The 288,358-nt window shown below is 46.3% G+C and overlaps 1 protein-coding gene across 1 annotated transcript; it reads right to left on the minus strand.

Moving 5' to 3' along the window:
- Window positions 1-53,734: 53,734 nt before the first annotated feature.
- On the minus strand, window positions 53,735-211,395 carry CD44 (CD44 molecule (IN blood group)). The gene is made up of 8 exons (XM_086959545.1): window positions 211,193-211,395; window positions 116,240-116,405; window positions 110,609-110,745; window positions 105,186-105,266; window positions 100,097-101,371; window positions 75,834-75,962; window positions 70,795-70,873; window positions 53,735-54,813 (listed from the first exon to the last, which is right to left on the minus strand). The coding sequence occupies exons 1-8, from the start codon at window positions 211,257-211,259 to the stop codon at window positions 54,597-54,599; spliced, it is 2,151 nt and encodes a 716-aa protein (XP_086815671.1). The 5' UTR covers window positions 211,260-211,395; the 3' UTR covers window positions 53,735-54,596.
- Between the last annotated feature and the right edge of the window lie 76,963 nt (window positions 211,396-288,358).

Genomic DNA, 288,358 nt, shown 5'->3' on the forward strand with positions numbered 1-288,358 from the left:
TGTTGTAGGAGGCTCAGACCTCCTGCAGCTCACGCCTCACCTGGCACAGGCGTGAATGCAGTGATGCGCGAGTGCTTGTGGGGAGCTCAGACCTCCTGCAGCTCGCACCTCTACTGGCACAGAGGTGAAGTTAGCGTTGCATGAGTGCTTGTGGGGAGCTCAGACCTCCTGCTGCACACGACTCTCCCAGCACAGAGGTGAAGCAAGTGATGCACGAGTGCTTGTGGTGAGCTCAGACCTCCCACAGCTCACAGATCTCCTGGCACAGGAGTGAGAGAAGTGATACAGGAGTGCTTTTTGTGGGAAGCTCAGAACCCCTGCTGGGCACACCTCTGCTGGTACAGGAGTGAGAGAAGAGATTCACGAGTGCTTGTGGGGAGCTCAGACCTCCTGCAGCTCACACTTCTCCTGGCACAGGAGTGAGAGAAGAGATGCACGAGTGCTTGTGGGGAGCTCAGACCTCCTGCAGCTCACACTGCTCCTGGCACAGGAGTGAATGCGATGATGCACGAGTGCTTGTGGTGAGCTCAGACCTCCTGCAGCTCACAATGCTCCTGGCATAGGAGTGAATGCGATGATGCACGAGTGCTTGTGGTGAGCTCAGACCTCCTGCAGCTCACACTTGTCCTGGCACAGGAGTGAGAGAAGAGATGCACGAGTGCTTGTGGGGAGCTCAGACCTCCTGCAGCTCACACTGCTCTTGGCACAGGAGTGAAGGGAGTGATGCACAAGTGCTTGTGGGGAGCTCAGACCTCCTGCAGCTCACACTGCTCCTGGCACAGGAGTGAGAGAAGAGATGCACGAGTGCTTGTGGGGAGCTCAGACCTCCCGCAGCTCACACTGCTCCTGGCACAGGAGTGAAGGGAGTGATGCACGAGTGCTTGTGGGGAGCTCAGACCTCCCACAGCTCACACTACTCCTGGCACAGGAGTGAAGGCCGTGATGCACGAGTGCTTGTGATGAGCACAGACCTCCTACAGCTCACACTGCTCCTGGCACAGGAGTGAATGCGATGATGCACGAGTGCTCGTGGGGAGCTCAGACTTCCTGCAGCTCACGCCTCTCCTGGCACAGAGGTGAAGGCAGTGATGCACGAGTGCTTGTTGGGAGATCAGACCTCCTGCAGCTCACACCTCTCCTGGCACAGAGGTGAAGGCAGTGTTGCACGAGTGCTTGTGGGGAGCTAAAACCTCCTGCAGGTCACACCTCTCCTGGCACAGAGGTGAAGGCAGTGTTGCACGAGTACTTGTGGAGAGCTCAGACCTCCTGCAGCTCACGCCTCTTCTGGCACAGAGGTGAATTCAGTGATGCACGAGTGATTGTTGGGAGATTAGACCTCCTGCAGCTCACACCTCTCCTGGCACAGAGGTGAAGGCAGTGATGCACAAGTGCTTGTGGGGAGCTCAGACCTCCTCAGCTCACACCTCTCCTGGCACTGAGGTGAAGGCAGTGATGCACGAGTGCTTGTGGGGAGCTCAGACCTCCTGCAGCTCACACCTCTCCTGGCACAGAGGTGAAGGCAGTGATGCACGAGTGCTAGTGGTCAGCTGAGACCTCCTGCAGCTCACAGATCTCCTGGCACAGGAGTGAGAGAAGTGATACAGGAGTGCTTTTTGTAGGAAGCTCAGAACCCCTGCTGGGCACACCTCTGCTGGTACAGGAGTGAGAGAAGTGATGCAGGAGTGATTATGGTGAGCTCAGACCGCCTGCAGCTCACACCTCTCCTGGCACAGAGGTGAAGGCAGTGATGCACGAGTGCTTGTGGGGAGCTCAGACCTCCTGCTGCTCACGCCTCTCCCGGCACAGAGGTGAATCTAGTGATGCACGAGTGCTAGTGGTCAGCTCAGACCTCCTACAGCTCACACTGCTCCTGGCAAAGGAGTGAATGCAGTAATGCACGAGTGCTTGTGGAGAGCTCAGACCTCCTGCTGCTCACGCCTCTCCCTGCACAGAGGTGAAGCCAGTGATGCACGAGTACTTGTGGGGAGCTCAGACCTCCTGCAACTCACAGATCTCCTGGCACAGGAGTGAGGGCAGTGATGCACGAGTGCTTGTGGGGAGCTCAGACCTCCCACAGCTCACACTGCTCCTGGCATAGGAGTGAATGCAGTGATGCACGAGTGCTTGTGGTGAGCTCAGACCTCCCACAGCTCACATCTCTACTGGCACAGGAGTGAGAGAAGTGATACAGGAGTGATTATGGTGAGCTCAGACCTCCTGCTGCTCATGCCTCTCCTGGCACAGAGGTGAAGGCAGTGATGCACAAATGCTTGTGGGGAGCTCAGACCTCCTGCAGCTCACACCTCTCCTGGTACAGAGGTGAAGGCAGTGATGCACGAGTACTTGTGGGGAGCTCAGACCTCCTGCAGCTCACACTGCTCCTGGCATAGGAGTGAATGCAGTGATGCACCAGTGCTTCTGGGAGCTCAGACCTCCTGCAGCACACGCCTCACCTGGCACAGGAGTGAAAGCAGTGATGCACAAGTGCTTGTGGTCAGCTCAGACCTCCTGCAGCACACGCCTCACCTGGCACAGGAGTGAAAGCAGTGATGCACAAGTGCTTGTGGTCAGCTCAGACCTCCTGCAGCTCACGCCTCTGCAGGCACAGGAGTGAGAGAAGTGATGAAGTCGTGATTATGGTGAGCAGTGATTCACGAGTGCTTGTGGGGAGCTCAGACCTCCCACAGCTCACACTGCTCCTAGCGTAGAAGTGAATGCAGCGATGCAGGAGTGATTATGGTGAGCTCAGACCTCCTGCTGCTCACACCTCACCTGGCACAGAGGTGAAGGCAGTGATGTACGAGTGCTTGTGGGGAGCTCAGACCTCGTGCAGCACACGCCTCACCTGGCATAGGAGTGAAAGCAGTGATGCACAAATGGTTGTGGTCTGCTCAGACCTCCACAGCACACGCCTCACCTGGCACAGGAGTGAAAGCAGTGATGCACGAGTGCTTGTGGTCAGCTCACACCTCCTGCAGCACACGCCTCACCTGGCACAGGAGTGAAAGCAGTGATGCACGAGTGCTTGTGGTCAGCTCAGACCTCCTGCAGTTCACGCCTCACCTGGCACAGGAGTGAAAGCAGTGATGCACGAGTGCTTGTGGTGAGCTCAGACTTCCCACAGCTCACATCTCTACTGGCACAGGAGTGAGAGAAGTGATACAGGAGTGCTTTTTGTGGGAAGCTCAGAACCCCTGCTGGGCACACATCTTCTGGTACAGGAGTGAGAGAAGAGATGCAGGAGTGATTATGGTGAGCTCAGACCTCCTGCAGTTCACGCCTCTGCAGGCACAAGAGTGAGAGAAGTGATGAAGTAGTGATTATGGTGAGCTCAGACCTCCTGCAGCTCACGCCTCTCCTGGCACAGAGGTTAAGGCAGAGATGCACGAGTGCTTGTGGGGAGCTCAGACCTCCTGCAGGTCACACTGCTCCTGGCATAGGAGTGAATGCAGTGATGCACGAGTGCTCGTGGGGAGCTTAGACCTCCTGCAGCACCCGCCTCACCTGGCACAGGAGTGAAAGCAGTGATGCACGAGTGCTTGTGGTCAGCTCAAACCTCCTGCAGCAAACGCCTCACCTGGCACAGGAGTGAAAGCAGTGATGCACAAGTGCTTGTGGTCAGCTCAGACCTCCTGCAGCTCACGCCTCTGCAGGCACAGGAGTGAGAGAAGTGATGAAGTAGTGATTATGGTGAGCAGTGATGCACGAGTGCTTGTGGGGAGCTCAGACCTCCCACAGCTCACACTGCTCCTGGCATAGGAATGAATGCAGTGATGCACGAGTGCTTGTGGTGAGCTCAGACCTCCCACAGCTCACATCTCTACTGGCACAGGAGTAAGAGAAGTGATACAGGAGTGCTTTTTGTGGGAAGCTCAGAACCCCTGCTGGGCAGACCTCTTCTGGTACAGGAGTGAGAGAAGAGATGCAGGAGTGATTATGGTGAGCTCAGACCTCCTGCTGCTCATGCCTCTCCTGGCACAGGCAGTGATGCACAAATGCTTGTGGGGAGCTCAGACCTCCTGCAGCTCACACCTCTCCTGGTACAGAGGTGAAGGCAGTGATGCACGAGTACTTGTGGGGAGCTAGGACCTCCCACAGCTCACAAATCTCCTGGCACAGGAGTGAGAGAAGTGATACAGGAGTGCGTTTTGTGGGAAGCTCAGAACCCCTGCTGGGCACACCTCTGCTGGTACAGGAGTGAGAGAAGTCATGCACGAGTGCTTGTGGGGAGCTCATACCTCCTGCTGCTCACGCCTCACCTGGCACAGAGGTGAATGCAGTGATGCACAATGCTTGTGCGGAGCTCAGACCTCCTGCAGCTCACACTGGCATAGGAGTGAATGCAGTGATGCACCAGTGCTTCTGGGAGCACTGACCTCCTGCAGCACACGCCTCACCTGGCACAGGAGTGAAAGCAGTGATGCACAAGTGCTTGTGGTCAGCTCAGACCTCCTGCAGCACACGCCTCACCTGGCACAGGAGTGAAAGCAGTGATGCACAAGTGCTTGTGGTCAGCTCAGACCTCCTGCAGCTCACGCCTCTGCAGGCACAGGAGTGACAGAAGTGATGAAGTAGTGATTATGGTGAGCAGTGATGCACGAGTGCTTGTGGGGAGCTCAGACCTCCCACAGCTCACACTGCTCCTAGCGTAGAAGTGAATGCAGCGATACAGGAGTGATTATGGTGAGCTCAGACCTCCTGCTGCTCACACCTCACCTGGCACAGAGGTGAAGGCAGTGATGTACGAGTGCTTGTGGGGAGCTCAGACCTCCTGCAGCACACGTCTCACCTGGCATAGGAGTGAAAGCAGTGATGCACAAATGCTTGTGGTCTGCTCAGACCTCCTGCAGCACACGCCTCACCTGGCACAGGACTGAAAGCAGTGATGCACGAGTGCTTGTGGTCAGCTCACTCCTCCTGCAGCACACGCCTCACCTGGCACAGGAGTGAAAGCAGTGATGCATGAGTGCTTGTGGTCAGCTCAGACCTCCTGCAGTTCACGCCTCTGCAGGCACAGGAGTGAGAGAAGTGATGAAGTAGTGATTATGGTGAGCTCAGACCTCCTGCAGCTCACGCCTCTCCTGGCACAGAGGTGAAGGCAGAGATGCACGAGTGCTTGTGGGGAGCTCAGACCTCCTGCAGGTCACACTGCTCCTGGCATAGGAGTGAAAGCAGTGATGCACGAGTGCTTGTGGTCAGCTCAGACCTCCTGCAGCAAACGCCTCACCTGGCACAGGAGTGAAAGCAGTGATGCACAAATGCTTGTGGTCTGCTCAGACCTCCTGCAGCACACGCCTCACCTGGCACAGGAGTGAAAGCAGTGATGCACGAGTGCTTGTGGTCAGCTCAGACCTCCTGCAGCACACGCCTCACCTGGCACAGGAGTGAAAGCAGTGATGCACGAGTGCTTGTGGTCAGCTCAGACCTCCTGCAGTTCACGCCTCTGCAGGCACAGGAGTGAGAGAAGTGATGAAGTAGTGATTATGGTGAGCTCAGACCTCCTGCAGCTCACGCCTCTCCTGGCACAGAGGTGAAGGCAGTGATGCACGAGTGCTTGTGGGGAGCTCAGACCTCCTGCAGCTCACACTGCTCCTGGCATAGGAGTGAATGCAGTGATGCACGAGTGCTCGTGTGGAGCTCAGACCTCCTGCAGCACCCGCCTCACCTGGCACAGGAGTGAAAGCAGTGATGCACGAGTGCTTGTGGTCAGCTCAGACCTCCTGCAGCAAACGCCTCACCTGGCATAGGAGTGAAAGCAGTGATGCACAAATGCTTGTGGGGAGCTCAGACCTCCTGCAGCTCACACCTCTCCTGGTACAGAGGTGAAGGCAGTGATGCACGAGTGCTTGTGGGGAGCTCAGACCTCCCACAGCTCACAGATCTCCTGGCACAGGAGTGAGAGAAGTGATACAGGAGTGCTTTTTGTGGGAAGCTCAGAACCCCTGCTGGGCACACCTCTGCTGGTACAGGAGTGAGAGAAGTGATGCAGGAGTGATTATGGTGAGCTCAGACCTCCTGCTGCTCATGCCTCACCTGGCACAGGAGTGAAGGCAGTGATGCACAAGTGATTATGGTGAGCTCAGACCTCCTGCTGCTCACGCCTCACCTGGCATAGAGGTGAATACAGTGATGCACAATGCTTGTGGGGAGCTCAGACCTCCTGCAGCTCACACTGCTCCTGGCATAGGAGTGAATGCAGTGATGCACGAGTGCTTCTGGGAGCTCAGACCTCCTGCAGCACACACCTCACCTGGCACAGAGGTGAAGGCAGTGATGCACGAGTGCTTGTGGGGATCTCAGACCTCCCACAGCTCACACTGCTCCTAGCGTAGAAGTGAATGCAGCGATACAGGAGTGATTATGGTGAGCTCAGACCTCCTGCTGCTCACACCTCACCTTGCACAGAGGTGAAGGCAATTATGTACGAGTGCTGGTGGGGAGCTCAGACCTCCTGCAGCACACGCCTCACCTGGCATAGGAGTGAAAGCAGTGATGCACACGTGCTTGTGGTCAGCTCAGACCTCCTGCAGCACACGCCTCACCTGGCACAGAGGTGAAGTCAGTGATGCACGAGTGCTTGTGGGGAGCTCAGACCTCCCACAGCTCACACTGCTCCTAGCGTAGAAGTGAATGCAGCGATACAGGAGTGATTATGGTGAGCTCAGACCTCCTGCTGCTCACACTTCACCTGGCACAGAGGTGAAGGCATTGATGTACGAGTGCTTGTGGGGAGCTCAGACCTCCTGCAGCACACGCCTCACCTGGCATAGGAGTGAAAGCAGTGATGCACAAATACTTGTGGTCTGCTCAGACCTCCTGCAGCACACGCCTCACCTGGCACAGGAGTGAAAGCAGTGATGCACGAGTGCTTGTGGTCAGCTCAGACCTCCAGCAGCACACGTCTCACCTGGCACAGGAGTGAAAGCAGTGATGCACGAGTGCTTGTGGTCAGCTCAGACCTCCTGCAGCACACGCCTCACCTGGCACAGGAGTGAAAGCAGTGATGCATGAGTGCTTGTGGTCAGCTCAGACCTCCTACAGTTCACGCCTCTGCAGGCACAGGAGTGAGAGAAGTGATGAAGTAGTGATTATGGTGAGCTCAGACCTCCTGCAGCTCACGCCTCTCCAGGCACAGAAGTGAAGGCTGTGATGCACGAGGGCTTGTGGGTAGGTCAGACCTCCTGCAGCTCACACTGCTCCTGGCATAGGAGTGAATGCAGTGATGCACGAGTGCTCGTGGGGAGCTCAGACCACCTGCAGCACCCGCCTCACCTGGCACAGGAGTGAAAGCAGTGATGCACGAGTGCTTGTGGTCAGCTCAGACCTCCTGCAGCAAACGCCTCACCTTGCATAGGAGTGAAAGCAGTGCTGCACAAATGCTTGTGGTCTGCTCAGACCACCTCCAGCACACGCCTCACCTGGCACAGGAGTGAAAGCAGTGATGCACGAGTGCTTGTGGTCAGCTCAGACCTCCTGCAGCACACGCCTCACCTGGAACAGGAGTGAAAGCAGTGATGCACAAATGCTTGTGGTCAGCTCAGACCTCCTGCAGCACACGCCTCACCTGGCACAGGAGTGAAAGCTGTGATGCACGAGTGCTTGTGGTCAGCTCAGACCTCCTGCATCAAACGCCTCACCTGGCATAAGAGTGAAAGCAGTGATGCACAAATGCTTGTGGTCTGCTCAGACCTCCTGCAGCACACGCCTCACCTGGCACAGGAGTGAAAGCAGTGATGCACGAGTCCTTGTGGTCAGCTCAGACCGCCTGCAGCACACGCCTCACCTGGCACAGGAGTGAAAACAGTGATGCACGAGTGCTTGTGGTCAGCTCAGACCTCCTGCAGCACACGCCTCACCTGGCACAGGAGTGAAAGCAGTGATGCACGAGTGCTTGTGGTCAGCTCAGACCTCCTGCAGTTCACGCCTCTGCAGGCACAGGAGTGAGAGAAGTGATGAAGTAGTGATTATGGTGAGCTCAGACCTCCTGCAGCTCACGCCTCTCCTGGCACAGAGGTGAAGGCAGAGATGCACGAGTGCTTGTGGGGAGCTCAGACCTCCTGCAGGTCACACTGCTCCTGGCATAGGAGTGAAAGCAGTGATGCACGAGTGCTTGTGGTCAGCTCAGACCTCCTGCAGCAAACGCCTCACCTGGCACAGGAGTGAAAGCAGTGATGCACAAATGCTTGTGGTCTGCTCAGACCTCCTGCAGCACACGCCTCACCTGGCACAGGATTGAAAGCAGTGATGCACGAGTGCTTGTGGTCAGCTCAGACCTCCTGCAGCACACGCCTCACCTGGCACAGGAGTGAAAGCAGTGATGCACGAGTGCTTGTGGTCAGCTCAGACCTCCTGCAGTTCACGCCTCTGCAGGCACAGGAGTGAGAGAAGTGATGAAGTAGTGATTATGGTGAGCTCAGACCTCCTGCAGCTCACGCCTCTCCTGGCACAGAGGTGAAGGCAGTGATGCACGAGTGCTTGTGGGGAGCTCAGACCTCCTGCAGCTCACACTGCTCCTGGCATAGGAGTGAATGCAGTGATGCACGAGTGCTCGTGTGGAGCTCAGACCTCCTGCAGCACCCGCCTCACCTGGCACAGGAGTGAAAGCAGTGATGCACGAGTGCTTGTGGTCAGCTCAGACCTCCTGCAGCAAACGCCTCACCTGGCATAGGAGTGAAAGCAGTGATGCACAAATGCTTGTGGGGAGCTCAGACCTCCTGCAGCTCACACCTCTCCTGATACAGAGGTGAAGGCAGTGATGCACGAGTGCTTGTGGGGAGCTCAGACCTCCCACAGCTCACAGATCTCCTGGCACAGGAGTGAGAGAAGTGATACAGGAGTGCTTTTTGTGGGAAGCTCAGAACCCCTGCTGGGCACACCTCTGCTGGTACAGGAGTGAGAGAAGTGATGCAGGAGTGATTATGGTGAGCTCAGACCTCCTGCTGCTCATGCCTCACCTGGCACAGGAGTGAAGGCAGTGATGCACAAGTGATTATGGTGAGCTCAGACCTCCTGCTGCTCACGCCTCACCTGGCATAGAGGTGAATACAGTGATGCACAATGCTTGTGGGGAGCTCAGACCTCCTGCAGCTCACACTGCTCCTGGCATAGGAGTGAATGCAGTGATGCACGAGTGCTTCTGGGAGCTCAGACCTCCTGCAGCACACACCTCACCTGGCACAGAGGTGAAGGCAGTGATGCACGAGTGCTTGTGGGGATCTCAGACCTCCCACAGCTCACACTGCTCCTAGCGTAGAAGTGAATGCAGCGATACAGGAGTGATTATGGTGAGCTCAGACCTCCTGCTGCTCACACCTCACCTTGCACAGAGGTGAAGGCAATTATGTACGAGTGCTGGTGGGGAGCTCAGACCTCCTGCAGCACACGCCTCACCTGGCATAGGAGTGAAAGCAGTGATGCACGAGTGCTTGTGGGGAGCTCAGACCTCCCACAGCTCACACTGCTCCTAGCGTAGAAGTGAATGCAGCGATACAGGAGTGATTATGGTGAGCTCAGACCTCCTGCTGCTCACACTTCACCTGGCAGAGAGGTGAAGGCATTGATGTACGAGTGCTTGTGGGGAGCTCAGACCTCCTGCAGCACACGCCTCACCTGGCATAGGAGTGAAGGCAGTGATGCACAAATACTTGTGGTCTGCTCAGACCTCCTGCAGCACACGCCTCACCTGGCACAGGAGTGAAAGCAGTGATGCACAAGTGCTTGTGGTCAGCTCAGACCTCCTGCAGCACACGCCTCACCTGGCACAGGAGTGAAAGCAGTGATGCACAAGTGCTTGTGGTCAGCTCAGACCTCCTGCAGCTCACGCCTCTGCAGGCACAGGAGTGAGAGAAGTGATGAAGTAGTGATTATGGTGAGCAGTGATGCACGAGTGCTTTTGGGGAGCTCAGACCTCCCACAGCTCACACTGCTCCTAGCGTAGAAGTGAATGCAGCGATACAGGAGTGATTATGGTGAGCTCAGACCTCCTGCTGCTCACACCTCACCTGGCACAGAGGTGAAGGCAGTGATGTACGAGTGCTTGTGGGGAGCTCAGACCTCCTGCAGCACACGTCTCACCTGGCATAGGAGTGAAAGCAGTGATGCACAAATGCTTGTGGTCTGCTCAGACCTCCTGCAGCACACGCCTCACCTGGCACAGGACTGAAAGCAGTGATGCACGAGTGCTTGTGGTCAGCTCACTCCTCCTGCAGCACACGCCTCACCTGGCACAGGAGTGAAAGCAGTGATGCATGAGTGCTTGTGGTCAGCTCAGACCTCCTGCAGTTCACGCCTCTGCAGGCACAGGAGTGAGAGAAGTGATGAAGTAGTGATTATGGTGAGCTCAGACCTCCTGCAGCTCACGCCTCTCCTGGCACAGAGGTGAAGGCAGAGATGCACGAGTGCTTGTGGGGAGCTCAGACCTCCTGCAGGTCACACTGCTCCTGGCATAGGAGTGAAAGCAGTGATGCACGAGTGCTTGTGGTCAGCTCAGACCTCCTGCAGCAAACGCCTCACCTGGCACAGGAGTGAAAGCAGTGATGCACAAATGCTTGTGGTCTGCTCAGACCTCCTGCAGCACACGCCTCACCTGGCACAGGAGTGAAAGCAGTGATGTACGAGTGCTTGTGGTCAGCTCAGACCTCCTGCAGCACACGCCTCACCTGGCACAGGAGTGAAAGCAGTGATGCACGAGTGCTTGTGGTCAGCTCAGACCTCCTGCAGTTCACGCCTCTGCAGGCACAGGAGTGAGAGAAGTGATGAAGTAGTGATTATGGTGAGCTCAGACCTCCTGCAGCTCACGCCTCTCCTGGCACAGAGGTGAAGGCAGTGATGCACGAGTGCTTGTGGGGAGCTCGGACCTCCTGCAGCTCACACTGCTCCTGGCATAGGAGTGAATGCAGTGATGCACGAGTGCTCGTGTGGAGCTCAGACCTCCTGCAGCACCCGCCTCACCTGGCACAGGAGTGAAAGCAGTGATGCACGAGTGCTTGTGGTCAGCTCAGACCTCCTGCAGCAAACGCCTCACCTGGCATAGGAGTGAAAGCAGTGATGCACAAATGCTTGTGGGGAGCTCAGACCTCCTGCAGCTCACACCTCTCCTGGTACAGAGGTGAAGGCAGTGATGCACGAGTGCTTGTGGGGAGCTCAGACCTCCCACAGCTCACAGATCTCCTGGCACAGGAGTGAGAGAAGTGATACACGAGTGCTTTTTGTGGGAAGCTCAGAACCCCTGCTGGGCACACCTCTGCTGGTACAGGAGTGAGAGCAGTGATGCAGGAGTGATTATGGTGAGCTCAGACCTCCTGCTGCTCATGCCTCACCTGGCACAGGAGTGAAGGCAGTGATGCACAAGTGATTATGGTGAGCTCAGACCTCCTGCTGCTCACGCCTCACCTGGCATAGAGGTGAATACAGTGATGCACAATGCTTGTGGGGAGCTTAGACCTCCTGCAGCTCACACTGCTCCTGGCATAGGAGTGAATGCAGTGATGCACGAGTGCTTCTGGGAGCTCAGACCTCCTGCAGCACACACCTCACCTGGCACAGAGGTGAAGGCAGTGATGCACGAGTGCTTGTGGGGATCTCAGACCTCCCACAGCTCACACTGCTCCTAGCGTAGAAGTGAATGCAGCGATACAGGAGTGATTATGGTGAGCTCAGACCTCCTGCTGCTCACACCTCACCTTGCACAGAGGTGAAGGCAATTATGTACGAGTGCTGGTGGGGAGCTCAGACCTCCTGCAGCACACGCCTCACCTGGCATAGGAGTGAAAGCAGTGATGCACAAGTGCTTGTGGTCAGCTCAGACCTCCTGCAGCACACGCCTCGCCTGGCACAGAGGTGAAGTCAGTGATGCACGAGTGCTTGTGGGGAGCTCAGACCTCCCACAGCTCACACTGCTCCTAGCGTAGAAGTGAATGCAGCGATACAGGAGTGATTATGGTGAGCTCAGACCTCCTGCTGCTCACACTTCACCTGGCACAGAGGTGAAGGCATTGATGTACGAGTGCTTGTGGGGAGCTCAGACCTCCTGCAGCACACGCCTCACCTGGCATAGGAGTGAAGGCAGTGATGCACAAATACTTGTGGTCTGCTCAGACCTCCTGCAGCACACGCCTCACCTGGCACAGGAGTGAAAGCAGTGATGCACAAGTGCTTGTGGTCAGCTCAGACCTCCTGCAGCACACGCCTCACCTGGCACAGGAGTGAAAGCAGTGATGCACAAGTGCTTGTGGTCAGCTCAGACCTCCTGCAGCTCACGCCTCTGCAGGCACAGGAGTGAGAGAAGTGATGAAGTAGTGATTATGGTGAGCAGTGATGCACGAGTGCTTTTGGGGAGCTCAGACCTCCCATAGCTCACACTGCTCCTAGCGTAGAAGTGAATGCAGCGATACAGGAGTGATTATGGTGAGCTCAGACCTCTTGCTGCTCACACCTCACCTGGCACAGAGGTGAAGGCAGTGATGTACGAGTGCTTGTGGGGAGCTCAGACCTCCTGCAGCACACGTCTCACCTGGCATAGGAGTGAAAGCAGTGATGCACAAATGCTTGTGGTCTGCTCAGACCTCCTGCAGCACACGCCTCACCTGGCACAGGACTGAAAGCAGTGATGCATGAGTGCTTGTGGTCAGCTCAGACCTCCTGCAGTTCACGCCTCTGCAGGCACAGGAGTGAGACAAGTGATGAAGTAGTGATTATGGTGAGCTCAGACCTCCTGCAGCTCACGCCTCTCCTGGCACAGAGGTGAAGTCAGAGATGCACGAGTGCTTGTGGGGAGCTCAGACCTCCTGCAGGTCACACTGCTCCTGGCATAGGAGTGAAAGCAGTGATGCACGAGTGCTTGTGGTCAGCTCAGACCTCCTGCAGCAAACGCCTCACCTGGCACAGGAGTGAAAGCAGTGATGCACAAATGCTTGTGGTCTGCTCAGACCTCCTGCAGCACACGCCTCACCTGGCACAGGAGTGAAAGCAGTGATGCACGAGTGCTTGTGGTCAGCTCAGACCTCCTGCAGCACACGCCTCACCTGGCACAGGAGTGAAAGCAGTGATGCACGAGTGCTTGTGGTCAGCTCAGACCTCCTGCAGTTCACGCCTCTGCAGGCACAGGAGTGAGAGAAGTGATGAAGTAGTGATTATGGTGAGCTCAGACCTCCTGCAGCTCACGCCTCTCCTGGCACAGAGGTGAAGGCAGTGATGCACGAGTGCTTGTGGGGAGCTCGGACCTCCTGCAGCTCACACTGCTCCTGGCATAGGAGTGAATGCAGTGATGCACGAGTGCTCGTGTGGAGCTCAGACCTCCTGCAGCACCCGCCTCACCTGGCACAGGAGTGAAAGCAGTGATGCACGAGTGCTTGTGGTCAGCTCAGACCTCCTGCAGCAAACGCCTCACCTGGCATAGGAGTGAAAGCAGTGATGCACAAATGCTTGTGGGGAGCTCAGACCTCCTGCAGCTCACACCTCTCCTGGTACAGAGGTGAAGGCAGTGATGCACGAGTGCTTGTGGGGAGCTCAGACCTCCCACAGCTCACAGATCTCCTGGCACAGGAGTGAGAGAAGTGATACAGGAGTGCTTTTTGTGGGAAGCTCAGAACCCCTTGCTGGGCACACCTCTGCTGGTACAGGAGTGAGAGAAGTGATGCAGGAGTGATTATGGTGAGCTCAGACCTCCTGCTGCTCATGCCTCACCTGGCACAGGAGTGAAGGCAGTGATGCACAAGTGATTATGGTGAGCTCAGACCTCCTGCTGCTCACGCCTCACCTGGCATAGAGGTGAATACAGTGATGCACAATGCTTGTGGGGAGCTCAGACCTCCTGCAGCTCACACTGCTCCTGGCATAGGAGTGAATGCAGTGATGCACGAGTGCTTCTGGGAGCTCAGACCTCCTGCAGCACACACCTCACCTGGCACAGAGGTGAAGGCAGTGATGCACGAGTGCTTGTGGGGATCTCAGACCTCCCACAGCTCACACTGCTCCTAGCGTAGAAGTGAATGCAGCGATACAGGAGTGATTATGGTGAGCTCAGACCTCCTGCTGCTCACACCTCACCTTGCACAGAGGTGAAGGCAATTATGTACGAGTGCTGGTGGGGAGCTCAGACCTCCTGCAGCACACGCCTCACCTGGCATAGGAGTGAAAGCAGTGATGCACAAGTGCTTGTGGTCAGCTCAGACCTCCTGCAGCACACGCCTCGCCTGGCACAGAGGTGAAGTCAGTGATGCACGAGTGCTTGTGGGGAGCTCAGACCTCCCACAGCTCACACTGCTCCTAGCGTAGAAGTGAATGCAGCGATACAGGAGTGATTATGGTGAGCTCAGACCTCCTGCTGCTCACACTTCACCTGGCACAGAGGTGAAGGCATTGATGTACGAGTGCTTGTGGGGAGCTCAGACCTCCTGCAGCACACGCCTCACCTGGCATAGGAGTGAAAGCAGTGATGCACAAATACTTGTGGTCTGCTCAGACCTCCTGCAGCACACGCCTCACCTGGCACAGGAGTGAAAGCAGTGATGCATGAGTGCTTGTGGTCAGCTCAGACCTCCAGCAGCACACGTCTCACCTGGCACAGGAGTGAAAGCAGTGATGCACGAGTGCTTGTGGTCAGCTCAGACCTCCTGCAGCACACGCCTCACCTGGCACAGGAGTGAAAGCAGTGATGCATGAGTGCTTGTGGTCAGCTCAGACCTCCTGCAGTTCACGCCTCTGCAGGCACAGGAGTGAGAGAAGTGATGAAGTAGTGATTATGGTGAGCTCAGACCTCCTGCAGCTCACGCCTCTCCAGGCACAGAGGTGAAGGCTGTGATGCACGAGTGCTTGTGGGTAGGTCAGACCTCCTGCAGCTCACACTGCTCCTGGCATAGGAGTGAATGCAGTGATGCACGAGTGCTCGTGGGGAGCTCGGACCTCCTGCAGCACCCGCCTCACCTGGCACAGGAGTGAAAGCAGTGATGCACGAGTGCTTGTGGTCAGCTCAGACCTCCTGCAGCAAACGCCTCACCTTGCATAGGAGTGAAAGCAGTGCTGCACAAATGCTTGTGGTCTGCTCAGACCACCTGCAGCACACGCCTCACCTGGCACAGGAGTGAAAGCAGTGATGCACGAGTGCTTGTGGTCAGCTCAGACCTCCTGCAGCAACGCCTCACCTCGCACAGGAGTGAAAGCAGTGATGCACAAATGCTTGTGGTCTGCTCAGACCACCTGCAGGACACGCCTCACCTGGCACAGGAGTGAAAGCAGTGATGCACGAGTGCTTGTGGTCAGCTCAGACCTCCTGCAGCAAACGCCTCACCTGGCATAGAAGTGAAAGCAGTGATGCACAAATGCTTGTGGTCAGCTCAGACCTCCTGCAGCACACGCTTCACCTGGCACAGGAGTGAAAGCAGTGATGCACGAGTGCTTGTGGTCAGCTCAGACCTCCTGCAGCAAACGCCTGACCTTGCATAGGAGTGAAAGCAGTGCTGCACAAATGCTTGTGGTCTGCTCAGACCACCTGCAGGACACGCCTCACCTGGCACAGGTGTGAAAGCAGTGATGCACGAGTGCTTGTGGTCAGCTCAGACTTCCTGCAGCACACGCCTGACCTGGCACAGGAGTGAAAGCAGTGATGCACGAATGCTTGTGGTCAGCTCAGACCTCCTGCAGCACACGCCTCACCTGGCACAGGAGTGAAAGCTGTGATGCACGAGTGCTTGTGGTCAGCTCGGACCTCCTGCAGCAAACGCCTCACCTGGCATAGGAGTGAAAGCAGTGATGCACAAATGCTTGTGGTCAGCTCAGACCTCCTGCAGCACACGCCTCACCTGGCAAAGGAGTGAAAGCAGTGATGCACAAGTGCTTGTGGTCAGCTCAGACCTCCTGCAGTTCACGCCTCTGCAGGCACAGGAGTGAGAGAAGTGATGAAGTAGTGATTATGGTGAGCTCAGACCTCCTGCAGCTCACGCCTCTCCTGGCACAGGGGTGAAGGCAGTGATGCACGAGTGCTTGTGGGGAGCTCAGACCTCCTGCAGCTCACACTGCTCCTGGCATAGGAGTGAATGCAGTCATGCACGAGTGCTCGTGGGGAGCTCAGCCCTCCTGCAGCACCCGCCTCACCTGGCACAGGAGTGAAAGCAGTGATGCACGAGTGCTTGTGGTCAGCTCAGACCTCCTGCAGGAAACGCCTCACCTGGCATAGGAGTGAAAGCAGTGATGCACAAATGCTTGTGGTCTGCTCAGACCTCCAGCAGCACACGCCTCACCTAGCACAGGAGTGAAAGCAGTGATGCAAGAGTGCTTGTGGTCAGCTCATACCTCCTGCAGCTCACACTGCTCCTGGTACAGGAGTGAGAGAAGAGATGCACGAGTGCTTGTGGGGAGCTCAGACCTCCCACAGCTCACACTGCTCCTGGCACAGGAGTGAAGGCCGTGATGCACGAGTGCTTGTGATGAGCACAGACCTCCTACAGCTCACACTGCTCCTGGCACAGGAGTGAATGCGATGATGCACGAGTGCTCTTGGGGAGCTCAGACTTCTTGCAGCTCACGCCTCTCCTGGCACAGAGGTGAAGGCAGTGATGCACGAGTGATTGTTGGGAGATCAGACCTCCTGAAGCTCACACCTCTCCTGGCACAGAGGTGAAGGCAGTGATGCACAAGCTTGTGGGGAGCTCAGACCTCCTCAGCTCACACCTCTCCTGGCACTGAGGTGAAGGCAGTGATGCACGAGTGCTTGTGGGGAGCTCAGACCTCCTGCAGCACACGCCTCACCTGGCATAGGAGTGAAAGCAGTGATGCACAAGTGCTTCTGGGAGCTCAGACCTCCTGCAGCACACACCTCACCTGGCACAGAGGTGAAGGCAGTGATGCACGAGTGCTTGTGGGGATCTCAGACCTCCCACAGCTCACACTGCTCCTAGCGTAGAAGTGAATGCAGCGATACAGGAGTGATTATGGTGAGCTCAGACCTCCTGCTGCTCACACCTCACCTGGCACAGAGGTGAAGGCAATTATGTACGAGTGCTGGTGGGGAGCTCAGACCTCCTGCAGCACACGCCTCACCTGGCATAGGAGTGAAAGCAGTGATGCACAAGTGCTTGTGGTCAGCTCAGACCTCCTGCAGCACACGCCTCGCCTGGCACAGAGGTGAAGGCAGTGATGCACGAGTGCTTGTGGTCAGCTCAGACCTCCTGCAGCACACGCCTCACCTGGCACAGGAGTGAAAGCAGTGATGCATGAGTGCTTGTGGTCAGCTCAGACCTCCTGCAGTTCACGCCTCTGCAGGCACAGGAGTGAGAGAAGTGATGAAGTAGTGATTATGGTGAGCTCAGACCTCCTGCAGCTCACGCCTCTCCAGGCACAGAAGTGAAGACTGTGATGCACGAGGGCTTGTGTGTAGGTCAGACCTCCTGCAGCTCACACTGCTCCTGGCATAGGAGTGAATGCAGTGATGCACGAGTGCTCGTGGGGAGCTCAGACCTCCTACAGCACCCGCCTCACCTGGCACAGGAGTGAAAGCAGTGATGCACGAGTGCTTGTGGTCAGCTCAGACCTCCTGCAGCAAACGCCTCACCTTGTATAGGAGTGAAAGCAGTGCTGCACAAATGCTTGTGGTCTGCTCAGACCACCTCCAGCACACGCCTCACCTGGCACAGGAGTGAAAGCAGTGATGCACGAGTGCTTGTGGTCAGCTCAGACCTCCTGCAGCACACGCCTCACCTGGCACAGGAGTGAAAGCAGTGATGCACGAGTGCTTGTGGTCAGCTCAGACCTCCTGCAGTTCACGCCTCTGCAGGCACAGGAGTGAGAGAAGTAATGAAGTAGTGATTATGGTGAGCTCAGACCTCCTGCAGCTCACGCCTCTCCTGGCACAGAGGTGAAGGCAGAGATGCACGAGTGCTTGTGGGGAGCTCAGACCTCCTGCAGGTCACACTGCTCCTGGCATAGGAGTGAAAGCAGTGATGCACGAGTGCTTGTGGTCAGCTCAGACCTCCTGCAGCAAACGCCTCACCTGGCACAGGAGTGAAAGCAGTGATGCACAAATGCTTGTGGTCTGCTCAGACCTCCTGCAGCACACGCCTCACCTGGCACAGGAGTGAAAGCAGTGATGCACGAGTGCTTGTGGTCAGCTCAGACCTCCTGCAGCACACACCTCACCTGGCACAGGAGTGAAAGCAGTGATGCACGAGTGCTTGTGGTCAGCTCAGACCTCCTGCAGTTCACGCCTCTGCAGGCACAGGAGTGAGAGAAGTGATGAAGTAGTGATTATGGTGAGCTCAGACCTCCTGTAGCTCACGCCTCTCCTGGCACAGAGGTGAAGGCAGTGATGCACGAGTGCTTGTGGGGAGCTCAGACCTCCTGCAGCTCACACTGCTCCTGGCATAGGAGTGAATGCAGTGATGCACGAGTGCTCGTGGGGAGCTCAGACCTCCTGCAGCACCCGCCTCACCTGGCACAGGAGTGAAAGCAGTGATGCACGAGTGCTTGTGGTCAGCTCAGACCTCCTGCAGCAAACGCCTCACCTGGAATAGGAGTGAAAGCAGTGATGCACAAATGCTTGTGGTGAGCTCAGACCTCCTGCAGCTCACACCTCTCCTGGTACAGAGGTGAAGGCAGTGATGCACGAGTGCTTGTGGGGAGCTCAGACCTCCCACAGCTCACAGATCTCCTGGCACAGGAGTGAGAGAAGTGATACAGGAGTGCTTTTTGTGGGAAGCTCAGAACCCCTGCTGGGCACACCTCTGCTGGTACAGGAGTGAGAGAAGTGATGCAGGAGTGATTATGGTGAGCTCAGACCTCCTGCTGCTCATGCCTCACCTGGCACAGGAGTGAAGGCAGTGATGCACAAGTGATTATGGTGAGCTCAGACCTCCTGCTGCTCACGCCTTACCTGGCATAGAGGTGAATACAGTGATGCACAATGCTTGTGGGGAGCTCAGACCTCCTGCAGCTCACACTGCTCCTGGCATAGGAGTGAATGCAGTGATGCACGAGTACTTCTGGGAGCTCAGACCTCCTGCAGCACACACCTCACCTGGCACAGAGGTGAAGGCAGTGATGCACGAGTGCTTGTGGGGATCTCAGACCTCCCACAGCTCACACTGCTCCTAGCGTAGAAGTGAATGCAGCGATACAGTAGTGATTATGGTGAGCTCAGACCTCCTGCTGCTCACACCTCACCTTGCACAGAGGTGAAGGCAATTATGTACGAGTGCTGGTGGGGAGCTCAGACCTCCTGCAGCACACGCCTCACCTGGCATAGGAGTGAAAGCAGTGATGCACAAGTGCTTGTGGTCAGCTCAGACCTCCTGCAGCACACGCCTCGCCTGGCACAGAGGTGAAGTCAGTGATGCACGAGTGCTTGTGGGGAGCTCAGACCTCCCACAGCTCACACTGCTCCTAGCGTAGAAGTGAATGCAGCGATACAGGAGTGATTATGGTGAGCTCAGACCTCCTGCTGCTCACACTTCACCTGGCACAGAGGTGAAGGCATTGATGTACGAGTGCTTGTGGGGAGCTCAGACCTCCTGCAGCACACGCCTCACCTGGCATAGGAGTGAAAGCAGTGATGCACAAATACTTGTGGTCTGCTCAGACCTCCTGCAGCACACGCCTCACCTGGCACAGGAGTGAAAGCAGTGATGCACGAGTGCTTGTGGTCAGCTCAGACCTCCAGCAGCACACGTCTCACCTGGCACAGGAGTGAAAGCAGTGATGCACGAGTGCTTGTGGTCAGCTCAGACCTCCTGCAGCACACGCCTCACCTGGCACAGGAGTGAAAGCAGTGATGCATGAGTGCTTGTGGTCAGCTCAGACCTCCTGCAGTTCACGCCTCTGCAGGCACAGGAGTGAGAGAAGTGATGAAGTAGTGATTATGGTGAGCTCAGACCTCCTGCAGCTCACGCCTCTCCAGGCACAGAAGTGAAGGCTGTGATGCACGAGGGCTTGTGGGTAGGTCAGACCTCCTGCAGCTCACACTGCTCCTGGCATAGGAGTGAATGCAGTGATGCACAAGTGCTCGTGGGGAGCTCAGACCTCCTGCAGCACCCGCCTCACCTGGCACAGGAGTGAAAGCAGTGATGCACGAGTGCTTGTGGTCAGCTCAGACCTCCTGCAGCAAACGCCTCACCTTGCATAGGAGTGAAAGCAGTGCTGCACAAATGCTTGTGGTCTGCTCAGACCACCTCCAGCACACGCCTCACCTGGCACAGGAGTGAAAGCAGTGATGCACGAGTGCTTGTGGTCAGCTCAGACCTCCTGCAGCACACGCCTCACCTGGAACAGGAGTGAAAGCAGTGATGCACAAATGCTTGTGGTCAGCTCAGACCTCCTGCAGCACACGCCTCACCTGGCACAGGAGTGAAAGCTGTGATGCACGAGTGCTTGTGGTCAGCTCAGACCTCCTGCAGCAAACGCCTCACCTGGCATAAGAGTGAAAGCAGTGATGCACAAATGCTTGTGGTCTGCTCAGACCTCCTGCAGCACACGCCTCACCTGGCACAGGAGTGAAAGCAGTGATGCACGAGTCCTTGTGGTCAGCTCAGACCGCCTGCAGCACACGCCTCACCTGGCACAGGAGTGAAAACAGTGATGCACGAGTGCTTGTGGTCAGCTCAGACCTCCTGCAGCACACGCCTCACCTGGCACAGGAGTGAAAGCAGTGATGCACGAGTGCTTGTGGTCAGCTCGACCTCCTGCAGTTCACGCCTCTGCAGGCACAGGAGTGAGAGAAGTAATGAAGTAGTGATTATGGTGAGCTCAGACCTCCTGCAGCTCACGCCTCTCCTGGCACAGAGGTGAAGGCAGAGATGCACGAGTGCTTGTGGGGAGCTCAGACCTCCTGCAGGTCACACTGCTCCTGGCATAGGAGTGAAAGCAGTGATGCACGAGTGCTTGTGGTCAGCTCAGACCTCCTGCAGCAAACGCCTCACCTGGCACAGGAGTGAAAGCAGTGATGCACAAATGCTTGTGGTCTGCTCAGACCTCCTGCAGCACACGCCTCACCTGGCACAGGAGTGAAAGCAGTGATGCGCGAGTGCTTGTGGTCAGCTCAGACCTCCTGCAGCACACGCCTCACCTGGCACAGGAGTGAAAGCAGTGATGCACGAGTGCTTGTGGTCAGCTCAGACCTCCTGCAGTTCACGCCTCTGCAGGCACAGGAGTGAGAGAAGTGATGAAGTAGTGATTATGGTGAGCTCAGACCTCCTGTAGCTCACGCCTCTCCTGGCACAGAGGTGAAGGCAGTGATGCACGAGTGCTTGTGGGGAGCTCAGACCTCCTGCAGCTCACACTGCTCCTGGCATAGGAGTGAATGCAGTGATGCACGAGTGCTCGTGGGGAGCTCAGACCTCCTGCAGCACCCGCCTCACCTGGCACAGGAGTGAAAGCAGTGATGCACGAGTGCTTGTGGTCAGCTCAGACTTCCTGCAGCAAACGCCTCACCTGGCATAGGAGTGAAAGCAGTGATGCACAAATGCTTGTGGGGAGCTCAGACCTCCTGCAGCTCACACCTCTCCTGGTACAGAGGTGAAGGCAGTGATGCACGAGTGCTTGTGGGGAGCTCAGACCTCCCACAGCTCACAGATCTCCTGGCACAGGAGTGAGAGAAGTGATACAGGAGTGCTTTTTGTGGGAAGCTCAGAACCCCTGCTGGGCACACCTCTGCTGGTACAGGAGTGAGAGAAGTGATGCAGGAGTGATAATGGTGAGCTCAGACCTCCTGCTGCTCATGCCTCACCTGGCACAGGAGTGAAGGCAGTGATGCACAAGTGATTATAGTGAGCTCAGACCTCCTGCTGCTCACACCTCACCTGGCACAGAGGTGAATACAGTGGTGCACAATGCTTGTGGGGGGCTCAGACCTCCTGCAGCTCACACTGCTCCTGGCATAGGAGTGAATGCAGTGATGCACGAGTGCTTCTGGGAGCTCAGACCTCCTGCAGCACACACCTCACCTGGCACAGAGGTGAAGGCAGTGATGCACGAGTGCTTGTGGGGAGCTCAGACCTCCCACAGCTCACACTGCTCCTAGCGTAGAAGTGAATGCAGCGATACAGGAGTGATTATGGTGAGCTCAGACCTCCTGCTGCTCACACCTCACCTGGCACAGAGGTGAAGGCAATTATGTACGAGTGCTTGTGGGGAGCTCAGACCTCCTGCAGCACACGCCTCACCTGGCACAGGAGTGAAACCAGTGATGCATGAGTGCTTGTGGTCAGCTCAGACCTCCTGCAGTTCACGCCTCTGCAGGCACAGGAGTGAGAGAAGTGATGAAGTAGTGATTATGGTGAGCTCAGACCTCCTGCAGCTCACGCCTCTCCAGGCACAGAAGTGAAGGCTGTGATGCACGAGGGCTTGTGGGTAGGTCAGACCTCCTGCAGCTCACACTGCTCCTGGCATAGGAGTGAATGCAGTGATGCACGAGTGCTCGTGGGGAGCTCAGACCTCCTGCAGCACCCGCCTCACCTGGCACAGGAGTGAAAGCAGTGATGCACGAGTGCTTGTGGTCAGCTCAGACCTCCTGCAGCAAACGCCTCACCTTGCATAGGAGTGAAAGCAGTGCTGCACAAATGCTTGTGGTCTGCTCAGACCACCTCCAGCACACGCCTCACCTGGCACAGGAGTGAAAGCAGTGATGCACGAGTGCTTGTGGTCAGCTCAGACCTCCTGCAGCACACGCCTCACCTGGAACAGGAGTGAAAGCAGTGATGCACAAATGCTTGTGGTCAGCTCAGACCTCCTGCAGCACACGCCTCACCTGGCACAGGAGTGAAAGCTGTGATGCACGAGTGCTTGTGGTCAGCTCAGACCTCCTGCAGCAAACGCCTCACCTGGCATAAGAGTGAAAGCAGTGATGCACAAATGCTTGTGGTCTGCTCAGACCTACTGCAGCACACGCCTCACCTGGCACAGGAGTGAAAGCAGTGATGCACGAGTCCTTGTGGTCAGCTCAGACCGCCTGCAGCACACGCCTCACCTGGCACAGGAGTGAAAACGGTGATGCACGAGTGCTTGTGGTCAGCTCAGACCTCCTGCAGCACACGCCTCACCTGGCACAGGAGTGAAAGCAGTGATGCACGAGTGCTTGTGGTCAGCTCAGACCTCCTGCAGTTCACGCCTCTGCAGGCACAGGAGTGAGAGAAGTAATGAAGTAGTGATTATGGTGAGCTCAGACCTCCTGCAGCTCACGCCTCTCCTGGCACAGAGGTGAAGGCAGAGATGCACGAGTGCTTGTGGGGAGCTCAGACCTCCTGCAGGTCACACTGCTCCTGGCATAGGAGTGAAAGCAGTGATGCACGAGTGCTTGTGGTCAGCTCAGACCTCCTGCAGCAAACGCCTCACCTGGCACAGGAGTGAAAGCAGTGATGCACAAATGCTTGTGGTCTGCTCAGACCTCCTGCAGCACACGCCTCACCTGGCACAGGAGTGAAAGCAGTGATGCGCGAGTGCTTGTGGTCAGCTCAGACCTCCTGCAGCACACGCCTCACCTGGCACAGGAGTGAAAGCAGTGATGCACGAGTGCTTGTGGTCAGCTCAGACCTCCTGCAGTTCACGCCTCTGCAGGCACAGGAGTGAGAGAAGTGATGAAGTAGTGATTATGGTGAGCTCAGACCTCCTGTAGCTCACGCCTCTCCTGGCACAGAGGTGAAGGCAGTGATGCACGAGTGCTTGTGGGGAGCTCAGACCTCCTGCAGCTCACACTGCTCCTGGCATAGGAGTGAATGCAGTGATGCACGAGTGCTCGTGGGGAGCTCAGACCTCCTGCAGCACCCGCCTCACCTGGCACAGGAGTGAAAGCAGTGATGCACGAGTGCTTGTGGTCAGCTCAGACTTCCTGCAGCAAACGCCTCACCTGGCATAGGAGTGAAAGCAGTGATGCACAAATGCTTGTGGGGAGCTCAGACCTCCTGCAGCTCACACCTCTCCTGGTACAGAGGTGAAGGCAGTGATGCACGAGTGCTTGTGGGGAGCTCAGACCTCCCACAGCTCACAGATCTCCTGGCACAGGAGTGAGAGAAGTGATACAGGAGTGCTTTTTGTGGGAAGCTCAGAACCCCTGCTGGGCACACCTCTGCTGGTACAGGAGTGAGAGAAGTGATGCAGGAGTGATTATGGTGAGCTCAGACCTCCTGCTGCTCATGCCTCACCTGGCACAGGAGTGAAGGCAGTGATGCACAAGTGATTATAGTGAGCTCAGACCTCCTGCTGCTCACACCTCACCTGGCACAGAGGTGAATACAGTGATGCACAATGCTTGTGGGGGGCTCAGACCTCCTGCAGCTCACACTGCTCCTGGCATAGGAGTGAATGCAGTGATGCACGAGTGCTTCTGGGAGCTCAGACCTCCTGCAGCACACACCTCACCTGGCACAGAGGTGAAGGCAGTGATGCACGAGTGCTTGTGGGGAGCTCAGACCTCCCACAGCTCACACTGCTCCTAGCGTAGAAGTGAATGCAGCGATACAGGAGTGATTATGGTGAGCTCAGACCTCCTGCTGCTCACACCTCACCTGGCACAGAGGTGAAGGCAATTATGTACGAGTGCTTGTGGGGAGCTCAGACCTCCTGCAGCACACGCCTCACCTGGCATAGGAGTGAAAGCAGTGATGCACAAGTGCTTGTGGTCAGCTCAGACCTCCTGCAGCACACGCCTCGCCTGGCACAGAGGTGAAGGCAGTGATGCACGAGTGCTTGTGGGGAGCTCAGACCTTCCACAGCTCACACTGCTCCTAGCGTAGAAGTGAATGCAGCGATACAGGAGTGATTATGGTGAGCTCAGACCTCCTGCTGCTCACATCTCACCTGGCACAGAGGTGAAGGCAATGATGTACGAGTGCTTGTGGGGAGCTCAGACCTCCTGCAGCACACGCCTCACCTGGCATAGGAGTGAAAGCAGTGATGCACAAATGCTTGTGGTCTGCTCAGACCCCCTGCAGCACACGCCTCACCTGTCACAGGAGTGAAAGCAGTGATGCACGAGTGCTTGTGGTCAGCTCGGACCTCCAGCAGCACACGTCTCACCTGGCACAGGAGTGAAAGCAGTGATGCACGAGTGCTTGTGGTCAGCTCAGACCTCCTGCAGCACACGCCTCACCTGGCACAGGAGTGAAAGCAGTGATGCATGAGTGCTTGTGGTCAGCTCAGACCTCCTGCAGTTCACGCCTCTGCAGGCACAGGAGTGAGAGAAGTGATGAAGTAGTGATTATGGTGAGCTCAGACCTCCTGCAGCTCACGCCTCTCCAGGCACAGAGGTGAAGGCTGTGATGCACGAGTGCTTCTGGGAGCTCAGACCTCCTGCAGCACACACCTCACCTGGCACAGAGGTGAAGGCAGTGATGCACGAGTGCTTGTGGGGAGCTCAGACCTCCCACAGCTCACACTGCTCCTAGCGTAGAAGTGAATGCAGCGATACAGGAGTGATTATGGTGAGCTCAGACCTCCTGCTGCTCACACCTCACCTGGCACAGAGGTGAAGGCAATTATGTACGAGTGCTTGTGGGGAGCTCGGACCTCCTGCAGCACACGCCTCACCTGGCATAGGAGTGAAAGCAGTGATGCACAAGTGCTTGTGGTCAGCTCAGACCTCCTGCAGCACACGCCTCGCCTGGCACAGAGGTGAAGGCAGTGATGCACGAGTGCTTGTGGGGAGCTCAGACCTTCCACAGCTCACACTGCTCCTAGCGTAGAAGTGAATGCAGCGATACAGGAGTGATTATGGTGAGCTCAGACCTCCTGCTGCTCACATCTCACCTGGCACAGAGGTGAAGGCAATGATGTACGAGTGCTTGTGGGGAGCTCAGACCTCCTGCAGCACACGCCTCACCTGGCATAGGAGTGAAAGCAGTGATGCACAAATGCTTGTGGTCTGCTCAGACCCCCTGCAGCACACGCCTCACCTGTCACAGGAGTGAAAGCAGTGATGCACGAGTGCTTGTGGTCAGCTCGGACCTCCAGCAGCACACGTCTCACCTGGCACAGGAGTGAAAGCAGTGATGCACGAGTGCTTGTGGTCAGCTCAGACCTCCTGCAGCACACGCCTCACCTGGCACAGGAGTGAAAGCAGTGATGCATGAGTGCTTGTGGTCAGCTCAGACCTCCTGCAGTTCACGCCTCTGCAGGCACAGGAGTGAGAGAAGTGATGAAGTAGTGATTATGGTGAGCTCAGACCTCCTGCAGCTCACGCCTCTCCAGGCACAGAGGTGAAGGCTGTGATGCACGAGTGCTTGTGGGTAGGTCAGACCTCCTGCAGCTCACACTGCTCCTGGCAAAGGAGTGAATGCAGTGATGCACGAGTGCTCGTGGGGAGCTCGGACCTCCTGCAGCACCCGCCTCACCTGGCACAGGAGTGAAAGCAGTGATGCACGAGTGCTTGTGGTCAGCTCAGACCTCCTGCAGCAAACGCCTCACCTTGCATAGGAGTGAAAGCAGTGCTGCGCAAATGCTTGTGGTCTGCTCAGACCACCTGCAGCACACGCCTCACCTGGCACAGGAGTGAAAGCAGTGATGCACGAGTGCTTGTGGTCAGCTCAGACCTCCTGCAGCACACGCCTCACCTCGCACAGGAGTGAAAGCAGTGATGCACAAATGCTTGTGGTCTGCTCAGACCACCTGCAGGACACGCCTCACCTGGCACAGGAGTGAAAGCAGTGATGCACGAGTGCTTGTGGTCAGCTCAGACCTCCTGCAGCAAACGCCTCACCTGGCATAGGAGTGAAAGCAGTGATGCACAAATGCTTGTGGTCAGCTCAGACCTCCTGCAGCACACGCCTCACCTGGCACAGGAGTGAAAGCAGTGATGCACGAGTGCTTGTGGTCTGCTCAGACCTCCTGCAGCACACGCCTCACCTGGCACAGGAGTGAAAGCAGTGATGCACGAGTCCTTGTGGTCAGCTCAGACCGCCTGCAGCACACGCCTCACCTGGCACAGGAGTGAAAACAGTGATGCACGAGTGCTTGTGGTCAGCTCAGACCTCCTGCAGCACACGCCTCACCTGGCACAGGAGTGAAAGCAGTGATGCACGAGTGCTTGTGGTCAGCTCAGACCTCCTGCAGTTCACGCCTCTGCAGGCACAGGAGTGAGAGAAGTAATGAAGTAGTGATTATGGTGAGCTCAGACCTCCTGCAGCTCACGCCTCTCCTGGCACAGAGGTGAAGGCAGAGATGCACGAGTGCTTGTGGGGAGCTCAGACCTCCTGCAGGTCACACTGCTCCTGGCATAGGAGTGAAAGCAGTGATGCACGAGTGCTTGTGGTCAGCTCAGACCTCCTGCAGCACACGCCTCACCTGGCACAGGAGTGAAAGCAGTGATGCGCGAGTGCTTGTGGTCAGCTCAGACCTCCTGCAGCACACGCCTCACCTGGCACAGGAGTGAAAGCAGTGATGCACGAGTGCTTGTGGTCAGCTCAGACCTCCTGCAGTTCACGCCTCTGCAGGCACAGGAGTGAGAGAAGTGATGAAGTAGTGATTATGGTGCGCTCAGACCTCCTGTAGCTCACGCCTCTCCTGGCACAGAGGTGAAGGCAGTGATGCACGAGTGCTTGTGGGGAGCTCAGACCTCCTGCAGCTCACACTGCTCCTGGCATAGGAGTGAATGCAGTGATGCACGAGTGCTCGTGGGGAGCTCAGACCTCCTGCAGCACCCGCCTCACCTGGCACAGGAGTGAAAGCAGTGATGCACGAGTGCTTGTGGTCAGCTCAGACTTCCTGCAGCAAACGCCTCACCTGGCATAGGAGTGAAAGCAGTGATGCACAAATGCTTGTGGGGAGCTCAGACCTCCTGCAGCTCACACCTCTCCTGGTACAGAGGTGAAGGCAGTGATGCACGAGTGCTTGTGGGGAGCTCAGACCTCCCACAGCTCACAGATCTCCTGGCACAGGAGTGAGAGAAGTGATACAGGAGTGCTTTTTGTGAGAAGCTCAGAACCCCTGCTGGGCACACCTCTGCTGGTACAGGAGTGAGAGAAGTGATGCAGGAGTGATTATGGTGAGCTCAGACCTCCTGCTGCTCATGCCTCACCTGGCACAGGAGTGAAGGCAGTGATGCACAAGTGATTATAGTGAGCTCAGACCTCCTGCTGCTCACACCTCACCTGGCACAGAGGTGAATACAGTGATGCACAATGCTTGTGGGGGGCTCAGACCTCCTGCAGCTCACACTGCTCCTGGCATAGGAGTGAATGCAGTGATGCACGAGTGCTTCTGGGAGCTCAGACCTCCTGCAGCACACACCTCACCTGGCACAGAGGTGAAGGCAGTGATGCACGAGTGCTTGTGGGGAGCTCAGACCTCCCACAGCTCACACTGCTCCTAGCGTAGAAGTGAATGCAGCGATACAGGAGTGATTATGGTGAGCTCAGACCTCCTGCTGCTCACACCTCACCTGGCACAGAGGTGAAGGCAATTATGTACGAGTGCTTGTGGGGAGCTCAGACCTCCTGCAGCACACGCCTCACCTGGCATAGGAGTGAAAGCAGTGATGCACAAGTGCTTGTGGTCAGCTCAGACCTCCTGCAGCATACGCCTCGCCTGGCACAGAGGTGAAGGCAGTGATGCACGAGTGCTTGTGGGGAGCTCAGACCTTCCACAGCTCACACTGCTCCTAGCGTAGAAGTGAATGCAGCGATACAGGAGTGATTATGGTGAGCTCAGACCTCCTGCTGCTCACATCTCACCTGGCACAGAGGTGAAGGCAATGATGTACGAGTGCTTGTGGGGAGCTCAGACCTCCTGCAGCACACGCCTCACCTGGCATAGGAGTGAAAGCAGTGATGCACAAATGCTTGTGGTCTGCTCAGACCCCCTGCAGCACACGCCTCACCTGGCACAGGAGTGAAAGCAGTGATGCACGAGTGCTTGTGGTCAGCTCAGACCTCCAGCAGCACACGTCTCACCTGGCACAGGAGTGAAAGCAGTGATGCACGAGTGCTTGTGGTCAGCTCAGACCTCCTGCAGCACACGCCTCACCTGGCACAGGAGTGAAAGCAGTGATGCATGAGTGCTTGTGGTCAGCTCAGACCTCCTGCAGTTCACGCCTCTGCAGGCACAGGAGTGAGAGAAGTGATGAAGTAGTGATTATGGTGAGCTCAGACCTCCTGCAGCTCACGCCTCTCCAGGCACAGAGGGGAAGGCTGTGATGCACGAGTGCTTGTGGGTAGGTCAGACCTCCTGCAGCTCACACTGCTCCTGGCATAGGAGTGAATGCAGTGATGCACGAGTGCTCGTGGGGAGCTCGGACCTCCTGCAGCACCCGCCTCACCTGGCACAGGAGTGAAAGCAGTGATGCACGAGTGCTTGTGGTCAGCTCAGACCTCCTGCAGCAAACGCCTCACCTTGCATAGGAGTGAAAGCAGTGCTGCGCAAATGCTTGTGGTCTGCTCAGACCACCTGCAGCACACGCCTCACCTGGCACAGGAGTGAAAGCAGTGATGCACGAGTGCTTGTGGTCAGCTCAGACCTCCTGCAGCACATGCCTCACCTCGCACAGGAGTGAAAGCAGTGATGCACAAATGCTTGTGGTCTGCTCAGACCACCTGCAGGACACGCCTCACCTGGCACAGGAGTGAAAGCAGTGATGCACGAGTGCTTGTGGTCAGCTCAGACCTCCTGCAGCAAACGCCTCACCTGGCATAGGAGTGAAAGCAGTGATGCACAAATGCTTGTGGTCAGCTCAGACCTCCTGCAGCACACGCCTCACCTGGCACAGGAGTGAAAGCAGTGATGCACGAGTGCTTGTGGTCAGCTCAGACCTCCTGCAGCAAACGCCTGACCTTGCATAGGAGTGAAAGCAGTGCTGCACAAATGCTTGTGGTCTGCTCAGACCACCTGCAGGACACGCCTCACCTGGCACAGGAGTGAAAGCAGTGATGCACGAGTGCTTGTGGTCAGCTCAGACTTCCTGCAGCACACGCCTCACCTGGCACAGGAGTGAAAGCAGTGATGCACGAATGCTTGTGGTCAGCTCAGACCTCCTGCAGCACACGCCTCACCTGGCACAGGAGTGAAAGCTGTGATGCACGAGTGCTTGTGGTCAGCTCGGACCTCCTGCAGCAAACGCCTCACCTGGCATAGGAGTGAAAGCAGTGATGCACAAATGCTTGTGGTCAGCTCAGACCTCCTGCAGCACACGCCTCACCTGGCAAAGGAGTGAAAGCAGTGATGCACAAGTGCTTGTGGTCAGCTCAGACCTCCTGCAGTTCACGCCTCTGCAGGCACAGGAGTGAGAGAAGTGATGAAGTAGTGATTATGGTGAGCTCAGACCTCCTGCAGCTCACGCCTCTCCTGGCACAGGGGTGAAGGCAGTGATGCACGAGTGCTTGTGGGGAGCTCAGACCTCCTGCAGCTCACACTGCTCCTGGCATAGGAGTGAATGCAGTCATGCACGAGTGCTCGTGGGGAGCTCAGACCTCCTGCAGCACCCGCCTCACCTGGCACAGGAGTGAAAGCAGTGATGCACGAGTGCTTGTGGTCAGCTCAGACCTCCTGCAGGAAACGCCTCACCTGGCATAGGAGTGAAAGCAGTGATGCACAAATGCTTGTGGTCTGCTCAGACCTCCAGCAGCACACGCCTCACCTAGCACAGGAGTGAAAGCAGTGATGCAAGAGTGCTTGTGGTCAGCTCAGACCTCCTGCAGCTCACACTGCTCCTGGTACAGGAGTGAGAGAAGAGATGCACGAGTGCTTGTGGGGAGCTCAGACCTCCCACTGCTCACACTGCTCCTGGCACAGGAGTGAAGGCCGTGATGCACGAGTGCTTGTGATGAGCACAGACCTCCTACAGCTCACACTGCTCCTGGCACAGGAGTGAATGCGATGATGCACGAGTGCTCTTGGGGAGCTCAGACTTCTTGCAGCTCACGCCTCTCCTGGCACAGAGGTGAAGGCAGTGATGCACGAGTGATTGTTGGGAGATCAGACCTCCTGAAGCTCACACCTCTCCTGGCACAGAGGTGAAGGCAGTGATGCACAAGCTTGTGGGGAGCTCAGACCTCCTCAGCTCACACCTCTCCTGGCACTGAGGTGAAGGCAGTGATGCACGAGTGCTTGTGGGGAGCTCAGACCTCCTGCAGCACACGCCTCACCTGGCATAGGAGTGAAAGCAGTGATGCACAAGTGCTTCTGGGAGCTCAGACCTCCTGCAGCACACACCTCACCTGGCACAGAGGTGAAGGCAGTGATGCACGAGTGCTTGTGGGGATCTCAGACCTCCCACAGCTCACACTGCTCCTAGCGTAGAAGTGAATGCAGCGATACAGGAGTGATTATGGTGAGCTCAGACCTCCTGCTGCTCACACCTCACCTGGCACAGAGGTGAAGGCAATTATGTACGAGTGCTGGTGGGGAGCTCAGACCTCCTGCAGCACACGCCTCACCTGGCATAGGAGTGAAAGCAGTGATGCACAAGTGCTTGTGGTCAGCTCAGACCTCCTGCAGCACACGCCTCGCCTGGCACAGAGGTGAAGGCAGTGATGCACGAGTGCTTGTGGTCAGCTCAGACCTCCTGCAGCACACGCCTCACCTGGCACAGGAGTGAAAGCAGTGATGCATGAGTGCTTGTGGTCAGCTCAGACCTCCTGCAGTTCACGCCTCTGCAGGCACAGGAGTGAGAGAAGTGATGAAGTAGTGATTATGGTGAGCTCAGACCTCCTGCAGCTCACGCCTCTCCAGGCACAGAAGTGAAGGCTGTGATGCACGAGGGCTTGTGGGTAGGTCAGACCTCCTGCAGCTCACACTGCTCCTGGCATAGGAGTGAATGCAGTGATGCACGAGTGCTCGTGGGGAGCTCAGACCTCCTGCAGCACCCGCCTCACCTGGCACAGGAGTGAAAGCAGTGATGCACGAGTGCTTGTGGTCAGCTCAGACCTCCTGCAGCAAACGCCTCACCTTGTATAGGAGTGAAAGCAGTGCTGCACAAATGCTTGTGGTCTGCTCAGACCACCTCCAGCACACGCCTCACCTGGCACAGGAGTGAAAGCAGTGATGCACGAGTGCTTGTGGTCAGCTCAGACCTCCTGCAGCACACGCCTCACCTGGCACAGGAGTGAAAGCAGTGATGCACGAGTGCTTGTGGTCAGCTCAGACCTCCTGCAGTTCACGCCTCTGCAGGCACAGGAGTGAGAGAAGTAATGAAGTAGTGATTATGGTGAGCTCAGACCTCCTGCAGCTCACGCCTCTCCTGGCACAGAGGTGAAGGCAGAGATGCACGAGTGCTTGTGGGGAGCTCAGACCTCCTGCAGGTCACACTGCTCCTGGCATAGGAGTGAAAGCAGTGATGCACGAGTGCTTGTGGTCAGCTCAGACCTCCTGCAGCAAACGCCTCACCTGGCACAGGAGTGAAAGCAGTGATGCACAAATGCTTGTGGTCTGCTCAGACCTCCTGCAGCACACGCCTCACCTGGCACAGGAGTGAAAGCAGTGATGCACGAGTGCTTGTGGTCAGCTCAGACCTCCTGCAGCACACGCCTCACCTGGCACAGGAGTGAAAGCAGTGATGCACGAGTGCTTGTGGTCAGCTCAGACCTCCTGCAGTTCACGCCTCTGCAGGCACAGGAGTGAGAGAAGTGATGAAGTAGTGATTATGGTGAGCTCAGACCTCCTGTAGCTCACGCCTCTCCTGGCACAGAGGTGAAGGCAGTGATGCACGAGTGCTTGTGGGGAGCTCAGACCTCCTGCAGCTCACACTGCTCCTGGCATAGGAGTGAATGCAGTGATGCACGAGTGCTCGTGGGGAGCTCAGACCTCCTGCAGCACCCGCCTCACCTGGCACAGGAGTGAAAGCAGTGATGCACGAGTGCTTGTGGTCAGCTCAGACCTCCTGCAGCAAACGCCTCACCTGGCATAGGAGTGAAAGCAGTGATGCACAAATGCTTGTGGGGAGCTCAGACCTCCTGCAGCTCACACCTCTCCTGGTACAGAGGTGAAGGCAGTGATGCACGAGTGCTTGTGGGGAGCTCAGACCTCCCACAGCTCACAGATCTCCTGGCACAGGAGTGAGAGAAGTGATACAGGAGTGCTTTTTGTGGGAAGCTCAGAACCCCTGCTGGGCACACCTCTGCTGGTACAGGAGTGAGAGAAGTGATGCAGGAGTGATTATGGTGAGCTCAGACCTCCTGCTGCTCATGCCTCACCTGGCACAGGAGTGAAGGCAGTGATGCACAAGTGATTATAGTGAGCTCAGACCTCCTGCTGCTCACACCTCACCTGGCACAGAGGTGAATACAGTGATGCACAATGCTTGTGGGGAGCTCAGACCTCCTGCAGCTCACACTGCTCCTGGCATAGGAGTGAATGCAGTGATGCACGAGTGCTTCTGGGAGCTAAGACCTCCTGCAGCACACACCTCACCTGGCACAGAGGTGAAGGCAGTGATGCACGAGTGCTTGTGGGGAGCTCAGACCTCCTGCAACACACGCCTCACCTGGCATAGGAGTGAAAGCAGTGATGCACAAATGCTTGTGGTCTGCTCAGACCTCCTGCAGCACACGCCTCACCTGGCACAGGAGTGAAAGCAGTGATGCACGAGTGCTTGTGGTCAGCTCAGACCTCCAGCAGCACACGTCTCACCTGGCACAGGGGTGAAAGCAGTGATGCACGAGTGCTTGTGGTCAGCTCAGACCTCCTGCAGCACACGCCTCACCTGGCACAGGAGTGAAAGGAGTGATGCATGAGTGCGTGTGGTCAGCTCAGACCTCCTGCAGTTCACGCCTCTGCAGGCACAGGAGTGAGAGAAGTGATGAAGTAGTGATTATGGTGAGCTCAGACCTCCTGCAGCTCACGCCTCTCCAGGCACAGAGGTGAAGGCTGTGATGCACGAGTGCTTGTGGGTAGGTCAGACCTTCTGCAGCTCACACTGCTCCTGGCATAGGAGTGAATGCAGTGATGCACGAGTGCTCGTGGGGAGCTCAGACCTCCTGCAGCACCCGCCTCACCTGGCACAGGAGTGAAAGCAGTGATGCACGAGTGCTTGTGGTCAGCTCAGACCTCCTGCAGCAAACGCCTCACCTTGCATAGGAGTGAAAGCAGTGCTGCACAAATGCTTGTGGTCTGCTCAGACCACCTGCAGCACACGCCTCACCTGGCACAGGAGTGAAAGCAGTGATGCACGAGTGCTTGTGGTCAGCTCAGACCTCCTGCAGCACACGCCTCACCTCGCACAGGAGTGAAAGCAGTGATGCACAAATGCTTGTGGTCTGCTCAGACCACCTGCAGGACACGCCTCACCTGGCACAGGAGTGAAAGCAGTGATGCACGAGTGCTTGTGGTCAGCTCAGACCTCCTGCAGCAAACGCCTCACCTGGCATAGGAGTGAAAGCAGTGATGCACAAATGCTTGTGGTCAGCTCAGACCTCCTGCAGCACACGCCTCACCTGGCACAGGAGTGAAAGCAGTGATACACGAGTGCTTGTGGTCAGCTCAGACCTCCTGCAGCAAACGCCTGACCTTGCATAGGAGTGAAAGCAGTGCTGCACAAATGCTTGTGGTCTGCTCAGACCACCTGCAGGACACGCCTCACCTGGTACAGGAGTGAAAGCAGTGATGCACGAGTGCTTGTGGTCAGCTCAGACCTCCTGCAGCACACGCCTCACCTGGCACAGGAGTGAAAGCAGTGATGCACGAATGCTTGTGGTCAGCTCAGACCTCCTGCAGCACACGCCTCACCTGGCACAGGAGTGAAAGCTGTGATGCACGAGTGCTTGTGGTCAGCTCGGACCTCCTGCAGCAAACGCCTCACCTGGCATAGGAGTGAAAGCAGTGATGCACAAATGCTTGTGGTCAGCTCAGACCTCCTGCAGCACACGCCTCACCTGGCAAAGGAGTGAACGCAGTGATGCACGAGTGCTTGTGGTCAGCTCAGACCTCCTGCAGTTCACGCCTCTGCAGGCACAGGAGTGAGAGAAGTGATGAAGTAGTGGTTATGGTGAGCTCAGACCTCCTGCAGCTCACGCCTCTCCTGGCACAGGGGTGAAGGCAGTGATGCACGAGTGCTTGTGGGGAGCTCAGACCTCCTGCAGCTCACACTGCTCCTGGCATAGGAGTGAATGCAGTCATGCACGAGTGCTCGTGGGGAGCTCAGACCTCCTGCAGCACCCGCCTCACCTGGCACAGGAGTGAAAGCAGTGATGCACGAGTGCTTGTGGTCAGCTCAGACCTCCTGCAGGAAACGCCTCACCTGGCATATGAGTGAAAGCAGTGATGCACAAATGCTTGTGGTCTGCTCAGACCTCCAGCAGCACACGCCTCACCTAGCACAGGAGTGAAAGCAGTGATGCAAGAGTGCTTGTGGTCAGCTCAGACCTCCTGCAGCTCACACTGCTCCTGGTACAGGAGTGAGAGAAGAGATGCACGAGTGCTTGTGGGGAGCTCAGACCTCCCACCGCTCACACTGCTCCTGGCACAGGAGTGAAGGCCGTGATGCACGAGTGCTTGTGATGAGCACAGACCTCATACAGCTCACACTGCTCCTGGCACAGGAGTGAATGCGATGATGCACGAGTGCTCTTGGGGAGCTCAGACTTCTTGCAGCTCACGCCTCTCCTGGCACAGAGGTGAAGGCAGTGATGCACGAGTGATTGTTGGGAGATCAGACCTCCTGAAGCTCACACCTCTCCTGGCACAGAGGTGAAGGCAGTGATGCACAAGCTTGTGGGGAGCTCAGACCTCCTCAGCTCACACCTCTCCTGGCACTGAGGTGAAGGCAGTGATGCACGAGTGCTTGTGGGGAGCTCAGACCTCCTGCAGCTCACACCTCTCCTGGCACAGAGGTGAAGGCAGTGATGCACGAGTGATTGTTGGGAGATCAGACCTCCTGCAGCTCACACCTCTCCTGGCACAGAGGTGAAGGCAGTGATGCACAAGCTTGTGGGGAGCTCAGACCTCCTCAGCTCACACCTCTCCTGGCACTGAGGTGAAGGCAGTGATGCACGAGTGCTAGTGGTCAGCTCAGACCTCCTGCAGCTCACAGATCTCCTGGCACAGGAGGGAGAGAAGTGATACAGGAGTGCTTTTTGTGGAAAGCTCAGAACCCCTGCTGGGCACACCTCTGCTGGTACAGGAGTGAGAGAAGTGATGCAGGAGTGATTATGGTGAGCTCAGACCTCCTGCAGCTCACACCTCTCCTGGCACAGAGGTGAAGCCAGTGATGCACGAGTGCTAGTGGTCAGCTCAGACCTCCTGCAGCTCACACTGCTCCTGGCAAAGGAGTGAATGCAGTGATGCACGAGTGCTTGTGGAGAGCTCAGACCTCCTGCTGCTCACGCCTCCCTGCACAGAGGTGAAGCCAGTGATGCACGAGTACTTGTGGGGAGCTCAGACCTCCTGCAACTCACAGATCTCCTGGCACAGGAGTGAGGGCAGTGATGCACGAGTGCTTGTGGGGAGCTCAGACCTCCCACAGCTCACACTGCTCCTGGCATAGGAGTGAATGCAGTGATGCACGAGTGCTTGTGGTGAGCTCAGACCTCCCACAGCTCACATCTCTACTGGCACAGGAGTGAGAGAAGTGATACAGGAGTGCTTTTTGTGGGAAGCTCAGAACCCCTGCTGGGCACACCTCTTCTGGTACAGGAGTGAGAGAAGAGATGCAGGAGTGATTATGGTGAGCTCAGACCTCCTGCTGCTCATGCCTCTCCTGGCACAGAGGTGAAGGCAGTGATGCACAAGTACTTGTGGGGAGCTCAGACCTCCTGCAGCTCACACTGCTCCTGGCATAGGAGTGAATGCAGTGATGCACCAGTGCTTCTGGGAGCTCAGACCTCCTGCAGCACACGCCTCACCTGGCACAGGAGTGAAAACAGTGATGCACAAGTGCTTGTGGTCAGCTCAGACCTCCTGCAGCACACGCCTCACCTGGAACAGGAGTGAAAGCAGTGATGCACAAGTGCTTGTGGTCAGCTCAGACCTCCTGCAGCTCACGCCTCTGCAGGCACAGGAGTGAGAGAAGTGATGAAGTAGTGATTATGGTGAGCAGTGATGCACGAGTGCTTGTGGGGAGCTCAGACCTCCCACAGCTCACACTGCTCCTAGCGTAGAAGTGAATGCAGCGATGCAGGAGTGATTATGGTGAGCTCAGACCTCCTGCTGCTCACACCTCACCTGGCACAGAGGTGAAGGCAGTGATGTACGAGTGCTTGTGGGGAGCTCAGACCTCCTGCAGCACACGCCTCACCTGGCATAGGAGTGAAAGCAGTGATGCACAAATGGTTGTGGTCTGCTCAGACCTCCTGCAGCACACGCCTCACCTGGCACAGGAGTGAAAGCAGTGATGCACGAGTGCTTGTGGTCAGCTCACACCTCCTGCAGCACACGCCTCACCTGGCACAGGAGTGAAAGCAGTGATGCACGAGTGCTTGTGGTCAGCTCAGACCTCCTGAAGTTCACGCCTCTGCAGGCACAGGCGTGAGAGAAGTGATGAAGTAGTGATTATGGTGAGCTCAGACCTCCTGCAGCTCATGCCTCTCCTGGCACAGAGGTGAAGGCAGAGATGCACGAGTGCTTGTGGGGAGCTTAGACCTCCTGCAGGTCACACTGCTCCTGGCATAGGAGTGAATGCAGTGATGCACGAGTGCTCGTGGGGAGCTTAGACCTCCTGCAGCACCCGCCTCACCTGGCACAGGAGTGAAAGCAGTGATGCACGAGTGCTTGTGGTCAGCTCAAACCTCCTGCAGCAAACGCCTCACCTGGCACAGGAGTGAAAGCAGTGATGCACAAATGCTTGTGGTCTGCTCAGACCTCCTGCAGCACACGCCTCACCTGGCACAGGAGTGAAAGCAGTGATGCACGAGTGCTTGTGGTCAGCTCAGACCTCCTGCAGCACACGCCTCACCTGGCACAGGAGTGAAAGCAGCGATGCACGAGTGCTTGTGGTCAGCTCAGACCTCCTGCAGTTCATGCCTCTGCAGGCACAGGAGTGAGAGAAGTGATGAAGTAGTGATTATGGTGAGCTCAGACCTCCTGCAGCTCAAGCCTCTCCTGGCACAGAGGTGAAGGCAGTGATGCACGAGTGCTTGTGGGGAGCTCAGACCTCCTGCAGCTCACACTGCTCCTGGCATAGGAGTGAATGCAGTGATGCACGAGTGCTCGTGGGGAGCTCAGACCTCCTGCAGCACCCGCCTCACCTGGCACAGGAGTGAAAGCAGTGATGCACGAGTGCTTGTGGTCAGCTCAGACCTCCTGCAGCAAACGCCTCACCTGGCATAGGAGTGAAAGCAGTGATGCACAAATGTTTGTGGGGAGCTCAGACCTCCTGCAGCTCACACCTCTCCTGTACAGAGGTGAAGGCAGTGATGCACGAGTGCTTGTGGGGAGCTCAGACCTCCCACAGCTCACAGATTTCCTGGCACAGGAGTGAGAGAAGTGATGCAGGAGTGATTATGGTGAGCTCAGACCTCCTGCTGCTCATGCCTCACCTGGTACAGGAGTGAAGGCAGTGATGCACAAGTGATTATGGTGAGCTCAGACCTCCTGCTGCTCACGCCTCACCTGGCACAGAGGTGAATACAGTGATGCACAATGCTTGTGGGGAGCTCAGACCTCCTGCAGCTCAAACTGCTCCTGGCATAGGAGTGAATGCAGTGATGCACGAGTGCTTCTGGGAGCTCAGACCTCCTGCAGCACACGCCTCACCTGGCACAGGAGTGAAAGCAGTGATGCACAAGTGCTTGTGGTCAGCTCAGACCTCCTGCAGCACACGCCTCGCCTGGCACAGAGTTGAAGGCAGTGATGCACGAGTGCTTGTGGGGAGCTCAGACCTCCCACAGCTCACACTGCTCCTAGCGTAGAAGTGAATGCAGCGATACAGGAGTGATTATGGTGAGCTCAGACCTCCTGCTGCTCACACCTCACTTGGCACAGAGGTGAAGGCAATGATGTACGAGTGCTTGTGGGGAGCTCAGACCTCCTGCAGCACACGCCTCACCTGGCATAGGAGTGAAAGCAGTGATGCACAAATGCTTGTGGTCTGCTCAGACCTCCTGCAGCACACGCCTCACCTGGCACAGGAGTGAAAGCAGTGATGCACGAGTGCTTGTGGTCAGCTCAGACCTCCTGCAGCAAACGCCTCACCTGGCATAGGAGTGAAAGCAGTGATGCACAAATGCTTGTGGTCTGCTCAGACCTCCTGCAGCACACGCCTCACCTGGCACAGGAGTGAAAGCAGTGATGCACGAGTGCTTGTGGTCAGCTCAGACCTCCTGCACTTCAGGCCTCTGCAGGCACAGGAGTGAGAGAAGTGATGAAGTAGTGATTATGGTGAGCTCAGAACTCCTGCAGTTCACGCCTCTCCTGGCACAGAGGTGAAGGCTGTGATGCACGAGTGCTTGTGGGTAGGTCAGACCTCCTGCAGCTCACACTGCTCCTGGCATAGGAGTGAATGCAGTGATGCACGAGTGCTCGTGGGGAGCTCAGACCTCCTGCAGCACCCGCCTCACCTGGCACAGGAGTGAAAGCAGTGATGCACGAGTGCTTGTGGTCAGCTCAGACCTCCTGAAGCAAACGCCTCACCTTGCATAGGAGTGAAAGCAGTGCTTCACAAATGCTTGTGGTCTGCTCAGACCACCTGCAGCACACGCCTCACCTGGCACAGGAGTGAAAGCAGTGATGCACGAGTGCTTGTGGTCAGCTCAGACCTCCTGCAGCACACGCCTCACCTGGCACAGGAGTGAAAGCAGTGATGCACAAATGCTTGTGGTCAGCTCAGACCTCCTGCAGCACACGCCTCACCTGGCACAGGAGTGAAAGCTGTGATGCACGAGTGCTTGTGGTCAGCTCAGACCTCCTGCAGCACACGCCTCACCTGGCACAGGAGTGAAAGCTGTGATGCACAAATGCTTGTGGTCTGCTCACACCTCCTGCAGCACACGCCTCACCTGGCACAGGAGTGAAAGCAGTGATGCACGAGTCCTTGTGGTCAGCTCAGACCGCCTGCAGCACACGCCTCACCTGGCACAGGAGTGAAAGCAGTGATGCACAAGTGCTTGTGGTCAGCTCAGACCTCCTGCAGCACACGCCTCACCTGGCACAGGAGTGAAAGCAGTGATGCACGAGTGCTTGTGGTCAGCTCAGACCTCCTGCAGTTCACGCCTCTGCAGGCACAGGAGTGAGAGAAGTGATGAAGTAGTGATTATGGTGAGCTCAGACCTCCTGCAGCTCACGCCTCTCCTGGCACAGAGGTGAAGGCAGTGATGCACGAGTGCTTGTGGGGAGCTCAGACCTCCTGCAGCTCACACTGCTCCTGGCATAGGCGTGAATGCAGTGATGCACGAGTGCTCGTGGGGAGCTCAGACCTCCTGCAGCACCCGCCTCACCTGGCACAGGAGTGAAAGCAGTGATGCACGAGTGCTTGTGGTCAGCTCAGACCTCCTGCAGCAAACGCCTCACCTGGCATAGGAGTGAAAGCAGTGATGCACAAATGCTTGTGGTCTGCTCAGACCTCCTGCAGCACACGCCTCACCTGGCACAGGAGTGAAAGCAGTGATGCAAGAGTGCTTGTGGGGAGCTCAGACCTCCTGCAGCTCACACAGCTCCTGGCATAGGAGTGAATGCAGTGATGCACGAGTGCTCGTGGGGAGCTCAGACCTCCTGCAGCACACGCCTCACCTGTCACAGGAGTGAAAGCAGTGATGCACGAGTGCTTGTGGTCAGCTCGGACCTCCTGCAGCAAACGCCTCACCTGGCATAGGAGTGAAAGCAGTGATGCACAAATGCTTGTGGTCTGCTCAGACCTCCTGCAGCACACGCCTCACCTGGCACAGGAGTGAAAGCAGTGATGCACGAGTCCTTGTGGTCAGCTCAGACCGCCTGCAGCACACGCCTCACCTGGCACAGGAGTGAAAGCAGTGATGCACGAGTGCTTGTGGTCAGCTCAGACCTCCTGCAGCACACGCCTCACCTGGCACAGGAGTGAAAGCAGTGATGCACGAGTGCTTGTGGTCAGCTCAGACCTCCTGAAGTTCACGCCTCTGCAGGCACAGGAGTGAGACAAGTGATGAAGTAGTGATTATGGTGAGCTCAGACCTCCTACAGCTCACGCCTCTCTCATGGCACAGAGGTGAAGGCAGTGATGCACGAGTGCTTGTGGGTAGGTCAGACCTCCTGCAGCTCACACTGCTCCTGGCATAGGAGTGAATGCAGTGATGCACGAGTGCTCGTGGGGAGCTCAGACCTCCTGCAGCACAAGCCTCACCTGTCACAGGAGTGAAAGCAGTGATGCACGAGTGCTTGTGGTCAGCTCGGACCTCCTGCAGCAAACGCCTCACCTGGCATAGGAGTGAAAGCAGTGATGCACAAATGCTTGTGGTCTGCTCAGACCTCCTGCAGCACACGCCTCACCTGGCACAGGAGTGAAAGCAGTGATGCAAGAGTGCTTGTGGGGAGCTCAGACCTCCTGCAGCACCTGCCTCACCTGGCACAGGAGTGAAAGCAGTGATGCACGAGTGATTATGGTCAGCTCAAATCGGCTGCAGCTCAAAGATCTCCTGGTACAGGAGGGAAGGGAGTGATTCAGGAGTAATTATGGTGAGCACGTCCTCCTGCAGCACACACTACTCCTGGCACAGGAGTAACGGCAGGGAATTATGAGTGCTTGTAGAGAGCTCAGAATCCCTACTGGTCACACCTCTTGTGGCACATGAGTGAATGTAGTGATGCCTGACTGCCTTCACTACTGCACCTCACATTTTTCCTGACATAGTGAAAAGAGTTATGAGGCATGCTTGTTGCAGGAAGGTTAGAACCTTCCAGCACATGCCTCCCCGGGCACAGGAGTGGAGGCAGTGATGCAGGAGTGCTTGCTGGGGGATTCGCAGACAGTTGCTCCCGACTCCCCTGCAAGTGAGTGAAGGCATTTATGCAGGAGGGCTTCTTGTAGGGAGCTCAGAACTGCTATAGGACACACCCCTCCTGGCACAATGGTGGAGGGAGTGATGTGGGGTGCTCAGACCTCCTGCAGATCCAGTCTACCCATGATTTGTGGGGCTGTGTATGATGATGAGTGGAGTCAGAGCTCCACAGCCCTGGGTGTGAAAGAGGAGTGCTAGATATGTGAGGGCAACAGCACAAGTCTCTCTTTCTCTCTCTCATTTTGATACTCCAAAACTTCAGAAGGTAGGCGCATATAATAAAGGGCTTTATCTCTGCTTTTTTGGCTTTAAAAGCCAAAGAAGCAGAGATAAAAAATATCGCCCTATCAACAACAGGGTTCTAACATGCAAAATCGCTTGTTAGCAACCTTTTTCACTACGCTTCCCTTTGCATCTCTAACGAGATGCAAAGTGGGCATTCCAGAGCAAAATAATAGGAGAAATGTCGCTAAGCGACATTTCTCCTATTATCAAGCTTCACGCTAACCCTGTTAGAGACAAAAAAAGCAGCACTAACCACGGTTAACGCTGCTTTTTTACGCCTGCTAATTCTCAGACTTAGCCATGTATTCCAATGGGAGGTGGATTACATGGCTAAGACCACCCTGCCCTATCAGCAAGGTATCGCTGGTTGCAGTGCAAATATCAATGGATTTCCAGCGATAATCACACTGATTCCTATCACATTGGAGATATGCATTGGTGATAGCACGCTATCTCCGCAATAGGAAACCAGCATTAGAAGGCGATAATTATCCTAGCGCTACGTGCGCTTAGCGATAATTATCGCCTGGCCTTGCTGATATGCTCCGTAGTTCTGTGCTAGCGGGTATGTCTGAGGTATAGAGCCCAGCTGTATAAATAATAAAGACATGCATGGGGAGCGCTAATGCTGATGGTTCTCCTTGCCATATTATGAGCATTCTAGATCTTCGCATTATATACATGGCTTCTGAGGGCATCCTTGGATAATGTGGCCAGCCCTGACATTTAAGGATAACTGTAGCAAAATGTTTTTTTTGCATTTATACTATTTACTAGATTTAATGGCATTCTTTGACTTTGCACACTGGGACTCTGCCCTATGTATGTGCTCTGAGCTCTAAAAACCTGTCTAAATGGTACCGTCCTAACTGGCATGCTTAACTTATCTATAGGTCCATAATATATGGTACAAAGTGTATGCAGGACCTGTAAGTTAAATGTCACTATTGAATGCAGCACATATTGTGCCACCACTAGAGTGACAATGCAATACATGACTACAGGCGTGCCACCCGGAGCCTGGCTGCGCAGGTGTAAGCTGCATATTAGACCTGTCTAAATATCCTCTTTTGACAGGCCAAAATTTTCCTTTTAAATATTAATAAATCACCCTAAGTGAGCTTTAAGGGCTTAATTATGAGTTTGGCCATCCATGGACCGCCAGATTCGTGCAGGTGTGGCCGTCTCTTGACCCCTTGATTACAACTCGGGTGTTCGAACCGTTATGGGACAACCGCCATGGAACTGCTGTTCCCTGGCGATAGCACAGTGGCCCAGAGGCTGCAATATACTTGGCGGGACTGACGTGCTCCCGCCAAGCATAATACGAGTTTCCTCACCGCCAGGGTTTTAATGACGCCATGAAAACCCTGGGAGAGAGGAAACAAATGGGGCCCTACAGGGGCCCCCTTGTGACTCACACCCAGTGTATGCACACAAGTAGTGCATGCACACCAGTTCCTGCATTGCAATGACTATCGAGTCCAAACCATGCAGGAACTGATTTTGGCATTCCCATTGCAGTGTATGTTTTTAAAGGCAGAGCAGTGGGAACGCCCAAAAAAGCCTGCAAGCTAGGAGTTCAACTCGAAATTTGCCGGCCGGCCTGACCATGGGTTAAACTCCCATTCGGGCCCTTAGTGTTCATTAGGCAAGGTGCATGATATGTTAGAACAAGACATGTAAGAACTTATACCTGGGCCGGCTTCCCCTTTGTATCACAATCCAGCCAGGCTCCAATTCCAGTAGGAGAGGAGCTGCTCCCAGAACCATTTTTAAGTGACCATGGAGAAGGGGTTGCTCAGCTATAGCTTTCTTCCTTTCCCTGCTGCAGGAATCAGAGCTCATAAAATTTTAACTAAGTCCAAAGGTTGACATTTTCACCGAGTGAAGGCACCAACATGGGAGAGCATGCTTACAATGACATGCCACTACTTTGTGGCCACACGTTTGGCTATATAAATGAAAAATCTAGGATCTGGGGACCAAATAGCTATTTTTTATTTTAAAAATAGCTTTTTTAGTGTGGAATCAAGTTTATTCACAGACACAATAAAAAGCAACATGTCAGATTGTTGTACAGGGTCTAATACATTATGTTTTCGTAATATATTTAATTAAGATATTTCGCTAAATTGTATACAGTGATTGCTGAATATACTTCCTTAGCGCGACAGAAGTCTTTCCTGTGGCACGAAGTAGACATTTCATCATCTAGGAAGGTAAACGGTTAGTATATCATCTTCACTGCTGCTGTTTGCTGTCAGAGCCTATACTATTTGAGTCCCCTTACGGATGGATTAGTTGTCTGAACCTGTGAGGGTTCTGTAATGTGCCTGGTAGTTCAAGTGCAGAATCCTGTTAGATTTGACTAACTTAATGAACAGCTAAACTGACTGCTGCCTCGGATTGCGGTTTGAATAACTTTTACTTTTCCCCCCTATGCCTTCCCTAAATAGATCATCAGTCCATAAGAAAGCAAATCTATCTGGAAGGTGCAAGATGCGAATATAGAAGCAGGTGGAAGGCAGAAGTATAGATGGATTATATATATACATCTTTAAACTGAAAACCCAGGATAATTGAAATGCCTGTAAAATGTATGGGAGTTTAGCCATTTTCTTTTTTAGGGAAACTAGATAAAAAAAGCATTGTTTTGATTCAGTTTGTTTCTAGGTTCCAGGAAATATTTTTGAATATTTCGCAAGCCCTTCTAAGCTGCCTAGAAACCCTACTGCATTGTACAGTAATGTTTTCAGTAATGTTCTTAGGTGGAAAACCTGCCAAGTTTATGTGCAGAGGACTGGGTAGCAGTTTGCTTCTACCTCACAAGGTGCAATTGGGCTGGTGTCAAGCATATTTCCAGGACTAGTTTGAGTGACTAGTGCAGTCCATACAAATACATACTTATGATACAGCGCACGTGAAAGACATAAAGACAGAGAGACATACACTAACTCCGGTGCCCCACCTATCTCCCCTACCAACAGAAACACAGGCTTAGATAGCTACACATAGACATTTCGTATTACTCAACATTGAATCGCATTGTTTGATGGCCTGGTACGTGGATTGTACATTATACACTCATGAGGATACCCAAGCCAAACAACATATATATGGAGTTCCACACTTAGACCATTCTTATATGTTTCCTGTGTTGGGGGAGTAGAAATGCAATAGTTGTTGCTGTAGGAGTAGACAATATATGTGCAAGGCCCCTTGGACAGCCCATTTGAGTGGGACCACTGACACACCTACACGTATTTGTTAGGGTGCAGCCTTTAAACAAAAATATGAAACTAATAGTGAGCGGAATTTGCGTAGTCGCGCTATGCATTGGTCAAAACAGTAAAAAATCTCAAGCATGCAGTAATTCTGCGAACACGCGAAATTGCTTGTTTGTGATACTCATTTCTTGTTCATGAACACTGTTTGCATGCTTGGGGGGGGGGGAATGGGATATCTTGTGAACAAGCATTTTGAGAACACGAACAAGCAAACAATTCTGCAAAGCCGCGAAACGCAGAATTTTGGGCAATTTGGGATTCTCTGCGGAACGTGAAATTACCCAAATTCCACAAATTCCGCCAGCAGATCGGAATTTACCACCCAAGCCTATTTTTGTCTATATATCGTTATGGCTATTTTCTGCCACAAATGAGTAGTGTAATGATAAGAGTTATTTTGCAAGAATGCGTTTCTTTTTCAGGTCTGAGGCAGTCCTATTGCAGGGACCCAGTTGATTGGATGGAGACATATCCTTCGAGATGAAGTAGAGAGAATTGTTTTCGCTGAGGTCTCCGGTATAGCCTATCAGAGAAGAGACCTGCCAAGGAGCACCTTATATGACATCTTTTTGGATTCTGATATGGCCCAAATCATTCAAATACTACCCAAGTACACAGTGCATTTAAAATGCCACTTACCAGAGTGGAGCTTCAAAGGATTGTAAAACTGGCTGACATCCATCTGGTCTTGTTAACGACTCCACCATCTGTGCACAGATTGGGAGTCCTCCAGATCTGATTGGGTACATGCCTTCACCTCATCTGACTCGTCTAACTTGTGCCTTCCATCTGTTTTGTCGCGGAATCCATTTATTGACAACATTTCAAGCATGTGATGGACTTCCAGACAGAAAAAGTTACTTACCTGTAACTGAAGCTTTCGTATCTTTTGTAGATTCACACCCTTGAATCCTTCCCCTTCCTCAGGCCTCTCTCTCTCTCTAGAGAGCGAGCGATAACAAGAGCTTGTGACTCTATGAACGGTCTAATAAGGAAGAACACAGAGTGCTTTTGAGATGCTTGGGCATTCCTTTTTTATCGCAGCCACTTACAAAATGCTACATAAACTGCTACTGCCAACCCATGCAGACTTTCTATGGGGGTGGAAACTGGAATCTTGTGTGTTGCCTCAACAAAGACACCAGTGAGGGGTGTGCTACTCTGTTTATGTTGGTCATGTTGCAATAATGTTTTTACATCAGCAGTAACCATTAGCCCTCTAGCAATATACCCATAATGTGCATTTTTAGAATCAAGGGCCCATGGTCCTCAGTGACTATCGTTAGAGAGGCACTGTGTATCAGCGAGCAGCTGAGCGTGTTCTAAATGTCTTGGCATGTCCCTCACTGATGTAGTTATTGAATAACTAAAAAAAAGGGTGGCTGCTCCCTCCAAGATACATAGTAAGCAGCTACAGGGCAGACACCACCAGACAGAGGTAGAAAATGAGTTGTGAGACAATAAGAATACATCTTGCTACCATAGAGATTTCAAAACTGATGGCATTATGGTGGTATATAATTATGTATCAGTCTAATCAAAAAGCACGCCCATATCCATAAAAGCGCCACCATTGTGTTTAAGTCACAGTAAACTATCTTTAACCACATTTTAAGATCTCAACGGTAACTACTCAATATCCTTCAATATGTTTCAAACTGAACATATACTGCTATTTAATAATGCAGCACCAGAGTCCGGGTAAGGTGGGTTTGAAAAGGGCATTGACTTAGTTAACACCTTTCTATTAGATGGTGGCAAAGCTGTCAATCATAACACATCAGACCACATATTTTGTTCAATATTTTTTGGTTTTATTGTGAAAAATATTTGCCATTTTCTCTTAGTTGAAATTCCTCAGATATTTGACATTACGACGTAGTTCGTAATTTCCTATGAAGTAAGTTTCAATATTACAGGGGCATTTTTGTCCACATGTCATAGCTCTGGGTATTCGAGGGCAGCATTTGGGCAGCAGCTACTTACATATCCAGACGTTGGTGATGCTATTGAAAATGCTAGGCCACATCCCTTGGGATGCTAAGACGTGCTAAGATGTGAAAAACACAGACATAAAGTCGGAGTTGCACAGAGGATTGTATGATGTCGGAGTCACACAGCGGAATGTACGTTAGAATATTGTGTATGCTGATATCTTCCTACAAGAATATGGCAGTCATAACATTGACTATCAAAATATTGTCAAGATAAATGCATATAGGTAAGCATAGATTTAATATTTACTCCACACCTACATATCTATATATAAATGTATATATATATATATATACACATATACATATATATATATCTGTTGTCACCCACGTTGCTTCCCAGGAACCCGAGAAGAAAAACAAGTGGCACACCTTAGGACTGCACAATACTTTATTGTGCACAAAGGCAGCGTTTCAGCATAAGCCTTTTCGAGTGCGTTCATGCGCACAACGCCCATAGAAATAGACATACAATAGGCAGAGATAGAAGAAATACTGTGTACATATCTCATTTGTTCCAGACTGCAATGAAATTTATCTCCAGTGAGTTTTGAAACTGAAAAGGTACCATCGATTGGCTATATATGGTCAACATTTTAACAATTCAAATGTTTTTTACCGTGGCATTGTTAATTTTGTCAGGGCGCGAACATCACATTGATTGAGTATAGTACATTACCAATAATAACAATAACAATGATGCAAGGATGGAAATCACACTAATATATATTAAAAAATAGATATTCGGACCCTAACAAAATTGACGAAGTCACAGTAAAAAACTTTTGAATTAGTAATATATATAACCAATCGACAGTACCTATGCAGTTACCAAACTCACTTGAGATATTTTTCATTGTAGTCCGGAACAATTGAGATATGCACGCAGTATTTCTTCTCTGCCTATAAATTGTATGTCTATTTCTGTTGGCGGTTGCGCGCAAAAACTCAATCGAAAAAGGCTTACGCCGAAACACGTCATCTTTGTGCACAATAAAGTATTGTGCAGTCCTAAGGTGTGCCGCTTGTTTGTGTGATAATACATAGACGGCAGCTGCCATTGTCTTAAGCACAGTTACCACAGGAGGGAGAACTGCTGGTTGCAGCAAAAACTCTGTTTTCGCATATCTATCCATCTCTCTCTATATATATATATGTGTGTATAAACTGTCTTGGTACACATATGTGGAGTCAGGTATAGTAAACATTGATGATATTATGGTAGTCAATAGTTTGGCTTGTAATATTTTTGGAGGGAATTATTAAGTCAGCCGCGGCCGCTGCAGGTTAGAGCGGTGGTGTCAGGTGTGGGCTGATTTTGAGAGATGACTAAAAAAGAAAAGTAATTATTAATTTAATTTTCCCTCGTGGTCGTCTCTCGAAATCCCCCCTCACCTGGCCCCACTGCCCCACCTCTCTTACATGCAGGGGCCGCGGCTGTATTAAATTCACAATATTCTGGTACTATAGCTACAGTGAGCATTCTTTTGATGATCTGCAGCCTCTCTATATACAACTATTTTGTAAATTAGCCTTACAGAGATCTATGATTCCTTGAACAAGTGACAGAGAAATTAGTAACTTTTCTCTCCACATACAGTTGAGTGTATCGGGTACATGTCCGAATATCATATACAGATATATTGTTCAAACTCAATATCGTGTCTTAAATATTGTTGACAAAAATGTCATCCCAGTGGTTGTAGAATAAGAACTCCCATTGGGTGGTATATTGTCAACAATATTTTGGACACAACATTTTCGTGCTGACAAAAATATTATGATACCCCATTGTCATGGTCAGTATACCAGCTAGCCAACACACATGCTGTTAGCTTTCTGCTAAAGACTACAACACACCTTCACAGGGGCCAATATCAGAAATATTGACTGTAAGTGCTACACTACCAATACTTAGCCCTATCAAAAAATGCCTTATTAACCAAATGACTGCTGGAGTCCCAAATAAATGACTTACAATATAAGAAATATGTAGTATACATTATGGAAGCTATTTACTAAGGCTTGTGTGGGGCAAAGTAACAAATCAATTTACTTATCATCAGAAAAGCCTAGAGGGCAGTATAACATTTTGCATCCCTTAGTAAATCCCTCCAGCCGGAAGTATGACGTTACAACGCATGCTTTTACCACGCATGCCTTTACAACGCGGTTTTTACATCGCAATCCATTACAACGCATAGCGCTTTGGGGTGCTGGATAGTAAAAAGTTTGATTTACTATTCCAACACCAGTCCCCGTGGACACTAGGGAAGGTGTTGGATAGTAAATTAAACTTATTCCCTATCCTAGGGCGCCCCCCAGCGCAATGCGTTGTAATGGTTTGCGTTGTAAATACCGCGTTGTAAGTAAAGGCACTGCGTTGTAAAAGTGTCGTTGTAACGGTTGTTCACCCTCCAGCCCCATACGTCTTCTAGTAACAGTGGACTCGGAATTAGACTACAATGGAATACCAACCCCCCAGCTTTCTTCTCTAATAACTGAGATGCAGACTCTAAAATGCAGTTTCAGTGTTTTGAAGAAGTTAGGAAACCTTTACTATAGGGCAGGTGGGTACTACTATAGCTAGTCATGGTCCTAATGATTGAAGGACCACTTTAGCACTTCTCACTCAATAAATATATACACTTCAAACCCACACGGGCTTAGGTAGACAAGAAAAAAGTCAAACTTTACCTCAACATCCTTCAAAATGACAATTACAAATATTGTGTGCCCAGTTAAAAATGATGCACTTGACTTTTTTTAAGGATGGTCCCAAAATGCAGTATCTGGCATATTACGTGCAGGGAATAGATTCTGACATAATAAAATATATATTTACATAACTGGATTTGAAATTTGACTCATGTAATTACCATTAAAGTCAGGGTTTGTAGGGCTCATAACATAAAAAAGAAATTGAAAAGTGAATATCTTACAGTCAATTCTCTAGGTAATCGAAGTGCCTTCAAATGTAGCACACCCGAAAGTTATATCGGGCCACCATGAACATAAATATTTCGGGTGTAGACTTTAATGACTAGCTACTAAGAATGAAAAGGAATACCAGTTGACAATGGTGAAGATATTATTCCGTGATACTGGCAGTGATGTTGAGGGGATTCAGTGACGTGAACAATATGTGGCCTGGGACTGGGGAGAGTTTGGGGGGGAGAGGTGAAGGGCTCTTGAAATGCCATGGGTGATGTTCAATTACCTTGGCATGTTGGGGATTTAATGATGATGTCATTGAGTTTGGCACTGCCCTGGGTAGCCTACAGTGAGCACCAGTAGTGCTATAGGTGGGATTCAGTGATGTTATTGACAGGGCTCAGTGACCTTGCCAATACTAAGGGCATGCATCAGTAACATCTATAATAGAATAGGTGCTGTGCAGTGACACTGTGGGTGTAGCTCAGTTACATTACAATAGTATGGGCAGGGTTCAATGACATTGGCTACTATGGAATTCTGTGATGTCAACAGGAAGTGTCTCGTATAGTGTTACCCAAAAAATGGATATGAACATATGTAAGCATCAAGAGATAGTGGCGGAAACGGGTACAACTTTTGGTGGATGTCTATGGAATTTCTTCTTCAGTTTTTGGATCCTGAGATGGAGTGGGAAGTACCGGTTGAGAATATTATGGAATGGTGGAAGAAATTACAAGCGGCTGTGGATATTGCATAAAACGGAAAAACTAGCATTGTATGTTACAGACAATGTGAAGGGAATGTATGTGGGATTGTGAAAGAGATGCAGATAAACAATTGGAAGACAAAGGTAACAAAACGAAAAAATAAAAGAAGCTCCTGAGAATCTCACGGGGTAACCAACGAGTCGGGATAGTAAAAAACATTTGGAAAAGGAAAGTAGGGCAGAGTACAGTTTTTGTGGGAAGAGTAGGTCAAGGGAATTATCAACCAGTCTAAACAATGCTTCCAGAAATGGTCAAACAACTTAGTCTGCTCTATCTGACACCAGACACTACAAGGCTTTATTATTAATATTATTGTACAGTCTTATATAGCGCTCGACTTACCCTGGAGCATCTCGGCGCTTGCCTTGGGAACCCGTCCTGGCTTTTTCCCTGTGAGATAACCCGTACTGGGCATCCCCAAGGTGAAAGCCAGGCATCCCGCCACGGGGGGCCGTTGTGGAGATTAAGCAAGCTAATGCCCAGAGTTGCAGAGTGTGAACCCACGATTCGAGTGGGCACCGAAGCAAGAATTATCGAGTCCGTGGACATTTGGGCTCAAGACCCTGCCGCGTCGGGAATTGAACCCTGGTCCCGGGTCTGACCTCTGCTTCTGGGTCTGCCTCCTCTAACCAGTGAGCCATACTTCTCCACACTTCTCCGCTTTACCCTTGGCACTGATATGGCTACAACAGCCTCACATATTTGCAACAAATGTCTGAGCCACATGCTGACTGCCAGAAGATATTATGGTAATTACACATTTGTTCTGATATAATTACAGTTCCATCATTGTGTTCAGCTCTTCAAACAATCGACTTTTATCCTGCACAGATGTCCTGAGAAGCTCAGTCCTTGTAGACCAGAAAGCTGAGAGGGACACATTTCTAGACCAGCTCATAAAAAAACTGGCAAGTCCATAGAGTGTCCTGGGTGGTCATAAGTCATGCGGACCACCTAAACCTTTAACAGCAGAGAGTTGGCTCTTTACATTCAAGAGTATTGTAAGGAAGATAGTGGACCAGGAGTCATGAAGTCTTGCATGTTCTTTACCACTGCTTGGAAAGGACACCTGAGAGTATTATCACACAGAGCAGATCAGGATGTAAGGTTACCATCTGATGTATATATCTGCGCATGCAGTAGCCTCCTTGATTGGGTAGACACCCCAGCACTTAAGTGAAATCTTCTCCACCGGGTGATAAGCACAATGTTTTCATTGTCAAGTTACTACAAAGCAGGATCCTTTGCTAGCGTTGAACCCTTTTCCTCTGAACCTTTGAGCAGTCCAGAATTCTAAAACTATAAATTGATTTTGAAAAGGGAAAACCCATTTTGGCTGCATCGCTGATATAATTCGTTGTTCGTGGCAAAGATTTGGCAGTCAATATCTGACAAAAAATATAAGTATGATATCACGGAAGCAAGATGGGCTGTTTGAGTTTCTGATATGGACGGTGCTTTTTTGTCACCATTTTTAGACTACATTGTAATTTCACAAGCTGGAGGCAGAAAAGCGGCCAGAAGAATACATATTCGTACCATAGAGCAAGAGTTTGCAATTGAGGGGATGCTGCAAAAAAGAATAGAGCTGCCAACAACCGAGTATTCCCAAACGAAGGCAAAACAATGAGCCAGACATTAAACTTCCTCCACTAAAATCCATCCATTACAGAAAGCAGGGAATTTGGCGGAACAAATGAATGTGAGATCTGTATGTGACGTAGGTGCTTTTGTATCTAAGGGGCATATGAAGTTAGGCGTTTGCGATTCGCAAACTCCGGAATTCGCAGAATTCCAACGTTTGCGAATCGCAAATGGCGATTTGTTATGTAGGTGCCAAATTGCAAAATAAGGAATCGCAAAAATTGTGATTCCTTATTTTGCTCAAGCATTTAAGGAATTGCAATGTTGCAATTCCTTAAATGGTATGTAGGGGAGCCTTTAAAATAGTGATTTGGGCTTTAGGAATCGCAAAATACCACCTACTCCAAGTAGATGGTATTTTGCGAATTCCTTTCAAAATTAATTTTTTTTTTTAATTCAAAGTACCATGTGGCGCATAGACATGCCCTTAGGGCATGTATGTGTGCCACATGTACTTACAGGCACATTCCAGGGGTGCAACAGGTGCCCTTTGGACACCTTGGTACCCTTGCAATTGCGATTCTCAAATTGCGATTTTCTCATAGAAAATTGCAATTTGAGAATGTATTCCCATTCATTCCCATGGGCCTCTTGGCCCATAGTAATAAATGGGACACTCATTCCTTAATTGCGATTTGCAATTTGCTAATCGAAATAAAGGAATTTTTGAGATTCACAAAAAAATTGTGAATTTTTACCTACATTCCATTTTGCAATTCTCTAATAGCGATTCCTTAAAAATCTCTATTTGAGAATCGCAAAATGTGAATTACCTACATATGCCCCTATATGACAAGCACGTCCTTTGAGGGCTGATGGCACCCAATGTGTCAGCTTGCATGCTTAGTGCTCGAGTTCCAATTCCCTGTGTTGCTCATCCAGTCCACAATTTTCTTTGCATTCTGGGAATTTTTTGTCCATCTGGAAGGATTATATGAAAAGACTGACAACAGAATGGGAAGAAAACTCCTGGACAGGAAGTGCCACTTGCACATTGAATCAGAAACCTTGCAAGCTTTGTGCACGGGTTATGATTTTATTACATCCAGATGACAACAGCAGCTGGTAAACCTAGAAAACCATTGTCAACTGGAATTCAACAAGCCAGTGTGTCACACCTTGTACTCCTGGCAGGCCATTTATTTCCTTTAGAACGGCTAGTATTACAAAGATATAGTCAAGTCACACACCCAAAACCATTATGGACTTGTTACTAGCAAGCCTCTCCCTGCCGCCTTAAAAAGACATCATTCTGTGGCCAAGTATCCCAGTTTCCCAATGGCTCAGTCAGGTCCACAGCCTTTACTACAACTATTCATTACCCACCAAAGTGTGGGATTAGTTCTTTGAGCAAAAGCTTTGCCACAATCATAGCATCACATCGGTGTGTTGGATACGCTTCTACCCATTTTGAAACCATACACACCACCACCAGAACTGGCTCCTTTCTAAAAAAAGAACTTGAATGGCATCTGGGAGTCAACTTGATGGCTTAAACATGGATCAAAGTTAGACACTTTCAGGTATCGGGTTAGCAAAGATATTCCTGCTGAAAAACAAGCTATATTTCCAAGCGTGGGCGCACTTGCATTTTCATCCTGGGTTCACCTAAAAAAAAGGTGTTCTCAGCTGGTGATGGCAATTGTCAGTCTTGGATAATCTACCTTGCCTTTGCCTGCCGAAAGCAGAGGGGTTTCTTCTGCAAGTCTGATGATGCTTGGATGTTGGGACTCAATCGCGATTGAAAGCACACAGGGAATGCAAGGATGGACATCAGTAGCACATTGCATCTCTATTAAGTTCCAGTCCCAGTTCTTGTACTGGACAGGGGAAGAAGGAAAGTGCAGGGAGCTGCAAATCCCTCACAGATGAACTGGGTTAAGCCCCAATATTCATGTCACGTTTCTGTTGGCTTTGCGTGTTCTCTGGAGGGACCAGTTGGTCCTTGGGGTCACTGCCGTCACCCTGTGGTTCCTTGGGCACCAAGTTGACCATTTCTTGGGACTTGCTAGGATCGCCGTTCATCCCGCCAGCCTGGCCTCTTTCCGCGGCACCACCACTGCCATTGATCACCAACTTCTTCTTTTGCCCACATCTGTTTGGGGAAAAATGCACAAAATTACTCATAATGTTCTGAATGTGACTATTCTGCTCACATTTTTAAAGCGGGATAAAGTTGGAAGCAACACATACTACTCTGAGTTTTTGTGGGTGCTGTCAAAAAACTGCAGTTAGAATTTGGGAACATTGGACTAATGCACACTCAGTGTAGTTTGAAAACTGGGCTAAATTTTCAATACACAAAACCTCTCCTAAAGTCCCACAAATGAAAGGGAACCTTAAACCCTTCCTGTTTTAACAACCTTTGATCCAGGGATGTCTGCTATGTCACTTCCTCATAACTTCTGCAGGGAAAATACATTGAAAATTGTCATAAGTTTCATTTTTCACACAGAAAAAAAAATAGTTTTGAGGAAAATACACCGGACAAGGAGTGGCGGCCAGCTGTTTGGCTTGATCCAACTGTGCCAAGATTTAGGAGGTTCTAAGTGTCCTCTGCATCCTTTTCTAGATACCTCTGGCCACTTACCATCTACCAGCCTCATTCCCAGACCATTATTGACCGACCACAGACAGGCTGACACACCCACCCCCATGCGATTACCACCCACTCTATCTGGAGGCACGCCCACTTCTCTGGCGCATCCTCAGAGGCCTTAGCAGATCCAAACATAATTCCATCAATATTATTTTAATTAAAATATTTCAACTGCACTGACTTCTGTGAAATTATTTGATTGGCCACTGTAATTTGCAGTGCCCCCTATATCAGCTTTCAATGGAATCTATTAATAGAGCCTGCAACCTGTTAATTCATTTCAGAATCAATTATTTATTATAGATTGGTAAATCTTTGGGTACCTTAAAGTGCTTTCTAATGAAATTTTATAATGCATGAGTCAAGATAACTTTTGTAACCTGTTTATATTTTCCCTTGAGTATGTTTATTATCAATTCTACAAGTCTAAGTGAGTACAGGCCTGGACTGGCCTTTTATTCCACCAGGCATTTCCCCAGCAGGCTGGAGTCAGTGGACGCCAGTTTTTTAAAGTCCAGGGCCGCTGCTGGAGCATCTAAAAAGCAGAAGGGACAGGGGTGCTTCAAGGGAGAGAGAAAGGGAGGAAGGAGGAAGTTAGAAAGTCCAGAGAGGAATAAGAGAGACCCGTGGAAAGGAGAGAGGAGCCAGAGAGAACGAGAAGAGGAGGAGAGCTAGGCTAATCAGAACATTTTTTCCTGGGCTGCTTTTGGTCCCCAAGCCCGGCCCTTAGTAAATCAATAAACTGGAATAGAAGAAATGTGCTTTAAATTGTGATTTTATATGATCTCTAAATGGTCCTGGCATTTGAAATCAATTTTGTAAAGACAGCCTCCATTATTTAGAAGCCAATACAAGCACCTCCATTTTTCACCAGGAGGGGGATGTTGCTACCACCCCACTGGAAATGATCCCTTTGTTGTCAACCTTGGAGAGCCTCACACTCTCAGCTAGAAAAAGATGGACATTTTGTGATGATACTGCATAACCACCGCAAAATTGTATCCCATGCTGCACGCTGGCATGAAAATAAACCCCTGCTGGGGGCAAACCAGGTCCATCAGTCGTGCCCTGTACCGAGCCACCCACGGGTGGTGATTAGTGCAGTTGGTATTTGGAATTCCCAGTTTAGTATTACATGAGGAAATACAGTGAAGAAATGGCATATGCACTCAAATGCAGTCAGAACTGCAAATTTGTAACAAGGTTTTGCCCCACAGCGTCAAACGGTATTGCCATATTTTAGATTTAAAAAAGAAAATATTAAACGTGTGGCAAAGTGCTTTCCATACAAGTTTTTGCACTTACAACGTTCTCTAACTGAGCCCTTAAATGCCTCTCAATGGGGGGAACAATCATCTCAATTGCTGCCATGACTACTACACAATAACATTGGAGGCACATCCGCCATTTAATTAAATGCATTCAACTATATGGATGTGCACGTGGATCATAGATCAGCGTGTATTGTTAAACCAAATGGATATAAAATTAAGATCAACGTCTTTTGTTCACATTTACACCATTAGGTAAAGAACGCAAATGCCAACGTGTGGATTATGTGAAGTTTTGTGGGACATACAGTGACCTTCATACAAATTATATAAATGCTCTATTTTAGACTTTTAAGTCCCTTAAGCGAGATACAATGCTATTCAACACGTTCTGTAAGGTTCTGCACATTTTGACTTCTGCGAACCCCCACTGAATCACAACTGGAATCTGGGCACCATCGCTGGGTCATTAGTGGAAGACAGGGACCTCTTTCTTAAACAATTTCTACGACTTCAGCCTTAAAACAATACTCAAAACTACAGGAACATGTATACTTCAAATAAATTTGAAAAAAATGCAAATTACAAACAGATAAATATAGAAATATTTCATTTAATTTACAGTTACAGATTTGAAAAATCAAAAACTTAAGTGGGAAGTTTTGAAGATTTTCTAAATTTGGTTTTCAATACTTAAAGATGGGTGCTTAGGTCTAGCATATTTATTTGTGTTTTTATACTCCTGCTGACGCGTGCTTTTTTTTTTGTCGATACTTCAGTAGAGGCCACTGATTAACTATTCTATATTCTCTGCGATGTACTTGTTCTGGTCCAAACTGTCAGGCTACACCAGTTGTTGCAGCAAGTATTCCTCCATTGTATTGTAGCAGACCACATGTCAGCTTACATGCATGTGCGTGCCGCATTTCCTCTGCGTGCCTGGCACTTCAGTGCTTTTGGCGCCGGCCACTCTACTCACCGCAGGGATTCTGGACTGAGGCATTGAGAGTGGCCCAGATTGAGACTGTGTTTAATTTGTGAGGCTCGCACAAGGAGGTCTAATGTCACATTGCCGAGTTCAGTTAAACCTCAGGGTTCTGCATATCCCAGATAGAATCTTCGTGGTCGCTGCCCCCCACTATATTTCATACCTGTCATCTACGTTTGGTGAGTTCCTCAATTTTTAGGGAACCTGCATTTCCTCAGGCATTGTTTGTGCAATCTGTTCCAGATGTGCAAGGTCGTCGTAGCTGTTAGATCCACTGTTGACGTTATGCTGGAGCGCTGCATTTTAACAAGTAATCACTCTAGGCTTCTGCACAACACTGAATAACAGTGACCCTTGGAGTCCACCAGGCCAATTATGGATGGAAACAAACAAGATTCCTAAAGTCTGGTGCTCTCCAAATTTGAGAAGGACTGGGACAGAGACAGCCACCTCAACTGATCACAAATAATGGAATCTCCTCTCTGCAAGGGTGATTTGCACTTATGATCACCTAACATGGCCTCCACTGTGAGGAAGGGATGAGACACAGAAGGACAGGGAGTAGGTGAGGCTTCGCGAGGCGTGGAGAGAATATACGAGGCATCTCCCCATCCTGGTCTAGGCCGATCCTAGTGGCCAGCTACATTAATAACTAATGAATGAACTTCCTTCTCAGTTGGGATGCAGCCATGTGCTCTATTTCTCAAGACAGATGCTATTCCTGATGTGCATACAGAGAGCCCCTTGTTCGTGAGGTTAGACCTCCTTACAGAGACTGTGACCAGTGGTCTAACACAAAATGAGGCAGAAAGTGACCAGGGTGCCTGAGACTCCTGTATCTTGTAAATAATCAAAAACCACAGGCAGACCGATGGGGCCCCAGAATGGATCACTACAGGGGGGCAGGGGCCTGTGTTATGTCCCTGACTGTGACAGCCTACGCATCCAAAGATTATGGACATTCTGTAAGGACCTAAGAAAGCTCACCCTCCAGTTTGTAGAACTCTATGGAAGGTCCTCATCAATGTGTGAATATATCTCTTTACAACGAATGCGCTACAGCGCCTTCCATTACAACAAGGTCATTACAACGACTTGCTGTAGAAGGCGCGCTGGAATTAGGAATAGTATAACTTACTATTCCTACTCCAATTTGTGCAACAGAAGAGAAGGTGTTGGATTGTAAATCCAACACCTTCTGCCCCCTACAGCAAGTTGTGGTAACGACTTCTGATGTAATGGTTCGCGTTGTAACAATGCGATCATTGAAACGACCCCGTTGTAATGGAATTTGTTGTAGCGCATTTGTTGTAAACAATATCTCCCAAATGGGTGTGTGTGTGGGAGGGCGCACCAGGTCTGCTGTTTCTTATACTTCTACGGTGTTACTAACATCAACACACCCTCTGGTAGTTCCCTGAGAGACAGATCTCATTTTTGAGGACTCATTTCTGATACAACCCCTTAGCAGGGTCTATTCAGAGTCTGCGTGAACACTGGTTGAAGTTTATTAGACAGCCTTGAAGGCAGTGCTTCTGCAGGCTATGGAAGTACTGTAGTATCTCCCGTTGACAACAATATAATCAAGATAAAATAACACACTAATGTCATGAAAATATTAGTTACAGCAAACCAAACAGAAGCACTCAAGCCCATCCTTCGAAGCACACAACATTGGTGTCTCAGCTGCAGTTTAATAAACAACTTAAGAAAGTGGGTTGGGAAACAGACAGATAACCTATTCAAGTATTAACTGCTGTATCTACCTACTCTTTCTGCCCTTTCTTGCTTCGTAAACTCAGCTTAAGGGACCACCTTGGTGGTTAACGAAGATGCATTACAAATTTTATGAAACACATAATAATTATAATTAAAATTCTACTACTATTACTATATGATTATTAATACTAATAATATTAACAGAAGAAGTAAGTTTACTTCAAACTCTAGATGTAGGGCGAAACCTATGTTATGTATGAGCAAATGTATCATTCGACTGTGGTCAGCCTGTCAACCATTTGTTTCCATCCGTGTCACAAGAATGATGTCTCGGACACCAAACACCTAAATCAGTCTCCACGATGGTAACCGCTCGTTGACGCCAAACCAAGAGCTCCTTTCCACAGGCCTCTCAGTCCCGCCCACTGCTCACTGCTTAGTCCTACGCGGCAATGAGTACCGCTCTAAACTCAGTCATAACAATGATATGTACATATCCTTGTGCCCATAGCATGTGATCATATAGATTGGAACACAGCAGGTGTTGGCGGTGGTATGGAATAGGTGGGTGCATAATATACTCCAATTAGAGAGCTCAGGCTATAGAAAATGAGTCTTCAGAGAGAATCTTTAAAAATTGGAATGGAGCTGCTCACAGGCCCATCAGGGACTGATTACCAATGAAGAGTTCCTGAACTTCGATATTGTGTCTTACCGCAATGGTGGACCAAAGAGATTCTGATTTGAGGCTCAAAAAGAGTACAATAATTATGGTGTCAGAGAGGCTCAGCAAGGTACTTTAGATAATCAGGTAACCTCAAAATGTAGGATCAGAGATGTGTAGAGGAACTTCTTTTATCAGTTAACCAAAGGAAAATTATTACGGCTTGAGGATGTTGGTGCCTGCCTAGGAAATAGAAGATGGTGCTGACCAGAGATAATTATCTTGTCCAGATGGGTGAGTGAATTATGGGCACAGATGGTTATTCCAGTACTTTAACTTACTCTTTACTAGAATACTCATTAGAGATTTGGATATGCGAAATAGAAGGTGAGAATTGTGCAGTCTGTCATCTATGTTTATGGATTTATTCCTACTTTAACGAATTCTTTTTTGTTTATGGGTCCCTATCGGTCGGGTCTAAGCAGTAAAAAGTAACATTATTCACCAGTTAATGTGATTTTAAAATAAACAGCCACTGTGATTTTCGCAAGGCGCACATGCCACGCTGACCCCGCATTTCTTCCTAAACTTTTTAATGCTGTGCAGGGTTTATGATACTGAAATGCCACTGAGGGACTGGGCCGTATGCAGTTAGTGAGAAAGCATACGTGGTCAATAGTGTGTGACTGTAACACTCAGGCAAAGTAGAGATAAAGAACTGGGGTCTTCAAAATGGAGTTTTAGAGTTTGATTCGCCTTGCCATTAGGGCTGGAAGGATAATGTGGACATGCATTGAAAGAATGAAAATGTAAATATTCCTTTGCGGAGTCTATTCCTGCAGAGGATGGCCAGCTACTGATCACTTGTAAACATTACAACCAGAAAGCCCCAAAACTTCTCTACAAAAGGGACCAAATTGGGGGTTGTTTCCTCCAGATTAAGATCGCTCTCTCTGCCAGATTCATGAAAACCAAATTCTGCGAATTCCAAATTGCGATTAATACCGAATCGCAATTTAGAATTCGCATAATGGGATTCATGTAAATCTGCGAGTAAATTTAGCGATTCGCATTCGGCCACAAAAGCCGATAGCTATTATTCCGAAATCGCAGAAAAATCGGTAAATCGGTCAATTTCCGTGTTGAAATTGCGATCTCGCTATTAACGATATCGCAAATTGCGATCTCGCTAATAGCGAGATCGCAAAAACGGGAAGTCGCATTTCGAGCACAGTGATGACATCACAACCAGGAAGCAGGCAGTCCCCTCCCTCATTGAGAACACTGAGGCAGAATTGGAAGCAGCACTACTCAGAGCTCCACTCCAACCACCTCCAGTTTTAGCTTTTGGATACTGCAGAATGCAGCCATGTCACAGGAAGGAGCAGCAGGGCCCAGTGACACAGGGAGAAAGTGCAAAATCAAGTTCTCCGAACAGGAGCTGGAGCATCTCATCGATTGAGTCTGTAAAGACCATGATAAACTTTTTGGCAAGGACTCCAGGAGGGTGCCTGAGGCCGAGAAACGGCGACTGTGGCTGCGCATCCGCGCCAAAGTGAACTCTGTTGGAGTCACACAGAGATCCATTGATGACCTCAAAAGAGGTGGTACGACCTACGAGGTCGTGCCAAGGAAAGGGTGCCTGAGAGGCTGGGTGAGAGCCTTGCAACTAGAGGGGGAGAGCCTACAGTCCCTCCCAGCACCCCATTGGAGGATCGTGTTGAGGACACATTGCAGCCTGAGGCATGTGTGGGGTAACCCGTCTGGACTCATCCCGACACACGCAAGACAGCCAAGGTAAGTGCCATGCGACTGCGACCCTGTCCCCTAACAATGGCCATGGCACTATAGCCACTCATAATAAACCCCAGTCATGCAGCCCATGCACATCAGAACATCCCTATTGCATTGTGGGACATGTAGTCTGACCACAATGTACAAAAAGTCCCATGCAGCCAGACATGTCCTAATGTACGCATTGCAACAGCCAGTCAGGGAATGGTAGCCAGCATGCATGTAGCAACCTCACATGTCAAAGATACATGTAATTAAGCAATGTCCACTTTCCATCACAGGTGGCGCAGATAACACCAGCAGCGACAGTGAGGGGCTGCAGATTGATGATACACAAGAGGAGCCTGAGGGTGAGGAAGAAACATCCACACAACCTGCTCCATCTGGCCAAGCACCAGTGCCAGCATGCGTACCACCATCTGCAAGGCCAGCTACATCAGACACACCACCATTGCCAGCTGCAAGACCCATGCGGGTGGCACCGTCCACATCAGGTGCTGCAAGACCAGCGACACAACGCACACCCACTGTGCCCACCCAGGCCAGCAGGCATGTCAGAGAGCGGCGCCAGAGTACACCACGCACCGGCAGGAGGGGGATGACTGTGCGTGTGCCAGGGCTCTCAATAGAGCGCTGCATGTTGCGCGTGCACCAATTACAGGCACGACACCTAGCTGCTATACACCTGCAGCTGCACAACACAGGCAGGAATGTTGCCAATATGTCCGACCGCATGTACAGGATGACCACAGCTATGGAGGCAAACACTGCGGCCATGGTCAGCCAGCGTAACCTCACCCGCCGCCGCCACCTCCTTACACGCCTCTCGGAGTACACGCGTTCAAATTACGTCATTGGAAACGCAACCTCCCAGCTCTCCCGTAGGTCTCTGGCAATGCAACTACAGATGGTACAATGCTGTCAGGACGTGGCACGGGCACTCGAGCAGGTAACCACTGCTGTCCAGGCTCTGCAGCCAACTGGCGAAGGCCACGCAGGAGGGGATGACACAAGCGAGGGGACATCGAGTCACAGCAGCCTGTCTTCGTCACAGGTCAGTGTTCCACACCGCAGCAGCAGGCCCAGTGCGGCATCACGTGCTCTGCCGGAAGAAGAGCTCGAGAGGCGACTGGGCGCATTGCGCCGGAGGCGCAAATGACATTTTTGTACATAGGGCAGGGACATAAGCATGTCCAATACAAAATATTGAGCAGTACGGCGCAATACTCCTCATATGTTACTGTTTGAAATAACACCATATTATTGTGCAACCAACAATAATATTTATTCAATCATAGTACATCAGACTCATGTCATTATTTCCATTGTCATGCATAAGTGAAGTGTTGGGTGAGGGGAGTGGGTGCACTAGAAACAGTTCATTGTGATTTGGTTGCGCAGTCTGTGTCCTTCTGCAGGATGTTCCCCGCGTGCATGACGCGCATGTGCAGGTGAGCGGTGGTCCCCTTCCGACTCACTGCCAGATATCTCTACAGGTATCCGGCGCTTGGTAGCAATGTTGTGTAGTATTGCGCACACAGCCACAATGCAGCAGCAGACCTCAGGCACGTATTTGATGGCCCCACCAGTCTTGTGAAGTATGCGGAATCTGCTCTTCAGAAGGCCAAATTTCCTCTCAATGCAATTTCTTGTGCGTATGTGTGCTACATCGTAACGCTGTTGCTGTGATGTTGCAGGGTTTAGGTATGTGGTGAAGAGGTACTCACGTAGAGCGTAGCTACTGTTACCTGAATGAGAGGAGCAGAGAGTGAGTGCCTGTGCTGCGCAGCTACATCATCACAGTGTCACATTGTGGGGCAAGTGTACTTACCGAGTAGGTGTTCATTACCAAAGTCTCCCCTGGCCAGTCGTGTGTGGAGGCCGCTGTGCTAGAATATGAAGGAGTCATGTGTGCTCCCCAGGGACTGTGCCACTATGTCCGTGATGTATGTCTTAGCATTGCACACCATCTGGATGTTGAGGGAGTGGTAGGACTTACGGTTGCGGTACATGTATTCCGTTTGTGCTGGTGGGCAGATGTGGAAGTGGGTACAATCAATGCATCCTATCACATGTGGAAATTGAGCAACATTGTAAAATTGATGCTTGGTCTCATCCAAGTCCTGTTGGCTGGTGGGGAATGAGATGTGGTGGTGAAGCTGGGTCAGCATTGCATATAGGAATCTCCTTAGGCAGCGGGACATGGTGGGCTGGGATATCCCCCCAGCAACTGCAACTATCCCCTGAAAGCTTCCGGAGGCCAGAAGGTGCAGGCTGCACAATACCTGGACATGTGTGTGCACGGCATTGGTCCGCCTTGTTGGGTGCTGCATCAAGGGGTCTAGATCCTGGATTAGCTTGATGATCGTTGGCCCATTCAGGCGGTACTTTGCGTATATTTGCTCTCTGGTTTGGCCCAGAAGGGTGACCCTCTGGCGGAATATCCGCTCCTGGATCCTACGTCTGTTCCATGCTGCTCGCTGTAGCCTTCGCCGTCTGACCACCATGTAGAGTCCTGGCATTGTGAGAGTCCTGATGCTGCAGCTGCATCTCCTTAAGTGTGTTTGGTCAGGCATGCTCCTGTTGCTAATTAGGAAACGTTTTTTTAAATACTTTTTTATTTTCCTTACTGGTTACCACCTGGTTTGGGTTCTCCTTAAATTGCGCGTCGCAAAATGCGATTTTAGTTTTTTCGCAATTTGCGATTTTTCATGAATTGCGATAGCGATTTATTTGCGATATCGCAGTTTTTTTCGCAGAATCCATGTTTTCTCGCAATTACAGAATCTCTGTGGAGAAGTGTGGCTCAATGATTTGAGCGGCAGACCTGATGCAGAGGTCTAGCCAGGGACCAGGGTTCAATTCCCCGCCTCGGCTGGTCTTGGGCTCAAAATTCCACGGACCTGATCATTCTCGCCTCGGTGCCTATTCCCATCATGGAGTCCCACTCTGCAACTCTGGGCAATAGCTTGCTTAATCTCCACAACGGCCCCCACAATGCTAAGGATGCCTGACCTCCACCTTGGGGGTGCCCAGGAGTGGACGCCTCACAGGGAAAGCCAGGATGAGTTCCACAGCGGTATTCGTACAAGCGCCTTGAGACCCTTGCGGGTGAGTAGTGCGCTATACAAGTATCATTTTTTATTTACATTTGCTAATGGCCTTCTTCCAGGATTCTGCGAATTTAATTGTGATATCGCAAAAAAATGTTAGCGAAATCGCAATTTTTGGTCTTGAATTCCTTTCCATCAAATTGCGATCGCAATTGCTTTTTCGCAGCTATTGCGATCGCAATTTGGATTCATGAATCTAGCTGTCTGTGTATAAACTAATATACCTACCTTTGATGGTATTACTGCTCACAAACAAATCACCCAGAGCCGATTTAGTCACCACAATAATTCAATAAATATTAAAAAATCAAAATAGTTCCACTGTATACTGAAATAAAGCATTTTTGGTGCATTGGATTGCTGCTAGCTATTTTTTGAGGTACTAAAACAGGTCATTTTTTAATGTAATTTTCTCTTTATTAATTAAACTTCCCGAGTAGCTAAATCCGTTTATATTTTCCTGATGTCTTTCTTCCCTGAATGCATACTTCAGAGGCCACAGTAAAACAAACATCTTTAGGCACTGGAGAGTCATCCATCACTCAAAAACTCAGATTAACAACAACTCTGGGGGTAACCAAAAAAATAAACAGCCAATAGTAGAGGAAGGAATGTCTCCCTGCCTCCTGGAAAGAGGGCTTTGGAACCCCAGGTCAAATATTTCTCGTGCGAATGAAATCCTTTGGAAAAAAGACAACGACTTTGAAAGCTTCTGGGGCTGCTTGATTTAGTGAGACCAGACGAGGAAAGCAGAAAATGAACAAGCTTCAAATAAAGTGCCTTTTTAAAAAAAAGTAAAAGTTATGCACTGTGTGTAACTTCCAGCCAAAGATATGGTTCCAATTTAGTAAACTATGCTCCGCAGTCAACCGCTTCCAGATGCCCCGCTTCCTGATCAGCACTGCAGTAGCTGTGTCTGGATGGCGGCCATGTTTGCCTGTTGCCAGGGCGACCGGGAGACTAAGGCCCTTCTTCACAGTCCTAACAAAACTGACAGGCGGCTCAACCAACCAGAACATTCAGATCCCAGCTGCCCCATATGAAGTGACAACTGGCTTGTAAGCTTTTTATTTGATTAGACCATGTGGAAGACATTTGTGTGCAGAGGTTTCAACAGTGAAAGGATGTCAAGTTTATGAAACTAGATACAGTTCGGAGTCTGCCGCGGCTACCGACCGAGTGGTGAAAATGCATTTTCTGATTCCTCCCACACATCTGAGCGGCTACACTAGACTGCTGTCTCAACGAGTCCATGAGGCAGAGTTAATCTTTAAGAGGGACAAAAAAGGGAAAAAATGTGCTAGAAAGTTATCTATCTCTTGGACTAAAAATTGAGAGCGGCAATGGTAGGTTTAGACTACATTTTAACAGAATGGGGACTCCAAATATGTCAAGAGTGGGGGATATGCTTCTAAAAGATGTGATCAGTAGTGTTTCTAAAGTCTTTGCTATTGTCTTATTTCTGCTCTCTGTCATTACAGAGACCTAAAGTCTAACTCATTAACGTGACACTCACGCGTTTAGAGGCCACTTTAAGCTCCTGCTCACACCTGGTTGAATCTCTCCTGGGGAGGGTTGGCGGAATTTGCGTAGTTGCGATACGCAAATCTCCGCAGAATGGTAAATAATCTCTGCGAGCATGCAGCAGTTCCGCGTACACACGGAATTGCTTGTACCACCCTCCCCCCAGGACTGCGGGGGAATTAGCCCTGCGGCGAAGGGGTTAAACACCCATCTTTACCTGCATTTTTTAGTCAAGAGGTAGGCTGGTGTGCACCTGTGGTCTGCTCAGAAGCCTTCTTAGTGCAGACAGTGGTTAATTTGTAAAATAAAAAGTGCCGGGGCTCTCCTCAGGAGGCAGCGTTAACAGTAGAAATGTGCTGGTGCAAACTGCCTCCGACGAGAGCCCCGGCACTTATCATTCTGGAGAGGACTGTGCCTAATGGCTAGAGCTACCGATTTCGGACCTGAGAAACTTGGTTTGAGTATTGACTTGACTCAAAATCCTGTGATTATGGGGAAAGTTACCTGTCATCCAAATTAGTGGGTCCTTAATTGGTGCTATAAGCACCTGTGCTGAGAATTAGGTGCCGGTGCTGAGCACCAAAAAGCCCCTTCTCAAATTAAGCACTAAGTGCAGAACAGCTCTTGATTGCCAAAGAAATTACACAAAACATGCTACTCAGCAAAAATCGATTTGACGCCTCGTCAGGGGTAGAAAACGCTATATAAATGCAATTACAATACAATACAATACAATACAATAGCTACTGTGCTTCCCTGGACAATGCGTGATGAGCTGCTCCATTTCATGTTTTTTCATTAAATTCTGGGACTTGGAGTCTTGTTTAGGCCATTGTAAAAGAGGGCTACAAGTCCCAAAATTTAATAGAAAAAACTGTGGACTGGATCATCACAGCGTGCATGGACCTGGGAAACTTGGCAGCTATGGTTTCAGGAAGCCCCCCCCCCCCCACAACATGGGGAGTCTCTTCATCTGAAGGGTGGGGTCCCTCTGATCATAGAGCCCTGCTCACTCACAAGAGGTGAAATATTTAGAACAGTTAATCTGGGCCACTACACTTGTTCATTCAGGTGTTCAAGGAGGCCAAATCTTTATTTTGGTGAGACTTTTGGTACTAATCATTGTAATCGTTCTTCAAATATTTTAGTATTTTCCATTACTTTATTACAAACAGATGGTGGCATCCCTGCCTGGGATTCCATTAAATATGCTAATTAGTACTCGATTCCAAGATTTTCCAAAAAGTATGAACTGCAGTTTAAAGAAGGAACTACCCATTGCACCATAGGCCCTCGTCCTCGCTGGCTGTGCCTGGACCTACGTGAATACAAATTCTTTGTCCTGCAGATAGGTCATAGGGACGCGGCATCACCATTGCGAATCAGGCGCTAAACATATATATATTTTACCATGTCATAGGTAGAAAATGAAAGTGCTGTTGGCTTCAAGGGACAGTGGGTGGCACCGGGATGCTCGATCAATGATTCAGGCAATCACAAGGGCCATTAAAGTCAAATAGCAGGCGGGGGATCATTTTATTAGAGGGCTGGGGAAGGTTATATACACTACTATACATTGGTTAATTATGCACAGAAAATTGGCCGAAGATGCTGGGGATCCAGGTTGAGTCTCGCGTCGGCACAACATCCTGTGATTCTGGTAAAATCACTCAATCTCCTCGAAAATGAAGGTGTCCATATTAGGTACTTATGAAAAGTGCCAGTGTTGATGATTAAGTGCCGTTGCTGAGTACCGGAAACCACTGTCTCAAATTAAGCACTGTACTGTACGTTCTAGTTTGTCATTAGGTCAAGTTAGTCTTTTGAGAATCCAGGGATAGATTGTAATTCTGTTCTCTTTAACCCTGCTGATGAGATCGGAGGTTTCAGAGGTTAGAAAGTTGCTGAATCCATTCAAAACTAACATAGACATGTCCTGGCTCTACTGAAGGCCTCTTTGCTGCCTTTGTAAATATGCCGGAGAACTTCCTAATATCTACTGTCTGAGTACCACCACCGAACCTAAGCCAAGGAGTTATAGTTCAGGAATGCTCCTATCTCCCTTCTTATTATTATATTAGAAATTCTATGGAGTATCTCTTGTCCCCTTGCAGTTGCTTGCCAGTACTGTCCTACATTCATCTCTGCGATGTTGACCTGAGAGGAATTTCCATCTCAGGTCTCAGGTCATCTCAGGAACTTCCATCTCTGGCTGGCATGAGACCCCCCTAAGAATCATAAGGAATCTGACTTCCACCACACCTCTTGCTGATGCAAGTGGAAGTCTGATTTCTTATGATTCTTAGGGGGGTCTGATACCAGTCAGTTTACTGTGATGTGGCTGAAGCAGCCTGTAATAGAGCAAACGATTCTGTAGATGCTAAAGTGATGTGCTCTAGCCAGGGCTGAGACATGAGGCCTTTTGTTTCAATCCATAATCCACCGGGAACTGAACAGGGATTTCAGAGCAGCTGTTATGCTCCTATTTTTCAAGTTTAAACGGATCTTGCTTTTTATTGTAAAGTCTCAGCAACTTCCAAATGTGTGCTTTGGGTTTCCCCCTATATAACCCCTGTTGTTGTAGACCATATCAGAGACCTGATTAGTTCCCCCCTTGAGTTGGTTTGGCGGTGTGGACATATTCTACTAAGCATCATTACTTGTAGGTTAGAGTTCTTTGCTACTTGCTAGACCTGTGGGACAAAGAAGAAATCAGCATGAAATAAAGTCCCCCCTATCCCTGCAAAGGCACCTCACTATCTGAGCTGGTGTCAACACTGCCCCACGTGATAGGTCAATTTTATCCTGTTGCAGCAAGAATTGTTTTCTGTAACTCAGAATTCTATATGCTGCAGACATTAAGGGATATTTCTTCTCCACGCATGCTCTTTTATCAGCTGGGTTTGTATGTCATTTGCAGGCATCTAGAATAGTCAAGGGTCTCATGTGTGCATTGCTCCTGGGTGGATATAGATCAACGCCTCGGTGCTACCACAACTCACCTTCAAGTACTTGGCGGAGAATTCGATAGACTGTTCCTGGTTTATGAATTACAATCAGGGATGAGGAAACAAAACCACCTGTTGCGCCCACCCCGGAGTCCACCCTGCACACCCAGAAATGATGAGAATCACCAATACATCCGTAGTGTCACCATCTGGTGCTTTGAGGGGGTTCTCTTTAATATTGACCAAAACAGTCTCTGTGACACTGATGGGCTGGGATTGCAAGAAAAGGTATACTTGTTTGAGACGACCCTATTACACAATTCTACTAGTATAGTGGTTTTTAAATGACAAAGATTATCTTTGGGTCTGCTACGGGTTTATTTCAGTGACTAGTTTACTATCATGTTTGAAAGCTCTAATTATTTATTGTAATTTCTTCTTTTGTACAAAGCACTGTCTAATTAAAAGTTCTTGGTGTACTGCACAGAAAGACTAACAATCCTTCCCTTTAGAACAAGAATAATAGTGTAGACAAATTAAGTTGGCATGCCATTGCATCAGCTGCGTTACAGGAGATATTACATCTCTAGCCTTTCCACGAGAGTCATTTCATTGCAGGAAAGAATTTTTTAGATTTCTAAACTGTACGTAATCCTATTAATATAGAGATAGATAGGTAGATAGAAAGATAGATAGATAGATAGATAGATAGATAGATAGATAGATAGATAGATAGATACACAGATAGATCGATAGATAGATAGATAGATAGATAGATAGATAGATAGATAGATAGATAGATAGATAGAGTGATAGATAGATAGATCGATAGATACACAGATAGATCGATAGATAGATAGATAGATAGATAGATAGATAGATAGATAGATAGATAGATAGATAGATAGATAGATAGATAGAGCTATACAATAGACAAACGTTACAAAACAGTAAAGGTTATAATTTATAATATACAAACAACTTTGATTAAACCTAATATATATATCTGTTTTTAAATAATTTTAATTGGTATAACAATACAGTACCAAAGTTAACAGAAAAATATAAAATGGAACAGTAGAGTGATTAAACGTTTATCATCAAAAGATATTATAGCAAGGAACAATCTGATACAGATATAATGAGAAAAAGGGGTAAAGAAACCATCTCATAAATGAGAAAATTTGTAAGAATTGTTTAAAATTAATATTAATTTTAGTATTAGTTATTTAGTCGTAGGTGTATCTTTTATATCATTTTTTGTGTGGATCCTCTATGCCCTCCCGTATCCAGATGAAGTAATTCCATCAGTGCCATTTCCAGGCCATATTCTTTCACCTGGGACCTACTGCAGAGCCCACCACCTTCTTCATGGAACACACTAAGGCTTTGCTGCAGTCTAAGCGAACAAAGCTGGTAAGTCCCAGAAAACAAGAGACAAGATGCAGGTACTTACGCATACCGGCTGTTGACTGCGATGCACACGGCTAGAACCACAGCCAGGCACACGAGGGACACCACGATTATCACCCAATCTGTGGAAGGCAAGAGAGGAAGTGTTAAGATAAGCAAGAGTCAAATATTTTAAAAGATGATGCCCTGCTTGGAAAAGGGTGATCAGACCATAGGGGCATCAGAATGGTTCCAAGGAGGCAAGTGCCTCAAAAGACCAGTGAGGCTTTTGAAAAGTCAGGTGCAGCCATGCCAACAAACACTCTCAGCCAGAAAGTTCATCTCTACTTCATCGTGTCTCTGTATGGCATACTTGGTGTGAGAGGCTTGCTGAAAGTTGATTAAGGACCAGTACAAAGGCCCCATGGGTGTAGAGGGTTAAGGGGGGTCACGGATGGGAGGGAGAGTAGGAGGGAGGGTGGAAGTCAGGGGGATCACGGGTGGGGTTGCAGCGGGAGAACATATAAAATAAATAAAAGTCCTATTTTTCACTACAGTTGCGAGCTTAAATTTCCTTTTAGCCTGTTTAACACTGGAGGGCAATCTGTTATAGAATGACACTGAATGAAATAAAGTTCCTGTCATGGTACGTCAATGGTCTCCGCTTCCCCCGTAGACAGAGGCTAATTATGAAATACTTGGAGCAATCCTCTGCACAGGTTATCCTCTTACAAGAAACTCACTTGGGTCATTCTGAAGCAAGAACTATTTTCAGTAAATATAAGTGGGTGGAGAGTTTTCGTTGCTCTGAGCAGACAGTGCATAGTAAGGGAGTAACAATACTGTTTAGATCTAACCCAGATAGTTCAATTAAGTATACATTAACGAACCAATCAGGGAGATGGGTTTTAGTGCAGGTGGCGATGGGAGGGCTAGAACTTGCCATAGTGTCTTACTATGGCCCTAATGTCGACGACCCGGCGTGTCTTCTTAAAGTGCAGGCCACACTTGCAGAAGTCACCACCCCAATAATAATGGGCAGGGACTTTAATATCCTTCTCAATCCCTCCAGAGATAGGTCTAACCTGAGCCGCTTGGTGGCAGCTCAGCAAATGCGTCGGACGATGATTAATATGATGCACGAGCTCGGGTTAGTTGATGTATGGAGCTCAAAGCAAGAGGGTGAACCGGGCTTCACTTTGTTTTGTAAAAAGTATGGCCACTCTACTAGATTGGACTATATTCTTACAGATAGGTCTTGTATAGAGTTCTTAGTAAATATCTCTATTCTTCCATCTATCTTGTCTGACCATGCCCTAATAACCAGCCTTATTCAAAGTGGTAATCAACAACTGCTCTTAGGTGGACATTGAAAAGAGCAATGTTGTCAAATGAGGAGTTAATAAGAACTATCAAAACTTCGACTGTGGAGTATTTCACCGAGAATGTGGGTTCAACATCATTGGAGTATGTTTGGGATGCGTTTAAGGCCCATATTCGCGGTGCACTCCACAGCTGGATAAGCTCCAAAAATAGGGAAGAGACGTCAGAATTTAAAAGGATGGAGAAGGAGATATCTAGGCTAGAAAGGGTTAGAGCTAGCTGCGTATTAGAACACTTTCCGCAAGCTCTTAGGGACTTGGAGGGTCAGCGCTTGGCCTATAGGGATAAATTAGATCAAAAGCTCAGAGCCCAATGGGAAGTCTATAATATGGAAAATTTTGAATATGGCGAAAAGGCAGGAGCCACCCTAGCAAGGAAGAGCAAAGGTGACAGAATGAGGAACAACATTAATAAGTTAATAGTGGATGAGAGTGGTACAACATCTTGCAACCAGGAGGATATGCAGAGGTGTCTCCTGTCTTTATTTTCTAAGCTTTTTAAAGAAGACAGGGCTCCTTCTACCGCTTCAATCTAAGACTGGCTTAAAAGTAAAGCTGTACCTAGCCTGTCGAGGGAGGGTCAGAACCTAATAAAAGGCCCAATCTCTGATGAAGAAATAATAAGCTGTCTAAAGAAGATCAAAAATAATAAGGCAGCAGGGACAGACGCACTTCCGGGGGAGGTATATAAAACCTTGGAAGAAGTTATAGTGCCCAGACTCAGAGAACTATTTAATTTTATCTTTAGCACGGAAGGCAGGATCCCCCCGTCATGGAAGGAAGCAATAATTGTACTGATCCCGAAGCCTGGTAAAGACCCCCTTAGAGCTGACTCATACAGACCAATCTCCCTGCTGAATGCAGATTATAAGATCTTTACTAGTATTCTGGCAGGGAGGTTGGTGAGGGTAGCCCCGTAACTAACCAACAATGACCAAAAGGGCTTCCTGCCGGGAAGATACATCCAGGAGCAAACTTTATAACTAATAGGGTGTCAGTACACCCTATTAGTACCTAGCGGTGGCACGGTCGGAACCCTTGGCGGTAGCCGCATACGACGCCACCAAGGCATATGACCGTGTGAATTGGTTGTATTTATGGGAGACCCTAAAAGTAATGGGTTTTGGTCTACCTTTTATTAGCGTACTAACCAGATGCTATGAAGGGGCTTCCGCTGTAATTCTTCTTAACGGATTATTGACACCAAGTTTTAGTATTCAAAGGGGAATACGACAGGGGTGTCCTATTTCACCCCTGTTGTTTGATATTTATATTGAGCCCCAGGCCCAAGCCCTCAGACTTGACGAGGAGATCACTCCATTCCAGATATCTGAAAATAGGTGTAAATTGGCCCTCTATGCTGATAACCTTCTGGTGTACACCAACAATCCAGCGGAGGTGTTTCCCAGGGTGGAAGAAATCTTGACTGAGTTTGGCCTGCACTCTGGATACTTGGTCAATCCCTCTAAGACTGAGGTTATGTGTGGGGGAGTTGAGGGCTATACTGGGAGGCACTGTGAGGAGTTTAGGTATTTGGGGATTACTATAACCCATGATATAGAGGACAACCTCACGACGAACCTGAAGAAAGTGCCTAAAGAAATCGATCATCTTTTCTTAAAATGGCAGAGCCTACCTCTCACTATCTTCGGCAGGTTAAACCTGGTCAAAATGGTCATCCTGCCGAAGCTGACATACTTGTTTGGGGCTGTTCCACGCGACCTTCCTGGGAAACAATTGGATAAAATTCAGAGTAAGATAGGGAGCTTTATATGGGCTAACAAAAACTCAAGGCTATCTTGGAAGAAGTTAAAACGGAGACTACTCAAAGGTGGCTTCGCTCTCCCCGATGTATTTTTATACTCCCTTGCCTTTTTGTCTAAAAACATCCGCTGTCTACTCTCCAGCCCTCCCGGTTCTATTTGGGGGATGATCCTGAATGCCATGGTTCACTTCGAGGGAGGTAGTACCGGGTTTTTATATAAATTTGGTGCTCCCAGATTTTTCAAGAAGGTATGAGTAAAAGTAATGAGGTCAGCTCTCAGGGTGTGGCAAGACCTGAAAAGAAGTGGGGAATAAGATATTTTTCCGACTTTGCCCCTATTTGGGACTCTCCAGGGCTCCCCGCCTGCCTAAATTATATCTTAGCTATTCTGAATAGGAGGACAGGACTTGTCATCTGGTCTGATTTAATATCTTCAGATGGAGTTCACCCATGGGATGTGTTAAGGTCTAAGTTAAAAGACCCCTTCTCCCGCTTCAAATATCTGCAAATATGTTCTTGGTTTGCTGCTGAGGGAGACCTTATTGGTGGAAACTGGGAGATTGAAAATACACTCCAAAATGTAAACACCAAAAAAATGAGGTAGGGCTATGGTACAGGGCGTTAATTGATGCAGAGGATACAGATCTCCCTCCGCCCTACAAGGTATGGAATGCATCAGTCTTGGAAGACGCCTCCGCCGATATGTTTTTTCTCTCCCTTCATAATTTATTTAAGTATGTCAAGTCAGCCTCGCTAAAGAAAAATCATTTTTTTGTGGTGAATAGATTATACTACACTCCAAAAAAGATTGCTAGGTATGCTTCAATCTTAGCTCCAAAGTGCCTGAGGTTTGGTTTAGTGGAGGCTGAAGATTAGCATATGTTTTTTGATTGTGGATCCCTTTGGGTATTTTGGGAAAATGTTGGGAGGGCATTGGAGGGAATTTTTAAAGTTAAGATTAACCTTAAATTGTCTTTAGTTGTGTTTGGTATTGAAAATAATCTTATAAATCAACTATGAAACAAATTGACCTGTTTACTCCTCTGCTTGATATTAGCGGCCCGTAGAGAGATCTGCAGGTTATGGAACGACCCTAAGCCACCGCAATATGAGATCTGGTTGAGAGTAGTATTGAGTATGGCGAGACTGGATCAAGGGGTGGGGAGTATTTGGGCATAATTAGTTATCTGTGGTACAGAAATGAGGCTGTTCTAAAAACCTGTGATCCAATGATTACACCAAGCCTCGCACAAAGAAGCTGGCCTGGTCGGCCTAAAAGCATATGCAAGAGCATGGACCCAGGGCGCCCAGGTTGGAGGGGGTTTTATGCGAAAATTTGCAGACACTTAAGGTGAAATGAGGACAAAAAAAAAAAAAAGGACCAGTACAAAGGTGTACCAGGTAACCCGGCTCAAAGATTTTCAGAGCACCAGGTAACATGACAGTCTCCCACTAGGGCACTCGCCCTCTCATAACATCATGGCTTCCTTGGAGCCACAGTTTCATTCTAGCACCCTCTTGTGACTTCTAGTGACTGACACCAGAAAGCATCTGCTTGCAGTAGCCTTTCTGTGGTACCAGCCCTACTGTTAGAGGCAAGGTCGCTTAGGATGACTCTGGTCGTTGGCTACGGATGCAGGCAGCAGAGTGGTTCAACCTGAGCAGACGCTTGACCTGATGTCCTTGAGAGTAGAGTGTTCCTGTGAGTGGAGTAGAGTTCTGGGCTAATGATCAGAAACACAAACTTCTGTAGAAAATCCTTCTGTAGGTCCTTCTGTAGGTCATACATGCATTGTACCAACTTGAACTGGTACAAGGACATGTTTCAGGGCTATAGCCCATCTGCTATTGTACATCAAGCAAGGAACTCTGTTCTACACACAACACACAGCATACATATGATAAAGACAATCAAGGTGTATTAGGTGATCATATCACGAAGATTCACAAACCAACCTGGAATGCGCGGCTGCCTTTTAAATCCAGGTCCTTTGGTGGTCACGAGGCCTCCGGATGCAGCGCTGCCGCCTTCCTCTCCTGACCACTCACCGTTAGGGCTCAGCCCTGAGGCGCGAGTGTCCCCATCTGAAGACAAAACCAAGGCAGTGTCACGCATCTTTTAATGTGACATTCTATTTCACACGCTAGGCACCATAGTACCACAAACTCTGCTAATCACGTAACAAACAATCGCTGGAAGAACTAATGGGGCTGGCCTTGGCAAGCTGGTGCAGTGGAAAACTTTATTCTTGTTGTTTTATTGCAAGAGTAGGCCACAAATCTAAAAATATGAAAACAAAAAGAAGACACGCCCCCACCTAAACGTTGAGGCCATCTGCTTGCAGTATAGTGCTTCAGTAATAACAATTGCAATATCATTTTTGGAGAACAGTGGAACTGCTTCCAAGCAGGAATGGGTACTTACAAAACGTATAGAAACTCTCTTTAATTTTAATGCTTATTACAGGAAAATTTAATATTTTTATTAAGGCCGAGAAAATGAAATGTACTTTTGAATTTGAATTACTATAACTTAAAGACTTATTTTAGGCACACGAGGATAACTAAAAAAAGATGATGATTAGAAATAACAAAAAAATCTTCTTTTTTGGTCACATGTGCAAATATGATCAGAAAAATGGTGTTACACACAGCCTAAGAGAGCAGTCCAGGAGAGCCAGTGAGACTGACCAAATGCCTGAATAAAAGACCAATGAATGCAGAGGGCAGCCCAGAGCGCCTTTATGTATTTATATATAACTGTACTTTTATGTATGATTTATTTTGCTTGCATGAGGCTGGTGAGCCAGCTGAAAATGTCTCAAGTCCAGAACTAATAGATGCAATGAAAATCATATACATATTTTTATATATCACATGTTCTGTTTGCTTAACTGTAGCCAGATGAGCCATAGTCAGCCTCTACATGGTTTCAGGTGGGCATCTCCCTGTAAGGGCATGGCTATTTTTTTTATAAACGGCTGATTTAGTTCACTGAGGTGATTTAAAATAGGAGTGTAAGGAGTTGGAAGTATTTCTCTTCACAAACGTTTTGAAATTTTGCAAAAGTTGGAAAGTTTTTTTGTAGAATTTTTTTTATCTCTAGCAAAATAACCTTTCACGTGACAGTTCGTCAACAAAATCTTCTTTTTGCAGAAAGTTTCACCAGCAGAGTTTAATAAAGTTAGGTAACTCTGAAATCTTTACAGTATTTTGAGGGCAAACTTCAGTTAGCCCTATATGAGGTCACCCTGTTTTAAGGTCACAGGACTATCGTCTCCCTGATTGCTACTATGAGAATCATGAAGAGACCAGGTACAGCTGTTGCTGGGTGTGCCGTGGGACATCAATACCAAAACAATGGGTGGACCAGCAATTCACTCACGTGAAAAGAACGTGTAACACACCCTCTCACTAACTCAATGCATCCTAATGAATGCATTCACTGCTATGTGTGCCTTCCTCCTGTGACAGTCAGTCCAACAGGTGAGTCAACACCCAAAAGAGCACTGGAGTATTTCACCTTTGTACTGAAAGGTACAGATATGTGTTTAAATGGCTCAGCTGGTGCCCTCAATACCACCTAACTTACAGGCCAGAGTAGACAGAACAATGAACAACTATCCATATAGCATAGACACACTCCGCAGTTACGTACCAAGATGCTGATAACATCCGTTTTCCGCCAAGAAATAACACACACATTAAAAAATACGACGCACCATATTATTCACTGACAACGTAGCACATATAACGTAGATTGTGCTCGCAAACGGCAGTTTTCATTAAGAAACGAAACATCCAGAAGTATCCAGCACTGTATATTAGAGATACCCCCATACGCATAACAATGCTGCATATGTTATATTGTTGGGTATTATAGTAATCACAACAGTGTATACTTTACTGGACAGAACATTCAAAATGCCACAGTAAGACTGGTCCTCAACATCCCCCTCCGCAGCCACATTAACGAACAGCTTCGAGAACTCCACTGGCTCTCAGTCAACAAAATAATTACTCTCAAGCTCCTCACAATTGCCTAGAAAGCCCTCCAGGACGCAGGACCAGCATATCTGAACCTCTCATTCCCAGTACCCGCCAGACACCTCTGCTCAGCCCACCTGGCCCTGGCCACCATCCCACGGAACTACAAGACCAGAGCCAGATTAAGATCCTTCTCCCACCTCACCACCAAGACCTGGAACACCCTGCCCCTCCACTCAGGCAATCCGCATCGCTGACCCAATTTAGGATGGATCTCAAGACCTGGAACTAAGACTGAACCGCAGCGACCAAACGGATCAGCAGCCCCCCTCACCACCCGAGTGCCTTGAGATCCTCACGGGTGAGTAGCAGTGCTTTATAAACCCCTGACTGGTTGACAATGGACATGCCAACCAGTAAAAGGACACCTTAAACAGGGCTACTTCCACACACCCTGGGAAACCTTGATAGACAAGACGTTTGGTCATTACAGCTCCCCACCAACCCACTTACTTCACCTACTCCATGTCATCACACAACATACCAGCAAGGGACAAGCAAAATCACCCAGTCAGCACCAACCATTTTGGCAAGACCTCCAGCGATATCCACTAAACTTCATAACCTATGAATTAATAAAATACCCTCTAACAGGCTGATTGGAAGAGTTCAGGACATAATACAAGATATACAACCCACAAGGGAAAGAATCTGCAGGCCGCAGATCACTCTGTGTCGGCTCACATAGCCGGTGTGATGGGCAGGAAATGGAGGAAAAAAAGCTGACCTTGGCTGAAAGGGGATATTGGCAGCGGGGAGGAATAGCAGCGACCATGGTGATCATGAAACCGTCATGTGGACAATCTTCTTCTACTGCCGACACAGGAGCACACTGTCAGAACGATGCAGGATGAACTTTATAGGAGGTGGGCTCCAAAAGATGATTGACCATGCCAATAGGAGGTCCACAGGAGAAAAGGGGGAAGTGGGCTTGCTTCCAATGCCTTAAGGAATTCAGGACGGCCTCAAGAGATGTGGGGTTATTCACCCCAAGAAATAAATAAAGGCCACAGGTCACAGTCGGCACAGGCTGCTAGATGAGATGATGGTAGATGGTAGAGACCTATGTACTTCACAGATAAGTGGGGCCAATATTAGGAAGAGAGCTAGTGGGCGGAATGCTGGAAGGAAGGAGGGATACCTTATACCCTGCATTCAGCATCAAAGCACCCTTTGGCTTGTCAGATCTCTCACCATTTGGAAAAAGAAGGGAACCTCACAGCTTGAAAGGGAGGCCTCCAGGAACAGGCTGTGAAAATCCAGAGTGAGAGAGAATTCTAAGAACCTCTTACACACCCAGGAGTGATAAACTGTTGGGGAGACTTGACACCTTAGCAGGAGGGTATACACAAAGTAGTCTAGAATTAGAATAAAGTACTACATCAAAACCAAGGACATGATGGTAGTGTCTACATGACACACACCCCCCTTATTTTTAAAAGCACCAGGACCACCACTGATGGAACCACACTCCAGTGCAGGTTGTAAACCATGAAAACAAATCAGGGTAGAAGGTATCGAATCATCAAACCCCATAGTGCAATGGGACCATACTAAGGGAGAATTCACATTATATATAAATATGTGTAAGGTAGCAAACCCTAATACCGTAGTTATTTTGACGCCTGCTAATAAGGCTACATTTATTGCTTCCCTCTGGACACCATCTGCTGGTTGCAGCATTAGTAAGTACTTACAATTACTTCATGTGTTCCCAACTCTGCACATGTGACTACAAAAATCCTAGGTAAACCCTGAATGGTGGTGCTCCTAGGGCATAGAATATTTGAGGTCGAAGTAATTAGGAACAAAGGCTAACTGAGGTCAGCTAATTTTCTCAACCCCTATCAAAATACTATTTATTACATCATTCATTTTTTTACAGTTCTAGTACCTCTCAATTTTCACTCAAATCATTTTAGTTTTACAATTGTTTTGGTATTCTTATTGAAGTTGAATAATTCATTTATGTTGCTCATGAATGTATCTACACAGAGACCCGTTTGACCTAAAGAGAACAAAATAAACTCCTTCTGCCTGCCCATGTCTAACCCTTTTCCAGACAACTATCTGCACGCTCCTCAACCAATACCCTACCCTGGCAAGACACAAATCATATTTTCTCTGTTCCTTTTTTACATTCAGTACTTTATTTGAGCTGGTCACTGCCAGTGGGTGCCACCTGCCCTCATTTTTGAGAACCACACTTATTTTGCCACATCAGACAATTCCCAAGAGCAAGATAGGCGAAAATACATAAAGTGGAAAGACGCAGTACGAGAAACATAGAAAAAAAGTTACAAAAGGAGATTGACGGAACCGACAAGTTGAGATAAAAGGGCAAGTAGTGCCTGGTAGTGAATTAAAGAGGCGTGGGTGGATTCAAACTTGCAGTCTATTGGGCTAAGACTATTTCGTGTGCCAACATTAATTGCACCAGCCGTTGGCTTCTAAACAGGACTATAGGCACCAGCACTCGTTCGTTTCCAAATTAGGTTCTGTGATCACCAGTGCTAGATTCCAACCCGCTTTTTAACCCTTTGCACGCTGATGACGGAACCGTTCTGTCATCAGCTGCGGGTGCACTGTGCTGATGACGGAACGGTTCCGTCATGGCCCGCTCGCCGCTCATGCGCGGTTTGAATTCCGCGCCTGCGCTGAGCGTTCTATTGAGCGGGCCGGTCCATGACGGAACCGTTCCGTCACAAGCACAGCTCACCCGCGTGCCGTGACGGAGCGGTTCCGTCACGAACACGGGACCGCCGCGCGGCCGCCCCGTCCCCTTAGCGCTGCGGCGGAATAGCCGCCGCAGTTAAGGGGATTAATGATTTTTCCACAAGGGGCATCAAGAGGTAATGGCAGGGCCAGACTGGGAACCAAAACGGCCCTGGCAAAGTGCTCGCCCCACCCTCCTCCCTGCGGGGTGGGGGTGGGGGGGTTTGGGAGTGACGCCGAGCTCTTTGCCAGGGCCGGTTTTCTGCCGTTTTTGTTACAGGGCCGATACCGGCCCTGCAACAAAAATGGCCCCAGGTGCCCAAAACCGGCCCCCAACCGTGCGGCGCACCTGGGGTTTGCCCGGTGCCCGCTACAGCCAGTCCGGCCCTAGGTAATGGCAAGAAAAACATAAACAAATATGCACTTCATGGGAGTTGGTGCGGAACCTCGATGCTACCTTCTGGCTCACAACTATTTTTGGTGGTGCTCATTTAAAAATGAAAATGTGGTGACATAGCACCCTCCTTCTGGAAGAGGAGAGGTATGCACATAAATTAAAATAACGGTGCTGGTTTCATGTAAGATGTGGCTTGCCTGTTAGTGGGTTACGGCTCGTTAATGGGCCAGTGCCACTTTTTAGAAGATTCATTTTTTGTCCCTGTCACATGACAATGGTCCTTACTACATCAAAATTCTGTGATAATCACGCTTATGTATAAAAACAATCAGAGATTGATTCTTTTAGTAGTTATTCATGATGCCATAAACATTATGGGCTGATTACAATGTCGGTGGGTCCGACATCAATGGCATGTCGGTGTCTAACATAGGTTAGACACCGACATGCCATGTGCACCTGCAGTACGCCCACTGCATTACGATACATTGGGCAATGGCATCGGACCGAGGGAGCGTCCGTGGCACTTCTGAGCCTGTTGTTGAGTCAGAAAGTCACCATTTTCTGAAAGCCTTTCGGACATGGTAAGGATGTCACAAAATGATTTTGAGGACACCTAGTATTGCCTCATTTCCCCGGCCCACTGCTCTAGGGGGCACCTATGGTGCCCCTCTGAACTTCTAAACGTCCCTGCCTCTTATGGCAGGCACTATAGGGATGTTTATAAAGATCCATTTCAATATGGCAGCTTGTACTGCGGGCCTTTTCTGCCCGCCGTACAAGCTGCCATAATGAAATGGATGTTTCAAATTGCGAGGTCGAAACCGCCAAGCTATGGTTGGGCCATTCCAGACTGATACAGTGTTGGGCGGATGCAAGCCAACCCCAAATACTAATTGGCCCCTATGTGCTCTTTAATAATTCTATAATAAGCCACATATTACTGTCTTGTCCTACAACCACACCAGAGAGCGGGACAATTTATTTTGTATGGGATATAAGTAGTCTAAAGTGCTTGATCTCCCAATGCCACTATAAAAAAAGCTGACCACAGCAGTTGTGGGTTACGCCTACAAAATATTAAAAAATACTTATTCTATTTATTTATTTATTCATTTATTCAGTGTGTGGTATAGCACAAACTTGACCCCGTAGGGTATCAGAGCGTTTCACAGTTCAGTACATGGTAACTTGTCCGGTACAGAGTCCTGTGTAACATTTAATATATTCCAGTCCAGTTCAAAGTTGACATATCTATTTCTTTTTGATAAGTACATTTACAGGCTGTGAGGCAAGAGGGACCATGACCTCAAGGGAAACAAGTCTTGTGTCCTTAAGCGAGAGTATTTGGGCGAGCCACATGTGGATGTTCTTTAATGTTTACGGTACAAATTAACTCAATAAGAAGATCTTGTTTTTTATCTTGAATCTTGCGTGTTTGGTTAGCCTTCTGATGTCTGAAAACAACGGGCCCGATTCACAGAACTAACTTAAGACAAAATCCTAAACTTACTACTTTTGGTATTCACAGAAGTTAGGATTTTGTCTTAAGACAGACTTAAGAATGACTTAAGACAGACTTCAGTTAGGTTTCTGTCTTAAGTCTGTCTTAAGTCTGTCTTAAGACAAGATCCTAACTTCTGTGAATACCAAAAGTAGAAAGTTTAGGATTTTGTCTTAAATTAGTTCTGTGAATCAGCCCCATAGAGTTCCATATTTTCGGTGCGGCACCTGAGAACGCTCTGTTGTACGTTTTGGGCGAAAAATCAGTGGTTTCAGCCCAAGGTCTCTGGCACTCCTTGATTGTCTGTTTCAGCCAGAGATCACCAACTACTGCGCTAGGTATTTTGATGACTTGAGTGTTGGACAGGCCTCGTGGCCGGCCCGTCCCCACCCCGCATGGCGGGCCACAGACCCCTGCTCCTCCTGTTCCCCGGACAAGAACCACCCTTGCAACCCACCGGGGCAAACCCCGGCCCTTCTCCGACGGAACCCTGGCTCCTGAACACCCCCGCATCGGCTGGCCCGGGTCCCTTCCAGAACCACGGTCTCCGGCCCAGCCGCCATTTTGGACACTACACGACCAGGCCTCGTGGCCTCGGGTCGACCTCGGCCTCGGGCCCAGCCAGGCCCCAACATCGAGGCACCACCATCCACCCAGGGGGTGAAGAGACCACTTGGCAGGTCAATGGGAGAAGGAGTGTCGATGGCTCCCCTCCGCCAGGTGTCGATCGCCCCCAGCCTCCCCGGGCGCTGGCTCCACCCCCCTGCTGGGTGTCTGGACTCCCTCATCCCGGGCCTCCCGACCTCCACGTCGTAAACCATCTTCGAAGCCTGCTGGCGCTGCCGCGGCCCTCCTCGTCGTGAACCATCTACCAGGCCTGCTGGCGCTGCCGCGGCCCATCCTTGCGAACCCTCCAGCTCGAGGATTGTGAGCTCCACCTTTGGCTGCTTCTGTATCAGACCGGTATTCAGACTGTCCCGCTACCCTTTTCCCCAACAAGACTAGAATTGAAGGGTTCCTCGTATCCTGGTCCCACTGTACCGCTCATCACCTTGCCTAAAGATATATATAAAAGTGTGCAGAACTCATCTCTGTGTGGTGTCTATCTGTGGGGGGGAAGTTACTTGTCTGTACGATTGCCGGAGAGGGCCCTCGCCGGAGGCCTCTCCCCCTGTACTCGGCCGACCCTCCGGGTCTCCTTCTAACATTGAGGTGTAGAGCTTTGTGTGTAATGCACGCCTTTTGAGCTGAATTCTGGCTTCATAAGGTAGCCAGTTCAGTGCTTTCACAGGAGGAGAGATGTGGTCGAATTTGTGGACCCTGTTATGAGTCTTGTTGATGCGTTGAGGCAGGCTTAGCTGTGCTGTTGCAATTTTGGGGAGCCCAGAAAGTGTTGTGCATCCCTATTCGATCCTCGAGTTTACTAATGCTTGAACTGCTATTTTGAGGTCTGCCGTTTCGATGAGAGGTTTCAATTTCTTAATGTAGCTCAGGTGAAATCTTGCACTTTTAGCCAGCATGTTAATGTGTGACTGCATGTTTAGGTTTTGGTCTAGCATTATTCCTAGAGATTTGGTTGAATCTACAATGATCAGGGTGCAATGGAGAGCAGTGATCAAATTGTTTCATTCTTTTATAATGGTCGTGTTTTTGTTGGGGGAAATTAGGAGGAATTCTGTTTTTTCGTTTAGTTTAAGCTGATTGCTTGCTAGCTATTGCATTTTTGCCCGTAGAGTTTTGTTTATTGTTCTGATCTCTTCTAAGGAGGAGAACTTAATGTAAATCTGAGTGTCATCCACCTAAATGTGGAAAAGGATGTTGGCACGGTGGAGTATGTCCGTTAGTGGTTCCACATATAAGTTCGCCAATGAGATTTGGGAACTGTAGCTAGATATGGTGGTATTATAATCTTATGTCTTGCACAGCAGAGACCCTCTCATTTCAGTTTGAAAACATGTGCTATTGAGCATGCAACAAGTAAAGCATCTCCTTCTGTTCTGTAAATGTGCTATGAAGTAATGATAATCAAGCTTATGCAAAAATGCATTCAGTGATTGTTTAGTTTAGAAGATATTCCTGGGATGTATACACCACTATTACCGTCCACCTTCAGAAATCTATGATTTTATTTTATTTGATCACTTTGGGCCAGATGTACGCCCCGCCAAATAGCACCTCGCAAATTGCGTCGCATTTGAGACTCGCAATTTCCAAGGCACTATTTGACATGTAAAACAGTGTGTTTAACACTGTTTACAATTCAAAATGGGGCGCTAACTTGAAGGCTCATGTATATTTATGAGCATCTTGCAATCTGCAAGCCCATTGGGAATGATAGGCCCTCCCAGGGATGGTGGCCCACCATGTCTGGTACTGCTTTTTTTTAAATGCAGCCCATTTTCCTTAAAGGAAAACGGGATGCATGTAAAAAAAAGAAATTATATGTTTTTGTTTCATTTTTTAAGGGCAGGCAGTGGTCCCTTAAAAAAAAAATATTGCATGCATTTGCAAAGGAGATGTGGTCTCCTGGAGACCGCTTTCCATTTGCGAAGGCATTACCACCTACTTGAAGTAGATGGTAATTTCCGTTAATTTGCGACAGCATTAGCGGTCGCTAAACATTGGTACTTAGCTATGCATTCGCTATTAGAAAGGGGCGTTTGTACATGGGCCTATGCTATTTAGCATGCGCAAATGGGTCTTAGACCCGTTTGCTCACACTAAAAAGCGTTGTACATCTCGCCCTTGGTTTTAGGCTTCTTTATTTTAGTTCTTACACACATAGTGGTGAGCCGATATTCGACGGACAGACGGGACAATTGCCCCAAGTGTGGCGCGGGAGGGGCGGGATTCCTACATATGGCCTGGGGTTGTTCCCTGGTGGGGAGCTTCTGGGCGGGGGAAGTGGGTCGTATAGCGGCCGCTACCGGCCTCCGAGTTGACTTGTCCCCCTTGCACTGTCTGTTGGGATTGGTACCTAAGCACAGGAAACAGAAACTCCAGTATAAGTTTCTGCAGTTGATGCTAGTTTTAGCTAGGCGTAGGGTCGCTATTACGTGTATGGGACAGAGGGCCCCTGAGGTAGACATTTGGCTTAAGGATGTGAGGGAGTGGGTACTAGCTGAGGAAACACATATGCAGTGCTCCAGAAAAGATGACAAATTGCAGGAAGACCTATTGGTTTGGCGAACCATGTGTATGGCAGGGTTTGGCACGGAGTCTCAATCTGATTCGGAGGGGACCAGTGGTGAGCTGTTCTCTGCACCTGACTCAGGCCCGGAGGGGGAGGGGGATGCAAGTATATGAGTACCTGTCTGTAGGGTGCGAGTCATGAGACCTGACCTAAATTCCTCACGTGTTTTGTAATGTACTGTTGGTGACGCTTCTCTGTTACATGGACTTCCTTGTTTATAGATGTGGTCTTTTTCCATGGAGTGCCGTAATGAGTCCATCGACCTGTGTACCGCTGTTTTTTTTTAATGAGGCCTATGTGGGGGGTGGGGGTGGGTATTGGTTTGCCTTTTGTATTTTCCAAAATCTGATATTAAAGGTTTAAAAAAAAAAACAGTTCTTACACACATAAAGGATAGGTTCAATTTTAGCTGCGGTTTCCATTTTAGTTGGCCTGTCCGCACTATGGTCCAGATTATGCATGTCATTATAATTCACCAAAGTCATGAAAGACATCTTCTTTAAACTATGACTTTGCTAACACATATGGTGACACAAGTCTACTAGCTGCATGATATCTACGTTTCAAGGACTGACAGTGATGTAGTAAAATGAACATATAGTCCGACTTTACATATTTTTCTCATGCTTGTTTATACCAGTTATGTGACGGAATAAATGGAAAGTACCCCAATTTAGGTTAAGAGTCAGTGGTCATCCCTATATCAACTCCATGAATTGGTCACTGAATTAGAAAGAACCTTCACCCTGGGTGTGGATCCAAATGCAGACACATATGGTCACAGCACCAGATTTCACCTACATCAAAGAAAGCTCTAGCAAGACTCTCCGAGGCTCTGTGAAGCATTTTGCCTTCACTAACTGGTGCAGGAAAGTGTTTTCACACATACACAATCTTCTTGTCCTAGTGCTCATAACAGCTGGACAGCTGATCCAAATAAACAACACATTGTGTTGTCCCAGGTCGGCGCACCACTTCTGAAACTCAAGAAGTAAGCTTATTATTTATTCTTCTGCTAGAAATAGCATCACACCTAGAGATAGCAATGTCTGGGTAGTATGGGCTAAATAAATAGTGATGTAACAATTGTTCCTTGATGTTTTCACTGTTGGAGAAATGGGTAACTAATGCCAACATTCATCAAACTGAATTGAATTCGCAAACTGTGCGAATCGCTAAATTCGGCTGTTTGCGAATGCAATTCATTGATTTGGGATGCATTAAGCTTTTTTGCTTTTTTGGCAATTTAAGAAATCGCAATTTATTTGCGATTTCTTAAATTGCAATTGCATTTAAGAAATCGCAATTTTGCAATTTCTTAAATGCAATGCATGATTTTTTTTCAATTGCGAAATCGCAAATAGGAAGTGGTAAATTAACATGAAGTTAAACTTCATGGTAATTTACGATAACTTTCAAAAATGCACAAAAGTGCATTTTTTAAAGTTTCATTTTACACACACACATGCCCTTGGGCATGTGTGTGTGTAAAAAGTACTTAAAGGTACATTTCAGGGATGCATCTCATTTTGCGATTCCTTAATTGCGAATCGCAAAATGAGAATGCCTTCACATTCATTCCTATAGGCCTCTAGACCTATAGGAATCAATGAAAAGGGATTTCTTAGTATTGATTCGCAAATTGTAAATCGCAATTAAGGAAAATTAAGAAATCTCAAAAAAAATAGCTATTTCCTAATGCATAGCCGTTTGCGAATTCTTAATTGCGACTCCTTAATTTTTGCAATTAAGAATTCGCAAACGGGAACATTGATGCATGTGGCCGTAAATGTTTATCTTCTTTGATGTTATCAAACAATATTGGGTGCACTACTTTATTATGAATATATTCAAAAGTAGATTTATTTTTTCTTGATCCTTGAATGTATATCTCATTAATGAATGACAGTTTGGATTACCACTGCTTCCCTGAACCCTTTAAGGGACTGTCAGTATTCCCAGGAAGCACGGATCCATATCAGCAGGTCTGCTCAATTGTTTGTATTAGGCTATAGTAACCTGTAGTCCTCTGCTCAAATAATGGTGCACTGAATGTGGCATTCCTGCATCCGTGGGTTGGAACGCAAACCTTGTAGACCTGGGCAAAACCTCAGTATGAGCAGCAGTAGGAAACAGCACTTTGGAAAAGAGAATGAAACAAAAAACTAAGGAGTAGGGTTTTGAAATTATCAAGTAGCACAAGAAGTCACCTTCCTGCGCTGCACTGCATAGCAGGGATAAGGCAGGAATGCGCTGTATGTTAGCCAGTATGGTGTATTCCTGCACTTCCCCTGTCCTGGCGCCCTTTTGGCAACCTAGCACCAATACAGGAACCCTTGCAACATAGTGCAAGGGTGCTTGTTTTTCATGCAGCATTGGTTTTGTGCGAAACGGGGCACCTTCATGCGCGCGCAAAAACAATCCTGAGAGACGTAGTCTGCTTTCTATGTGTGCTGCAGAATTCGGCACACATAGAAAGAGGCGGTAACAAGAAGATATAAAGATATTTCTCCTCGTTATGTCTCTCTTGGGAAGGCGTATCTTTTTGGCTCATTCCCAGGTTTATAATTTCTGGTAAGTATGGGAATGTGTCAGAATCCATGGGAGTTGTATGGCAACACTCATGCAATACCCATGGTACGCTTTCTCAAGGCAGAGTAAGGTAACACAGAGGTTTGAACTGTGTTGCTTTACTCCAGATTGATGGTGCTACTCAGGGCCACGCCAAGTGATCTTGTGTGGCTTTATAAATCTCACTTAAGGTTTGCATTGTGCATATACCACGTTGTATGGAGCAAACGTGATGCAAAATAGGTCGTAAATATGCCCTACCCTACTACTCAATACTGGTTTCAATATAGCACCTAATACCAATATAGTACACTTACAATACGTGTAACCTCCCTATGTTATAAATCTTGAAAGAGGAGATATCCATACAATTAAGCATACCTTAGTAAAGTTGATGTGAAAAAACACTAATAGAGCAGCCATCTTAGACTGGTACCTTTAAAATCATCGCCAGTTGCCTAATGGCACATAAACAAACGTTATCATTGGCAGCCATTTTGATTTACACCTCAAACAGGTACCTTAAACAGTAGGAGGGTCTGGAGAGGCATTATAGAGCACAATCATCTGTGGCGGGTTTTGCGTCCCAAAGACTATATTTTCCTATTATTCAAATGGATCCCTGGGCATCAGTAGTATCTCCAAAAAATGAGATAGTCTAGGCAAGTGGTTCTTAACCAGTGGTCCGGGGACCCTTTGGAGTTCACGAAGCCTGCTTAAGAGGCCCGCGACTGCCTATAAAAATGATTAATATCATCAGATTTATAAAGCATATATAAATAAAGCAGAAACATCTTCAATTTAAAATTGTAAAATGTTTTGTAAATGTGAAAGAATTTAAAATATGATTAAACATTAAACGAGTAGCTTCAGATTGATTCATGGGAGCAGAGCAAGTGCTTCAGACAGAACATAGTATGGATTATTGAAGTTAGAAATGCTCCAACCTTCCCATTCATTTTTTTTAAATATTAGTTTTGTGTATTAACTCAAATAATTAATATTTCTATTTGTCTGAGGAAGGCTAGGTTTCGCATTTTTATGTATTGTTCTGCAGTTCAAATAATTGTAAAATGCTCAGGCCAGGAGGCCCCGGTTACAAGTAATGATTCATTAGGGATTCCAGTAAGGACTATATATGGGTCCAAAGAAGTCACAAGGTTACAAACACTGGCCTATGTGCTTCTGATCGTGTCTCTGAGAAGTAATTTCAAATAGTGCCCTCTTCCATATGCATCATAGTGGTGGAGGAGTCATCTACTATGGAGGGCACTGTTCCAATTTCACTGCCAGTGCGTTGTAAGAAAAATACAGTAGGCATTCAGTTGCATCATACATAGCAATCTTGGCTATTGGATCCCATGGGACAGGCACATATTGGTTGAATGGGTGAAGGATGGGTTGAGGGGTGATGTCTTCCCTGTGCTTGCAGGGGTGGGAGTTGATGTCTTCAATGCAGCTCAAGGTTTATTGAGGCTAAAGCTGGGCCTGGTGAGTTTGGTGGCCACGAGCCAGAAAACAGGGCGTCTTCCTGAGAACGGCAAGTTTCTTTCCTCCCTTACTGGATTCCTCACAAGGATGAAGTGTGGCCCTTTTTAGAGGTGCCCCTTGAGGGGCAGTGATCCTTCTGCTGATTTGGATCCTCAAACGTGGAGGGTGCGGAATGTTCTAATCCTTTGTGGGGGGATGATTTTCTATCAATATCACTCTGAGTATGCACCATATTGCCACATTCCTATTTATTTTAAAAATATTTCCTGGGCTGCACAGAGTGCCAGTTTCCAGGCTATTCCTTTCGTGGTCTGTTGAGATTATTCTTCACACCTGCCTATCCGCATTTGTGCAGTGGTTAATTTGTAAAAAATATAAGTGCCAGAGCTGCCGACTATGGAGCTTGGGAACCAGGTTCGAGACTCAGCGTCGGCTCAACATCATGCGAATCTGGGCAAATCACTTATTCTCCCTGTAATTGAATGTGTGCTTAACTCTTGCTCAAATTAAGCACTGCATTTGTTATTAGTTTTGACTGTTTGTCTACCTTTTTCTCTTTTTCTGTTTTTGTCTCACTTCTTTCCCTCCATGTATTTGCCTTTCCTTTTCCTCTCATTTAATTTCCTGATTGATTGCTCATCGCCAAAAACAGCAAATGAGTCCACCAGGTGCTTACGCATTTTTGACCAATGCAGTTTTATAACACTGATGTATTGTACCTCGCATAAAGCACTGAGCTAAATGGTACCCATTAATTACTGTTTTTGGCAGCATCTGGCCTGTTGAACGGTACAAAACATCATCAGCTGTAAACATTCACCATGGTCTGCTAACTAGAAAATAAGCAACATCTGCTGAGCTTAGAAACTGACTTTGCCAAGAATATCCAGCCCATTGGTTCCACAATTTCCATGTTCAAAGAATTCTTTTTCAGTACGTTCCCATGTGTTTTTCATATTTATGCATAAAATTTCCTCTACAAAATAAAAATCAAGCTTAAATGGAATGGCATCTGTTTTATAGGGCTTTTCTGCGTCACTCTGTGCACCCCTTCAATTGGAATCTAGACTGCCACATTTGTTTAAAGAGGGAGTCTGAAGAAATGGTCCCATGACATTGGTTTCCCATTGGTTCAGTGAGATCACAAGCTCCAAAAAAGAAGCGGATAATATTACCACATCTCTCCCGTATCCAGGCAGTGAATGAGGAGCCTGAGAGATAGCTACTGCGAGATAAACTAGTTATGGAAATTAGAAAGTATGCCTACTAATTTGCCCGGTACATAGAAAAAGTCCAGATGCCGAAAGAGTTGCTGGCCAGAATTAAGTATCATTTGATATTCTTGCAGCGAGACCCACCAGGGCTCTCAAGGTTCAGACAAGGCTGGTACAAGGCATGTTAGATGTCAAAGCGGCACTCAGTTCTAGAGGAGGTAGGTCTAGATGTAGAAAAGTCCAGAGCTCCAGAGAATCAATAAAATCATTAGATACCAGATAACCAGGACCTGCTGACCTTCAGGAGACTCCTCAAGACTTGGCTAAGATCCTTGAGACCCTCACGGGTTAGAAGTGCACTCTACAAATGCCTGATTGATTGATAGAGTGATCATTTGCAATGTTGAGATCAGCCAATGTTCTGGAGAACCAGGGGGCATATTATCTAGAAGTGTGTTAAAAAACGCACATTGCACATCTTCATATCGCCGGCTATCGCCGGATTTTTTCGCCGTGATAGTGCGTCAATATCAATGCGCATCACGTAGGCGAAATCAAATCCGGCGATAGTCGGCGATATGGAACATTAATGCATGAAAACAAACGTTGTTTTCACGCGCTAATGTGGGCCTTGATAATATGGGGGTGTGGATTCAGCGTTATGATCCACACCCCCATGTTATCAATGTCTTAACACCTGGTCTGAGCAGGCATTGGGAGACCAGCATTAAACAAGTTTATCGAAGGTTTTTGTCTCCCAACGTCTGCCTTGGTGATAGGGTGTTCCCACCTCCAACCACATTTTACATGTGGTTGGACGTGGGAACGCCCACTTTGCATGTCATTGGCGATGTTTCTCGCTGACATGCAAAGTGGGCTTGTGGCAGGCGTTAACATGCCCTTGTGGATAGGGCTCTAGAAGTATCGCAGCTTTCTCGGCACAATTCACCGAAAAAGTGGTGATACTTCGCCTTGTTAATATGCCCCCAGATGTGGTGGGTGTTGATGGAAGAATAGCCTGCACTGTGGAGGATAGGATAACGTGAGTGCTGATGTCCCAATGTCTTATGCAATGGAGGAAAATAGCAGATTATGTTGATGTGACAAATAGCCTGTGATCTAGTGGAGCTGAAGAGGTGGGTAATGATGTTGAAGATGTATTTCTCGTGCTCTGAAGGAGTTGAGAAGGCAGGTAGGGTTCTGATGTAGCAAAGACTCAAGGAGTGGTGTTGCCAGTAATGGCCTGTATTTTGAAGATGCAGAGGAACCAGGAAATGATGGGGGCATGGACTTCATTGAGGGCTTGCCAGGCGCCGGAGGCTGAGGGGCAGAGTTATCAAGACTGTGTGGCGGTGCAAAGTCACGCAAAGTGATGTAAACAGATGCAAAGTCTTGATAAACTATTTACTTTCCATTGCTATCCATTTTTTCCCACTGGAAAGTCGATTTAAAGTAGCGCAATTAATGCTTTGTGCTGCTTTGCACCAAGGGGCCTGCCTTTGGTATTATATTAGTGTTTCCATGTTACAACCCCGGTTTTTTATGCAAACCCATCTACGGAAAATCTTAGACAGGGCTTTGCACCAAAAAATACCATCTAGAGGCAGGTGTTAAGTTGGAGAAATGTTTTAATGTCTTCTAACTTTTTAAACATTACATGTGTGCTGCACTGTGCAACACACATGCAATTAGTGAAAAGCTTACAAATTTCCCTAAGCATAGTATTTTGTACTGGAAGGTTACCCTTCAAGTGTAAAGCCTATCCAGGACATCATGCGCACACCTTTGCACCATGGTACAAATAAATATGTGTGGTGCTAGGCTATCAGTCCGTGTGCCTGCCCTAGGTAGAGAGCAGCGGGGCCACGTCTAAGTAGATATGGCTATGCAATGCTCTCTTGCTCTAGCGCAACGCAGAGTAGCAACTGTGGTTGCTGCACTGCATGGCACTATTTGTCTTTTAGGACAAGCGCCCCTAAGTGTCAATCTGTATGAGTTAGTCAGTGAGTGAGAATAAGTGAGTGAGAGAAAGAGTCACTGCAAAAAAGGGAGAGTCTGGGTTTGAAAGAATGAGTATGGGGGAATGTGAGGAAGAATGAGCGAGTGGCAGTGAGCGTACATAATTGCGAGTGAAAATGATTGAGGGAGTGCTTGTGTGTTACGAGTGAGAGTGTGATGAGTGGGTGTAAGAGAGCATGAGTGAGAATGCAGTGTAATACTGACAAATGTGCCCTTGACCCTGGCATACTGAAGGTCATTCTTCCCATAAAGACATACTGGTGGGAAAATTCTGGCACTGGCAATCTGAAGGCAGTTCTTCACAAAATGTTAGCAAACAAGGTCGCACTACATGTTATACTTGGCATATGGGTACTTACTTGCTTTCTTATACCTACAACCCTTCCTGGACTACAGGTCATAAACCAGGACTCTCCAGCAATCCCTGTACTAGGCTTTTCTTTCAGTCTGACTCCAGTTGTAACTCATCTCCTAGCAGTCAGCCTTCGGGCATCGGCACCAGGTGTTTCTTGGCATTGTTTCTTTTCCTTTTCCCTTGAGGGTTCTGGGTCAGGGCTTGCCCGGTGGAGTATTATGTGGGCTTGCGAAGGGTGTGAACTATCCAGTTTCATGTTTTCTTCATGAGCAGGGAGATGAAATTATTGCTGCATAGGTCCGTTGTTGCTGATGGTGTTTGGCCAGCGGATTTAAAGAATTTTCCTCAGATAAGTTTTGATCAAAGTCCGGCCTTTGTTGGTGGTCTATGTTGTCCTCCAAGTTTCTGCTCCATACAGAAGGGCTGATTTTACATTGGGGTTAAAAAGCCTGATCTTGGTTTGCAGCGTTAGGTCCTTGGACCTCTAGATCTTCTGTAGCTGAATGAAGAAAACTAGCGGTGGGCGGACAACTCTGATCCGCCCACAGAATGTGTGTAATTTTGCCAGTTCCACGTTCCGTGATGTAGGAGGAGCAGGCAAATCTACGCACACTCGGGGAGGAGAAGAGTTGGCCTCCCACCCGTCTCCCGCCCGGACTATTAAAATGTGAAAAAAGAATAACTCAAAACCACTTACCTTATCGGTGGCATCCCCGGGCTTCCCTCTTCCTCAAGCATGACTTCTGCATTAAACCTGCGCATGCGCGGCGCCCGCACATTTCTTGTGAGGAAATCGCAGGCGCGGTCGCCCGCGCATGTGCTGTTTTCAAGAAGAAGGCACGATGGAGGAAGAGGGAAGCCCGGGGACACTGCTGATAAGGTAAGTGCTTTAAAATTGTTCTTTTTTAATGTTCTAATAGTGCGGGCGGGAGGCGGGCGGCGTGTAGCAGAGCTACGCGGAGTGTGCGGAGATTGGTTCTGTCTCCGTGGCAGCCCTGCTACGCCCACTACGCCAACACCTGAATAACCCTTGCTATGCCAATGCATGCCTTGATGCCGGCGTACGTGCTGCCGTACTTGACACTGGAAAAGGCCCAGGTAGGTTAAGGCCTCAGCCTCTACCAGTGCATCACCTACAAGATTGACTGCCAATATGCTGATTGCCTTAGTCTTCAGGATCTTGTTTTTTCCCCGGTGAATGTTAAGTACAAGTTGTCCACTGGATCCCATTTCTTCTCCATGCTAAAGATGTCTTCATGATCCAGTCTAATGCCAGGAGGAATAAAAAAAGGCAAGCGTAAACAACCCTGACGGACTCCAGTCCACACTTGGAAGGTTTCCGTGAGATGTCCTCCATAGATTGTCTTACACGCCCATGACAAAATACTAGCAGTGGCAAACTGAATGTAATTTTTGGGATAGGGAACACCCGAGGCAACATGTTGGTGCTGGCAAATTGAAGGGAGGCCAACCACGGCATAGAGGAGGGGCACATTGATGACCCATTGCTGGCCCTGAGCATAAGGGGTCACCCATGGGTTATGAACAGCACTAATGGCAAAGTTCTGCCAGTGGCATACTGTATGTAATTTTGGACTGAATGCACTCATGGGATATCGGGAGAGCCCATGACAATATACTGGGCCTGGAACAATTGAGGTAATTTTTGACATATGGTGGTAGCCCCGGAAAGGTTTAGAAAAAAAGGGATTAACTCTTGTGGAGAGTCAGGCTAAATTGAGCCTGCACACCATGATACACTTTTATATTTAACAAGTGCTTATCAGGGCCTGGGGCTTTTTAGTACAATTAAATTGCACTATCTTGTCCCTTTTCTCAAGGTTTTCTTGGGGGGAGAGGTCTTAAAACTCTGCCTAGAAGATGTCAGGCTCATTCTCTACAAGTTAAGGCAAGTATTATGTCCCTTCACTTTAAAAAATAACCCACTCCAAGCAAAGAAGAAAAACAGTACCCCGATGAGCACTGTTTACGTTCTGTAGCTCCTGCTTAGACCGCGACTAGGGCATTACATATTTGGTTTTGTAAAATTAATAAATTCAGCAGTGTAATCTGTATTCTTCTGGTTAAAAAATTAACAAAAACAAGCATTTTTAAACAAACGTTGCCATGTTTCATTATTTTGAATACACGAAAAAAGTTTCTGAATAAAAGATTCAACTCTGTATTTCACATGAGTCGCATAGCCTTAGAAGCAATCTTAAAACAAAATATACTAACAGTAAGGGATAAGTTAGGACAATAATCTAGTTCACAAATAATATGTGGTCCACGTCAATGAATGTAGACATAGGTACTATTTATTTTATTTAAATCTCGTTTTTTCTTTCCATACAATTTTTCAACACATATCTCAACGCACTATACAGTAGGGGAACTATTTAATCATGATAGTTTATGGTACAAACAATTTAGGTTCCCTGTGCTGTAATACCAAGAGAAATAAGTAATGAACCCCTTGCATATCATGTTAGCACCCTAATTCAAGTAGTATTTAAAACAGATACTGGTCTTTGTTGTGTTATTACCACAACCATGCTTTTATCATGGAACTTCAACTATGTAAATTATTATGATGTCATCGGGGTAACGTGCTTGTGATATCACTTCCTAGTAAGATTGAAGTTTAGAGGTCATATCATGTCACTTCCTGGACTGTCATTTAGGACAATAATGGGTGATGTCACTTCCACTAACCCTGGCATTTTGGTGAATCGAAGTCCTTGGAATGTCTAGTAATGAAAGTACTAAAGAAGAACAGGCAGGTGTTGATGGAACAATGCCCTGTTCTCTGAAAAAGCAGAGAAGCCGTTTGGTGATGTCAGCAATAGCTAGTATTTTGAAGAAGCAGAGATGCCAGGTGGTGTCGTTAGCAATGAATTGTATACTTTAGACGCCGACAAGCCAGGAAGTGATGTCAGCTATGTTTTGAAGTATGAAGAAGAAGCTTGTGTAGATGAGGCAATGGCCTGAGCTCTGAAGTAGCAGAGATGTCAGCAATGACTTGTAGCCTGTAGAAGCAGCGGTGGCAACTACTAGTCACAAGAATGGTCAGCCCATTGAAAAATCAGAGGCAGTGGGTGTTCGTAAATTCAAATTTCAGAGGGTTATATACACACACAAATGCACAAGGTTATTTTGCGATGTAATACATTTATTGGAAATTCCTCAATGCCATGAGTACATTGAACTTATTGAATTTTTAGATAAATGTATGACCCTGAATAATTTTTTTGACTTTCAAATTAAAAACTCACTTTTTGGGAGGAAATAGAATTAGAGGGATTACCAGAAGTGAAGGAATATAGTTTAACTACAAGTAGCCTTCAAGAGTCTTCGGTTACTCTTTCACAATATGCAAGACGTATAGGGAGCTTGGAAAATTGGAAAGTGATTGGGGGATAAATCCTGTCTCTACTGTATATAACATTGGAATGGACATATTATTCTACAAAGAAAGACCAATGTATGACATTGTTCAGCATTCAGTCCATCAACTGTGGTTTTTGCATATTATTCTACATACATACATGCACCGCAGGCACGAGCAGGATGGGAATCACTACTATAAAACCAACATTAATACGTTACATCTGTATGCTATACAATATTGCACCATAATTAACTATCTGGCATTTTCCCTGGCAAAGCACTGGACAACTAACCATCTAATCTAAAGAAAAAATAAAAAGGTATTCGGCACACCTATCCATACACATCCAACATCACCTTCAGAGACCTAACATTTTACATTCATTCTCATCTACACAAACCACTTCCAAACTAAACATTAAATATACTCTCTAACCGCAAAACAATAACAACCAAGGGATGCCATTGAGTCATGGAACACCCAGGTTCACAGAAAAGACCCGCTGGTTAAGGATGCACTATACTTCCATAGCAAATGTAGTATATGGTATATGAATACCAATAACATAACAATATCATAGGAAATGCCACTTTTATGTAAATATGATTAACAAACTACAATTTGTAGTGTGTAAACTAATATTACAGTAGTACAAAATGCATATCACAGACCTACAGCGGGAGGCCGCCACCTATGCCTCTCCTATCTTTTTGTGTGGTAATCTCTGCTCCCGTAAGTATACTACTAGTAGTAGTAAATGTAGGAGTGACCGGTGGAGTGCTGAGAAAATGTGGAATAATTACTCAAAATGTGTGGGGTCATGGGAAATTTAAGGAGTAGTTTGGGGGTTATTTGCTAATGCAAAATACACACCCACAGAAGAGTCCGACAGCTCTAAGGATGTCGAAACAGGCTTAAATGACCTTCAGTCAGGCTTTGTTGTAAGACAAGCACCACACATGTGCAACACCTGGTACTGCAACACAGACACATGGAAGACAATGAAGGCTGGTAATTAATTAGTACACTTAAGTTAAAAATAATAAAGTAACATTTTCTAAAGAAAATTAAAATTATTTACAATAAATTAATACATGACTTTTAATCACGTTTACTAAAATTAAACAAATATAAAAATGTTAGTGAGTGTTGTGGGTGGGTAATTTTTAAATATTGTTAAAAAATTAATATTTTTAAATTAAATGAATAGATTTCAATTATTGTGTTAGTTAACAAACTTTTCATTTGATGATTGAATGGCCTGTAACATTGTATTTTTATTAATTCCAAGTTAGTATTAAATATTTTATATTAGTTTACATGTACATTATACATATATTTCACATTGCTATCACATATGAAAATATGTTTAGTTAAAAAAAAGAAAATGCAGCTCATTAAATCTCCCTATTTGTTCTCATCAGGAGACCTACACCATAATGGAGGAGGTCTCCACCAGCAGGTGGAAGGTTAGTAGCAGTAACTTTAAATTAATAAATTATGTTGGAGTAGGGCAGAGAGCCATGCAAGTCTACACCTAATTATAAATCTCTATTAAAAAATGTTGAATTGGAAACAGTAGAGAGTTATACTAAGGTGTGGGAGTAGATCTAAACGTGAGTAAATATACACATATATTTATTTTTCTGCATCGGCCCCCATAGCATTTTTTTTTTTTTAGATATGTAGTACTTTCCTCTCCCCCAGAAACCAGTAAACAGATAATTTGGCAGGTACAAAGGCAGACAGAATGAGTGAAGAAAAATAGATAAACAGATGGCCAGACAGACAGTTAGACAGAACAGTGGATGGGTAGAAGTGACATAAATAACCCCCAATTGGGCTCTTAAATCTACATTCAACAACTTCATTATTAACCTATTCAATAACAAATATGCCATTTAATAATGCCATTCATTCATCTCATTGACAATTATTCATGAACTAAAAACGGATTCATCTTATTGCTTGGATTCTCAACATATCACCCTTATATTCATCTACTTAGTCATTCAGTAATTCAGGCTATTGCTCACTCTTTCATCGATTATCTCGTTCAGTCAAATTGTGGCTGTTTTTTGCATGTACTGAGCCACTCAATGATTTAGTTATTCATTATCTCCTTCAAATATTTATTTAGTTGTTCATTCCTCCAATAGCATACTGCTACTCCCTTATGAATAATGTGTCTATTTCTTTGTTTATTATGTTCAGGACACAAACATGACAAACTCCTGGTCTATCCACCCTATTTAGAGTCAGACTGCCAGCTGTCCATCAGTGATGCCCCTGTTTGCTCTGTAGACAGAAAGCTTACGCCAACAAACTGACAGAGTGCTTACCGTCAGAGTAAGGTCACTAGACCGACCACCCTGCTTCCGGTCCTTCTTTGTTTACTGTCTGTCACCACCAGTCAAAACCTGGCGGTGCTGAACAGAAAAATAATGACACAATCAGGGAAAAAACGTCCTGGGTGTGGCAGTCATTAGTTATTTGTTTTCAAAATCAGACTTCCACGTTGTAAACTAGTTTTTGAAAAAGATAACATTTGGTGGATGGCCATCAAAACTGACGACTTTGTCCACAAAGCTTATACTACCTTTAAAGGTTTGTGTTGGCGGTACTTCAAAAGATATAGAGAACTTTAAATGATCTCTAAATATGTCGGTCTATGACCCGTCAGGGTGGCAGACGTAATGTAGTGCTCCGACCTAATGGACGGAGTAAAGGCCTCTAAAGTCTTTGCAATAAATTTCAAGTATGGCTTTTCCACAGCCACTCATTCATAGTCATTAGTCATTCATCCACCCATCCTTTATGCATCCTAATATGAAATCACTTTCTAAGTAACTTTGCCATCCGATAACCGTTTTTTTAGCTTGATAATATATCTATCTTTTTCTGATTGTTTTTTTTCCGCACATTTAGTAAAATATTTCCACAATGAATTTCAATCTGAACTCTGCGGTACACACACTACGGGCCTGATTCACAAACTGCACTTTGTGGTGGGGGTGGATGGAAAAAGGGGCAGAATTACTGCTAAAGGTGATGGGATTGTGGAGGACTAAGGGGGACTTAGGGAAAGCAAGGGAGGAGTTCAAGGAGGACATCACACACCCATACAAAAGTAAGCAAATTGCTTCACAAAGGGGACGGAGACATGTAACATGCACTTTTGCAATAAATTTACACTTGCAGTTAGTGACTACGAAAAATAGTAAACTTACTCCGAAGTGCAAATTACTGAAAAGTGTAAGTTACCTTTGTGAATCAGGCCCTACAAGTATAAAGAAGAATACAAAATTGACAATGTTCTTACTGCTTGTGGATGCTGGGCCATCTTCTTCACCAGGCTGGGCTCCATCGGGACGAACAACAGCACCTTCTGGGTCTCCGGTGGGTTTGGAATATAGTAAGTCTCCGTCTGTGATTTCAAAATTATCATCTAAATTGCTATCATGTGGGGAATTACCATCCACATAACTTTCTGAATCCCCTACTCCTGCAGCATGGTCCTCATGACTGACAGGAGCCTCATCAGTGTACGTGACACTGTTACCTGAATGACTGTCATCTTTATCAAAAGGATGCCAGGCATTAGGCTTAGTTTGATGACGCCGACCGTGATATTTGTCCGTGCCGGCATTTGAATCTACAACATTTGGCATGTCTGAACCCTCTGATTCTGTGACACTGAGTACATTCACATCAGGATGTCCAGCAGCATTTGATGAGTCTGTAACAGCAGCATCAATGCTTGGAGGGAATCCAGGTCTTTCGGGTTTGTCTGTGGCACTAGTGGATGCAGAGGGGTCTGAATCGTCAGGCAAGGGCTCATCTGTCACATCACCTGGTTCTTGGTCAAATGGTTTAATAGGATGGTGTCCATGATGAGAATGGTCAGGATGAGTGGCATCTGTTGTGTCACTGGAACCACGAGATCCACCACCATGGGATCCGTGATGTGAACCTCCGGGTTGAGGAGTCTCTGTTGTGTCGTCATCATAATGTGTATCATCAGGATAACGGTCATCAGTCAAATCAATGCTGGGATTGAATCCAGGTCTTTTGTGTTCATCCATGGCAGTAGTGGATTCTGAGTGGGGGGAACCATCAGGAAAGGGCTCATCTGTAACATAACCTAGTTCTTCATCAGGTGATTCATTAGCATGGTGCCCATGATGGGGATGGCCAGGGTGAGTGGCATCGGTGGTGTCATCTGACCCACGGTGAGGAGATCCACCAGTATGACCATCTTGACCTGAATCCCCAGGACGGGGAGCATCTGTTGCATCATCATCATCTAATCCATCGACATGAGAACCATGACGAGGGTCTTCAGGATTGGGCCCATCTGTTGAGTCATCATGGGATCCATGGTCAATAAATCCACCAGGAAGATATCCCTCACGTGGATCTCCAGTGTGAGGGGTATCTGTTGTCACTCCCTCCTCTGCTCCTTGGTCAGAAGACCCCTCGGGGTGCTGTACATGATGTGAGCCTTCGGTCGGAGGGTCACCTGTTCCATCTTCAGATACATTCTCACCAGACTGCTGTCCTTTTTCTGTGTCTGTTCTGTGCGGGTGCTTTGGGTCTGTAATGACATATTGTAAGATTTAACACTGTTCAAGCATTTTTCAAACCCCTTTCAAATACAGATGTAAGAAACCTGAACAGGAAAGCGAAGATCTGCTGTCATAGGATACTTGGTCTTTTCAGTGTAGTTGACTTGCCTTAGGACCATGTAACATACCAAGCTGCATCAATACAGCCAACTTGATCCTCTGCCTTGTAAATGATAGGCAGCAGCGAAGGTAATGGGGCAAGATGCATTGATAAGGAGTGGCATGAGGCACCGTTATGAGATAAGGGGTGGGGCATGGTTTAAGGCCGCTCACTGTGAGCGGGACAATGAAGGTCAGAATGATAACACAAAAAGGTCAGGTAAGTGATGAGGGGTTGTATGAAATAACAATACATGCCTTTACTACCCATGCCTTTACCTAGTAGCCTTTAGTAGTTTTTTATCATGCATGCCCTTACCACGAATTCCTTTACCAATCATATAATTATATTTAAGCTGAGTAAAACCCACATCTATATATATATATATATGTATATATATATATATATATATATATATATATATATATATATATATATATATATATATATATATATATATATATATATGTATCAATACATTTTAATGTAATACTAATTTATTTTCATTTTTGGGGGACCCTTTTTATTTTACACTACTACAAATCTACCATTACCACTACCTGAATCTCTAACAATACCCATACTTCAATTAACCACTACCTACAACCCTAATTGTAATATTTGATTTAATTAATTTCTTTTTTAGGGTAAAAACCATCCCAGGCCAGCCACTTTTTTGTAATTTACACCTAACCTTTTTATACCACTATCCACCACTAAACCATAAATTCCCCATTCTTTCCTTTACCACTGTCTACCCCTAAGCCCCAAATGTAACATTACATTTTATTACTCTCTTTTTAAGAGGAAATCACCCCCAATCTCCCACCTATTTTATCTACTTCTAACCTTCCTTTACTGCTACCCACCCCATATATATTAACTATACTCTTACCTCAATTTACAACAACCAACACCTAAATCCTAAAATTACTCATACCTCTTTTTACTACTACCACCTCCAAAATCCTAGTAATTTTTACCTCCCTTTACTACTGCCCCCTGCAAAACCCTATATTTGCCCTTACCTCTCTTTACCGCTACCCACCTCTTAAACCCTCAATTTACCCTTACCTCCCATTACTACTAACTACCACTAAATCCTAAAATTATGTTTACCACCCTTTGCCACTACACACCCCTAAACCCCAAAATTACCCTAACTGCCCTTTACCACTACTCACCCCTAAACCCTAAAATTAACTTTACCTCCTTTTATCAATACCCACCTCTAAACCATAAAATTAACCATACCTTCCTTGACCACTATCCACTCCAAAGTCTAAAATTAACCTTACTTTCTTTACCACTGCTCATCCCAAAATCCTAATATTGTGCTTACCACCCTTTACCAGTATTCACCCCATAACACTAAAATGTCCCTACCTTCCCTTTAACACTACCCACCATCAAATAAGCTTTACCTCTCTTTATCACTAAACCATAAAGTTACCTATACATCCCTCTACCACTATCCACCACCAAAGTCAAAAATTACCCAGAATTCCTTTACCACTGATCACCCCCTAAACCCTAAAATTACCCCAACCACCCTTTACCAGTATTCGCCCCATAACACTAACAGAACCCTTACCACCCATTACCACTATCCACCCATAAACCCTAAAATTACGCTACCATACCTTTACCAGTATTCGCTCCTAAACAATGAAATGACCTTATCCTCCCTTTAACACTGCACATCCCTGAACCCTCAAATTACCTTAACCACCCATTGGAAGTATTCAACCCTAAACCCTAAAACTACCCTACTCTCCCTTTACCACTACCCACCCCATTACCCTATATTTACCCTAACCTCTCTTTACCCCCATCCACCCCATAACCCTAACTGTACCCTTACCTCCCATTACTACTACTCACTACTAAATCCTAAAATTATCTTTACCACCCTTTGCCAATACGCACCCCTAATCCCTAAAATTATCCATACCTCCCTTAACCACTATCCACCACCAAAGTCTAAAATTACCCTTACTTCCTTTACCACTGCTCACCTCAAAATCCTAAAATTGTGCTTACCAATGTTTACCACTACCCACCCCTAAACACTAAATTTACCCTAGCCACTCTAACAAGTATTCACCCCTAAACACTAAAATTACCATATCCTCTCGTCACCACTACCAACCCTTAAAGCCTAAAATCACCTAATATTGCTTTACTGCTACCTACCCGCAAACCCTAAAGTTAACATACTGTTATTTTTAACATATATACTTACCTTGCATGGTAAAAGAATGCGTAGTAAAGGCAACTGAATTAAAAAGTCATGTGTGGTAAAGACATTTGAGTGGTAACGGCGGCGTGGTAAAGCCTTCTTGGGCATTCAAGGGAAGTGTTGGTGTGATGATGAGAAGGGAAGAGCAGTATGTGTTTATTGGTGAGTGGAGGATAAAACTGATGGCGATGGAGCATAAGTCAGAGTAGGTTTTGATGCGTAGAAAGAAAGAAGTTGTAGGTGTTCCCAACATTCCACAAGATCTCATTCTAAGGCAGCTATCGTGGGGTGAAATTTGCATTTTCAAAACCAACTCTAGCAAAGAGACTCCGATCATGGAGTCAACCACATCTGTGTGTTTATTCTTACAAAGCCCGACATATGGCCGCTTTCTCTATAATTGACACTACAATGAGTCTCTCTATTCACCCGCCTTATCAGTGTGAGACAATGCAAAAGGTTGAGCGCCGCCCTACAGGCCATTAAAGGTACTGCCCTATCAGGATAACTTCTTGGGCAGCTAAATATCTGTTTGAAAAGTGTTAGTAAAACATTAAAAACAAACTATATCATGGAAAATGGACAGTATGAGACATCACTCCATTATCCACATTTGCAAACCTACACATTAATAAAATTGTGTTTTTGTGTTTGTTAGCTAAGTGTGATCACAGTTCGGAGGTTGTATATTATCTCATTCACAAAGAAATTAGCAACTGTTAGAGTCACATATGTTGCAAAGTTTCTAATCTTTTGGGATTCTCAAAACTTCCATGGTTAATTTACAGAAATTCATAAAATGCATGGATTTCCATGTGGGGTACCCTAAATAAGTAGCTATTCCTTGCGGTTAAAACAGCAACACTTTATTGTCAGTGTCAAGTTTCAAAAGAACATTAACTATTTTTCTTTTTTCTTACAAATGAAAACTGTAAGGCATTTGTATCATCGTTTTAAAAATGTAAAACGTCAAACTAGCTGGATAATTTTACCATATAATGGTTGCATAATTAACCTTTTATCACAAAAAATGTAAAATAATTTGCCTTTCGCTGCCGTGTAATGCATTTTTCTTTGCAGTAAAATAATGCCAGTGACCTTGACTAAAGGCATTTGTATTGCTTCTAATTAACATCTGCAAAAGTAAAACATTACATCTGTAAATATGCATCAGCGGGAGATGTGCACAGCTCTTCCCTCCTAGTCACCTAATAAACAAACACTCGCCCCTCACAGGCTCTTCTGCACAGCTCATGTTTACAGGGTGCACAACTGCACAAGGGGCATTCTGCCAGGCGGCCCGAGGCATCCGCCGGGCCGTTCGAGGCTGCCCGGTCCACCGCCTACCTGGAACATTTGGCACTCCCAAGTTGGACTAGTGTGCGAAAATGTGTTAAATCGTTCCTAAATTTGCACTCACTTTACGTAACTTGCACATTACCTTGTAGGCTGGTGTCAATGGGCACATGGAATTGATAGTTTTCTGGCAAATTAATCTTGTCACACACCTTTTCACGAGTTTCTGCGTGTAAAAAAGAGAAACAGCATTATGTACGCTGTATTTGTATTTACAGATGACACAAATTCGACTAAAGGATAACATTTTCTGCGAAATTATTGACTTTGATGTTTAGAGCATCCATAACCTGTTTGTAAAGCATGCAGCTTGCATTCTGAGATGCTATCACTGGGTTGCAGGGGAAATGTGTTTTATGGAATATAAAGGAGTAATTATAAGTTTAATAGCTTTAATCCAATTTTTGATTATAAGATTTCATTTAAGAGAATATGAGTTTATGAAACCGATGAAGTTGCCTTAGCGAATTTTAAAAAGATACCAGCTTAATATGGAAAAAAGTAATAAAACATCTTTAGGATTGCCTGCAAAAAATCAATCACAAAACTATGTGTGTGGGAAATTTCTCTTATAGTTGAAGAGTTACCAAGAAGATAATCTTCACCCCATAAGTAGGATATTAAATTCTGCATTCTCGCCTCTGTAAGCCAACGCCTCAGATGAACTTGACACCAATTTACAATAGCATATCTGTCAACATAAAACAAATGCAGATGAGACCAGGTGCTGACGAGGGTGCTCCCATTAAGATCAATACCGTATAAACACTTTTTGAGGGTGATATAGGTTTGAAAAATGAACGTCCCCAATATGTCTATTGAGGCATTTTGTTTGTCAGGGTAGTGAATAGAAGTGACATTTGGCTGGTGGCACGTGGGTGCGATGACAAGGATGTAAAAGAGGCCCAAATGCCATCAATGCCAGTTTAGTAACTACACCTGCCTCCGCAAGGGCAAGGGCTCCAACAGAACAGAGCATGGCCCCACCCTCTGCTGCCAGGATGAAAGAGACCGGAAGTACTTAAGCAATGCCAGGAAGTAAAAACAGAATAACCGCTGTTGTCACTGCCAGAGGCCTGCATGAGTCTCGCATTTCTAAACTGGTTCCAACTGGTTCCAGGATGGTGTGTGGCAGCTTCAGATCAAGGCATAAAGTGGGGAAACTCGGTGAGGCTTGAGAGACCTCGGCAAAGGAAGACGCATCTCTTGGCTGTTGCTACTGTCTCGGTGCCGAAATGGAAGAAGGACAAACAGTTTCTTGAGCCGGAAACACATTATTTATCACTCTTCATAGAACAGACGAAGATACTTACAGGTCTCTGCAGAGAATGCATCAGTCCACTGTACCGCCAGACCAAGCAAAACTCTGGCATAGTGCCGTGTTTGCAGTACAAAGAGATTCTGGTCTCCTGCCCTGTACATTTCCTTGACCGTGCATGGGATCCCGAAAAAGTGACGATATGAAATATAGGTGTCATCCCAAGTAACAGCATAGTCCAGCCCGTGCCCGCATCAACACCCCGTGCCCACATGGCCAAGTGAGGAGTGCCTTGTAGTAAGAAAATAAATTACGTACCACCGAACAAAGGTGGTACGTACTTTAGTGCTCTAGCCAGGAGCGTACACTTGTATATTATCAGGAAGTACATTGTGTTACATTTCAAAGGAACCACTCATATAGCAAGGGCACCGGGGTGGGTGGAGGGGCTTATGAGAATCTTGAGAATGCTATCTCCTCCGACCCCACCCTTACTGGGTGAGTGTGGGACAATCCTTCGCAGAATAAGCAGCAAGAGATTCTGCCCCAAAATAGGAGAGGCGCCGTTTTTTAGGTCTAGTACTGGGAGGAGGGGCGAAAAGGTTACGCAATTCACAACAAGTTCTTGCAGCCTCATATTGGTTATCACTCAGAGAGCCCTACCAGCTTTTTTGGTAAGGTGGATGGGTTGGCAGGGTAATCTGGGGATTCCTAGCATGCCAGAGCCTCTAAAAGTCTAGACGACAGACATCACACGTCATAATAATTTCTCCCTTCCAGAGATGACGTCATGTGTCTGACTCAGATTCACCAGGGCGACAGACAAGGTAAAGGTAGGACCCCCATCTTGGATGTGAGAACATAGACTCCAGGTGGGTGCCCTTTACCCTCAATGTACCAAGGGAAGTGGCAGGAGTTATTGGTAGGCTTGTGTGTTCCACTAAAGTGCTGGACTCAGGCAAGCAACTGACCCTCGCCGGTGGCAGGACAAGCTCAGAAACAAGTTGCATGCCCAGCGGCTAGTTCCCTGTTTAAAGACATCCCTGAGGGGCAGATAGCCGCACTCATCTCCGATAGCTGTGGGTGGCATCTCCTTTCTCTGTCACTCCAGCTAGAAAGATTTCCATAGACTTTGTATCTCTGTGTACTGTCCCCCACCTTTCAATCCCTTGGGGGTGCATCCTCATGTGTGAGACCATTTTGGTGTCCCTCTGCTGAAACAGGAATCCATTTCATTTTGAGCTTCGGGCCCCCGTCATGCAGCTGTGTATTTAACATTCCCCAATTCTTCTTTGGGTCATCTCGTATGTGGTAACGGGGATGAGGTTTTTTGCTTATCGTGGACCTCTAGCGCTACATCAACCCTCCCAACCACTTGACTCCCCCCAGCGGAGCACAACCTATCGAAGGCAACACTTAGAGCTTGATTAGAGTCCCAGCCTTTCCTTACTCAGACCTTTGTTTGCAGGCCATTTCTGACTTTGCCTTGCCGATCCTAGGGTCTCTAAGCCCTGGTCTGCCTAATACAGTCTGCCGGCTACAAGGCAACACTGTCTCTATACTGATAGAGGTTCACTCTCAGGACATCAAGAGAAGGCCATGTATCATCTGCTGGAGATCAACAGGTGTGTCTGAAGTGTACAGTCAACCACAGTTGACCAGGACTGCAGATGTGGAGGAGTCCATCAAATACTTGCCCTATCGCAACACCCCCTGCCAGCAGCCATGACAAGTTGTGGTGCATGGTCAATGCCAAGATAATAGAGTAAACAACGTCAAACTGCACCCCCTGCATCTTATCTCCATTAGTTGTAAACTCTTAGGATGGGAGGCTTAGATGCAGCATGCTTAGGTCCATTCCCATAATTTCCCTTGCGTATTTCACAGTATAAGAATCCCTCAAGTTGGCAACGTGGTGGTGGTGTGTCATTCCCACTCTTTTCAATGAAATTGGGTTATCTTACTTTTCGTCTTGGTTCCAATGCTAAGGTCCATCAACATACAGGGAGACAAATGACAAATGTACTGTTTAACTCCACACAACTCCAGTTCCGTCTGTGAATTCAAGAATTCCTGAAATGTCAGCTACCTATTAACTTTGGCTTCTCATCCCCTAAAAGGTAATGTGAAGCCACCTGAGCATATCAACAGTGCTCAACAGAGCAGGGCTGCCACTTATTAATCCTACTTAGGCCATACCTCAAGTATAGGACTGAGTCCAATCATTGAGCAAACAAGTATTACGATTTGTGTAATTGGCACACCCTTACAGTTTCCCCTGTTAGATTTAAGCAGGTCAAACTAGTTAAAATATATCTAGGAAAAGGCGCGGAAAACGGAAAAGCATGTGCAATGCAGTGTTTAATACCGATTTCCCCTGTTATGACTCATTTCCAAGTTGAGAAACTGGAAAAGGAGGTATTTGCTAAACCTGGTAAATACCTCATCTGGAGGTAGTGATGCTTATACGGTGTTGTAATTAGGGGTGGGTGGTAAACCCCACTCCTCCCGACCTCTTTGTGGCAGAGTTTTTTGTCATATGCAGCTCGCCAAAAGGAAGTTAGCGAGGGGGAAAGTTGATCGCTGGACCGCCTCCCAGCGAGATTTCTCACAGTGGTCGGTAACAGCAGGTTGCTATCGCTCGCATTGTGAAAGCTGCCACTTAAGCAGAAAATCTACTTGAGCTGCAGAAAGAAGCATCGCCTTCTGGCGTGGTGCTGTATGCGTTGATTTTACAGAGCGAGACAAACTCCCAGTGCTAATAATCAGTACAAGCAACGTGATGTACCAAACTCTGCCGCTCGTGGAACTCTACGGAATCTCGCTACGTTTTTAGGTAACTCCACAAGTTCCATTAACCCATAGTGGCAATACAGCACACTATTCCGCACTACTAGTAATGATGGCCAGTTTTAGGGATGTCTGAAATGTCTCAAGACAGGATTAGCTGTGCAAGGCGAAGTGCCTGTGTTCTTTTTCTAACTCAAGAAGAAAACTCCAATTTTCTCTTGTTTGATATGTAAAGTTATAATTTCTTCACCAAAACAATGAATCTTCAAATCCCATCATCTGGACCATGAAAGGCCTAATAGAACAAGTCTAGGACCCCAATAATGGGCAGTCTCATTAATTACGATATGTGCAGTACCTTCTGTTAAGACTCTTGCGCGTACGAGTTTTGTACGAAAAACACTTCAACCCACACATTTTTCCCTCTGTAAATTTCAGCAGGTCAAACCTGTTATAGAAATTCTCGGATGTTGACAACCTGGACACGTTCAGCCACTCCATAAGCAATCAGTGCAGTATATCTGTGAAATATAGTAGGAGGCGGGTTGGAGTTGAATGCTCTTGTTGGTGGTGGTTTAGTGTTTTTTTATCTCACATGCCAGAGATTCTGGTTTGTACTCATCAGTAAATCAGCAGCCCAGGGTGAGGTTTCAGCAATGGTTCCATAAGAAACTATAGACTGCAAAAACATAGTGCCCGATTGAGATCTTGGCGGATGGCTTACTCTGTCAAAACGGTGATGGATATCTAGTCTGTCGGATTCTAAATCCCATAGGATATATTGGGATTTATATTTTGGCGGATGGGATATTTGTCACCGTTGTGACGCAGGAACCCACCCGCGGAGATCCAAATCAGGCTGATAGACTCCAAAACATACATTGCTAGAATATTATCCTCGCAGAAATATCTCCATACAAATATCCGACATGTAGGTAATTCCTGATCCAGCCAAACTTACTTCCCACACATTTTAAGTGCAGGGTGATTTACTATTCTAACTCCAGCCCAGCATATTTGGGAAAAAGGGCTTCATGGTGGGACGAGGAGCGGGCCAGAACCTCTGCAGGGAGATATTCATGCAAGGTTGAGATTTGGCAGTTGATGTTGTATTAGAAGATGTTTTCATAGTCTTAGTTTTCCCATGCTGCTGTGAGCTGCACCCCTGGGGGCAGCATTTTTCTCTCCTCTTTAGCGGCAAGGATAGCCTTGGATGCTTGGCGTGGGCAACGGGTGCTGGCTGTAACACGTCTAGGAAAACAGATCTGACAAGGAGGACTATTGATAACTGCAAAAGTCCCCACCTTAGATGGTGGGAAGCTCTTCACAGCTAGCACTTACATGTAAATTTAACCAAGTACAAAATACATTATTACAGCTATTATTTCTGCAGGCTCACGCCCACTCTGTCTCTCAGTTTTTTGTAATACTGCTTCACTTGGCGTAAACATAGCACTTACCTGAAGCATTGTAGCAGTAGGCGTCATACTTGTCGGTTATATTTGATACAAGTATATACACCCCTGTGTTATTAGCTGCACATATGGGGTTTTCGTGGATACGCGGGATCACGATGTTTCCATCAATCCATCCGTATCTGCAGAGGGAAACACACACAGCCTGCTGATTACAACTTCCGGGAGGGAGGCAACAATGAAGGGCACTGATTGGTCAGGTTAAATCACGTGGCCTGGCTGCTTAGGAGACATACAAAAGTACTGGGCTATGTGGGTCACCTATGACATGTGCTTGCCTAGAGCAATTGCCACTGGGAGCTGAAAACAACTTGTAATTTGCAGTTTGCAGTAACTAATGGTAGAAAGTTTTTACCACTTATGTGGTCATCTATGATGTGTGAAAATTGAAATTTCATTTATATAGCGTTTACTACCCCTGTACGCTAGGTATTTAGAAAAAACACATAGAGGATAAATGGATATTGAATATTTCATAAGGTTTTCATAACAAACAAAATTTCACATGTGGATTTAGGAATAACTTCTGCAATGGACATGTGTAGGGTGTAGCGTGCTCTACGTCAATGAAACGTAGAAAGTGATTGAAGGCTTCTGCAACTACACAGGCGCTAAGACACAGACAGTTCAGTGCATGAGAAGCCAGTGGCCGAAACCCATTTTTATTGGAAGCATAACTTGGATTTGTAAGTTGTATAACAAGAAACACTTATCGGGGTACACATTCCAATTTCGAGGAAAAGGTGATAAATACACAGGTCAATTCTTTGCGCTCGCTATTATCTAAGTAAACGTAGGCACTGAGTTAAAGTTTGGTGGATAGATTAACCACTCACAAAGGTCCCTGATAGGAAGAAATGCCAAAACAACCTCACTCTGACCTTACTCCCCTTAGAAGTACCAGACAGCACCAATATTTGGACTGGTGTCTTGTTAGATGTGCAGAGGTTTTTTTTGTTGTTCCCTTTTTCAGCCCACTGATTAATGCCGCTGTCATATTTCTTCAATATATGTGACGTCAGGTTTTGTAGCTATGTTATGTTATGTTAAATTTCATTTATACAGCGCACGTACGCCCATGGGCTTCATGGCGCTATCGAAACTTTTGGGAACAGCAACACAACAGCACAACAACATGAAAGTCAGAAAACTAATCTAAGGATATGCCTGTCTGAAAAGCCAGGTCTTAAAGACGTGTCTAAAATTAAGGAGACTATTGCTTTGTCTCAAGGAGGAAGGCAGAGAGTTCCACAAAGAGGCGGCCAAGAACTGAAAAGAGCTACCATCTTGACGCTTCCTCCTAACTAAGGCGATAGTTAACAGATCTTTGTGAGCAGATCTAAGATTGCGGGAAGGGGTATATTTACACACCAGGTTGATCATAAATTTGGGGCCTTTCACTTGTAAAGCCTTGAATATAATACAACCGGTCAACATCGAGTGTGGAAATCCAAATGGTGATAAAGGTAGGCTAAATTTTGATGGACCAACAAAGACAACTCCAGTTGTCCGTTTAAAATTCGGGACCCATATGGACCAATTACTTTCAAATTGATACTCCTGTGAGACCTCCATTATGTATTGTGAAACGTACACAGGGTACTCTATCTAGCTAGAACAGCATAATAAACTCAGTGGCATAGGTGTCAATACACCCGATTCAGATGGGAGACTATGTTTTAAGCTACAAATAACTTTATTGTAGGTGTCTCCCGACTAAAATTGCCTCTGCTACAATAATAGTGAATGAGAAAAATGCGTTCCCTGATTTATTTCGAAATCTCCCACTTCCCAGTTTGAGAATGTTGATTTGTTTGTTACGGTAAGACTACGCAGACTAATGTGCCTGTTGCATATATGTGTGTGTGTGTCACAGGTTTGAACATGCACAGGGCTAACTCAGCATCTTATAGTTGGGAAAATCAGTAAAATTAAGAACCACTGAAGAGTGAGAATGTATTGTTTCTTGTGATTTATGACACAACTGTACTCCCATATCTCACCGATATTCATTGGACTTGGGTGGAATGTGGCCCCCTGAAGGGTTTGGGCCCCATCCCCATCTCCCTGTGTTGCAGGGGCTGCATGGGCCTTGCATTACGCCCCTGGGGCCAAAGCAGTATTTCATAGCGAGGTTCTTATATTAATGAATGGTATTGTTCAGGCCTTGAATTGTAAGGTTGATTTAGCCAACTCCCACCCCTGCGTCACCGGGAATGGCCACAAAAGGGCACCATTGTGGGGCAAATGGTCTAAAAGCACCAAAATGGCAAGATATGTTTAGTTTGGTGCACTGAAAAGTCTTGTACCAGGGGTTAGGGAACACAATTCTCTCAATGGGACACTCAAGAGGTAGTCGAATAAATGCGCTCCTTGGACCACATTTACCAAGGACCTGCTGATATGAGCAGAAATTTGTTCCTCCTGCTTAGTAAGCCTTTGTCCCTCCCCCTAAGGAAACCTTTGACCCTCCCTTTCAGTGAGCCTTTGTCCCTCCCTCTAAACTAGCCTTTGTCCCTCCCACTAAATGAGCCTTTGTCCCCCCCTAAGTGTGGCCTTTACCCCTACCCCTAAATGAGCCTTTGTCCCTCCCACTGAGTGAGCCTTTGACCCTATCCCTAGATGAGCCTTTGTCCCTCCCACTAAGTGAGCCTTTGTCCCTCCCACTAAGTGAGCCTTTGTCCCATCCCCTAAGTGAGCCTTTCATCCTCCCATTAAGTTAGCCTCTGTCCCTCCCACTAAGCAAGTCTTTGTCCCTCCCACTAAGTGAGCCTTTGTCACATCTCCTAAGTGAGCCTTTGCCCCTACCTCTAAATGAGCCTCTGCCCCTACCTCTAAATGAGCCTTTGTCCCTCCCACTAAGTGAGCCTTTGTCCCATCCCCTAAGTGAGGATTTGCCCATACCCCTAAATGAATCGTTGTCCCTCCCACTAAGTGAGCCTTTGTCCCATCCCCTAAGTGAGCCTGTGTCCCTGCCACTAAGTGAGCGTTTGCCCCTCCCACTGAGTGAGCCTTTGCTCATACCCCTAAATGAGCCTTTGTCCCTCCCACTAAGCAAGCCTGTGTCCCTGCCACTAAGTGAGCCTTTGTCCCTTCCACTAAGTGAGCATTTGTCCCTCCCACTAAGCAAGCCTTTGTCCCTCCCATTAAGTGAGCTTGTGTCCCTCCCATTAGGCAAGCCTTTGTCCCTCCCAATAATTGAGCCTTTGTCCCTCCCACTACGTGAGCCTCTGTCCCTCCCACTATTTAAGCCTTTGTCCCTTCCACTAAGCGGCTCATGAGATTCAATAAATACGAAGGTAGTAGGTGAGCCCTTTCTTATTTATTTTAGCCACTGTTCACTTCAGAAATAATCATTCTCTTTTTAGTGCCTTCACTACTAGCATTCCAGAAACAATGGAATAATGTTGATTTATTTGCTAAAATCACTTGATTAACACAGGAACTGCATAGTCTGTTTCCTTTTCTAACCATCCAAATATTCTTTTTCATGCACTGTACATGTACACACGTCTTGTACTTTATGCTCTTGCTTTTCTAATTTAGGTATTTTTTAATTATATTTATGGTGTATAGTACCCTGCTAATCTTCAGAGATATTAGAGCTTTTATGAAAACATTTAAATTACAAAGGTGAAAAAATGGGAACAGAGTTAAAGTCCAGCATGCTTCGGGACACTAGGTGGAAATTAGATGTATAGGATATAAATTCTAAAGGTTAGCTTCTGGTTAGAGCTCATGCCAATGTTAATAACAAAAAATATTTTAAACGTTAAAGCATGATTGTGTGTAGACCCAGAAAGGAGCTGAGGAAAGAAGGAATTTAAAGGCCCGTTGGATAGGAGTCCTGCACAGTGAAGAGAGATATAAGCAGGGGCGCTTTTGGGAGGAGCCATTCCCAAATTGGACACAAAGCTCTGTAGAGGTGGGGCTAAAATCCTGTACAGCTGCCTCTTGATTAGCGGGAGAGGAGGGTGCAGTTAAGAGGCGCCTTGTGTACTTCCTGTCTAGTCAGTGGGACACCAGATGCATCAGTGTAAATAGCATGTAAATTGATGCTACTGCTGTAAGGTTTATAGAGAGGTTCTCAATGTAGGTACTGCAGATCTGGACCGGGCCCTTCTAAGGGCTCATAGGACATTTGAGCCCAGTACTAAAGCATGCCTGCAGCTCTGCCCCCTCTTACATGTTACTTGTAACAGTCTACTACTCTTTCTGTAAACAAATGGCCAAGTGGCTATGTACAAAACTTGTTGTCTGCTATGGAAAGGGACCCCAAACATGATTGGATAATTCAACTGCGCTGCTATTGGTGGACTACTATCCACTGGTGTCTGGAGCAGCCCACCGCAAATTAATAATCATTTCTCCTAGGCTTCGCTGCTTCTATCTGGGATACCGGCTGTACCCAGGTTTTACACCTGGGAGTTGCTCAACAAGGAGGGAGTGAAGGGATGGCCCAACTTTAGAATGTATTAGTTGCTTCTCATACAGTTCGGTCATCATTCGGCCATTCCACAGCACAATGACAACACGCAGAAAGCATTTATATAGATGTGTGTCATGAAGGGCACTCCTAGGGTACTCTCTACTATGGCAATCAACTCACCTGGGTGAAATGTTTCCAACCCAGTGCCTTACCCTTACCTTAAACTATGCATATATCCAAGGATTGGTTATACCTCATACCTCATTTGTTAAGGGTCTATTGTTTTAATACATTGGTCGGGTATTTGCTGAATGTTTGTAATGTTATGTAATCTTCTCTCTTCGAGATTCATATGTTTAGGCACTCACACATTCTAGTGGAAGTGTCAGCGACAGTCCCTCACTCAAGGTTTCCGCAGTGTCTGAAGCAAAGCTGGGCTTGGAATATCTCCTGTCTTGGTCTGTGTGGTACAGTCCTTTTTAATTGTGTCTGCACCATCCCAAATACTGTTTTCTTGACTCATATATCTTTCAATTACATATTAGAAACCGTACTTCAGAATCTTCAACTGTGTTACGAGAAACATTAAAAAGTGTGGAACTGTTCTAGCACAGACTTGGAATGTACTTCATCAGTGGCTTAATTTTGGCTTTTCAAGGTAGTGCATTGTAGGGCACTCCTACTCGCAACCCCCCTTTATTAGCTGCTCCATTCACATCATAGAAGTCAGTGATTTCACATTACTTTTGAGAGGAAGAAGGCGGATCCTGTTCAATGCCATGGATAGGTCATGCAAGAAGGGCTGCTAGAGAAAAATGGTGGAAGCCACAGTAAAGAATTGATTTTCCACCGCTCCACAGCCACAAGGAAACCATAGAAAGATAAGTACTAAGGACTTGATTTAGAGTTTGGCTGACCGGGTTACCGTCACAAACGTGACGAATATACTGTCCGCATAATTACGAGTACATTATATTAAATGGCATTAGTAATACAGCAGACGGTATAACATTTATGTGTGTGACCGGGTAACCGGCCCACCAAACTCTAAACCAGGCCCTAGAAGAGCAATTTTCACTGATCACGCCTTTCTACATTCTGTGAACATTCTGAAAACAAGTTCAAATTTAGCCTCTACTTACCAGTTTGGATCTTAGCACACTATAATTTCCATATTAATGTCTTACCGGCATGTTTCAAACCCGATGTCCCACGCGTTGCGCATTTGCAACATGGTTGCCAAGGAGCTGTTGAGTGCTTCGCACAGTTGCATGGCCTCGTCCAGCAAGAGGCTGTAGCGCGCATTCTTTTCCACATGGTAGACACCGCGGTACCTACAGCTTATGTGTAAAGCTAGGATGGGAGAAGGAAAAAAAGAAATCAGGTGATCTGTCATACTCAGATTGAACAATCAGTTAAAGGCAGGTCATCAGTCTGTAGAAAATATTGAAGCAAGGTGACCAGAAGGTTGGATCATGGTACAGATGTATTTTGCATCAATATTAACACATTTATCATTTTTCAAAAATTATATTAAAGCAATAAGTTCAGAGGTAAAAACTGAAATCTTTAACTGTGGGAAAACAGAATACCTACATTTACTATCATTACCTCCACATATACGTTCATTTATGAACTTTTTTTAATTTGGAGTTACAAATTATTAATCTATACTTACCTACATGCAGTGGCGTAGCAAGGTGGGTTGCGAGGGCGGTCCACCCCGGGTGGCACGAGTTTTAGGGGCTGTGGCCTCAACATCTCTTACACACGGCCACCGCAAGAGGCAAACGCCAGGGCTGCCATGGGCGCCATTAATCCTAGTTGCGCCATTGCCTACATGTACTTTTTTCATGATATTTTGGTATTTAATATTATGGCTATAATGTTTGCACACAATATTTATATTTTGATATTCCGTCATCCAACCGCCTCCTTGACCTCAGAATACATATTAAACTGATCAGTGACAGGGAAGGCTTGCTGCAGTCCCCTGCACGGAGTGGGCTTCCAGCTTGGCGTTGGAGGCTCTGAGAAATGAATGTACAGTTGGGGGTTTATTTATGAGAGGCTTACACTGCTGGAGAGTGACTATTTTTGACACTCCGGTGGCGTAAACCTCTCAATCATGTCTATGAGGCAATACAAAGCTACTCTGCTTGGCTTTGAAAGGCATCATAGACATGGAGTGCGACAAAGCAGCGCAAGTCGCTGCCTTCCCTTTCTCTTCGTCAAGGAGGCGTTCCATGGGCGTTGCAGTGTGTTTTCCCAGGCAGGAGCCATGGATTTTGATGCTGCACCATATTTACCTAATCAAGTAAGCCTGGAGTACCGCCAAAACCTTACGCCTCCCCAGAGCAGGTGTAGCGAGGAGAAATATTTGTATTTCTCCTTGTTTTTTCCTCTCTCTATGTGTGCTGCTTTCTGCATAGTAAGAGGAGGACACCTCTCAGGATTGGTACCCCTTTCTGCACACAAAAAAATCCTGCCTGCAAGGGTAGCGCCCTTGCACCATGGCGCGCCAGTGCAGTGGGACAAGGACAGGAATGACCAGCCTTAAATCTGGTGCAATCCTGCCCTTTCACATTGGCATGGGGCCGGGCAGCAAGAAGACTGTCGGCGTCACACAATTCCGCATGGATGAAACCCTAAGGGTTTTGAACCGGTCAACGGTGGTCAGCATCCTAAGAGAGCTATTGTTTTCAGGAGGGGCAGTGGGTTTGATGGGAGAAGGGTGCAGAAGTGACTATGGGGCAGTTCTCAGCATGGAGCCCCAACCCTCTTCGAATCCTCCCTCCCGCCTCATTGGGTGATTTGTGTTGGTGCTGACAGGTCTGCCTGAGGTTGACTGAGCCTGTGTCTGGGTCAATTCCTTCTTCGATTAATGTTTTGCCGCCCATCCTGTTTACCAATGTTATCAGCATCGCCAGCTACATCCCCCACAGTCCTCTACGGCCTCTCACTCAGGCTGGACTTGCTAAGCAAAGACACAAAGCAGTGGTCCCAACATCCTTTTGCGACAGTCAGTGGCGGTGTGAGGTTTTGTTTGTCTGCCCAGCTCCCGACCTTTTATATCGCGTCGCACCGACCTTTAATCTCGAATTGTCACCGCCTGTGTGTACATTAAGGCGTGATTTCCGGAGTCAATTCTTGTAGGGAAAATTCCTACAGTTCCTGGTGGCGCGTCCCCGGCAACCTCTGAGGTTCAATCGGATGAGCTGCAATGCTCACCAGTCTGGGAAGATCTGAAAAGCTGGAGCAGCTTTGTTTCCCAGAGCTGTTTGCTGTCGTTGGAGAATAGTGATTTGGTGGCGTGGTGCTACTTTACTGCAGAGGTGGTTGACATTGAAAAGCAAGCACCTATTGCACTTTAGCCAGTTTTGGGAGTTTGTTGGAATTTCCTCTGCAAATTGTTTTTTGTAAGATAATGTATTCTGTCTAGAACAGTAGACTTTTCTGCTTAACTTTTCTCCTGCAAGCCTACTTTTAGAAGCGGGTTTTTTCTCCGGAACGATTTATTTTAAACTAACTGAAGCTCTACAAGATTGCAAACTTTTAAAAAAAAACTCAGGAATTTAAGGATGAAAAACGTATCAAAATTCGCGCAGCTCTACTGTCAAGTGAAAGGTCTTTCTTTGGGATTTTCACCTAGAACCGCATAGAAGGTTCTTCCATCTTAGATATAGAAGGTTCCAGAGCTCTGCACTGAGAGCACTGGCAAAGCCCGATTAAAATGGAGGCCACGTTTGTGGTAATAGGTTGGCACAAACTAAATCAACAGCATTTAGGGGTAGATGTATCAAACGATTTTTTTGTCACAAACGTTGCGATTCGGTAAAAAGCAGCGTTTGCGACAAAAAAAATCAGAAAATGCAATGTATCAACTAAAACGCATCGCAATATTAAGGAATCGCAAATTTGCGATTCCTTAATATTGCGTAAGCATTTAAGGAATCGCAAATTGCGATTCCTTAAATGCTATGTAAGAAGCAATTAAGTTTTGCGAATTTACACTAAGAAATCGCAAATTACCACCAACTTGTAGTTGGTGGTAATTTGCAAATTCTTTTACAAATGCACTTTTTTGCATTTGTAAAGGTGCCGTGTGGCGCTCATACATGCTCTTGTGTGCCATATGTGCACACATGTACATTTCAGGGGTGCAGCAGGGTGTCCTTATGACACTCTGGCACCATTGAAATTATTCCTAATTAGCGGTTAGCAAATTGCGCCACGCAAATTGAGAATAACTTCCCATTCCTTCCTATGGGCCTCCTGGCCCATAGAAATGAATGGGAAATTATTCCTTCATTGCGATTAGCAATTTTCTAATCGCAATGAAGGAATTTTGAGAAATCGCAAAAAAATTGCGAATATTTATATACATACCATTTTGCAATTCTCAAATAGCGATTCTCAAAAAAATTGCTATTTGAGAATCGCAAATAGGTATTTTGATACATCTGCCCCGTAGTCTTCAAAATGTGAATCGTCCCTGTAGGAGCAGGAGCGTGAAGACATTGGGACTTAGTCCTATATCTCAATAGGATTGGAAGCAGGGTGTGCCCACAGCCATGGAATGGCCGCAAGAACATGTTGACTAGGTTCACACTTCCTCCCTGTCGTTACCGACAACAGGCACAAAATATTGGCGTTCCACATCTTCCTGGGGCTTCCACGACTAAGAATAAACATTTTGGGAGAAAACCTCTCCTGTCTCAAAGCTTTAGAATATCTACCCAACCCCAACATGGAGTAGGCCTGATGAATGTCCATGGAGGCCAAAAGAAACACCTCTACGACATTTCTCCGACTGGAAGTGGTCTGAAGGGGCTACAGGAGCTCTAAGTCTCATTCTTGCCCGATACTTCTCCCATCCCTGTACTAAAGTGCCCAGAAGCAGGTGCCATATAGTATGAACACGACACCAAAGATAAATAAATAAATACCTGCATGATGGTAGCAATCAATGACTAGGTTTTGGAAAAATAAGTCCTCTGCTATTTGTGGGTAAGTGACCTTGGGCAATAGTTCAAATGGCTGCACAACATTTAAAAACCGAGGGGCTTATATGGGAATTCACAAGGGCGTATTATCAAGACCAACGCCACTTTATCGGCAGTTTTCTAACGCTAAAGCGGCGATAATGTAAACGCTGTTTCTTGATAATATGCCCGAACTTCTTTAGTTTCCTTCTTCCTGGTAAAGAGTGGATTTTTTATAAGTCCTTGTGGACACAGAAGAGGAGAGTAACACACACACTAGCTCTTCCCATTAGTTCCGGTGGGTGGAACTGAGAGCATTCCTTAACAATTTGCAATGCATTCCAGAGTATCCTTCGACTCACTGCGGCTGTATGGCAAATGCTGACCAGCCTAGTTTTGGAAAAGTGTTATCTTTGGAGAGGGAGTGGCCTTGGTGGAGGTGGGGCGTTGTGCCGTGCACATCAGCTTGAGGCACTTTAACTCACTGCCTCGCCCCTCCCAGGCCAAAATAAACAGAGCTTTTGAGGAGTCGCCAGTGTCCTGGGATCTTTCACTCTCTGGAAAGGACATCAGCTGGGAGAGGCCCCACACAATTGACTGGAAACCCACTGTCTACTGGGATACAGTTCATTGTGTGCCGGTGGTGTGATATCAGCCTCTCATAGGGTGACCAAGTGAAGGGAGCCAATATTGTGTGACACCCAATGAAAGCGTGTGAGTTAGAAAGTTTGCAAATGATCACAAACTGCACCTTGGAGAATGCTTTTGTAGTACTACTGTATTACTACAAAATGTACTACAAAGCGCCATTCACAAACCTCACTTTTGTAGTAAGTTACAATTTTGTATTAACTTACACTATTGTAAAAACTGGCTACCTCCTTTATTTTCTATGGGAGGGTATTACAGTACCAGTAGTTGGTGTGTGTAGTTGTGCTTTTACTACAAATGTACAAGTTACTACACAAATGTAAGGTACTATAAAAGTACAGTGTGTGAATACCGAAAAGTAGTGAACTTGCTCAAAGTGTAAACTTACTCAAAAGTATAGGTTACCTTTGTGAATCAGTCCCTATATGATTATCCTACTGTAGAGAGCGTATGTATAAGTTTTCAAAGACTTCTACGGGTAAATAGAACATTGCTACCCTCAAGGCACTGAAGAAACAGAGAGTTTGTATCCCAATGGAGCAGTGCTCAGAGAAATAACCAACATGGCCCCCCTTCAGGAGCACACAGATTCACCCTTTAATCACAGCAGCTGACACCCAGATCACTGAGTAGTCAAGGAAATTCTGAAAGGCTGACCCCAACCACAGCATACGTCTGAGTAGACCGCTATCAGGGGAGCTAATGAGAATCAGGGAGCTATCAGGGAAGCTAATGAGAAAGCTACTATGAAGCATAGCAGAAAGAGTGTGAATCCTACTACTAACCAAGGCGATAAAAAGTGTGAGTGATAAGGGAACTGAAATACAGGGCTATAAAGCAACATGTGCAGGATCACACAATTTGTTAAGTCTGAACAATTTGCGGCACTTCGCTTTCATATTCATCTTCTTATTGTAATCTTACAGCATCAGTCTAGCAAAATTAGTGCTTGGATTTGTAATACATTAGGCTTGCATGCATGTGCACTTTGACAACAGCGAGTGTGTTATCCTTTCTGAATTGTGATATGATATTATGCCCCTCTGCACTTTAAACACAATTTTACATGCGCATGTAACATGTAACGGAAACCTACCAAGCATTCATAGAAGACAGAAAAACTTACCTGAATAAATTAAATTTGAAGAATCCATGAACCTGGTGGTAATATGACTGGGGTGAGTTGTAATTAAGGTTTACAGTTTATAGCGACGATCAACCATTCATGCGCTTGTGTGGCTGGAAATCTTAGAAGAAAGGAGAGAGCAAGGAACCATAGCCACTCCATTTAGTGCTGAATAACAAATAAACAAAAAAGTCCCCCTCAGGTATGCTGTGGAAGGACAAAACTCATAGAATCAGTACACAGAGAGACTGGGATACTCCTGGGAGGGACAAACAGAAGTACAGGGATGGGTGGACAACAAAGTCATCCAGCCATGGGGAAGTGGCGGCCCCATAGCTGATACTAAGTATATGTTATGCATTGGAAACCGCCTGTCTGCCTGCAGACAGGCAACTGTCTATAGATGAGACCTAACCAATGGAGTTATCCTGGCTAACCTTTGCCTTAGAAGACTGTCTGTCATGTGACCAACCCCATCACATCACTCATTCCCCTTCCCAGGCACCAGACCAGTAGGTGTGTTCAGTTGTGATCCTTTGAGTGCAATCAGCTTAGCTTGAAAGGCACAAAGCTGTTGGTAATCAGTTACTTTATTATTGGACGAGATAAGGAAAGAATCCCAAATAAAATAATCAATCTCCTATAAGTAGTTTTATCTTCCTTGGCAGATGCCTGGAATGTCCCAGATTTCTTGGATTGGAATGACTTGCCAGCTTCTGTGAGTAATGTGAGTCTGCCTGTTATTTTAGGAAACAGCATGGTTGTGGCGAGTGAATCTTGACAAAAGACTCATCCCAGGGATCAAATGTTAGCCTTTAAGCCAAGGAAAGCATAACTGCTCATCTTCACATTTTCTAGGGGTCTGGCTGGGGAAGATGAGCTGTCCAATTTCCAAACTTAAAGGGGCTTGACTGTTCTTTAGGTAGACATTTCTTTCGGGTCAGTTCAATGATCCATTCACTTGATTGCCAATGAGAAAATCTCTCCAAATTGAAGGGTACTAGGAATGCTTAATTCCTTGGTTAATCTATGCTGGTGCCTTCTAGTTCATCCTCATTTCTGAGTCATTTTAGATAGATTTGAACTGTTTCCACTACAACACTGGAAATCTATTTCGAGATCTTAAGGCGGTCTTGACTCGCGGCCAGCATCCCCCATAGGTAGCTCTCTCAGAGCAGGTTTGATGCTAGTTCTTTCAACCCAAGCGGTGAGGGCTGAATAGGCACTTCCTATCCGCGCCTCTTATGAGAAGCTGCATGCGGTTGTGACCTTCTCTGCAGAAAGTGCCTGAGACCTCAGGCTGCCGCAGTGTGGTTTACAGTAAGCACCTCAGATGCAGAACCAGGGCCTCACTGGTTAGAACGTCCTTGCACGGATACATAAGATGCCATTTCATTTCATTTATATCAGGCCTAAGCCAGAGTGCTTTTATTATGGCAGAACAAAGTCATCTGTAGGATGTCAGACTCTGGATAATTGAGGATATTGCATTATGAAGTGGTTTTAAGAGCGAAATATCAGTAAGGAGCACACGAGAGAGAGGCCATGAAGGGCATGAGGAGGGTCGCGGTGGGATTAGAACATTTTTTACTAACTGGTGGCGCGCTACATTTATTTACAGTTTCTAGATACAGCATGAGCCGTGCCAAAAAAGTCTCAAGGATCGCTATTCAATACTTAAAAATGAAAGTACTAAAATATACAACAGTAATGAAATTATTCAATAGCATCAAGTGAACCTAGAGAAACATTGTCTACTGTTAGGAGAAAACTACAGTCGAAAATCAAGGCAACAAAAACAGAGTTAAAGAAACAACTCGAGGTTGGGATCTGGAAGTAACTATGTCTGATTTGTTGGGGTCGATGAGGAGTGAAAGGGAATCGATGCAGGGACCAGCTCGTAATTTGTCACTGAAAAGAGGCATTGAATGTATAAGGAGCTTCTATAGCGTAATGACTTCAGCAAGAGGCAGCTAGGGGCATTGCTATAATTATTCTGATATAAATCTCACACATTAGGAGTGAGCCTCACTCTTTGGGAGGTGGTCTTACTCATGGACTCATGAAATGTCCCAAGAGACTTTTACTGATCCTCATACATAGCGTTGGTCCACACCTCACACATCTGTGGTCATAGGGCACGAGATTTCCAGATCTGCAGCCACCTTCCAGTTTGGGATTAGAGTTTCATTTAGGCACAGAAGGATGAAAGGAGTCCCTGTAAGTACCCTTTGCACTATGCTTGCAGCTCATGTCCTAGGCCCTCCTTCTCATCCACCTAATACGCTCCCTCCTTCCTAATTCACGCCAGTGTAGTTTCAGCTCCATAGAGGCTTGCTATCAAAGAGGCGATTGGACAGCAGACTACATGATGCAGTCCAATGTTGTTGTTCCTAGTTAAGGGTGTGCCACTATGGCACATCACCCAGGGTGCAGGAAATCAGGGCAATAGATCAGTGTCATTGTAAATTTCTGCCACTCCCAGCCCTAGCAGCTAACGGGGAAACAATGCGACTGGTCCTGATGGCTTGGGAAGCTGAGTCCAGGGGCGGCCTTAGGCATGTGCAAGCTGTGCACCTGCACAGGGCCACCAAACCCCAGGGGCCGCCACACCAATATATATCCTTAATATAATAATCCTCTGAGGATGGATACATATTTGCGTGGTGGCCCTTGGCAGGAATTTGGCGGCCTCCGCCTCTGTTCCACTTCCAAACACCCTGACACGCCCTCTTCACTAGCCTCCTATCGGTACCGCCCTGCACGAACCCCCTCTTCCGGGGCCCCCTACCTACACTCTCTGCCCAGGGCCGCCATGAGCCTAGAGCCGCCCCTGCTGAGTCTTAACACACTGATGATTTCTCCATGGAATCCTTCTGTCCGAGGACACTTTAGTTGTCTGTGGTGCTAGACCTAAGTGGGGTTGGCGCAGCGCTGTCAAATGAACCAAGTGCAATGAAGGAAACTGATAAATGATGAAAGAGGGGAATAGAGAGAGTCAGGCGGAAAAAAAAGCAGGAGAGAGAAAGGTGAGCAAGAAAAAGCAAGGAGAGGAGGAAATGAAAAGAGGGGAATGAGGGAAGACGGGGAGAAGCAGTCATAGGAAGGAGGAAACAGGAAAGTCAGGAAAGGAAAGATGAAGTGAAGGGCGCACAGGTTACATGTAGGGTGTAATGATGGACGGGTGGATTAATGAAAGAGACAAACAATAGGTAGATGGGAAATGGATAGAATGGCAGAAGGATAAACTGATGAACAGAAGGACGATAAAATATCCTTATTTCTGGCCCCTCCCATGATCAACTTCCTGCGAGAATCCTTCCTAAAGATAGACTCTGTGGAAAATCTTGCATTGACCTCAGGACACTTTTGGTTCAGTCCGCACCACCAGCTCACTCTGCAAAAATGTAACTCCAGAGAGAATCGGGGAGTGAAGCATCCGTCTGTAGGGCCCACTGCCAGCTGCGGACATCTGGCCACAGCCTCACTGGCGTCCCCCACCCGGGATGGGACGCACGTGCTCTGCCGAAAGTGGGATGGTCAGGAGCTCGGGAGCTTTCATCTCCTTCGGCTGGACTTTCCCCCAGCGTCGGGCCGGCCGTGAATTGCTGTTGCTTACCTCTCCGTCAGCATGCCCCGTATCCAGCTCAATCTAGAACCAACATGGCCGCCGTCATTCCACCCAGGTCCCAAGTAACTGACATGACTCTGTCAAACCAATCTTCTCTCCTGGGGGTCTGGGAGAGCATGGGCAGTCCCGATCGAACACCCCCCAGGGGTTTGGATAGGGTGGTACAGTCCAATACTGCTCCCAAAACAAATTATCTCCAGTTCCCCAGGGTGTGGAGTCTGATGGAGGTAAAAAAGGCTATGCGGAGTGACAGCTTGCACGCAGATCTCTGTAATAGCTGCATTAGCCCACTAAGCTATGTTTCTGGGTCTTTCAATTTGCTAATAACGTTACTGGCATCAGTCCGCGGGTACACAGTATAATGATAAGGTAGCTGGCTACAGCAACCTACACCACACTGCCCTAAGAAATAACAGTACCACAATTCCACATGTACATCCTACGTCTGTGTCGCTACAATGTGTCTCAAATGCTCACATGGGGCCTGCAATGCTCAGCCTTTCCTGGAAATGTAGCTGTCCCTACTACAAGGCCAGGGCTGTGGCTGTCTGCACATCTCACTCCGTCCAGGGTGTTTTATTTTATTTTGTGTTTGATGTTTTACATGACACGAACAGGGCCCAGTTATGGGACCTGTTCCTGTCCCCAGGCACATCAGTATTTGCACAATTCTACTCTTTATCATGTTACTTGAGCACATCCTGAGTACGAGTGGGCATCGAATTCCGCTCCGCACGCAGGGTTCGCAGAGTTTTGTACACTCCCCCTGGGCGTACAGCACCAAGTACTGATCAATTCTGCGAAGCGGAGCAGAGTTTTCCTCCTGCGCAGCTCACCAATGTTAAGTTGGTGAGTGCAAGTGAGGAAAATGATACGCAAGACCACCTCCCAGCGAGATTTCTCAAACCGGGCAGTCGCAGCAGGTCAATACCGCTTGTGTTAACCCCTTCGCTGCTCAAGATGAGCTCAGCTCGTCATGAACAATGGGAAAAATGTAAAATCAGCACATGAGGAAAATCTCCCTAGCAGCGATGGTGTTAAGAGAACTGCCGCTCGAGTAGAACAGCTACTCGAACGGCAGAAAGAATCAGTACTCTCGTGGGCTGCGCGTGGTGCCGTTCGTGCTGAATTTATAGAGCAGGAGAACTTCCAGGGCTAAAAATCAGCACGAGCAATGCAACTTACTGCACTTTACCTTTTACTACGCAGAGCGCGCAGAGGTTTTCTCCTCACTTATCATATGAGCATTACAGAACACCGCTAACTCCGCACAGACATACTCCTGAGTACCTGGGTGAGTTATCATAAGTTCCGTCCACAGAGACGCAAGAGCTGCAGTGAGTGAGATAGGGGCAGGAGAACAGCAGTAAGAAGAGATGGTAGAGCCATGGTGGGTAGAAATAGGGGTCTTTAACTGTGCACTGGGACTAGTGCGGAGGGAGACGCGCACAGCCTTCCTCTCTGGGGGCTAGTGGCAGAAGTGAACAGTGCACTTTGAATAAAGCGAACTGTAGATCATCAGGATCACCGGTAAAAAAATGGACACCCTCTATGAATGTTAGTCAAGGGCCATGGCCATTCGTCATATCTAAACAAATGCCCCTTTCTCCCCTTTTAAGGTAACACTCCAGCTAGACAATGACACGTTTTGGGGACTAGCCAACCTAGACCATAACATTTTTAAGAGCTCTGGCTTGAATTAAAGTTAATAAAAAGTGCTGGGTTTCAAACCCCACCACTCAGTCATGTGCCACAAGCTACAAAGGTCTAGGTAATGGTCATAGTCAGGGACAAAATCCCGCAGGGTGAGTCACTGTTGAGATTAGTCATGCAGCCCCTCTTTTAACTTTCCCTAAACTTCAGAGCCATCAGGGGGCATCATCTCATTGCCAGCTCTGAAAATGAGTTAGGAGGACATTGTCCCACCAAGCACTGATGTAACTGGTAAACTATCTGAAAGGCCCTCCTAAATTCCCAATACACTAGCCACAACATCTCTACAGGGCAAGGAGGGACGTGTAGGAACATATTGACATTTTGGGAAAAGCAGGGTAGAAACTGATAGACATGTAGTGCTCTGCTGTCCTCTGGACGGTGATGAGCCCAGATGGGGAAACTAGGGCATTTGGATAAAGTAACTCAGCCTGGGAGACTGGTGCAAATTAACGCCACCGCCATTGGCTTTAGTGAACCAAATTGTTCACTGCAATTTTCAGGCCTCGTGCAAAAAATATTAACTATTTGCCCTTAAAGCTCTTAGATGCCATAGTTAAGTTTGTGTTTCGTAAATACACTTATACATAAATATAAGTAAGCTGCTCTTCCTTTTTATGGTACCCACCTTCCAGTCAAGTGTGTTATTGTACTCTCCTAAGGTAGGTAGGTAGGTAGGTAGGTTGTTAAGTTGATAGATAGATAGATAGATAGATAGATAGATAGATAGATAGATAGATAGATAGATAGATAGATAGATAGATAGATAGATAGATAGATAGATAGATAGATAGATAGATAGATAGATAGATAGATAATGGCTGTCCAGGTGAGCTGTGAATGTCTATTTAACTGTTAAAGCTCACTGGATGGAGGATGGACCACAAGGGTTCTCCACAAACCACAGGTAGCATTCTGGACTAAAAGGTGTTATACTGTTTCAGAGGTAAACGGTAACCCAGAGTGCTAGAACACAAGTCATGATACTAAGAAGGATATACATTAAAAAGAAAACGATGGTGTGAGAAGACTATGAGGGATACAAATGAATGCTCCAATGGAGCATCCTTGTCATGCTTGAATTACTCTGTAGTGCCTTGAAGGCCCTAATGGATCCATACAGAACCCACATACATATACACTGGTAGAAGCTTTGTTCATCCTCCAAAAGTAAACTACATTGTGCTACTCTGGCGGGAGGAAACAAAGCTCCTTTCAGAGTACTGTGCCAAGTTGATGAATATTCCTGCACTGCATGTAGGTGTTGTGGATACGCATGTGCCGCCCTACCCCCAGGCGATCCTCGCGCTCACACACCCTGGTGGTGACGCTGAGCCCGCCCTCGGTAGTGCAGTGTAACCCTCCTTTACGCTGATGCTGACGGTGACTGTCCTGGTGTGCCTGCACACTGTACCTCCAGCATTCTGGTACAAAACACACTATGGGTCTCATTTAGATCTCGGCGGATGGGTTACTCTGTCATCTTAAGGTAAAAACCTGCCAGGCCCTGCATGGTCTTCCGTCTCAGAGGTTTTGGAAAATTCTGTCACAACCACTAAAGTTTGAGTCACTTCCTTTGCGGGCATTTGACACCGACCACAGTAGCTAAAAACAACCATCCCTGGTGGAAACTATAGTTCACCATTTACAAATGGTGCATACTGGTTCCAGCTGCGTCAAATGGGGTTTTGTACATTATGCACGTTCAGTGGAAAATTAAAGAGGAGCCTGGCTACTAGTAAGAGAATATTCAGAACTGCAACGACTAGAGGTAAATAGACACTGAGAAACAGCTCCAAGAAGCGACTGCAGTTAAAGGAATGTGCTACACAGCAGTTCATCAACTGGGGAGCAAGAAAAAACCCAAGAGCAGCGAAAGCTGGTCTTTCAGGGTGGGTAACCAATTTCACAGATGTGGAAAGCATTCATCTCATGCTGTGGTATTCCACTAACAGTCTCGAATTCAAATGCTTTCAGACTTTTAAATCCCCTCTCGCCAGTATCCGCTAACCACTGGCATGCCTCTCTGGTGCAGAACTATAAAAGTGCTGAAGGAGCACTGCACCAGTAATGGAGATTGGCCTCTCAGCATGCAATCAGAAGGGTGTGAAATAGAAACTGATTGGTCGAAGGTAGCCACTCGGGTTGGCTAAAACACCAGGGGGCATATTAGCAAGGAATAGCGATATTTATTGCTAAACGTGCTTTGCTAATTTTGGGGCATATTACCAAGGAATAGCGATATTAATTTTTTTTTTATCGCTGCCTATCGCTGGATATTTTAGAGGAGAAAACATGCTATTAGCAAAATTTTTCTCCATTGTGCTAAAATATCCAGCGATAGCGGCGAATTGCGAGAATATCGCTGAAAATCCAGCGATAATCACGCATTAACACCAATGGGGTCTTAATCTGATAATCCACACCCCATTGACTATACAGGTAAGTCAACTTTTTAGCAGGCATTAGATTATAGCGATAATCACGCTTAGCGCTATTTTTTTATCGCTTCGGCTGCCTTGCTAATAGGCGATAGCTGTGTTAGCGACTGTTTTCAGTCGCTAACAGTTTGGGTATGCCCACTATGCATGTCATTAGCGATAAATATCGCTGACATGCAAAGCGGGCCCCAAACCTGTAGCTATCGCCTAAAAGCTGTCACTAACTGCTGTTAACGACAGCTTGCTGATAGGGCGATATAAATATCGCTGCATTAGCGGCAAAAAGTGCCGCTAAAGCAGCAATATGCAGTATGGCTCTTGCTAATATGCCCCCATATTATTTCAGCCATTCCGACTGGATGCATATGGACCAAACCAAATTAGTGTGTGTTTTTCAGACAGGTACTGATTGCCTGCTGGAAAAGCCCTATCAAGAGTGGGGGGATTACGCCAGCAATCCTGCAGTAAACTGTGTCTTACTGTGATACTGTGCCCGCCATTTTCTGTAGTGGGATGGTATCCCAGAAATGGCAGGAATCCAGCAGGGCCGGACTGGCCATAGCGGGCACAGGGCAATCCCCCGGTGCGCCGCACGGGTGGGGGCTGGTTTTGGGCTCCTGGGGGCCGTTTTTGTTACAGGGCCGGTTTTCAGCCGATTTTGGTACACGGCCGACTATGCTGCAAAATCGGCCGTGTACCAAAATCGGCTGAAAACCGGCCCCGGCAAAGAACTTGGCGGCACCTCCACCCTTCCCCCTCCCCCCCCCCTGAGTCGGGAGGGGGGGGTCCGGCCGAGCACTTTGCCAGGGCCGGTTGTGGTTCCCAGTCCGGCCCTGGATTCCAAGAAACTGTCTGGCCAATCTGCTTCCACGCTTTGCGGCTGATCTTGGTACACAAAAAACAACAACAAAAAATTCTGCTTTTTTGAAACACCAGCAGCTGCCTGAGTGCTACGGATCAGAAGGATATCAAAAGTAATCATCTCTTTTGCAGGGTTCACGCCTCCAGCCCACCCCTCTCTAGTCGGCGCCGCCGCCGCCGCGCCTGTGTATCGGTGCAACCAATCTCTGGGCACGGAAAGCAATAACCTCAAATTCTCCTGGTGCTCGGAGTGCCTGGCAGCTGTTTATTTCAGTATAAACTCAAGTTATTAACTTCCCGGATTTATGACTCGAAAAGTAACCTTTGCAGAGGCTTTATCAACATCTGATCATGAACAGAGAAGACGGGTTGAATGTCACTGGTGTTTATCTTCTGGTGCCTGTCCTGGCAGCCACTCTGCTCACAGAGAAGGCATTGTCTGAAGCTAATCTGCTGGCTGTTCCTCTGTGCCAAGGTGGCATCCACGAGCCTTTGGCTACTCACAGTGGTCCATTGAGGACTCTACAAGCCAGTTTTTCAGCTTCATTGACGAATATGCAAATTACAGCTTATTCAGATCCATGCCATCTATCTCTAGTTTTTTAGTATAGTTTATAAACATGTAAATAGCAGCTGTCTCATATATATTGTATGTAAATGTATCTGCACACAAATTCGCGTTCTAGTATAATTAATAGATGTGCAGACAGCAGCCCATGCAGATCTATTGCATGTAGATGCAACTCTACCAAACATCATATTTTCAATATAACCAGTATGTATGCAAATGACAGTCCATGCAGATCTATTGTATGTAAATGTACCACTACAATAGGTCAGCTTTTCAATATAATAAATATGCTAATGCCAGTCATGCAGATCTATTGTATGTAAATGTACCTCTACAATAGGTCAGCTTTTCAATATAACAAATATGCAAATGACAGCCCATGCAGATCTTTTGTGTGCAAATGTACCACTACAATAGGTCAGCTTTTCAATATAATCGATATGCAAATAATAGCCCATGCAGATCTTTCGTATGTAAATGTACCTCTACAATAGGTCATCTTTTCAATATAATAAATATGCTAATACAAGTCATGCAGATCTATTATATGTAAATGTACCTCTACAAAAGGTCAGCTTTTCAATATAATAAATATGCAAATGACATTCCATGCAGATCTTTTGTGTGCAAATGTACCACTACTATAAGTCAGCTTTTCAATATAATCAATATGCAAATGACAGCCCATGCAGATCTATTGTATGTTACTGTACCTCTACAATAGGTCATCTTTTCAATAGAATAAATATGCAAATGACAGCCCATGTAGATCTATTGTATGTAAATGTACCACTACAATAGGTCAGCTTTTCGATATAATAAATATGTAAATGACAGCCCATGCAGGTCTATTGTATGTAAATGTACCTCTACAAAAGGTCAGCTTTCCAATATAATAAATATGCAAATGACAGGCCATGCACATCTGTTGTATATAAATGTACCTCTACAATAGGTCATCTTTTCAATATAATAAATATGTAAATGACAGCCCATTTAGATCTATTGTATGTAAATGTACCTCCACAAAAGGTCGGCTTTCCGAATATATCTAATAAATATGAAATATATTTAATAAACATGCAATTGACAGCCCATGCAGAACTATTGTATGTAATTGTACCTCTACCAAAGGTCGACTTTTCAATATATGTAATACATATGCAATATATTTAATAAATATTCAAATGACAGCCCATGCAGATTTCGTGTATGTAAATGTACCGCTACAATAGGTCAGATTTGCAATATGTCTAATAAATATGCAAATGACAGCCCACTTTATGAACTTTTGTATCTAAATAGACCCCTTGAAAAGTACAATTTTCAATATAAGCAATAGTTATGCAAAAGACACCACATTTCGATCAAATGAGTGTAAATACGGGAGCTCCAACCTCTTTACTGTAATAACAGATACATTTGTTCTATTAAATCATCCCAAGCTGCTAATATTAGTGATGTAAGGGTGGCCATCCCACCCAAGGCTGAAAGCAGTGATTGCATCAGTGCATTAGGCAGGGTTCGAGCAGTAAATTAAAAAAGGCTTTGCCAAAGGCTTTTCCAAATTGAATGGAAAAATTACATAGGTAATGCATAAAAGCCATTGCTGCAATCCCCGTGGCACCGAGTAATAATATGAGTAAGAAATCTTTTCTACTCACATATTAGCTTTCAATATGTTTTTTTAATTAGACCATTTTTCTTTAAACATCAGTTTATGAGTTCTGAATAGACATGCATTTTTGTCTTGAATACATTCTTTTTAATTGAGGTATACATATAACAATTCAACTTAGCAAATGCTTCTATATCAGAAGGCTGGGCTGCACACAGGAGAGCTACTCGTGAGCTACTACTGGTGGCTCACGAGCTACTCGCTGGAGACCCCTGGTGTGAATGTACCTCTACAGAAGGTCAGCATTTCAATATAATAAATATGCAAACAACAGCCCATGCAGTTCTATTGTATGCAAATATAACTCTACACAAAGTCAGGTTTTCAGAACAGTCCATGAATATGCAAATTATATTATTTTAGCTTAATTGTATGTAAGTTGGACACCACGGTTCTCTCTTGGGCCACCAAGTCAGCGCGCGCGATGATCCCTGCCACCCTGGCGGATGACCACCTGCCAGAGTGAGAGATGCCCACCTGTCTGACAGGCAGCTCTAAGACGTCAGAGCAGCTGACAGTGGAGAAGTGTGGCTTACTGGTTAGAGCGGCAGACTCTGAAGCAGAGATCAAGCACGGGACCATGGTTCAAGTCCCGACGCGGCAGGGTCTTGGGCTCAATGTCCGCGGACTCGATAATTCTCGCCTCACAGGGAGAGCCAGGAAGGGTACCACAGCTTTATACAGCGCCAGGGCGCCCCGTTGCTGGGGCAGCTCTGCGCTTTACAAGTATACTACATTTACAGTATAGAGGGTTCTCTAAAGATTTGAAAGTTTGCCAAGCAAGCACCTTGACTGACGCCAGATTTTGAGTTTTTCAAGAATAAACTCCCAAAGAGAGATACTCTGTACATAAAAACACAACGGGCCAAACGAGCAACTAGTTTTATGCCTGCATGTGGGGGCTATGAGTCGTTTTCCTTTTTTGGGACCTTCTTGTTTGCTGATCCCAGGAATAGAGATCTAGTGATGCCTGCCCAGCCTTAAAGAAAGTGGGTGAGTGCCACTGGATGGCCCTGTGGCACATGGACCAACGTGTCAAAGATTTCTGAGGGCCAGGCCAGCTGAGCTCCAACATCAGAAACTGTGGCGTTACATTAACCCCCGCATCCCCAGTGGTGCAGTGGGAACTGAGCTCAACGGTGTCTCCCTTAGTACAGTACACTGGGTCTGTGACCAAAGTGGTAGGTGGTGGGCGGGTGTGGGTACTCCATCTTGCTCAGCACTGCTGCTCTCTTATAACTTTTCCAGGTCTCTTTAGAATATCCATCGGTTTGTCTCCACTGCCTCCTTCTGTCCATGAACATGTTTTTCTAGTGTTAGACTTTAGCCTCCCCCAGCAGTGACCAACTTTGGCCTCTAGTTGCAGAATGAGCCTTCCTCTGCCCCAAGCTGTGGTGCTGTATTTAATCCATATATCCACTTAGGCTCCGTCACATCAGTCTCCATTCCCATTGGCCCTCATTTACCGCAGGGCACACATTTTTAGATTCTGGAGAATTTCCTGTAGTTTGTGGGTAAATTAGCAGCCGCGGCCTGTGCAGGTAAGAGCGGTAGTACGGTGGGGGGATTTCGACAGACCACAACGAGGAAATATATATTATTTATTTAATTTGCCCGCGAGGTCATCTGTCGAAATTCCACCTCCCCAACTAAGCCCCAACTCCCCACCACTCTTACCTGCACGGGCCGCAGCTGTGTATTGGTCCACCATTTGTGTCGCTCATCTCTTGCCCGTTTCTCGACGGAGTTTAATCAGTAATGCCCCTATAGAGAAATTAATAAAATCTTGGATTCTACATATCATGTGGCATAAAGGAACTCCAGAGAGTACGGCGCCGACTGATCCCCTGGTTCATCTCCTCTGTACTGTTCTATGTCCTCAACCTGAGGCCAGAGATCCTCTTGCAGTGTACCACCTGGTTATCTGCTGCTAAATCTTTAATTTTCCGTGGAATAATACAATCCGTACATCAACCCTACCCAACAGCAATCAGCAGTGTCATCTTATCTTCTAAACACACCCTTTTCCGGGTAGTGCTCTTAAAATAGAAACTTTACCATGACGTTGCACATAAGCAGCGATCGCCAAACGCACAAACAAGAAGTATATAGCACCTACCCTATGACACTGCCCATTTCTTGAGGTCCAGAGTAGAAGTGGAATGACATGTTTTGCTGCTCTCTGACCACTGATAATGCACACTACCACAGCACCCTCAGTACACTCTCCGCGGGATGGAAACGTTTACAAATGCACTATGTCCTCTACCTCTGCTGTCAGTGTGATCCACGTGCTGATTGAAACAGGACCACAATGTCTTGTTCCTCTTACTTTGGGTTGTCCTGCTGGGGTATGCGGATCAATCAATCAATCAATCAGCAGCTTATAGAGCACGTCTAGTGACCCGTGAAGGTCTCAAGGTGCTAAGGGTTGGGGGGCCAACCAGGAGACCCAACTGTGTGGGTGTCTTTGAAGGCATGCACACAGTGGGTTGTTGGGTGGCCGTAGTTTCAAATCCCACTTGAAGGAATACCAGACCAACCCCATCTGCTGGGCACAGTCATCAGTAGTGTGCTGAGGTACCAGCAGAGCCTTAACCCTACAAAGTCCTCAATGTACCACACACCCTCCATTAGTTACTTTCAATAATATTTCTTGCTGGGGCATAAAGTTTTGGTCGAAGACAATACCATTTGCACATGTTAACCTCTTGGCTGCTAATGACAAGGGTAACTCGTCATGCCCCTCCCATTCATTTCAATGGAAATCCCATTATAAAGCCTTCAAATCCTTAGCAGCCAAGTGGCTAATTGATATTTTCTGTAATGAGAGCTACAGAAGATGTGAATGACTACAAAGACCATTCAGATATTCTTTTAGTTTGGGGCACCTGGATATAGATCTGACTCCTACCATCTTCTAACTACAGTTGTACAACCATACCCTTATACTGTCTGCTATTGTTAAAGTCGATAAAACTCCATTTGTCTCTGTGAGTTCCTATCTTCGCTTTCCCATATAGGCCTTAGCTCTCCTGATGAGTTCCTGCCCTATCCTGCTCCTGCATGGACACCCGCCCTTCTCGAGCTAAGTACTTTTGTACCACCCGGAAGGCAATACACTTGCTCTCTCAAATCTGTTCCAGTACATTTGTTTGGGATTCCAGTGTGATCTTTGCAAAATGTTTTAGTTCACCAATACCAAACAACATGAAACTTACCATCACATGAAGGGCAAAAAGCATGCAGAAAAGTGAGAATCATATTGAATTGTATGTTGACAAACCTGAACTACAAAGATGTCTTCCCTGAGGTGTAATATTAAATGTACAGACTGGCAGAAGGAAAGGGGGAGGTCAGTAAATGATAGTTGAACTGTCTACATCCAAAACAAAAAACCACACTACCTACAGATTGTCAATGTATTGTCAAGGTAAATAGATGTATAGTTAAGAGTAGTACATCTGAACTTCCCAATATATATTTACCGTGGCCATGTAATGTATTCAATATTTTTGTAGTTCTATATTAATGACCCTGATATAGTGACATACAATCACGCAAAGTGTGAACATACAACCAGGAAAAGTGTGAGAAAATAGCACTTCCTTGCCAGGCAAGGATGAGATCATCAGATCAACTGAAAATAACTTCTGCATTGGTCTTATCTCAGACCGCTGCTGGATAGTGATTTATGACTTGTCTGTGGATGTTTTATGGTGGTGGCCGTGGCTTGTTTTACAAAAAAGAGATCTTTTGTTTGTTTGCATGTAGACATGTTGAGAATACACCCCAGGTGATGTACACTATTGTACCGGAATGCCATTTAAAAGATATAAAATAAATGCCAAGCTCGAAGGCAGTTTGTACATGTCACAGGACCCAAAGATTATATAATATATAACCGTATCAGGTTAGCCTTTAATTAGTAAATTATGGGATAGATTTACCAGCCCCTTGCACCACTTTTGCCTCACTTTTCCCATGTTAAAAGTGACGCAAAAATGGCGCAAAGGGCTAGTAAATCTGCCCCTAAATTTTTATTTTTAATGTAGTTCGCATACAAAATGAGTGGTCATTTTTCAACACTAAATGTTTTTGAAAAGTATAAGTTAAAAACTGGCATACATTGTTTGACTGTTTGCAGTTAGAAGAAAAATGTCTATTATGTTGTATTCCAAGTGTGGTTTTAGCAAGTCAAATTGTTTAAATGCAGATCACTTTTAACTCTTATTCGAAGACTCTAATATTTAGCGTAAATGTTTTATTTGAAGTACTGGTTCATTTAAATGCTTAATGTAACATTATCTGTGGAAGCGAGTGTTTTTAAAACTGATTTCCGCTAAACGAGCCCTAAATGCAATTAGAATGTTCAGGTTTTGCTTGCTTTTTTTGAAAATCTACAGGCAGCGAGGAACAATGGACCCTGACTGCAATTAGAATGTTCAGGTTTTGCTTGCTTTTTATGAAGATCTACAGGCAGTGAGGAACAATGGACCCTGACTGCAATTAGAATGTTCAGGTTTTGCTTGCTTTTTTTGAAAATCTACAGGCAGCGAGGAACAATGGACCCTGACTGCAATTAGAATGTTCAGGTTTTGATTGCTTTTTATGAACAGCTTCAGGCTGCGAGGAACAATGGACCCTGACTGCAGTAAGAATATTCAGGTTTTGATTGCTTTTTATAAAAAGTTACAGGCTGCGAGGAACAATGGACCCTGACTGCAGTAAGAATATTCAGGTTTTGATTGCTTTTTATAAAAAGTTACAGGCTGCGAGGAACAATGGACCCTGACTGTAATTAGAATGTTCAGGTTTCGCTTGCTTTCATGAAAAGTAACAGGATGCAAGGAACAAAGGACCCTGACTGCAATTAGAATGTTTAGGTATTGCTTGTTTTTTATGAAAAGCTGTTCTCTGCAAGGACAATGGACCCTGACTGCAATTAGAATGTTCAGGTTGTGCTTGCTTTCATGAAAAGCTACAGGATGCAAGGAACAATGGACCCTAGCTGCAATTAGAATGTTTAGGTATTGCTTGTTTTTTATGAAAAGCTGTTCTCTGCAAGGACAATGGACCCTGACTGCAATTACAATGTTCAGGTTGTGCTTGCTTTCATGAAAAACTACAGGATGCAAGGAACAATGGATACTGATTGCAATTAGAATGTTCAGGTTTCGCTTGCTTTCATGAAAAGCTACAGGATGCGAGGAACAATCGACCCTGACTGTAATTAGAATGTTCAGGTTTCGCTTGCTTTCATGAAAAGTAACAGGATGCAAGGAACAAAGGACCCTGACTGCAATTAGAATGTTTAGGTATTGCTTGTTTTTTATGAAAAGCTGTTCTCTGCAAGGACAATGGACCCTGACTGCAATTAGAATGTTCAGGTTGTGCTTGCTTTCATGAAAAGCTACAGGATGCAAGGAACAATGGACCCTAGCTGCAATTAGAATGTTTAGGTATTGCTTGTTTTTTATGAAAAGCTGTTCTCTGCAAGGACAATGGACCCTGACTGCAATTACAATGTTCAGGTTGTGCTTGCTTTCATGAAAAACTACAGGATGCAAGGAACAATGGATACTGATTGCAATTAGAATGTTCAGGTTTCGCTTGCTTTCATGAAAAGCTACAGGATGCGAGGAACAATCGACCCTGACTGTAATTAGAATGTTCAGGTTTCGCTTGCTTTCATGAAAAGTAACAGGATGCAAGGAACAAAGGACCCTGACTGCAATTAGAATGTTTAGGTATTGCTTGTTTTTTATGAAAAGCTGTTCTCTGCAAGGACAATGGACCCTGACTGCAATTAGAATGTTCAGGTTGTGCTTGCTTTCATGAAAAGCTACAGGATGCAAGGAACAATGGACCCTAGCTGCAATTAGAATGTTTAGGTATTGCTTGTTTTTCATGAAAAGCTGTTCTCTGCAAGGACAATGGACCCTGACTGCAATCACAATTTTCAGGTTGTGCTTGCTTTCATGAAAAGCTACAGGATGCAAGGAACAATGGATACTGACTGCAATTAGAATGTTCAGGTTTCGCTTGCTTTCATGAAAAGCTACAGGATGCGAGGAACAATGGACCCTGACTGTAATGAGAATGTTCAGGTTTCGCTTGCTTTCATGAAAAGTAACAGGATGCAAGGGACAAAGGACCCTGACTGCAATTAGAATGTTTAGGTATTGCTTGTTTTTTATGAAAAGCTGTTCTCTGCAAGGACAATGGACCCTGACTGCAATTAGAATGTTCAGGTTGTGCCTGCTTTCATGAAAAGCTACAGGATGCAAGGAACAATGGACCGTAGCTGCAATTAGAATGTTTAGGTATTGCTTATTTTTTATGAAAAGCTGTTCTCTGCAAGGACAATGGACCCTGACTGCAATTACAATGTTCAGGTTGTGCTTGCTTTCATGAAAAGCTACAGGATGCAAGGAACAATGGACACTGACTGCAATTAGAATGTTCAGGTTTCGCTTGCTTTCATGAAAAGCTACAGGATGCGAGGAACAATGGACCCTGACGGTAATGAGAATGTTCAGGTTTCGCTTGCTTTCATGAAAAGTAACAGGATGCAAGGAACAAAGGACCCTGACTGCAATTAGAATGTTTAGGTATTGCTTGTTTTTTTATGAAAAGCTGTTCTCTGCAAGGACAATGGACCCTGACTGCAATTAGAATGTTCAGGTTGTGCCTGCTTTCATGAAAAGCTACAGGATGCAAGGAACAATGGACCGTAGCTGCAATTAGAATGTTTAGGTATTGCTTATTTTTTATGAAAAGCTGTTCTCTGCAAGGACAATGGACCCTGACTGCAATTACAATGTTCAGGTTGTGCTTGCTTTCATGAAAAGCTACAGGATGCAAGGAACAATGGACACTGACTGCAATTAGAATGTTCAGGTTTCGCTTGCTTTCATGAAAAGCTACAGGATGCGAGGAACAATGGGATGTGACCAGTAGGCTACTCTCTGATTCTGTCGTGCTCAGTGGCTCTCTAGCTAAGTTTGTGCTCCAGAAATCCTCCATACATAGATACATATAGGTTAATATATAGATACTGTGTTTTTGTGGTTGAAGTTGGAGCCCCAGAGAAGGATGACAAATCTGAAAACCACAATGTTTATCACAGCTTGTCACCAAGGCAACGAGGAAGTCTTGTTGAAAGTTTTTATCTTCCCGGATGTTTGCAGTTCCTGCTTTTTTGGCTTCTGCAAAGGATGTCGTAGGGTAACACAGGACCAATTGAGCAAAGAGCTGACAGTAAAGTTCCCAGAACCAAAATACGTTTGTTATTTTAGTTTAAAAATGAAGATGAAGATTTCCTCCAGAGTAAGATGGGTGATATGAGTGATAATCACAAATTTACACCAACCATCTTGTTGCGCGGTCACTCAGACTGGAAGTGGAGCGCTCTAGAGATGCCGACACGCTTGTGATGCTCATGTGCCGCTGAACTTCCCAAGGAGTTACAAAACAGCATCTCATGCTCCTGGTATCTTCAGCTTTGATCCAGTACAGATATGTATATCTATGGCGTAGGATAGCTGGAGGAACTCTGAATGTTTATGGGATTCAGAGGAAATCTATGTAAATCGGGCCCATTTTCAATGCAGTGTGCATACCTGGTAGTGGCTCAATGGTTAGAGCGGCAGACACTGAAGCAGAGGTCTAGCCCGGGACCCGGATTCAATTCCCCGCCTCGGCGGGTCTTGGGCTCAAAATTTCCACGGACCTGATAATTCTCGCCTCTGTGCCTATTCCAATCATGGAGTCCCACTCTGCAACTCTGGGCAATAGCTTGCTTAATCTCCACAACGGCCCCCACAACGCTAAGGATGCCTGGCCTCCACCTTGGGGGTGCCCAAGAGTGGACGCCTCACAGGGAAAGCCAGGATGGGTTCCACAGCGGTATTCGTACAAGCGCCTTGAGACCCTAGCGGGTGAGTATGGCGCTATACAAGTATCAATTTACATTTTACATTAACATCCTTACGTTCATCAACAAATATTGGTAAAGCTGTAGCCAATTGGTCTGCCTTTTGCTGCCAGCCTTTTGGCTCTGTTCATGCTTGTTTTCTTTTGTTATGGTTCCTGTAAAACTTTATTGTTGTGGGAGAAAACATTTTGGGTCTCAAAGCACAGATATTCACATAGAACCTCTTGCCTAGAAGAGAACGACATTGTGAAGGAGAAGAATAGCGTCACTCGCTTTAGGTTTCATCAAAAAGTCTTGACTAATTCCAGACATAAAACCAAGAATAGCCACTGTCATACTGTCCCGTAACCCGAAGCCTATTTATCCAATGGCTTCTTGTACTCTTTTACGCCAGTCGACACCCAGACATGCTTGAGGCTCTTGAGGAGTATTCTAGACTTTGGGCATTTACCTAGATAACGCATAGAAACTGAAATCTCCAAAGTGTATCGCCAAGGCACTGAAGAGACGTGGACTAGTCTTGCAAAGCCAACCTGACCACCGACCGCAGTGTATCCTCACAGTAGCTACAAACAGGCATTCCTCGGAGCTAAAAATGTGCACCTCAGGCTTGCATATCTAAAACTGACAAATCTTTTGAGAAGCTCTACAGAATCTTCCAAGCAGTGACAGACGCTACGATGTGAGTAACATACAAGGCACTGGTAGAACAACATTCAAGACCAGGCGCCCTACTTCCTATCAAAACTGGGACTCAAAATGCCAATACTCCAACCATGCTAGGGAACGCACCTCAACCAGTGAACCTCTGTGAATTCTCTCCAATATTTAAATAAGAGTTCAACAAACTCATGACAGCTTTGACCCTTTTTCTCATCATACCTGTCTGCAGTGCTACAGTGGCAACCCCAAGGTTCTGCACAGTAACCCATTTAGGGTCATCCTAAGGCAAGGAGGTACATTGTCAAAACTGAAGAATGTCATACTCACAATAACCAAAAACACAGGCACCTGAGATCCACCCCTCAAGAACAGATACAATCTCGGTCTAGTACTTGCTACTTACTTCTAGGGCCCGGCCCATTGTTTCTCCAACAAGTTATAGCAGTTACGATGAAGGCTTTGTGTCATCTTTGCCTCCTCTGAAGAATCCTCTCAACGCTACTCCTGCCATGGTGATGGTATTGGTCCTGCTGGTTGTAATGTCCCACATTAACAATTGTATATGGGGGTCCCCAAATGAACATTGCAAAGTGTATGGTGACCAGAGCTATTCCACTACTATTTGACTTGAAATGAGGCCATACTGACCATATCTACAGCCATACTGCCATACACTGAAGGTCAGGGTGCAAAGAATAATGTAAGGCCATGAAAGGGTACAGAACATATACTGCAGACCAAGAGGCCCTCTAGCTGTAAATGAGCACCAAGTAGAGTACAACTGGTAGGCCCTGCCAGAAGGTCACCAATGCCAACATCTGCCCCAGATATGATCCCTCGAACCAACTTGTAACACACAGCAGGTATCCTATGGGCATGACTATTGAGAACATCTCAGGTGTAGTCAAACCATGCATAGATTGTACATTTAGCCTAGCTGACTCCAAGGCATGGTTTCAACCTAGAAAGCCGGTGTCCTAACAAGGAGAATTTTACTGAGAATCACGTTTCCAGTATGCCTCATGCCTTAATGGTACCACTGCGATGGCACCAGCCAAGGTGTACCAATAATCACTAGAGTGTGCCTCGCCGGTTCCAATGCAGCACCACTCGCCATGGTCTACTGAGAATCATGGATTCAGGGTGCCTCACGGGTGAATGGTTCCACTATAGGGGCACCAGCGTGGTCTACTGAGAATTTTGGATCTAAGATGCCTCACAGGTGAATGGCTCCACTGTAGGGGCAACAGCATGGTCTACTGAGAATCACGGATCCTGGGTGCTTCACGGGTGAATGGTTCCACTACAGGGGCACCAGCCATGGTCTACTGAGAATCATGGATCCGGGGTGCTTCACGGGTGAATGGTTCCACTACAGGGGCACCAGCCATGGTCTACTGAGAATCATGGATCCGGGGTGTCTCACGGGGGAATGGTTCCACTACAGCACCACCCACCATGGTCTACTGAGAATTTTGGATCTAGGGTGCCTCACAGGTGAATGGTCCCACTATAGGGCACCAGCATGGTCTACTGAGAATTTTGGATCCGGGGTACCTCATGGGTGTAAGGGTTCCACTATAGGGGCACTAGCCATGGTCTACTGAGAATTTTGGATCTGGGGTGCCTCACAGGTGAATGGCTCAACTATAGGGGCATCAGCATGGTCTACTGAGAATCACGGATTCTGGGTGCCTCACGGGTGAATGGTTCCACTACAGGGGCACCAGCCATGGTCTACTGAGAATCACGATTCTGGGTGCCTCACAGGTGAATGGTTCCACTACAGGGGCACCAGCCATGGTGTACTGAGTATGATGGATCCGGGTTGCCTCACGGGTGAATGGTTCCACTACAGCACCACCCGCTATGGTCTGCTGAGAATTTTGGATCTGGGGTGCCTCACGGGTGAATGGTCCCACTATAGGGGCACCAGCATGGTGTACTGAGAATCACGTATCAGGTGTGCCTCGTGGGTGAATGGTTCCAATGAAGCTCCATGAGCCATTTTCTATCGACCATCACTTATCAGGTATGACTTATTCAACTACAGCACCACCGGCCATGATCTACCCAGAATCACTTATCAGGAGGGGTCAATGGGTGAATTGTTCAACCACAGAGCCTCTTGCCATCGTCTATTGAAAATCACATATAAGGTGTCCCTACGGGTGAATATTAACACTGCTGCCCCACTAATAACTATTCTCTACACCAGAATCACTTATTGGGTGCGGTCCATGGGCGAATGGTCCCACTGCAGAGTCACTTGCCATCGTCTATCGATAATCAATGATCAATTGCGCCTCTAGGATGAATGCTTCTGTTGCAGTGACACCGGGCTAGCGAGAAATCTCTACCATACACCAGGACGAGTTATCCAGGTTGCAGAGTCCATCAGATAACCCAGGAATGCAGACTAGCCCTGTGGGTTGAGGTGACTTCCTTGATAGCCATCACTAATAGTTAATAACTGAATACCTGGCGCACAAGGAAGAAGTTATCAATTCAATCATCAATTCAGGAAAACTGAGGCCACATTTAACAGCCGCTTTTTGGCGCCTACTTATGTCTTAGTACATTTTATTCGCAACGATGGAGATGGCAGGGGCTGACAATTAAAGCTCGCTTCTCCCCTTGGCGCAGTGTGTGCGATCTCTATGATTAACATAAATCCATCAATTATATCAAAAATAAAATGATTTCCTTAGATCCTTATTAACAGATACAACCAGTATCAGCTTTTTAATATTTGCAGATTCCCAGCAGGGTGCCTCCGCGATCAATGTCCTTCTGTAAGCCATCCACATAGGTGTAAATAGGATATAGGGCGAGGAGCAGCTTTATCACTTGCGTACAACTTAAAGTGAAATTGCAGTCTCCAAACCCTGATGGGCAGAGAATCTTAACTTTGTATTAGAGATACAGAGGCTAGAGTTATGCCGGTCTCTTTTATCCAATAGTTGCGGACACTTACTTTTCACCATTTTTAAGGTTGATAATATTAGAAAAGTTGGTGAACTTTAAAGACAAAAAAAGAATGGTAGCAAAGACAAATTTGCATATTTCACACACTCCTAATTGGTAGTTTGCCTCATTCACATTTATTCCCATACTACCTCTTGAGAGGTCCCTTACCCCAGAGTAAGGAACACGTTTTTTAAGAGCAAATTAATTTGTGATTTGAGTAGGTGTCAGTCTGCCCTGTGATTCCACCTTTTCTAGACTCATGAGGGTCTGCCTCTACGTCGCTATGAGGATAGCTGCACTACAGCAAGTGACTGGCGAAAACGTGTCCATATGAAAGTAGCTTCCATGTTGAGAGTATTGAACCGCCAGGTCGCTGAGCCGTAGGAGGTATTAAAAAGTGGATCTCCTGGGAAGGATTAGTGTAGTGTCAGCTCCTAGGGCTGTAAAAGAGGAAGCTGGGAAAGAGGGTCATATTCAAATAGAGGACTGTCATAGCCACTGCAATGCCCAATCAGGAGCCACGCCTTAGTCAGCCAGTTATCAGCGTTTTACACATTCTGCAATGGCCAATCAAGAGCAAGCTTAGGCAAGCCCATGTCAGATTCAGCCATTTAGCAGCACTTTACAAGCCTGCAATGGCCAATCAGGAGCAAGCCTACGCCGCCCACATCAGATCCAGCCAGTTAGCAGCACTTAACATAGACTGCATTGGCCAATCAGGAGCAAGCCCATGTCAGATTCAGGCTTGTAGCAGTACTTTATAAAGACATCCATTCTAGCTAAGATATTAGAGAAAACTAAAGTGGACGTGGGTATTCAGCAGGACTAGGAGTGAGTGACTCAGAGGGAAAGAAGTTAGAAACATTCTTAATCACAGAAAGAGATAACTTTTTTTCTCATTGTCAAACAGGGAGAAGCCTGACACTCTGTGTTGTTAATCCTATCAGCTGTATCCACGTCAGTGGATTGTGAAAGTGATTTCCACGCCAGAGAGTTGTAGGTTGAGCGTCTACTGCTTGGTTGAAATGGTCTCAGTGAAAGAACTAATGTAGTATCAGCAGTTAATGCCGTCAAATATAACTCTTTGGAATGCAGACCATCCGGGCTCTCGTTTCTCCTGCTGAATATTTACTGAGCTCACTGCATGACCTCAAAGTAGACTTTGATGTAGGTTACCACAAGTATGTTGATGATACTCAGCAATGTTTCCCTCATCGCTGCTTTGTCTTTCTCCGCTGATCAAGACATGACCATAAATTAGGGGTTAATTTGAGCCTGTGACTGCAGATGACGCCTAGCTTTACATGATACAAGTCGCTTTCATCCAGGGATACCTTAAGGATTTAGGGGCCCTTGGCCAAATGTATTTTGGGGGCCCCTGTTAGGAACAGATTTAAATGTATGATCCAGTTACAGATCTTTCATACCCTCTTTGGCCAAGTCACTGACAGTACACAAGCACACTGGTCCAAAATCCATAGGTATTTACATCTAATATTCAGGGGTATTGATGTAGTTTTCAATATTGTAACAGAGCCAACTCGCTTATATAACAGCAACTGATCTCTGTGACCCCCTTCCATCTGAGGACCTATTCTGAGCTAAAAGGAACGTTGGATGAAACATAAACACAACATCTGCCTGCAAAATATCTGCAATAGACTCTCACACATTCTCCTCGTTAAAAATAAAGGAAAATGCTATTTACAACAATCTGTTTAAGAATTATTCAAGTTCATCAGAGCAAGACTCTCTCAGGGGCACCTAGGAAGGCTTGGGCCCTGGCCCAGAGCCAAAACGTCTCAGCTTTCTTCATCATCATCATCAAAACACACTGAGTAGAAAAAGGCGAGAATCTGATGAAGGACGTCCGCCAACAGAAGACATGAAAGAAAACTGTAAAGTTTCTGTTAAGTCGATGTATTAAGAGCTGGTGCCAATGTTTCTGAACCCTACTTTTGACCACAAACCACCTGAAAAGGGAAGGACCACACCATAGAGATACTTATACGCAGAGTGTGTCCTTTGAATATGCCTACTCTTGAAGACACAGATTTAAATCCCAGTTCTCTCTGAGAATGGAAATCCTCCTTGAAAACTGGAACAGCGATGAATTAGACTGTGTTTTGCGTCAGCACGCGGCATCGCCTCATTTAGGATGTCGGAGGCCGCGCTGCTGTTGATGTTTGCTTCATTTTTCCTTCACTGCACTGGCAGCTTGACAGATCTGCGCCTTCTGCTGTTCTTAGAGATTAATTAAAAGCGACTGTTCGTATGGGCAGCTCTAATGAGCCCAGCCGGCTCCGCTCTGAATACGTTACCAGGCCCTCCCCGCGACTTCACCGCGCACTGCCCAGGCGCTTGTTCAGCCCTCCTGAGTAATTGCCACAAAATTAAATTTCATATTAAAATCAAAGAATCTGCCGTAATTTTCCCTCCCACTAAGAATGGTTTCATGTGTTGCTTGGTTGGTTATTTTTGTTTTTTGTTGACTTAAATTTTAATAAAAATAAATTTTAAAACTCAGTGTAAACCAACTTGTAGAGAGATATGGCCGCCATGAAGCACAGTGTAGAAAAGCACACAGAGATTCCCTCCCAGTTCAACGTTGAAGGAACAATGGAACATCTCCACCAGCTGAGGACCCCAAACAGTGGGGTCTCATGGCGTAAACGCCCTCAGGAAGGCTCCCACAGATCCACCGGCACCCACAAAGATCACCTTTTTGAGTACTGAGCTCTCTTACAACACCACTTACAAACTCTACACCAGCAGAGCCACACCCATGTCAGGCGCCACCCACACTGAGCAAGCTGTGGTCCGGTTAAAGACCCCGGCTTACCAAAACTAAATCTTGAGGCTCTTCTCTGTTGTCCGTTAAAACTAAGTGTGTATCATGAAAAAATAAACATTGTCTGCTCCCTTATTCCAAAGTGCTCCCCCGAAACCTCTTTTTTCTTTCATTTTTTTAAAGACTTATTCCAAAAACATTAAAACAGATCAGCCATTTCATGTGCAAAAATAACAACACAATATTAAATGCACTCTAGTATCTGGGCAAGTGTATACGAAGTTAGAATTTGAGCCAATGTTATCACAACGTTGTAACGCGGGGGACAATTTCTGCAAAAAAAAAACTAGTGTTTGAGGAAATTCTCCATCTAAATGTTGTGTTACTGCAGTAGGCTGAGTCCCTAAAAAATCTTTATTTGCAAGTTGTTTTCCACCTGCTATTATTTTTCTTTACATTTTAACATCCTAGAACTTTACCAAATCTGCATAGTTTTGAAAAAGTGTAAATGAAATTTCCCCGAGAAACTTTTGCAACGTCATGTTCCCCGGGAGTATACCTTCTCCCACACATTTCAGATTCTTGTACTGCACAGGGGTCAAGTGGGAAAGCTATCAAGTGTGCAGTGGACACAGGGACATGGGCTTTGGGAGATCTGAACCCTCTGGGCCTCATTTATGGCATTTTCGAGTAGGGCAGCAATGCACAGCATGTAACCAGTATGGTATATTTCTGTACTATTAGCCTGCGCTGGCGCCGTTTTGGCAGCCCAGTTCCAACGTAGGCATCCTTGTGCGAGTGTGCATTAATTGCGGGCAGGACTTCTTTTTGTATAGGAAGGGGTAGCTTCCTGCACAAACCAAATCCTAGGAGGCGCTTCCTCTTTCTATGTGTGTTGCACACATGGAAAGAGGAAAAAAAACCAAGGAGAATTGAACATATTTCTCCTTGTTACACCTCACCTCATGAAACGTGCGCATTTAATGCTTCCCCAGGTATGTCCCTTTGCAAATCTGGGGCAGAATCCATTTCTATGGGTGTTACAAAATGAGCGCTGGGTTAGCCTGCTCTAACCAATCCAGGAGCTGCTGTCATGCTGAAAACTGTTTCAGGATTGGTTGGAGTTGTGCTCCAATGCTCAGGAAGGAAGTCCTTCCCATTCCTGCTCACTAGAATCCCGCCAGGAGAGAAGTGCTGCACCGGACAGGATGCAGCATGTGTGGTTAGTTTTGCACCGTCTAATATAACGGGTCAGCCCTATCTAGCCACTGGCCACCTTCACTGTCGGTAACAGGATTCAACTCCTCTCGAGGGGCTTTACTTAATCCTAGTAGTTTGTTTCTGTGTCTGAACTACTATCGAAATGGGTGGTTTTTCTGACAAAAATGTTTTTGTTTTTTTATATTTGAAATGGTAAAGCAGCTCCCCAAAAATAGAGATTTACAAAAACAAAAAGATGCATTGACAAAGTAAAAAGGCTCGCTGCCAGCACCAGACATTTTGACTTTGCCAATGCATGTTCTAATTGCTATTCTGGTGGGGTTATGCCCCCAAATTCTCCTCCTTCTTTTCAGGGTTTTCAATTCACTTCTTCTCTCTCACCTCTTTTCAATCCACTTGCTCTTTTTGTTTGAAGGGAGTGCCCCAAACCGCACTCTTATAATTCATTTCTAAAATCCCTTTATTTCAGCTGTTTCCATGCTCCCTTGGTTTCCCTTTTCACAGGGGACTCATTCCAACTTGTATTCCTTCTCTTTACCTCTTTCCTACCCTTCCTCCCTCCACAATAACTTTTCTAACAATTTTAAGGACGTTTTTATTATAACCAAACATAATTTCTGTATTGTGTTTTCAACTGGCTGTTTTTAATCAGAAACGGGGCTACTATTGTGTTCTTTTTCTATTTATTTAGAATTCATCCTTAATCTGTTAGGGAAATATATATTTACCACCCTTTGAACTCTTAGAGTATGTCTTCAACATCCCACTGTTGCGTCCCACGCGGAACAAAACATGCCTGTGACTGTTAAAGCAGTTTGAGAGAGGCCCAACTCTGGTCAGTCTCAATAGGAGCAGTGGGCTGACTTGCATGGAAAACAGAGTATGATACATGACAGCCCTTATTACGGAACCATTTGTTGTCGCACTGTCAGTGATTGCTACTCATGTTAAGCACTGCCATTAAAGAAAGAGAAAATAGAGTAAAAACAGTTAAAATCATCTTCATCAATTACAACTAACAGCAAAGTTATTTCCGGCGGTAAAAGCATTACCGCGGACGCTGCCTGCATGTAATCTGGATTACAGAAAATAATATTTCCTGATAGTGATAGAATTCACAGACCACAAACGGGTCCGTTCTGAGCTGCTCCTAAGCAGGAAAGATCCCTTACCGGCCTCCAAGTGCAAGGGTGGTCTCTAGGCACTAAAGTAGTGATGCAGAAGTGTGCTGATTACAGGGACCATCACCCTCTCTTGCGATTACAATGTATTTTTGGTATGCTGCCTGCATTTGGATTGCTCAGGCAACGATTTTATTGCCAGATATTACAATTTACTTCCAGCAGCATAGGCTATGTTTCCAAATACACTCATACACGTGTCCCAAAAGCGACGCTATTTACCAGGGTGTTACCGGCGGTATTTTATCCCTGAAGCAATACCCATGGTACATTACCGGCGCAATATCCACACGCTAATAGAGCGGTAATCACGGACGAAAGAGCGTTGTCATTTCCTCCTAATACTTTGCGACTTCCACTCTCATCAACATGTGTATGGGATGTTTGTGGTGTCTTGGCTTCCTTTTCTACCTTTACAGCTACCCTTTAGCCGGCTCCCACTGCTGCACCCCCATGCGCCCCTACAGATGCCGCGGGTCACGGGCTAGCCTCCCCTTGCGTCTTCATGCTTTTGAAGCTTTGCCACCTTTGTGAGTTGTTTCAGACCTTTTGCCCCACCTGCCTGAGGGGTGATGGGCACTGGGGTGCAACGCAGACCCCTGCATCTATGAGGCGCAGGGGGGCAAAATCCTACTGGGAGCTCCGAACCCTTCAGGGTTCCATTCAGCCTATGGCCAATTAATATCTTTGATAATTAGAAAGGCCCATCAGGAATTGTACCTAAGACTGTGAGGTCGAACACAGGCCCATACAGTGGACGCATTAGTCCACTAAGCCACCAGACCCCGCATGCTAGAACGGCTGGCGCACTTACTCGGGGTGATTTTGTCGTAAGACCAACTTGTAGAATTCCTTTTCCACTATCTCTTTCTTCTCCTATTCTGAAGCTATTCTAATATTAGCACTCAGAGAAAAAAACAAGGTGTTTTTTCCCATTAGGAGCTGTTTCAGTCCAAATCCCTTCCTGGCATCTGTTCGTGAGCAGGCGAGCCACCAAATTTGGTCAAAAGAACGCTGTACATGGTAAATGTTGAAAAAAGATCTTTCTGCCCGGTTGTATGACGGAACCCCGCATGCCTTTACAATGCAGTCACTACCCCAACTGCGACGTGACCATGCGGCACTTTACCACGTAAGTCGTTACAACAGCTTGCTTTGCAATAGTATAAATTACTATTCCAACTCCAGTCTACGTCACAGTAGGGTAGGTGTTGGACTTAAAAATCCAACACCAGTCCAACAAGGCACTCGCTACTGCTAAAGGATTTTTCCCTTTCTACTCAAACTAAGATTTTTTATGTGGTTTTTGTCTTTCATCCATAAATTGTGATTCTATTCTGCTGCCATAGGTTTTTCTACAACAGATCGAGCTACGTCAGAAAGGCTGTAGGAAATTAATACAGCTCTACCTCACTTACTCTCTACTTTCCATCACCTGCAGGTGGTGATTTTGTGTCTTTAGTAGGCCTAGGTGAAATTTGCATAATTTTCGTAGCGGAAATTATGTGAAATCTCCCCAAAATTAGACTTTAGTGCTCAAAATGCCTTGCTGGTGGTTGTTTTTTTTAGCACTGTCTCGATTGTCACATTTTATGCTAAAAAATAGCCCAAAAGCACGTGAGGCGCGCAATAATCACTCACTTTCAGTACATTTACATTGCTGCACACCCACGGTAAAGTTTTTAAACAGAATGAGATTTTAACTCTTCAATCTAGAGTAAAGGCGTTATCTTGGGCAGTTCGCGTAACAAACCTAGCTCGAAATGGCAAAAATTATGCGAGATTGTGGCAGGTAAATAAAATATCTCCTGCCCCAGTCTTTAGCTGTATATTGTAGGTTTCTGGTAAATTTCTAGACTAAAGGTGTCTTGAAGGGATCAAATCTGTTTTCATTGAGAATATGGACACTGATAGTAGCTGCACCTCATGTGACAAGAGAATCTCAGTCTCCTCCGAGAGAGCCATGTGTAGGTATCTTGAGAGAGCGGCAGGAGGAGTTACTGTGGGCGGATTAGGTATTTAAGTGTAGATAAAGTACTATCTAACACTCTCTGGACCCAAAGGGTAAGACATATTTTCTTTATTGTATTAGGAAAGGCAGACTTGGAGAGAAACAGTCTATCTTTAATCAGTAAATTACATTAAGAATTCAATTATTGAATCATACTGTGAAGGAATTATCCTTAAGAATATTGGGCAATAGAAACTCAAGTATTGCACAAATTGTTAGTTGGCTACTTTTCAGTGTGTATGCCATACATATAGGCACAGAAAGGAGGGCAGAATATCTCTAGCACTTGAAAGAATCATCATAGTATTTCAACTATGTTTATATCGATATAGACATAATAGAAAGACTTCCTTTTTCAATGTCAAAGAAAGCCGTTCTGTTACGTCTAGAATGCTCTTATGCAGAACGAATGGACTGAATATGCTGTAATGATTATAAAAAAGATCTTTTTTATGCATAGATTGATGTGAATGTAATTTAGGTGGCTGGGTCGCCGCTGGGCAGTGATTGAAGTGGGGTTGGGACAGGATCTACAGCTCAAGGGGAAGCGGGATTCTTTGTCCAACCCTTACCATTTCAGACTTTACCCTCACTGTGTGGCATACATCTGGTCCTCCTCCCTGGACCAACGCTGGACGCCCCGGTCTATGAATGCTGCCACGTTCTACTCTTCGCTTGCGTTTTCCTAACCTAATTTTCCAGAGGACATTCCGTGATCGATGTGTTCATAAAGAATTTGCTATATAAATGGTCTGGTCGGCATCACATCTCAGATGTTGCTACATGGATATCTCATACAAAGAATAAAGCACCGCTGTTTTAGGGGTTCTCGCCCTCCTGCTGATTTTGAGACTGTGTGGACAGTTGAAGATTGTCAAGCCCTTGTACTGTGCTAGCAAACGCTTTACTGTCCCATTTTAAAGCTTGCCACGCTCACGCACACATTAGAAATAAACCTAAACACATTTGAAACAGTTGATTTGTGATTCCCCAGGTCTCACCTCATTTCAGTTTAAACAAGCATTGGCAAAGCCAATAGGTCTTGCACTGAAAGTCTAATTGGTGGAAATATTTAATTATCTTTGAAGGCTACGAAAGCTATTTAGATGACAACACATTAAATCAGATGGTGATGGTTCAGAAGTAGTGAGTAGCACAACCTTTACATAAAATCTCTAAGTAGCACTTTTATCTAAGGTGCATAATAGCCCAACAGATGGATGCAATAAGAGGTGGTGTGCACGCACACCACAGTAGCGCTTCAAGAGTGCCTTGTGTGGGCAACACAGAGCTAGGCACCTCCATACTATGTGTTTACAGAGTTCTAGCTTATAACATGTATACAAGAATGGAGAGAAAAAGAAGTCCAGCTACTAATCATGTTTGAATTCATAAAACAAGAACAAAGTTTAAAAAAAACACAAATTGGGCATCACAGTTTCTTGTTGCAACGAAACATGTTCACTGTTTGAGAGCTAGAAATGCCTGATATAATGCAGTCCAAGTCAGACAGAAGATGTCTCTGCTCGCCACACACTGTTTACAACACAATACCATTACTTCGATATTTTCCATCTCGTCCTGACATTAACATATATCGTATGTAAAGTACACTACAGATGCAACAGCCAGTTCATGTCATGCATTTGCAGCTCTGCCAATCTCTCTTGGATTCATTTGGGCCTCAGTGTGACGATCCTATTGTAGGCCCTTGTTACTGGGACTAGACAGAAACTTGGTGCCACAGCACAATGACAGCCATAAATCTTGCAGGGCCTCCCATTGCTGACCAGCAGTAACTGCCTGAACTTCGAAGGCAAAGACGGCTCTTAAACATGCACTCAGTGACGGTAAAACACGAGTCTCACATTCTTCAAGTGGGAAAAATAAACATTAATAGAATAAAAAACAAGCATTTGCAATGCAATAGTTCTCACATTAACGAAACCCTTGTAAATAAGAGACATATTGCATTTCAAATGCTTGTTTGTCATAGCACCCATGCGACGCTTTCACTTTAATGTCGGTGGTGCGCATTTCTAGCGTCTAAACTAATTGGCGTTGCCGTCAATAAAATGGCGCGTCAAGTTGACAAACACATATTTTTGTAAAAGTGCCTCATGCCATACTTTCACTTTAATTTCGGCCACGCCCATTTCTTTAGACGTTGCTCATGTAAAGAAAGGTGCCTGGCTGATATTAAAGAGAAAGTGCCGCACGGGGTGCTTTAAAAAAAATAAAGCATTTAATAAATAAAGAAAGGAGTGCGGCGACCTGTGCAAAGCATACCACGCTGAAAAAATAAAGAAATAAAGGTTCCCGGCCACTCTATTGAAAGCAAATCGTACTGGAAAAATAAAGAAAGAATGGCGTGCGCCTGTTGCAGGAAAGCACCAAGTGTCTGCAGAAGGACAAAATAATGAAAGAAAATAGTTCTCACAGACTTAATCATAATGTGTAACCACTCAAGTAAACGTTCCAATTCTTATGAGAGGTTACAAATGTAGACTTGGTGTTACTAAGGAGGGACTATCAAGCCTAATGATGAACCAGAAGCAAGCATTTAGAAAAGACAGTAACAGGAGCCAATTGAAAAGATGGACAGAGTGTGGGCGGAGCTCCAAGTCTATACCTGAGTACAGCATACCTCGTAGAACAACGCATGCGCTGCCCAGGCTCGACCTAAAAAAATACAGCAATGTCTGGAGATTGACTCTAGCTGCATTACAGGCCCAGGTGCAGAGTCTTCACAGGACAAGCTATTTCATGTAAATATAATGCAAATTAAACATCTCCATGTTTGTGCTTCGAATGTTGCCTTTGTCAACGGATGTTTATATTGCAGTAAACGTGCTAAAAGGCGCCACTACCAAGCATGGTTTCATTCTCTTCTACCTCCTTCTGCACAGCAGATGAAGCCATATGAACAAACAAACAAATCTTCCTTCAAACGCAGTAGGGCCAAGCAAAATCCTAAAACAAATACATTTACCCCATCATACAGTAAGACAAAATCAGTTCTGCCTGCTACATGCGAGAATACATCAAATACTACTTTGAAGTGCACAGGTAAAATGCTGTCAACACAACAGTCAGTTATACCACCGAATCAGATTTATCTAAAAGATACAGGAAATGAAAGTGAAAGTAAATCGCTAAAAAGAACACACCGACCCTCAGACTAGGGCTCTCAATTATGAGGATTTGACGCAGGGTACCGCCGCAAGTCTTCTTGCTGCGATATCCTATTCCAATATAAAAGGGCTGTAATGCACCTAATTTATGAAATACATTGCATTTCTGTCCTTTCCCACTGCGCTGCCGCACAATTTGCTGCCTAGCGCCAACATATGCACACTTCCCCTAAGTTGCTAGGGTGCCTCCAGTGCAGACAAGATTGGTTTTGTTCAGGAAGTGGCACCTTCCTGCAGAAATGCAATCCCTAGAGGCGTTTGCTTCTTTCTATCTATGCCACAGAATGCAGTACACAGAGAAAGAGGAAATACGAGGAGAAATAAGCATATTCCTCCTAGTTATGCCTGCTTTGTGGAGGCGTAAGCTTTTGTCACTGCCCCTGGTTTACGTGATAAAGTAAGTCTGGGGCAGCATCATAATCCATGGGCACTGCCTGGGAAAACCCACTGCAATTCCCATGAAGTGACTTCTTGATGTAGAGTTGGGTCGAGACAGCAACTTGCGCTGCTTTGTATTACTTCATAGTATGAGGCCATGCCAAGCCACGCAGGGCGACTTTGAGTCACTCATGGATGTGACTGGGAGTCTTACGCTGCTAATGCGTCAAAAAAGGGACTCTATTGGGGTTCATGCCTCTCATATATAAGCCCCCAAATGTATAGTCTATGTACACTGACCCAGTGTTTGATTGACAACAAAATGAACAAATGACAAACAATGTCTGTCCGAAAGCCCTTTTCTCTAGAATACATCTGATAATGTATTCATTTTTTAGAAAACATAAGGCTGACAGGCCGCTAAAGCTGTGTCCCTGCCAGACTTTATAAAAGGAGATTACTGAATGGACTATCTATATAGGACCCATGAGACAAGACTAACCAATCTATCTAGATTTGTATTATTAGCAAAGAGGAAAACTAATTCCTCGACTGTTCTCAAAATCTTGTGTGGAAAAAATTTAGAAACAGTGGACACAGTTACACCTTCAGATCTACACCCCTCAACCTTACACATCTCAGAAAGTCTACCAATGGTTAGTCTTCTATGAACCCTGGTCTTTCACCTCAGTTCACCCCAGTTTGTAGTGTCGGCTGTTGATCTTTGAAAGTGGTGGGCTGTAATACCTGCCAGGAGTTCACACCATTCTTCTTATATTTGTCTTAGCATTCTCACTGGCTCTCACATTTACTTTCTTCCCCCTAATTCACTCTAACTCACATTCTCTTACTTGCTCATGTTCCCTCATACTCACTCCCACTCATTGTTACTCACACAAACGTACTCAAACTCACTGGTTCTCATTGTCACACACTTATACACACTCACGCTTTCACACTCACTGACGATGGGCCCTGGTACAACTGAACCTGCTGCACCATTGATAGCTACAACCCAGACTAACACCCACTCCCTCTCACAATCTCTAATCCACTCCTTCTAATGCACTCACGCTCCTTCACTCACTCCTACATACTCACTTTCACTTCTTCATAATACTCAAACTCAGATAGTCATTAACTTTAACTCTCATTGACACTCACAAACACACTCACACACACACTTTCACTCATTCCCATCCACGTTCAATCACTCACAAACTCATACACACTTGGACAGAGAGACACTTTTTTTTATTTACCTTACTTCTATTAAAGTAGAACATGAATCTGGTGCTGGACAATGGCACCATCAAGCCATGATTCCCAACGAACAGCCAGACACAGCAGCAAAGACAGTCCTGATAGGACTGGACACTCAGCCCTGCAAGAAGCTGGGACAGAGCTGGGGATCCTGCTCCTGCTGCTCTGTGTGGCTTCTGGTTGGTTTCAGGGATGCACTCATGTGTTTCTTGACAGCCACAATTTAGCAGATGTACTGTGAGGCTTGAGGCGTGCACAGTGTGTTGCTAAATAAAATGGAGGTGCCTGTATGAAAGGATGAAAGTTGTACCAGACCTCTGAGACATGCGCAGACCAGACATCCTCTAAAGTGCTGTCTTTTACCAGCCCTCTGTGACTGGTTCTTGCCTCAGCCCTCTGTGACTGGTTATTGCCTCAGCCCTCTGTGACTGGTTCTTGCCTCAGCCCTCTGTGACTGGTTATTGCCTCAGCCCTCTGTGACTGGTTCGTGCCTCAGCCCTCTGTGACTGGTTCTTGTCTCAGCCCTCTATGACTGGTTCTAGCCTCAGTCCTCTGTGACTGGTTCTTGCCTCTGCCCTGTGTGACTGGTTCTTACCTCAGCCCTGTGTGACTGGTCCTTGCCTCAGCCCTCTGTGACTGGTACTTGCCTCAGCCCTCTGTGACTGGTACTTGCCTCAGCCCTCTGTGACTGGTTCTTGTCTCAGCCCTCTGTGACTGGTTCTTGCTTCAGCCCTCTGTGACTGGTTGTTGCCTCAGCCCTCTGTGACTGGTTCTTGCCTCAGCCCTCTGTGACTGGTTCTTGCCTCAGCCCTCTGTGACTGGTTGTTGCCTCAGCCCTGTGTGACTGGTTCTTGCCTCAGCCCTGTGTGACTGGTTCGTGCCTCAGCCCTCTGGGACTGCTTCTTGCCTCAGCCCTCTATGACTGGTTCTAGCCTCAGTCCTCTGTAACTGGTTGTTGCCTCAGCCCTCTGTGACTGGTTGTTGCCTCAGCCCTATGTGACTGGTTCTTGCCTCAGCCCTCTGTGACTGGTTCTTGTCTCAGCCCTCTGTGACTGGTTCTTGCTTCAGCCCTCTGTGACTGGTTGTTGCCTCAGCCCTCTGTGACTGGTTCTTGCCTCAGCCCTCTGTGACTGGTTCTTGCCTCAGCCCACTGTAACTGGTTCTTTTCTCAGCCCTGTCACTGGTTCTTGCCTCAGCCCTCTGTGACTGGTTGCTGCCTCAGCCCTCTGTGACTGGTTCTTGCCTCAGCCCTCTGTGACTGGTTCTTGCCTCAGCCCTGTGTGACTGGTTCTAGCCTCAGCCCTCTGTGACTGGTTCTTGCCTCAGCCCTCTGTGACTGGTTGTTGCCTCAGCCCTGTGTGACTGGTTCTTGCCTCAGCCCTGTGTGACTGGTTCTTGCCTCAGCCCTCTGTAACTGGTTGTTGCCTCAGCCCTCTGTGACTGGTTCTTGCCTCAGCCCTCTGTGACTGGTTCTTGCCTCGGCCCTCTGTGGCTGGTTCTTGCCTCAGCCCTCTGTGACTGGTTCTTGCCTCAGCCCTATGTGACTGGTTGTTGCCTCAGCCCTCTGTCACTGGTTCTTGCCTCAGCCCTCTGTTACTGGTTCTTGCCTCAGCCCGGTGTGACTGGTTCTTGCCTCAGCCCTCTGTGACTGTTTCTTGCCTCAGCCCTCTGTGACTGGTTCTTTCCTTAGCCCTCTGGGACTGGTTCTTGCCTCAGCCCTGTGTGACTGGTTCTAGCCTCAGCCCTCTGTGACTGGTTCTTGCCTCAGCCCTCTGTGACTGGTTGTTGCCTCAGCCCTCTGTGACTGGTTCTTGCCTCAGCACTCTGTGACTGGTTCTTGCCTCAGCCCTGTGTGACTGGTTCTTGCCTCAGCCCTCTGTGACTGGTTCTTGCCTCAGCCCTCTGTGACTGGTTCTTGCCTCAGCCCTGTGTGACTGGTTCTTGCCTCAGCCCTCTGGGACTGGTACTTGCCCTCAGCCCTCTGTGACTGGTTCTTGCCTCAGCCCTCTGTGACTGGTTGTTGCCTCAGCCCTCTGTGACTGGTTCTTGACTCAGCCCTCTGTGACTGGTTCTTTCCTTAGCCCTCTGGGACTGGTTCTTGCCTCAGCCATCTATGACTGGTTCTTGCCTCAGCCCTCTATGACTGGTTCTTGCCTCAGCCCTCTGTAACTGGTTGTTTCCTCAGCCCTCTGTGACTAGTTCTTGCCTCAGCCCTCTGTGACTGGTTCTTGCCTCAGCCCTCTGTGACTGGTTCGTGCCTCAGCCCTCTGTGACTGGTTCGTGCCTCAGCCCTCTGGGACTGCTTCTTGCCTCAGCCCTATGTGACTGGTTCTTGCCTCAGCCCTCTGTAACTGGTTGTTTCCTCAGCCCTCTGTGACTAGTTCTTGCCTCAGCCCTCTGTGACTGGTTCTTGCCTCAGCCCTCTGTGACTGGTTCGTGCCTCAGCCCTCTGGGACTGCTTCTTGCCTCAGCCCTCTATGACTGGTTCTTGCCTCAGCCCTCTATGACTGGTTCTTGCCTCAGCCCTCTGTAACTGGTTGTTTCCTCAGCCCTCTGTGACTAGTTCTTGCCTCAGCCCTCTGTGACTGGTTCTTGCCTCAGCCCTCTGTGACTGGTCCGTGCCTCAGCCCTCTGTGACTGGTTCTTGTCTCAGCCCTCTATGACTGGTTCTAGCCTCAGTCCTCTGTAACTGGTTGTTGCCTCAGCCCTCTGTGACTGGTTGTTGCCTCAGCCCTATGTGACTGGTTCTTGCCTCAGCCCTGTGTGACTGGTTCTTGCCTCAGCCCTGTGTGACTGGTTCTTGCCTCAGCCCTCTGTGACTGGTTCTTGCCTCAGCACTCTGTGACTGGTTCTTGCCTCAGCCCTGTGTGACTGGTTCTTGCCTCAGCCCTCTGTGACTGGTTCTTGCCTCAGCCCTCTGTTGTGTTGCTTACTTCTGCACTGTTCCTTTAACCACACACATTCCTTCCTATGTCATTACTGAATGTAGAACCTTGCATATGTCATCTTGATGTGCATCCTTTGTAAGTGTCAGTTATCCATTGATGCTGATCTATGCTGGATGAATTGTACTGTACTCTTCGAATAAACTAACTTCTACCTTAACCAACCTTGGATTCATCATCATTTCACTGGCGACGAGGATGGGATCAAAGTCCTGTGATGAAGATTTCTTGAATATTAAGAATGCTATTGCCCAGACCACTGCCTTGCATAGTTTTGATCCATCTTTTGAGAATGTAATTACCACAGATGCAAGTAACAAAGGTTTGGGAGCAGTTTTGGTACAAATTGATGAGAAAGGAAAGGAAAATAGAATAGCCTATGCCTCTAGATCCCTTTCTCCTTGTGAAGAGAAGTACCCTATAATAGAAAGGGAGGCCTTAGCTTGTGCCTGGGCACTTGAGCATTTCAAGTCTTTTATATGGGGAAAAATGTGTTTGTTAAGAAGTGACCACAAACCATTAGTAAAGATTTTGACTACCGAAGGAGTTATCAACGCTTCTGCTCGCCTAGCTAGGATTTCTATGAGGTTACAGAATTTCATATACAAAATCATTTATGTACCAGGTAAAAGCAATGTTCTGGCTGATTTTCTGTCAAGAATGCCTGTAATGTTAGAGGAAGTGGATAATAATGAGTGGAATGAATTACAAATTGCATATGTTCATGATGAAGGACTGTCAGCCTTTAGCAAGGAAGAGTGGAACAAGGACTATCTTGCTGATGAAGGTTTACAGAAAGTTATCTCTTTCACCATTGAGGGTTGGCCAGATAAGAAAGATGTTCTTGATGATAATTTAAAGCCCTTTTGGGAGATTAGGTCTGAACTCTCTGTTTCTCATGACACCTTATTAAGGGGTGAAAGAATCGTTCCCCCTAATGGGTTGCGGGAAGGAATAATTGAACTTTGCCATGAAGGTCACCCTGGAATTGTTAGATCCAAATCCTTAGTAAAGAATTTATTCTGGTGGCCGGGTTGTGATTCTCATATAGAAAAAATTGTTAGAGATTGTACCATTTGTGCTTCTGCTGACAAAACTTTGCGTACTTTCCGTCCTCCTATGTTGGAGTGTTCTCCTCCTGAATCTACTTGGGAATCAGTTTCAGTAGACATTATGGGTCCTGTTCAGGATCAGGATGGTTCTCAGAGGTATTTAATTGTGATCATTGATTTGTTTTCTAAATGGCCTGTGGTCAAAGTTGTAGAAAGAGCGGATACTGATTCAGTTTTAAGTTTTCTGGATGAAACTTTTGTCACTGAAGGCATTCCTTCTTGCATTCTCACCGATAATGGTGTTCAATTTTTATCTGTTAAGGCCAAAAGGTATTTTAGCAAACTTGGTATTAGACATAGGACAACGTCACTTTACAATCCTAGTGGCAATGGTGTTGTGGAACGTTTTAACAGGGTTTTGAAGAACACCATTCAACTTTCTATCAGTAACAATCTGGATTGGCAAACTCAGGTTGGGAAAGTTGTTTGGAACTATCGCATTACTGTGAATGACTCTACGGGTATTTCTCCTTTTGTTTTGATGAAGGGTAGGAACCCACGTTCAAAAACCATTCCCACTTGGTTATTTTCAAGTGAAATTGATCCCTACTCAAAAGATTTAGTTAAGGCGCGGTTAGTTCAAGTCCACGATAAAAGTAAAAGATATCATGATTTGAGGCATGGATCAAAGGAGGTGATCATAAATGTTGGTGACTGGGTCAGAATTAAAAAACCTTTCAAGGTACAGAAGGGTGAGTCTTCTTTTTCTGAGCCCTTCCAAGTTTTGGAAGTTTTGAAAAATTCCGTTAAACTTAGTAATGGGAAGGTTTGGAACTTAAGTAGAGTTGCCAGATGCAATCCTGGTTCTTCCTCTAAGGTTGATGTTCCCAATCAAGTGTGGAAACCTGAAGATTTGGAGGTTGATGACTCTAATAGTGATTTGGATTCCTTCCATGGTTCTGGAGTTGTTAGCTGCCCTAGTTCGTGTGAAGTTCCAGATCATAGTTTGGTTGTCACTGGAAGCAATAACTCAGATTCTCCTTGCAGTATTCCTGTGGAGTCAATTGCCACTCCAAGGGAGGATTGTTTGGTTTCTGGTGAGGAGTCTTCTCTCCGCCATTCCTCAAGGAAGAGGGTGGTCCCTTCGTGGCTTAAAGATTATATCACTAGTAACAGTTAAAGATTATATCAGATTGTATCACTTGTAACATTTAAGGTCTTATCACAATTTAGTTAGTGTTTGCTGTAGTTGTTTTTTTCCATTATTTGTTTTTTTCTTTCCTCTTCTTTTTCCTTTATTATAGAAAGGGGGAAGTGTTGTGTTGCTTACTTCTGCACTGTTCCTTTAACCACACACATTCCTTCCTATGTCATTACTGAATGTAGAACCTTGCATATGTCATCTTGATGTGCATCCTTTGTAAGTGTCAGTTATCCATTGATGCTGATCTATGCTGGATGAATTGTACTGTACTCTTCGAATAAACTAACTTCTACCTTAACCAACCTTGGATTCATCATCATTTCCCCCTCTGTGACTGGTTCTTGCCTCAGCCCTGTGTGACTGGTTCTTGCCTCAGCCCTCTGGGACTGGTACTTGCCCTCAGCCCTCTATGACTGGTTCTTGCCTCAGCCCTCTGTCACTGGTTGTCGCCTCAGCCCTCTGTGACTGTTTCTTGCCTCAGGCCTGTGTGACTGGTTCTTGCCTCAGCCCTCTGTGACTGGTTCTTGCCTCAGCCCTCTGTGACTGGTTCTGGCCTCAGCCCTCTGTGACTGGTTGTTGCCTCAGCCCTCTGTGGCTGGTTCTTGCCTCAGCCCTCCCAGCCCCTCTTACTCCTACTCTCATCAGGAGCTTGGAGAGACAGCTGACCTGCATACTGGAAGTGCTTATGAAGAAAAACAAAAATTTGATTTTACAAACACTGCTACATTAAATAATGCACGGTGTCGGGACTCCTGTGATGTCCCTGTAGAATGTAGGGCCTCACAGGACGTGCCCTACAGCCCTCAACAAGGAGCCGCCACTTTTACTCTGCTCTTCTTCCCATGGCACTTAAACGCTAACACTGAATGTTTTACTGCATGAAGGGCTTTTCAAAAGTGCGAGTACAATCCCACCTTTCTCATTCAAGTGTCGAATTATTGTGTACAACCTAACACAAACTTTGCAAGAAACATATTTAACAAAGGTATGGCTTTAAATAGTTGAGTAAAACAAAAAAGTCCTGGGTGGAATACTTATCCCAGCCAATACAGAATACTCCAGTCCTATGCATTTTTCCCACTGTGCTACTACAGATAGGAACTGACCATATGCAAATTTGAACGAGCAGATAAGCTAATAAACTAACAAGATGTAATGGAATGTAGCCCACATGAATTATCATTGACTGAGGCTGATGCTAGCTCTTCATCCTCCACTTTTTGTCCTAAGCGTATCTCCCTAGAGCCGAGCCCTTATTCCCAGACGGGGGTCCTGACCTCACAGTGTCACAGAGCACACCACACTGATGAAGCCCAACAAGGTTGAAACTGGTCCAGGGTGGCATGTATTCCCTTCCAGATTGACCGTGGTCTATCAGTGGAGGGTGGACCCCTATTGTTCACTCATTTTGTATATGGGTGGCTCATGTTTGCACTGTATGGCGCAGACGAGCTGAAAAAGGATGGAATGGATTTTGCTCCATGTATGTGAAATTGATTGTAGCATTGCAGCCTTAATTTGGTATGCTATTCATAAGACGTATCAGTGATGACATTGATTTAATTGTCATTTGCGTAAAAAATCTGAATTATTCAAACTATGAAATAAGTCTGATCCTTGTGAGGTTTCTCGCTGCCTTAATACGAACGTTGGCATGAGTCGGTACAGATGCCCCAAACGCTGCCGATTGTTTGTGCAGCTCTCGAAGCAATGTTTATTGTGCATCTAAATGTGTTTGTGCATCATTTGAATTGCAAAACTCAGTAAATGACTACACAGCGACCAGAGAGACTGCAGAGGGATGCAGGGTGCATTGTTCTCGCTCTGGCGCTACCAAAACCGGTACCAGGATGTTCGGTTCCCCAGAAAGAGTGGCATCTATCCGAGCATGGCACCCCTTATTCCCCCACCCCCAGAATAGATGCTCTTTTTAATTCCTCTAGAAGAAATCTTGCCTCCTCCAGTTGCTGTTACCCTAGGAGGCTGCCTAGAACCAGACTCGCCTTGATGTAGGGCAGGCCCTATGTGGAACCAACTTTTCCTAATTAAAATGAACGGATAAAATATCCTCGAGGCAGCATGTCCTATACTCGCAGTAATGTAGGCACAGAGGCCAGAAGGACACTTTAGACCCGGTGTTGGGAGGCAACTGGATGGGAAATGGGACCCTAATGGCCTAAAAAACATCATATCATTCTTCTGCACATTCCCGATAGGGTACCCCACCCACATTGATGACCAAATATTCGAGGTACACCGTTGAAAGCCAGAGTGCATCATGGATAGAGTCTGTTACTATTTACATCTGTGCCAAATTCTTGGGGTGCTTTTTGGTGATGAGTGAGGAACTAAATTGCAGAGCGGTTGAGAAGACTTAGGGGTCAGATGTATCAAGGTTTTTGCGACTCGCAAACGGCCTTTTAGCATGATTTGGAATGTATGAAAAAATCGCTATTTAAGGAATCGCAAAAAATTGTGATTCCTTATTTTGCCATAGCATTTAAGGAATCGCAATTTTTGCGATTCCTTAAATGCTATGTATGTAGCAATTTCAATTTGCGAATTTTGGTTTAGAAATCGCAAATTACCACCAACTTGTTGATGGTAATTTGCAAATTCTTTAAAAAAAGAAAAAATTGTCATTTCTTAAGGTGGCTTGTGACGCACACACATGCCCATAGGGCATGTATGTGCACCATATGCACACACATGTACATTTCAGGGGTGCAGCAGGGTGTCTGTGAGACACCCCTGAACCCTTGAAATAATTCTCGAATTGCGATTAGCAAATTGCGAATTCGCAATGTGAGAATTATTTCACAATCATCCCTATGGGCCTCCTGGCCCATAGGAATGCATTGGAAATTTTTCCTTATTTGCGAATTCACAAAATGTGAATTCGCAAATAAAGAATATTAAGGAATCGCTAAAAAATAGCGATTTTGTACATACATTCCATTTTGCGAATTCTAAATAGCGATTCGCAAAAAAACGCTATTTAGAATTAGCAAATTGAAATCTTGATACATCTGCCCCTAGGTCACTTGGAGAGAGGCTGGTGGCATTGATTATTCACGTTTAGCCCTCCTGGGGTTGTGTGTACATGGCACTATGTGTTCAGCCACCAACCCAGCTCGTGGCATGATAGGCACTGCTTGATCTGGGGAGCAAGTAGGGAGCAGGTAAGAGGACCTCTCAGGTAACTATAGCTCACTGCAAGAACTCATTACATCCATTTATAAGAAGAGAATTCTGGAGCGAGAGCATCCCCAGAGACAGGCAAAAAAGCGGCCACCCTCCCATTCATCTTCAGCCGTCTCGCTGTTTTCTTTGCAGATCCTCTTCCGAGGCGCAGCTGCTTGGATACGGTTGCTATGCTAAACACTCGCATCATTAATTACAGGCTTTGGAGTGTTTTTTCTTCCTTTCTGAATTCTTATAGAGTTATCAGAGGCCTTTGTAAGCATGTAAGATACAACACATACCCCCTCCACACACACAACAACATACACTGACACTGCAGCTCTGCATAGGAGAATCCTATAAATTGGAGTTCAGAGACATTGTTACAATGATGAAAAATATGATAGCCCATCAGTTGCTAACAGCTATTGCCACTAGCACTCCAGGCCTCACAAAGACATGCTGGCTCCTCCTCACGGTTTCGCCAACGTGCTTGGTGGCTTGCACCAAGACACTGCGCCGGTGGACGGTTGACTGCCTACTTCACCTCCTAGGGTTCTCATCACTCTTCCGCTGCTGTCTATTGGTATTCGTACCCCAAAGCGCTCTGAGACTACTGAGATCACTGAGATTTATAAAGATTACCAACCACCAAGAAAGATGAGACTCCCCTACACCCACATGACTCCAGCAACCACACTGGGGCGCTTCTGCACATACCCTGTTTGTGTGTTCTGATGGGCAAGGGTCTGTGCCCTTGACTAGACCTTTGTTACACCTGGCACATCCTTTGCTAATCATGGATAAAGAGTTGTGACAGCAGCCACAGGAACAAAAACAAGACTTTCCAAAACCAGTAGGTCTTGCCTTTGTGAGCTATTGGCCTTGCCAATGCCTTTTAGCAGTGCTATGCAAGATGGACCAGTTAATTAAAAATAAATTACATTGAAGTAGTGTGTAAGTGCTGTTTTTAAGGCAGAGGTGGCATTAATTTGCTGCATGGTATTCCCAAAAAATCAAACATTATAAAAAGTGGACCACAGGAACAGGAGAAGAAATGGAGGGAGCTGGTTGGGTATTAAAATAAATAAGGGCGCTGCACACGAGGGACAGAGCAGCACGGCGGGCAATGGGAGAGGCACACAACAGACAGAGCAAAGCAGGGTGTTGTGGGAGAATGATGCCACAAAGGGGAGAGTATCACGGAGCACAAGGGTGGGTGGGGTGAGGCACACAAGAGCGTGAGCAACACGAAGTTCAGGGAAGAGGGAATAAGCACACAGGTAGAGAGCTGGAAAACGTGCACTCTCTTGAACTGCTTAACCAGTAGGAAAACAAGCACTGAAAATGCAATAGGACTCGTATTTACACGAGCTCTATTGCATTTTTAACAAAAGTGCAGTCATTAAAGAAAGCATGAATGGGAGGGGGTAGGGGGTGGTTGTGGTAAAAATAATTATGGACTGCGGGAGGGAACGAGGACGAGTAAGGGAACAAAACAATTTTTAAAGTAATGGGGCTGATAGCCTCGGAAGAACAAAACTGACGACATGGCCATCAGGTGGCGGGACTCAGAAGCCAATAACCAGTCAGAAGGCTAAATTCATGATTGCAGCCAATGAAAATAATGGGCAGAAAGTGGGCGGAGCTTTCCCCACTAGACTGTGCGGAGCATCTCTCTGACGAGACTGCGCATGCGCTGCCTAGTCCGAGACCTAAAAAGTAGTTTCCTAAACTAGGCACCTAGGGGAAAACATTACTGAGAAGGCATGAGAAGAAAGGGAAAGAGAAGGTAGGAAAAGTAGAGAACAGGAAAAAGGTAGAGAAAGCATTCACCCGTGATAGGTAAGAAAAGAAAAAGGACATGTGAAAAGAAAATTAAGGAAAAAAATGTACAAGTGAGACAGCAAAGGAATGAGAAGAAAGAGAAACGTCAGAGGTATTGAGAGTAAATAGTACGGCAGAGAGTAGTCTTAGGGAAAAAAAGGGCGCGGGGAGAGTACCATGGCAGAATGACACGAATCATCGCAGAGAAAGGGTGAGGCAAGAGGAAGGAGAAGAAACGATGATACAATTAGAAAAAAACGACGAAAGTGAAAGGAGGAAGGAGAGTGGGTGAGATGGTAGAGATGAAACAGGATAAGGAGTAGAGTTACTCAGAGGAATTTCAGACTGAACAGGTGTCAGTGCCATTTTGCCTGTGGTGGACATCATCTTCCCACTCGCCATGCATGCCCACAATATGCCAAGAGCTACCTGCGTTATGCCATGGCTAACATTTTCTCACGGGTGTCAACAGGCCGGCTGGAAGTAGAGAGAGAAGTGCACAGAGCAGGCAGATTAAAATTAAAATGCAGAATACTTTAAAAAGAGCACCACAGAGGTGTCTTTCCTCAGTTACAGCTGCCATCAGGAGCAGGGGGTCAGTTGTCAGTTACAATAGATACCGGGAGAAGTGTAACTACCAGCGGATCATGGATCTGATTCACGGCAATAAGCTGAGCCTATCGAAAATTATTGAATACAGGCCCAGAATTCCTACAGACTATAGTAATTCAGTACAAACATAGTTCCTTGGCACCATAGTACCTACCTTAACATATTGCCATCAGAAACACTGAGTTCTGGGATTTTACTTTGCAAATCATTGTTATTGTGTGTTTTAATCTAATTGAATGGAAGTGTACCAAGACTGCATCACCCAGAATGCATTTCAATGTAGTATGAAATCCAAAGGCTTAAAACAATATTTATCATGACATGAATTGAGGTGTTCCACCTTGCCGACAGGTTGGCAGTGCCTTCTTTTACCAGGAGAATAGAAATTGAACTCTCACCGTAATTTGTGAAAGATGTCTGTGGCCTGTTCAAAGTATCAGTGGGTTTTTCAGGGTGTTAGTAGTCTGCTGTGACCCACAATGACTTTTCTCAGGAGGATTTGTGGTCTAGCCGCAACAGCTGCGACTTTGGAACTGGGAAACCATGTTTGAATTTTGGCCTCGGCTCAACATCCTGTGATTCTGGGAGAATATTTTAATCTCTGGGAACCTTAAAAGGATATGTAACGTAATCTTAACTACAAATGTTCTCTTGTAAAGTTCTGTGAAGTCCCGGAGCTAAGTACATGATAAATTAACTCCTGAAAAAACAGGGATTCATGAATTTAGTTGTTTGTTCAAAGCAAACCAAGGGCAGGTGAGCTAAAGAATGATAATTAATTCAAACTGGGGGTGAGTTTCTGAAAAGGTTCCGCGATCCGTCCATCATCCACTTGTGTTTTCTTTGTTCGCCCTAAATTGGCAGGGTATGCCCAGACGTGTCAAGAGTGATTGGCATATAGCTGGGTTTGAACTTGGGTGCCGAAGTGAGCTAAAGAACGATGATGGATTCAATCCAGATCTGGGTCTGGGGTTGAGTGTCTGAAGAGCTTCAGGGCTCCGTCCATCATCTCCTTGTTTTTGCTCCAATGGTTTGTTCAGCTTTACAGTAAGTTGCTGATGGGTCACAGTTTACCAGAGAGAGGAGATGGTGAGGTTTTAGATCCGCAACAGTCTTCACTCCACCACACTCGAGGAATACATCACCCTATGACATTATTAGGCATATGCACTGTAAATAACAATGTGTCTGCTATTTGTGTAGCACAGACCTAGCCAAATGCACAGCAGAATGTATAAGACAAAGGTGATTACACAGTCAATGAGTCTTGGAGATGTAGCTGGTAATTGGATAGTTACTGAATTGTGATGTAGTGTTCTTTAACTCTTTCCTGACCTGGAACAACACCGGGCTGTCCATACGGGACGCTGGTCTAGATCCTGTGTGCAAAGGTCAATAAGGCATGGTGTCTTGTTGTTTCTTTTTTGCACTACTTCGTCTCCGGTCTGATGGTGGCCTGGCTGAGAGTGCACCGAGGGCCCCCGGAGACAGTTAGCTTCTCTGCAAGATAAGCGGGGGGCAGGTCAAGACGGCTTTATAGATGCCTTTGAAGATGGTGCGGCTGGCAAGAGGAGCCAATGAAGCTCCACAAAGACACAGGTGATGTGATTATATTTATCCCATCCCTTGATGAGACATGCTGCATCGTGCAGGATGCCCTAAAGGGAGGGGTCGGCGTGGAGTCTGGGGGGCTCTGGAGCCGGCCCTGAACAGCATCTTAAAGTCCCCGTCTGAAAAAAACACTGAGCTGGTACCAGGCTCTCTTTGTGGTTTTTCACAATGTGTCTTCGAGGTATGCTTGGTGTCAAGAGTGACTACACATGACTTGGCATTCGGCGGAAGTTAGGATTCGACGCCCTCAGAGTTCACGTCACTGATCAAGCTCTGTACGGTTCATTCTAAAATAAAAGATGCCCTTTCAGCAGAAAGAATTACCTAATCACCATGAAAGGGCGTGCCAGGCACTGGCATTCTTCTTCCTAGAAACCAGTTAATAAAGTCTTTGATACAACGCAGGGGCCGAGATTAACTGCGACTCCATCACAAATTAAAACAAGAATGCAGAATTCCACGTGGGATTATCGGCGTGGATTAGCGCGGGCTGCCCCTTGGAGAGGGCACTGCCATTATAGGGCTGGCCGTAAATAAACATGCTGCGAATTTAAGCAGATCACAACGATGAGGCTTACTACCGTGGCACACACGATTTTAAGAGAAGAGAAAGCAAAGATCTTGTTAGGAAACGAGAGACAGGAAGGACAAAGAATTGGGGCGGATATCGGAGGCGGTGAATAGAGCTAAAAAATAAATGGCAAAAGTGAAGATAAACAATAAAAGTAGGAAATAAATATAGCAAGTACCATGAAGGAGGAAATAATTCAGGGATAAAAAAGAAAAAAGCGGCAAAAAGAAACAAACAGACAAGCAAGAGATGTGGGCAAAGTCTAGCAGGGTACGAAAGGCTTAAGGGCATCAGTGCAGAAGTGCTGGCACAAAGGCGTCGCTTTCACTGGTGCAGCAGGTGCAGTGGCACCAGAGCCTAGTGGATTTAGGGGACCAGTATAGCCTGATTATTGCTGTGTTTTATAATTCAAAGAGCAGCCTGGGGCCCATTTCCTTGCTTGCACTATGACCCATGACACATTGGCAACACTACTGACTTGAAGGGCCACAAGATGGAAGTGCGGTAGCTGCTGGGGACCTATTTGGAAGTGAGACCTGCTCTCCCAAATCAGAGTAGAAGCCTGCCTCTTTGCAGGTGGTTTGCAGGGAGTTATCTATAAGTCTTTATATCCGTAGAGGATTCTTTTGGGATTGTTGCACCAGCTCTACTCATAGTGGAGATCTGTGAGAAGTTTGACTGACTCTGTCCACCCTTCACAGAACCTGCTGGCAGTGGCTCAGCTCTTCCCATTGGTGCAAAGGCCAGTGGGATGGCTGCACCATCTCCAGACGCTCATAATGGAGAGACCTGTGAGATGTTTGTCTGACACTGTCCTCCCTTCACGGAACCTCTGAGCATCTGGCTGGCGTGTGCCACTGTGGGATGATTGAACCGGCTGTACACAGTCTTGGTGGAGGTAAGAAGCGTGGTTGGACCAGCTCTACAAACTCTGGTGGAGAACTATGAGAAGTTAGACCGACTCTGGCCACCCTTCATGGATCCTATGGGCAGCGGTCGGTTTGTCCCACTTGTGGTGGGGACCTGTGGTGTGATTGGATCAGATGTGATCAGTCTTGCTGGAGGTGTGCAGCGAGGCAGGCTCAACGCATGGTGGAGACCTGTGAGAAGTTAGACTGACTCCGACAACCATTCATGGAACCTGTGGGTAGCTGCCTGTGCACAGCAGGTTAGGTTGTCTTACTTGTGGTGAAGGCCTGTGGTATGTTTGGATCAGCGCTGATTAGTGGAGGTGCTCAGCGAGGTTGGACCAGCTCTACAAACTCATGGTGGAGGCCTATGAGTAGTTTGACTGATTTTAGCCACCCTTCATGGAACCTATGGCCGCGGGTTGGTTTGTTCCACTTGTGGTGGAAGCCTGTAATGTGATTGGATGAGCTCGGATCAGTCTTGGTGGACGTGTGCAGCGAGGTTGGACCAGCTGTAAACACTCATAGTGGAGACCTGTGAGATGTTTGTCTGACTCCGGCAACCATTCATGGAACCTGTGGGTAGTTGCCTGTGCGCAGCAGGTTAGTCTGTCCCACTTGTGGTGGAGGCCTGTGGTGTGATTGTACTAGCTCTGGTCAGTCTTGGTGGAGGAGTGAAGCGAGGTAGCACTAGCTTTAAACACTCATAGTGGAGACCTGTGAGATGTCTGTCTGACTCTGGCCACCCATCACGGAGCCTGTGGACAGCGAATTGGCTTGTCCCATTTGTGGTGTAGTTCTGTGTTGTGTTTGGACCGGCTCTGCTTAGCCTTGGTGGAGTTATGCAGCTCAGACTATTTTTGTTCAGGATTACTGGAATCGGCACCTTACAATTATTGACAAACTGCAGATACCTCGAAATCCACTACTTGGGATGTAGAGGCTACAATAGGAGAAGAAGTGATAATGTCATACACACATCTAGGGTGGCACATGCTGCTTCCCCATGAAAGATACCTGCCTGTGCATCCCAACACTTCAGTATTTAAAATCGCAGTCATGCTACAGAATCCATCCACCAACCCTATACAAATGCACTGGTGGTTGCAGCTAGCAGAGAAGCTTTGCCCACTTGTTACCTGGTGGCACCACTGGTATGTGGACCAGCAGTGGTCGGTGTCATCCACAGTCTCAGACAAGGGCCTTAAGTCTAAGCAGAGCAGGGACATATCTCAAGATTAACTGGCCAGGCTTACCACAAAGTGTCAGTTTCTAGTGCCAGCTGTGAGTGTTGCAGTAAGTCCTTTATCATGCATTATTAGTCCCGGTGATGTACTGATCTGAGGCAGATTTGTAGTCTAGAAGAAAGTTAGTGGTTAATAGTTGCTATTGATTTAGTGTAGTTAGGCAGCGTGGAGGGAGCCTGCTGTAGGGTCTGGTAGTGAGAGCAGCCAGGCACCCGCTAGGGTTGCACAGGCAACCGCCTCCGTCACAATTAACCCCATAAACCAGGAGAACTCGCTCTAGAACAGCACCCTGTTAGTAGACTCAATTATTGTGTTCATGGATGTCATTTACTACCCAAAAAGTTATGCGTGGAAGTAGTTAGACTTTGGGAAAAAGTAAAAAGCCATGCAATATTTAATGCATACCATTTAACGACTACCACTCCAACATCGTCACCTTGTGCTTTGTTGGATGGCTAGCTGGATACACCAGGCACCTGTCCCATTGACCGGGGCTCGGCCACAGCTAGGGGTTTGCAGCCCCTGCCTCTCGTAGTAATAATCAGTGGCTCCCTAGCAGGGCCAGCGTTAGGCATGGACAGTGTGGGCCTCGCACTCAGCCCACCAGCATGGGGCCCGCACCGATTGTGTGTCCTACTGCTGAAACACTGAAAGAAGGGTGTCTCCCTACAATTAGGGTCCAGGGGAGCCCCCCCCCCCGGTCCTCTCAAGGATGGAGTCTGGAGGCCTAGGGGACGAACACACTTTCTCTTGTCCAAATGGCAAGTAGAACCTTCAGAGACACTGCGAGACGCCCATTGTTCAGCATTTTAGCGCCCCCCACCGTTTTAACTTTCAGCCCACAAGCAATTCTCACACCTCTCGGGCTGAAGGTGTGAGAATTGCTTGTGGGCTGAAAGTTAGAACTGTGGGGGCGCTAAAATGTTGGACAATGGGCCTTCGGCAGTGTCTCTGAAGGGTCTCCTTGCACAGGGTCACATGTGACTTAGAGGGGCCTCCCTCATTCCCTTTTGGCACAGGGCCCCGCAAATCCTAGTACCGGCCCAGCTTCCATTCCTCTGCCAGAAGCAGCGCATCAAAGGATGGACAAGCAAACATTGTCTTCAGAGCACCGAGGGCCCATTGAGAAGAGCGTGAAGGACACGCACGTGACACACCGCCCGACCGCCACGTGACAAGCATGCGCTGCTGAGGGATGGTTTCACCGAAGATTTATGTTTTTCCTTTTGTAGTAGTATTTTGAGTGGAGTTTTGTGTTTTCAGAAGTCATTTCTGTTCAAATGTAGTCTTAACCGCATCGCTGCTGCGGTGATTTTTCCCCTAGGCGGCTTTTTTTCAAAAGCCGCGTTAGATGACGAGCTCAGCTCGTCATCCGCACACGCCCCCCGTGGCTGATGACGAGCTCAGCTTGTCATGAGCATCGAAGCGGTTAATAGGTATCTAAAGCATTGGGCAATGTTTTGGGCAATACTCGTGCAGTACACACAAAAAACACTTTGCATCCTGTGCACTAAGGTACTTTGAAGTAGTACTCTAATAGAACAAGAAGAAACACTTTGCATCCTGTGTACAAAGGTACTTTGGAGCTGCGATACCGTAGTTCAAGGAGCAACACTTTGCAGCCTGTGCACAAATGTACTTTGTAATAGTACTTGTGTAGTACAAGAAGAAACACTTTGCATCCTGTGCACAAAGGTACTTTGGAGTACTGTTCCTGTAGTACAAGAAGAAACAAAACCTTACAGCCTGTTCACAAAGGTACTGTGGAGTACTAATCCTGTAGTACAAGAAGAAACACTTTGCAGCCTGTGCGCAAAGGCATTTTGGAGTAGTATTCCACTAGTATAAGAAGATACACTTTGCATCCTGTGCACAAAGGTTTTTTTGAGTAATTCTTGTGTGGTACAAGAAGAAACACTTTGCAGCCTGTGCACTAAGATACTTTGGAGTACTGCTCCTGTAGTACAAGAAAAAACACCTTGCAGCCTATGCACAAAGGTACTTTGGAGTACTAATCTTATAGTACAAGTAGAAGCACTTTAGAGCCTTTGCAGAAATGTGCTTTGGAATACTGCTCCTGTAGTACAAGAAGAAACAAAACTTTGCAGCCTGTAGATAAAAGTACTTTGGAGGACTTATCCTTTAATACAAGTAGAAACTATTTGCAGCCTGTGCACAATTGTACTTTGCAATAGTATTCCTGTAGTACAAGAAGAAACACTTTGTAGCCCGTGCACAAAAGAACTTTGGAGCAGAGATACCGTAGTACAAGAAGCAACACTTTGCAGCATGTGCACAAATCTACTTTGTAATAGTATTCCTGTAGTACAAGAAGAAACACTTTGCATCCTGTGCACAAAGGCACTTTGGAGTACTGCCCCAGTAGTACAAGAAGAAACAAAACTTTGCAGCCTGTGCACAAAGGTACTTAGGAGTAGTTCTCCAGTAGTATAAGAAGAAACACTTTGCCGCCTGTGCCTAAGGTATTTTGTAGCAGTACTCAGGTAGTACAAGTAGAAACACTTTGCATCCTGTACACAAAGGTTTTTTGGAGTAGTACTCTTGTAGTACAAGGAGTAACACTTTGCAGCATATAAACTAAGGTACTTTGTGGTTGTACTCCAGTAGTACATGAAGAAACACTTTGCATCCTGTATACAAAGGCACTTTGCAGCAGCAATCTAGTAGTACAAGTAGAAACACTTTGCAGCCTGTGTACAAATGTACTTTGAAATACTAATCATGTAGTACAAAAAGAAACAATTTGCAGCCTATGGACAAAGTTACTATGGAGCACTGCTCCTGTAGTACAAGAAGTAACACTTTGCAGCCTGTGCTTAAGGATACTTTGGAGCAGGACTCATATAGTACAAGAAGTAACACTTTGCAGCCTGTGCCTAAGGATACTTTGGAGCAGGACTCATATAGTACAAGAAGAAACACTTTGCAGCCTGTGCATAAGGATACTTTGTAGCAGTACTTGTGTAGTACAAGAAGAAACACTTTGCAGCACGTGCACAATAGTACTTTGGAGCAGCGATCCCGTAGTACAAGAGAAAACACTTTGTGTCCTGTACACAAAGAGACTTTGGAGTAGTACTCCAGTAGTATAAGAAACACTTTGCAGCCTCTGCCAAAGGGTAATTTGGAGCAGTAATCGTGTAGTGCAAGAAGTAACACTTTACTTGCTGTGCACAACGTTACTTTGGAGTACTGCTACTGTAGTCCAAGAAGAAACAAACGTTACAGCCTGCCCACAATGATACTTTGGAGGAATAATCCTGTAGTACAAGAAGAAACACTTTTCAGCCTGTGCACAATGGAACTTTGGAGTATTACTCCTGTAGTACAAGAAGAAACAAAATGTTGCATCCTGTGCACAAAGGTACTTTGGCGGGCTAATACTATAGTACAAGTAGAAATACTTTGCAGCCTGTGCACAAAGGTACTTTGGAGTAGTACTCCAGTAGTATAAGTTGAAACACTTTGCAGCCTCTGCCTAAGGGTACTTTGTAGCAGTACTCATGTAGTACAAGACGAAACACTTTGCAGCATGTGCACAAAGGTCCTTTGTAATAGTACTCGTGTAGAACAAACAGAAACACTTTGCATCCTGTGCACAAAGGTGCTTTGGAGCAGCGTTCCTGATGTACAAGAAGAAACAGTTTCCAGCATGTGCACAAACCTGCTTTGGAGCAATGCTCCTGTACTAGAAGAAGAAACAAAAGTTTGCAGTCTGTGCACAAAGGTACTATGGAGTACCAATCCTGTAGTACAAGAAGTAGTACTTTGCAGCCTGTGCACAGAGGTATTTTGGAGTACTGCTCCTGTAGTGCAAGAAGAAACAATTTGCACCCTGTGAACAAAGGTACTTTGGAGTAGTCCTTCAGTAGTATTAGTAGAACCACTTTGCAGCCTATGCCTAAGCGTACTTTGGAACAGTACTTGTGTATTAGTAGAAGTAACAATTTACAGCCTGTGCACAAAAGTAGTTTGGAGCAGCAATACCATAGTACAAGAAGAACCACTTTGCATCATGTGCACAAGTGTATATTGTATGTATATTGTAATAATAGCACTTGTGTAGTTAAAGAAGAAACACTTTGGCTCCTGCGCACAAAAGTACATGGTGTACTACTCCTGTAGTACAAGAAGAAATAACACTTTAGCAGCCTTTGGACAAAGGTACTTTGGAGTACTAATCATGTACTACAAGATGAAGCAAAACGTTGCAGCCTGTGCACAAAGGTACTTTGGAGTACTAATCCTGTAGTACAAGAAGCACTTTGGAGCCTGTGCGGAAAAGTTCTTTGGAGTACTGCTCCTGTAGTACAACAAAATACAAAACTTTGTAGCCTGTGCACAGAGGTACTATGGAGTACTAATCCTGTAGTACAAGAAGAACCACTATGCAGCTTGTGCACAAGGTACTTTGGAGTAGTACTTAAGTAGTATAAGAAGAAACACTTTGCAGCCTGTGCCAAAAGGTACTTTGGAGCAGTACCTGTGTAGTACAGTAGAAAACACTTTGCTGCCTGTGCACAAAAGTACTTTGGAGCAGTGCTGTGTAGTACAAGAAGAAACACTTTGCAGTCTGTGCAAAAATGTACTTTAGAGCAGTGCTACTATAGTACTAGTAGAAAAGCATTGCATCCTGTGCTCAAAGGTACTTTGAAGAAGAAACAAAACTTTGCAATCTGTGCCCAAGGTATTTTGGAGTACTAATCCTGTAGTACAAGAAGAAACTCCCTGTATACAAAGTTACTTTGGAGTAGTAATCCATTAGTACTGTTTTTGGTACGCTTACACGTTGTGAACTGGCTCCAATACTAACCCTGGGCAGAGTTCATGGAGTGAGTTGCACTATGCGAAGGTACGTGAACTGCAAAAAAAACTCTGCTGCACTACGCAGATCTCCGCACGCGGTGTAGTAAGGTAGGAAAATGCAGTTCGTGGTGATTGCACAGTGATGTTTGCTTGTCCGCACTGTGCAATCACAGCTTACCTATTCTGCCACTCGAATAGATTTTTTACTCGAGCTGCGGCTTTCTCAACGCAAACAGGCAGTTTCTCAACGTGCGCGGTCGCGAGAAGACACTACCACTTGCAATAAGAAACCTGACCCCCGTGTTGAGAAATCTTGCAAGGAAGTTTATTTTCCATGCTTCAGTTCATCATCTTGATGTTGGCGATCGCGAACGAGGAAAAATCTCGCCAGGACGTGGATTTTTCTTGCTCGCCAACTTCACGTTGGTGAATGCGAGCGAGGAAAAAACTCTGCTTCACTGCGCGAAGCAGAGTTTTTCGGAATTCCGCAAGCTCTGCCTACGCGGAGTGCAGTAAACCTCGCAAGCAGAGTGGAGTTCAACGCCCGGGGCTATCCAAAATATCTAAACTGGGAATAAAATACAATTCTCAAGTACAACATGATTTCCGAATTTGGTAGTTTGTTTCCAGGGTGGGAACTGATATGTAACACCCCTAAATACGAGAAAAGGGATTTACACCTGGAAATATATTTCTAGATGAAAAAAAACGATACAATTCAGGAATAGATATGGGGGCCCGACAGCGTGCATGAAAACGGTGATGCCTCTTCTTGTGGACACTTTCACAGGCTTCTCGGCTGCCATCACAGTAGTAGCTTATTTCATTGTAGAGGGCCGCACCATTGAGCGACCTCTGTGCAGACGTTATAGAGTACTGGCGAAATCATGTTTGCCTTCAGCACAATGACTTGTGAAAGTGTACACGCAGCAGATAAGGGTTACTGCAACACACATTTTAATATTTTAATTAAACAATTAGACCGGTTGAGGGCACACATTTATATCTAAAAAAGTTATCCAGTTTACCAACATGCTCTCATCGAAAATCCGATTTAAAATGATCTTTTACTAGTCAAATTTAATGATAATGTAACCTTTTCCTTCATAATCAGCCCATATATATGTATTACTATATCATTCATCTCAGAAAGGCAAGGAAACTGAAGTATATATACACCATGGTCTCTTAGGACCTCCTGGTGTGCACATCTTAAAGGCGTCCTACACAGTTGAGACATTAGCTATTTACCTGCTGGGGTTTTTTCACACCTGAGTGCAACACCCTTTTTCTCAAGACATTGGTGTGAGATGCAGCAACCATAGGCATATCAGTTAGCCATTAAATGGGACATAATACATTCATTTATCTATATACACACAAAGTCAACAAAATCCACTTCACCAGGGCATATAAAATACGACCAAGAGGCAGCAAAAGGGTCAGGACACTTCTTCTGAACTTTGCCTGTTATTGTACGGTAGGTGTAACAGTGAATTCTCTCCAACTTCTTCTTGGTCACTGATCCTAGAAGCCACCTTGCCAGCCGCCAATGAGGCGATGAGTTAGAAACCGAGGCTGAGTTCAAGCAGAACTCTTAACAGAGACCTAATAATTCTGCAGAGGCAGCAGCCATCTTGGATTTGCAGGCTGTGCTCTGTGACATTTATATAAATAGAAAGCCTGGCCTCACGGACCTTAAGCAGCATTGCGCTGTACGATGCGCAAGTTGGTTTTAGGACATTTATCAACAGTTTACTACACTGTCGACTTTAAGAACCCATATAGGAACCACTGCATCAGTTCTTGCCTGGAAGGGGTGGTGGACGAATGGGGCAGAAATCCCAGATTTGAATGAAGTATTATTTCTTCTCGTTATTTGGAGGGAATAACTTGACTCAAACGCTGACGTATTAGTGGTTCAGCACAAATTCAATGAACTCAGTCGCAGACCTGATCACCAGGGAGTGATTGAAAGCTCAAATATCATCCTTTGGGGATCTTCATTTATAGGGACTACATGTCTATGAGTGTTAGGAACGTTCCCTCTGAGTCGCAAAAGCGGTAGTTTTACATAGATTTTTTGTTTCCAGAATGCGACTGTGAGGCAACCAGAAGCTCAGCTACCCGGTGCAAGGCCATCTTTTACACAGAGAGGTTGACTTTCCACCAGGCATTACTAGAAGAACACACCTTCTCTGTGAACAGCGAACATCATATCCACTACCTTGTACCAACTATCTATTAACTCAACTTGTCAAATGTCACAGTGGCAACTAGGAATTTACTCACACAATAGTCTCCACACTACTTATCCTTCTCTATACATTATAGGATCATGAGTGTTAATGTAATCACTCACTCTTATAGCATAATGTAAAAAACTGGAGAAAAATTCAAATCCCCTCCTTGGACCCTAAAATTAGCGAATGCCACCATCCCCAAACAATAATTAAAAGAGAAATAATAGCAGTAGCAACAATGAATAATCATATTCCGACACCACCACCCCATAATGGATCACCTCAACTTTCAGATCAACACAGACTGCAAAAGAACAGTCAGAGGCACTCTAGCCTACAAACCCCCTGGACCACACCCCGCCATCTCCGATCTCTTCACACCACTGGCCATAAACTCTAAACAGAGCCGGACTGGGAACCAAAACCGGCCCTGGCAAAGTGCTCGGCCGGCACCCCCACCCCCCTGGGGGTTGGAGGTGTCGCCGGGGTTTTTTCCGGGGCCGTTTTTGGCCGATTTTGTTACAGGGCTGATTTTGCAGCTATCCTGCAAAAACAGCCCTGTAACAAAAACGGCCCCCATGGGCCCTAAACCGGCCCTCGCCTGTGCGGTGCACCGGGGGATTGCAAGGTACCCGCTATTGCCAGTCCAGGCCTGACTCCAAAGATTTCCTTTTCCTGGGTGACCTCAACTGTCAACTGTCATATATTTCATTTGGAAGCCCACAACAATGAACCTACACGAAGGCATGGAAATAATTGTCCTCCTCCAACAGGTCCCGGATCCCACACACATCGCCGGACACATACTGGACCCCATATTTTCAGCCAGTGACAGAATAAGATACAGGCATATCACTGAGATCACTGAGATCACTTGGTCAGACCACTCCATCATCCTTTTCCACAAAACTGTCCCCTCCCCTCCACCCCACCCAACACCCATCAACCCCTACAGAAGCTGGAGCAAGTTAACAGAAAAACTCTGGACCAGCCCCTTAAATATCACCCCCCCCCCCCACGCCGCCACTTTGCACCCCTTAAACCTCCCAAATCCAGTAGGCCACAAACACCACAGCTGGTTCATACCTGAGATCAAATCCCTCAAGAGCGTCTGCAAGTGACTCAAGAGGAAATAGAGCACCAAGAAAACTACCAATAACCGCTCCAACTTCAAACTATCCCGCAACGAGTACCCCCAGCAACTCACAACAGCCAGAAAAAATGCCATGGCATCCCGCCTGGACATCAGCTCCAATCACAGTAAAGAACTCCTCTGCATAATCAGAGAATTTTCCAACCCCACAGCCGCAGAGAATACCGTCACCCATTCCCAAGAGCTCTGAGACACCCATGCCAACTTCTTCTACAACAAAATCATCACCATCTATCAAAATGTCGATCCCTAACCCCCTGTAACTGAGTTAAAGTGGCTCCTCAACACCATTGACTCCCACAAACTCACATAAACACATGGGAATCTCTCTCTCTACAAGCACCACCACCTCCATCATAGACTCAATCCACTCAGAAGCCCCAGATTATCCTATCCCCACCACATGTTCACCCTGAATAAAGACACCACCAGCAAGGAACTCACCACCACCCTTTCGAAATCCAGATTCTGTGCACATCACAGCACTGAAACTGCCCTCATAGTAGCCACATATGACATCAGTACTGTCCTAGACAGAGTAGAGACAGCTACCCTAATTCTCCTCGATGTCTCTGTAGCCTTCAACACTGTGTTCCACTAAACCCTCCTACACTGTCTCCACCAAATGGAAATCCAAGCAAAAGCCCTTCAGAGGATTGTGTCCTGCCTGTCCGTAAGAACCCAGAGTGTCCGCTTCCCACCAATCAACTCAAGCCTGAAAAACATAATCAGCGGAGTCACACAAGGATTCTCCCTAAATCCGACCCTTTTCAACACCTACATGGCCCCTCTGGCCACCCTGGTAACATGTCACGGCATGCGCAAAACTTCCTACGCAGATGACACTCCACTCAACCTCTCGCCCTCCTCATACCCACCCAACACCAAATCCAACTTACACAGGTGCCTGACCAGCAAAACAGATTTCTTAAACTCAACACAGATATATCTGAAATAATCATCTTTAGTAACAGAAACTACCTGTGGGATGACTCCTGGTGGCCATCGGAACGTGGCCCTACACCCACAGAGCAAGCAAGGAACCTCTGAATTATACTCACCAGTAACTCTCAATAAGTAATCATATAACCACTGTCTCATCCTCCTGCTTCCTCACCCTGCACATGCTCAGGAAAGTTTTCAAATAGCACCGCACCGAGTGCATCGTCACCCAGGTCTTCATCACCTGCTGCCTGGACTACAGCAACTCCGTCTGAGTGAGAATCATAGCACAACTACTAAATAAACCCCAAACTATTCAAAACACAGCAGCCAGGCTCATCCTCAACCTCCTGAGGAGATCCCACAACACCTCCCACCTAATTGTACTGCACTGTCTCCCCATCAGCCAACAGTGCCAGTTCAAACTACTCATCCATGCCTACAAAGCCCTGCAACTCACCTCAACCACGGGGTGAACTTCCACCAGCCTACCCAGAAACTTCACTCCTCATCCCTTCTTCTTGACCACCCCCCACCTCCCCTCCCCCCATTCACAGATGCAGGATCAGAGACCGCACCTTCTCCTATCTAGCACCCGAATCCTGGAGCAGCCTCCTCCTCTGCACGGCCCCCTCTCTGCAGGAGTTCAGGAGAAGCCTTAGAAACTGGCTGTTCGACCCAACCATCCCAGCAGCAGCAATCCCACCTTTCCCCATCGCCTGGGCACCCACATAGGTGATAATAGTAATTACAATAATGTTGTTATAATATTACATGCTTTATTATTACTACTGCTCTAGTACTTCTAGTGTTAATAATACAAATAATAACAATAAAATAATACAAGTATCACTAATAACCTTTATAATATTAACATGAATGGTAATAATAATGATAAGGAGAAGAACAAGTAGGAGAAAGAGACGGAGAAGAAGGTGAAGAAGAAAAAAGAAGATACAGATGATAATGGTAATGATGATGATGATGATGATGACGATGATGACGACGAAGAATAAGAACAGGAGCAGAAAGAATACTCAGAGCCTTACATTATCTCTCATATTATTAGTTAACAAAAGTAATACTATCTTTTCACCCTTTTATATTTCCTATTCCTACAAACATCAGCACCCTACCCTAGCGCTCCTCCCGCGCAGCCCACGCCTCTATTTGCGGCTACATACTTATGCCACAGAGTCTATTCGCTGCACCAGGCCAGAAATTAGGAATCTATGTGAGAAGTAAGCATGGGCGAATTTTGTGAATCTGGCGTTCGCGAATTTGCGGATTTGCGAACTCGCAATCCGCAAAATCCACGAATTCTCGCGAATTTGCGGATTTTTTATTTTTTTTGTGTTCGCAAGGATTTCTGCCAGTTCGCTAGGGTTTTGTACCAGTTCGCAATTGCGAACTTACATGTCGGCTCGCAACGGTCGCGATTATGTTGTTTCTACGTCTGGTTCATCATCACAGGTTCCCAGCACCCTCTGTTTCACCACTGCCACCCTCTGTTTCACCCATGCCACCCTCTGGTACATCAATTTCACCCTCTGGTTCATCATCACTGTAGATTATGGGGGGAAAAAGCAAGCACACCTGCCCTGCTTCAACTGACATGAATTAATTTGGGGTTGATTTATTAATGTGTCACTGTTTTAAAATTCCAGTCTGGCACCTGCTTCCTTATCTGTAATTTGCTTTCGGTTGCAGTGCAATTTTTTTTTCCAGGACCTTTGTGGCCTACTTGTAGCTATTCTATGAGCCTGCTTTGAGGGTCAGAGCAGGGTCATACAATTGTTGCAACTAGCAACTGAACTCTGGAGAGGCCCCAGTCAGGAAGTACTACAGGGAATTGTTACTAATGATGAGTTTGAACTATTGCACCTGCTGAATGCTTTCACTTTTGCAAAACTCGTTTTTCTGCAGAACAGCATTACAGCAACTATAATGCCCCAAACAAGCTTACTTGTGAAAGTTGATTTCTAATCCAAAAGTGATCCAAAGAAAGTCAAAAGGCCTCAAATCCAAAAAAGTGCAGGCAAATGTCAACCTGAGGAGTTATTCTGATAAAAATCATCATTTTCCGAAGGTCTATGCTGCTTGCTAGTGGATATCTTGTGCAGAATTGCAAATTTTGTAATTTCGCGAGTGCGAGATTGTTGCTGCCCGTCGCACCTACATGTTCGCAATTGCGAACTTACGCCGCACGCCGCAAAATTGTATTACCAAGAAAAAAAAATCCGCTGCGTGCGAATTTGCGGATTTTCGGTAAATTCACGAGCGTTCGCGGATCGCGAATTTACTGAAAATCCGCAAAATCCGCGAGCGAAACGGATTTTCCGCCCATGCTTAGTGAGAAGACAGACCTGGCTGTTCGAGCAGTAGTAACCCCCTCAGCGCCTTGAGACCCTCACGGGTGAGCAGCGCGCTATACAAATTTTGCTGATTGATTGATTGATTGAAAAGACTCAGTGAGTAATTTATCTAAAATCCAATATTTAAAGCGGTAGGTATGTCCCTGTTTTCTTTTAGGGTTGATAAGACTGTGTATAATAGGCATATATTGAACAAAACAATCTAAATAAAAGAATCGACCGTCTGAACAAAATATATGCAATTGTTAACCTTTTCAGATGGTTTGCTAAGTACGCTTAGCTGAACCGCGAACATTAACTCTACAGAGATACTTGTAGTGTGCGCGCTCAACCCATGGTAATCTTGCATTAGTGGCGTGCGATGGATATTTATGGTAACCAACCTAATGTTATTAATTTTAAGAACCTCGGATGGATGAGAAATCGTAGTCCACTTAGGGTCCCCACCCCCACTTTTTCATCCATCCATTGCATTGCTCTGCTGAGGCTTCACCTGGTAATCTGGGTGGATTGAGGCAAACCAGAACATTCAGCTGAGAGGCCCCAGACCATATTCTGCCATTGGTCGAAGTGTCAAAGCATGATCCAGGCCGCTGTATTAGGGTGACCAGATGTCCCATATTTCTCAGGACAGTCCCAGTTTTCAGTGGAGTGTCCCGATGTCTCGACTAACTTTAGCTACATATCCCGGTTTTTGGTACATACATCAGGTCATCCTGCAAAGCAGAATTTAAACATATCTACCCCTTTCCCAGAGGCCTCAGAAGTCTAAAATAAAGTGTTGTTTTCTGCCAGGCACCACAGGAGGAGGCTCTTGTTTGCATCCAGCAGAGAGACAGAGGGGGAGGAGGGGGCAGGGAGGCGTAGGGTGGAGGTCCTGCGATTTACAAGGGTATGTAGCCATGTAATGTATGTACAAAAAATGTACAAGGTTGCGTGTGTGTGTGTGTGTGTGTGTGTGTGTGTGTGTGTGTGTGTGTGTGTGTGTGTGTGTGTGTGTGTGTGTGTGTGTGTGTGTGTGTGTGTGTGTCTGTGTGTGTGTCGCACACATTTACAAGGCTACGCAAAAAACGGAACAGGCCAGACATAGAAGTAATTATAGGCTTTAGTCCTACTTTTATGTCTGACCTGTACATGGTTTTGAGGTTCCAATTCTGTTCACCCTATTCTGTATGCTTCAGTGCTTAAACATGCAATAGCAGTTTTTTTTACAAGAACACAAACCCAACAACGTAACGTGCAAAGTAATAAATCTAGTGGTAATACGTTTTTTGTATATCAATTCTAATACATTGATCTGCCTAGGACAATTATGTATCTAGCTGATTGCTCCTCATAGTAGCACCTTGGTAGGATCTTCCTGCACGAAAGACCCACGGGCAGACTTGGGTCTTCTTTGGCCTCTGAGACTCGACTAAGCTATTTTGTGTTGGACATATTTTTATTAAGTTAATAAAATAACAGAATACTATACGAAATTAGTATAATGCAAATATGAAATGTAAGACTTATAGAAGGCAGTTTCATGGACGTCAAATCAGTTGGCCTGGGCAAAAATGTAATTACGCCAGCGTAATTAGCATTACTTCTAGAATTTTGCATTACATTAAATTCCAGAGATTACACCACTAGTCTGATACCGCAGATGGAGTGGTAAACATTTACTGCAAACACACTGGAACAACACCATGAGAGCGGTAATTGTTTGCTGCGTTTATGTAGCTTGTAATGCATTCCCACATTAAATATTTCACATAAAGTATAATTTTGCTCTAAAGTAAAGAGCTAAATGGTGGATTTGCATTTCACGTCTGCGTAGGGCTAACTTCTTGAAATGTTTCTAAAATTCCCTCAATTACGCATCAGCAAATCATACAAATTTCTCAGACTCCAAGGATTCAGGATTTCCCCATATAGTGCCTGAGAGGAGGTATGGGAGAATTGGTGCAGAATCCATCACTGGTCAGACATATCTTGACCTGTGCATGTCCCCGCCACATTTCCACCAGGCTTCTAAAGGCGTGGACGGCCAAGCACCCCTACTGATTACTCAGTGACCCATTCCACTATGGGTACAAATTTGTAATTACTATGTCCTGCCCTATACCAATTACTGCTTTGTTATCATGATGATAAAAGATTGGCCAGGGCCTTCGGGTAGCTCTTCTCACCTGCTCTGGAGGTGGGAAACAGGTGAGATGATAGAAAGGCACCTCCACTGGGCCTCTGGATGTGGCCCAGGGCTGCATCTCCCAGTAGCCTTTTTCTGGCTCATGCCTAGTTTCACAACCTGTCACAGATGGGTTACTGTTGTGGATAAGACACAGGAAAACGTTCATTATCCTGATTACACAGGGAAGTTACTTAGGGAACTGCATCTTCACCCCCTTGGTAGCCTCACACGACCCGGGACTTTGTATATCTGAGCCCAGATCCAGCACTTTAAAGTGACACACACAGACATGTGTTTAGGGTGGCTGCAGGGTACCAAGCAGCCTTTACGTCCCAGCCTCTGTGTGCTGTTGCCGAAGTGCCTGTTTCTGAGCAAAAGAGCATGTAAACATGTAATGGCGCCAGTTATTTTATTTATTATTTTTTATTTATTTAGAGGTTTTCTATAGCGCTAGCCAGACCTGAGGGTATCGGAGCGCTTCACAACATGTGAAAAGGAGACAAAATACAGGACAATGGCATGGTAGGCAAATACAGAAGAGTTCAAACTTTACAGTTCTGCTGAGCGTCAGAGGTGTGTTGTCGAGGTAGAGAGGTCGAGGGATCCGAGGAGTAGCATTGAGGAAGAGGGGCCAAGATGTAGCATCATAGCCTAGGGAGGGCAAGTCTTATGGAGGAAATGTTCCCTTAGCGGTGCCGACCTAGGGGCTGAGAGTTCAGGGAGAGGGCATGAGGTAGGTAGTGGTTATGCAATGTCTGATGGCTGCCCGGTGGGGGCAAGCTGTCAGGTGACTGCCTGTTGGAGGCATGAGCATCACGTAATTGCGTTTGGGAAGGCGCGGTTGAGGTAAAGAGCTTTTAGGAGGTTTTTGAATTTTGGAAAGGAAAGGGGTGGTTCTGATGTCGACCGGGATGGCGTTCCCGATTTTCGGAGTGTTTCCTGCAAAAGAGTGGCCTGCAGACTAGTTCTTATAAAGCACATTTATTCCCATGTATTACAGATCTAATATTTATGCATAGGACCAAGCATATGTTAATGTTTATTCTCAATCAGATATGGATGTCGTTTTACAGTGATTAGGAGCTTGCAGTAGTTTTACGTATGCTTGCAAAGTTTCATTACTTAGTCACCCTGTTACTGGTAGGCGTCAGGCTGGGCTTTACGTCCCAGGTTGTCCCTCTATTGGAAGTCTGTCGTTGTGTTTTTTATTCCAGATTGTCCCTTTCCTAGAAGCTTTCTACTTGGGTTTTGGATACAAGTTTGTTCCTCTACTAGAAGACGTCTAGTTGAGTTTTTTGATTCCACGCTGTCCCTCTATCAGAAGATGTGTAGTTATGTTGTGGGTTCCAGATTGTTCCTTTATTGGAAGATGTCTGGTTGGGTTTTGGATTCCACTGTGTCACTTTGCTGCATGTGTATAGTTGGGTTTTGTGTTACATAGTGCCCCTTTGTTAGAAGACATCTGGTTGTGTTTTGGACTCCAGTTGACGGCTGGTTACGTTTTGGATACCATATTTCCCTTTGATGGTAGACGTATGTTTCATTTTCGATTCTATATTGTCACTTTGTTGGAAGACGTCTGGTTAAGTTTTCGATACCATATTTCCCTTTGATGGAAGACGTGTATTTTTTTTTTAATTCTATATTGTCACTTTGTTGGAAGACGTCTGGTTTGGTTTTGGATTCCATACTGTCCCTTTACTGGAAGACACTTATTTCTGTTTTCGCTCTAGATTGTTTTTTTGTTGGTAGACACTTGGTTTTGCTTTGGATTTCAGTTTGTACTTTGTTGGAAGCTGTCCCATTGGGTTTTGGATTCCATATTTCCCTTTGATGGAAGTAGTGTATTTCGTTTTCGATTCTGTATTGTCTCCTTGTTGGAATTTTTGTACTTGTGTCTTTTTGTTGGAAGACGTCTGGTTGGATTTTAGATACTATATTTCCCTTTGGTGGATAACGTGTATTTCATTTTCAATTCTATATTGTCACTTTGTTGGAAGATGTCTAGTTTTGTTTTGATGGAAAACGTGTATTTCATTTTCGATTCTATATTGTTCCACCATTTAGTACCTTTCAGTAATAATGTCTGGTTGTCTCTAGAGTCCATCACAACCCTTTGCTGGACGAAGTCTGGTTTAGTTTTATGATAGCAGATGTTCCCTTGTTTAATAATGTCTTTATGGGGTTTACATTATAGAATGGCCCTTTATTCAAAGATGTCTCATTGAGTCTTAATTGCAGAATGCATCTTTGTTTGCTTCCGGCTAGTTTGGTTTAAGGCAGTGGTTGAAATGGGCGGAATCTGAGAGGCACAACATCCCATATGTTTTACATTTAAGAAAAAATGTCCCCTAATTTTCTAGAAAAAGGCAACCTCCTGGTAATTCCAAATGCTTGAACTGAAGTTTAAGGCAGGGACTCTCTTGTGCTGTGAAATCGAGAGAGGGACATATAGCTAAACAAGCCTTCTGTGTCAGGGTGGCTGCTTCCCTGAAAAAAATATAAATGTGCACAACTGGTTTATCTGCAATTGTAAAGAGTGTTTGGAAGCCGGTACTGGTTTAATAATGGAATCACTTGAAGCTTCCTGATAACACAGATTTCTCATTTTTGAGTGGTATTGCAAGGGAGTAAGCAGCTGAGCTATGAAGTGTGTCGTTTTAAAGAACAGTTATAAAAAATTGCTCTACATACATAAATCTATATTTTGGAAGCACTTTTTTATCTTAAACATTTTTGCACATTTTATAGCACCCTATCTTCTGCTGTATATAATCCAACTTTGAAATAATAACCTACAAATTCACAGTGCTTTCTGTCACAGACAAGGACCTCATAGCACTAAACATAGAAAGGGCATTATTCTCCACTGCACCATCCATGTTTCAATTCTGCGGCCCGCTGGTTATAGACACAGACTTCTGCTGTGCATTAAGTAATAGAGGCTTAATAATATGTGATCATGCATTTTCCACTAATTAACTTGAAGTGCATTTATTTTGCATTCAAGCTGTGTATTATTTTATATGTAGTCACATGAAGGTGAAAGACTGAAAAAACTTACAGAATATTTTCTTTATTTAGCCACACCTTTGACTCCGCGCCCACGCTCACTCGCCCTGCCCCCAAATGCTCCTATACTGTTTTTAATGCACATTGACTGCTGATTTACGACCCATTGCGAAGTCCTTCACTGAGTGCGCTGGGTATGTCCAAATGTGGGTCATTGGCTCACTGTGCCACAGAATTCAAGCTTGCCTGGCTGATGCGCGTGATGCCCCGAAACTGGTCCCAGGATGCTTGTTTCTGGTCCAGAGAGGACCTGACTTGGCAGTTCTGGGTGGACTATTCCAATGAGCAGGGTCAAGACTGATTTCCATATGGTTGGGTCTAAACTGGGGAGGCATGGTGAGCAAAGGAAGGATGGATTTAACTCAGATCTCTTTGTTTGATTCGTTCAACAACCGTCCATCATTTGTGTGTCTTGTATTGTCATTCACTGACTGGCCCCTTTACAGTGATAAAGGGTCCGTATTCACAGCAGCCGCTACTCGTGGTCCACTTGTGAAGGCCGCATTTTCCTCCTCCAGCTTCCACAGAGTAAAACAACTAGGGAACACGATGCGTCCTTCGTCATATGACCCCAGACCGCAAACAGAAGTCATCTGAGCCATTTTAAAAGAACTTCCTGACTGTGGGACTGGTTCTTCTTGAATGTGGGAACTCGTGGAGCAAGAAAACAACCAGTGAGTGTGTAAACACCACCAAAGCTGCACAGAGGACCGGGAAAAGAGGATGGTTTGGGCCAGCAGTGGTACCCAGAGCCGGTGATCTTCATTGGAGGGCGGGAGATTTATCAACAAGCAGACGGGCCTGGCAGCCCTTTGGGCGCATTTAACAGGCTGCATCGTGTTCCACCTTTTTGTTGGCAATATGATGATGCAGGAGTAGTCTCAATGTTCCTTACTACAGTTTCTGTAGAGTGTGTTCTGTATTAATATAGGATCTTTTAAATAGTGCTTTATACAGCACCATTGGCTTTTCTAAGCACTAGAAATACAAGTTGTGACAATATCCCAATTTAACGGTACTGCAGTTTACCAATACTAGAAAGATGCAAGACTGAGTTGGTCTTGGCAGAATTTGAATATGTGGCCTTCGGAGCACTACACGATCAGCAAGGCGCATTAACTCACTGAGCCACCCAGCCAGCTATGATAATGTGCATCAAGAATAAGTTGAGTACTGACCCCTTGCCTCGAACACTGTTTCAGATTTGCATGTTTAGTTACATTTTTCGTAGATTCTTACAGCGCCGCGACGATCCTCTGGTCGCTTCGGAGAGTGAATAATATATTCTTCAGTCCGTAGAATTACGGCGTGTCACGACCCTCTCGCGAGTGTCCTTTCAACCTGAGGTCAGCAATTTACATGAGCAGCAGAAATGAAGCTTACATTTTCTAACGCGCCTAAGGGCGATTCAGTTGGTCGTGGGCGCTAGGTCTTCACAAGAAGTCATGAGTCAGAGCTCGGGGCAGGAGGAGAGGTTTCCTCTGACAGTTGTTACAGACCTTGCGGTCGGTGGGTTTACTGCTGCTTCTGCAGAGGATGCTTGAGGCACCAACTACTTCTCCTTTCGCTCTGGCGGTGTGTGTTTCCTGTTTCTAGCGCCTGCCTGCAGGTGGAGCGCGGCTTCGTGGCACTGGCCACATGGGGCTCGTTTAACTCTTTCAAGGCCAGCGCAGGAGCGTTAACACTCAACACAGTTGGTAATAGGCCTGGGTTGGCAAACGACGGCTGCACCGCGCAGAGGATGATGACAGAAATAAATCTGGATTGCTGTATGACGGTACCATCGCACAGAGAATGCAGGTCATCGGCTGGCTGTGTAACCAAGCATGGTGTGAGCCGGGTGGTAATAAAAAATGCTCCGATTTCCGGTGGAAGGGCTGAACCCAAAAGAGAGTATGGTGGAATTTGCCTCATTTCTCACAAATTGATGGATTTTTCATTGCTATCGTGGAGTAAGTAAATCAAACCGCGAGTCTCCACCAATCACAATTCCTTGACATGCAGTCTCAATCTGAGCTATCTCCCCTCCCCCATACACACTGTTCTGTGTATCTCTTATTACAGTCAGGGCCACTGGAAATAATAACACAATTATGCGGCAAGGTTGACTAAATTATGCAAGAAAAGACAAATTATGCTGCATAATCCAATACATTATTTGATTGTATTACTGCCATATTTTGTCATTGTTACACATAGTCATACTGTCTGGGTGAATATTTAACCTCATTAGCACCAGTGTAACAACCGAATGCATAAATAAACAACTGCAAGATGACCATTTAACCTTCACGAAGGGTCTACCACTACACACGAACACACATGGGTACGTTTTTAGTAACTTTTGATCCGTTTGAGTAAAAAAACTTATTTTGTTAAAATCTGTAGATGATGCAGCAGATGATGGATTGTGTGGTAAATGTGGCAAATCTATAATTATTCAAAACAAAGCCATAGCCTTAGAATTGAACACTTCCAGTGGCCCTGGTGTCAGTGTACCTCACTGCTGTTCCTAGCCCAGGGGGTGACAGAGCCTCTTGTACACTTTCTATTATCCACTCATGGGCGTAGAAAACCCCCCCAAGGGCAGAACTTTTCACAGGTTTCCATCAGAAGACTCTATTTCAGTCATTCGGGTGTTCGGACAACCAGATTTTGAACCAATCTGGTTGGCCAAAATAGTTTGTGCTCGTCAGGCTGGATGCCGCACGTGCCAGAAAAGGGTGGGCAGTAGCGCTTTTGTGGGCAGGTATGTCCAGCACTGATTCATTTGAAAACAGAGGCACTACTGCATTACATTTAATGAGAGGATACCAGCACTTCTCAGGAGCAAGCCTGCACTCTGCAGAGGGAGCACATGCACTGCTAGATTTCCATTTAAAGCACTAGTGTGCCCTGGATTCTGTGCATTATGTGCCCACTCCTGCTTTTGAACCCAGAAAGTGTATTGTTTCGGAAACTGTGACATGTGGTTGACTCAGCCTTCCAGAGGCACCCTGGCAGGATATATTCTGATTTTCCGACAGACACGTCACTCTGACTTACAAGTGGCACAGAGGAGAGAATGCTGATACTTTGGGATTTCCTCAGTCTGCACTACATCAATCAGCGCGAGCTGCTGCTCCCTGCCTGGCGGTGCCTGGTTGCATCATGGCGCCCAGCCCTCCCTGCTCTTGTTAATTCATCCAAATAAACCTGCCGGCCGGAGATGTTTCTCAAGATATGATGGGCAGTTTCCAGGCTGCGCCTAGTGCTGCGCCTGCTTGACTAACATGCTGAGCTCATCCCAGTCACAGTTCAATCTCAACCAGGCAACGGATCTAAACAGGGCTAAAAAGAATCAGAACCGAGGCGCGCCGCACAGTGACTAATCAGACTCGATCTGAGAAAGTCCCAGGCCCAGAACTGAGAGCGCCGAACTTGGAGAGGGCTCGAAAGGCAATCATTAGATTCGTTCTGGGTGTTTATAAAGCACCATACAGCCAATGTGTACCCACTGCCTACACATAGCTGCATGAAACGCAAACATCGTCCAAATCTGTTAGACACAACTTCACATATACAAAGAAGAGTGCACACTGGATGAGGCTACACATATCATTACGGACCATTGCAGGTGTATCTCTCACTTGCATTCCCATACTCCCCGCATCTTCCGAAGCAGAAGTGGAGGACGCTCCTTTTCCTACATCACAGCAAAGACCAGGAACAGCCCCTCCACTCACCTACGGATCATCACCTCACCTCCGGAATACCGAATGGCCCTCAAGACCGGGCTGTTCGAAGAAGCCCCCGGGGCCTGACAGCGCCTGCGTGCCCATTCGGGTGAATAACCTTATAAATCCTGATTGACTGACTGGAGATTTTGCTGTGCACTGAAAAGCACCTACTGTCCGGAAACAATACTTAAGGACCAACAGGATACCGAGCACTGAGCACACGTGCAACAGTGGTCATATATTCCATATAGTTATATATCATCAATCTCACCAGAGTGTCTGCTTTGAGAGACAATGACTCACAACCACCATCAGAGCACCTCAACCGGAATGAACGGACACACACCCAACCAAGTACAGAGGTATCATACTGTTGGCCTACATCAAACTCAACATTACTCTTCACCAAACCCTACACCACTCCATGATAACACCCAAGGCATGAAACCAAACGCCCACTCAAACACCCCACGGCTAGTCTGGTTTAGGGTGGCAAGGTGGGCCTTAACAAGACACTAAACTCTCACTTGCCTCAGACGCATCAATATGTGCAATACACAAGAAAATCCACTAACTTGGCCTCAAGCCTCAATGAGTTAAGGCGTGTCCTTGCGCACACACACCCAACAACAGTAGCCATTACAACATAATTACCATCTGTAACGTACATTAAAGATGCTTATAAAATACACCCACGCTACTGATGACTCAACTCAGCCAGAAATCAGAATGCTGTCCTTGAATCCCAAGACCAGCTTGAAGGCACCCAAACACCACAAGGGTTTACTTAAGGCAAGAGAATGTCATTCATCACTGCAAAATAAAATCAGGTGCCTGATTACGAGTGGGTCACTTAATTCCAACCCATACGTAAACATATGTCTACATACAGTTAGGGATTACGAGGTAAAAGGTATTTAATGCATCTAATAATTATCTGATGCGTTAAATACCTAAAAGCTTGCAAAATTTAACAGGAGAAATGTACAAAGTTTTACGTGCGTTAAACACCAAAATCCTAGTTATTCCCAACAAGTCTGTAACATGAGCTATTTACTGCACCCAATAAATAAGTACCATCACCGTATCTTTATTTATTAGGTGTCCTAAATAGCACCTATAGTTGTAATCAGTGCCTAAAAGGGGACTAAATTGTGTTATAGGGCTTAGTTATGTTGTCGGGCAGGTTGCCACCGTCAGGCCATCGGTGGCAGTCTGTTCCACATTTGAGGCAGCGGTCAGACTGTCGGATTACTGTACTGGCGGTCAGAGCGCATGGGGTGGAGGGAAAGACCATCGCCTCCAACAGGCTTAAAGAGCCCATCGGGGCGGCGGTCGTAGCCTAATCCCTGCAATGGAGGCGGTGCCTACAGAGGCACCACCGTAGGATTTAGGATGTCAGTTTCCAAAAGCCTTTTCATTGCAGTCCTGCCTCCATGAAAAGGCTGTCGGAAAGTGACTTTGGGACCCCCATCAGTGCCCCAGTCACTCGTGGGCTTCCGGAGGGCAGATGTAGTGCTCCTCCAAACCTTCATGCACCGTGTGCCAGGCACCACATGGTGCCTGGCACACGGGGCGTGGATGTATAAGACTTCTCTTTTTCTACTGAGAATTGTAGTGCTGGCTCGCAGCACAAACAACAATGGAAAATAACATGTTTCTGTCCACCTACATGGCATTCGTATCATAATTAGGCAGGTAAAGCTGCACACTACATGTCGGGCGGTCTCCATCCCAAAACGTTGGCAGTCACAAGGTCAACCCACTACTATTGTAATGAGGGCCTTAGTGTTTGTTATCTTCAGTCATTTCTGACTAGCTTTGGCGATGGAGGGCTGATTTGCACTTTCTGTGATAGGCATAAAAACGTTCTGGCTAGATAGGTCAATGGGTTCAGCTTCTACCTGTGATATCTGCTGAGTTCCGAAAACATCTGGAGCATGGATTCCAATCCATCAAAATGTTAGAAGTTTCATAGTGATCACAGACCTTCAGACCAGCAGACCAGTGGTGATGCTGCAGTGTACCAGCAGTGGCGTAGCAAGGAGGGGGGCGGTCTGACACGGGCCGAATACGTTTTGAGGGCAGCAATCACCAGCACCATCCTCCGCTCTTCAATGCGGCCAAAGGGCTAGCTATGCCAAGGGTACCAAATAGAAGCACATACCGTCAAAAGTAATTAATGTTACCAAAGACAGTGCCAACAGTACCAAAGGGACACAAAAACAGTGTCATGGGTACCAAAGAGACACAAGACAGTTTCAATTGTAACAAAAGCCAGTGTGAAGGGCACTAAAGGGTACCAAAGACAATGACAAGGGTACCACAGCGTACTAAAACAGTACAAAAGAGAAAAAGAGACAGACAAGTAAACTAACGGGTACCAAAGACAGTATCAAGGGTACCAAAGAGACACAATGATAGTATCAAGGGTAACAAAGGCACCAAATACAGTGTCAACGGTACCCAAGTGTGCCAAAGACAGTGCTAAGGGCACCAAACTGTACCAAAACAGTGCCAATGGTACCAAAGACAGTGTCAAAGGTATCACAAGCACCACTGTCAGTGGCACGGGTAACAAAGACAGTGTCAAGTGTGCCAAATACAGTGTCAAAGGTACCAAAGGGTGCCAAAGAGAGTGCTAAGGGCACCACGGTGTACCAAAACAGTGCCAATGGTACCAAAGACAGTGTCAAAGGTATCACAAGCACCACTGTCAGTGTCACGGGTAACAAAGACAGTGTCAAGTGTGCCAAAGACAGTGTCAAGTGTGCCAACACATACCAAAACAGTGCCAATTGTACCAAAGAGAAACACAGACAGACAAGTGTACTAACGGGTACCAAAAACAGTATCAAGGGTACCATAGACACAATGATAGTATCAAGGGTAACAAAAGCACCAACACAGTGTCAAGGGTACCAAATACAGTGTAAATGGCACCAAAGGGTGCCAAAAAGAGTGTCAGGGGTACCAAAGAGACACAAAGACAGTACAAAGGGTACAAAAGAGACACATGGACAGTATCATAGGTACCAAAGAGTACACGAGGGTAGAGGCTGCTGTTCCCAGCTCCCCATTAGCACCATGACCTGCAGGTCGTGAGTTTCAATCTCTTCAGTTCCAATGCAAATATTTTTATGCTGCAGCCAAAATGTTACGTTGCCCTTTGTGTGCTCCCTCTCTCCAACGAACGAGGCCGTTTTATGCAATTTATTTCCATCTGTGCCATTTTGTAACTATTTGTTTAGCCTGAATGTAGCACCAACGCTGGGTTACTGAAGGGCAAAATCAGCCCTTCATCCTTCCAAGTTCAGTAAATGTAGTCCTAATATATTTAGTAATAGTAACATCTGTTATTTACAGTTCTTAGAAATGGCAGAAGTGCAATATGAAACACAATACAACAACAGCAACAACAAAAAATGTAACCACAATAATCATAACAATCAAGGCATAATACCAGATGCCTTCATTTTTAAAAAGGAGCACAAACTCGATGCCAGGGAGACAAAGTGGAGTTGCGGCGACCCCTGCACTGAAACAACGACACAACTGCCAGTACTGGGCTATCTTAATTCCTATTCTCCAAAGAACTGTAATGAACAAAACATATCAGTCTGTTGTAACTTATGTCACTAGTTTATTTTAGTCATTTTATCACTAGTCAAAATATTTTTCATTTTTTTAACAGGACATTTCTTGTGCATATACAAAATATGTACAGACTAATACAAATTTTACAATGACAAACAATTTCTTTGTGACTAAACCACACATCCACACCAAACTTTTCTCACAACATACATTCAACTCACATTCAAAAAACATACAACATATACCTCTGAGGTATAGGCCAATGTCAACAGAAGTACTTAATTAAACGAAGATACTTTGAGTGTAGCATACGTTTCTTTTCCCTGTAACTTATATGTTCAAACAGCAAAATCAGTTAGAATACATCTTATTATGTCCTAACCAAGTCCTTCTAATTTTTATTGTTGACAATGGACCAGAAGAGGTTGACGCGTTTCCAACCCCCTATTGCGGGGTTCTCCTAAGGACCAACAAGACTTCTTGTAAATCCTGTGAAGGGTGTCTCATGGGACGGGTGTGGGTATTTTTCAAATTATCTCACAAGCGTAGTGCTATTGCTTGGAGTGCCCGGTCTTGGCGTTGTAATCGCTTAGCCGAGCTTGAAGCTTAAAACGGCGTGCCCTTCATTCGGCAACCAAGTCAAGTCAAGTACCTAGTCAAGTACACTGTGTCTTTTCCTTACAGCGTCTTCAGGCACAATCAATGCAGCTAGTTGGCGATCCTTGCAAAACGCCCTTCTGTCTGAATCATCGCGTTGATTCAGGTTGCCGAATGAAGAACACGCCGTTTTAATCTTCAAGCCCGGCTTAGCGATTACAACGCCAAGACCAGGCACTCCAAGCAAAAGCACTACGCTTGTGAGATAATTTGAAAAATACCCACACCCGTCCCATGAGACACCCTTCACAGGATTTACAAGAAGTCTTGTTGGTCCTGAGGAGAACCCCGCAATAGGGGGTTCGAAACGCGTCGACCTCTTCTGGTCCATTGTCAACAATAAAAATTAGAAGGATTTGGTTAGGACATAATAAGATGTATTCTAACTGATTTTGTTGTTTGAACATATAAGTTACAGGGAAAAAAACGTAGGCTACACTCAAAGTATCTTCGTTTAATTAAGTACTTCTGTTGACATTGGCCTATACCTCAGAGGTATATGTTGTATGTTTTTTGAATGTGAGTTGAATGTATGTCGTGGGAAAGGTTTGGTGTGGATGTGTGGTTTAGTTACAAAGAAATTGTTTGTCATTGTAAAATTTGTATTAGTCTGTACATATTTTGTATATATTTTGTATATGCACAAGAAATGTCATTTATTAAAAACATTTAAAATATTTTGACTAGTGATAAAATAACTAAAATAAACTAGTGACGTAAATTATAACAGTCTGATATGTTGGGTTCATTACAGATCTTTGGAGAATAGGAATTAAGATAGCCCAGTACTGGCAGTTGTGTCGTTGTTTCAGTAGATTTGGCTTAGCCTTGCTGGTTAAGAGTCAAGACCCAGTTTTGTTCTCGCGACCCCTGCACTGGCCCTTGGCAGGAGTAAATCTTCTAACTGTTTCCGAGTACAAATTGGCTCAAAGAAATTGTGAATACCCACAGCTAAGTACATTTATAGTTGTTCTGAAACTTTCAAGTCAATCTCGCACAAAATAATGTGAGTAAGGGCCAGATGTAACAAGTCGTTTGCGACTCACAAAGGCCGAAATTCGCAGAATTTCGGCCTTTACGACTCGCAAACGGACTTTTTGCATTTTTTCATATGTATGAAAAAATCGCAATTTAAGGAACCGCAATAATTTGCGATTCCTTATTTTGCCATAGCATTTAAGGAATCGCAAATTTTAAGATTCCTTAAATGATATGTATGAAACATTTTCAAATTGCGAATTTGTGTTAAGAAATCGCAAATTACCACCAACTTGTAGTTGGTGGTAATTTGCGATTTCTTTTAAAAATGCCCTATTTGGCATTTGTGAGGGTGGCATGTGACACACATACATGCCCATAGGGCATGCATGTGAGCCACATGCACACACATATAGATTTCAGGGGTGCAGCAGGGTGTCTTTGAGACACCCCTGCACCCTTGAAATAATTCTCAAATTGCGATTAGCAAATTGCGAATTCGCAATTTGAGAATAATTGCACTATCATTCCTATGGGCCTCCTGGCCCATAGGAATGCATTAGAAATTATTCTTTATTTGCGAATTCGCAAAATGCGAATTCGCAAATAAAGAATGATAAGGAATTGCTAAAAATTTGCGATTTGGTACATACATTCCATTTTGCGAATTCTAAATAGCGATTCGCAAAAAATCGCTATTTAGGATTCGCAAAACGGAATCTTGATACATCTGGCCCTAAATCTTTTTAGGAATACAAAAGAATATTACTTAATGTTGTGAATCACATACTTGACTTTGCACTCTTAAAATCCTTTTGCACGCATAAATGAAACTAACGCTTTCACATGTCTCTGTGACTATGGCCCTCAATTATTATCTTCAGTGTACTAAAGAATGTTGTATGACTAAATCTTCACAATTCCACTTGGTGAACACACAAAGAACTGTGAACGAAAATGGTGCGGCGCTCAAATATAAGAGTGTACTTAGGAAGATAAATAAAACCAGAGTAACTGGTCCATACACTGAGAAGACCAGTCCACACCAGTCAGTGCCAGGCCAAAGCCAATTCCCGAGAGGCCACTCCTACATCAACCTTATTGAAAATTGAGCACAACTTGATTGGTTGAAACAATCTTATCCTATTAAAGTGCTGGGGGATGTGGCACATCCAAATAATATTTATTGACACTTGGGACACACACTTCAATAATTTCCAAGTGAAATCATTTGATCACAAACCTAAACAGACCTTTCTCAAAGATATCCCGGGTCGCTCGGATCATGTGTTAATAGAAAAACAAATTATGCGCAGGGTAGACAATTATGCGGCAAGGGAAGGCGAATTCTGAGGTGTATTATCAGATTATGCAACTGACGATTGATTATTTGGCAGATGTAACGCATAGCTACTCTTAATTAAGTACCATGGATAAATACTATTTAAGGATCCACAAGAAAATGGTGCTCAATCACGACGTGAAACTAGAAAGTCTTCTTCAAATTCTGCATAGCGCTGAGTCTTGCGAAACAAGTGCCGCACGAGTTTTCACCATGAGTGCCCGCAGTAGCTTTCCCCTCGGTCACTTCCCGTTTCTACTTGTATCACACTCTCTTCACCACAGTGAAAACGTTTGAAAAAGGCACTGGTTTAAGTGGTGGTGGGGTTATCACCACCAGTAGCCTCAAGTTCCAACCTTAAGGTTCTGGGATCTGTACGTAACCTAGAATCTCCGGTTTTATACTATGGCCGGGCTGAATCAGTCTATCATTCTTCAGAGGTCGATGACGGAACCCTTTAGTGACGGCTAATATTAGTAAGCTATAATCAAAACACGACAAAGCAGTAAAATCCAGGCCACTATGTGATACGTAAAACAATACGTAGAACAATCTATTTTTAACAATTAGTATAGTAGGCCGGTGTCCTTGCCTTGGCCAATGACGTCCTTGACGTGCGCTGTACTCTGGCACAAATCTGCGTAGTTGCTCAGTGGCATACGTGCATGTTTAGCCATATATGCTCCTTTTGGCGACACCCCGTCCACCTACGTCTTTTCCAGTAATTCATAACGAGAAGCTCATTGCAGGGTCACCCAGTGCAATAAGGTGATGGGCTGGACCAGCGAGGATACAGACATGGAGGGAGGAGTGAATTCACAAACTGATGGGTGGTTCTAGGACCTGCTCACAGTTATCGGGCGTCGGTGCACGACGTCCGGTGGTCCAATATTTTCTCTGCTAGTTGGCGCATAACGTGACAGGATAGCTCTCAGCATAATGTGTTACAGGGGAGTTGAAAAGTTAGGCCATCCGAAGCCACGTTAAATGGCGCACAATGCCTATGCCAGGAGTCTGAGAGGAACTAAGGAAAGTATGTCCAATAGTTTGAGGTAAAAATTAGAAATCTAATCGTATGATCTACATTCCCATAAGCTTTACACATGTAACCATCTGGTGGTCACCCCTTGCCCCGTAGCACTTCTCCCTGTGCCTCAAACCCTTGTGTCTTACACCAGTAATATCTGGTGGTCACCCCATGACCCCGCAACTCTACGGCCAGCCTACCTGTCCCTTGTGTCTTACGCCTCTAACATCTGGTGGTCTCCCATTGACCCCGCAACTCTACTGCCAGCCTACCTGCCCCATGTGTCTTACACCTGTAACATCTGGTGGTCACCCCTGGACCCCGCAACTCTAGGGCCAGCCTACCTGTCCCTTGTGTCTTACACCTGTAACATCTGGCGGTCACCCCTTGACCTCCCATCTCTACGGCCAGCCTACATGTCCCTTGTGTCTTACACCTGTAACATCTGGTGGTCACCCCTTGACCTCGCATCTCTACGGCCAGCCTACCTGTCCCATGTGTCTTACATCTGTAACATCTGGTGGTCACCCGTGCCCTCGCATCTCTATGGCCAGCCTACCTGTCCCTTGTGTCTTACACCTGTAACATCTGGCGGTCACCCCTTGAACTCGCATCTCTACGGCCAGCCTACCTGTCCCTTGTGTCTTACACCTGTAACATCTGGCGGTCACCCCTTGACCTCGCATCTCTACGGCCAGCCTACCTGTCCCTTGTGTCCTTCACCTGAAACATCTTGTAGTCACCCCTTTACCTCGCATCTCTACGGCCAGCCTACCTGTCCCTTGTCTCTTACATCTGTAACATCTGGTGGTCACCCCTTGCTCCCGCAACCCTTCTCTTCTCTCATTCCCTAGTGTATTACACCTGTAATATCCAGTGGTCACCCCTTGACCCCAAAACCCTTCTCCTCATCCCCCCTTCTCTGTGTCTTACAACTGTGACATCCAGTGGTCACCCCTTGACCCCGAAACCCTTCTCTTAAATTTAAATCAACTTTTTTGCAGTTCACACTCTACTTTTTTATTAAAGGAATACATTTTTTTTCAGGCATCCACTTTATGAAACCTAAAACTAACTTAAAAAAAACTTCTTTCCAGGCATCCACTCTCCCTAATCTTGAAAGAAAATTTCAATTAACTTGTTGAAATAATGCGATCAACCTTATCCTGCAACTAAATTTAAATAAACTTTTGTACAATAACACACTCACATTTTCCAAAAAAACGAATACACCTTTTTTTTCTGGAATCCACTCTCTGAAACCTAAAACTAAAATTTAAAAAACGTATTTATAGGCATCCACTCCACCTAATCTTTCAATTAACATCCGTCCAGCGGGGGACACTACATCATCGCTGCCAAGACCTGGAATGGCCTGCCCTTCCCTCTTCGTAAAGCCCCCTCCCTGGCGGACTTCAGAAAGAAACTCAAGACCTGGCTCTACAACCGAGATGTCACACCGTGGAGAAGTGTGGCTCAAGTGGTTGGAGCGGCAGACCCTGATGCAGAGGTCTGGCCCGGACCAGGGTTCAATTCCTCGCCTCGGCGGTTCTTTGGCTCAAATTACCCCGGACCTGACAATTCTCGCCTCGGTGCCTATTCCAATCATTGAGTCCCACTCTGTAACTCTGGGCATTAAGCTTGCTTAATCTCCACAACGGCCCCTCGCAGCGGGATGCCTGGCTTTCACCTTGGGGATGCCCAGTAATGGGTTATCTCGCAGGGGAATACCAGGACGGGTTCCCTAAGCAAGCGCTGCAACGCTTTCGGGCAGCCATGCGCTCTACAAATCAAATTTCATTTCATTCATTTCATTTCATTTCACCCAGAGAGCCAAATACACCACAAATGACAGTGCTGTGCTTTTCAAATGCTGATTGAATGATTGATTAATTGATAGAATGGCCGCGAGCCGATTAGATTGTCGTGGTGCGGAGTATTGATGCAGATTGGCGTAGAGTAGAGTGTTGTGGAGTGCCATAGAGTGGATTAGAGTTTAATAGAGTAGAGTATCATGGAGTGGAGTGTCATAGAGTGGAGTAGAGTGGCCTAGAGTGAAGTGGCGTAAAGTAAAGAATCTATTAGCATAGAGTGCATAGATTTAGACTAGAGTAAAGTGGCGTAGAGTCCATTGGCGTATAGTGAAGTGATGTAGAATAGGTTTACAGAGTACAGTGGATTACCGTAGAGTGATGTTTTGTAGAGCGATGTAGACTGGAGTGCCACAGCACAGCATAGAGCGGCACAGCATAGAGTGGCACAGAGTAAAGTAGAGTTCTCGTGAATGCAGTGGTAAGATTAAAGTGTAGCGGTAAAGAGTACCGTAGTGCAGAGCAGAATCGACTGGCACAGAGTAGAGTAAAGTGGCACAGAGTGAAGTGGTGCAGCGTAGATTGCAGTGGAGTAAATAGGAGTGCTGCAGTGTAGATTGTTTCAGAGTACAGTGAAGTAGTTTAGAATGAAGTGGTTCAGGGTTGAGTGCAGTGGTGTAAAGTGCAGTGACAGTGCACAGTAGATTAGACTGGTTAGCAGTAGATAGACATAGAGTTCACTGACAGAGTGGAGTGGTACTGCACTGGCATAGAGTGCAGTGGCAAAAAGTAGAGTGGTGCAGAGCAGAGTAGAGTGGCGCAGAGTAGAGTAAAGTGGCACAGAGTGAAACAGTGCAGGGTAGACAGCAGTGGAGTAGAGTGGAGTTGCGCAGAGCAGATTGTTTCAGAGTGAAATGGTCTAGAGTGTAGTGATGCAGGGTAGAGTGCAGTGGTTTAAGAGCACAGTGGCACTAAGTGCAGTGGTGAACAGTAGATTTGAGTGGTGTACAGTAGATCGACATAGAGTACACTGGCATAGAGTGGAGTGATGCAGGGTAGAGTGCAGTGGTTTAAGAGCACAGTGGCACTAAGTGCAGTGGTGAACAATAGATTTGAGTGGTGTACAGTAGATCGACATAGAGTACACTGGCATAGAGTGGAGTGGTGCTGCACTGGCATAGAATGCAGTGGTATGGAGTGCAGTGATGTAGAGTAGAGTGGCATAGAGTTGAGTGGTGCAGAGTAGAGTGGAGTCACCTAGACTGGAGTGGTGGAGAGTGCAGCTGTGCATAGGCATAAAGCAGAGTGGTGCAGAGTAAAGTGCAGTGGGGTAGAGTGTAGTATGCATGGTGTGGTAGCGTACTGCATTACAGACAACACATCTTCAACTGAAATGAGCATTACATTTGTACAAACATACAGTTTTCCTTATAAAAGTGTACAGCACACAAACTATAATGGGTGGAACTGTCATTACCTAGTGTACTGGAGTTTTTTTATTGTATTAAAATATTTATTACCACCACATTTCAGAATTACTAAAAAATGTGTTTAATTTCTGCTACCTCAGTTCTGAAATATCGTCACAGTTCATTTACAGGCATTTATATATTATTGTGTGCTAGAAAGAGCAGTCCCTCAGTAGCCAGCATGATTGTCACATAAATCCTCTCACTTTGGAGTCAGAGAAAGAAAATAGTCCACACCAAGCTCCCTCCAGACAGCGCCTGACATTTGACCTCAATCTTTGAATGCAGAGCAAATATGACAAGATAAGAACAAGGTTGAAAGGCCTGTTTACAGAAATCGAGCATTACTGGTAGGATATAGTAAATATAGGAACAGTAAATACCATATTGGCCACAGAAGGGAGGAACTCAAGCTGGACAGCCTAAAACAAATAGAGCCAGCAGATAGACAGCAAGGAAATGTGAGCAGCAGACCACAGAGCCAATGGGGAGAAAAGGGTGGAATGCATTCCCAGGGGAGCTTTCTGAATGTCCCCAGGATGTTGTCAGCAAACCAGGCAGCACCACTGTCTGATAGGCTGCGACCTAAAAAGGAGCTCAGTGCCAGTGGCATAGCTAGACCTACTACCACCTAGGGCAGACCCTAAGTTTACCGCACGGTACTTGTAAGAGTGGGGGGTGGGAGGGTGGGAGGGTGGGAGCGTGGCGGCCGACTTGTACTGGAGAAGGGTCTGGCGGCCAACAGACAACTTGTTCTTAGGGGGCAGGAGGATGGTAGTAGTTGACAAACAAAACTTGCTCATCTCCGATACCACCAAAAACAGTGCTTTCAGCTACATTGTGCCAACCCTTGCCCTCCCCAAAAAAGCAAGAATTTTCAACATGGACTAACAGAGTATGTTAAAATCAGTGAAGGAAGTCTTTCATGCCCCTGGGCGTATGAAAAGTGGGCAAGGAGGGTGCTACTGGCCATCTGCCTTCTGTTGATGCCAGAGACCGCGTTTTTCACATAATCACAGGGTGTGATCTTAGGCAAATCACATGCTTTCCCTGTGACTCGATTCCCTTCTCTATTCATTCAAACCGAGTACAGTTATGAGCAGCATAAACACGTGCCAGCTGGCCTACACCCCAAGTGTGATGATTGTCATGAGAAAACCAAGGTGCCGATGTGGTGCTATGAATGCTGTCCTGCTAAGAGCCTCACAGTCCCAGCCATGCTGTGGTCCGTAGAGCCCTGGACCAGGCCACTGACGTCCTCATAGGCTGGTTCATAATACTGTCTGTGGTCCTTAGAGCCCTGAGATAGACCACTGACGTCCTCACGCGCTGGTACGTAAAGCTGTCTGTGGTCGGTAGATGCCTATGACTAACCACTGAAGCCCTCACAGGTCGGTGCATAAAACTGTCTGAGGCCCGTATAGCCCTGAGACCAGGGCTTTAAGTGGGCCGGGTCTCACCAGTACTGATCACTGGCAGTTTTTTAAAAGAGGCCACCAAATGAGTCCCTATTGGGCTCTGTTTTGTGCCCTGGCACAGGGGGTCAGTTTTTGCCATACTGCAGTGACAGCAGCCACATCATGTGCACTGCTCACACTGCTCACTTCTTACTAGTGGAGTACTTACGGAATGACGTCATGCCGGATGAGCGTTGTAGGGGAAGGGGAATTCTTTAAAGAGAGTCATTTTCTCTCTGGATGTCCCTTCTCTTTTTGAAACTCAGGAGCAGCAACATTGTTGTGGTGTCTCCAGGGTTTTAGGCGGAAGTTTTTTCAATATTATATACAAGCCATAGTTGCTGCTTATTTATCTTATGCAACTAACAGCCATTGACAAAGCCAATAGTCCTGACTCTTTGTAGGTATGATGTTACTTGTTGTATCATATATCAGAATGCAATGACTGAAACAGCAAAATACAAGTTGGGCTGTGCACTATGCTAAGCACAGATTTTTGACTGATGTGTTTTCAAGAGATGAGGGGTGCTGGTGGAGGGTGGCAGTGAGGGAATCAGAGGAGGAGGTAGTAGGAGGGACTATGGAGCGATGAGGGGCACCGTTGGAGGGTGACGGTGAGGGAATCCGAGGAAGAGGTCATGGGGTGGAGGGGGAGCGAGGGAGAGATGAGAGGCACTGGTGGAGGGTGATAGTGAGGGAGTCTGAGGAGGAGGCCATGAGGGGGAGGGGCTACAGAGAGATGAGGGGCACTGGTGAAAGATAGCAGTGAGGGAATCCGAAGAGGAGGTCATGAGGGGGAGGGGCTATGGGGAGATGAGGGGCACTTGTGGCGTGTGGCAGTAAGGGAATCCGTGGAAGAGGTCAGTAGGGGGGCATGGATGGATGAGGGGCACTGCTGGAAGGTGATACTAAAAGTATTTACGGAGAAAGAGGTAATTGGTGTGGCGCCAAAAAAGACTTTCGCATCAGTGCTAAGGCCAGCCCTGTCATGGCCTTTCTGTTTTTGTTTATTTAATTGCAGTCAGGTCATAAGGCACTACTGTGGAACATACTTTAAAGTGCTTCCTAATTATATTTACTGCTATATTCAATGTTTTAAGTTTGAAGGTGATTTTACTAGTGTTTTTAGCGGGAAAAATGAAAGTGGAGCTGATGGTGCCTGATATGGGGCTGGGGCCCAAGGTCAGCTGCGAGATAAAGTGAACTGGAGAGGAGTAGTGGATAATCAAGCCTGTAAGGGAGTGCGTTGCAGAGTCCGGGGTCAGGTGGAGGTAGTAATGAAGAGGGATTCTCCCTGAAGGCTCGCACAGAGGGAGCCCGAGAAGTGTCACTTGCCTGATACTCCCACCTCAGAAACTTCCTCTTCCCATCAAATGAACATTACATGGAAAAAACACTTTTTGAGAGTAATACTATTTAGAAAGAGATTTGGAAAAGAGTGCGTTTTACTGGGCCTTGTAAGACTAAGAAGAGATAAAGGAGGGCCCTGACGCCGGCCTGCCCAGACATATGCGACAAATCGAGCCCGCAGTGGCCCACCCAAATGCACCCTTGGCCCACCCAAATAAAAATTCCTGGGGCCGGGCCTGCTTAAAGTCCTGCCTGGGACAGACCAATGACGTCCTCACCGGCTGGTGCATAAAAGCGTCTGTGGTCCGTAGAGCCCTGGGACAGACCACTGACATCCTCACAGGCTGGTGCATAAAAGCGTCTGTGGTCCGTAGAGCCCTGGGACAGACCACTGACATCCTCACAGGCTGGTGCATAAAAGCGTCTGTGGTCCGTAGAGCCCTGGGACAGACCACTGACATCCTCACAGGCTGGTGCATAAAAGCGTCTGTGGTCCGTAGAGCCCTGGGACAGACCACTGACATCCTCACAGGCTGGTGCATAAAAGCGTCTGTGGTCCAGTACTGCTGATAGTGGTCCCAGTGTACCGACGCGCAAGGGGGTTCGCGTGGAGGTGGTGTGCTCCCCTTCCATTATTGGGCTCTTCACCTGGGTACCAAACAACCAGGCCGGATCTTATCCTGAGGTTGGTTTTATTCCAACTACTGACTGAATTGCTACATTAAACTCCGAATTACCTATGATATGTGCTGGGCCTGGGTAAGGATGTCTCCACCAATAGGAAAGTTTCTACAAAATACACACCAACGAGCCTTCATTGGCGACCAGACAGTCACATTTCTTGGTGATGGCAGCAGAGATTCTATGCCTGGCATCACCTCAGACCACTTGACTATTTTTCTTAATGTGACTATCTTTAGAGCCACGCTAAAGTGCCTTGAGGCAGCATGGCACATCACTCAAACAACTACAAAATAAATAGATCTATGCTGGTGAACAATGGGTTTGCCCTTACTGAGATGCCATATACTACAGATAGAACAGGTCGCCATGTTTTCTAAATCCCAGGAAGGCCTGGCAGACATTTTCTTTATATACACAATACACACTTTATGTACCCTTCATGTTTACACTCCAGTGGGTGGGGATCGGGGTGTGTTCTACACCAGATTTACATTGAATATGTAAATTACCCTTATTTTAATTCCTAGGACTCCGTTCACACATATATCGGCACACTTAAGCAACACCAAGAGAAGAAATTAGTGTTAATTACAAAAGCATATTCAAGTGTGGTGTTCATTCACACAGCACGAGTTTGCACAGGTAAAGTTGCCATTGCACAGGTAGGGTGTAGTTGTAAATCTCTTAGTGGGTGCTGGTGGGAATGTAATGCTATCACATCTGTAATAAAACAGCGATGCTCACAAACTCACAAGTTTCTTTGTATTCACAAACATTTCCCAGGTTGTTTTCCATCCAGAAACCAGTTTACCCATCAACGGTAAAAGACGTCAATTTGTTTGATTGCGGCCGTTTGTTTCGGATTCCAGAACGTCTCTTTGGTTGATGATAAGTGGTGAAGTTCTGTGTTCCAGAACCTCCATTTGTTTGATCGCGGCCTATTGTGTTGCGGATTCCAGAACGTCTCTTTGGTTGAGGAAAAGTGGTGAAGTTCTGTGTTCCAGAACCTCCATTTGTTTGATTGCGGCCTATTGTGTTGCGGATTCCAGAACGTCTCTTTGGTTGATGATTAGTGGTGGAGTACCGTGTTCCAGAACGTCCATTTGTTTGATCACGGCTTGCTGTGTTGCGGATTCCAGAAGGTCTCTTTGGTTGATGATAAGTGGTGAAGTTCTGTGTTCCAGAACCTCCATTTTTTTGATCACGGCCAGTTGTGTTGCGGATTCCAGAACGTCTCTTTGGTTGATGATAAGTGGTGAAGTTCTGTGTTCCAGAACCTCCATTTGTTTGATCACGGCCTGTTGTGTTGCGGATTCCAGAAAGTCTCTTTGGTTGATGATAAGTGGTGAAGTTCTGTGTTCCAGAACGGCCATTTGTTTGATCGTGGCCTGTTGTGTTGCGGATTCCAGAACGTCTCTTTGGTTGATGATAAGTGGTGAAGTTCTGTGTTCCAGAACGTCCATTTGTTTGATCACGGCTTGTTGTGTTGCGGATTCCAGAACGTCTCTTTGGTTGATGATAAGTGGTGAAGTTCTGTGTTCCAGAACCTCCATTTGTTTGATCACGGCCTGTTGTGTTGCGGATTCCAGAACGTCTCTTTGGTTGATGATAAGTGGTGAAGTTCTGTGTTCCAGAACCTCCATTTGTTTGATCACGGCCTGTTGTGTTGCGGATTACAGAACGTCTCTTTGGTTGATGATTAGTGGTGGAGTTCCGTGTTCCAGAACCTCTATTTGTTTGATCACGGCCTGTTGTGTTGCGGATTACAGAACGTCTCTTTGGTTGATGATTAGTGGTGGAGTTCCGTGTTTCAGAACGTCCATTTGTTTGATCATGGCTTGTTGTGTTGTGGATGCCAGAACGTCTCTTTGGTTGATTATAAGTGGTAGAGGTCCGTGTTCCAGAACGGCCATTTGTTTGATCGTGGCCTGTTGTGTTGCGGATTCCAGAACGTCTCTTTGGTTGATGATAAGTGGTGAAGTTCTGTGTTCCAGAACCTCCATTTGTTTGATCACGGCCTGTTGTGTTGCGGATTACAGAACGTCTCTTTGGTTGATGATTAGTGGTGGAGTACCGTGTTCCAGAACATCTATATGTTGTCTTGCGGATTCCAGAACGTCTCTTTGGTTGATGATTAGTGGTGGAGTTCCGTGTTCCAGAACCTCCATTTGTTTGATCACGGCCTGTTGTGTTGCGGATTACAGAACGTCTCTTTGGTTGATGATTAGTGGTGGAGTTCCGTGTTTCAGAACGTCCATTTGTTTGATCATGGCTTGTTGTGTTGTGGATGCCAGAACGTCTCTTTGGTTGATTATAAGTGGTAGAGGTCCGTGTTCCAGAACGGCCATTTGTTTGATCGTGGCCTGTTGTGTTGCGGATTCCAGAACGTCTCTTTGGTTGATGATAAGTGGTGAAGTTCTGTGTTCCAGAACCTCCATTTGTTTGATCACGGCCTGTTGTGTTGCGGATTACAGAACGTCTCTTTGGTTGATGATTAGTGGTGGAGTACCGTGTTCCAGAACATCTATATGTTGTCTTGCGGATTCCAGAACGTCTCTTTGGTTGATGATAAGTGGTGGAGATCCGTGTTCCAGAACGTCCATTTGTTTGATCACGGCCTGTTGTGTTGCGTATTCCAGAACGTCTCTTTGGGTTGATGATAAGTGGTGGAGTTCTGTGTTCCAGTACGTCCATGTATAATGAAGTCCAGTTTAGTTGTTGAATCAAGAATGCCCCTGTGCCTTCTAATCTTATGCTGGGTTTTTGCACTTCTGAACTTCTCTTTGGCTCATGATGCCTGGCCGGGTCTCTGATTCAAGAATGCCCCCTTCGTTTCATGACGTCTGATTCGGTTTCGAGACCTAGCCTGCCAAACACTATCTGGGAGGCCCCTTTAAGTAAAATTCGTTATTGGTGGTCCCTGCCGGCGCTGGAGCGCGGCCGCGCCCCTCACACACACAATGTCTTCTCATCTCTTTCTGTAGTCATATCTAAGAACTCGCTCAAACCATTGTCCTTAAAAGAAGCGGTGAAACGTCCAGTGCTGTGCGGTTCAATGCAGCCTCCCCGTGACACCGTATGATCCTCGCACCCACCGTGTGTTGCAGTTTTTCATCTGAATATAGATAGCAGAGACAGAGGGTGCGCAGTTTTCCTTGCGCCACGTCCTCTTTTTTGCCTCAATGTTTTTGAGGCTCGGAAAGTGGCCTCAGTGTAGAGGCGGCTTCACTTCAATGTGTGCGCAGAGCTCTCAGACATTCTCAAGAATCAGAGACACGAGTGGGTGCACAGGCCATTACTGAACATACTTTCAAGGGCGCTGGTGAGAGAGAGAGGGAAACACAAGCCCTGTCCCCACCCAGACCTGATAATCTAGGAAGAGGGGTGGGGGGACCGCACTAATAGACACCGTCTTACATATAGAACTGATTATAGGTGGACCCTGCGCCTGCAGCTCCCTGGTAACGTCTGCTGTAGTGGTGCACACGCAGCGCTGCGAGGTCCTCCGACCTGGCATCTCGGCTCCCAGAGAAGGAAGGCTCGAGCCAAGGACAGAGGAGGCCAGGTAGCATGTAAAGGTGCCCAGCACGAGCCTGCGGGCAGCTTGCATCACAATAGGTCTCTGTTCTAGGGATAACCCTTTTTCAGGATACACGGCATACTCCAGCCGACCGTGTACCGTGCTACTGTGCACGGGGTGTGTACAGGTGTGTGTGTGTGCATGCGCGCGCGCAAATGTACGCATGTACATAAATGGGCAAACGTGCGTGTAACGTATGGCCGTGCATATTTACCTGCGTGTACGTGTGTGTATGCGCCGCCACAAAGGTATGTGCTTGTGTTCACCTATGTGTACATGTACGTTCGCGTCTGTTGTGCGTATGTGCATGCGTTTGCACGTGTGCGTGTGTGTGCGCGCATGGACGTGCGTTCCATCTCATATCTGCACCCACACAGGTTAGAGTGAGAGAGCGTGTGTGGCGTTGACCAGTGTACACACGTGCCGTGACGGATATGTATTCAAAGAACACCGTCTATGATGTCACGAGCACACACTGCACAAGACTCCACCGTCATAGGGAAAGTGCATGGTGTCCCCCGCGTGCAGTGAAGAAACTCTCACCAAAGCCTGCACTGCACACTTCAGCTGCTGCACGGACCTACGCCCGGACCCTTCTTCTGTTCACCCCACCCCACAGTTCCCCGGAGAGAGGGGGCTACTGTTTACTTTGATACACAACTAAAACTCACTGCAGCCATCCCACAGCTCTCGCAGAAGAACCGGGGGCGCTGCCTGACCTTGGACGGGAGGCAGGGACCCTACACGAGAAACCCTGGTCCCCTTTGTCTATTCGTCCCGGGTGGCCACACGCCGAGCTCGACAACCAGCAACTTCTGTGTGTACTTTCCTCGGGACAGCACTTTTTTGTCAGTGCCACGTGCCACCAACTGTGCGTAAAAACGCCAGGCTTTTCAACTTTCTGTGCGGATCCGCAACATAGCATCCTGCTCAGCACGTCTGTGCAGCCTGCAGCCCTCACCCCGTGACATTCTCTATCCTACTGTATTGTTACCGGAGGTGGGGGTGCTCCTGTGTATTATACACACTGGCATAGGTGCCAAGCTCGGAGTCTCTGAACAGTTATTCGAAAACACAAAATACACGTAACATTAAAATAAAGCGCGACCCGCGTCTTCTATGCCATTCCTGACAGCGTATTCCACATATGCAACATGTGTGATGAAAGCACAGACACACAAGCGTGCCGAGTCCTGCATCCAACGGAGACCGCAAAGTCCGCGCGCAAGGCTCCAGCCAAAAGTCCCACAACTTACTTGTGTCAGCCTCGCACATCGCCAGCAGGCACAATCCGAAAGTGAGGGTCAGCACGAGGCGGGCCATTGTGGTCTGTGGGCTGCGTCCCCCCTTCTCACCCCAAGGCGCAATCCGGGACGCAGGAAAGGGATCCGGGCGCTAGAGCTGCGTCCGCGAGCGCACACGGCAGGCAAGGGCTCTATGCAGAGGAACTTGAGGCAGTGACATAAGTTAGGGCGGCTGAGTCAAAGTCACACCCAGGCTGGGGAGAGAGAGAGACAGACAGGAGGAGGGAGGGCGGGAAGAAAGGCTCGTCCCTCGAAGTGGATGGGTAGCTGTGAGAGTTTACTCAGCCTGCTGCTCTTGGCTGACGCAGGGAGTGTGGCTACAAAGGCACGTACTTTTACCGTCCCAATGGCACGTGTCCCCACAACGGGATATGGCTCCCTACGAATGTGCCCGCTCAAGCACCTCTGTGCACTCGCAGCTTTAGGAATAGAAGGGAATTGAGGCGCCCGGGGATAAAGTTACATGCCCAGGGTCACACCAGTTGGTCAAGTGGCCAAACAGGGATTGGAATCCCAGTCTCCTGGAGCCACGGTCCCACATCTCAATCACTGAACCGCTCCTCTCTCCCACAACCAAAGCGGACTGAAAGTTCGGAGGTTCCACGTGTTGGTCTGGGGAGGTCGGCATTCAGGGGAGGGGGTGCAGCCTTCACGGTTCACGACGCAAGCACGATAGCTTGTTGTAGAGCGGTGCGTACTAAACGCCTGCCGTCTCTAAGCACTGACACATCAGTACGTACTAATATCACCGACTGCACCCCATGTTTCTTCCGTAGACAGAAGGCAGTGGGGGTTGTTCTGACTCCCCGGAACTCAAACTCGCGATAGTCAGATCACCGCTGATGTCAGCGGTGAGCGTTCACTCACACTCGAGCTGCACACGAGATTGTTTTTTATTGCAGTTATTTAATGCATAGAGGCTGGGGAGTAAAGGGGGTGTGCAGGCTCGCCGTGGCAGTCGCCCAGCCAACTATCCTGCCAGTCAGCACACGCACTCTTCCTTATCCCTTGAACCGAGAAGTCCAGGTACTCCGGGCTCGCCAGTGCCTGCCCCTCCAGTCTGTGAGGGGAAGGGCAGGGTAAGGGAGGAGTGGGCTGGGGAAGCATGTGTTTTATATTACGATCACAGCAGCCCAGGGGCTCCTGGGTAAAGATGGAGTTAGTATTTCAGCGTGTCTCCCTTACAATTCCTCCATTGTAATCCAAGCCCCGGCCCCTAATGCAGCCGCTTCTGAACTGAAGGGTCTGCGCGTGCGGCCAGAGTGCCTCCCTCACTAACTGCACTGGTGCACACGTGCTCGTTTGCACCCGGTTTGCGGCTTGCAGTAGGAAGTGAAAGAAATAGATTTGCCCCCGTGCAAAATACAAAACCAATTTTGCGCCAGTACAGAGATAGAGAAATGTGACGGTGAAAGAATTGCGGAAAGAAATATGAGGCTTATTTTGCATATAATATTTTATGCGCGCAGTGGCGTGTTTCTTATTAAATTAAAACATTTGTTTTGTTAAATTAATGACGCCCATTAATCTTTGCAATTGATGCGGCTGTGGTCAGAAGAAACGGAACACAGAGATTTTGCCTTAATCTCTGTTTCATCTTTCACATTTTGAAAGTTATATTTGTCCCATATGTCAGTTTTCGACAGCAAAACACAGACAAGCCAGTTTGTGACAGTTTCCAACGTGCAAAAATCTTTATGAATACACAGAGCAGCAAACTCTGCTTGATCTATTCCTCACCATGCAGCCAGTGACATGGTGCAAAGAGGCATGTGATTCATTATAAACAACTGTAAAATTGATTTAATTTGGCCCATGGGATGATCTGGAGTGAGTCGAAAAACTCACACTACCAGTGCCACAGGGCGTACGTGAACGAATATATGATTTTTCTACGATTACAAGTTCCACGCATGGCATTACCACGCGAATTTTACATCGCAAGTGGCTTTACCACGCTGGAATTTACAACGAAGGATTATACCACGCGTAGAAACGTCTTACCTGCACGTCTTTCACCAGCAGCCCTTACTTCCATCCACCATGGAAACAAGCGTCAAAACACGTCGACCAAAATAAAAAAAGGACTGCTTTTTTGACGTACACTGCACGTCTTTGGGGGAGGCTCTTTCCTTTTACTTCAAAAATACTAAAGAGCGTTTTTTTTAATTTATGTTACTCGCTCCATATTTGTTGTTATTTTTGGGGGGGGAGACCCCCCCAGCTCCCCATCCCCCCAACCCTCCCCCAGCCCCCCCAGCACGACTGGACGGAATACCATGTCTACCCCCAACCCACGCAGAACGTACTTGCGTGGTGAAGACGGTCGTGGAAGGCACCCACGTTGAAAAAACATTTGCGTGGTAAGTGTACCGTGGTAAACGTTATGCGTGGGGATGCCTTCGTAGTAAATGATGTTTCCCGCGTGAACTCACGCTCAACTTCGGTGTGCAAACTAACTACTTCATAAAGCTAAAAATGGCAATTGCGTTCACAGAATCACAACTGCTGTCATTTTAGGTTCACAAAGTACAATGACACATGTGGCGATCACGCCACAATTGCCATGCGCTTTTAGGTGGGTGCCTTGGTACAGGACACCTGCCCAGAACTAGTTTGAGGGCCCCAGTGGCCTCAGCCGCTGGTTCCATCCCCACTCTGGCTGCCTCAGGAGCCGGCATTCCTCCAGACTAGTGGATGCAGCTGTTTTAGTTTTCTCCCACCAGATGAGAAACAAAAGTCTCATCTGGTTTCGCCAGGTGGTAGTTACTTGCCCTGCCGTTGCTGCTTCTTGCAGGGAAATGACTGTGACCCAGAGGTAGGCTGCTCGGAACTCAGTATATGAGCCGGCCCCAGAGGTGAGGGCCCCAGGGCCTTTTAAGGTTCAGAGAGGTGGTCGGAACTAGCCTAACCAGCTCTATATTTAGGTAATGGCCCTGAAATATTAGGGTCCCTGAGGTGGCTTGGGGATTGTGGCTACATGCTCCCTTCCCCTAATAATTATTTTGTCCCCAGGGGTGTGGGACCTCTGGGCATATCCAGGCTCATGGAGGGGAGCTGCACGCCCTTTCCATTTTTAATAATGAATTGTCCCCGGGAGATTGGGCCCCTGCGGCTTGCCACAGTGTAGGGAGGGGAAGCGCACACTCGTAGGACTCACACAGGATTGCAGCTTTTTTTTATATGAACAAAAATGTTGGCCCCGGGAGGGGACTTTTGGGAGAGACCCCTCCTCCCCCACTGGCCCTAGGTGGGCAGGGTATCCTTATCCTGCCTAATCTATATTATTTTTTAAGTTTATCTTCAGGACAGGGACTAGGTTCCTGAGTCCTGTAATGGCTTCCTTCAACAATTTTCTTCATATTGCAGACAGCCAATCAGAGCACTCAGTCCTGCAGGAGTGAATCTCCTGTGGGAGTGAATTGGCTAAAGGGAAAAAAGTGCACTGGGCCAATCAAAACGATCTATTATTCAAAATGGATTCATAGGACTCTTGTGTGAGTGCCTCAAATACATCTGTCCAGCTATGCAAATATTTTTGATCCCTAATTTCTAAAAAACTACTGAATGGATTTACACCAAATCACAAAAAGTACACTTTCTGTATCTGGATCTAGAATTCCTTTAGCAGTTTTCAAATATCTCTTTCCAAAGTCTACGGAAAACGCATGAGGATTTTGTGTACTCGGCTCCTGCTTGACGGATCACCTCAAAACTTTCCAGGAAGGAGCTGAGGTGGAAGAACTTTTTTTTTAAGTGTCAAATGTCATCAAATGTATAAGCAAGACAAAAAAAGTCTCTGCTTTTAGAAAAGCAGATCCAACTATAAGTACCCAGTGGTGTTTGCCAACTAAATTAACCTATGCTTAAAACTCTGGTTGCTTGACACAAAAGCAGCCAGGCCTAACTTAGAGGCAATGAGTAATGTCTTTACTCAGCACTTAAATAGCAATAAAGTGGAAACACAACACAAGAAAAATCCCTCACCAATTTAGAAAAATATAGTAAAATGTAATACATTATTTGACACCTAAACAAAAAATTCCAATCAGTAGATCCAGAGTTATAATTTTTAAAAAGGTTTCATGCATTCTTGTGCCTAAAATATCAAAGCGATAATTGTGGACATCTAGTTGCGCAAGTCCAGAGCATAGTTGAAAGTTCTGGCCAACTTCAATGGAGCGTGGTTGTGTCACAAAGAAGTCAATTGGACCCAGGAATGCTTTGGGGTTAGCAGAAATTTAAAAGAAGACTGTTTGAAAGGGTGTCTATAGAGGAATAGTCATCATCAGGATTAGCGGTGGAGATTTTGTGCTCAGTCTTAGTCTCTTTTTGGAAGTAGAAGATCTGCAGCATGATGTAGCTGCAGGATGTATCTAACAAGTGCTCCAGGTGGCCGGATACCCTTCCAGAGATCAGACGCTAAACAGGATTGGCAGAAGCTACCTCCAAGTCAGACCAACTAGCAATACATTTTGGACAGATAGGTGAGCAGGTAAGTCTGGGTCTCCTCTCATTTCTCTGAGCACTTTTAGCAGAAATGTTTTGGATTCAGGCTGGTTGGGTACCTTCAGCACCATGTCCAAGGGTCCACGGCTGAGGGGAACCACTTGTGGGTGGGGGGTCAGGAGTCACTTCAAGATGCACTTTAAAAGTTGTTGAAGCTGTAGTACTGAACAGGAGGCCGATAAATTAGCACTTTGAGTCGTTCTGGTGGTACTAGGTAAAGACAGGTCTCAAACAGCAGGGCAATCCTCCTATTACCATACAAAAGTAATCACTTATTAGATGTAATAAGGTAATCTACTGCTATTCTATGGGTGAGGTAGGCCCAACAGTGACAAAGTGAAAAACAAATATGTGAGTTTTTTCACTACCAGATGATATAAAACTTAAGAGTACATGTTAAACTTTTTTTTTAAGTTTCAAGAACAAAATTTTATTAAAAGAAGTTCAGATAAGGTAAGCATAACATATCATAAAAACATGTTACATAAAAATGAATTCAAATATTCTTAAAGAAAAGAAATAAGTATAAAGCATCGCAAAAGGGAAAAGAATGAAGGTATAGAGAAGAGAGAAAAGAAAAGAGAGAAGGAAAGAAAAAGAAAAATGCAATATGCTATAAGCACGACTAATAACTATAACAAAGTACAGCTGGGAAGGTATATACTATACATAACAGTCACAATGAAAAGAAATGTAATTCAGAAATGCAAATATAAAGTAACAATATGTATTAAATTTAAACAATATGGAACATCAAGGGATCCTCACGGAGGCTTAGAAACTTCTTGTTGCAAAGGAGAAATAGGCAAAGAATGTCTGGCACTATCATCAAACAAGGTGGTAACAGGTGCCCATAACATTTTTCGTTTCGTCGCCATGGACAATGGATAAACAAAAGTCGTATCTAATCTGTGATTATAACAGACTGCATACCACCAGGCCTGATAAGAAATTTTGGTAAAGTCTTTCCAATTTTTTGTAATTTGTTGAAAAGCAACTGCTAACAATAGATCTATAATTCTGGTACCCATATTGCAGTGTTTCCAAATAGGAGAGACACTCCCCAGGAAAATGTGCGAGACGGAAATGGAGTGTGTGGAGAGAAAAATTTTGTTAATCTGGGACCATACTTGCGTCCAAAAGGTGCGCACTAAGGAGCAATCAAAAAGAATGTGAAAAAGATCTGCTCCGGGCTTAGTACATGACCAGCATGAGTCCGTGACAGCTGGAAATTGCTTGCTTAGAGTGAGAGGGGAAAATAATAGGTGATTATAAATAAAAAATAACGTCTGAGTTGCGCTGGCGGCTCTAGAAGATTTGCGTAGTTTAAGCCAAATTTTATCCCAGAGAGCAGTAGTCCAAGAAACTTGTAACTCTCTTTCCCAAGTCTCCTCTGTTTGTGTTTTAAGCCTAGGTGAGGGGGAGGATAAAAGAGCAGCATAAATTTTGGAAGCCTTAGCACGTTTGAGACATGTTAAACTTTTTAAATACAATGCATTCTGCTTTTAGGACTCTTTAGGGCCTACCCTAGGGGTGACTTATAAGTATTAAAAGGGGAGTTTTTTGCAAAAGGTTTATTAAGTCGGATTGGCAATTTAAAATTGCGCACAAGCTCAAATGGCAGGCCTGAGGCATATGTTAGGGGCTACTTACGTTTGTAGCGCAATAAGTGCTGCAAGTCCACTAGAAGCATTTAACCAGTTGCGTGCGGGAGTCGGCCAACGTCCGTCACAAGCAGTACCTTGGTAGTGCTGCGCACGTCCGTTGGCCGATGCAGCCCCGCCCACCTAATAGAACTCCCCCACAGTGGCGGAATTTGCGCCGTGGTTAAGGAGTTAATTTACCGGCCTTATGTATATATTGTATACCACTTTACTCTGGACTTCTAAGTAAATTTAATATGGCAATTAGGTGTAAACCAATTTTACCATGTTTTAGGGTGTGGGCACAAGCACCGCAGCACTGGTTAGCAGTGGTAATGTGCACCGGGTCCTAAGGTTAACTAGGAGTGGAGAAGGCAAAAAGTTTGGAAGAACACACTAAGGTTGACAGGTGTAATAATAGCGTAAGACAAAGTTCCCCAAATTATCCGAATTACATTGGCAAAATAAAAATTTCACCCAGGTCTATTTAGGGTATTATTTTGCCAGCCCCTTCTGCGCTATGAAGTGGCAAAACACCACAAGCCAGCACACTACTAAATAGGTAAATACACAAATAAAACATGTAGTTTAAAACATGTAAAAATCCTGCCATCTTGTATGCGGATACCCAGCTCCCACAATGCTGACATAATGCTCATATTTGCTCAGCGTTTACAGTATTGCAGAAATTTACGTTAGCAATGATAGTGGCGCTGAGATGAATAGTACCTGGCTACCTTGCGGCACACATAGAGGACATAGACACATGAATCCAAAATTGTATTCTGTCAGGCACACAGGTACACACAGACAAAGGTACACGTATATAGGCACACACTGTAAGACACAGTCATCCAACATTGACGCATTATCAGATAAGGCGGCACAAAGACGAGGACACACACACATATACACACACCCAGACACATTCAGCATATAAGCAGACAGTGTTTACAGACCTGACGAAAATTGAGCCAATGTTAAAAGGAGAATAAACACTAATGCATTCCGAGCTTTTAAAAGAGCTTTGAAGCCTGGAGAGTATTTTATATATTTATGTTCAATTTATCGAAGTTCACCATTTCTTGTGTGAAGTGAAAATTACCAGAGTGCCCTCAGTCTTGGCAGCAGGAAGCAGATCAGAATATCCCAAGGTGTTAGAACTCTAAATGGAAATAAATGCACAGACACTGAATGGATCCATCTAAAGGATCTTTTTTTCTATGTTTCAGGAAGGTCAAGACAAGTTTAGCAAAGTGGAATAAACATCGCTCACCAATCTGTTGCTCCTGGTATGCCTCTCCAACACCCAAACCTGAATTATGAGTGAGACCTGAGCCTCATAGACCCATACACTGCAATGAGAATTGCTACTAAAGGATGCAGGGGTAAGAACACTATGCAGTCACATAAAGGGTTTTGATACAGTAAAGGACCAAGAGGCTGGAATCAATTAGACAGGACAGAGAACGAATACTACAATCTGTTTACAACCCCAGATTATCTTTCATCTGCGGGTACATTTGCTTAGTTAAATATATTTAATACATTTTAATGAACAGTGACACATATTAGAGCCATCAATCTGTGTCTGTGTATAGACATCAATACTCATAATGTGATTTTATCAGTATTGTTTTTTTACTGGGTTTTGCTTTTGTATTCGTTTTCACAGCGACTACAAAGTTATACAATCTTGACAATGTCTTTTTTAAACAAAACAGTGTGCAAATAAATCTATATACAGTGACAAGAAAACAGAACTTGTATTACATTAAATTAATTTGTCTTATTCTAGATCACTTGGACAGTCCTACTATAATTATTAGGTATTGGGTCTCTTTAATTTCTGCGACCTCTATACAAAAGAGTTTCTAGGTCCAAAGTGAAGAGGTCAGGGAGAACCTGTCAAAATCAAAAATATGTAAGATGTATCGATCCGGCTTATCTGAAAGTCACTTGGCTATTTGGAAAATTGCAAACAGGGAATTCCTTGGCCTCAGTGTGGGGGGTGCTGACGTGTTTCGACCTTTATGTAGGTACGAGAGGATTTTCAGTAGGTCTTCCTCAGGGCTGGGAAATTCGGTGTAGGAGTTTAGTGCGTGTCATCAGTTGGCTTGGACTGGTTTCCTGCACTTTGGCATATGGCGCTTTATTTTAGAACCACAGTAGGTCTCATAAATACTTTCTATGAATGAGATGTTACAATTGAATACTTTTTAATAGCAATAGACTTTGGAATGCAATAGTTACAGTTCTTGCAATATGCAACACAAGTTTAAACACAAAAAAATAACATTGAGTCAATAGGTACTTTTTAGTGAATGCAATAAAATTACTTTACATTAGTTTTTCTAACTCAGCGCTGGATCCTGGATTCAGCCCTAGTGAATTACCTGTAAAGAGTTGAAAGTAATCATTTTTGTTACACAGGCGATTTTTAAGGAATATTTGTAAGGTTGAAAAATCGACACTTAGAAGATTTTCTGGTGAATGGAGGAAAATTGAGTTAACAGTAAAATACAGTTATAATTACTTTTCAGGTGCAGTGCTGGGCTGAAAGATGGGCTCTCCTGATAACAGGTGAGCAATTTGGAATTCATTGTTCAAAAGATTTTTAGTGAATATTTTAAAGTTGCAAAACTCCACACTTAGAAGAAATTCTGAGTGAAACTCAGCCAATGTTACCCTACGGAGAAAATGCAGTTATCAGTCTTGGGTAAGTACTCTGCTGGCAGAGTTACGTTTCTGGGGGTAGACTCAGGGGTCTCCCGGGGTCAGGTAAGTACAGTTGTTACACCCTCAGCGGCACAAGGCACTTGGGTGCAGAGTGAGCAGGCCCAATGTTATCCTATGAAGGATAGGGAGCCTACGGTTGGTGGCTGCTAGCTAGCAGGCCACGTGGCTGTGGGAGATGAGCTCCTGGTCACTTACACAGGGCAAGTGGGGAAGTAGAGTCGGGTAGTTCCTGCACTTCCAGCGTCACTCGGGCAGCTAGGTGCAGGGTGCTTTTGGGCCTTCGGGTGCCCAATGTTAATCAATGGGAGAACTGGAGATTGAGCAAAGGCTGCAGACTAGGGGACGGAGATTCTTCAGATGCGACTACCACTTCGAGAGGTAAGTTAGGATCTTGGAGGATAGGTAGACACCCAAGAGTTGGACACAGGGAGCCGAGGGGCGCCGGGTGCAGCGGTATCTTTTGGTGTCAGGAAATCTTACCCTCATCTGGTCGTGGTTGGAGGGGCCCCTGGTTGTGAGACTACAGGCATCGTCTGGTTCCTTGTGGAGGATCCTTGGGTGCTGAATTCTTGGTCACAGTCACCGGGAGGACGTCCTCGTGGTGTTTGTCCAGTCAGGCACTAGGGGTGTTTCTGTTTGAGCAGAACCACTGCTCATGGGAGCCCCAGTCTTTTAGATGAGCAAGGCAGGCAGGTTCTCCGGGGTTATCGAGGTTGCTGTCCGCAGGAGACGCCAGGGTTTAGCAGGAGCAGATTCAATGATAACAGGCCTGTAGGGTTGGGGTTAAGTCAGTTGGTGTCGTTCTCTTATTAGCAGCTGCACGGTAGGTCTTCCAGAATGTTCTTGTTCTTCTTTCTTGTTTTCAAATCAGGATCTGAGGATGGAAGGTAGAGGGTGCCCCTATATACTAAATTTAGGGGCGTTACAGGTAGGTCCCTGTCCTGGGGTGAGTACACCCCCTATTCTGCTCCTCTCCTGTGGGAGGGGGTAGGGGGCTAGCTCTGATTGAGCAGGGCTCCCCATCCTCAAGATGGCGGTAGCCCAGAGTTATGCTTCACCTCGCCTCTCCCACCTTAGGGGTGGGGTTGGCAGAGGCTGGCACACCCCCTTAACTTCCTTTGTTTTTCCCGCCTGCCTTCCCACCAGGGTAGGGATCAGAACAGAAAGTTCCCTGGAGAAGCTCACAAAGGCGGGTTGCCTTTGAAGCTTCCCCTGCCCATCCAGGGGGAGGAGGCTTGACACCACGTCCCAAGATGTGTATTGTTTCAGGCCCCGAGAGCGGTAGGCTCTCAACCCTGGAGTCCAAAAACATGTCTGGTGGTGGCAGCTCGGTAGCCATGCAGTCAGGACACTGGGAGTTGGTTAGGTTTCAGGGGGCATCTCTAAGATGTCCTCTGTGGTGCATTTGTCATTAAATCCCACACTGGCATCAGTGCGTGTTTAATGTGCTGAGAAGTTTTGTTCCAAACTTCTCAGTCTTCAGTGTAGCCATTATGGTGCTGTGGAGTTCATAATGACAACCTTCCAGCACCATATACTCTTAATGGCATCACTGCACTTACAGTACCCAGGAATAGCCCCTGGGTACTGTAGGGGAACAGGGATCATGCACCTGTGCCCACACCACTGGCAAAGTGCACCCGGCTAGAGGGGTGACTGAGGTACGCCACGGCATTGTGTTTGTTGTCATGACAAACAGGGATGTGTGCCATTTCAACTCTTTGTTTAGTTCTGCACCAAGACACTCAGCCTGCAAAGAAGTGCTGCAGCCCTTAAGTGTCTTCTCTGGTCACCATGCCCTGGGTACCTAGGGTACCATTTACCAGGGGCTGGCTGGTGGCCAGAGATTTAGGTTTCAACACAGTTTTAGGAAAGGAACACAGGCCGGTGCACCTTATTGGCAGGAGCCCAGGGCACACTCAGTCAAAGCACCTAAGCAATTCAGCAAAAAGTGGGGGCTTACCATGTAACCAAGTGTTTCCTTAGATCTCTGCAGGCATCCCCTAGCTGCTTCAACAAGTACATACAGGCATCTACTTGATGCATCAAGAGTCCGTCAATGGTTCAAGAAGGCTTTATAGCATTCACTAGATGCTGCAAAGGGTCTATGCTGGCTTCTAATAAACGATGCTTCAGATCTATGTAGGCATCCTATAGCTGCTTCAACAAGTACATACAGGCATCACCATGATGCAACCAGAGTCTCTTAATGGTTCAATAAGTCTTTATAGCATTCACAATATGCTGCCAAAGGTTTATGCAGACCTCTAATAGATGATGCTTCAGATCTATGCGTGCATCCCTTAGTTCCTTCTACAGGTTGATGCAGGTATCACCTTGATACATTAAGAGTCTCTCAGCGATTCAGTAAGGCTTTATAGCTAGATGCTGCAAAGAGTCTGTGCAGGCCTCTAATAGATGATGCTTCAAAACTATGCAGACATCCCCTAGCTGCTTCAACAAGTACATACAAGCATCACTTGTTTGCATCAAGAGTCTCTCAAAGGTTCTTTATAGCGTTCATAAGATGCTGCAAATAACCCTGGGTGAAGTACTACGCTACGCTCACGTAGTTTGAGTAGTTTGCTCTACTTTTCACTACGCGAATTGCACGTAGCACAGTGCAAAAATGCGTAGCATAGCGTATCTGTAATTTTTTGCTTGCTCGCGGTCCTCAACGTCAAGTTGGCGACCACGAGCGAGCAAAATGGTATCCCGGCGGGACTTTTTCCTCGTTCACGATCAGAAACATCTAGTTGCCGATCGTGAGCGTGGAAAATCAACCTCCCAGTGAGATTCTCAATGCAGGGACGTCAGGTTTCTCATTGTGAGTCGTCGCGTACGCTAGTGACCGCTCGCGATGAGAAACTACCAGTCTGCGTTGAGAAACTTCTGCTGCTCGAGTAGAAATGTACTTGAGCGGAAGAAAAGACCGCTTGCACTGTGCAAGGTGTGGTTTGAACTGATTGCACAGTGCCGACAAGCATCGGCACTGCGTAATCAGTGCGAACAACATTTGGCACAGTGCACTATGCAGCTCGCGTAGTTCGCGTAGTGCACTACACGTAGCTCACGTAGCACTACTACGCGTATTACACCCAAGGTTAGTTTTAAGGTGATCGCCGCCACCTCATAATAGGGGTGTACATATATCCCTAGTCCCAGGGTTTCAAGGTGATCGTCGGCGCATCATAATAGGGCAGAAAATACAACACCCTGGACCCTGGGTTTCAAGGTGATTGCCGCCGCGTCAAAATAGGGCGGAACACATAACCCTAGACGCTATTAGGATGCCCATACGCGCCTTCAAACCCTGGATCTCGGGTTATGTGTTCCACCCTATGATGATGCGATGGCAACTGCTTTGAAACCCTGGGTCTAAGGATATGTTTTCTGCTCTATTATGATACAGCGGCAATCGCCTTGAAACCCTGGGTAATATGTGTTCCGCCCTATTATGATGCAGCGGCGATCGCCTTGAAACCCTGGGTCTGGGGTGATGTGCTCCGCCATGTTATGATGCGCTGTGATCGCCTTAAAACCTAGGGCCAAGGGATATGTGTTCTGCCGTATTATGATGCGGCAGAGATCGCTTTGGAACCCAGGGTCTAGGTTTATGTGCTCCGCCCTATTATGATGCGGTGGAGATCGCCTTGAAACCCAGGGTTTAGGTTTATGTGTTCTGCTCTATTATTATGTGGTGGCAATCGACTTGAAACCCTGGGTCTAGAGTTATGTGTTCCGCCCTATTTTATGATGCGGCGGCGATCGCCTTGTAAGTAACCCAGATTCCAGGGTTATGTGTTCTGCCCTATTATGATGCGGCGGCGTTCGCCTTGAAACTCTGGGTCTAGGGATTTGTGTTCTGCCTTATTATGATGCGGCGGCGATCGCCTTGAAACCCTATGTCTAGGGATATGTGTTCTGCCCTAATTTGATGCGGCAGTGATCGCCTTGAAACTCTGGGTCTAGGGTAATGTGTTCCACCCAATTATGATGTGGGGGCAATCGCCTTGAGACCCTGGGTCTAGGTCTATGTGTTCCACCCTACTATGATGCGGCGGAGATCGCCTTAATACCCAGGGTTTAGGTTTATGTGTTCCACCCTATTATGATGCAGCGGAGATCACTTTGAAACCCAGGGTCTAGGGTTATGTGTTCCGCTCTATTATTATGTGGTGGTGATCGCCTTGAAATCAAGGGTCCAGAGTTATGTGTTCCACCCTATTATGATACAGCGGCGATCGCCTTGTAACCCAGGATCTAGGGTTATGTGTTCTGCCCTATTATGATGCGGCGGCGATAGCTTTGAAACCCAGGGTCTAGGGTTATGTGTCCTGCCCTATTATGATGCGGCGGCGATCGCCTTGAAACTCTGGGTCTAGGGATTTCTGTTCCGCCCTATTATGATGCGGCGGCAATCGCCTTGAAACCCTGGGTCTAGGGATATGTGTTCTGCCCTATTTTGATGCAGAAGCGATCGCCTTGAAACCCTGGGTCTAGGGTATTGTGTTCCGCCCTATTATGAGGTGGCGGCGATCGCCTTGAACCCTGGGTCTAGGGATATGTTTTCTGCCGTATTATGACACAGTGGCGATTTCCTTGACACCCTGGGTCTAGGGTTATGTGTTCTACCCTATTATGATGCGGCAGCGATTGCCTGAAACCCTGGGTCTAAGGATATGTGTTTTGCCCTATCATAATGCGGTGGCGATCGCTATGAAACCCTGGGTCTTTGGGAAATGTTTTCTGCCCTATTATGATGCGGCGGCAATCGCCTTAAAATCCTAGGTCTAGGGATATGTGTTCTGCCCTATTTTGATGCGGCAGCAATCGCCTTGAAACCCTGGGTCTAGGGTATTGTGTTCCGCCCAATTATGAGGTGGCGGCGATCGCCTTCAAACTCTGGGTCTAGGGATATGTGTTCCGCCGTATTATGACACGGTGGCAATTTCCTTGACACCCTGGGTCTAGGGTTATGTGTTCAACCCTATTATGATGCGGCGGCGATAGCTTTGAAACCCATGGTCTAGGGTTATGTGTTCCGCCCTATTATGATGCGACGGGGATTGCCTTGAAACTCTGGGTCTAGGGATTTGTGTTCCGACCTATTATGATGCGGCGGCAATCGCCTTGAAACCCTGGGTCTAGGGTTATGTGTTCCACCCTATTATGATGCGGCGGCGATTGTCTTGAAACCCATTGGTCTAAGGTAATCTTTTCTGCTCTATTATGATACAGCGGCAATCGCCTTGAAACCCTGGGTAATATGTGTTCCGCCCTATTATGATGCAGCGGCGATCGCCTTGAAACCCTGGGTCTGGGGTGATGTGCTCAGCCATATTGTGATGCGCTGCGATCGTCTTGAAACCCAGGGCCAAGGGATATGTGTTCTGCCGTATTATGATGCGGCGGAGATCGCCTTGAAACCCGGGTTCTAGGTTTATGTGTTCCGCCCAATTATGATGTTCATCACCAACCCCTTTTCTGAATCATTTTTGTCCACCATAAGCGTGGAAGGGTATACTCAGATGTGAGTCCCTAGCTCATTGCACCATCAGGATTCAAGCAAGCCGGGCCGACGACGGCTGAAATGCCAGAAACCGGTCCCCGGTAGCTTGTTTCCTTCCCAGTATAAGAATTGGCTTGGTAGTTTGGTCTTCCCTGTTCCCATGATGCACTGGGCCAGGGTCAGACTAATTTGCATATAGCCAAGTTCTGAGCTGGGATGGTGCAGTGAGCTAAAAAACAGTGATGGATCAAGCCCTGATCTTTGGACTGGGTGAGAGTGGTCTGCTTAATTCAGACACTCTGTTTATCACCACCCCCTTTTCTGAATCAGATCTTTGCAGGCATTCCTTAGTTCCTTCAACAAGTTCAAACAGGCATCACTTTAATGCATCAAGAGCCTCTAAATTGTTCAATAAGTCTTTATAGCATTCACTAGATGCTGCACAGAGTCTATGCAGGCCTCGAATAGACGTTGCTTCAGATCTATGCTGGCATCCCCTGGCTGCTACAACAGGTTCATGCAGGTATCACCTTGATGCAACAAGAGTCTCTCAATGGTTCAATAAGTCTTGATAGCATCAGTATATGCTGCAAAGGGTCTATGCAGGCCTCTAATAGACGAAGCTTCAGTTCTAAGCAGGCATCCCCTAGCTGCTTCAGCAAGTCCATGCAGGCATCACCTAGATGCATCAAGAGTATCCCAGTGGTTTGAAAAAGTCTTTAGAGCATTCACTAGATGCTGCAAAGAGTCTATGCAGGCCTCTAATAGATGATGCTTCCGATCTATGCGTGCATCCCTTAGTTCCTTCAACATATTCATGCTACTTAACCAATGGCTTGACCACAGCTTCCCAAGGAGCATTGACTCTGTTTTGAAGGATTTGTATGAATTTATCCTCTTTTCAAGTGTCTACCACTCTCACCATCGTCTTTAGGAGCGTTCGTCTTTGATGAAACATTGCAGCCACCAGGTTCTTCCCTCATCTAATATGGTGCCCCTCTGCCCCTCACTTTCACGTCTGTCCTGAGGAAGACCCCGTCAGTAAGGATCATAACCAACTTACATTCGCTTTGGGGTCGAAACGTTGACAGTGCCAGTACTGTCAATAGTGCATTATGTACTTTGTTATTCTTCTGTACATGGCCATGTGAAAACATTCAACTATATGTGAAGGGTTTTTCTACATACATATGGCATTGAGTAAATATGCCTAACAATTTGATTGTGATACTTCTGAGACTTATATGTCACTAGCCTCCCCTCCACCCCACCCAGTTGGGCACACCAATGTCTTTTATTAAAATTCTGTATATAAATTGTTTGCTTAAATTAATATTCTCCAGATGCTAAGTGTGAATAAACAACACTCTAGCACAAAGTTATTTGTTCTTTAATATTGTTTTTGAAACTACTTTTGAAATACATCAGTACTGGGACCACAACTTTTTATATCAGATCAATGCCGGCATCTCCTCGCTGCTGCATGGGCAGGCATCACCTTGATGCATTAAGAGTCTCTTACTCCTTCAATTGGTCTTTACAGCATTCACACGATGCTACCAAAGGCTTATGCAGGCATCTAACAGATGTTGCTGCAGATCTATGCGTGCATCCCTTAGTTCCTTCAACAGGTCCATGTAGGTATCACCTTGATGCATCAAGAGTCTCTCAAAGGTTCAATAAGTCTTTACAGCATTCACCAGATGCTGCAAAATGTCTATGCAGGCTTCTAATAGATGATGTTTCAGACACATGCTGGTCTCCCCCAAATAATGCCAAGGATCCATGCTGGTGTGCTGTAGATGTTCTGATGTATCTATGCATGCATGCTGTAGATGTTCCCACATAAAGGATGCAGTCTATGCATACATGCTTTAAGTGGTCCAATAGATCGATTCAGGTTTTGTAACATCCTATCGAGGTTCCGTAGCCCCGGCACATCTATATAGGTATCCCTGTAGATACTCCACAGGTCAGTTCTGATGACCCATAGGTGGTTCTGAGTTTAAGTGAAGGCATCCTCTAAGTGATTGAATAAATCCCCACAGATTTGCCATTGTTGCCTTAGCATTTCTTACCAGGCGATGCATAGATGTACCATCATATCTATCCAGGCATGCCATAGAGGCTCTAACTGGTCTGTTCAGAAATGCTACAGATGCTCCAACAGATCTAGGCTATATCTCATATTTTCAAGTTGGTCTATGCAGACGTGATGCAATTGGTCGAGGCAGATGTGCAGTAGCCAGTCTTAAGTGTCGTGTTATGGTTGTTGAACCATGGCTATGCCATGTAGCATATGTCACTATGCAGACGTGCCATGCTTGTTTCAAATGGTGTGTGTAGTAGGTATAAACATTCTCTAGCAAGTCTATGCAGATATCCCAAGGAGGTAGCAGGTCTACCAGCATGTCTGTCAGATGTGTACATGGTCCAACGGATCCCTAAAGACATCATAAGAATGCCTACAGTCTATGTACATATATCACAGATGCCACACTATTTCAACTGAGACAGCTCATGAATTTTAGCAACAGGTCTACAGATGTGTTGGAAGTGCTCAAACAGAGCTATACAAGTATCTCACTGATGCTCCTATGGGTGCTGCAGGATGTGTCATGGATGCCTAAGCTGTGCAGGTGTATTGTATACGCTCAAAGCTCAGCTAAAGTTATCTGGTATGTTGTATGTGCTCAGATAGAGCTATGCAGATATTTTGTATGTACTCAGATAAAGCTGTGCATTTGTGGGCGCGCAGCGGGCTCGCCGGCGGGGTGCCGGAGGTGCGCCAGAGGTAAGCCCGTTTGCGTCCGTTCGTGCCTCGTTCGCGCTTAGCGCTAGATGCGCTGTTCCAGCACGCCTGACATACTCCAAGGAAGAGCTCTGCTTGATAAACCAACTCCCTAGCGCGGATGATCACTCTTCCCCTCCACCAACTCCCCTGGTGAGCGTTAACTGCGGTCTTCTGAATGTCCGCTCCCTCTGCAAACAGAATGCAGAGATTGCTCTTCTTATCGACTCATTGCAGCTTGATATCATGTTTCTCACTGAAACTTGGACCAGGGCGGAGAGTAACGTAGAGCTGGGATGGGCATGCCCGCCAGGATACTCTATCAGGCATATCGCACGACCCAATGGGAGAGGCGGTGGAGTGGGTTTTATCTTTAGGGACTCTCTCTCGCTCTCCCATCTCGAAGTCAAACAGTAAAGGGCTTCGAGCTCATGGGCTTTTCCTTGAAAAATACGAGCGGAACTCTGGTTGCGGGGCTACTGTGTTATCGCCCTCCCACCAATGTGATATTATCTATACAAGATCTGATAGATCGAGTTTACGATCTATCTAACACCCATGCTAGACTTCTAATTCTGGGTGATTTTAACCTTTGGTCCGGTGATCCTCATGACCTTGCATATCGTGATCTGTATCAAGCCTGTATCAAGCCTGCAATAACCTGCATCTTACACAGCTTGTGTCCGTTCCGACTCATATTAAGGGCCATGTCCTGGATATGATCTTTGCAGAGGAGCCGTTGGTCTCGATTAAGGAGGTCACGGGCCAATGCTGGACAGGTCATGCTTTGGTTCACTTCTCCATTCTGTTACCGGCTGATTCGCTGAGTAATAGCGTCCCAGCTAAGCCTAAACTTTGGAGGCAATGGGCTCGGTTGCTTACGGGCTCTACTTTACCTACATTACTGCCCAGGGTCTTTTCATTGGGTCAGAATGTGGAGGAGAGTTACTCATCTCTCTGTCACCAGCTCCTAGAATCAATTGATAGGTTGATTCCAATGCGTAAGGTGAAAGACAAACCGCAGAAAGTCAACCCTTGGTTTTCTAGCGATCTTCTCCAGCAGAGACTTCGCTGCAAGGAGGCGGAGCAGGTGTGGCGAAGACACTACTCAGAAGCAGAGAGACTGGTCTATAAAAAAAACCTCCAGGAGTATAAAACTCAGATTAGGTTGGCTAAAGCTAAGCTTCTCGAGGCCACACTGGCCAAAGCTGGGAACAAGTCACAAACCTTGTTTAAGTTTGGTTAAAAATCTTTCCAACCCAGCCTGTGCTACATCTGCCATCCCGGCCTCGCAGGAACTATGCGACTCATTACCCTCGGCTTTTGAGGAAAAAATTAATACCAACTTGGCGGGACTTTCGACCCCTGCTCTATCTAGCCACCCTGATTTGTGCCCCGTGGGACGAGTCAGTGAAGTAGCTCGGGAGATGATTAGGGAGGAAGCAGTACAGCCTCGGCTGACCTGCTTTCCTATTCCCTCCCTGGAGGATTTCTGTCTGTTGGCGAATGGTGTGTCATCCGGTTCCCCGCTAGACCCCTTGCCACACAAGTATTGGAAGGTGTTCCAGGCAGAGCTCTTCCCGCCGCTCCACTCCATCTGTTGCCAGTCATTGACCACGGCCACAGTCCCGGATAACTGGAAATTGGCAGTAATTACTCCACTGCTAAAAAAAGCCACCTTGGACCCTTTATGTCCGACCAACTATAGGCCTATTTCACTCTTGCCTTTCTCAATAAAAATCTTAGAGAAATTGGTCACTAGAGCCCTGTCCAGCTATCTTGAATCCAATGACCTTCTGGACGTGGCCCAATTCGGGTTTAGGCCGGCCCACGGCACGGAGTCTGCTTTGGTGGCCGCGTTGGACGACCTGCGTTCGCGGGTCGACATGGGAGGAGCAGCATTTTTGGTGCTGCTTGACATGTCGGCCACGTTCGACACGGTGGACCATGCGGTTCTACTAAGGAGGCTCCAGGAGTCCGGGGTAGCTGGCACAGCCTTAGGCTGGCTGGCATCTTACCTCTGTAACAGGCGACAATCTGTGGCTTTGCTGCCTTTTCGGTCGGCGGTGAGAGAGGTAAAACAGGGAGTGCCGCAGGGCTCTGCAATTAGCCCGATTCGCTTCAACTTATACTTTCGCCCTCTAATAAGTCTGATTAAGTAATTCGGCATGTCTGTCATCAACTATCCCAATGACACTCAGCTTATTTTTTTCATCAAGGGCAGGGATGCGGTCCCCCTGGAATTCTTTCACCAGTGCATGTCAGCAGCTGCGGATTGGTTGCGCCAGAACTCATTACAGTTCAATGGGGCAAAAACCGAAGTTCTCTACTGCTCGGTAGACCGTACGCCTCGCCCTCTGCCGGAGGGACTTTGGCCATCCTCTACCTTAGGCACTATCACGGCAGCAGACTCAGTCCGTAACCTAGGTGTCCTGCTCGGGCCTAGTCTCCAGCTGGACGCCTTCGTCAACAAAACCACGGCAACCTGTATGCTGCTGCTGCGTATGTTGCGGAAGATTTTGCCACTTCTTCCTCATTCAGCGAGGACGGAAGCAGTGCGGAGTATCATCCTCAGTAGGTAAGACTACTGCAACGCACTGCTTCTGGGGGCCCCCGGCACTCTAATTATGAAGCTACAGCGGGTACAGAATATGGCAGCTAAACTGGCGCTTTCGCGGCCATGGTCTGCCTCGTCTTCCCTCACTATTTTAGACCTACTCTGGTTACCGGTGCAAAAACTGATCTGTTTTAAATCAGCTTGCTTGGTCTACAGAGCCTTGCATGGGCAGGGTCCTGTAGTACTGCAAGGTCTTTTTTCTTGGTACTCTACAGCCAGACTTTTGAGATCCTCCTCGGCCTTTTTGGTGACTGTTCCTAAGAGAAGAAGGGTGAGGATGGGCGGCCGCTCCTTCAGCTTTACGGCCGTCAAGCTTTGGAACTCTCTACCTCTGGCCCTAAGGTGCAAGCAGGATCTCATGTCCTTTAGAAAGGACCTCAAAACTAATCTTTTTCCGAAGGCAGTGTAATTGACATCGGTAGGAATGCTCTGTGGTCAAAGCGCCGGGATGACCTTTGGGTGACAGCTGCGCTATACAATTATGCCTACATACATACAATACATACATTGTATCATGTATGCTCGGTTAGATCTATGTGTGTTATATGCTCAGACAGATCCATGTACATGTCTTGTATAGGTTCAGATAGAACAAATGTGCGGTAAATGCTCAGATAGGCAGACTTATCTTGTATGCTCAAATAGAGCTAAACAGATAAATGCTCAGATAGAGGTATGCAGATGTGACGTGTTGTATGTCATAGATGCTCAGATAAAGGAATGCAGATGTGACGTGTTGTATGTCATAGATGCTCAGATAAAGGAATGCAGATGAGACGTGTTGTATGTCATAGATGCTCAGATAGAGATATGCAGATGTGACGTGTTATATGTCATAGATGCTCAGATAAAGGAATGCAGATGAGACGCATTATATGTCAAAGATGCTCAGATAGAGATATGCAGATGTGACGTGTTGTATGTCATAGATGCTCGGATAAAGGAATGCAGATGAGACGCATTGTATGTCATAGATTTCAGATAGATATTTGCAGATATGATGTGTTGTATGTCATAGCTGCTCAGATAGAGAAATGCAGATGAGACGTGTTGTATGTCATAGATGCTCAGATAGAGATATGCAGACGTGACGTGTTGTATGTCATAGTTGCTCAGATAGATGCCCTTGCAAGGAACCCATAGCATCTCGGTTTCTGGCTCTGTGGTCGACGGCTCTCTTAACCCCTGGTTACATCCACTGGCTTCGCATACGGATTCTCTGGGTCCTACCCTGCACTGTTTCCCCTCCTTAGAGCCTGAGGCCTCGCTTGACCTTTTGTCTAGCCTGAAATCTGGCTCTCCACTGGACCCTTGTCCCGCCAAGTGTCTTGCGACCCTGGCGCCTGCCCTTAACCCGATCATCAACCCTATCATCAATGCATCTTTGAACTTGGGCAAAGTCCCCTCATCTTGGAAACAGGCCCTAGTTCTTCCCCTTATTAAAAAAACGAATACAGACGCTAAATTGCATTCCAACTACAGGCCAATCTCGTTGCTGCCTGCCCTTGCCAAAATTACGGAAAAGCATATTCATACTACCCTTACCAACTTTTTAGAGGATAACTCCTTATTACATCAGTCACAGTCCGGGTTTAGATCTTACCTGAGCACAGAAACCGCTCTACTCGAGGTAACCGAGGCTGTGAAGGAGACTCTGGACAGGGGTGGAAAGGCCCTGCTTATCATGCTCGATCTGTCGGCGGCCTTCAACACTGTTCCCCACGACCTCCTCCTAACAAGACTCTGGGAGATTGGGTTGCGAGGAACGCTGTTCGCATGGTATCAATCTTTTTTGGCCGACCGGAGACAAACGATCTGGGCCCCCCCTTTCTCCGCCCGATGCCGCAGCTTGAGGTGGGGGTCCTGCAGGGCTCCATACTTAGCCCCTCCCTTTTTAACATCTTCCTTACACCTCTGGCGGCACGGGTGGAGGAGCTAGGGGCCCAGATCATATCCTAGGCGGATGATACACAGCTCCTGTTTACCTGTGACAGGGGCTGTGACTTCGACGGAGCAGCCATCCGGAAGTGTCTGGAGTTTGTATTTCATTGGTTCGGGAAAAGTGGCCTCAAATGCAACTACGACAAATCCGAGATATTGTTCTTTGGTTGTCCTGCAGACCTGAGATGGAAGCAATGGTGGCCTTCGGCTATGTTTCCCCCTGTCAGCGATTCTGTTACAGCTAAGAATCTGGGCATGATGGTTGATAACACTCTTTCCTTCAAAGCCCAGGTTGCTGGCCTGACTGGGAAGTGCTTTGCCATCTTAAGGATGTTGCGTAGGTTTTTGCCATACCTATCTTTGGAGTACAAGAAGATCACGGTGCAAGCCCTGATAGGCTCCTGCCTAGACTACGCCAACATCCTTTACTTAGGTCTTCCTGAATATCTGCTGACCCGTCTGCAGATAGTTCAAAACTCAGCAGCCAGGGCAATCTTTGGTCTAACCAGAAGAGCCAGGGCCATCAATCTCCTTGTCTCTCTGCATTGGCTGCCGATTCGTAAGCGCATCTCCTTCAAGACCTTAACTACAGCTTTTAAGGCGCTTCACAATTTCGGCGCTGGATATCTGCAGAGAAGGGTCAATTTCTATCTTCCATCTAGACCTTTGAGGTCCGCTGCCCAGGCCAATGCCATCGTCCCAACAGTGAAACGTGCTCGTTGTGGAGGTCGTTCCTTTAGTTACCTCGCACCCCGTCTCTGGAACACGCTGCCCCTGACGTTGCGGACATGCTCCAATCTATCTGTCTTTAGAAAGGGACTAAAAACTTATCTTTTTGCCCTGTAATGTTGTTCTGGTGAATTCTGGTGCCGTTACGGCTGTTTGTTAGTTGCTGGTATTTGGTGTGATGATCTATAGCGCCGGGACGCTCTTTGGAGCAGCTGAGCGCTCTACAAAACAAACAGTAACATAACATAACATAACATAACATAAAGGAATGCAGATGAGACACATTGTAAGTCATAGATGCTCAGATAGAGGTATGCAGATGTGACGTGTTGTATGTCATAGATGCTCAGATAAAGGAATGCAGATGAGACACATTGTATGTCATAGATGCTCAGATAGAGATATGCAGATGTGACGTGTTTTATGTTATAGATGCTCAGATAAAGGAATGCAGATGAGACGTGTTGTATGTCATAGATGCTCAGATAGAGATATGCAGATGTGACGTGTTGTATGTCATTGATGATCAGATAAAGGAATGCAGATGAGACGGATTGAATGTCAAAGATGGTAAGATAAAGGAATGCAGATGAGACGCGATATATGTCATAGATGCTCAGATAGAGATATACTGATGTGACGTGTTGTATGTCATAGATGCTCGGATAAAGGAATGCAGATGAGACGCATTGTATGTAATAGATTTCAGATAGAGATATGCAGATGTGATGTGTTGTATGTCATAGCTGCTCAGATAAAGGAATGCAGATCAGATGCATTGTATGTCATAGATGCTCAGATAAAGGAATGCAGATGAGACACATTGTATGTCATAGATGCTCAGATAGAGATATGCAGATGTTACGTGTTGTGTGTCAGAGATGCTCAAATAAAGGAATGCAGATTTGACGCATTGTATGTCATAGATGAACAGATAAAGGAATGCAGATGAGACGCACTGTATGTCATAGATGCTCAGATAAAATATGCAGACGTGACGTGTTGTATGTCATAGATGCTCAGATAAAGGAATGCAGATGTGACGTGTTGTGTGTGATAGATGCTCAGATAAAGGAATGCAGATGAGACGCATTGTATGTCATAGATGCTCAGATAGAGATTTGCAGATGTGATGTGTTGTATGTGATAGATGCACAAATAAAGGAATGCAAATGAGACGCATTGTATGTCATAGATGCTCAGATAAAGGAATGCAGATGAGATGCATTGTTTGTCATAGATGATCAGATAAAGGAATGCAGATGAGACGCACTGTATGTCATAGATGCTCAGATAAAATATGCAGACGTGACGTGTTGTATGTCATAGATGCTCATATAAAGGAATGCAGATGTGACGCGTTGTATGTCATAGATGCTCAGATAAAGGAATGCAGACGAGATGCATTGTATGTCATAGATGCTCAGATAAAGGTATGCAGATGTGACGCATTATATGTCATAGATGCTCAGATAAAGGTATGCAGATGAGACGCATTGTTTATCATAGATGCTCAGATAAAGGAATGCAGATGAGATGCATTGTATGTCATAGATGCTCAGATAAAGGAATGCAGATGTGACGCATTATATGTCATAGATGCTCAGATAAAGGAATGGAGATGAGACGCATTGTATGTCATAGATGCTCATATAAAGGAATGCAGCTGAGACGCATTGTATGTCATAGATGCTCAGATGAAGTAATACAGATGTGACGCGTTGTATGTCATAGATGCTCAGAATAAGGAATGTAGATGAGACGCATTATATGTCATAGATGCTCATATAAAGGAATGCAGATGTGACGCGTTGTATGTCATAAATGCTCAGATAAAGTAATACAGATGAGACGCATTGTAAGTCATAGATGCTCAGATAAAGGAATGCAGATGTGACTCATTATATGTCATAGTTGCTCATATAAAGGTATGCAGAAGTGACGCGTTGTATGCCATAGATGCTCAGATAAAGTAATACAGATGAGACGCATTGTTTATCATAGATGCTCAGATAAAGGAATGCAGATGTGACGCATTGTAAGTCATAGATGCTCAGATAAAGGAATTCAGATGAGACGCATTGTAAGTCATAGATGCTCAGATAAAGGAATGCAGATGAGACTAAGCATGGGTGGATTTTGCGGATCCGCGGATTTTGTGGATTTGCGGATCGTGGATCCGCAAAATCCGCGGATTTGGGGCGGGGCTTCCATGCGAGTGCACATGCCTCTTGTGTGTTTAAAAGGTCTGAGAAAGATCAGTTCAGCAGATGAAGAGAAAGAAGCCCCTGCTCACAAGAACAGCACGGGTATTGTGCTCGTGAAAGTCAAGGATGCAAAGGCCTCTATCCAGCATCACAGCTGATGTTCCACGGTAGATTTGGGATGAAGGCACACCTGCCCAGCCTCGACGACGCTCACGATTGTTTTTGGGCTAATGAATGAGTCACTGAATTTGAGCTTCAACTAGTTCGAGCGACCATGTGTGTATTACTATGCAATCGCCCCGAAGGGCGCAGGGGTCCCTGAGTGAGCTGTCCATCATAGTGGGTAAATGGCGGGAAGACGGTGCACACCGCGAGTGTGTGAGCGGGACCAAACGTGCGGGGCTTCAATGCAAGTTCACATGCCTCTTGTGTGTATAAAAGGTCAGAGAAAGATCAGTTCAGCAGATGAAGAGAAAGAAGCTCCTGGTCACAGGAACAGCACTGGTATTGCGCTCGTGAAAGTCAAGGATGCAAAAGCCTCTATCCAGCATCACAGCTGATTTTCCACGGTAGATATCGGTAGAAGGCACACCTGCCTCGACGACGCTCACGATTGTTTTTGGGCTGATGAATGAGTCACAGGAAGGGCATGTTGTAACTATTTTATGATGGCACCGGCAAGCTGCCAGCGCCATCCTAAAATACTTACTAAATTAGCTTCAACAGGAAGCTCTAATAGATAAAATAAAGCAGGTGCGAGAGCTTCCTGTTGAAGCTAACTTAGTAACTATTTTAGGATGGCGCTGGCAGCTTGCCGGCGCCATCGTAAAATAGTTACAACAGGCCAGGCTTCAACTTTTGCCCCCGGAATAATCCGCCGCTCGTGGATTTGAGAAATCTCGGTAAATTCGCGGGAGTTCGCGGATCGCGCATTTACCGAAAATTCGCAAAATTCGCGAGCGGAACAGATTTTCCGCTCATACTTAGATGAGACGTTTTGTATATCATAGATGCTCAGATAAAATATGCAAATGTGACGTGTTGTATGTCATAGATGCTCAGATAAAGGAATGCAGATGTGACACATTGTATGTCATAGATGCTCAGATAAAGGAATGTAGATGAGACGCATTGTATATCATAGATGCTCAGATAAAATATGTAGATGTGACGTGTTGCATGTCATAGATGCTCAGATAAAGGAATTCAGATGAGACGCATTGTAAGTCATAGATGCTCAGATAAAGGAATGCAGATGAGACTAAGCATGGGTGGATTTTGCGGATCCGCGGATTTTGCGGATTTGCGGATCGTGGATCCGCAAAATCCGCGGATTTGGGGCGGGGCTTCCATGCGAGTGCACATGCCTCTTGTGTGTTTAAAAGGTCTGAGAAAGATCAGTTCAGCAGATGAAGAGAAAGAAGCCCCTGCTCACAAGAACAGCACGGGTATTGTGCTCGTGAAAGTCAAGGATGCAAAGGCCTCTATCCAGCATCACAGCTGATGTTCCACGGTAGATTTGGGATGAAGGCACACCTGCCCAGCCTCGACGACGCTCACGATTGTTTTTGGGCTAATGAATGAGTCACTGAATTTGAGCTTCAACTAGTTCGAGCGACCATGTGTGTATTACTATGCAATCGCCCCGAAGGGCGCAGGGGTCCCTGAGTGAGCTGTCCATCATAGTGGGTAAATGGCGGGAAGACGGTGCACACCGCGAGTGTGTGAGCGGGACCAAACGTGCGGGGCTTCAATGCAAGTTCACATGCCTCTTGTGTGTATAAAAGGTTAGAGAAAGATCAGTTCAGCAGATGAAGAGAAAGAAGCTCCTGGTCACAGGAACAGCACTGGTATTGCGCTCGTGAAAGTCAAGGATGCAAAAGCCTCTATCCAGCATCACAGCTGATTTTCCACGGTAGATTTCGGTAGAAGGCACACCTGCCTCGACGACGCTCACGATTGTTTTTGGGCTGATGAATGAGTCACAGGAAGGGCATGTTGTAACTATTTTATGATGGCACCGGCAAGCTGCCAGCGCCATCCTAAAATACTTACTAAATTAGCTTCAACAGGAAGCTCTAATAGATAAAATAAAGCAGGTGCGAGAGCTTCCTGTTGAAGCTAACTTAGTAACTATTTTAGGATGGCGCTGGCAGCTTGCCGGCGCCATCGTAAAATAGTTACAACAGGCCAGGCTTCAACTTTTGCCCCCGGAATAATCCGCCGCTCGTGGATTTGAGAAATCTCGGTAAATTCGCGGGAGTTCGCGGATCGCGAATTTACCGAAAATTCGCAAAATCCGCGAGCGGAACAGATTTTCCGCTCATACTTAGATGAGACGTTTTGTATATCATAGATGCTCAGATAAAATATGCAAATGTGACGTGTTGTATGTCATAGATGCTCAGATAAAGGAATGCAGATGTGACACATTGTATGTCATAGATGCTCAGATAAAGGAATGCAGATGAGACGCATTGTATATCATAGATGCTCAGATAAAATATGTAGATGTGACGTGTTGCATGTCATAGATGCTCAGATAAAGGAATGCAGATGTGACACATTGTATGTCATAGATGCTCAGATATAGTGAGACCTGGTGGGCTCCTGCCTGAGCGCTCCTGGGATGTGCGATGGTAGCCGATATGCCTTACCTATCTGGAGGTACGTATTTACCATGAAGCTATGGATATGGTGGAGGGAAACATATGAAGAAGTGGGAGGGCTTTGAAAGGTAGCATGGCATTTTAGTTGACACTTCCACTGTCAGTGTTGGGCCGGATAGCATTTTTAAAAATGGTAGCCCTACCTCGACTGCTTTACTTTTTTTAGGACACTGCCCGTTTGGGTGCCGCCTTCGGTGTTTAAACTACTGAAATCCATGGTAGTGGGGTTCCACTGGGGATCTGGAAGGCGGAGAGTGGCTCTAGCGACCTTGATGAGACCGAAGGCAGAGGGTGGGCTAGCAGTCCAAGATTCCGAGCTCTATTATTTGGCTGCGCAGCTTCAGGTCTTGACGCAGGCAATAATGATGGTGTTTAGAGGCCCAGAACATTTGAGGGGTAGGGGGATCCAAAGGCACATACTATCATTTATAATCCTACAGCAAAAACTTACCTCTAGGGATCTCTCGCTTGAAGAGAAAATGCTGAGAGTATGTTGGAATCGTAGCCAACGTAGGGTTGGGGTGCTACATACCTATGCTCCTGAAATCCCACTGGGAATGCTGACAGCATTGCCACACTTGGGGGACTGGACTCCTCTGATGGAATGGGAACAGGGGGGAATTCTGGTAATGGGGAACCTCTACGAAGACGGGCAGCTTCTACCCTATCAAACATTACAAGAGAGATTTGATTTACCGGAGGGCGGATTTTTGGTTTATGCAGCATTGGCTGCAGCAATCAGAAAACACTGGAGAGAGAGATCCGCGTAGCCCAAAACGACGATGGCATGTCGATATCTGGTGATGGCAGCAGTTACTTTTAAGGCGGTCACATGCCTATATTCCAGAATGCTAAATGAGGGACTCCAACCACTGGACACGTTTCGCTTAAAATGGGAGGCAGGCATAGGGAAATCCATACCCGAAACCACGTGGGGACAAATTCTTCACAGAGCATGGAAAGGGACAAGGAATGCATAGTTCCAACTTGTACATTTTTTCATATTACATAGAGCATACGTAACACCAGGTAAGATCCAGAAATACTTTTAGGTACAAGATGCAGCGTGTCCTAGATGTACAAGGGAAGGGGTGGAACTGGAGCACATGCTTTGGGAATGCCCGAACTCAGGAGGTTATTGAGAGGAGGTGGGGGACCTGCTGACTGCAGTCACGGACAGTCAGTTGGAGTTTGATATGGCCACGTGCTTGCTGCACTGGTTCCCCCACACATCCAAGACAAAGGTGACCAGTACATTTTTAGAAATGGGGTTATTATTAGCGAAAAGGGAGATAACACTGCACTGGAAGTCGAAGGAGGGCCCCAACAGTAAGAGATGGCAGGCAGAGCTCAGTAAATGGCCAAGTAGCGAGAGTGCTATTAGAGTCCAACCGGCACGACGCTCGAAGAATGAGAAAGCACTAGAAACGACAGCGGCATGGGAGATGCTGGTGCAGGCGCAGGTTCAACAGATGGAGGTAGGTGAATAGGGATCTGAGTTAATGAAGGAGACCCTGTACGCGACAGATCGGGTGGTGCATGGATTGCGGATGGGCTCTGAGAAATGGCTTGTATTCTGCACATCATGTAACACACACCAGTGGCGGGGGGAGGGGGAGGGCATCAGGGGGGGTTAGTAGTTGTTAGTCAATGGTTAGATCTATACAGTGTGAAGAGTGAGAAGCATGAGTGGTTGAGAGTTCCTATATTGAGTTGTAGAACTGATGCAGTAGTTCAGGGTACATATGATGCTGTAACGTAAAGATCTGGATATTGAACTGCGATATAATGGCGGTGTTTTGCACTGTATTGTGTACTATGTTACAACGCAACCAATAAAATATGTTTCCCAAAAAAATAGATGCTCAGATAAAATATGCAGATGTGACGCGTTGTATGCCATAGATGCTCAGAAAAGGAATGCAGATGTGACGCATTGTATGTCATAGATGCTCAGATAAAGGAATACAGATGTGACACATTGTATGACATAGATGCTCAGATAATATATGTAGATGTGACTTATTGTATGTGATAGATGCTCATGAATCAAGATGTTCAGAAATACTTATGCAGCTGTTTCATAGATGTTTAGATAGAGATATGCAACTGTGTCATAAATGTTCAGACTTAGCTATGAAGATGTATCTAGATGTTCATTCAGAGCTATACATATGTGTCTAGATGCCCAGATAGAGCTTTGCAGGTGTGTTTTACTAACAAGATTAGAGCTATGCAGATGTGTCATATCTGCTGATAGAGCTATGCAGACATACATTCAGGAAGAGCTATGTAGCTATGTCTGTTAGGGTAGCTGACCCTGGAGTACGGTGATCAGGGTTCGATCCCTGGTGCCCGCGTAAGCCCAGTCCTACACCATGTGACTCTGGGCAATAGCTCACTTTTTCTCCCCGACTGCCCCAAGCGCCTTGAGACCCTTAGGGGTGATTAGTTTGCGCTATACAAATACCAGGTTATTATAGACAGAGCTATGCACAATCATCTAAATGCTCAGAGCTGTACATATGTCTTGTACTCACACAGAAAGAGGTATGCAGATGTGTCATATCTGTTGATAGAGCTACGCATATATATATATATGAGCTGTACATATGTCTTGTACTCACACAGAAAGTGCTATGCAGATGTGTCATATCTGTTGATAGAGCTATGCATATATATATATATGCAGCTGTGTCGTCGATCTTCAGAAAGAGCTATGCAGATGTGTGTTGATGCTTATATGGAGCTGAACAGATGTGTTGTACTAATACAGATAGAGCTATGTAGATATGTAATATCTACTGATAGAGCTCTGCAGAAATATAGTCAGAACGAGGTATACAGCTGTGTCGTAGAAGTCCCGACAGAGCTATGCATATGAGTCTAGATACCCAGAACCAGCTGTGGAGATGTGTTTAAATTCAAGTTCTTGCATTTGTATAGCGCACTACTCACCCAGAGGGTCTCAAGGCGCTAGGGGAAGGGGTTAATTATTTGTCGAATAGCCAGGTTTTAAGTTCTTTTCTGAAGGCGATGTGGTTCTGAGTAAGGCGGAGGTGGGTGGGGAATGAGTTCCAGGTCTTGGCAGCCAGGAAGGAGAAGGATCTGCCACCCATGGTGGATTTCCGGATGCGCGGGACTGCAGCGAGGGCTTGATTGGACGATCTTAGTTGGCGGGTGGGTTTGTAGAAGGACAGTCGAGTGTTGAGGCATTCGGGCCCTAGGTTGTAGAGGGCTTTGTGTGCGTGGGTGAGAAGGCGGAAAGTAATTCCTTTGTTGACGGGAAGCCAGTGGAAGTCTTTTAGATGTCCGGTGATGTGATCTTGGCGAGGGATGTCTAATATGAGTCTCGCTGACGCATTTTGGATGCGCTGGAGTTTTTTCTATAATTTTGCTGCGATTCCGGCGAATAGTGTGTTACCATAATCCAGTCGACTCGTGACCAGTGCGTGGGTGACAGTCTTTCTTGTCTCAAGGGGGATCCAGCGAAAGATCTTTTTGAGAATGCGAAGTACGTTAAAGGAGGAGGACGAGACTGCGTTGACTTGTCTGGACATCGAGAGAGAGGAGTCTAGGATGAAGCCGAGGTTACGTGCATGGTCTGAGGGTGTGGGTGCTGTGCCCAGAGCAGAAGGCCACCAAGAGTCGTTCCAAGCTGAGGGGGAAGATGCCAGGATGAGCACTTCCGTCTTGTCTGAGTTAAGTTTTAGGCGGCTATGTTTCATCCATTCGGCTACTTCTATGCAGAGATATAGTCGGAAAGATCTATACATATGTATTTTAGATGTTCAGTCAAAGCTATGCAGATTCATCTAAATACTCAGAGCTGTACATATGTGCTGCACTCACACAGATAGAGCTATGCAGATGTATATAGATGCTGAGATAGAGCTGTGCAGGTTTTTCGTACTTACACAGATAGAGCTATGCAGATGTGTCATATCTGTTGATAGAGATACACAGAAATGTCATATATTCAGAAAGTGCCATGCAGTTGTGCCGCAGATGTTCTGAAAGAGGTATACAGATATGCCATAGATGGAAAGACAAAGCTATGCAGCTGTTGTAGATGTACAGACAGAGCTTTGCAGATGTGTCTAGATGCTCAGGTAAAGCGCTACAGATATGTTGTACTTATACAGATTGAAGTATGCAGATGTGTCATATCTGCTGATAGAGGTATGCAGAAGTGTCATATATTCAGAAAGAGACAAGCAGCTGCCGTAGATGTCCAGACAGAGCTATGCAGATATGTCCAGATGTTCAGAAACAGCTGTACAGATGTGCTTTATAAGCTCAAATAGAGGTATGCAGGTGTGTATTTCATGCTCAGATAGTGCTATGCATATGAATATATAGTATATGTTCCAACAGCCATTAATAATCAAAATACCTCCGCCCTCCCAGGAGGTCACCCCTCCCAGCAGGTGACTCTCGCCGCCCCTAGCCCCCTGAGACGTGCCGTTGCATGAAACAGTCATGTTCCCCTGATGTGAAGCTCATGTGCTCGAATACTAAGGCTATTAACTACATCCTCAGACAGGCTAATCCCTGCTGCGCACAGCTGTGGGGTGAAAAGATTGGGCCCTTTGGTGCTCTGTAATAGCAGCACCGCTGCCCCCTACACCAGCCCATAGCACCATTTTACCGCGATAGCAGCTGCAAAAAAACATCGCCACAGACAACCCCGGCAACTATTGCTAATGAGATGCAGGGTAGGCGTGCTCGCGCCAAAAGCTGTGACAGTACCACTCCGCAACATTCGGAACGACCAGCCAGTTTGGCAAAAAGACCACGAAACATACGATAAGGCACGTTCGCTGCAGGAAACTAACACCTGCCTTGACCTGGTGTAAAGTTGGATTGCTGCCTGCACCACAAAAGGGAGCCCAACCCAGAGCCACACCTAAAGGGCAACAGATGCCATGGAGCCTCTGAACATGCGGGCCGGACACCCAAGAGGGCCACAACATCCACTGCCACCCCAAAAACCCCCAGGTACCCACGCCCCCCCCCTGGACTAACACTGCTGCAGCATAGACAAAGACAGCGTCCCGAGAAAATGCACCAACCTAATAGACCCAACACCAGAGAACGTCATTGCCCACTACAGGCTCAAAGGAACAACCGACCTACGAATCCTGACCACCATTAGACACTGGCTGATGGTACCAACACAGCGGACAAGCAATATCCTACCTCAGACAAGTCTGCTGGTCGTGATGCACCTGCTGGCCTCTGGTACCCACAAACCAACAACCGCCTGAGTCGGCGGAGTCATACAGCCAGGCCAATCCAAGTCCAACACAACGGTCATGGTGTCATCAGCTTCGTACACCACTATCAATACTTCCCACACACTGCGCAGGAACAGCTGGAGACCAGGCAACATGTCTACGCCACAGCTGGCTTCCCGCATGTGTCAGGGGCAATTGACTGCACACATGTCCCACTTGTTCCCCGTGGCAACACTGCACACTATTAGAGCATGGCACCTCAGCCACACATTAGCAGAATGTGGGGGGAGATGGGAACCAGGCATGTGCAAAGGAGGCTAGTGACCCATGAATGAGAATGTGCACAATGCCTAGTGTGGCATGGATGGGATGGCCGAACTGCAGTATGCTGACCACAGGAATTTCCATGTCAACACACACCGCTGGTGTTTTTAGTGTAGTGGACAGTGGACGCAACCATGTCACCCCAGCTAGTGGGGAAGATCGCCGGAATGTCGCATGATGCATACGCTAGGCCAGAGTAGGGGTGTGAATAAAAGGCACGGTACACTGGGTGTAGTCCTCTTCCGGAATGCCCAACGTCTCTGCCAGGACAGCGCTTCTCAACCCGCCACGCGGCCGACGCTGTCGCCGTGAGTGGGATTGCCTGTGATCCTGTGGGCCTGCTGCACCCCGGCACGCTGGTCCACGAACCTGTCTTACTCGCCCATGCGCACCCAGGCCTCAGTGCCCACCTGCCGATACTGGTGTGTGTTGAAGAGGGCCCACCACATGCCGGTGCACGCTCCAAGCCCGATGCCCGGGACCCTGGCAAACTTATGCGACCGTCACGGCCTCTGCGAGCAAGGCACATAGTACTCCATTCGTTGACGAACTCCACCGGCATACACATCGGACTGGTAGGTCACACATTTGGAACGGAGTCTTGATTACACTATGGCAGAGGACGATGTTTATGGCTGACTTGAAATCACTATACTCCCTTCGATGTGGTGCCACCAAGTCTGGGCTTAGCATCACAACCACACTTGCATGTGGGCCCACGTGGACTACTGCCCAGTTCTATGCTGCTCTCGATTAGGTCACAGAATTTGTACTAGACATCGATTATTCAAAGGCATATCATTGCACACAAGGAGAGGCGTAAGAGGATGACGCGTTGCATTTGGGAGGAAAAAAGGATCATTGTTACGGAGGTGATCGAATACTACCGACAACTGCCCTGGTGTCACTAACTCTGTGCATCACAAGCCTCTGACACATGGCTGTGGGCCACTGCTGACCGCTGCCTCCGGCCTACACTGCGTTCCAGTAGGTAACATAGTCCTGATTTAGCAATGGCGGAGTTCATATCAGTGTACCGGCATCATCGCAGACTGCATCCCCTCTCAGCCCGGTGCCACTAAGTCTGTTTCCCGAAATTAACGGAGACTCTCTGGTCGTACTTTTGTGGCATCTGAGTCTATGGACTAGGGGGTAGTTTTCATCCTCATGCAGCTGACACCGAATTGGTGGTGGCAACGAGGCTGTTGCTTTCCACACCCCCATTTGCTGTTTCCGGAAAAGATCAGATCTCTGCATCATGTACTGGAGGACACTCCAGCAACCCTAGGCCACATTCCCCTTAAACCTCGACGAGGACCCACTCAGTCCACGTTGCCTTACCTCAGTGGACCGCAAGTCACCGTCCCGTGGTGGGGTGCCTGTGCCGGCCGCTGTACATCCGGGGCCACTAACTCTGTGCTGGTCAGGTACGGGACCACTTTTTATGAGATATTGGATGGCCACTGATGCGATGGTCTTGATTCATCAATGCCATGTGTCTGGGGGCCTGCGCTGTCCACTGCTTCCGGCCACAAATGCGGCCCACCAGGCCTCACACGTCAAATCAAATTCAAACCGGCCAGGACGTCTCATCACCGCAGGTGGCACACGCCACCATCGGCAGGACCACCTCCAACCACCATCTAGCAGAGTCGTAACAGTGGTACTGGCAGACTGACGGGGTTGCTCACACCTGTTGTAGATGCCATTATCTGCCTGATCTTCTGCTCAGCATCCAGGTGTCACTGACTCAGTGCCCTGCAACTCATGGGCCGTTGCTGATTGAGTTGTCTGCTGTGTAGAGGTTGCGCGACAATGTCAGCTCAGGCAGTGTGGGAGACCTGGGACGTTGATGAGGAAGATGATGCAGGTCTATCACACCCCACTGCATCAGCATAAGGGATCTCCGGAATGGACACAATCCCAGTCATTTTCATCAGATGTGCGCACTCAGCTCTAGTGCCCCAACCTCAGTGCACTGCAACTCATGGACACTTCTGTTTGCATTTTGGGTGCCCTCTGAACTTGCTCCAACTCCCTCCAGGTTGCTCAACAGTTGTCTCTGTTATGCTAGTGTTTTCAGTTTCCGTTTTATGGTGTTCACAGTTCAAGTATTTGCCAGCACAAACCACTCCATGCGGGCTGGCTTACACTCACCCCACACACACCCAGCAATGGCGTCACGAAACATGTGGCGCTGCCAATAAAGGGGTCGGGCGCACGTGCCCATAGACAGTTCAACATAATATCTGCATGTGTCCCTGTGGTCTTGTTGTATGCATGAGAGTCCTGGGCCCCACAACATCACATTGTGCTGTGTACAGTGGGCGCAGACATGTACAGCAGCAGCAGGTAAGATCTTGTACCTGTAGCTTTGTCGTCAACTACTCAATTCATAAGTCGTAGTACTCAAAAGACTGTCGTACACAGAGCCAACATGGGTGTGTGGCTGATATTTGTGTGCCCCTGGGCGTGGTTCTGTACTGAGAATGTGCATCTACATGTATCTCTATTGCAGTGTGGGTCTCCTTTCTGGGGTGTAGGTGGTCCCTGAAGGGTATTAGACACCCACTTATGTGATCTAGTGCGCCTTCCATGGGTTCGGACCCCACACGCACCTGTTTAGCCACCTCCTTTTGGCATTCTGACACCTGGCATTGGGGTGCCATGTGTGGGTTGGTGAAGTTTTGTGAGCCAGCCGTGCCTGTGGGTGCTTCTTGCTGTGTGGTCTGTTGCAGGGTCTGTGTTCTCCTCTAAGTAGCTTGGCTGCCCTGGTCCTGGTGGTGGGTAGCATGGGATGTCCATGGGCAGTTGTAGGGCGTCGGTATCGAAGGTGTGGTGGTCCTCTCCAGCATCACTAATGTGTGGTCTTCTGTGCTCTGCTGGAGGTGTTTTGTGTCCCTCTGCAATGTGAAGGAGAGATAATGTTGACATTGTGTTCAAATGAATATTGGCGCATTGTTCTTGTTTACATGCAGACTGTATGACAATATTCAAAATGACTGTTTGGGAGGTGCAGGATTTGGATGCGAGACCATGTATATTTGGACTACATGACAGATGTGAGGTTGTATGCGTACATTTCCATTTCACAGTTTCAAGATGTAGTGGGCCTGTTTCTGCGCATGTACGGAGCCTGGTGTGTCCTCTGTTCTGCAGTGTCGGGTTTGCGCATTATACTACATTGTCGTCAATGTGGGTGTGCTGTTCTTGCAATGTCTGTGTGCTGGAGTGTGCCACGGGGATCAGGGACATGTGGGTGTGCAGTGTGCAGTGTACTACACATCTTTGTGCTTGTGTGCCATTGTACACATCTCCCCCTGACCCCCCAGTCCCTGGTCGTTACTCACCCTGTTGATGTGCTGTCAGGTCCTCACGAGCTGTGTCCGTACTCCCTACTCCTTGCACCGTCTTCACACTGTTGACTGTGGCCACCATTTCCTCCAGCTCCACCTTTGGTGCAGGACTTCCACCTCCTGTCGCTGTTGCTGCCTTCCTTTTGGCAGCAGGTTTGTGCCTGGTTTATTTTCTCACTTCATGCAAGCACCTCTTGGCCTCCTCAATTGCCCTCCTCAACACTACGACTACATTCCTGGTGGTCTACTTATGAGTCAGTTGTTGGTATTATTCTGTCACCTCTGTGACGCTGATCTGGTTTTGCTACGGACTGCACCCCGTCTTCCTCTCCCACTTCTCCTTGGCCGCCCCGTCCTTGCTGTTCCTTGCTGGTGGTCTATGGGGGTTGTGAGGATCGCGTTGGCCTCTACGCTCAGTCAGGGTGCATCCATATTGCTACGCGCTTTGGATTGTTTCTGGTGTGTTGTTTCTGTTGTTTTTATAGTGCATTTTTGCGCCAGACGTGTGGGATTTGCTGGCATGTCGCTGGTTTTCTCTGCTTTTTGTACAGCGATTGGCCTCATCGCAGGATTTTTTCCGTTCGCTTTTTGCATTGTTGCAGCTTGGTGTTGGTTTTAACACAGACATTTGATGCGTTATCTGGAGACTAACGCATGTTACTGCCGTGTTGAGAATGCTTTGTTAACACAGCGTAATTTTCCAGTGATAGACTGCGAGGTTGGGAGTTGCATTAAGTTACTTTTGAGAGGGTTATCACACATTTGAATAAAAAACCTTCAAAAATCCTAAACTAAATAAAAAGTTCTATACTTAATAGTATATCTTTTACTTAACCTAATTAAGTAATCTTGACCACGGTCATTCTTAACCTGAAACGTACTAAATTTTATGTAAAGGTATCCTCTGTAGAGGTAATGGCACCTCGATATAGTTGATATGAGACAGTGATGTTGCACTTTTGATATGTTCACAGCTGGTGGAGTCAACTGCCTTAACTATTATCCACTGAGTAGTGTGGCATAACCTGCCAACTGATCTGCATGTCCGCCAGTATTAATGGTATGCACTACTAACTCTCTTATTACATTTGCAGTTATAGACACCATTACTCTATGGCACAACAGTGGATGTTAGCACAGCTCAGTACTTTAAATTTGGGACAAATGACCTCCACAAATTAATTGAAGAGCTCTCCTTCTTGGGAAGTAGGTAAGTACTAAAATACGGCTTTAGTGCGATTTATTGGCTCCATAATATTTGCGAGAAGAGCCCTAATACTGACCTGTTTTGAGCCAGGTCATAGGAGGATGTTGTGCACGTGCATTGGTGACAGTTCGCAACGATGCCAAGAGCAGGGCTGAGATCTCTGCTCTGCTTTGAGGCTGTTGATGCACACACTCTATGCCTTGGTGGACTATGACCCCTGGAAATGGTATGTCAGCTGCATCTTCATGAACACCCTTACCTCCTCCACCAACAGTAGATACAACAGTCTACTGACCTTTGTGCCTGTCACGAAGAGCGCCAATTGTATTATCATGTTTGATGGACAGCTGACTCCATTGACCCAGATGGAGAGCCTTGAGCCTGCCTCCCAATGGCACCCAGGTGTCTCCGAGAGGGTAACAAAGGAACACAGCAGCAGACCCTGGTCAAGCACATTCACAACCTTATAGTTTCTGAAAATACACTTTGAGTGCAACAACTTCCAGCATCAGCTGCCAAATGATGCTTATAATAATAAGAGGTGCATGAACCGAGTGGAGTGGACCTCCAAAAAGTGCTTTTGGAGGTTCACACCACTTGTCCATGCACCTCTTATTATGTAGGCACGGATTTGTCTCACTAAGGAAAACGCCGCTTTGAGAAACTGAAACTACACCTGCCTGTTATTTATGACCTATCGCTCGCCTGTGAGTGACACTTTCTCTCCCCGGTGTGTACCCAGGGATTATACCTTATGCTTAGTTCATAATATTAGGAAGCATCAGGACCTGGTCTTCTCGAGCACTCACTTATATTCTTGTGGATCACACACTGTTTCCAAATTTCGCTGTTCCGATTAACTCCGTTATTTGGAAGACTCTACTACATATCGTCGGCAAGACGTCCTTTGGAGATAATACTGTATGGATATACGACATATTCAGGCATGAATTTTGAAAGCCGTTTTTATAGCGTATTAGCCCTGACGAAGTACCCATGGCACGAGGGAACGAAACGCGTTGGCTGTATACCTTTGTTGTTCATAAAGAAATTTAATAAAAGAAGAACTTTCAAAGAAGACATAACCTCTCGATTTGTTGATGTAGTGCACCTTCCCTTTTTTCTCTAGTCTCACAGAGGGTGTAAACTGAACATGGACCTTCGATTTAATGGACAATAAAATAAAAGTCCTACGTATAGTTTGGTGAGGGTGGGACGAGAACCTAGGGGAGCCAAGGTTGTCCACTTGCTATCTATTGATTACTGATGCGTTTAGTTATAGATGTGTTCATATAATTAGCATCCATAACATTTCCAACACTACATCAGAGGAAGGATTTAGTACATAGAGCAATGGACGCGAGGGAGGTTGAAATGTATGCGAAAGATATTAGAACCAATTCTGCGCTTCACCATAGCTCAGGCATTTAATGACACATCCCTAAGTAATGATATAGCACGGGAAACATTTGTACATATTTATACATAGTGTGGATGAGAGGGAAGCATGTAATCCAGCCCTGTTGAACCAAGAGATGATGTTTCATTGCTTCTGTGGACTCCAGGAGAGGGGCTGTACAAGGTGTCGGTTGAATTTGCTGGCGAGCTTGCAATGGGCAGTCTTTCTGTTTTCTTCTTACTCATTTGGAAGGACCTGGATAAGGAAAATGGACATGGAGGTTCTGCTCTGTCATTCACTAGTGAACTTCCTTAGACATTCTCTTTCGCTTCACTGCCCTCCTGCCGCATCCCCCCGGAGCAACCAGGTTCATTCCATGAGTATTCTGGGGAGGTTTTAGGTCAATCCAGAGCACCCATTGTTGATGATAAAGCCATTATCACGAGATTTTGCAAAATGGGGTACCTACAGCTGCAGAGGTAAAGAACTGGCCGCCAAGGAAACATAATGGAGGGTTCTAGGTGTTTGCTCAGTGAGATGGGACAAGAAGTAGGGGCTGGAGAGGCATCAATGCGGTTTGAACCATCTCTCTAGGCACAAATTCTTTACAAAAGATATTTTTGTAATAATGGGTGGACAGTCATGAATGAGAGAGAGAGCTCTCTCACTACACACTAGTGCCAGAAAGTGCCTGCTTCTACACACATAGGGGCAGATTTACAAACCCCCTGTGCAACCAGTACGTTACTTTTCATGACATACTGGTGGCGCAGAAGGCTCCTCCATATTTACAAGGTCAGGAACAGCTACCCTGCGTGACTATTCCTCTCCTTGTAAATACAGCCCCTTCACATGCAGCACTTTACGTTGAAGGGGCATTTCATTGGTGTTGCTGTGGGTGTTCCCACGCAACACCCATGGAACAAGACACATCTCCATATTTACTAGAAATCGTAAATCTAGAGATGCGTATGAATGCTACACCACCCTAGAGTGGCGTAGCGAGGCACAACAATGAGAAATCTTTTCTCCTCGTTTTTTCAACTTTCAATACGTGCTGCATTTTACAGCACGCATTGAGAGAGGAAAATGCCTGTAGTGATTGTTTTTGTGCAGGAAGGTGCCCCTTCCTGCACAAAAACAATCTCCTCACGACGCAGACATCCTTGCACCATAGTGCAAGAGTGCCTATGCCAGTGCATGGCTGCTGTTGTGCACCAGCACAGGGGGAAGCACATAGATGCGACATATTCTTGTAAATATGCCACATCCCTGCGCTTCGGCAGTGCCACAGCGTGGCGCAGCCAAAGGGCTTGTGGTGCCACGCTGCGGCACTTCCTTATAGATTTGCCCCATAGTATCCGCACTGATTTGCATCTCATGTAGAGAATTCTCTGAGGAGGGAGGTTATTAAGTCTCCGAAACACACACATGGGTGTTTACGCCAGAATGAAGAGTCCAGTATGGTGAATATTACAACTCTTCGAGCTGTTCCCGCAGTTCTCCCTGGACCTCGTTTCTAGGGAGAACCGCACCAACCCCCGAAATGTTCCAGGTTCGCCCGTGGACCGACTTTAACTTAGCTCTCTACTGTTTGCCAGCTCTGTTCTGTTTTCCCAGCTCTGTTCTGTTTTCCCAGCTCTGTTCTGTTTTCCCAGCTCTGTTCTGTTTCCCAGCTCTCTTCTGTTTGCCAACTCTGTTCTGTTTTCCCAGCTCTGTTCTGTTTCCCAGCTCTGTTCTGTTTTCCCAACCCGTTCATTAGACCTTGGGCCGGCCCATGGCTGGTCCATGGAGCTGAACCCGAGACTGCAGGAGGAGTTGTACAGAGGGACAGGACTTGACTCCATCCTTGCCCCCTCTCTGTATGTGCCCACCCCGTCTCTTCAATAGAAACCTCCTCAGTCTAAAGGAACCTGGGGGCATATTATCAAGAACGGCGTTAAAATTATCACCGCTTTAGCGGCAGGAAAACTGCAGCTAAAGCAGTGATAATGGGCTTGATAATATGCCCCGGAGAATTTCCCTTGAAGCCCAGGTTCACACCAGAAAATGTAAATAAAGAAACAAAACAGTCTGCCCCTTTCAATTTATATTGTGGCTGAAATTGAGTCCTAAATTTACAACAGCAGGGATAACCAGAGTCAAACAAACTTACGTCAGAGTGAAAAAACATCAAGAAAATATTCATATTTTATTTCTTTTTTTTGTATAAATATATCATTTTGTTAAACAAATAATAAGACCAAATTCACACAACATAGACAATGATGATATGTACCAAAATATTTCAAAGACATCCCACACACCCCTGAATATATTCAGTCAAACTTCTCCACAAACACACACATTCTTAAAGCATCCACAGACTCCATAAATTCTGACATTTACATCCATTCTTGAATCATGCCATACACATCATACTTCAGTAGCCAGATGTTGTATATATAATGTGTACAGGATAGTCTCGAAGCACAGGATCGGAGACTAGATGACAAAATCTCAGGACAGACTTAAAACGCCAACGCGCGTTTCGGGGCAATGCCAGGTGTAAGGCCACACCTTCATCAGGGCATACAGAAGAGGGGAGGGGGACGAAGAAACAGCATACAATTTTACAAGAATCAGGTGCTTGCTATATTGTGACGGAAAACCCGAGAGGTTTCCAGATCAGGTACTCAGGATAGTCAAAGCGAACAGCTCAAGGGCAGTTTTCTGGACAATGAGAACGCCCCCACTCGGTGGTGAGAGAGCGCAATTTGAATAAAACGTATATCCGAGTCATATTTATAAGCATATCGTATAAACGTAGGAATGAAATGTATATCGTAACGTGAAGTTGACACTTATAGTATAAAGTTAACAGACGTAACCAAAGTAATATAGGAAATATAATTGTATTTACTCTTGAACGTGCATTATATTTAGAAGGCCCGTATACATAGTGGGCTAATGTAGAAAAATGTAGAAATGCTTACGAATGGAAGAACATGCAAAGTAGAATTCATGTAAGTGTAACTATAAATGGAGAAGCGGCGAGAAATGTAACATGGAGAAATGTGCAGAGAGTATACATAACGATGTAAAGAACGAGGATAAATTTGTATTCTATGTAAAACGTATTTACATATAAGTAAAGGATTTGCTAAATGCGATTATATATAAATGTGTGTTAAAGGTTATACTGTGTAGAAGAAGTTTTGTAGAGTTTAGGTCATGTGTGATTTTAACCTGACTGACCAAGGGTTCGCAGGAGTGTAGTCCGCTGTATGTAATTTAGTGGGCTCACGGGAGTCGTGAATAGACTTGATGTGAAGTGCGAGCCAAGGAGTCTAAGTTTGTTAGATTTAAGGTGACAATGTCGGACGAAGTTTATTGCCTAAACGTGAGAGGAGACGCTTGGAATTTGAGTCTTGTTTTGAAATGACCATTCACAGGACCAAGAGAGGTTACGAAATAGTCGTAAAGAGTAAAGTTCTGATGAGGTGATAGACTTTTGCTCCGAAAGTGTCAAATGTAATGTCAATGAAGTCACCAGCAAGAAGACGAAGATGGCGTCTAAGAAGAAAGGTCAACTTAACGGACGACGCGAAGAGACAAAGCCATGGAAAGAGCTAGAAAATGACATCATGGGGGAAAGTCCGTGGTGGGCGTCGAAGGGGCGTTCCACCCACACTGTGATTGTGTATTTTAGGGACAGCACCCCGGGGAGAAGAGAGCGAATAGCGGGAACAGCGAAGAGCTCAGGGCAAGCAGGAGAGCAGATGACTTGAGCAGATGCGCTGAGAGAGATCAGAGCGCAAGAGAGCAGTAGGCCGAGGACCCTTAGAGAGCGGATGGGTAGGCAGAGAGGGTACTGCTTCTTAAACTTAAGTTACCTTTAGAGGCTAAGAGAGTTTGAACTTCTTTGGAAGTCAAACTGCTGACACCTTTTTAGGGTACTAGAAACTTGCGAAGTAGGGATGTCACCTAGCATAGAGTAGGAAAAGATTTAACTTGTATTCTTTTCTTTTAGATGACGCAACAGAACCACATCATATCTATGTTTTAATTTGTTGATTCTGGAACTGACTTTGATTGTATTTCCTTTGTAGACTAAGGTTCTTTGGGAATTTATGTTCCTTTTAGTTCCTGTATATATGTTGAATCTTATCCTGAGAGGATTGTATTTGCAACTTTTCTTGATTTTATATTAAATCTTTTTAAACTTTATCAGTCGTAAGTGGTTCTTCAGAGTTGCGTCAGTTTATGGGGTTTATCTAACCTATGTGGGGTTTGTCTTTTACTCAATGACAGAAAACAACCGCTCCAAATTGATGAATGAGATTAATATCTACGTGATTAAAAGGGTATCAAAATCTCATTCCCCGCAGTTGGTAGCAGAGAAAGATGGTTTTCTTCTTGAGGAAGGCAACCTAGGTCAGGTCTAGTTTACCCCAAGGTCCCTAGTCATCGACGACCAGAAGAAGAATCCCTGCCGAATCGGTGTTGACGGTGCGTCGAGAGAAAAGCAGCAGAGTCGGTCGAGAGTGAGTATAAGGGTCATGCGTTGCCAGATTGCGGTGTTTTATGTTGTACCTATGTTGTAATGTCAAGCGGAGTTGAATGCCTGTAGTGTGATTGAGGGAAGGTTGTGAGCGCGCGCAACCGGATAAAATCTTATGTCCAGAGAGGGCTTGAGTGGTTCGGGTGTATCGAACACCCAGAGTAATTTGTCTACCATTTGAAGGGGGTCATGAGGTACCATTGATCGCCCGCAGACCGATGATAGGGGGAGTGTTTGAGTGAGTGTATGAGTAACGGACGCTGGTCGTACGTTTACTGTGTGTAAGTAACCTATCAGTTAAGGTGAGCGTCTGACCGTAAGAGGAAGACGTCTCGCCAGTTGAGGTAGCAATTACAGTTAGACTGTGGCCGTACAGTCAGAGAAAAGTGATCGCTTGGACGGAAGTAGTCATTTTTCGGCGTATGAATGAGACGTATGCAAGACCGTGAGGCAAGCTGAGAAAGGAGGGAAACTGCTGCAGAGGGGACGAGTGACGTCCGCGTAGAGTCGCGCTGAGATTGGTCGGTTAGCGTAGAACCGCGTTGGAATAGGCTGATTAGCGAGAATCGCACAGGGATTGGTGGTTTTGTCATCGGGACGTAAACAAAGGAGAGAATTAATAAGGAAAATCGTAGATTACTGAAAATGAAGTGTTTCAAACGTTTAAGGGCAATTTTTAGGAGAGATAGAAGAAACTTATATGCCGGAGAAGAAGCTCCACCAGAAGGCACACCAGCTTATCATATGGCAGTGAACGTAGGCTCACACTCGATACTATGGATCTCCGAGTGGAATAAGCTAACAGAAGGGAATAAGGAACTGACGTTTCCGAGATACGGAACGTTTAAGCTAGAAGTGTTGAACCAATTGAAAGCAGTAATGCTTGCAACAAGACCTCTACCGAGGCCAACACAGTTCGAAGCACTTAGTGCATGGTTTAGAGCAGCACACGAAAAAAGCTTAAAGAGACGCCAAGAAAGAGTGAGACGATCGGTAAAAGCAGTGCAGGATGCAAAATGGGATGACGAAGCTAAGAAGTGGAGAGTGCAAAAGATAGAAGCAGACAAACTGTTCACCATGATAGAGACTACGGGAGAAAAGAAACCTCTAGAAGAAGATGAGGATAGTGAACCAGATGACGATCTGATAGAGAGGCTATTGACAGATAGACCACCTCCGTACAACAGCGAAGTCGCAAGTCCCGTACTACAGCAAGAGGACGGAGCTAGATGGGGGGAATATAAATCGCTCCCAGTATCAGAGTGGGATACCAAGAAAGGTGAGGAAGCAACTCAATCTAGTTCCGAACAGAGAGTAGTGGGAAGATTCGTGGTCCAGAAGGTCCCAGAAACACAGCATGCAAGATCGTATCAAATGCCAGATGCTTTACAAGTACCTGTTACCATAGGCCCTATAGTGTCAATCTACAACCCAGAGGGGGTCCAGCAGGAGGAACAGGCACGATGGGACAGGGAAAGGGCAGAGATGGAGAATAGGAACAACGCGATAAATCCTCAGAGGCAGATACTAGCACCGACGAGTCGGAGTACCCCATTAGATTCCGCAACGGGTCCCTGGATAGAACAAGGGGGTCAAAGAGGATCAATGGATTTGAGGGGACCGAAACCAAAGTCCTATAAGGAATTAAGGGAATACCTGAGAGAATGGGATACTGCCGAAGAGACTCGGAATAAAAGTTTAGAAACAGGAACAGAGTGGAGAGACCAGGATAACAAGATCCTCTCTCATTGTGGAGCTGGCGAAAGCAGCCCGGAGTGGGAGAGAGGGAGTCAAGGAAGCAGGGGAGATACTTGCCCTACTACTAGTGGCAATAGGCAAATGTGCAACGACAGGAGTGCAGGGTGTGGGGAAGTGCCTCGCGTCACCTTTAGTGAGGGAGAACGAAGGGTTCGCAGGAGTGTAGTCCGCTGTATGTAATTTAGTGGGCTCACAGGAGTCGTGAATAGACTTGATGTGAAGTGCGAGCCAAGGAGTCTAAGTTTGTTAGATTTAAGGTGACAATGTCGGACGAAGTTTATTGCCTAAACGTGAGAGGAGACGCTTGGAATTTGAGTCTTGTTTTGAAATGACCATTCACAGGACCAAGAGAGGTTACGAAATAGTCGTAAAGAGTAAAGTTCTGATGAGGTGATAGACTTTTGCTCCGAAAGTGTCAAATGTAATGTCAATGAAGTCACCAGCAAGAAGACGAAGATGGCGTCTAAGAAGAAAGGTCAACTTAACGGACGACGCGAAGAGACGAAGCCATGGAAAGAGCTAGAAAATGACATCATGGGGGAAAGTCCGTGGTGGGCGTCGAAGGGGCGTTCCACCCACAATGTGATTGTGTATTTTAGGGACAGCACCCCGGGGAGAAGAGAGCGAATAGCGGGAACAGCGAAGAGCTCAGGGCAAACAAGAGAGCAGATGACTTGAGCAGATGCGCTGAGAGAGATCAGAGCGCAAGAGAGCAGTAGGCCGAGGACCCTTAGAGAGCGGATGGGTAGGCAGAGAGGGTACTGCTTCTTAAACTTAAGTTACCTTTAGAGGCTAAGAGAGTTTGAACTTCTTTGGAAGTCAAACTGCTGACACCTTTTTAGGGTACTAGAAACTTGCGAAGTAGGGATGTCACCTAGCATAGAGTAGGAAAAGATTTAACTTGTATTCTTTTCTTTTAGATGACGCAACAGAACCACATCATATCTATGTTTTAATTTGTTGATTCTGGAACTGACTTTGATTGTATTTCCTTTGTAGACTAAGGTTCTTTGGGAATTTATGTTCCTTTTAGTTCCTGTATATATGTTGAATCTTATCCTGAGAGGATTGTATTTGCAACTTTTCTTGATTTTATATTAAATCTTTTTAAACTTTATCAGTCGTAAGTGGTTCTTCAGAGTTGCGTCAGTCTATGGGGTTTATCTAACCTATGTGGGGTTTGTCTTTTACTCAATGACAGAAAACAACCGATCCAAATTGATGAATGAGATTAATATCTAGGTGATTAAAAGGGTATCAAAATCTCATTCCCCGCAGTGGCAAGTAAATGTAAACGTCCACTCGGAATAGTCGAGAGCTCAGGTCCGGAGATGCCGGGTCTGGTCAAATGCGGTGCGGAAACACCTATTCAAGAATGCACAGGGGGAACAGTATTTCAGTCTTTCAATCGGCTCCTGGACGTCTTAGCCGAATTGCCCGAATTAGCAATCCTTCCAACGTGCGGTAATGCGTAAACGCCAGTAGCTCCATCCTTGCCCCCAATCTGTATGTGCCGACCCCGTCTCTTCAATAGAAACCTCCTCAGTCTAAAGGAACCTGGGGGCATTTTATCAAGAACGGCATTAAAATTATCGCTGCTTTAGCGGCAGGAAAACTGCAGCTAAAGCAGTGATAATGGGCTTGATAATATGCCCTGGAAAATTCCCCTTGAAGCCCAGGTTCACGCCAGAACATGGGCTTCTATTGGAATTCTCAAGGGCATATTATCAAGCCCATTATCACTGCTTTAGCAGCAGTTTACTGCCACTAATGCGGCGATAATTTTAACGCTGTTCTTGATAATATGCCCCGTGAGGAGGACCCGGAGTACGGACGAGGGCTTAAATCCTCTAGAAAGTTAGGATTCGTAGATTCCAGAAAATACAACCAAACTTACTAAGGAACACAGGTTCTGGAAGACACAACAATGGGGTTGAGTCTTCTCAGTGAAGGCCCTCCCCTAACAGTTTTGGAATAGGTTACCGTCTACCCTGAAAGGTTTGACAGAATTGTTGAAATTTAGGAAAGCTTAAAGACCTGGTTGTTCGACAAATAATAGATGTGTATATCCATATAATCTCTTGCTCCCTCACCTGTTGTTCTCCCCTTATATACAATTGTCGCCACAGCGCCAGGATCCCAGTTTTGGTCACAGTTGCGCTCTACAAATAATTAAAATAAATAAAATAACAAGTTGGTCGCGAGCCACTGTATCTCCCAAAAGAACACACCTGTGAGACTGTATTTAACTACCAAATGCTAATTACGTCCTTAATACACCTAATGCAAGGGGACCCTTCCAAGTAGCATTTAACATACGTGTTTACAGCTTTGTGTTATCTTTCGTACACAATAGCCATTTGAAGTGAATAGAATAGGGCATTTTAACTGTACCTGTCAGACACTGCATTCACCTATGTATGCAGTCATTATATATGTACAGGATGTCGGGCACACCCCACAGGATGCTTTGGTGAACTCCGTCAACACCCATCCTGAGCTTGTGGCCTCTCTGCTGACACTGTTAGGAAGACAGGTGCATGATCTGGGGTGTTTTGATGTTTCCCACAGAAAAGAAACTCGCACCTGTGTGGGATGAGGCGGTGAAGAGGAAACTGAGCACCTTTTGATACCCACCACTGGTAGTCAGCGAAAGAAGGAGATGCGGTTAAGAATAAAGTTAGATAATGGGGCTCCCCTGGAACAGAACGGCGCCGGCTCCCTCATTAAAAATAAATATACTTTGCGCACCCTTTATTCCTCGCGCACCCTCTGTATTTAGAGCTCTCCGCTGCTGACGGACATGCCTTCTGTATCTACAGCGGTTCCCTTCATTTTAAGTATTTCTGATAATACATGAGCAGATGTTTTCAAGAGTAAATGAGAAACTGCTACTCTGTGCGTTGTCACTTCCTATCCGCAAATGGAAACTGAAACACAAACCAAAAACATCTTTGCCTGGAGTAGTGTCTCCCCCGAAATCTTCAGGCCCCTTTTTAGGTCAGGACTTTGTGACAGTTTCAGCTGTTAGGTCAGACTGTTGTTTTTTTAATTTTTTTTAAAATCATTGATGTTATACATACATAAAGGGGCTGTTGGTCAATGGGCTTTATTCATTGGTCTGTTGAACTGTTATTCACATTTTGTTTTCACCCACCATAGCATGCAGCATGGGCAAAGGTTCAGCCCTCTTTCTGCACTGGCTCATATCATTCTGTCTGCACATAACCTGTGCACATTGAAGATATTTCCTTTCTCTTCAGTACAAATCCTGTTCATAGTCTTCTTAATTTATTTCATCTTCAGGTCGAGCAGGCTTGAGCTATCTGGTTGCAAAAGTTATATTGTGGGGTTACCAAGAACTTACACGCACCCACGCACTGGCTTTTCTTGTCACTCCTATTTGCTTGCATCTTATGCAGTGTTTTTCTTTTTTCCAGCTTGTCCATCTTAGATTTGTCCCTCCCCTGGAGCATAGCCCTTTACAACCTCTCTGACTGCCTGACATCTATACTTCCATTGATCACTTTTAGACAGCTTTTTGTTTGTTTTTGGTTCAGCTCCCCATAAAAGTGCACGTGTTTCGCAAATCTCACCTTCTACACCCTGTGCTCTCCCACCAAATGCTCATCCGCACTCCGGGCCCGATTCACAGAACTAACTTACGACAAAATCCTAAAGTTACTACTTTTGGTATTCACTGAAGGCATTGAGTAGTCTTGAATTAGGATTTTGTCTTTAGTTAGGATTTTGTCTTAAATTAGGATTTTCTTCTAAATTAGTTTTTTTCTTAAATTAGGTCCTAAACTAGGGTTTTGTCCTAAATTAGGATTTTGTCTTAAGTTAGGATTTTGTCTTAAGTTAAATTTAAGTTTAATTTAAGTTTGTCTTTAGTTTAATTTAAGACAAAAATCCTAACTTAAGACAACATCCTAATTCAGGACAAAATCCTAATTTAGGACTAAATCCGAATTTAGGACTAAATCCTAACTGAAGACTACTAAATGCCTTCTGTGAATACCAAAAGTAGTAAATCTAGGAATTTGTCGTCAGTTAGTGCTGTAAATCAGCCCCTCCATGTTTATCTCTCGTTCTCTCATATGCCTTTCCCAAATGGCTGCCCTCGTACTCACTTTTGTTGTGATCCTTGTGTACTTCTCAGTAGCTCCCTATGTAGCGATCACTTTTATTCGTTTCTCACTTTCTTGTGTGATTCAACCCGGCACTGCATGTTCTTCTGTACCCTGACCTCACACTCTGTGTTCTTCTCTCCATGTGTGCTTCTCTGCTTGCCCTCTATGTTGGTTTCCCTCTTGTGCAATGCCATTCCACCACCAGTTCCTAATTCACTTCTACATTACAGCCCCACATCAAGCACTAATGGAATGACATGAAGGCCAGTAGTGGTGATGTCATCATACCTTTTATGATTATAGTTTCTGTTTTGATGAGGCACAGCATTGATGAAAATCTCAATGCTGAGAGCAGCTCCAGATTGTATTAACAAAACCAAAAGGTAGATTTCCCATCGTCAATCTGTACAGGAAGTTACATCACTGGATTTCCTATTATTTATCTGCATAGGAAGTGACACCTCTGGTTTGCCACAAAGCCAACTTTTAAAGAAGGCGCTAAGCAAGCGCCTTGCATCTCCCATCACCCCTCTCAATAGGAATACACATCACTGATTTTGTGCCAAACCCGCCTATAAAGAAGACACCAAGTAAAAAGACTGTTTTCCACCATCCATCGACACATAAAGTGGCATCACTACATTTCACATCGTCCATCCACACAGGAAATGACATCACTACATTTCCCATCAATTAAGTCCTTGTTCTTCCCTGGTGGCATTCTGCTTCTATCAGTGTCTTCATTGATAGTTCTGTTATAGTACTTTGCTATGGCTGATGTGAGGAGGTGTTTGCGTGTTGCCCGGAAGCCCTACAGTATCAAGAAGTCCTCAGGAGTTGTATTTTTCTTCCATTTTTTTTCCTCTCAGTGGATGGATTTTTTATTGTCACTAAGCTCTGTAGAATATAACGGTGTGGTATGCTTTGGCTTACACTTTCATCTAGTAGTTGGGGCCTGGATAATTGCATTGCTTCCAAAAAATGGAAAAAAATCAGTACCCTTCTTCAGGCCTTTGTAAATCTAGCAACTGAATGGTGGTAATGCTCTACTCCATGGCTTCCCAGACTCCTGACTGGCTACTCTCAGGGACATTCGATGCACTGCAGCACGTCTCATCCAGCTCTAAAGAAATGTGATTCCAAAAACGCCTTCTTGATTGTATTGCATTGGCTTTGATTTACCAGCACACTCCATCTTCAAAAGCAGCTGCATCAGTTACAGACCCATTACAACTAGCACCCAGCTTATCCCGAAGACAAGCTCACAATCTCTGGTAGTTCTCAGTACAACCGCAGCCAGGACACCAGCAGACTAAATGTAAAAAAGAAAAAGACAAGACAACAGGCCTTTTCGGTCTATGCATCCAGGATCTGGAACAAGATCCCCAAATCCATTAGGACTCCAATGCTGCTTTAATTTAGGAAAGGGTTGAATAATCACCTCTTTAAAGAACACTATATCACAGTGCATTAACCATCCACAACTCAGGTTTGTCTTCTAGTACTCGCTGACTCTCATCTAGCCTTTGATCATGTACAGCACCTATTGCATTTTTAGCTAGGTGTTCTCTAAAGAAATAACATGCATACACACATAAAATAGGTCCCAAATGAAAGGACGAATGGCTTTGACAATGCTCGTTTTTATATTAACTTTAAATACTGCCTTTTTAATTTTGCCTGCACTCCAGTTAGCCAGTTAGATAGTTATTTATTTTGTGTTTCCATTTTAGGTGTTAGCCAAGAGCTATTGAATTTAATAGTAGTATTTACACAATAAACTAACTTACAGGTACTTACAGTCAGCCCTCATCCTACATTAGTTTATTGCCTCATTGACATTTTTCTTCTGCCCACTACAGCATGGGTCAAAGGTCAGCCACTGCAGTAACTGGCTAACTTTACTGTGAGTTACAGCATTCTCATGTCACACAGAGAAAATCTGTTCCAAAACAGCTTCCTTCAGGTTTAGGGACTACTATGGCATTGCGTGTTTTTATGGCCAAAATTTGTTTTTGCTTGAAGCCATTTTAATTATTCTGGTGTGGACTTGGCAGCTCCCACATCAACAAACAACATTGACGCAGCCAAAAGGCTTGCAGCTAACACTAGAACTATTAGCTTTTCCAAGCTTGTTTGCTGTGGCGACCTCAAAACTCTAACCCTAACGCTGACATGATTAGGTGGTCACAACTTTCTCTTCCAACGGTGGCTCTTTCAGGCATGCACAATAAAATGTGCAAATTACTCTGTATGGTGGTTTAACACTTTTGAACAACGACCAATTCCAGAGACTATCTGTAATGTGGGAAGTATTCAGACATACTTTTCTTAGATTTACTACTGAATACATGAATTCAAGCACGAGCAACTCAATAAGGGGTTATGCCCAAATTACCCTCCTATACATGAGCAAGGGACATCAAAGATGTATATAAAAAAACAAAGAAGTACAGAGAGATCAATTCAACATTCATTTACACACAAGGTACAACTAATTACCCTGATGTTCTCAGTATTATTTACATATCCTGTATATCCATAGGTAAAAAAAAAGTATATACGTGTCAAAAGACACGTAATACACTCAAAGGAAATCCTGATTGCACCAGAGGTGGAACACCCCTGAATAATTATTTTGTAGGCGCTTTACTCTTTTTAAGCTAACTCAACACTTAAGGGACTCCTCGTTAAAGTGTGGACGCAGTTGTGGTCGCGTTTCAGCCGGTCATTTCTATAGGCTTCATCAGGACAAGGGTATAATGTCACTTCAATGAGAGCGAAGTAAACACTCTCCACTCCCTGAATTACAGGGAAAGTCAGCCCAGCCACTCAGTCAGTTGGCTCACTGTGCATCTGAAAGGACACCGTCCTTCGGTGCACACTAAATCACCCACAAGTCACTCCTCACTTTTCGAAAGTAAGCGGCTCTCTTACTTAGGATTTCCTCTGAGTGTATTACTTTTAGTCAGGAGTGTACACTGTGATAATCTATTCCTATTTAGTGTATATTCCTTTTTGAATATATTATTTGATTTTCGTATGTATTGTATAAGTTGTATATGGTGTGTATATAATGTATTATGTATTGTAATATAGACATGAATGTGATTTAAATGTGATTAAGAGTGTTCTGCTTTTGTTTTACATCTTTGAAGTGTATATATACATTTATGTTTATTTGTGCCGTACCCCGTCTTTTGACACGTATAAATGTTTTTTGACCTATGTAATGTATGTAAATAATACTGAGAACATCAGGGTAATAGTTGTACCTTTTATGTAAATAAATGTTGAATTGATCCTGCTGTACTTATTTGATTTTTGATATACATGAATTCAAAGTAAAACATTTTAGGGGGCATATGTATCAAAATCCGTTATTGCGATTCTCAAATAGTGATTTTTTGAGAATTGCTATTCGAGAATCGCAAAACGGGATGTATTTAAAAATTCGCAAATATTTTGCGATTTCTTGGTATTCCTTAATTGCGATTAGCAAATTGCGAAATTGCAATTAAGGAATACCTTCCCATTCATTCCTATGGGCCAGGAGGCCCATAGGAATGAATGAATGGGAAGTCATTCTCAATTTGCGATTCGCAATTCAATTTGAGAATCGCAAATTGAGAATAATTTCAAAGGTGCAAGGGTGTCATAAGGACACCCTGATGCACCCCTGAAATGAGCATGTATGCGTATATGGCGCACATACATGCTCCAAGGGCATGTTTGTGCGCCACATGGCACCGTGAAAAATGCCAAAAAGTGCTTTTTTGAAAGAAATCGCAAATTACCACCAACTTGTAGTTTGTGATCATTTGCGATTTCTAAAGGAGAAATCTCACAACTTGGGTGCTTGCTACATAGCATTTAAGGAATCGCAATTTGCGATTCCTTAAATGCTTACGCAAAATTGAGAACCGCAAAATTAGCGATTCCTCAATAATGCGATGCGAAAATGTCTCATACATCGCGTTTCGCGATTTTTTACTCCCAAATGCTGTTTTTTTGCGAATCGCAGCATTTGAGAATAAAAAATCATTTCATACATATGCCCCTATGTGTTTTCAACTCATAGAAGATATTTACATTTTCGTTTCATAAAATCTATCACAGGGTGGGTTGTGGCTGGAAGCCATGTGAGTTTGTGCAAAGCTACAACATTATAAATAAATGGGTATTCTCAAACCATACACTGGCACTGCTCATCCTTATAATGGTAGATGTCAATCCCTTTCCAGGATAGAAAGTGGATGTAATAACTCCAAAACAGGTGGTGGGATGGGTGACCAACAATTTTTTCATGGGAAAAAGAAAAAAAAACAATTATATGGTACTGGGGCATACCTGTACCACTGTCTACCCTCTTGATCAGAGCCCAAAGAGGTTTGGGGCTGGTTGAGTGAGTATTTACTCATTTTGGCGTGCATGGTTAGTGCCGGTCGAGGTGTGACCACTGAATGCAGGAGTTTGTTCTCATGCTGGAGGTTAAGATATGGGTTCTCGACTTATTGCATGGCCTGCAGCAGTGCAATGGCTTGTGGAGGACTGTGAAGGACAGTTTTACAGGTTGCATATTGATGCCAAGATGGCTTGCTGTCTGAGATGCTGTAGAGCCAAACATTTGTAAACAGCTAGATCTTAATACATGTTCTGAATTCTTATTTTTTTTGTTCCACATATTTTATTCGTTTTTTTAGTAAAACAACCAAAATATAAGTTTAGCAAGAATAGACTACGAAATATATATCCAGTGCAGAAACAGTAGTACATTGCATATGATATACAGTCAGCAACATATTTGATCCAGGAAGTAAGAAGCTAGTTGGAATCCCATGTAGTATGATGTAAGTAAGTGAATTCTACTCAGGTATAGGGATAAACTAGGAGGTGGGTTTGTCTCTAATATGTATCCGGCATGTGGGTTCTATATAGAGTTTATCATATAGGCGAGTCACCGCTGTACTTTATAACTGGGCGGGGTGATTTTCTGAATTCTAAAAGGCTGTTGATAGTCCTTATTTTCTTTGAGAGCAGGTGCCAAAACTTTGCGTCTGTACGGAAAAGCAGCTCCGATAAATGTGTGTATTTTTTTTTTTAAAGGATGGATGATACTCACAGTGGCCATTTTTAATCTGAGTTTTTTTATTTGACTGTAGTACTTGAGTTTAGATTGTCTGAACAGAAACTTACTGATGACATTCTTGTCCTGGGGAGGCTTTTGCTGAAGTTGATTGTTTGTGGCAGAACTAGGGTCATATATATCTAAAATTATGTGGCCTGCTTAGACAGCAGGTCCACTCACTAGTTCTTGGATGTCAAGCGACTCAGGATAGCAAGGAAGCGAGAATAATGTTTTTGTGAACCAAGTATTGAGATCTGCTAATGCTAAGATTTGGTGGCCAATTGTCCTGGCTGATATTGAGTCCAGAAATGTCTCACTTGAAGCTGGATTTTGGAGGGTGTCCAATAGATGAAAAGGAAGTAGCCTGAAAAAAATGGGCCATCTGGTAAATGATGTCACAATAAATCTCAAGCCCCAAGATGACATCAAACAAATGTACATTCTGGCATGGCTGTTCTTGGTGGTTGTCAGTGATTCAGCATCTGTGTCTTGTCTCCACACTGGATGTGCCTTTTGAATGTTTTGTTGAAAGATGTGCATCAGGGCCAGTAGCACCAGGGCCCTTAGGTGTGAGAGGCTCACTATATCTCATGAAAGCCTGGTTTTTACTTCCCAACTGAATATAGAGGAGACATTGTCCTTGTGTGCATTGGGACACGTGAAACCTTTGCCAAGTCAATGCTCTTCTACTTAGAAAGAATACATCTCTTTATGACTTACGTCTCTAGCACGCCCCCCTCCTGCCCATGCTAACCTCAAAGGGTCAGAGGTCACATCTCCCGAAAAGTGCTCCATAAATCAGTCAAGTGCTGTTTGCCAACGTGACAAGTACTTCTTTGTGTGAAGCTCATTGGTGGCAGCAAAGTACACGAGGGCTTGTGAAGGCCGTCACTGTCCAGTTCATGGGCAAGACTCGCTCTGGGAGATTCTCTTTTGTATTTTTAGTTGCATGAATTTAAGGGTATACATCAGTTCTCTTCTATTGTTTTTGTTACAAAGGTTTTTCTAAAGCATATGCTTGAAGCCTTCCCAAATATTTTACTGCACTTTAAAAACACCTTAAAGAAAAAAATACGGTGACGATGAAATGCCAGTCTGCAGAGTGGGTGCTGTTTAATTAAAACACAATTGTTGTCTATGTAAAATGTGCTAACATTTCAGAAATTAACAATTGAAAAGATTCTGGAATGAACGTAAGTGGAGATATACATTGGTGGAAACATATTAAAAATAAAAACAAATCACGCCAGGTGAGTTTTAGTTCAGTAATATTTGATTTATGCAGCTAATTTCAGCAGCTGATATGTTCAATTGATTCCGTGTCAGAGTAATAATTAATTAAGTCCAAGGAGTAGTAACACGTGGTTGAATTGACTCTTGCAACACAGAGAGTGATGACGTAGCGTAATAGAGTTAAGGGTGGGACACCAAGGCAGTAGCGTCTCTTTTCCCAGGAGAGTGGCAGGGCATGTGGGGGTGCAAGTGCAACAGGCAGCAAACAACCAATGAGACAAAAAAAATACAATAAAATATGTTACCTGACACATCACTGCATCTCCACTCTTCTGTTCTGCCTCAACGGCTCAGGCTTCCAGAATGCCCTGCGGCTAATCCGGACGCTGCTCTCATGCTTCTGGCAGCATAAAAACAGCATCAGGATTGGCCTGAGCACAGATGATTTGTGCTCCTAGTGACCTCTCCTTCCACGCAGGAAGTGGTCGCTCCCATTGCACCCTGCCCGACTGCCACAGCGCTTCGGAGAGTCTGTTATTGGTATCGTAGCGCTATACGCCTGCCTGCCATTATTTTGCCTGCCACTGCTGCCGCTTTGCATACCTGCACTTTGTGTGTTTGAAAATTGCATTGTGTATTTAACTGTGATTGTGTAAACGTGCACCTCGTCATTGTATCATTCATTGTGAGCTAGCGCTCATCTTGCATTGTGGATTGGCTGCACTACGCGCTTTCCATATTTAGCGTACTGCCCTCTGCGTCTCTCCTCCCTGCGCCCCAACCTCGCCCAGGCTGAATTTCGATCCCCCCACCATTTCGTTTGTTGTGCCTAACCAGCACCCACAGCCCACCTCCCGCCTCCCAGCTGCCCCTCCACTATCCATATTAGACTGATGTCCCAACGCGCAGCGTCCACGCGCTGCGGCCGCGCCGAAGGTGCGCCAAAGTTAAGCCCGTCTACGCCCATCCGCGCCAGGACCGCGCCCAGCGCCAGACCCCCTGGTCTCCGCATCACCCACCCCTCCCGTATTACATACGACGCCTCCACCCTCTTAGCACTTAACCACGGCCGACTCCCTAACTGCGCCCAAGCAGCACCAGGACACACCCATGGACCCTTCAGCAAATTCACCTGCATCAAGACCCACACCAAACCCACTACCACCAATCAGAGATCCGACACCAACCACCATAAATGCATCCTTCTCAACACCCGCTCGGTTCACAAACACACCATCGACCTTTGGAACCTACTCGACACCATTTACCAGGACGTCGCCTTCCTAACAGAAACCTGGATGAATACCTCATCAGCCCCAGACATCGCCATAGCCATCCCGGACGGCTACAAGATCATCCGTAAGGACCGCACCAAGCAAACCGGAGGTGGTATCGCCATCGTCCATAAGAACACCATCCGCGTCTCTACCAGCTCAGAAAACAACTTTGCTATCGCCGAACACCTCCACTTCCAGATCCACACCGACCCCAAGACCACACTCAGAGGCACCCTCCTCTACAGACCCCCAGGACCCCGCACACAATTCAGCGAAGACATCACTGACTTCATCACCCCAAACGCCCTCCCCTCAGAAGAATACATTCTACTGGGAGACCTCAATTTCCATCTGGAAAAAAGCAACGACAGGAACACTACCACCCTCTTGGACAATCTCGCCAATCTCGGACTCAAATAACTTGTTAACACCTCCACCCACTACGCAGGACACACACTCGACCCTATCTTCACCTCCAGCAAGCACATCTCCTTCACTCACTCCACAACCCTCCACTGGACGGACCACAGTTGTATCCACTTCATTTACAACAAGACCACGATTCACAACCACCCTTAACCAACTCTGCGAAGAAATTGGAACAAAATCTCAATCGACCAGATCTCCACATCACTTCTTCAAAAACCCCCTGCCTATTCGACGAACCCTAACCAAGCCGCTACCAACTTCACACATTGACTTACCCAAACCGCCGACAAACTAGCACCCCTGAAAAAACATCAAGTCAAGCAAGGAAGCAAGAACGCCCCTTGGTTTAATGATGACCTTAAGAAATCCAAAAAACTCTGCCGCTCCCTAGAAAAAACTTGGAAAAAAGAGCCAAACACTATCACCCAAGCCGCCTACAAAAACGCCACCCGCAAACACCACCAACTAATCCGGACAGCCAAGAAATCAGCACTCAAAGACCGACTAGACGACAACGCCTACAACAGCAAGGAACTTTTCAACATCATCAAAGAATTCACCAACCCCACCGCCAGCTCCAACGACATCACCCCCTCTCAAGCCCTCTGCGACTCCCTCGCCTCTTTCTTCCATGACAAAATCGCCGACATTCATCACAGCTTTGACAACCAACCCGTAAACCAGCCTTCCCCTCTCTCCCCCGAACCTGCACCCCCTCCGAATAACTTCTCAACTGGAACCCAATCACCACAGAAGACACCATTCGCCTAATGAACTCCATCCACTCTGGATCCCCCACAGACCCTTGCCCCCATCACATCTTCAACAAAGCAGACTCCATTATCGCACCCCATCTCCGAGACGTCATCAACTGCTCCCTCAACTCAGGCACATTCCCAGAAAAATGGAAGCACGCCGAACTCAGCGCCCTTCTGAAGAAACCCACAGCCGACCCCACCTTACTCAAAAATTACCGCCCCATCTCGCTCCTCCCATTCCCCGCCAAAGTCATTGAGAAAGCCGTCAACAATCAGCTCGCCGCCTTCCTCGAAACCCACAAATCACTCGACTCCTCACAGTCTGGCTTCCGAGCCAAACACAGCACCAAGACCGCACCCATCGCAGCAACAGATGACATTCGAACACTACTGGACAACGGAGACACAGTCGCCCTCATCCTCCTCGACCGCTCCGCAGCCTTCGACACAGTCTGTCATAGTACCCTAATACAACGCCTCAGCAACATCAGAATTCAAGGAAAAGCATTGGACTGGATCATATCGTTCCTCGCAGGAAGAACTCAGAGAGTCCGCCTCCCCCCTTTTATGTCCGAGGCCACCGAAGTCATTTGCGGCGTTCCACAAGGATCTTCTCTCAGCCCTACATTCTTCAATGCCTACATGAGCCCCCTCGCAACCATCGCACGTCAGCACAACCTCAACATCATCTTCTACGCCGATGACACTCAGCTGATCCTCTCACTCACCAAAGACCCAACCACCGCCAAAACCAACCTTCATAAAGGAATGAAAGAAGTAGCCGAGTGGATGAAGCACAGCCGTCTGAAACTGAGCTTGGACAAAACGGAAGTCCTCATCCTAGGTGCATCCCCTTCCGCCTGGAACGACTCTTGGTGGCCAACGGCCCTAGTAAAAGCTCCCATACCAACGGACCACGCACGAAACCTGGGCATCATCCTGGACTCAACTCTTTCAATGACCAGACAAGTCATCATCATGCTTCAACATGCTACGCATGCTCAAAAAAACATTTCGCTGCATCACCACCGAAACAAGAAAAACGGTCACCCATGCACTGGTTACAAGCCGTCTGGACTACGGAAACACTCTTTACGCCGGCACCACCGCAACACTGCTGAAAAAACTGCAACGCATTCAAAACGCCTCAGCCAGACTCATACTAGACATCCCCCGCACAGACCACATCTCCGGTCACCTGAAAGACCTTCACTGGCTCCCCGTCAACAAAAGGATTACGTTCCGTCTCCTCACCCACGCACACAAAGCCCTCTACGAACTGGGACCTGACTGCCTCAACACGCGCCTTTCCTTCTACACTCCCTCCCGCCATCTGCGTTCGTCCAACCAAGCCCTCGCCGCTGTTCTGCGCATCCACAAAGTCACCATGGGGGGGAAGATCCTTCTCCTACTTAGCGGCCAAAACCTGGAATTCCCTTCCCATCCACCTCCGCCTTACCCAAAACCACCTAGCCTTCAGAAAACAGCTCAAAACCTGGATATTTAATAAGTAAACCCCCCCCCCTCAAGCGCTTTGAGACCTTCTGGGTATGTAGTGCGCTATATAAATTACTTGACTTGACTTCACTTGACTCTGCTTGCTGCCTCCAACCCGCCAATGCAGCTGCTCGGGTTGGAGACAGCTGCAGTGCGCATGTTGGTACGGCCATCCTGCGATGGCTAGCCAAGCCCACAAGCGCACTCATAACAGTGCCCAGACCCCCACTCCTCCTCCAAGGCTCGGCTATTGAACGGAAAATAAAACAATATTAAACACTTTTATTATCATTTCATTTTTCAAGTTTTGAGGCTGGTAGGGAGGAGCCGCTGCTGAATGAAGGATCATGCTATATTGGTTGACTATACACCAGACAGGAGAGATACCCCATTCAACCACTACCCATCAGCTGCAAGGACAACTCTGCGACCTTCGAGAGTCAATGGTCACTGTCCCTATGATGCCATGGGCCCTGGTACAAAGAAGGAAAATAACGCCTTTGAGTGCCATTGTAGAGTAAACTACAGTCTTGTCATGTTTCAATGGGCTCCCCAAGGCTTTGACCCCTGGTGTCACTGCACCTGCCATCAGTGGTACCTATGCCGTTTGATGCTCGGTCACGGGTACAGTTGACTTAGGTGGCACTAGTGGCCAATCAAATCGCTAGTAGCCCTTCAACTAAAGCTATTGCTGCCTAGTCTGAGGGGTGGAGGCCTGGAGGGTGTTTATTTGGTGCCGTAAATTTGACTGAAATGTGAGAGTATGCAAAACTGAATTTCATATAACTTACTGAAGGTGTTTTTATACTGCACCATCACAGACACAAATATAGTGACAATCACATAGAGATGCAGCGACATGAACCTCCATACAACAAATGGCATCAGATTTCCCGCGAAACATACAGATCAGGTCAGCCTTGGAGGGGAACAGCCACAACCATCACACGCCTTTTGGCTATAAAGTTTGTGAAGGCTAAAGAAAAAAAATCAGATATTAAATCTTATATATTTATATATGTATAGATATTGCAATTGATCCAGAAAGTCAGTACTTACAACCTGAAGCCATGTGAACACTGAAGATGGCTTAGAAAGGTGATGATCCCAGAGGCCATATGGGAGAATGGCAGATAAGAAAATGATGGGATGAGTTGTTCTTCAAGACTAGCTCAAGGGTGCCCGAGGTTACTTTATGTAAGTCTTTGCATTGGAAAGTCCGCTGAACAATAAATGGGCATGTACCTGTTGCTGGAGAAACCTAACTGCCTGTGATCCTGCATCCTTTTTTTGTTGGCCCGCCTAACACCCTAATCTAGCATGTACGCTTGGTCTGGGCCTATCCATGAATGTTTTCTGTGACTTGAGGGCTCACCAAGTGTGCCCTCATAACCCACATGGGAGTACTGTCCATGTTCTAGGGTAATAATATAGAGCATTGATGGGCAGCATACAAAGTTTTGTGAATTATTAGTTCTGACCAGACCCTTTTCCTGTGTGTGAAAAGAATGTGGTCTACTGACCTCATTTATGCAGGGCCACAGGAATTATGCAATTGTGTGGCCAACTGGCCATGGCGATTTTCGCATAAGTACAGAATTGCCACATTTAACACATAACCGATCATCTGTAGCATTAGTGTACAGATTAAAAAAAAATGTTTCTAGCACTAACTGTTCAAAGGTTACTAAGAAGACCGCAACAAGTGTTGCATCGCATTAGAAGGCCTTTTGCAGAGGTTGACTGGGGACCTTTCTGTTGCTTATTGTGATATGTGGGTATTAAACTGGTACTGATGAAATGCAACCAATGCCCAGATAGCATTAACAAGTGTAAAAAGTACAAAATAATGAAGTAATAGTATTAAAAATGTGTGGCATCATTTGCCTTTTCTTTCTGCATAATTTACTCAACACTGCCTCATAATATGGCCCACTACTACCACAAACTTTCAGTCGCTCTTCATATATATACAGGTTCCCTTTAGTGTGGTACTCAGGCCATTACACTGGCATTCCGTGTACATGGCAAGTACGTATATCTAAAGGGAGTTAGTAGTAAATGAACGGAAACCAGATTCTGTGTATGGTGAAATATAGATCACTAGGACCAGATGGGCCCATTTTGCATGGAACGAAGTGGAGGGTGGCTACAACTCTCCACTGAAAGTGACCTGAGCGAGGACGGAGTGAGGGCTACACCCAGAAATTCAATGAGGGCCCTTTAGCAAGGAGCTGTTCAACAGTCCTTCTTGAGTACTGGCATTTGGTAGATGACATGAAGAAGGGTGGGTAAGCAGGTGAATTTTGTTAAAGGCGAGCAACCTGTATTTCCCTGATTGCTGCTTCAAGAAGGCTGATGACAACCAGGGGAGCAAATCTTACACTTCATTGCACCCTTGTTTTGGATGCTCCTGCCTGGAGCCAGCTTCATCACTTCCTACATTGAGAGCCACCATCTTGTGAAAAAGCAGTGTCTACAGTCAAACATATGGTATTAGAAAGGGACCAGCCCAAACTGGCCCCAGAACCTTAGCAGTGAATTCACACTCCCTGTATGGAAATGTATGTAATAGTAGGACTCAAACTACACCATTTTTTTCTAGTTCCAACTTCTTCTTGAATAAGACAGAAAGTTCTTGCCGAAGTGATGGTTGGACTGCTGTGTGACCAGGAGTTGGGACTTTATGACAACCAGCCATCTCAAGGTAAATAGGCATCACCTGACCACTGCACAACTTCCTTGGAAAGCTGAAGATCTGCAGAGTGCCTAAAAATCTGCTTTCCCGATTAGGGAGGGCAGGAGAGTGCCTGGCCCAGCAGGAAGAGAAGTTGTCCATGAAGACAAGCGCAGCCATTTTAAGAGCATGAGCAGCTGACTGTCATAGGGAGAGTAGCTTGGCTGATCTACGTCATGAGTAGGGATCTCCCAGTGTGGTTCTCATAGTGACCATATCAATTAATCATATCTGAGAGCAGCACTGTGCTCTCCATGCCACTGGAATCATGCTATCCTGGCTGATGAGGGCTGAAAGCCCAAAGCCGGTCCTAGGATGCTTGTTTCCAGTCCAGTGAGGACCTGGCTTGGCAGTACGGGCTGGACTGTTCCCATGAGGCACAGGGTCAAGACTGATTTGCATATGGCTGGGTAGAAACTGGAATGGCATGGTGAACAAAAAAACGATGGATTTAGACCCAGATCTCTGTACAGAGGTGAATGTATGACATAGTTCTGAATTCTGTTCATCAACTATTGTTTTTGCATCCTGCACCACACCCAAAGGACTGGTGCTGCCACTGCCCGGCACTGATGTTTGCTGCTGAAGCGGGAGCCATGTTCTTGGCCGCAAGGCTGCAAATACTGAAGACGAGACCCTGCCTAAAATTGGCTCAATTGCTGTAACTCCTGAAGATGAGCACCCATCTGGAATCATCAACAGAGTACAACTGCCAAAAGCGAGCATCCGTCTGGTGGCTCCCTGCATGGGGCTGGCATTAAAGCTCTGGACATATCAAGCTGTATGCATGACCCTGGTCTCTGGCCATATCTGGGTTATCCACAATGTCTAAAGAATGATATTGATTTTGAATGCCTGATTGGTAATCACTCAGTTCCCTAATCCATTCCTGGTGGGAAGCTGTGTAAACACAAGGCAGATCTATATTCTTCCCTGTTGCAGGTTTCACAGGGGTCATTGGAGCAGATGTGGAGGTTACGAAGAAGGAGATTGAGAGTAGAGGCATATCTCCCAAACGTCAGTGGTGGAATTTATTGTTTGTACTGTTAGGAAAAAATACAGAGTACACCCCTAGGGGCGCTCTACAAAGTATCCCTGATAGATACATTTACATAGTAACATAGAGTTTTTATAAATGCCGACACATGTGTCACTCTTAAGCGACATGTTGCTCTAAAGATTTGTCACTAGAACCTACTTCTTTCATTTTGTAAGTGGCATGGGGGTGTATTTGCTGGGCGAGTCAATCCAATAACAAGAGTAGGAAGCTGATTGTTTACCTGCTTTCTGCTTTGAATCTAGATTAGTGACCATACTGACATATGTCAGTAACCTACCGACTGGGAATTAGACATGTTGTTTATAAAATCATAATTGGACAATTGTAGCAATGGTCTGTTCAGATGCAGGGAGTGCTTCTAAATTAAAGAGGACACCAGGCCTATAGTAGTGTTTTGCCAATTTGACCCACAATAGAGAATCAAAGTGCATCTATCAGCTGCTGCCTCTGGCATAGAATGGAATTTGGTTTCTCAAAACATCCGGCGCCGTAACCTGAGAAGTAAGCTATTCATCGCCTGAGCATTAAGCTAGTCGAGTGTATGTTCAAAAAGAAGACATCAAAGTAGTAGACCCACCACTCTGGAACACCCTGAATCAAGACTCTTCGCAATTCCTTACACTTCTCTCCTTCTGCAGCAGGGGTCTCCAAGCTTTCTTATAGTAAGAGCTACTTCTGATCACTGACAACTATAAAGAGCCTCTGTCCAATAAGGATTAGGTATGGATACATAAATGACAAGTAACTTTACACCTCCATTAGAGAGTATGCAGTGTTAGTGGGACAAGAGCTGGATTTAGAAAGGTTTACCTGTGGAGTCCCCAAGTATCAGTTTTGTCCCTTTGAATTTGTTTGTGAATCACCATTGAGAGATGAGTGTCTCTTTGGGGCTTATGGTCTTATTATCATGAGATACGTGGAATGACACTGGTCTTATTTTGACAGCTCAGGGAGGAATCGCTACCACTCTCTAACCACAAGGCTATTGGTAGATGATCACAGTCTACCAAATTTGAAAGCTGTCTTTTAAAACATAAACTGCAGGCTTGACTGGTGCTTTCAGCAGTAATACATTTTGCACGTCAAATGCAGACTACATAGCTCTATGCAAATAAACATATGTCTGCAGTCAATGTTTCGAGTCTGGTAATCATGACAAAAAATAATGCATTAAAACACTGGATAAAGAGCCTAATTACTCTTAAAAAAAGGAAGAGAAATCAGACAGAAAAGTGGAAGGAAAGAAAGAAGGAACAAGAAATGAAGATTCAAACAAAGAAACAAATAGAAGAAATAGAATGAAGGAAAAATAGCAAGAAAGAATAAGGATAAAACTGAAAAAACTGAAAGACGCAACAAGAAAAAGAAACAAGTAGGCAGATTGGAGAAAAAGAGGGTAGAAGAAAAAAAAACAAGTAATGTAGAGGAAAGGTAAAATAAAACCATAGTAGAAAAATAAAAAAGGCAGAAAAAGTAAGCCTAGAATAAATAAAAAGAAAGAGAGAAAAGAAGGAGAGAGACAGGAGAGAAAAAAGACGAATGAAAGAAACAAAGACAGTGAAAAAGGAGGTAAGTAAGGGGAAATGTAGAGAAGGAAATAAGAAAAAGAAATAGAAGAGAAGAGAAGGAAAGGAAAGTAAAAAAATAAAGACAGATATAAGGAAAAAAAAAGGAGATAGATAAAGAGATAAATAGGAGGCATAGAAAGAAAACAAGAGAATGAAAGATATAACAATAGAGGGAAAGGGGTAGTGGATGGAGGAGGAAAGACAGCAGAGAGAGGAAAGAATAAACAAAAAGGAAATGGAAAAAGAGAAAGAAGAGAAAGAAAGGAATAAGCAGAAAAAAAACTGAAAGTGAAAGATACAGAGAATAGGAGAAAGAAAGAAGAAACAGAAAGACATTGAGAGAAAAAAAAATGCATTACCACAAGTGTAGGTTGGTTGCATTGTCCTGCAGTGTCAGCTTCCCCCCCTTCCAGGAATTAGGCACTTGTTGTTTTAAAGATGTGCTATAACATATATATATATATATATATATATATATATATATATATATATATATATATATATATATATATATATATATTACCTACTGGCGGTCGCCAGTAGGTATATATAGTTAGGATTTTTTCCCTATGGGATTTCTGAAAATTCTATGTCTAATAACTTTGGCGTTTGTGGACGGAATCGGCTGAAATTTTCAGGAAAATGGCACATTTTGTTTCTGAGCAGCTCCTGGAAATTTGGAGGGGTTTCGTCAAGGGGGGGCTGAGAAAAAAGGGGGGTCCCAAAACACGTTTTTAACATTGAGTTTTCCATAGGGCGGTTGGACTCACTTTTAGCTCGAACGGCTGAATGGATTTGCACGAAACTTGGCAAAATTGTAGGGACTGTTAGCCCGATGTGCCTTTGCTAGGTCTCAATATATGTGCTTCAGTGGATTTTGAGAAATTAACGTTTAAATCAAGATATATATCTGTAACAGCGCTCCGGGCAGCGATCCGGTTCGCGTACTTTTCGCTTATCGGAACTTTGCGAAGCGAAGCTGATTGGCTCTCCGGTGTCTGTCAACATTCTAAACAGTCCGGTGCGGCCGCCATCTTGTCTCTCGGTAGGATCGAGAGACAAGAGGAGGCCAAAACAAAGGAGGAACTGAAGGAAAGGGCGCAAGGTAGACCCCTTCTGACCCCCTAGGATTGATGAGGGGATATTATAGAGCCACGCTGGGCCCAAAAAAAAAATTCCGATTTTTTCGCCGTAGAGACGCGTCTTGGTACGCGAACCGGGCAGCTAACCGGGAAGCTAACCAGCAGTGTAACGGGAGTCTGACGAGTAGCTGATTGGCTGTCAACATTGTAAACAGTTCGGAGCGGCGCCATCTTGTCTCTCGGTAGGATCGAGAGACAAGAGGAGGCCAAAACAAAGGGGGAAATGAAGGAAAGGGGCAAGGTAGACCCCTTCTGACCCCCTAGGATTGATGAGGGGATATTATAGAGCCACGCTGGGCCCAAAAAAAAACAAAACGATTTTTTCGCCGTAGAGACGCGTCTTGGTACGCGAACCGGGCAGCTTACCGGCAGTGTAACGGGAGTCTGAGGAGAAGCTGATTGGCTGTTATCTTTGTAAACAGTCTGGAGCGGCCGCCATCTTGTCTCTCTGTGGGATCGAGAGACAAGAGGTGTAAATGAATGAAAGGGGTAAGGCAGACCCCTCCTGAATCCCTAGGATTGATGAGGGGGCTATTAAAGTTCCCTGGGGGGTGAAAAAAAAAATGCGATTTTTCGCGGTAAAGGTGCTTCCTGGTACGTTAACCGGGCAGCTAACCGGCAGCGTAATGGGAGTCCGACATATTGTGTTTTTTGAACGTTTGTGATATGTGCACGTGTGGATTTTGTCTAATTAAGGTTAAAAAAATATATATATATCTTTAAGCGTGTTTTGGCGCGCTTACGTCTTGGGTTTGGTTTGCGCTGCAGAGACGATACGTCACGGTTATGCGATGCATCATGAGGCGTCTCACGGGCTACGTGATACGTCACTTAATAAAGAATATATTTTACAGCTATAGATATTAGCTTTTAAAAAACCAATGAAATTCACAGAAAAAACCATAGGTTATAGACCATATATAGTTAGGAATTTGCATTTACAAAACCTTGAAAATTCACTGAAAAAACCATAGGTTATAGACCATATATAGTTAGGGATTAGCATTTAAAAAACCTTATTTTATTTGCACAAAACCATTGAAATTCCATATATAGTTAGTTGCACTAACTATATATCGCGGACCCGCAATCCACTGCTAATGATGTCACATATTACATCATTCATGACATGGTCAGTGACATCACTGATGACATCACTGATGACATCTCAAATGACATCACTGATGACATCACTGATGAGATCTCAAATGACATCACTGATGACATCACTGACATCTCATTTGACATTACTGATTACATCACTGATGATATCATTTATGTGATAATACATCTTCAGACTCTAATATAACCTTAGATACACTCAGTGTAAACAGGCACTCACAGACTGTCACACATCCATGGAGTTACTCACACACCTAGTCAGTCATGCAAAGAATCAATCACACCTCCATTTCCTCAACTATACAGTTATACACACCTTACTTATTCAAACATATACTAACACATATTTACTCTCTTATACAATCACTGATACAAGTTCACAATGATTCATACAGCCACTCTCACATTCACTGGCTCTTATGTTCAGTTATTTATATATGTCAACTCTCACATGGAGTGTGTTTTACATATGTACTTACTTTGACATGTAGAACTGAGATATCCATTCACTCACCAATATACTCATGCACACAGTCAACTGTCCATACAGCTGTTTCTACATGCACTTTTGAAGCCATACACCTAGGGAATCAACTGCTCACACATCTATGCACAGAGTTATACACCTCCCAGCCACCCACACACATACTCAGTCTCCCATACAAATACTTGGGCAACCATTCAATAACCCATATAGTTACTGATATAGCTACTGATTTAAACATGCAGCAGTTTACAGAAGAACATAAATAATGATTGCCAAATTAAGACACTTAAATCACTAACCCATGCACTCAGTGAGACACATTTAATCATTCTCTCATACAGTCAGTCATGCACCTACTAAATCCTTCATCCAGACACTTATACATCCACTCATTCTTCAATATGTAAGACATATTTTAACTTTACAGAAACATACAGTTACTGGGTGTTGTCATCAGTGATGTCATCAGTGATGTCATTTGAGATGTCATCAGTGATGTCATCAGTGATGTCACTGACCATGTCATGAATGATGTAATATGTGACATCATTAGCAGTGGATTGCGGGTCCGCGATATATAGTTAGTGCAACTAACTATATATGGAATTTCAATGGTTTTGTGCAAATAAAATAAGGTTTTTTAAATGCTAATCCCTAACTATATATGGTCTATAACCTATGGTTTTTTCAGTGAATTTTCAAGGTTTTGTAAATGCAAATTCCTAACTATATATGGTCTATAACCTATGGTTTTTTCTGTGAATATATATATATATATATATATATATATATATATATATATGGATCCAATCCTGGTTTGGCTTTAGAAAGAACAGGCACCGACTCCGTGGATGAAAATTAAAGGCTTTTAATTCAAAGAAACGACCAGATGCGTTTCGGCAGACAAGTCCGCCTTGTTCACTTCAAATATATATATATATTCACACAACTTGGCTCGCACCCCTGGCGATTCTTGTCTCGGTGCTGTTCTTCTCGCAGAGCCCCGCCGAAATTAATCCAACCGCGACTCCCTTTCGGCAAAACAGTGCACGCTCAAAAGGATCTTCAAATATTCTCAGTTTCTTTTAATTTTCCCAGCAGTATCCAGCATTGAGAAATACCGACGCGTATCGCTACACAAAGGTAACTTGCTCACGGTAGATATTTCGTAACATTCAAACCTTCCTATAAGAAATAGTACACCAAACATGTGACTACCAACGTCACTTCCTGTTACATTGCACAGGATTGTGGCTGATGTAGTTATCAATTAATAAATGTATCTTCAATATTTACATTGTGGCGATATAATTGTAGCGGTAATTTATTCATAGATCGTAATACATTCTAATTCCATACCCTTTATAACCAGCAATTCTCGTTTAAACTACTTTAAGCCAATATCCTGCTTGACTTCAATTTGTGAGCAAGTTACCTGTGTGTAGTGAAACGCGTCAGTATTTTTCAATGCTGGATACTGCTTGGAAAAATAAAAGAAACTGAGAATATATGAAGATCCTGTGAGTGCGTACTGTTTTCCCGAAAGGGAGTTGTGGTTGAATATATATTTTTATATATATATATATATATATATGAAAGCTCCAAGGTACCCACAGGTACTCGCAGAGGGATCTAGGGACATCTGCATCCAGGGGCCCATCCAGGGCTGTGGCAGAACACGCACCCATACAGGGAAGAGACACGGACTATAAGTCCCACAAAGCAGTGCGAGTGGGAGTGTCAAAGCGTCAAACTTAAGTCGAGCCTCTGAAGATGAGCGTAGGCTCAGAAACGCGTCAGGCTTTTACTCGAGACATGAGAAGCTGCAGACTGGGAAACAGTGATGTCTTTTACCCGCTTGAATAAGGGCTGCTGGATGAGTGCATTCCTTACCTGTGGGTACCTTGGAGATTTCATTTACACGCGGCAGCCCAGCCGCGAAGGTGTGCACCCCCGCTCAAAAACCACAGGGGGTCATGGGCCGGAAGTCGCCGAGCCTACTGTGAAGCAGCAGCCGAGGGATCTATGGACATCTGCAACCCGGGGCCCATCCAGGGCTGTAAAATGGCAGAACACGCACCCATACAGGGAAGAGACACGGACTATAAGTCCCACAAAGCAATGCGAGTGGGAGTGTCAAAGCGTCACACTCAAGTCGAGCCTCTGAAGACGAGCGTAGGCTCAGAAACGCGTCAGGCTTTTAATCGAGACATGAGAAGCTTTAGACTGGGATGCAGTGATCTCTGTTACCCGCTTGAATAAGGGCTGCTGGATGAGTGCATTCCTTACCTGTGGGTACCTTGGAGCTTTCATTTACACGCGGCAGCCCAGCCTCGAAGGTGTGCACCCCCCGCTCAAAAACCACAGGGGGTCATGGGTCGGAAGTCGCCGAGCCTACTGTGAAGCAGCCTTGTTTTTGCTGTGTTACAAGCGGTTTCCGCCACCGCTTCCCGGTTGCACCCGCCGCGATTACGGCTGGCCCCAGGTGGGATACTGTGTTTTGGATATATATATATATATATATACAAACTTAAGAAGTATCACTGTTTGCACAAAACACCAGACACAACAGATACTCCCTATTTAGCTAATCCGGATGTTGCAATAATAGGGGGGGCCCTCACGCAGGAATTATTTGATCTACAGCGGGAGGAAACGCCATCACAGCCGGTTCCCGGCCGGGAACTGGCAACAGTCTTGACTTCCAATGTATTCAAGCCTAAATCCAAGTTTTGTCCTCTTATGATAAAGGACAGCCTTGATTTGTTCCACGACAAGGTTGCATTGCAATTAAAAACATTGCACTTGAAAGTTTCTAATGCTGCTAGACGTCGAAACTACAGGGGCATGGAGTACCACAAACTGATCAAGAAAATAAAAACTAATGTGAACATTGTAGTCAGACAATCTGACAAGGGTGGAAACGTGGTCCCGTGGCCACGTAAAATGTATATGGAGGTGGCCCTTGGACAATTAAACGACCGTGATTGTTACAGGAGGACAAACATTAATGAGGTTCAATTGGCACACAATGATATTTATTCCTAGTTGATGGCCTGGAGGAGTAAAGGGTTACTAAGCATGGATGAATACAAGTTTTTGAAAAATGATAAACCGACCATGCCTGTCATTTACTTTATTCCCAAGGTACACAAAAACAGCATGCAACCACCTGGCAGGCCCTTCATCTCCGCAAGAAACAGCATCTTGGAGAATGTCAGCAAGTATATTGATCACTTCCTACAAGAGCATGTAAAAAATCTATCCTCTTTCATATTAGACACTGGGGACTATCTCAAGAAATTAACAACTTTCAAATGGGAACCAGGTTATCTGTTGGTCTCTATGGATGTAACATCCTTGTATACCAGTATCTTTCACAGGGATGGCACAAGAGCAAGTCCATACTATTTGAATAAGAGACCAGTGTTGTGCATTGAACACTCAAAAATGATTATTGACATGATCAACTTATGTTTGGACAACAATGTTTTTCTGTTTTCTAACCAATTGTTTCAACAAACCTGGGGAGTAGCCATGGGGGCCTGCTTCTTCCCCAGTTATGCCTGCCTACACATGGGCTACTGGGAGGAGCAGGTCCTGGCCATTGACTTCAGTCCCATCATTAATTCCAAAGTAAAGAGGTGGTTGAGATATATTGACAACCTCCTCTTTATTTGGGACGGGTCCACCAGCGAGGTTGCTGAATTCATTGAAGAACTTAATGTAAACAATTTGAACCTAAAGTTTTCTAGCAGCATTAGCGCGGTATCCGTAAGATTCCTGGATGTTGAGATCTTTGTGGCCGATGGTAGATTGGAGACTAAGCTCTTTAGGAAACCGACGGCTGGAAGTTCTGTGTTGCATGCTGCAAGTCAACATCCAGCACACCTGATACGGAGCATACCCTACGGGGAGATGCTCCGTATCAGGAGAATATGTAGCAGTGACACAGAATGCCACAAGGCCCAAATGGAATGTCAGACTAGGTTCCTTAGCAGAGGCTACAATATTGATACTCTGACTAAAGCAATCAAGAGAGCTAACTCCAAAGATAGACAGCAACTGTTATTTCCTACAGTGGACAATATTCCAATTTCAGTATCTGACAATGAGACACAAATTATTTTTGGCTTCAGTACCCAACACAAGGCCATTCACAGGATTGTGAAAAACAACTGGTCACTCGTAACTAGTGATCCGGTTGTTGGCCATTTAGCGAAAGGCACTCGGAGTATCACATACAGAAAAGCCAGATCTATGCAGGACAGTCTTGTCTCTAGTAGCCCGGAAATTAGAACTAATACATCTTGGCTAGACAGCAGTAGGGGCTTTCTGAAATGTTTTGCTTGCAAAGCCTGCAAAAATGGTGTAAGCAGGAAAGAATATATGACCCCTTTCAGTACAGACCCCATTAAAATCCTACACAAATTGAATTGCAGAACCGAATACGCCGTATATATTCTGGAATGTCCCTGTGGTCTAAGGTATGTGGGGAGCACCAGGGCACAGGTGTACAAACGGATTCTGCAACACCTCAGGGCGATAACAAATGCCGACACAGCGTACCCTGTGGCACGGCATTTTGAGAAGTGTCATGCAAAGAATTCAAGTGGGCTTAGATACTTTGTCATTGACACAGTACCACCACAGAGAAGGGGTGGTGACCGTGAAGCCCAGTTGCGCAAACTTGAGACAAGACATATCTTCCTGCTTGATACAAAAATACCCAATGGTCTCAATGCCAGCAAAGACTGTTACACTTATTTATAAAATTGGAACTATATCAGAAAACTTTGTATATAATCATTGTAATTTATTGGTACATTCTATGGAAGTAATGAAATGTATGCCTTCCAGAGCCAAGCACAATTGATATTATAGATCACTCTTTTGTTATTACACAGGTGGCACTATTATTTATTACACATACATATATTTCTTATTGAACTTATTTGACCATTGCTAGTAGACACATATATGCATTTTATGTGACATGCGTTGCTTTGCACACATTTTATGGTTAGCCCACTTGGGCTTAATGAACCTTTCGGTCACTTTTTAGTATATTGACGGAATTGGTATTAGCTTCCCAGTAAATATGTGTTTTAACTGGTTAGAGATGTTGATATTTTATCATAGCTGATCTGGTTTTTTACATACATTTTACCAAGGTTCAAAGGAAGCCAAGTCTTTTACCTTTGCAATGAATTGGAATATTTATATTTTAAAACATTTTAGATAATTATTTATTGTGTTTTATTATTATTCTCAATTGCAAAAGATAATGAGTAATAACCATGTGAACTATATTTGTGTGCATATGAAATGGTAAAAGTATGGGATTGTAGAAATTGCCATTTGCGTTAATCTAACGTAAGGAAAGCATGTATATAGTATTTTATCTATGTCTATGTATAACAATGGCACTGTGCATTTTAAATTGGTTATCCCGCCTCCGTGACGTTGTCATGTGATCAAGGCCTCGTCAGGCCGAAACGCGTCATGGCAGAGTGGTGTTGGGTTGAAGAAAAATAAAAAACACGCACCATATATCGGGTTTGCCTCGTCTTGTTACCGTGTTACTGGCTGTTGAGACGACAACGTACCGAATATATATATATATATGTATATATGTATATATATTTATATATTTTGGAAGTTTTATATAGCGCTAGCCTGACCGGAAGGTATCGGAGCGCTTCACAACAAGTATAGATCAGTGCAAAAGAAGGCAAACATAGTACAGTAAGCAATTCATTCAGGGTACAGATCATAAGAGAGGATGCTGACAAGTTCTAAATACAGAATGTTGACAACCGCCTCGACGAGCTGAGCAGTGACGTTAAGAACTCCGAGCTACTCCTATCTGTTCGACAGGGAGCGGTCGAGGAAAGGGGTTTTGAGCTTTCTTTTCAATTTTGGGAAGGAAGGAATAGTTCTGTTGTGGGGGATGGAGTTCCATATTTTGGGCGCATTACCGGCAAAGGATCTGGTCGCAGTTTTTTGTTTTTGTGCTTTTAGCGGGATAAGAAGTAAGTCAAGTCAAGTCAAGTCAAGAAATTTATATAGCGCGCTACATACCCATAGGGTCTCAAGGCGCTTAAGGAAGGGTGGGGAATTACTTGTTGAATATCCAAGTTTTAAGTTTTTTTCTGAATGCTAGGTGGTTCTGGGTAAGGCGAAGGTGAGTGGGAAGTGAGTTCCAGGTTTTAGCTGCCAGGTAGGAGAAGGATCTACCTCCCATGGTGGTTTTGTTGATGCGAGGTACAGTTGCAAGGGCTTGGTTGGAGGATCGTAGTTGACGGGAGGGGGGGTAGAAGGACAGTCGTGTGTTGAGGCATTCGGGTCCAAGTTCGTAAAGTGCTTTGTGTGCGTGGGTTAGGAGGCGGAAGGTAATCCTCTTATTTACGGGGAGCCAGTGGTGGTTTTTCAGGTGACCAGAGATGTGTTCTTTACGCGGGATGTCTAGTATGAGTCTGGCTGAAGCGTTCTGGATGCGTTGGAGTTTTTTCTGGAGTTTTGCGGTGGTACCGGCGTATAGTGTGTTTCCGTAGTCCAGGCGGCTCGTAACCAGTGCGTGGGTGACCGTTTTTCTAGTTTCGGTGGGGATCCAGCGAAATGTTTTTTTGAGCATGCGAAGAATGTTGAAGCAAGATGATGAAACGGCGTTGACTTGTCTGGTCATCGAGAGTGAGGAGTCCAAGATGACGCCCAGGTTCCGTGCGTGGTCCGTCGGGATGGGTGCTTTTCCAAGGGCTTCTGGCCACCAAGAGTCATCCCAGGCGGAGGGGGAGGTGCCTAAGACGAGGACTTCTGTTTTGTCTGAGTTCAGTTTCAGACGGCTGTGCTTCATCCACTCGGCTACTTCTTTCATTCCTTCGTGTAAGTTGGTTTTGGCGGTGTTAGGGTCTTTGGTGAGTGATAGGATCAGTTGAGTGTCATCCGCGTAGGAGATGATGTTGAGATTGTGTTGGCGAGCGATGGCCGCAAGGGGGCTCATGTATACGTTGAAGAGGGTGGGGCTGAGTGACGATCCTTGTGGCACGCCGCAGATGACTTCAGAGGCCTCTGACTTGAATGGTGGGAGGCGGACTCTCTGGGTTCTTCCGGTGAGGAATGAGGTGATCCATTCCAGTGCTTTTCCTTGGATACCTACGTTTCTGAGGCGCTGTAGAAGGGTGCTATGGCAGACTGTGTCGAAGGCAGCGGAGAGGTCGAGGAGGATGAGGGCGACTGTGTCTCCATTGTCCAGTAGAGTTCGAATGTCGTCTGTTGCTGCGATAAGTGCGGTCTCAGTGCTGTGTTTGGCTCGGAAGCCGGACTATGAGGGGTCGAGGGATTTGTTGGCTTCGAGGAAGGAGGCGAGTTGGTTATTGACAGCTTTCTCGATGACTTTGGCCGGGAATGGAAGAAGCGAGATGGGGCGGTAGTTTTTGAGTTTGGTGGGGTCAGCTGTGGGTTTTTTCAGAAGGGCGCTGAGTTCTGCGTGTTTCCAGCTTTCCAAAAGGTGGCGGAGTTGAGGGAGCAGTTGATGACATCTCGGAGGTGTGGTGCTATGATGGAGTCTGCTTTGTTGAAGATGTGGTGAGGGCATGGGTCAGTTGGGGATCCTGAGTGGATGGAGTTCATTAGGCGGATGGTGTCCTCAGTGGAGATTGGGTTCCAGTCATTAAGGATGTTCAAGGGGGATGAAGGTCCTGCAGAAGGTTGGGTGGGTTGGTCTTCGGGTCGGTTGTCGAAGCTGTTGTGGATGTCTACGATTTTGTTGTGGAAGAAGGAAGCTAGGGAGTCGCAGAGGGCTTGAGAGGGAGTGATGTCGTTGGAGTTGGCTGATGGGTTGGTAAATTCTTTGACGATGTTGAATAATTCCTTGCTGTTGTGGGCGTTGTTATCTAGACGGTCTTTGAATGCGGCTTTCCTGGCAGACCGGATTAGTTGGTGGTGTATGCGGGTGGCGTTTTTGAAGGCGTCCCTTGTGCTGGTGTTTGGGTCTTTTTTCCAGGCCTTCTCGAGGGAGCGACAGTGTTTCTTCGATTTCTTAAGATCATCGTTGAACCAGGAGGCGTTTTTGCTGCCTGGTTTACTTTGACGTTTTTTCAACGGTGCTAGGATGTCGGCGCTGTTGGATATCCATTGGGTGAGGTTAATGGCTGCTTGGTCGGGGTCTGAGGAGTGGACAGGGAGGTTTTGAAGAAGCGATGAGGAGATCTGGTCGATGGTGATTTTGTTCCAGTTTCTCCGCATGGTGGGTTGAGGATGGTTGTGGATTGTGGTCTTATTGTATGTGTAGTGAACGCAGCTGTGGTCCGTCCAGTGAAGAGCTGTGGTGTGACTGAAGGAGACATGTTTGCTGGAAGTGAAGATAGGGTCGAGTGTGTGTCCTGCAATGTGGGTGGGGGTAGTGACCAGTTGTTTGAGTCCGAGGTTGGCAAGATTGTCCAGAAGGGTGGTGGCGCTGCGGTCGTTGTTCTTTTCCAGGTGAAAGTTGAGGTCTCCCAATAGAATGTAGTCCTCGGAGGGGAGGGCGTGTGGGGTGATAAAGTTAGTGATGTCGTCACAGAATTGTGCACGGAGTCCTGGAGGCCGGTAGAGGAGGGTGCCTCTGAGTGTGGTCTTGGGGTCGGTGTGGATCTGGAAGTGGAGGTGTTCGGCGCTGGCAAGGTTGACGTCAGAGCTGGTTGAGATGCGGATGGAGTTCTTATGGACGATAGCGATGCCTCCTCCTGTTTGCTCGATGCGGTCCTTACGGATGATCTTGTATCCTTCCGGGATGGCAATGGTGATGTCTGGAGCTGATGAGGCGTTCATCCATGTTTCTGTTAGGAAGGCGACGTCCGGTGAGCTGGTGTCGAGTAGATTCCAGAGGTCGATGGCGTGTCTGTGGACCGAGCGGGTGTTGAGCAGGATGCATTTAAGGTGGTTGGTGTCAGGTCTCTGATTGGTGTTGGTGGCTGAGGAGCTGGTTTTGGTGCCGTCGAACTTGCAGGAGTTGCAAGAGAAGGGTCCATGGGTGAGTCCAGGAGTGGCTTGGACGCAGTTGGGGGAGCGGCCGGGGTTAAGGGCTAGGAGGGTGGAGGCGTCGTAAGTAATGCGGGAGGGCTGGGCATTGCGAGGGCCAGGGGGTCTGGCTCTGGGCGCGGTCCAGGCGCGGACGGGCGTAGAGGGGCTTACCTTTGGCGCACCTTCGGCGCGGATTGGGCGCGGTCGCTGCGCGTAGACGCTGCACGTGGGTGCATCTGGCATAAATGGGTGGAGAAGGAGGGGCGAGGGGGGCTCAGCTGGGAGGCGGGGCGGGCTCTAGAGGACGGCCTTGCAGGGAAAAACAACAACAACCAAATGGCGGCATGTGGTAAAGCACGA

The sequence above is a fragment of the Lissotriton vulgaris genome, chromosome 2_2, assembly GCF_964263255.1.
Source record: "Lissotriton vulgaris chromosome 2_2, aLisVul1.2, whole genome shotgun sequence".
NCBI lineage: Eukaryota > Metazoa > Chordata > Amphibia > Caudata > Salamandridae > Lissotriton > Lissotriton vulgaris.

What these genes read in the sequence shown, in the direction of transcription:
- CD44 (XM_086959545.1), bottom strand. Translation starts at nt 211,259, where the DNA reads ATGGCCCGCCTCGTGCTGACCCTCACTTTCGGATTGTGCCTGCTGGCG. An exon ending in CTACTGCTACAATGCTTCAG is followed by an intron (nt 105,267 to 110,608) that starts GTAAGTGCTATG and finishes TTTTACACGCAG; the next exon opens with AAACTCGTGAAAAGGTGTGT. An exon ending in GCAGTCAACAGCCGGTATGC is followed by an intron (nt 54,814 to 70,794) that starts GTAAGTACCTGC and finishes TTCCCCAAACAG; the next exon opens with ATGTGGGCAAAAGAAGAAGT.